At 46.8% G+C, this 246,763-nt stretch overlaps 17 protein-coding genes and 1 long non-coding RNA gene across 51 annotated transcripts in view; 7 read left to right on the forward strand and 11 right to left on the reverse strand.

Moving 5' to 3' along the window:
- adam19a (ADAM metallopeptidase domain 19a) overlaps positions 1–12,469 on the reverse strand; it is a 43,196-nt gene extending 30,727 nt beyond the window's left edge. Inside the window, exons 1-2 of the mRNA XM_086024033.1 lie at positions 12,123–12,469; positions 6,092–6,171 (exon numbers count right to left, since the gene is read on the reverse strand). Coding sequence (XP_085880159.1) covers positions 6,092–6,171; positions 12,123–12,240 — 198 coding nt within the window. The 5' untranslated portion in view covers positions 12,241–12,469. The remainder of the gene's footprint in view (positions 1–6,091; positions 6,172–12,122) is intronic.
- Positions 12,470–13,657: 1,188 nt separating this feature from the next.
- Positions 13,658–35,262, reverse strand: lrch4 (leucine-rich repeats and calponin homology (CH) domain containing 4). 3 transcript variants are annotated; one of them, XM_086024036.1, is made up of 18 exons: positions 34,345–35,261; positions 24,953–25,097; positions 24,153–24,282; positions 23,954–24,059; positions 23,629–23,875; positions 23,440–23,536; positions 23,234–23,339; positions 22,335–22,426; positions 22,207–22,262; positions 20,872–21,051; positions 20,116–20,187; positions 19,986–20,040; positions 19,833–19,902; positions 19,252–19,353; positions 19,100–19,182; positions 18,905–19,042; positions 17,453–17,530; positions 13,658–14,221 (listed from the first exon to the last, which is right to left on the reverse strand). In XM_086024036.1, the coding sequence occupies exons 1-18, from the start codon at positions 34,514–34,516 to the stop codon at positions 14,123–14,125; spliced, it is 2,028 nt and encodes a 675-aa protein (XP_085880162.1). In that variant the 5' UTR covers positions 34,517–35,261; the 3' UTR covers positions 13,658–14,122. The 3 variants fall into 3 exon arrangements, with proteins under 3 accessions (XP_085880162.1, XP_085880161.1, XP_085880160.1); XM_086024035.1 differs by lacking the exon at positions 13,658–14,221 and adding an exon at positions 16,450–17,076 and having other exon boundaries at positions 19,252–19,350; positions 34,345–35,262; XM_086024034.1 differs by lacking the exon at positions 13,658–14,221 and adding an exon at positions 16,452–17,076 and having other exon boundaries at positions 34,345–35,260.
- Positions 35,263–37,961: 2,699 nt separating this feature from the next.
- Positions 37,962–40,006, forward strand: LOC147150785 (histone H2A.Z). Its single transcript, XM_086024050.1, has 5 exons — positions 37,962–38,084; positions 38,370–38,447; positions 38,534–38,647; positions 39,412–39,541; positions 39,633–40,006. The coding sequence occupies exons 1-5, from the start codon at positions 38,082–38,084 to the stop codon at positions 39,692–39,694; spliced, it is 387 nt and encodes a 128-aa protein (XP_085880176.1). The 5' UTR covers positions 37,962–38,081; the 3' UTR covers positions 39,695–40,006.
- Positions 40,007–42,576: 2,570 nt separating this feature from the next.
- On the reverse strand, positions 42,577–67,446 carry mllt3 (MLLT3 super elongation complex subunit). Of its 3 annotated transcripts, XR_015085756.1 has the most exons (15): positions 67,264–67,446; positions 66,285–66,465; positions 58,310–58,392; positions 58,073–58,216; positions 57,696–57,734; positions 56,147–56,275; positions 54,482–55,048; positions 51,806–51,875; positions 51,204–51,257; positions 49,796–49,913; positions 49,592–49,688; positions 49,118–49,186; positions 48,984–49,055; positions 46,780–47,875; positions 42,578–42,843 (listed from the first exon to the last, which is right to left on the reverse strand). XR_015085756.1 is itself a non-coding variant. In XM_086024037.1 (14 exons), the coding sequence occupies exons 1-14, from the start codon at positions 67,273–67,275 to the stop codon at positions 47,744–47,746; spliced, it is 1,767 nt and encodes a 588-aa protein (XP_085880163.1). In that variant the 5' UTR covers positions 67,276–67,446; the 3' UTR covers positions 46,767–47,743. The 3 variants fall into 3 exon arrangements, 1 of the variants encoding a protein (XP_085880163.1); XR_015085757.1 differs by lacking the exon at positions 51,204–51,257 and having other exon boundaries at positions 42,577–42,843; XM_086024037.1 differs by lacking the exon at positions 42,578–42,843 and having other exon boundaries at positions 46,767–47,875.
- A 385-nt stretch (positions 67,447–67,831) lies between these two features.
- On the forward strand, positions 67,832–94,823 carry focad (focadhesin). 6 transcript variants are annotated; one of them, XR_015085755.1, is made up of 46 exons: positions 67,837–68,058; positions 69,217–69,265; positions 69,867–69,925; positions 70,956–71,030; positions 71,213–71,367; positions 71,434–71,532; positions 74,054–74,155; positions 74,241–74,460; positions 74,756–74,965; positions 75,054–75,141; positions 75,720–75,913; positions 76,364–76,627; positions 78,543–78,647; positions 78,773–78,874; positions 78,949–79,076; positions 80,266–80,395; positions 81,627–81,761; positions 82,258–82,308; positions 82,398–82,481; positions 82,867–82,990; positions 83,173–83,361; positions 83,502–83,623; positions 83,720–83,812; positions 84,634–84,722; positions 84,790–84,831; positions 84,918–85,026; positions 85,099–85,215; positions 85,875–86,119; positions 86,246–86,335; positions 86,433–86,580; positions 87,611–87,730; positions 88,034–88,156; positions 88,229–88,306; positions 88,391–88,462; positions 89,001–89,103; positions 89,198–89,278; positions 89,413–89,541; positions 89,634–89,749; positions 89,859–90,107; positions 90,178–90,267; positions 90,762–90,939; positions 91,025–91,122; positions 91,717–91,968; positions 92,040–92,115; positions 92,191–92,335; positions 92,440–92,813. XR_015085755.1 is itself a non-coding variant. In XM_086024029.1 (46 exons), coding segments are annotated over exons 2-46 (5,430 nt in total). In that variant the 5' UTR covers positions 67,837–68,058; positions 69,217–69,240; the 3' UTR covers positions 93,494–94,823. The 6 variants fall into 6 exon arrangements, 5 of the variants coding, with proteins under 5 accessions (XP_085880158.1, XP_085880155.1, XP_085880157.1 ...); XM_086024029.1 differs by lacking the exon at positions 92,440–92,813 and adding an exon at positions 93,493–94,823 and having other exon boundaries at positions 92,191–92,260; XM_086024031.1 differs by having other exon boundaries at positions 69,217–69,342; positions 92,191–92,813.
- LOC147150788 (uncharacterized) lies at positions 75,317–80,587 on the reverse strand. The gene is made up of 2 exons (XR_015085758.1): positions 80,273–80,587; positions 75,317–75,918 (listed from the first exon to the last, which is right to left on the reverse strand). It is a non-coding gene; the product is annotated as an uncharacterized LOC147150788 (long non-coding RNA).
- hacd4 (3-hydroxyacyl-CoA dehydratase 4) lies at positions 92,336–94,699 on the reverse strand. Of its 4 annotated transcripts, none has more exons than XM_086024045.1 (6): positions 94,568–94,699; positions 94,122–94,228; positions 93,866–93,993; positions 93,663–93,772; positions 93,478–93,584; positions 92,336–92,692 (listed from the first exon to the last, which is right to left on the reverse strand). In XM_086024045.1, coding segments are annotated over exons 1-6 (774 nt in total). In that variant the 5' UTR covers positions 94,570–94,699; the 3' UTR covers positions 92,336–92,372. The 4 variants fall into 4 exon arrangements, with proteins under 4 accessions (XP_085880171.1, XP_085880173.1, XP_085880170.1 ...); XM_086024047.1 differs by lacking the exon at positions 94,568–94,699 and having other exon boundaries at positions 92,336–92,486; positions 92,567–92,692; positions 94,122–94,555; XM_086024044.1 differs by lacking the exon at positions 94,568–94,699 and having other exon boundaries at positions 94,122–94,555.
- On the reverse strand, positions 94,738–102,223 carry LOC147150790 (uncharacterized). 2 transcript variants are annotated; one of them, XM_086024040.1, is made up of 10 exons: positions 102,050–102,223; positions 100,508–100,557; positions 100,270–100,424; positions 100,037–100,141; positions 99,382–99,510; positions 99,201–99,320; positions 98,072–98,200; positions 97,103–97,181; positions 96,957–96,983; positions 94,738–96,266 (listed from the first exon to the last, which is right to left on the reverse strand). In XM_086024040.1, the coding sequence occupies exons 2-10, from the start codon at positions 100,539–100,541 to the stop codon at positions 95,671–95,673; spliced, it is 1,374 nt and encodes a 457-aa protein (XP_085880166.1). In that variant the 5' UTR covers positions 100,542–100,557; positions 102,050–102,223; the 3' UTR covers positions 94,738–95,670. The 2 variants fall into 2 exon arrangements, with proteins under 2 accessions (XP_085880166.1, XP_085880165.1); XM_086024039.1 differs by lacking the exon at positions 102,050–102,223 and having other exon boundaries at positions 100,508–100,703.
- A 312-nt stretch (positions 102,224–102,535) lies between these two features.
- capgb (capping protein (actin filament), gelsolin-like b) lies at positions 102,536–108,439 on the reverse strand. Its single transcript, XM_086024041.1, has 9 exons — positions 108,302–108,439; positions 106,256–106,449; positions 106,026–106,180; positions 104,989–105,150; positions 104,075–104,224; positions 103,854–103,940; positions 103,645–103,777; positions 103,235–103,326; positions 102,536–102,769 (listed from the first exon to the last, which is right to left on the reverse strand). The coding sequence occupies exons 2-9, from the start codon at positions 106,446–106,448 to the stop codon at positions 102,704–102,706; spliced, it is 1,038 nt and encodes a 345-aa protein (XP_085880167.1). The 5' UTR covers position 106,449; positions 108,302–108,439; the 3' UTR covers positions 102,536–102,703.
- Positions 108,440–110,091: 1,652 nt separating this feature from the next.
- polr2a (RNA polymerase II subunit A) lies at positions 110,092–123,762 on the reverse strand. Its single transcript, XM_086024027.1, has 28 exons — positions 123,407–123,762; positions 122,702–122,834; positions 122,489–122,625; positions 122,234–122,407; positions 121,861–122,142; positions 120,177–120,338; positions 119,879–120,099; positions 119,671–119,803; positions 119,468–119,592; positions 118,580–118,790; positions 118,260–118,469; positions 117,984–118,152; positions 117,796–117,890; positions 117,523–117,726; positions 117,215–117,437; positions 116,306–116,489; positions 116,058–116,229; positions 115,872–115,977; positions 115,538–115,743; positions 115,146–115,409; positions 114,637–114,844; positions 114,446–114,546; positions 114,084–114,371; positions 113,751–113,954; positions 113,485–113,671; positions 113,298–113,411; positions 112,822–112,971; positions 110,092–112,740 (listed from the first exon to the last, which is right to left on the reverse strand). Exons 1-28 carry the CDS (start codon positions 123,491–123,493, stop codon positions 111,590–111,592), a joined length of 5,901 nt encoding a protein of 1,966 aa, XP_085880153.1. The 5' UTR covers positions 123,494–123,762; the 3' UTR covers positions 110,092–111,589.
- Positions 123,763–127,078: 3,316 nt separating this feature from the next.
- Positions 127,079–158,706, forward strand: zbtb4 (zinc finger and BTB domain containing 4). Of its 4 annotated transcripts, XM_086013981.1 has the most exons (3): positions 127,079–127,218; positions 130,389–130,446; positions 149,929–158,706. In XM_086013981.1, exon 3 carries the CDS (start codon positions 149,945–149,947, stop codon positions 154,994–154,996), a length of 5,052 nt encoding a protein of 1,683 aa, XP_085870107.1. In that variant the 5' UTR covers positions 127,079–127,218; positions 130,389–130,446; positions 149,929–149,944; the 3' UTR covers positions 154,997–158,706. The 4 variants fall into 4 exon arrangements, with proteins under 4 accessions (XP_085870107.1, XP_085870118.1, XP_085870137.1 ...); XM_086013992.1 differs by lacking the exons at positions 127,079–127,218; positions 130,389–130,446 and adding an exon at positions 139,101–139,223; XM_086014011.1 differs by lacking the exons at positions 127,079–127,218; positions 130,389–130,446 and adding an exon at positions 139,248–139,384.
- Positions 158,707–159,705: 999 nt separating this feature from the next.
- On the forward strand, positions 159,706–164,669 carry shbg (sex hormone-binding globulin). The gene is made up of 8 exons (XM_086014023.1): positions 159,706–159,939; positions 160,797–160,894; positions 161,449–161,638; positions 162,011–162,172; positions 162,767–162,923; positions 163,208–163,344; positions 163,410–163,614; positions 164,395–164,669. The coding sequence occupies exons 1-8, from the start codon at positions 159,871–159,873 to the stop codon at positions 164,520–164,522; spliced, it is 1,146 nt and encodes a 381-aa protein (XP_085870149.1). The 5' UTR covers positions 159,706–159,870; the 3' UTR covers positions 164,523–164,669.
- Positions 164,670–165,394: 725 nt separating this feature from the next.
- On the forward strand, positions 165,395–184,455 carry neurl4 (neuralized E3 ubiquitin protein ligase 4). Of its 3 annotated transcripts, XM_086017815.1 has the most exons (29): positions 165,395–165,616; positions 168,774–169,296; positions 170,564–170,629; positions 170,715–171,175; positions 171,909–172,020; positions 172,092–172,180; positions 172,937–173,009; positions 173,169–173,436; positions 173,543–173,724; positions 173,797–173,882; positions 174,883–175,045; positions 175,151–175,367; positions 175,431–175,507; positions 175,621–175,699; positions 175,790–175,959; positions 176,254–176,382; positions 176,470–176,615; positions 176,712–176,930; positions 176,992–177,090; positions 177,194–177,346; positions 178,404–178,583; positions 178,652–178,810; positions 178,892–179,071; positions 179,155–179,248; positions 179,452–179,559; positions 179,715–179,859; positions 181,165–181,277; positions 181,348–181,507; positions 182,505–184,455. In XM_086017815.1, exons 1-29 carry the CDS (start codon positions 165,395–165,397, stop codon positions 182,710–182,712), a joined length of 4,881 nt encoding a protein of 1,626 aa, XP_085873941.1. In that variant the 3' UTR covers positions 182,713–184,455. The 3 variants fall into 3 exon arrangements, with proteins under 3 accessions (XP_085873941.1, XP_085873939.1, XP_085873940.1); XM_086017813.1 differs by having other exon boundaries at positions 165,413–165,616; positions 176,470–176,930; XM_086017814.1 differs by having other exon boundaries at positions 165,413–165,616; positions 176,476–176,930.
- A 36-nt stretch (positions 184,456–184,491) lies between these two features.
- Positions 184,492–206,285, reverse strand: hdlbpb (high density lipoprotein binding protein b). Of its 2 annotated transcripts, none has more exons than XM_086017816.1 (28): positions 206,182–206,285; positions 201,781–201,863; positions 200,938–201,039; positions 200,494–200,645; positions 200,060–200,275; positions 199,793–199,999; positions 198,002–198,217; positions 197,389–197,595; positions 196,844–196,951; positions 196,498–196,602; positions 196,350–196,428; positions 196,143–196,282; positions 195,963–196,067; positions 195,791–195,904; positions 195,634–195,720; positions 195,429–195,560; positions 194,095–194,313; positions 193,657–193,878; positions 192,431–192,649; positions 192,124–192,265; positions 191,919–192,046; positions 191,735–191,839; positions 191,004–191,138; positions 190,782–190,925; positions 189,811–189,990; positions 188,490–188,606; positions 188,246–188,407; positions 184,492–187,411 (listed from the first exon to the last, which is right to left on the reverse strand). In XM_086017816.1, the coding sequence occupies exons 3-28, from the start codon at positions 201,011–201,013 to the stop codon at positions 187,268–187,270; spliced, it is 3,861 nt and encodes a 1,286-aa protein (XP_085873942.1). In that variant the 5' UTR covers positions 201,014–201,039; positions 201,781–201,863; positions 206,182–206,285; the 3' UTR covers positions 184,492–187,267. The 2 variants fall into 2 exon arrangements, with proteins under 2 accessions (XP_085873942.1, XP_085873943.1); XM_086017817.1 differs by having other exon boundaries at positions 184,493–187,360.
- On the forward strand, positions 186,460–220,981 carry arhgef15b (Rho guanine nucleotide exchange factor 15b). 13 transcript variants are annotated; one of them, XR_015083277.1, is made up of 25 exons: positions 186,460–186,705; positions 186,803–186,903; positions 186,970–187,030; positions 187,140–187,225; positions 188,260–188,432; positions 188,505–188,636; positions 197,351–197,602; positions 198,015–198,236; positions 200,446–200,607; positions 209,400–209,870; positions 211,330–212,151; positions 212,226–212,271; positions 214,952–215,004; positions 215,361–215,566; positions 215,655–215,815; positions 215,921–216,073; positions 216,176–216,305; positions 216,875–216,949; positions 217,025–217,117; positions 217,189–217,352; positions 217,465–217,629; positions 218,645–218,745; positions 218,787–218,920; positions 219,888–220,185; positions 220,335–220,981. XR_015083277.1 is itself a non-coding variant. In XM_086017820.1 (24 exons), exons 9-23 carry the CDS (start codon positions 209,504–209,506, stop codon positions 220,136–220,138), a joined length of 2,772 nt encoding a protein of 923 aa, XP_085873946.1. In that variant the 5' UTR covers positions 186,471–186,705; positions 186,803–187,030; positions 187,140–187,225; positions 188,260–188,432; positions 188,505–188,636; positions 197,351–197,602; positions 198,015–198,236; positions 200,446–200,607; positions 209,400–209,503; the 3' UTR covers positions 220,139–220,185; positions 220,335–220,981. The 13 variants fall into 13 exon arrangements, 5 of the variants coding, with proteins under 5 accessions (XP_085873944.1, XP_085873949.1, XP_085873948.1 ...); XR_015083278.1 differs by having other exon boundaries at positions 186,984–187,030; XR_015083274.1 differs by having other exon boundaries at positions 186,803–187,030; positions 187,140–187,413.
- Positions 219,490–222,296, reverse strand: LOC147150798 (uncharacterized). Its single transcript, XM_086017828.1, has 4 exons — positions 221,931–222,296; positions 221,656–221,862; positions 220,627–220,869; positions 219,490–220,552 (listed from the first exon to the last, which is right to left on the reverse strand). The coding sequence occupies exons 1-4, from the start codon at positions 221,943–221,945 to the stop codon at positions 220,385–220,387; spliced, it is 633 nt and encodes a 210-aa protein (XP_085873954.1). The 5' UTR covers positions 221,946–222,296; the 3' UTR covers positions 219,490–220,384.
- A 1,062-nt stretch (positions 222,297–223,358) lies between these two features.
- zpax4 (zona pellucida protein AX 4) lies at positions 223,359–228,868 on the reverse strand. 3 transcript variants are annotated; one of them, XM_086017824.1, is made up of 17 exons: positions 228,753–228,868; positions 228,621–228,664; positions 228,464–228,553; positions 228,129–228,256; positions 227,925–228,062; positions 227,789–227,863; positions 226,593–226,763; positions 226,155–226,251; positions 225,899–226,089; positions 225,432–225,776; positions 225,241–225,358; positions 224,922–225,127; positions 224,710–224,827; positions 224,274–224,446; positions 224,128–224,201; positions 223,513–223,820; positions 223,359–223,441 (listed from the first exon to the last, which is right to left on the reverse strand). In XM_086017824.1, exons 1-17 carry the CDS (start codon positions 228,773–228,775, stop codon positions 223,410–223,412), a joined length of 2,331 nt encoding a protein of 776 aa, XP_085873950.1. In that variant the 5' UTR covers positions 228,776–228,868; the 3' UTR covers positions 223,359–223,409. The 3 variants fall into 3 exon arrangements, with proteins under 3 accessions (XP_085873950.1, XP_085873951.1, XP_085873952.1); XM_086017825.1 differs by lacking the exon at positions 223,359–223,441 and having other exon boundaries at positions 223,508–223,820; XM_086017826.1 differs by lacking the exons at positions 223,359–223,441; positions 224,128–224,201 and having other exon boundaries at positions 223,614–223,820.
- A 2,945-nt stretch (positions 228,869–231,813) lies between these two features.
- Positions 231,814–234,062, forward strand: LOC147150800 (uncharacterized). Its single transcript, XM_086017829.1, has 2 exons — positions 231,814–232,085; positions 232,831–234,062. Exons 1-2 carry the CDS (start codon positions 231,957–231,959, stop codon positions 233,002–233,004), a joined length of 303 nt encoding a protein of 100 aa, XP_085873955.1. The 5' UTR covers positions 231,814–231,956; the 3' UTR covers positions 233,005–234,062.
- The last annotated feature ends 12,701 nt before the right edge of the window (positions 234,063–246,763 follow it).

Consider the following 246,763-nt stretch of genomic DNA (forward strand, 5'->3'; position numbering starts at 1 on the left):
AACAAAGGTGCAAATGTATACGTTGGAGTATGATTTGCTCGTGGAAACAAACATAGGATAGAAATGCATGTTAGTCATGTTTTTTTTTGCGGCGATGCCAATTTTCTAATGGTGGAGGGTAATAATCGTAATTGTCATTGAATTTCAGGGAATTGCCTCAGTGAAGAATGTTTTGATCATCATCGGCGATTAGCTTCGACAATAGCGGGGTTCGTAGTCCACAAAAGCAATGTTGAAGAGCTTCTTCAATCGGGCTGGGGTCCGGCGACAATGGTGGTAAAATCATTTGGAGAGGGGTTTCCCCCCCCCCCCCCCCCTTTCTACCCATAAATACAAAACACCTCATGAAGCTCCCGTACAATAACAGCGTTTGGGTCACCGGCAATTAGAGTAGAAAACACAATCATGAACTCACTGCGGCCAGACGTAGGTTTAAACTGTTGTTGGTCACTCGTACGTACGGCACGAGAAAAGTACATCGCCATAAATATTCGACGATACCGCGGCGGATGTTCGGCAGCTCGCAAGCAGTTCTCCTGAAAAAGGCGCTTAGACTACTCGCTTCAAGCTGCTCATTCGTCTGTCCCGTGAAAATATTTGAATGTGGAAAGAAATAAAAGCCAGACGATCGCTTGCGGGAGACTCGAGCCGACTTCATCCGGCCAGTCATGGTTGACTGCGGAACTGACACCTCAACCAAAAAAGAACTAAACACTGACACACGTAGGGCTGAGGGAAAAAGTCCATCACAAAAAAAAAAAAGGAGTCGCAAAATAGTTGCCCTGAGGCTGTTGTCTGCCATCCACACAGACATTTCCAGACCACCTAAACGTCTGCTCTCCTGCATCTAAACCACTCACCAACCTTTCAGTCTATCAGCGCCTTCTAGCATCCGATTACTCGATCACTCGTTGGACGAGTCGATTGGCCGACCCATCGGACGATAACCGTTCTATTGAAGTTCCAGCGTTCTCGGTTTACCCTTGGTAACTATTCCAGCCTAGCTGTCGTTTACATTGGCTGTAATCCCACCGTCAACCACTAGATGGAGGCACACTTATTTTGGATGGAACCGTGTCAATTTGAAAGAAGAAAAACCAAACGACGTATGGCTGGCCAAATGAAGACCGTCATTTCCTCAGACGCTTTGAGCGGAAACGCGGCGCTTCTTTCCAACTCATTCCGTCCCTTTCTCGCTTTCACCGACAATTTGCAGACAATCCAATGACAAAATCGCTGCAGAACAAACGGGCGTCCTCAAATGAAATCGCAATGAAAAGCTTTATGAAAAGCGGCAATCTGAAATCTGTTCACCGGCAAGCGGACAATGGCGCTTATCCGTCTCGCGCGGGGCACTCGTTTCCCTCTCGCTGTTTGCCATTTCGTACGAGTCAAGCCCAAGCGATCGCTTTCGACACAAAAGAGACATTTTGGGGAGCTCCGTTTCACGTTCAAGCGACGAGCTTTCAGATGATAGCTCGGCTGAAGAGGACAAAAGCTGCCAACTTGCCTCGGAGACGCGCTTCCATTTGGGAGCCGACTTGCAAATGGCCCAAATGAGCCCAAAAGGCCTCCTTCGAAAAGGCAACTGCAGAACTTCTTGTCTTTGGTGCTTTCTGTCTCGAGTCTGGCAAAAACGCTTTCATGTCCTGAATGATGATCTTGTCAAGAACGATATCAGAGAGTACCGTTTTCCTTATTGAAACACATGACAAACATGTTTTTGTTGCTTTGGGGGGGGGGGGCGGCGGAATGGACTGACGGCACTCCAAATCATTTCAAGGGGGAAAACCGATTAGAAATCAAAATCTACCAGCGTGGTAACGGAACCAATTCCCCAAACGTCCCGGATGAGGAAAAACAACTTCCCGAAAGTAAAACAAACTAAAGTAAAACTAGCGGCGGTAGGCATCGACAACAAATATCCGACTTGCTCTAGTCCGATGGAACCGATTTACACGGCTGCGACAATTTGGGGCAAGCTGCTCTCGTGACGGCATTATCAAGCCCTGGAAGACTCAATGTTTGTCAGGCATGACTCCGGGGATGTGAATTTTCGAAGGGGGGGGGGCGGGCCCACAGCAGCTGCGCGCCTGTGCGTGTGCGTGTGTGCGTGTGTCATCGGCTCGCTTCTTGGAAACGGCCTCTGAGTCGACTCCCTCCTGCTTGTCTTCGGCGCTTTGGCAACTGGGGAGCGCGCCCGTGCTGGGCCTCGGCATTCTACTTTCCCGCCCGTGTCTTTTGCTGTCGTCGTTTTTCACAAGTCGGCGCGCTATGTCGGCTCCGCTCACTTTCCAAACCCCCAGAATGTCCTTTGAAAGCGAGTCGTATCCCATTTGCGCTCCCCGAAATATCCCCGAAGCCCGACGGACCGACGCGTCGGCTGTCATTGTCACAAGACGTCTCGGCGTGGCTTCTAAAGGGGAGCCGATCAAAGGCAGGCAAGAACTCAACTCAACTCAAGTCAAGTCTCCCCGCGTGGCGCTCGCAAGCCCGGCCGGCCCGCTGCGATCAAAACAAGACTCCCCAAGGATCCCGTCTGCCGCGCTCTCTTTCGCTGCCGCCGTTGTCTTTCTCCCAAAGACAACGTCTCAATCCGTTTACCCTCCAAGACGATTGCAACTTGAACCGTGATCGAAACCGTTCCTAGATGTGAATTGCTTTCGGCACCTTCACAGGACGCAAGAAGAGTTACGCTCCGTGGCCCTTCCAGCTGCTTATTCTGTCATCTGCGCCAACTTCCGACTTTTCATTGCAAAACAACTCAGCCCAATAACCGCGCGCATCAAGTTCAAGTCGGGTGAAAATCGTTGAGTGCGTTTCAACGGAGACATTGCTTTCCAGTCCCCTAGCCAACGGAATCCAGCCCTTACGACAACCTAAGGTGGTCGCCATTGTGTTTTCCCCGCGTCCGCTTTGTAGGTTTGCCTCGTCACGTTTGCTTTCCTTGCAGCTTTATGCCCCGTTTTTTTTCTTACTTTCAACGTTGCTCTTGGACTTGGTGAATTGAGTATTTTGATTCTTTCGATTCTGCCAATTTTTTGGCGGACAAATTTCCCGCTTTGACTGCCCGCTTCCTTTCGCTCGAGTCCTGCGTGTTTGACCTCGCACTGTACATCATCTGCAGCAGTTCTCAATCAAAACGGATACATTTCCCGATACATGGCGGACGGTGCGATCCAAGGACATCACGATTTGAAAACGTAACCGCTCAAATTCGGTTCAATTCAGCGGGATGACGTTACGATTCTTGGTGGTGCGGCTGTAGCTTTCGCCGCGTTTATTCATGTGCAAAAAGAGCTCTCCGACTGTCCGGGTTTATTCAATTCAAAGAAGGGACAAATCGTCGGTTAAGTCGATTCATACCGACTGCACATCTCTCATCGACGATCCAATACGTATGTCGATGGATACATGGAGCGTGACACGATTCGATGTGCCCGCCTGCCGCCCGGCCGACTACGCGCACGCAAACAATTCAAAAGTCAATTATTCATAATATGTCCTCTTTAAAAATCGGCTCCAAAGCGAAGTCACACACTTGTGTCGCCCGTGTGTCCAGATGGAGCTTTACTAGCAGCGCTCCGCCAATGTATTATTGCTCAATAATGCCGATAAGGGAAGGAAACAGATGTCCGCTGTAAAAGCTTAACATCCCATTGTTAGCCGAGACAAGAGGACAGTGTTGTTTTTTTTCCGTGCCCGTTAGTCTGCACCATGCAGAGGGTTTGTGAAGGCTTCACGTTTAAAGCGGGCACGTTTTGGCTTTTTTTTTTTTTTTTCCTTTCTTCTGAAATTACTGGAAAAGTTCCACTTCTGTTCCGACGTAACTGCGCGTAGGATCCGCTGGGTAATTAATTACCAGGACTATAGGCAAGTAAATGTGTTTTAGCTGAACAAAGCACAAAGCCGCACAAACGTATTGTGAGCAAATTAAAATTCACAAAAGGCTTTTATTGCAGTGCCGGTGTTTTATCCTTGAATGTGCACGGCTGTATCATGGACCGGTGTGAAAAGCGGCACTCAACGACACTTTTGTGTCCCCCGGCAAGAGCTGCCGATTCCTGTCATCCACTCCTTTGACGCGCCGGGGACCTTTCCCGGAATCGCCAGCGTTTCCCCCCCCCCCCGCTCCCACGCTGTCCAAATAAGACTGACGGCTTTGGGTTTGCGTCAAGAGATGCCCTGGCGGCCTTTGTTGGTTAGAAGTCAAAAAGCTGCGCCAATAAATGGACTTTTTTTTTTTTTTTTAAGGGGAATGCGCGCCAGTCGGGAGTAGGACTGACTCACTGGATCCGGAGTTTTCATTTTACTTCAGTAAAGTGGAGCCACAAACAATTTCCCCAAAAATAGTCTACTTGCAATTTTTCTTGACCTCAATATTGCGATTTAATATGCCATTTTGTTTTCAAGGTCCTCTTCCCATGTAGATTTTCAACAAAGACAAGCAATAAATAAAGTTGTATTACAATGACAAATATCCGATATGTTACAGATACGTGTTTTTGGTTTTAAAGATGAATCTTCCACTCAAAGAAATGCAAACGAAGCGTGAATTCATTTGAAAGACAGATTCGTCTTGGACAGACTTCAGTTGGAGTCGGTAACTTGGCTAGACTTGGGTCTTTTAAGTGTGACAACGTCACCAAAAAGTTGATCTGGGAAAGCGAAAGGACCTCGGAAGTCGAGGCTCAGTAAAGCTTGAGAAGCGCCGCTTTCGGGAGTGGTCTCCAACCGGTGGGAATCACTCAAATTGTTGACGAAAACATCTCATGTCTTGCATTTCAAGAGTTCAAAGTTATTATTTCAAACAACAACATGAAAAATGACAAGGGATGGTTCCCGCTTCAGAACAAGACGTGACGTCAATGCGTCAACGTGCAGTTAATCGATTCCACCCAACACTTAATCGATGACATGCCCATCTGCGCTCCCGACAAAACTACATTCAAACCGTTTGAACGGACGTGTGCAAACTGCGGACCGAGCGGAAGAGAGAGCAAAGCAGCCCACGCGTCGCGCCGGCGGCTCCGCGTTTTGCGTCAGCCGAGATCCGCCGACAGGGCGACGAGCAGCGCTCACGCAAATGCGTCTCTTGGCTCTGACGACAACTTGCTATTTGCCTCGTTTTGTTTTGCCCCGAGAGAGAGAAAGAGAGAGAGAGAGACGAAGATGACAGACGGTAACAAGCAAGCGTGTTCCTGTTCCACAAAAAAAAATATATTAATATATATATCTTCATGAACGAGAGCAAAAATAACTTGGACGATGAAGGTGAACTAAAAATACGCAGCGCTTAAAAAGTCGATTTCAAAAAGGCCATCTCGAGTCTTTGAATGCATCACTTTCAACGACATGAGCCAAATGCCGATCCGGAAAAGCGGTTCTCCAGATGTAGTTGAGGGAGGCAGACTTGTGGGAGCCATCACCGTGTCATCCGGGACGCACGCCAAAAATGGTTTTCTCGACCTGCTTGGGCCCAACACTCTGCTGCATGCGAATTGCACGGTGGAATTCTATTAGCCGGAAAGAGGATGAATTATGGATGAATGAATTCCCCGGATTGCATCTTGTTGTCTCGGCTGTATATCAAGACGCCGGCACGCCCGAGTCGGAAAGAAGCGTTCAGTGAGCGGTTCTCGACAATACGCCGCGTGAGCCTTCTTTCCCCAAGGCTCAAACAATCCCACGATTTTTTGGGGGTGGCAAAAGCACAGGTGACTGCATGAGGGATGACTGCATGAGGGAAGCGCCAACGCGCCATTTCCAACGTGCCAGGAGCGCAACGCGACCAGGAACGCCAGGGCCGTTTGTGGCTGCTCGCAGCTCTAGTTAGGGCCCAAGCAGCGGCCGCTGCAAGGTCCCTCTTGTGTCGGTGGAAATTATTCTCATCATTTGTAATTACAATTCTGCAAATCAACCACATTTTTGGGGACCTAAACACACACGAAAACTCGCCAAACTTTGCGCACCCACTTTATCAGCAACTCACTAGCGGTGCGCAAAGCGCACTTTTGTGACTCGCTGGTCTAATCATTTGAAAACATTTGACAGCGCAACCAACGTCAAGCGAGATGACGAATTCACCAACCTGAGCTGAGATGTCTGCCTCCCTCTTGTTTCGGTCTTGAGAAAGCCATCTTGCCGTCACCGTCCGTCCTCTCTGTAACCCTTTGGAAAGCAAATAAAAAACACATGCCGGAGATTAACAGAGTGCAGTCTGTTGTATTATTTCCAAACGTAGCTCTGTGGGTTTTTTTTTTTGGTTTTTTTTTGTATCGCTGCCCATCTCCGCCAAACGATGACTGGCTTTGCTGACAAGAATCACGAGGCTCACCTCAAAAACAAATCTCCGGACATTAGTTGGAGTTATGCGGGTCGCACAAACACGAGGCCTGCAAGCTTTTATTGAGGCGGGAAAGCAACGAGCGCGACAAAAAGAATCCAAGGGCTCTCTCCATTTGCATCGCTAAACAACAAAGACTGGCAGACAAATGTGGGCCTTTTAACAAAAACAAGGGGGGGGGGGGGGCTGGGGGGGGGAAGGAAAATTGCTGACCGACTTCATTTCTTCAAGGTAAGAGAGCTCAAATGAAGCCCCCTCCCCCCTCCAGCAAAAGTCATGATTACTTGCGGATTCCAGGCAAAAGAATCCACAAAACGTCAGCTTGGGCCTGCCGCAACGGCTCCCGACGGGCCGGGGCAAACATGTCCGTGGCATCCGAGCCAAGAAAAAGACTAATTGAAAAGGAGAGGCCACTTCCCAGTACCGGACTCGTCCGAGCCTCGCATTTGCATAAAATTCAAATGCGGGGAACGAGAGGCTGATGCAATCTCAAAACAATAAGTAGTGCATCACTAGAAAGGGAGATTTTGCATTGCAAGTCACAATGCAGACGCATCAAAAATGATCAAAAAGTCATTTTTTTTGTGCGCTTGCAGTCAGAAGCTGGGTCACTTGATTCGAAAAAAAAGAAATCAAGTGCTGGGACTCGCTGCTGTTCATAGAAGCAGAATTGGACGCCCTCTAAAACACAAGCCAAAAACATTCCCATCATCATCTTGTCCTCCGTTCATAAACGTTCACATCGTGTGGGAAATTGACAAGTGTGTACACAAATCATTTTTGCTGAAAATTGGATTTTTCCATCAGCTAGGGGCAAAAAAAAAAAAAAAAGGTTTTTTTTTTTTTAAAAAATCAGAAAACTGATTTATGTCCCAAAAATAAATAAATCATAAAAATCAACGGGAGATTTTATTTGTAGGCCATAACGAAGGCCTGACTCAAAGTTCTTCAGAAGTGGAGCGTCTCTGTGAGCAAGTCAAAACGTTGACAAAACGCGCCACATCCTTGGCAAGTCATTAAAAGGGGAAAACATTTTAAAAATAGGCCACGGGTTGGAGGATGAAGGCTTCCAACTTGCAAACTTGAAGCAAACTTGCATGGAGGAGTGCGTAAAGCAGGCAGCAGCCGTCATTCGGGCGCTGATCGTTAGCTCTCCGGGTCGTGATTTAGCGAGTGGGTGGGGGGGGGGTAGCCACTAATGTGACTCCAATCGACAATCTGCGAGAGTGCGTGGAGAAAACGAAAGCATCAATCCGGAAGGGAGGCTGACGCCTGCGAATGGGATGCCATACGACTGATGGCACTGCCCTCGCGCCTCCTTGGCTTCCCGTCAGGGCTGAGCGATTTGGAAAAATCATCGGATCGCAATCGTTCTTCCCTTTCAACATTGCGATTGCCGCGCAGTCCGTGATTATTGTTGCGAGGATTCAATCAATTCAATTAAGCAATACATTATTGTGTATTTCAATGAACAATATGTTCTCTAGGCTAAATAAAGGCAAATGAACCATGAATGACGATGCAGCTTACTAAACATTTGGACTTGCGGCTTTTTAAACTTTCATGACCAACCAACCAAAATGAAGTAGAGGTTGTTGTTTTTTTTTTCTTCTCCCAAATTGCAAGCGAGCAGAATTTGAAAATCTATTCTACCATCAAGTCCATCCGTGTGCTAGCTGTGCGTCATCTGCATAGCTGCGAACGCCAACGCTGGCCTTCTGAAAGATTTGACCCAAAGGGAACATAAACTGACTGAACAGAAAGGGTCCAAGGATTGACCCTTGAGGGACCCCACATGTCATGACCATTGGATCAAATTCAAAACGTCCAACTCCTGGAAGTTCCACTCCTCCAACGGCCGCTGGAGCCACACAAGCACATCGAAGCATGTCCAGGGGCCCTGAAAATGGGACCCCTGGCATGTTGGCTCTGAGTGTGTCGGCAAGTCTGGTCCTCGAGGTCCGCTATCCCGGATCCAGACCTCTCCCGCACGTACCTCACGTGGGTGACTCACAGTGGAAAAAGGCTCTCCGCTTCGGAATGTCATGCATGAGGTGTGCGTGTGTCGAAAAACTTCCCCCACAAGCATTTTAGGAGCATCCTTGGGGTCCTTTGCCCGCAATTGGAGTGTCTGTGTGAGTGGAGTCAAAAGGGTGGGAGGCGACCCTGGCACTTTTTTTCCCTCCTCGATTGATATGCAAGCTGTTGATTTGGAGGAGTGGCCTTGAAAAGGGGCCCGCTGGGTCGACGCTACGTGACCGATTGACGACGACTCCCCGCTATTCCCTTTCGCATAAATGAACGGTTAGTTGGCCGTCAGCGCCGCCTTGGTGCTTTGGCTATTAGTCAAAGCAAATGACAGACACGCTGAGGAGGCCACCGAAATAATGACGCAGGAAACAAACAGGAAGGAAAACTTTTCCAACCAAAAATGATTCTTATTCATCGCGCTCATTCACGGATGCTTGTTACGTGGCCGATTGGACACAATGTTGCTCGTTTTTTTTCTTTGTCTGTTTGCTTAAAGCGAAAGCCAACCCAAACATTTTTTTTTTTTCAGGAATATGTTCCCAGCAGGCCCACTAGTTGAAACGCGGCATTCTGATTCATTTTTGCGTTTGTGGAATGCAGCAAAATGCACTCGTTTTTAGCTATTTGTGGGGGCGGCCATTTTGTCTTCTGTGGACTGAAAATGACATCACAACAATCACGGCTGACCTTTTTTTCTGAATCTGAGCCGCGATTGGCCGTTGTGAGCGGTTGTGATGTCATTTTCAGTCGACAGGAGACAAAATGGCCGACCCCAGAGATGACTAAAAACGAGCGGATTAACACTTATTCCACAAACGCGATATTTATCACAATGCCGTATTTCAACTATAGAACATATTCTTGAACAAAAAAAAATGTTTGCGTTGACTTCCGCTTTAAGAACGTTTTTGCACACGACCGAATACTTCTCCATCTTAGCGGTCGGCTGCAACGATAGTCTCGTGATTTACGCAGCGCAGGAAAGGAGCACTTCCGAGCGGATGGCGCTGAGCGTTGTCAAAGGCACGCTTCCGACCTCAAATGGTCCGCTGCCATTGAAATCAATGCAAACGCCACGCCAAAACAACACGTAAGAACATGAGAAAAAGCAACAACTCATCAGTGCGACGCTAATATGTGTTGCTCTTCGCAGAGGATGAAGGCCGTGTGTTGGGTAATGTTGTCTTTTGCAATGTTGTTGTTGCACCGTTTGCATTGGATCGCTTGGTGACAAGGTTATTACCGCGCGCTCGACGCAGCGCTGCATTTGTACAATTGACACACTTGAGTCTTGCCAAAATGAGCCGTCATCGAGAGAGCGGCTCGCCACCACTAAATAGCCCAGCCCACATGCCGCCGAGCGAATGGTGCTCTGTCTTTTGTTACCATGACGACCTAGGGCCTTCTGTAAAGACGATGAAAGCGCTTTCACTTGTGGAGCCATACGCAGCGCTGTAGGCAGAACCAACAATTTGTATTAGGGATAGACCGATTATCGGCCGGGCCAATTATTGGCGCAGAATATATGAATATCGGTCTCTGACTTTTTTTTTTTTTAAATCTGATGGCCGATAATACACCAATTTAAAACAGTGTTCACTTCAAGGAACTATTGATTGAAATTTTCTGTTACTTTCTAAGAGATTGGCCTGACCCCGGGAAGCCTCTGCACCTTTTGTTTTTCTTTTTTAAGTGAAATTTGAACATTTCTGTCATTTGGAAATTTTGGACAACTTTATGCACCGTACAGGACTATAGGACGCTGTTGTTTTCATTGAACTTTTGAAGACATGCTGATGACCCTGGGAGTTGCCTTTTCGTTTGAATTTCACAACAAAGATGTATATATTGACAAACATTTAAAATAATCAATGAACATTAGGCAAATCAGAACATATGCTTAAAGACGATTAAACAAAGTTCCATTTTATTTTTTATTTTGCCGCCAATATTTTTCCTTTTCCTGAAAATGAATATCGGCTCCAAATATCGGTTCTCGGCCTCCTCGACTATTAATAATCGGTATCGGAACTGAAAAAAAAAAAAAACATATGGGTCTATTGCAAATTTGTACACAAGGAAAGAAAAGTTCACCTGATAGGAAATGTAAACAGCCGTGGGAGTTTGGATTCTTTTTTGGATGGAGAGAGAGTGGAGAGCACTCCTCAACTCCTCCACCGGCATTTAACACACGGCAAGAAGCTCAGTTGTGACTAACGCGACGCAGCCCACGCGAGCCCACCGGAGGCGACCTCGGATGTCGGGATGAGGAAGGCGTGCCGATGGAGAAGCCGCGCCCCCGACGGCGCCGCGCGAGAAAGACGCGGCTGTGTTTCGCGTCGCCGCCCGCCGTTCATGAATCAGGTCGTCGTCAGCGTGGCAGATCCCGATTCGACCGCGACCTGAATCGTGCGCTTTACTGAATGGCAGCCATTGTTCTGCTCATCCGCCCGTTTCACATGACTGGAGATGAATCACACTCGGTGCCCCGTCAGCACATTCAAACTACAGGGAGTCGTCTGTTTACAACCGACTTCCGGACATATGTTGGCAGCGTAACCAGAAATTGGTCATGTGGTGTAAACAGCACTCATTAAGTCATACATCAGAAAAAAAAGGCACAATTACACTCCATATTGGTATCAAAAACACAATTGGAGGCCATAACTGACAAGAGCAACGCTAATGCAGCACCAAAGTCAGCACTAGGGCCAGACCGAGATGGAATTTTTGAGGCAGATGCTGACAATTCAATTGCAATAACCGATTCATCGGCTGATCGGAAAAAAACAAAACTACAATGAATTTTGAAAAAATCTGTTTGGGTGCTTTTACGCTTACAACAATAAATAGATGAACGGCAGGCAGGAGATTTGAATGTTTTACAACACTTTTTCCTTTTGCATTTGTTTAACTTTACAACAGGGAGAAAAATCGCAAAAAAATCTTGATTTGTGAGGGAGAGGAAAGATGAAATGGTGTTACCTTTGTTTTTCATGGTAATGTCTTGTTGTGTGGGGAAAGGAAGCCCCAAAACTGCTAAGATAAATTGTACGGCAATTGTAGTCCTAATCTCCATTCAAAATTTGCTCTTATTTGTCCCTGCAGTGCTACACTCAATCACAGGTCAGTCTATTGTTTTGAGTTTGAAACCGGGGTCATTTTTGCCCACTTTTTGAAGTCATTAAATGTCACAATTCCTTAATCCTCGACAAAATTGAAACAGTGTTTTGTTTCTTTATTCGCGCTCTCTTCGGTCACATTGATCTTGGCGATTAAAAAAAAAAAAAAAAAAAAGATTTGAAATTTGTTGCCCCGTACCTACAAAATGTCAGCACCCCTAAACTAGAATCGCCCCTGCTGCAAGCGCCGTTCGCAACCTGGAAAATCGTATGTCGGGGCCCCATTTTCAATTTGGTCAACTCGGTACCGGAGCCTCCAAAACTCTTCCTTTTAAGGACAAAAGAGGAGCAAAAAGGGCAAGGCGGCGGAGCAGCGGCAGCAGCCAAGTCGAAGATGCCAAATTTGCGACTCGTTCCGGGCAGCAGTCCCGATGGACGCACGCGGCCAAGGGCTCGTTGCGCCTCAAGACGGACAAAGTTGAAAGTTTCCCCGACGCTAAATGGGCCGTGTCATGCGTCCAAAAACGCTCTGCGACGAGTCTCTCTTTTTTTTTTTTTTTTTCATTTTTCTTTCGTTAACGTCAGCATCCACGCGCAACTGGTTGACTCCAAGTTTGACTTACCCGCTCCGCTGGCTCTTCCCCGGGCGCCGTTCAGCAAGAACAAAGCGACAAACAAGAGCAACGAGGCGCGCGCCGCCGGCGATATGTGGCCATTTTTCTGCCTGTGTTTACTGTACATCCCGGTGAGCCTCCGTGGTGCCGCCGCGGTCGCCCCGTCCTCCCTCGTCGTCGCCCGCCTTCTCTACTCTGCTTGCCTTTGCCTGGCTAGGCGCCTCGCTGCCTCCTCTCGGTTCTCCGAATCTCCGGTTCCTCTCTGTGTCGTCAAGTTAGCTCGACGAGGTGACGACAAAATCCGGCTTGGACCGTCAAAATAAAGCGAACTGTGCCTCTGGGTAATGAGGGTGGTTTAATGATGAAGTCCACACCATTTACTTGATAGAAGGTCAAATAATTTAGCCGCCTCCCTCCACGCGTAATGCTTTTTTTTCCCAATTGCATAAACCCAGCTATGAGAAGAAGAGAAGGCATGAATAATACACACAAGGGGCACTGTTGAACATTTAGATCGTTGGACACGGACGTTTGGAAAACATGCAGCATGAGAGATTAAATTACATTGTTATATTGAATTACTTAAATATCAAAAGAAAAATTCATTTTGGATCAGATAATAAAACAATACAAATATCGCGAAACACCAAGACTCATCCGCCAAGGTGATTCTCGCGAGTTGACCGTTTTAAGACATTTTATATGAGCTTTGTTTGAGTTCTTGGAGCAGGGGTCACCAACTCCGGTCCTCGAGGGCACCTGTCCTGCAGGTTTTCAATCTCTCCCTGCTGTAACACACTTGATTCAAATGATCATCTCATCAGCAAGCTGTTGACCTGATAACGATCCTGATCATTTTAACAGGTGTGTTACAACAGGGAGAGATGGAAATCCTGCAATACAGATGCCCTCGAGGACCGGAGTTGGTGACCCCTGTCTTAGAGCGATTGTTGTTCCATCAATCAATACCTGCATGGTGCTGAAGCCAATCAAGCGTTCATGGTACTCGGGACAACTTGACAACTGTTTTCTGCGCCTGTAAATACACTCGAAACTACTCATTTCTAATGGCTCATTGAGTTTCTGTCTTCAATTTTATACCTGCAAAAGGTAAGCTAATTCACGTTTGTAGGCATTCTTTATTATTCGGAAATAGCTGTTATTTACTTAATGGATTAAACCTGATTTACTCAATAGGCTAAGCACGTCTCATCGTTCCATTGATCCCGTTGCATATTGAACACATTTTCTCGACTCGTGCTTGTACTCATTTTTTTTTTTTAGTCTCACTCAAGGGCAAGGACAGCCTGACCAGAGGGATCATTAACCTGATTGAAAACCCTCCAAGCGCAAACCTTTTAAAACGACCACATAAAAAAAAAAACATTAACCTGCCCAACCGCACACAACAATCCATGCATGTTTTCTTGGTCCATCATTTGTCCTTTATAGCCTTTGGTGTGTAGCACGATTTGCTGAATATACACACTGGCGACCGAACTACTACTAACGTTATTTGGGCCAATCAACACAGACCAGTTCCGTGTGGTCATCAAATATTTTGTTTGCCAACGCTGTTAAGAATACTGCACAATAAATTGATGACATTCTTACCTTTGAATTCATTGATGACCTCATCTTACATCATATACACAACAAATGATGGGTAACTTGTTTCAAAAATCAGAATCAGAAACAGGCTTGCCATATATAAGGTTATTAAAATTGAAGACAATTTGCAATTTTGTCCTTTTAGCAACATGAAGTTGATGTAACGTGTTTGCAAACTACATAAAATGATGAGATCCGGCGCCCAGGCCTTGAGTTTTAACACCTGCGCTGGAGATGTGCATCTTTAATTACAAGACATCACAATCCAAGACGATTTATCCGTGGAGTTATTTATGGGGATTCCAGCGTCCTCCAACTCCGGAATGCCACAGTGACTCTTGTAAATTGGGAGTGGTCCACCATCGCTACTTTCATGTTGTCGTCAATTCAATGGACAGTTAACGACCGCCAGCCAGTCCCTCCAGAACCCGGACGGTCCGGGCCAACCGGCTCAGGCCGTCATCCTCGGTGATGAGCTGCGGTGAGCACAATTCATCCTGAGGCGGGAGGAGGAAAAAGAAGTTGTTGAAATATATGCAAATGTTGAATTTGAATGACATTGCTAGTTCAGTCATACTCACACTGGCAGGTCCAGCTCCCATAAAGGCAATAACGGGATGTTTTTGAAAGTATTTATTTGAATATACCACCCAAAAAAAAGCAACGTGTCAAAGTCCATTTTTAATCAATTCTTTACAGCAGGAGGGCAGAACAAATGTAACAAATATATCTATATAAACTTGAAAAAGGAGTCTCAAAAGTGTATAAATATAAAAAAGATAAGTGGGACTTTCTGTTACGTGGACATATTTGGGAGTTCATTTGGAAAGCGGCTTGACTTACAAAAGAGACATTTTGGATTCACACAGTGTACATGAATGCAAACAGTAGGCCAGGAACAGTCAAAACCAGCAGCAAGAGACAGCTGAGCTAACGGGACAAATGGAGAAAGCAAAACAAGGAGAAACTCACAGACAAACAGTTGTCATCCATTTTAAAATGTTTCCATGACAAACTAATTGACATTGACTGTACATGTGCAATAAGGCAGCTAAATCGGGTACACATATCGATAATCGGACTCGCTGACCATTTTTCCCACTTTCGGGATCCAAGTCAGCAAAAGCCCGATTGTCAGATTGGGAAATGGGTCAGAGCAGACAATCGTAGACATTAAGCACACATAACGAGAATTGGACGGACTGAATTTCATCTTTTTTTTCCCTCCCTTGTTTTATCCATTTTAACTTCGCAACGCAGAAATGTTTCATACATGTTGAAAAGGAGCAGTAAGGCAGAATGTGTCAGGTAGACATGGGAAAGCCTCAAGTGGGGGGTGAGGGAGCGGGGGATATGATTAATAACTCAGGGGGGAAAAAAAGTCAATTTTCAGTTACTTTAAGCCGGAATAATGGAATATTGATCATGTTCATTTTCTCTGTTGGAGCTTTCACGAGTTTCTTAGTGACCTTGCAACGAAACAACTGCAAAATAAATTAAAAATATATATAATTTACTAACCTGTTTACATTTATACAAAGTCAGCCAGTTGACAAACACCACTGACACGAACAAATAATGTTCTCTACATAAACGCATTTCATACATTATATACACATTTATACATTATATATGTATACATTATTTATACATTATATATGTATACATTATATATACATATATATATATATATATATATACATAAACATACACACATACATGTGTACACATATATACATGCATGTATATATGTTCATAAAAACATATACATGTACATGTACACATGTGTGTGTGTATATATAACATATTTAGTGGAACAAAACGATTCATGTCAGAAAATTGGTTTTGATTTAAAAGATGTGAGTGTATTGAATCAAAGCGAATTGTTCCAATTTTATATTTAGAGTTGTATCGCATTGCCTTTTCTTGGAGATACACATCTTTGATGGCCACATTTACAGTACTTACAAGTATTATTTAATTATATACACATATATACATATATATACACACATATATACATACATATACATGTATATATATACATATATATACATGTATATATATATATATATACATGTATATGTATGCATATATATATGTATATATATATATACACACATGTATATGTATGCGTATATATATATACATATATATATATATATATATATATATACACACATACATATACATGTATATATATACATATATATATACGCATACATATACATGTATATATATATACTTATATATACGCATATATATATATACATATATACGCATACATATACATGTATATATATATATATATATACACATACATACAAGTATATACATATATACATGTATACATATACATATATATACATATACATGTATACATATATATACATATACATGTATACATATATATACATATACATGTATACATATATATACATATACATGTATATATATATATATATATATATATATACATATACATGTATATATATATACATATATACGCATACATATACATGTATATATATATATATATATATACACATACATACAAGTATATACATATACATATATATACATGTATATATATATATATATATACATACATATACATACATATACATACATATATATATACACATACATATATATACACATACATAGATATACATATACATATATATACATATACATATATATATATACATGCATACATATACACATATATAGATGCATACATATACACGTATTACACACACATTTATAGGTGTGTGTGTGTGTGTGTGTGCGCGTGCGCGTCGTTTGTACCTTTCTAGTTTGACCTCAAGTCAAAGTTATGTCGGTTCGGAGGCACTCGGGTCTCATTTGCACAAGTTGGAAATAGTAAAAGTGATCATAAAGTAAACATTCACAGCTGGTCTTCAGCTCACACGGGCCCTTTAAGGATGCTCACTTCCTTTTTCTAAGACCCAAGCAGTGCAAAAAATACAAATAAAGGGGGGAAAAAAATGCTTAACACCATGTTGTCACCCTGTATGATAGACTATAAATGAGACGGGCATTCTCAGGAGAAAATGCAGGACCTGTAGTGGATTTTCGACGTGGTAAAAGGCGAAGAAGCAAAGGCATTTCAGTGCTGTGTGTGTTCTTAGGCTAGCAGGTAGTAGTAGAGGGCGTAGAGCAGCGCCATGGCTGCACAATAGAAGAGCAGGAAATCTGCGGCCAGCAATGGCGGCGGCGGCGGCGGCGGCTGGGGGGCTCCGTCCTCCAGGGCCAGCAAGGCCTCCACGCAGGGCAGCACGCGGGGCGGCTTAGACACAAGCACATCAGAGCACACACACATGTCCGTCTGGACGGGGCAAAATACAAATAAAAACACACGACAGGGAAGTGTTAGAAGGAGGGAGGACATAAGCCGCGTTTGGACCGGCGACTTGAGCCTTTTGGCGGCCGCTCGAGTCGTCGGTCCAACCGTGACAGCAACGAACAACAACACTCCGTAGTTAGAAAGCCGTCACGAGTTTCCTAAGCCTCCTACTGGGTCTGATACAACAGTAGCGCTTTTCCGCCACCTTGTGGTTTCTGTGCACAACTACATCGGCCCTTTTGAGCGCGGCTCTAGTTCTCTCATCATCGAAGCAGCACACGATATTTGAATTCCGACACGAGTTCTTGTCCCTTGAAAGGCGTTATGGGACTCCGAGTGATTGTCATTTTCACCCTACCTCGGGGACGCCCAGCTTGCGGCAAGCGGCGATGAAATTTTCCACATTGAGTCGACACTTGGCGGAGCCGAGTTTGGGCTGAAAGACAAGCACAAGGACATGGCCGCGTCAAAGGGATGGAATGTCTGGACTGTGAAAAGACAAGTCCACTCGTCAATGAGTTCAAGTGCGACGTGCGCGACTGGCAACATTTTCATCTTTGTCAATTCATTTCATACATGAGCTTTCTGGTTGACTTTCCGTTTATTTACTTATTACTGTACAGTTGTACAGAAGAGGGCGGAACAGTTGCTTGTGAATTGTAAACTACAATTACACAGTACAGAGTGATCTTTTATTGATCGTTTTTTATCTGGCACTTCACAAAAATGCCATATATGAAAAACTAAATCTCATAGTAAAAACGTCAATGAAAGTGAAGCATTTTCGAAAGGGGCAGATATGAGGATATTAGATCGTTCAGCGGTTTAACGTGTTCACGATCTCATAAAGCCGAAAGATCGTTTGATCGTCTACATGGCACATTCCAAACAGTTTAGCTCTAGGGCGACGCAAAGCCCGACCAACCAATCACAGCACGCACAGTGCACCGTATGTGACACTCCCCGCCTCCCTGTTTGTTTGGATAGCGGGAAGCTATAGCGGAAAGTCACCACGAAGCAGAGTTGGTCCCGAAAAGAAACTCCACATCCACAGTGTCGATTTGGCTTCACTTTTCCTCGGAGGAGAAAGCGCAAACCAGTTATTTGCAAAGTTTGCAGGGACTCGGTTCGGACGCCGGCGCCGCCGACAGCCAAAGCAAACGGAGATCAGACACATGGTAGCTAGAGGCAGCCGCTAGCTCCAAGCTAACGCAACCCACAGTAACGCAGTCATTTAACAAGGGCACTCCATATGAAAAAACAAGCAAGCGGTGTAAAGAAGTAACTGAGGCAGTGACTTATTACCTTGCTGAAGACATGATTCCCATTAAAACAGTGGAAAAACGAGGGCTTTAAAAAACTCTTCAAAATACTACACCTGCGTTACGAGCTGTGTTTTTACGTTTACGTTATTGTACCTTTTATGTTTACATTCACTGCACATTTCAATAAAAATTGTCACTATTCAAATTAAAACCTGTTCAGAAAGCTTAGCTGGCTTAAAATGTCTTTTTTTTTCTTTTAGAGTTTTATATACAATTGGAATATGTTTTCTATGTTTGACAGGAGGAAAATGGTCCGAAATGTGCAAATTAGTCTTACATCTTTTTTAAAAAAAGAATCATGATAAAATCGCGATCGTGATTTTATTTTTTAAAAATCTTGATGAGATTTTGGCATATCGCCCACCCCTAATCGAAACCCGCTCTCAAAAGGGACTTCAAGCCGACGAAAATCAAAAGAAATCAGTTCAGTGTTGCGGCAATTTCGCGGCGGGGCTCGCAGAGGAGTGAAATGAAAGCCGACTCACCACAGCCGGGGACGGGACGTGGATGATGGGCACGGAGCGCGCTCGAACGCTGTTGACCAGCTGGCAGAGGACGGTGCCGTCCGACAGCGCCTCGCACAGGTCCTCGCCGAGGCTCACCTTCAGACGGGCCTCCAGCGTCTGCCAAAGCACCGCGTCAGCGCGCGACCTCAGACGACGCCTCTCCGCGCCACCTACCTTGCGCAGCTGCGCGGCGTCCGCCCTCTCTTCCTTCGGCGAGCGCGCGGTGCTGCGGGACTCGCTCCGGCTCATCTCGCAACCTGCGGACGACGCAGACGCTGCCAAAGCGGGCCTCGCCGAGCTCGCTCGCTTTATTTGGCGCCGCTTACCGGCGGGTCGGACGTTGCCGCGGGACGACGTACGGAACAGGAAGCTGTTGGGTTTGGGGTTCGGCGCCGGGGGCGGAGACGTCTTCGGGGAGGACGGCCCTTCTGGAAGAGCTCATTCGTAAGTTTTGCTACATGCTGTGGCTTGGAAAAAAATCACCCAATTGCCATTTTGTTTCCTCAATTTCGCAATTTAACATGTTAAGATCCACTGGCAGAGCTAGGATTTTTTTTTCAATGGGTTGGGATATCTCAGCACAACAACAAAAAAATAAAATAAATGACAAGCCCCAAAAAGTATTCCGAAAATGCTGATACGAACTCAATATATGTTCCCTACAGGAGACGGGGAGGGGGAAATATGGGAAAACATTGTAAAGTACCCCAAAGCCAATTATTTGCTCTGGCACCAGGGGGGTCCAAGCATATTCTGGGTTGGGGGGGGGGGGGGGGCATTGCCCCTGTAGCCCCCTCTCTAGCTCCGCCAGTGCTTCCCCATGTATTCAAGAGACAAAAGCACTGTGCTACAACAGAGAATATCACATCCATGAATGTTTTGGCTTACGCTAAAATGACTCAAGTACCTGTTCTGCTCCTTGAGCGCTGAAGATGCAGCGTCGTCGAAGAAGACGGAGCGCCGGCGTGTTCGGTGCTCTGAAGCAAAGGCCAGACAAGAGTGAACGCGCTCGCGCGGAGTCTCCCGTGCACTTGGCCGAGCGAGGAGGAGCACAACTCACGGCGCGTTGCGGTCGGAGGCCACAGTGGGAGGGGCTGCTTTCTGGGGATGCGCCGCTAGAGGGAGGCGGAGGGACAGTAATGAGGATTGCAAGTCGCCACGGCGTCCAAGGTGTCCCAATCTCAACTCACTCGGAGCTACTGCTTCCTGTCGGCGCTGTCAAGGCCACGAGACTTCCTGTTTTGCTCAAGGACTTCAGCAAGCTGCAAAAAGAGATGAATAGTATCGTTACAGACGTTACATCTTTGCCACATGGTGGCGATTAGAAAACGCAAGCATTTCAGGCCGAGTGGCGCAAAACGTACAGTCCGTGTCATCACCAAGCGCCGCCAGAAAATGCCAGCGCATTTTCAGAGAACACACCCAAATGCTGGGGTGAAGACATTTGAGGAGATTGCAACTGCCATTTCATATGCAATTTGTTTTATTTTTTAAGGTCCTCTTCCCATGTATTTTTTGGGGGGGGTTTACCATAGCAAGCAACAAATCCATCTGTATTCCAAGAATGCACATCACGTGTGTCTTCAGCAAGTGAAACGCGCGCTCAATCGGATTCAGGTCAGGTGGGCTGGCTTGGCCGTTGCATAACATTGCACTCCTTTGCCTTCAAATACTGCTTGCTTTCGCAATATGCTTCTTCAGGTTAGTGTCCATCGGCACTGTCAAGCGCCGTCCGATTCACTTTTTCATTGTCTAAAAAAAATAGATTTAAAAAAGTCTCTGGGGTGCCTGAGCGTTGATCACAAGCCATAACGGAAACGCACATCAGGTTTATCTGGCGCTGACATGATCAGTGAGGCTTCGTTTCCAAGCGACACTGTCTTGCAGAAATACAAAATAGCAAAGGCAAAAAGATTTTGTCAAGGCTTTACCACGATCCCGCTTACCTGGCCTTCTCCCCTTGCTGCTGCTGCTGCAGTCTCTCTCGCTCCTGCCAGATGAGAAGCGTTCCTGGCCGGCGGCGCTCTTCCGTGGTGGGGCTGGAGGGGGACGGCGGCAGCGAGGCCAGCGGCGTCAGAGAGGCCAGCGGCGATGGCGAGGCGGCGACTTCCATGTGAAGGCTGGACCTGCACCGGAGACACAAGGAAAGGAAAAGACAGCCAAAGTTCACTAGCGGCTTTCAAACCTAGGGCGCATCCCCAAAGTATTTCAACCGAAAGCGACTTTTTGTCAGGTGATCAGCCCGACCGATTCTGATTTTTTTTTTTTTTAGATTGATGCCAATTCTGGTATTTGGCAGAATAAAATTCGGATAACCGATGACCAATTGTCCAATTCATTAATCAAATCTAATGAATAAAATAACATCAACTACTGTTAACAAATAAATTACATGCAGCTGTTTTTTTTTGTCATTATTTTTGTCTTATGTAGGATCAGTGTGTTTGAAAAAAAAAAACAACGTGTTAATATGTCAGAGAAGAATCTGCAAAAATCAGCAAAAAAAAGAAAAGTAACATTTTTAAAAAGCCCAATTAGCGGCCGAAGAAGGACGATGTCGAGTGTGCATTGCAAACCATTTGACATGTCAAATAGAAAATGTAAATTCTCAAAACTATCCAAATGAACGCTGTCGGATGTCTCACGATTATGTAGTGGCCACCGATTTTCCCATTAAGTCACTCATAATTGAATGCGGGGGGCCAAATGAGTCAAATTACATTTTGATGCAGCTACGAAGTCGACTTTGCCGACATTTATTTAGTGCAAATGCAACAAGGTTGTCGGATCGTTTATGTAAAGTGTCCATATTTGCTGGCCCACGTGTGATGCCACATCACTTTGCGCTATGCTAACTTCTCGTTTGGGCCGCTCATGCTATCGATGGGCCTCGTGTGAAGGTGGCTTGTTTGTGTCGATAATTGACTGAATGCGGTCATCTATGGAGCGTGCGTGCGCGCGTTCATTCCTGCGTACGTCCTGCGCGTGCTTGATGCTGAGCTGAAACTAACAAATGCGGTCATTATGGGACGATCCCATTTGGGAATGAGCCCGCTTCAAGCAAAAAAAAAAAAAAGCATTCTCCCAAGTGGAACCGAAACTTCACTGCCACATTGTGCTCAATGTGAAAGCTGTCGAGCCGAGCTGGGCCAATGTCTGACTGCCGAGAGGCGGGAGTGGGAACTGGCGTCTATTGACTTTCCCCAGCTCTTCAAATATTGCGTCAAGTGACCTCGTAGCGCATCGTCAGCCTGTCAAAGATGGCGGGCGACAGGACGTACCGGCGGCATTTGGCGGGCTCCTTCTTGTCGGACAAAGCGCTTCTCTCGTTGGGCTCCTGGAAAGAAAGCAGTGACATCATCAAGAACAGAAAGCGGATGTTGCGCAATGGGCATCTTTGGCCTCGTACCGGCGCTGCGAGAGGCCCCGTCTTCATCTCCTCCTCGTCTTCCTCCGTCAGGCTGCCGTCGATGGAGTCCACCCGCCCCGCTTGGCCGTTGACTACGAACGCAGCCCAATGGGAAGAGTTTTGCAAGCACACACGCTGACATTTTGAGCGCAACGTGACACCGGCCGATAGCCAATCGGGAAGCTCGTTGGCCTTGTTGCCACACGCAAATGGAGGAGCAACTGCTGGACTTGTGTTGAGTATTCGTGTCACCGAGATCACTCGCCACATGACGACACAATCTAATAGTTAGCCTAGATTCTTATATTTCTTCTACTTCTTTCTTCTTTTAACTTCCGTCAGCACGGATCAGGATTAGGGTTATTATTATTATTATTATTATATAATATAATATAATATAATATATATAGTGAGTGAAGGTTGCTTTTTAGAACAGGTTTGTTAGTTTTTACTTTTCAAAAATGTTTCATTCTAGTTTAGTTTTAGTGGTTCTTTTTATGTACGGCATATTTGACAAGTGTAAGATAAAAAAAAAAAAAAAAAAAAGGTCATACTCTAAAGTATTTACATTTTTTTACAGTGCAATTTTCAAACAACGGTTTGCCCTCCAGATGTACAGCAATCCTGAAACAAATTTAAAATAAAGCCTGAAAGCTCATTTATGATATTCACGGACAAAGATGACAACAACGGACATTTTCAGCGTAACTATAGTTAGCTTTCATTGGCTTTAGAAATGTAACATGTTGTCTCAGTTTTTGCTTTTTTTCCACAAGCATTTTGGTTTGTCTTTTATTTGGTTAATGAAAATGTTTTTTTGTTTTTTTTTCAAATTGTAGTTATTTTGCCCATTTTGGATAACTAGAATGAAAGTGAAGGCGGCCGTCCGTCAGCCTCACCTTTGGTGGCTTCTAGAGGAGAGTCCTCCTCCACCTCCTCCAGGTTTCTCTGGTCTCTGCTGACCTCGGAAATACGCAGGGAACGTTCGGAAAAGTCATCCGCTGACTACACACACACACACACACACACACACACACAGCAAATGAAGCGCTTGTTATGGCGGGCGGACATTGTGCAACGCGGCCGGCTTCAAGCGTGGACTGGCCTCATTCCCGGACCATCGTTTGCTGCCACTATCGACACTGTTGAAACCGGAGTCCAGGCCGCCAAACTGGCCGCTGAACAGCTCCTGGTCGGACAAACTGCGACACGACGGCGGGTTAGGGCGCAAAGAACACAAAAGACAAGGGCGGGCTCGCCAGCGGGCCGGGCCGGGCCGGGGCGGGCCACTGACCAGCTGTTGAAGCCGGTGGGCCTCAGGTGCCTCTCCAGCTCCTCCTGGCTCCTCTTGCACGCCTCCATGTTGAGATACTTAAAGATGTGGTATTTGCCCTTGGCGCAGATCTGCGCGGGGGGCATCTGCAGCGGGTTGTTGTCCAGCGAGATGCTCTGCAGGTGCCGCAGGTGGCGGTAGCACAGCGGCAAGCGCGTGAGGCGGTTGCAGGACGCGTCGAGGCGCACCAGAGGCAGCTCCGACATTTCTGGACAGGCGAGGGGGGAGGCAAATTTGCAGCAAAGTCGACGCAAACGGCGGCGACCTCCGCGGTTCCCCCGCGTACCTTCGGGCAAAGAGGTGAGCCGGTTCCGCCTCAGTTTCAAGTCGCGCAAACACTCGAGCCGGCCGAGCTCCGCCGGCAAACACTGCAGCTCGTTGCAGCTCACGTCCTGGCGAGCAAAAAAAAAAAAAAAAAAAGAAGAAGAAAAAAAGTCACGCCGCCGCACCTCAGGGGGCGGGGCTAGAGAGCGGGTTTGGGCTACCAGCTGTCGCAGATTCGCGAGGGCCAACACGGAGGCGGGCAGCGAAGACAACTTGTTGTTGCTGACGATGAGCACTCGCAGGAGCGGAAGCTCAAAGACGGACGCCGACAAAGTGGACAACAGATTGCGGCTGTGGACGCAAAGCGCAACATGTCGCATTCCTTCGGCGACCTTTGGCCTTTTGCCAAAACAAGCTCCTTGTCATTTGTTTTCCCTTCAATACTGCGAGTTAATTATCTGCTCAAGATCCTCAATACATTCATCTGTATTACAAGAAGCAAAAATACATCGGATTCATGTTTGGTTGCTCAAACGGAGGCCAAATAAAGCACAAATATGAAAGACAGTTTTATTCATCTGCTTCCGTTAAAGTTGTTAGCTTAGGAAACATCTTTGACTTGCAGTCTTTTAAGCGTCTACTACGACGGCTTCACAAAGTTGGACCAAAGTCACACATGTGGCTGCGACAGTGACGCAAAGATATCTGTGGCTTGATCATGTCGACAGTCACGTCCACATGTGCACTCTACGAAGTAAGCACTGAACTTATCGCTACATGACAAAAATGTAAAGATATTCACGAACTATAATGACCTTGCTACCACCCAACTGAAATGGAGCAGAGTTTTGACGTTTTATTTGCCAGATTGCAGCGGTTGCCATTTGAAAATGGCTTCCAAGCTGCTTTGCGGTGTCCATTTCAATCGGGCGAATGGTTCGGCCCTCGTACTTGAGGGTCTCTTGGCAACAGCGACATTGCCGTATCGTGGGAGGGTGGGTGTGTGTGTGTGTGTGCGTACCTGAGATTGAGGTAGGTGAGGGCCTGGAGGTTCCCCAGGCAGGGGGAGAGCGAACGCATCCCATTGTGGTAAAGACTGAGCGTCTCCAGCGAGATAAAGTGACCGAGCTCCTCGGGCAGCTCGCATAGACGATTTTTCGACAGATCTGGGGGAGAAGAGGAAAAAAAAAAAAAAAAAAGCATGAAATTATTTCATATACATTTTTTCAAGTGATTTTGCGTAGCCTCAAAGCCCAGTTTGAGAAGCGCCGCACTTGGTGAGCCTAAAAAGCCCCATTAGCACGTTGCTTTCACTGACACGGAAGTCAGTCAATGGCAGACTGCCCGGTGGCTGTTTATTGATTTGTTTTTGGAAGCCACTTCAGCGAACATGAAGGGGGCTGAGAAGGAATCCCGGCAGATACACAAAGTCATTCCTCGAAGCGCGCAGGATGGACTCAGATGGTGTACAGTAACGATGCCTCTTTGTCGGCCCGTAGCTGCGGGGGAGCCGTGTGAACAAAAGGTGGGGGCGGCCAGTGGAGTCTCCACTGGGGGATGGAACGCAGGCGGGGGCCGTCGGTAACCATTGTCCAAGAGACAGACAAAGATGTGGGAAAACCGCCCCCCCCACCACCACCAGCAGCCCCGGCCCAGCCCCCACCGCAGCCCATTTTGCACAGAAGGTGCTGAACGCCAAATCCTCAAGTTTGAGTGAACTTCCACCCAAAGTTGAAATCAACAGCTTGACGCAAGCACTTGGCTTCTTTTTTTTTTTTTTTTTTTCAAGAATTGCTCATCGTGTGCTGCTTCTTAAAGTGGGCCTCAAACACTTTTCTTTTCCTCATATACTAATGAGGCGAAGCCGTGTAGGCTACCGTGGCGCTAACGCTAGCCAAGATGGCGGCGCGCATGCTCGCGCTGGCTAACAGCTTTTGGGTACAGGTGTCAAACTCAAGGCCCGGGGGCCGGATCCGGCCCGCGGCTTCATTTTATGTGGCCCGCGAAGACAAATACCAATCCTTCCTTTAAATTACATTGAAAAGTAGTTGAACAAAAACGAATTACTGGCTTCTGATTTCAAAACTAGTGATCCATCAATTAGTCGTATATGAAGGCGATCATACATTTACACGGGTTAAGAGTCGTAACGGCCCTCCGAGTGGTATCAGAACTTGGATGTGGCCCACGTCAACATCCATCCACCCGGCCATTCGGCCTTTGTTTGGCTGGCGTTTGCTTTTATTTGCATGTGGGTCACTGGACAAGGGATGGAAATGCTGCGCAGTCCCGCAAGAAGTGGGACAACATTCCTTCTCAAGCGACACGATAGGGAGTCGGATACAAGAGGAAAGACATTTCCTCGGACTCAATCAAAGTCGTGTTTTCCTGCTACGTCCCGGCTGGCCGATTTTAAGGCAACAGCTACGACAGTCGCCCATTTCTTGACAGCCGGCGTGAGAACAGGTGCTAATGAATACTTTCTAAAGAGTGCTTGAATACGATCCAGAGTCTTTTTGATCAGTTTTAAGTATGTACAAGGGCTAAATCTTTTCTTTTCTTTTTTTTTTTTTAATTACAGGCTCTCTGTGTATGTTGGATTTTCAATTACAGAGAGTGGGTTTGGAACTGAAACGTAGTGATGGCAAAATGAAGCTTCAAATTTGCTTCATGAATCAGTTGTACTTTTTGGACTCCTCTACTGTTGGCCCAAATAAAGAAACGGCAAGTCAGTGTACAATGTTGAGTGCCATCTAATCCAGAGGAGTCCAAAAATACCGCTTAATATTTTCCTATCGCTACTAAAACGTATCCTCCGCCATGAACGGACGCAGTTGTAGTTCATACAGTTCTGTGAAATTCAAGAATGTTCTTGGGAATGACCTTGAACAAGGCTTTAATCGCACTTTGAAATGAATTTGGTAGACAGGGCAAAAGTGTGCTTTAGCAAGTGTACCTTGGATCGACTAAGACAACAGAGATAGATTTAATAGGGGTGGGACTCCAACATAACCTGAATGATGAGAATGACGTTTTCTTCATCCCTCTTCCCTTCAAGACAGTTTGCACACTACACGACACATTTGACAAATGACTGTATTAGCGCTAATTCCAATTTGGCCGAAAGCAAACAACACAAATGTTTGGATTGCAGCATGTAAGGCTGTATTGCAGACCTTTAAAGCCACATCATCATCGAGGCAAAGTGCACCGTGCGAAGGGAAAAGCAAGCTCTGCGTTTGGGGTGTGGCCAACGGTGAATCGCAAGCGTTTGAGGCGGCACAGCAGCGCATCCGCGACGACAGCGCGTAGCCGCGCCCGCATCACGAGGCCGACACTTGTCGAGCAACCGGTCCTCTCGTATGGCGTTCTGCATTCAAAGTGCGCTCCACCTTCACCGTTTGCAAACTCCATTCTTGGAAAAGTGCACCTACGGCATTTGCATATTTTGGTACGCTTCCTGTGACGCCCGAAGATGCCGCCCAAACGTTCCAATTACAAAGTGCCCGGCTCAGCACCGAGTCGTTTGCGAGATATTTGCAAAACAAGTCTGTGTATCACGGAGTCAAACACTGGATAAAATGGCTGGTCATCCCCTGCATATTTTTGTCTTTGCGCTCCTGATTGTGCTAGCGTTATTTAGGCTATCATGCTAGCTAATACTGATGAGCTACATGCGAAGGTGGTTGTCGTGAACTGAATGGTCCATTTTGTAGCGTGATTTGCTGATGCCGGAAGCATTCCACTACACTGCCACGTTCATTTGAATTCAATTCATTGTTCGGCTACTCTAGCTAACTATGAAGCACTTTGGAGGGGCCGAACTGATTGACAAGACTTCCACTCGGTGACATACACCCCCGTCCGTGTACCACGTCATGGCATTTTTGAGCAATGTAAGATGAGTTTGAAACATCTTTCGGAGTCTTGGCTGGCCTTGAAACTACTAACATAGGCAATGAGAAACATTTTAGCTGCGCACTGCTTTGCGAGCGCACCCTTCCTGAGGCAGTTTCACGGGGGCGGCACGTATCAAGTGTTTGGATACGCTGCGCTGCAAGCACTTAGCGCGGCCAGAGAGCGCTTGAGCGAAAGACAACCGCGCTGAGCGATGTTCAAGTCGACAGCAGATGATGGGGAGTGCAACGTCCTTGGCCAAGAAATCCCTTTTGACTTGACTTCCTCCCACACACTTGCATCTGTCACCTCCTCACTTTCCCTCCCACTGTGCCCGCCTGACTTGCAGCTCGGGGCAAACGCCGGACGACGACATTTGAGCATCACAAGCTCACGTCGCTTCAAGAAGCCGGCTTGCGCTTGGCCTCGCTGGTCCTGTGAATCGGTTCCACGTGCGTGCCCTCGTCATCATTCTAGTGGGCAGCAATGTCATGCCCGAGCGGAAGGCACTTGTGGCTAAACTAGACTGGGCCCAACCAATACAGACATTTTGAGCCCATTCCGATTATCTGGCAGAAAAAAATTCTGTTAACCGATTCATCGGACGATTTTGTTTCAAAATATGTCATGAATAAAAGAACCTCCTCTCTTAACGCTTACAACAACAAATATATTAATTTTGTCTTTTACAATAATTTCATGACTACTATTTATGAATCACACTCGAGCTCTAGGCAGGACACACCCCGATGCAGTATGATCGGCTGCAGCATCCAGGTAGGACACGCCCGACATACCTGTGGTGATTCGGTAAGAAAGACAATGCGCACCGCAGAAAGAGCAGCATGTACATTCAATTAAGGAATTAAATCATGATGCAAATAATGTTACATTCTTTACACTCTACACCCCGCCAATAAATAAATAAATGAATAAAGAAATCAAAGTATGGGGAAAAATTGAAAAGAAAATCTGGCAGTATAAGATGCTAAACGTTGGATTATTAACAGTGGCAGCACAGAACAAACGTCCCGAGTGCACGAGATTGTGTTTGCTGTAAGGTCTTATTTTGCAGAAGCGATCAAGGATGTCGTTGATTGATCGGCAAATGATGACATCACAACCAATCGCCAATTTTGCATTAAATGTCAAAATTCTGCCAATCCTAACCAGTCGATCAGATCTGTGTAAAGTCCGGCTGCAAACAACATTTTAATAAACGATTCAATATTTATTTTTGCAATGAATGGCTGAATTGGATTTTTTTAAACTGTTTTAGTTAAAACAAGACATTATTGATAGTGCAGAAAATGCACAATTATAAATGAATTAAGAATCAGTTACTGGTTCGGTCTTTAACATGTCAGAAAAATCAGCAAAAAAAGTTACCAATTGTTTTCCAAAGTAAAAAAAACCAATCGGGGGGACAATATAAAAATTCATGGCAGAGAAGCTCCAATTTTGAGCATATGTACAATTTGAAATGAAAAAACGATGGCGCTATTCATGGATTATGAAAAATAATTATCAATTTGATAATTCATTCATTGTCAATTCATCTAACAAAGTACAATGCCGTCTAGTGCTGCTTTGAATTGTTTTCTTTTCTTTCTAGAGTTTTTCTGTGTTTTTTGGGTGCTCGAGCGCACGAGCGCTGAAAAGTGAGAGACGTGTAAACAGATGGCAGTAGCGACACGTTCCGATCGCCGTGGCAACGGCGAGCGCAGGGCCGAGCTGTGAAAACACAGCGACGAAAAAAACAAAATAAATTTTAAAAAAAAACCTCAGCGACGATCCACCGCAGAGAAGGAAAGTGCGCGCATCGGCGGAGGTGTCATGTGACGCGGCGCGGCGACGCACAACGACAGCTTCATCTCTGGCCGTCCAAACGGAAGCCCGAGTGCAACGGCCCCACACAGCACATCATCAACTTCCTCCGTGTGGAGGCTCATGAATCAGCGTGGTTGCGTATCATTACTCACCAGCCAAGCCCTGACACCAACACACACACACACACAAACACGCACGCACGCAGCAGTCACTCATTAACACACCCTCATCGAGTTTCATTGTGCTGCGGCCAGGTAACAAAACTAAACAACAAAAAGTAGCGCCTTGAATCGGACGGGCCTTGCACCAGTCAAGTGACGACTTGTAGGCCGACTGCCTTTGCTCTGGTTACCTCCCTTGGGACTGGTGGGCGGGGGTCACCCCCCCCCCCCCACTCTTTCAACCAGCTGCCACTGAGCTTGAAAATACTTTCAAAGTGCAACTCACGGTCTGAATCATCGACCAAAAGCGGGCTTGTGTGTGACTGAACGCTGGCCGCCCGGCACAAACAACCAAAACCCGAATGTCAAAATGTTACCGGAGCAGACGCACGCATGCTAACGGCAGGGCGGTGTTTCCAAGAGCCAGACAAGACAAAGCAGAAGTGAAGGCCGCCGGTGAGGCCACATCCGCAGCGCGCAGGAAATCAAGCAAGCGGGGAGATGCACAGCGGCTTACTTAAAACGGAAGTCAAACCAAACAGATTTTTTTTCAACAATATGTTCTATGCAGGCCTACTAGTTGAAACAAGGCATTTTGATAAACATTCCATTTGTGGAAGAAGAGTGAATCCATTTGTTTTTAGCCATCTTTGCCATTTTATTACTTCTGTCGACTGAAAATGACATCACAAGGGCTCAGGTAACGGCCAATCACGGCTCAGCTTTAGAAAACGGGCGAGCTGTGATTGGTCGTTATCTGAGCCCTGAGTAGTTGTGATGTCATTTTCACTTGACAGAAATGACAAAATGGCCGCCCCCTGAAATGGCTAAAAAGGAGTGGCTGATTCCACAAACGCAATATTAATCAAAATGCCTTGTTTCAAATCGTGGGCCTGCTGGGAACATATTCTTGAAAAAAATATGTTTGGGTTGATTTCACTTTAAGCATACGCGGCTGACGGAAACAACTCCTTCCATGTCCTACACACACACACACACACACACACACACTCACAAGAGAACTGTTTGGAAGAAACGCTATTGGCCGGGGGCGGATTATAAAAACGTAAACAAGGCATTCAGCTAAATTTTTCGCTCACGATGAACTCCCACAAGAAGCAAACCTTGACACACTATGGTGAAATACTTAACATTGTCGTTCTTGGAAGATTAAGGCGGCAAAGGCGTCACTGTTTATCCGCATTTGTCACTTCCTCTTATTGCTGATTCGCTAGCTAACAGCCAATCAGAGAGGACAAATGTCACGACGCCGATTCAACATGCTGAAACGCCGGCCAGACGCTTCCTGCCGGTGTTGGCTACATCGATCGGACGGCGCAATCCGACGTCGGAGGTCGATAAGCGTCGGATTGCGCTGATGAGGTTAGCAACTAGCTGTTAGCTAGTTAACAGAAAGCTGTGCTGCTTGTACACCGGACCGTTTGCGGGGCATTAAAATACGTGCTAACTCGTGGTGGTAAGATTTATCCAATAGCTAGCTAGCGTAGGTACATTTTGCTGGTGATCGTGGACGTGCTGTTGTGGTACGTTAACTACTTCTGCCTTGGGGTACAATGTGGCAAATGTGAAAACACTCGTTTTGGGGGCTATTAGAAGCAAATTTCGCATTTTTTTTTTGTCAGTTCACAACGTTAGCAAAGCTGTTGTCTTGCATGGTTAGGATTTTTCATTCTCAGTCCAAACATCATGCAAGAATTGATAAACGAGTACTCATTTGGGCGCAGAAAAGAAAATCGATATCACATAAAATTGACTTGCACATATTCTCTGTACTTCGATTTTAATACAGAGTGCAAGTACTTCAGCCACTTGGAGTTTTTTTTTTTTTTTTTTCATTAACTCTGGCGGAAAAAAAGCAATTTCTTGTGCAGGAAAACAAACTTCCTCTGCTACGTTCTTTTTTTTTGAATAATAACTTTACACTGTACGAGCATTATGACAAAGATTATTATCGCTTGGCGACAAAACGCCACACCTCGTCTGCAGTGAATTCCAAACACGAGCATCGCTATCAAAGTCAGTCCGGGAGCAAAGATATTGGATACCATGGCGTCGACACTAACGCCTTGATGCTTGTTCCAGCCTGAGGATGGAAGCTCATCAAACGCGCAAAACAAAAACACACACTTGTGGGCGTGCGTGGGGCCTACAAGGCCCGAGCTTTGTGCGCATCTCGCCGGAAGCGAGTCGTCTTTGTGCGAGCGCGGACGAACCTTTGACCTTGGTGGAGCTGGGAACTTGCCGGAGAGGGGGGCTGGAGTGAGAGAGAGAGAGAGAGAGAGAGAGAGAGAGAGAGAGAGAGAGAGGAAGGCAGGATGGAGGGGGGGGCTTCTTTTGAATCGGGAACACTTCTGAGCTTTCTTGATAGCGTCTCAACACCACATAAGCGCAAAGGGCAAGTTTGCAGGCCAATTGTCCAAAGTAAGAAGACCTTCAAAAAGTAACTGTCCGCCTCTTGGTCCCCGAAGGATGGACTGGACGGACACCGGGCGTGTTCTGAGCAGATGGTCCTAATTAGCTGATGTCAGTGGCTGTTGCTTTAGGTCACGGCAGAGCTGACGATTGATTTCCGTCAACCTGGACGACGGGCGTAATCCTCTTTTTGCACACGGCCACCACAAGGTAGTCCGCCTTAATCCAACCGTGTGCCGGCGCTTTCGTCATCAACGCCGAAACTAAACCGGCGTATGCGCGCTCGCTTACAATCGGGCCGACCAAATGTGAGCATTTTCCTCAACTTGAGATCAAAGTCGGCAAAGGTCTCCGAAGGATTGTCCTGAGTGATTAGTCTGTGCTGTGGGGCGTGTTTGGACCAAGGTTAGTTATAGTAACAAAAACTAACAAAATAAACTATCACTGGGGAAAAAAAAAAGGAAACACACTTTCATTAATGGATTAAAATCAACATTTAAAATAATAATACAAACTTGCTCTGAAAACAAATGCAAAGTAACCAAATTTAAAAACCTAAAGTCACAACAAAATCAAAACTATAACTAAAAAATGCCAAACTATTACAACCCAAGTAAAGAGTGATTTTTGACCCGAGGTATGTGGACCAGCGGAGCCATGTAGATTTATGGTTTGTTATATGTATTATGTTAACATTTGACATGTGAATTTATCAAAGATGGTGTTTGGATACTGTACAAGCCGGGACAAAGGGGGCTTTTTTTTGCTGTCTGTTATACGTTGCAAAAGCTGTGATTTATTGGAAAATTTCCACCCGAGGTAAGTGCTTCTCAATAGTAAATCACGGATTGTTTTTACATGTATATTTTTGACACAAGTGACATTATCTGTAAAAACTACCTATATTCATATACTTTTGTTAGAAGATAGTAAGAAAAAAAAACCAGTTTCAATGCATTGTTTGGTATCAGGTTGCTTCTACAGTGGTGCGTTGGCTACAAGTGCCCCCAATTTAAGATTTTAAGTTACCAACTAAAGGTGCAACAATGAACAATTAATCAATTCTCAAGTTAATCTACAACTCTTCTGCCTAATCGATTAACCGTTGCGATATTGTTGAACATAAAACTGTCCAAGTCCTCTCAATTTTAGCCTCAAAAATAAAGATTCTCCGATTTCTGTCATAATGAACGAAAGCCATGAAAACTTGCTTCAATCAAAAGGAGATTTTTTGGAAAACAATGATCAACATTTTTGCCTAATTTCTGGTGTGGTGCAGAAAAATTGGAAAGCCATAATCTGTCATTTTCTGTACTGTCAATTAGAAATAATGTCATGTTTTGGAATAAATGGATGAAAATACGTATTTTGAATCCGATTAATTAAAACGAGTATTTGACAGATTCATCCAATGTTAAAATAATCCTTAGTTGTATTCCTATGATAAATCTTCAGTCATTTTTTTTTTGGGGGGGGGGGGGTTGTGTTGCAGACAAAATTAACCCTGCCACTTAATGGTGACCTTCAGCCACCATCAGTTCACCTCACAGTGACAGTACAGATATCAGTTGTGTTTTGTGCTTGCATTTTGCATATATGGTCAATTTTCTTTTTTTTTCCCTAACCCCCTGTCCGGTGAAAGTGGTGTGCAGCAGAAGTACTTTTCAGTGGGGTGGCCAGGATGACATAACCACTCACTAAGAGGCCACTTAGCTCCGCCCCTGCTTCGACGACATGTAAAATAATGACGCAGTAGGCGTGAATAACGCCTCGAACGCTAACCAAGGGCGTTAAAATATTAACTTGGTGTGGCCACAACGACAAAAAAAAAGTGTTTACTGTGTTATAACGATGATGTTAGACAGTACTATACTGTTTGTACTGTTGTTCTTGAAATAAACACGTTCCCATAACTGTTATGGTTTCCTTCATTCATTCATTTTATTGTGGGAAGTAGATTGGGATTGATTTGAGTGACTATATTTTGAACAGAAACAATAGTTGCGAAGCGTCTGCTCGATTCGCGATGGAACCCCGAACCGGGAAGGCGACCAAACAAAAGGCGAAAGGCTAACTTCAAACTCCAACTTGCCTGCGTGTGTAATGTCGGACAGGTCGTAGTTCTTGGCGCTGCGGGGGAACTCTTTGAGTTTTCGGTTGGCCAAGTTGAGAGCCCCGCTGGCGGCGGCGTCCTCCAGGGCTTTCTCCACACTCCGACTGGCCGCGACTGTGGCCGGCAGCTGGGCTCCATCGCCAGCCTCCATCAAACAACACTCGCGTCGGGAAGAGTCCTCTCCTTACTTTGTTTCCGGCGTCCGCGTCACGCAGCCGGCCCCACGCCGCCTCCTTTATATCTCCCCAAAGGCAAAAACCTACGAACGTGTGACCATGGTGGCGAAAAAGGCATGAAAAAGTGTTGGAGGCAGGTCGCGCAGAGCGGCGTTCGCTGGCGTCAGCTCACAGCCTGCCCGGAGAGTGGGCTCAAGCTGTCAATCTTACAGGAAGTGGCGTCGAGCGCGCCAGTGTCGCAACAATCACACCCGGGGGCCGGCCTTTTCTTACACAATAAAAGCTCACCATTCGTAAACTCAAAGAACAATGACACCCGGCGGTGCGCATTCCACCCCACGTCAGAGCTTTGGAAAAAAATACCTAACCGTCTTGTGTTTTGCCAATGAAATGTGCTGTACTTTAAAAGGTTGTCGTTGGCCTGTCTTTTACTTTGACAGTTGTAGCCCCAAACTCCTCAAAGCACGGAAAATTGACGGGGCGGGCCCCTCTACTTGCTATGGTGGCCGGGAAGTGCTAAACAACATGACCAACTGCTCATAGTCCCTCTTCAAACGAAGAGCTGAGTGAGTATATGAAAAAAAAAATTAAAAAAATAGATACACCTTTGTAGATCGCTTATTTCTGAAATGAAAAACCTTTTTCATCTTAGAAAATAGACGTCTTTGTCTAAAATGTGTAAGAAAACCTGCAGGGAAAATAGCTTGCAGGCGTTATAGACTGTTAACTGAAAATGTCCAAAAGAAATAGCTCCTTGAGGTTTTATGGAATAAATGAAGCTTTTAAATTTCAATATAATACACATTTAGACCTTTCGCCTAATACTATCATTATGTGAACTTCCAAAACAAAGAAAGTGCATCCTCAACACATCTACTGTATGCAACAGGTCACTAGTGAGAGGCGCCAGCAGATAATTTGCATGCATGCATGCATGATCTGTACCGCTTCTCCTCACAAGGGTCGCGGGCATGCCGGAGCCCATCCCAGCTGTCTTTGGGCAGTAGACAGGGGACACCCTGAATTGGTTGCCAGCCAATCGCAGGGCACACAGAGACAAACATCCGCACTCACAATCACACCTAGGGGCAATTTAGAGTGATCAATTAACCTGCCATGCATGTTTTTGGAATGTGGGAGGAAACCGGAGGACCCGGAGAAAACCCACGCAGGCGCGGGGAGAACATGCAAACTCCACACGGGGAGGCCGGAGCCGGGATCGAACCCACAACCTCTGACAGATAATTTAATTAAATTAAAAAAAAAAAAAAAAACTAATTTTTAATTGATTGCTTATCGGCCGTTGAATTTGAAAAATGGCCGATGGCAATATACGCCATAATGCCGAATATCGCCCGAAATTGTCCCAGATATATGAGGGTCGACTTTCTGAGCTGGAGCCTACCACAGCTGACTGGCCAAGAAGCAAATGATACCCTGGGCTGGCTGCCAGCTCATCAACGAGCGCATGAAACCAATGTGAATTGTTGTTTGTGCCCTGCAATTGTCTGGCGACCGGTCTAGGGTGTACTTGGCCAAAATGAGCTGGGATGGACTTCAGCTCACCTGCGACCCTAACGAGGAAAAGCACAAGAGAAAATGGATGGATAGTCCACACGTGCAAATCCATTGTCAGCAGGACTGCATTGTTGCCTCCGACTATCTTTTCTCTTTCAGTACCAGATGATACTCTAAAACACACACACACACACCACATCAATTTGCATTGTCCTCTTCATCCAGCACACCCTTTAGCTCTGGTTTCCTCCCTTCCTCCCCCCCCATGCATCCCCATCGGACCATCTGTCAAAGTGCTGCCGGACCCCCGGCTGCAAATGGGACTAATGTGCATGTCAGTTGGGAGGGGGTCTATTGCATATGTAAAATCCCTTCGGAGTCATGGATCATCTCATTCTGTGTACTACATCTCTCTCCGTGCAATCTGTGAAAATAATGGTGCTAAATGTGTGTTTGTTTTATTCATCTCATACTCTATACCACAATATGTGACTGAAACAGAACGCATACTTCACAAGTCATGTACATGCAGTATGTAAGGAAATAGTGGATGACTGAAGTACTGTATATTGTCACCGTACTTGTTGTCTTCTATCTGGTCGCCCTGGAGGCCCGTTGCAGAAAGGGTCAGACTTTCTCACGCTCTTTGTCCGTCCCTTCTTCCTCTGGGCTCTCAATGTCACTTCCTTTTGCATCCTCCAGAAGGGACTGTGTCAAAGTAGCATCTTTAACTATTACAAGTGCAGTGAAAGCTGTGGGGGTTTTTTTTTAACGGTGGCGTACACCCCCTGGACTGGTTGCCAGTCAATCGCAGGACACATAGCTAATGCTGGGTTATTTATAGCCAGCGCATTGGGTTGAGGACGGCACGTTTGGTCAAGATTCGGATCCAACAAAAGGTTGATTAAAAATTACTCATAGCAATGAGTTAAAAGTCACTAAGAAATTAGTTAAAAATAAAATGTGTTTTGACTACCAATGCTTCCAAAGAAGAAAAAACAATCGTCAACCCCATTTGCTGGTTCAAAAGAATTGAGCCCACCATTGGTCAAATTCACCGATTCTGCTCAATATCCACAGCTAGGGTTAGGACAACAAAACTGCAGTTTGTAGTGAGCCACAGAGGCAGCGGCTGGGTGGGGGCGATGTTGTCAGGGGTCAAGGGAGAAAGTGACTGCCGCAAGAATGACTGGCACGTGATTTATGCTGACCAACCCCAACAACTGCTGTGCATGCGGTGCAGCAAGCACACACACTGGCATTAAAAGTATCTGACTTTATACACGTTTGTATTTTCACATATATGTTAAGACAACATCATTTCTATTACTTTTGTAAAAGTGGATGCAAGCGCACGCTGGGGGGAATAGAATCAACGTGTGTTTGGTATCAGGAGAAATGAAAAAGCAAATCCCAGAAGATTGTTTTGAATAAGGTCGCTGTCAATTACTCATTGAGTGATTATTACTCTTAAAATTGCATGTTTAAAAAAAAAAGGCCACTGCACATTGAACACTGAGCTTTTACTACCCTCGTGTGGCTGTTTTATACATTTCATATGCTGCACCATTCGGTCAGGTAAAAACAACTTAGGTAAACGCCATGGAAAATTGAGAAAATAACAATGAATTCAATTTAAAAGTGACTTCACTTTTAAATTGTATTCATTATTAATCCGATATAAATACAATTTCATTGTACTTGTTTACACGCGGGACCAACAAACAAAAACCCAACGGTTGATAAACAACTACATTACCCATAAATACTCAAGATCGGAAACGAGTCTCTTTTCCCGCAAAACTAAATTTTCTCCCACTGATTGGCTGAACGTCCCGCATTGTACAACGTGATTGGCTTAGCCCTGTCTTCCCGGCGATCCCGGATGTAACTCGGCTATATAACCAGGAACAATTGTAGGCGGGGATTGTAGTTCAAACCGTCCGTCGGTGTACTGTGTCTTGCAGTCTTTTTAGTTAGCGGTTGTGCTACAACGGCCCGAAACTATCCGAAGAAATAAACATGGTAAGCTCGTCGTCGCTGAGTGAGCCACCGGGGTACTTTTTTTTTTTTTTTTTTAGATCATTTCATCAAAACGTTGTCGCGTTCTACCCCGCGCCGATGCATTTGTATTTAGCGAGAGGCATTCCACTTAGCTTAGCACGCTTAGCTTAGCTTCGATTCTGCCAATGAGCGATAAAAATATGGCGCTAAAACTTACCACTGATCACTTGATTGCACCGCGTGACTTTCGACTGGCTTCAACTCGTCAACGAGTTTTCAATTTTTGTTTGCTTTCCACACCTCCAGGCTGGTGGCAAGGCGGGCAAAGACTCCGGAAAGACCAAGACGAAGGCGATTTCGCGCTCTCAGCGAGCCGGTTTGCAGGTCTGCTTTCCATTCATTATTCCGCCAGACTTGCATCGAAATCCAAAGTCATCTCCCACACCACCTCCCTCTTTTGCCTCCCCCAGTTCCCGGTGGGACGTATCCACAGACACCTCAAGTCAAGGACCACCAGTCATGGCAGGGTTGGAGCCACTGCAGCCGTGTACAGCGCGGCTATCCTTGAATACCTCACCGCCGAGGTACAGTGGAGGTTTGGGTGCGCTTTTGAAATGGACTTATTGGAAGGAAAATGGTCGGCATGGAAGGAAAGATGGGTGGTGTTAAAGATGATGGCTTGGCATGGAAGGAGAGGTGCAAGGCTATGATGGAGCAAAGAACAAACAGACTTTTAGGAAGGGACAGAAAAGAGTTATTGTGAAAGGCACTAAGGTAGGTTGGAGGAATGTTTGGATGGAAGGAAGGTCATGTGTTGTATGGGTGGGATGAAATGAGTTTACGGTAAGGTAACAAGTATGGATGGGCACGAGGAGGAAGGAAATGTGGATTGGAAGGGAGGAAACAAGGATGTATAGTAGTCAGGAAGAAAAGGCTAAGGGGAATACCGTAAATGGGATGGAAATGAGTTGCAGCAAGGATGACATGGAGGGAAACAAGAAGGAATGATGATGATGGTAGGAAAGAGCAAGGTGGGAATGAAGGTAAAAAATGTTGCGAGATCGGTGGGAGGAGGATCCAAATGTGGACGTAAGAAGGAAATGAGGGTTGAATGGAAGGAAGGGGTTGTATGACAGGACGAATGTAGGCAGGGATTGTATGGAAGGAGGTGAACTTGTGACTTTCTAGGGTCTCCACTATTGCATCACACAAAGCCACACTTGGACTTGATACTGTAACATTGGCCTTGGAAGCCTAACCCCTTGCTGACTTTAAATGGGCTTCCCCCTCGAGCTCAGAAGTTTTCATTCCCGTTGGTGCCCTCGTTGAATGTCTTGCGGGCTTTCAGGTTCTGGAGCTGGCCGGTAACGCTTCCAAAGATCTGAAAGTGAAGCGCATCACGCCCCGCCACTTGCAGCTGGCCATCCGAGGAGACGAAGAGCTGGATTCCCTCATCAAGGCCACCATCGCCGGCGGGGGTGAGACCGCGCCGGCGCCGCCCATCCCTGCGGCCGCGTGTTTGGGCCACAGACTCAATTTTTTTTTTTCTCTTCTTCTTCTTCTCAACAGGCGTGATCCCGCACATCCACAAATCTCTGATTGGAAAGAAGGGCCAGCAGAAGACCGTATAACGGGCCGCGCGAGGGGAAGTCCTCTGGAAGTTGTGCCATCTCAGGACGATGTCTGCATCGTGCCGTTTTTTTCCATTGTCTTTAGTGTAGAACACCTGTAGGAGTGTGTTGGGTTCCATCTACTCACCTGGGGGTATTTTTTTTAAAAGTGGCTTCAAAGAAGCTCTTTTTTTTTTTTTTTTTTTAATTTTTTTTTTTTGTATTTTGTTCCTGGTGCTGCAGTCCCGATTAATTTGCTGTTTTTTTTTTTGGTTTGTTTTTTTGCGGCATTCCCTTGTTAAAGTGGTGTTTTAATAAAGCTCTTAAGGGGCATGTGCGTCTGTCTTGGTTTCCTAAAAATGTTACATGAGTCATTTGTGATAGGTTTGTTTTAGCCTAACTTTAACGTTTTAAAACTGTCCTCTTGAATTTAACCCCAAATGCATACCTTGGTGTCTGCCCCGGGGTGTACTGAATCTTGCCAAAGTTGTAATTTGCCCTTACATATCTATATAGCTTACACATGACTTTCAAATGGCTGCGGGCACGAACGGAAATCAGCGATGTACGACATGTTTCAAAAGGTGTTTCCACCTGTACAAATTACACAAAGTGTACAATTTGACAGGTTTGAAAATGGTCATCAAGAGAAAAATTAACTTGGGGCCAGGAGAATTTTACAACTTTGAGGAAATTTGACCAAGGTCTCACAATTATAATTGTTAACCTTCATAATTGGTGCTTTACAGCAAAAAAAAACCCCAAACGGCTGAAAAGTTTTATTTTTTTATGGCATTGCTTACCGCATCCCGTGCATATGACACTGAGGTATTCGTGTTAAGGATATTTTTTTTCTGCAAAACTGATATTAGTACCAATGTTTTGTCTTCCAAAACTATTAACTACTTAAAAAGTAAAAATGCCAGAAGTTTAAGAACTTAAAAGCTTAGGCTACTTGCAGTGTGGAGATTAACCCTCCACTAGGCGGCACTACTTCAACAGACTAACTACAGTAATGAGTTAGTGGCGCAAAACAGTTTGGAAGAGTGTCATATTACGAGAATTAAGTTGTATATTGTTGAGAAAAATGTACAATATTTGTGATTAAAACGACTCGCCTGCTGTCAAGATTAAAGTAGTAACATGAGTATGGGCGATTTTTTGTGTGTGTGGGGGGGGGGGAAGCACAATTGAGATCAAAATACTGTAATAATTTCAAGACAAAAAGTCACACAAATTTCCCGGTACGTTTAGTGCCTTTCTCCTGCTGTCCGTCTATCCGCCTTTTTGTCCGGCCGGAAAAAAATAGTAAGCGGGCTTCCATTTGCGTTTCAGTCTACAAACTTCGACCAACTTCTATTCGCTCGCACCCCCTCCGGCCATTGAAGCCGCAAGGCGAAAATAGACGATGACATTGATAGATAAAATAGGCTTCCGATTATGCTTGATCCATTTATTTTTTTGAAGCTTCCCGTCTAATGTTTATCGCCAACAAAATGGGCGTCCGTCACAGGAGGATAGACGGACTGGGCCGTTACATAGGCGTTTACAGATTAAAATCCTAATATTTTATTATACTATATACTATATTTTCGTTCATATAGATTAATACCTTGCTCAAATGACATTTTTTGACTTTTTTTGCTTTTTCTCCTCATGTGGCTGGCCATCTTTGTTAAAACCGCCCACATCCTCAGTAATGATGCATTGCGGCTCCTTGGAGAACCAATAATGAGCTGTCACTTGGCACAGTGCTAGTCAATTTTCGGTGTTAAAAAGTAAAATCCCAACATTTTATGCACTACCACGACAGCTGAATTTCACCTTCATCTGTCGCCTAGACAGGTCAGAGATATAATGAAAACTAGAATAGAAACCCTGCTCAGCCCAGTGAAAGGTTGTGATAGGTTGACTTCTACGGTTAAACTGCATTGGCGCCATACTTTGTAAACATTTTAATATGTACAGTTTTGTATTTGTATTTACTAGTTTGTATTGGTATTTGTTTTTTCTTTCTGTGTTTGTTTTCTTTCTTTTTTTTTGTCTTGCTTTACGGACCCATGTCTGCAGTATAGTTGAACAGATTATGCAAAATTATCAATATCATTATAAAGAATGCAATATAAAGTATTCAGTATTTGGTTCAGTTTCTAGTGTTTTCTGGGAAAAAAAAATGATATAAGCCATTATTTAAGAATGTTCCAATATTTTCTAGATTAAATATTATACTATACTACTATGCTTGGAGAACAGTTGTTATTTCAAGTGGGCTTGTATAGAACATATTCTTGAAAAAAAAAAGGTTTGCGTTGACTTCCGCTTTAAATATGCATCACGGGTACAGTGGCAGCCAACTTCACAACAAGCAGCAGTTTGGCAGAAGCAGCACCGAGTTTGCCGACACACGATGGAAACCGCCATTGAAAAGCTAACAAAAGTAGCATCGGCGTGCTGGTGATTTAAAATACGGTAAACAGACCATGCATCCACAGTCACGTCCATATTATTTATCCTGTGGAAAAACAACAACTATTGCTGCAGTTTTGATGCGATGGTCTTCTTTGGTGTCTGCGTAGTAGAATGTTTGTATGTATTATATTGCCCCCTTGTGGCCAAGGCACACACGCTATTATTCGATCTTTTAAAAGTGTATATTTTTCTTAAAAAAAAAAAACACGTCACAAAGATTTTTTGTTAGTGTTTTCGGTGTGCTGGCATTGATTAATATCATTTCTATTATTTCAGTGGGAAAAAATGATTTTTAGATACGAGCGTTTTCAGTTGTATTAATGAATAATACTTGTAAGTTAAGGCAGCACTTTGTGCACTTGGCGCATGAAACACAACACGAAAAAGCCCGGTTGTTCCGCCATTAAGGTCAATTAGGAGGAAATGTGGTATGTGTATGTTTGGTTGGGGGTCTTTTTCATTTGGTTCTAATTCAAGCAAAGGAAGTGAAGTGCTTACCTCCAGGCCGGACTTTGTTGATGCTCTCTGGAAGCCATTAAGCAGCATGTGGCCTCACCACTGGGGAGATGACGACACACATACAGGCCTCATGACAAATCCACGTTTGCACTCGATTCGATACGCCGTGATCTGGAAATGCAAATCTCAAATCCTCTTTTCCAATTGAAATGAGGAGAAATGCCATGAATCCGTTCCAGTCTCTGCCAAGAAGACAATAAAAATGTGTAGTTAAAGAATGGATTTGGATTGTTTCATCTGGATGGCCTAAAAGTGTCTTTCATACAGCAATTTAATGTAACTGGCACTTTCTGCTAGGTTAGCGTAGCCAAGTGATGGCTAAAGGCCCAGCAGAAGAATACATATTTGTCGCGCGAAATAAGAAAACACCGTCACTTACTGCCGTATTTACATTTTGGGGTTGGATTGTTGTACATTTCTGGACTGACCGTGTTATGACTTTGCTGCTCTTAAGGCTAAACTACTTTCCGGCATGAGAATACGTTTTGGGTTTTTGGCCAATACTTTATTGCATTGGTTTCAATTTACAGCCTGGAGGTGTTTTTTTTTTGTTTTTTTCCTTCCCATATGTTGTCATAGGTGCTGGTGCATTTTTGCTTGCGTTTGTGGAATAAGTGTTAATCCACTTGTTTTTAACCATCTCTGGGGGCGGCCATTTTGTCCTCTGTCAACTGAAAATGACATCACAACTGCTCACAACGACCAATGACGGCGCAGATTCAGAAAGCAGGTCAGCCGTGATTGGTCGTTGTGAGCAGTTGTGATAAATAATAAATAAACAAAATGGCCGCCCCCGGAGATGGCTAAAAACGAGTGCATTTTTCTGCTTAATTTATATTCCACAAACGCAGAATGCCGTGTTTCAACTAGCGGGCTTGCTGGGAACATATTCTTGAAAAAAAAAAAAAAAGTTTGGGTTGACTTCCGCTTTCAGTAGATATTAAGAAGTTTCCCGAGTTTTTTTCTGGGCTCTCCAGTGTCAAACGCCCCCCCCCCCTCCCCCCTTTCTTTTTCATTTCCCGCCGGGCCCATGCGGCGACAGGTGTTTGGGAGCAGCCGAATGGGGGCCTGCCGTCTAGACTCTCCTCGTGGCCCATCACACATGGCCGACTTATCAGAAGGAACACAATGAACGCGGCGCGCACGCTGGGCGCGTTTGTAATCTCTGTCAGGGGATGAGATTCCGAGATCGGCTTTCAGCGCCTCGCTCTGCCATTCTCTTCTCCTTTCCTGTGGTACTTTGGCATTGTCTGCATGTGTGTGCGCTCACACAGTCGGGGTGGGCCGGCAGGGTCACGGTTCGCCGGGCCGCCCGGATCCATCAAGAGGAACAAAGCAGGGGAGGGGCGCAAGGGGGGAGGCACGGTGCCAAAGCGCCTGAAATCAAAGAGCACGCTCAAGATTGGGATCCCCCCGCGAAAGCTGGACTCTATTTCAGGGTGGGGGTCAACGCAAGGATCACATCCAGCAATGCGTCGGAGCCTCATGAAGTCCGCTTGCTTTTGTTGGTAACATAACTTGATTTGATTTGGGCTAGGCTAATTTGAGCGCCACCCAGAATACCTCAAGGGGAGCCGACAGGGTACAATGCGAGCCCAAAGAGATATGATAATCGTCTTGATTTAAAAACTTTTTTTTTTTTTTGAACCTCTGTGTAAATTCTGGTTAAAAGGGGGTGCTCTGGTGGACTTTGTTTGGCGCTGCTTCGCCATGGTGACTGTGAATATAAACAATTGAAAAGCGCAGACCTCCCAGAAGTACACTTGTCAAATTTGGATTAATATGAAAAGACGGAAAAATGTTGTGATGTGTTTTGTCAAGGAGAAATATAGCACTCTATAGTATTGTACTTGAGAATGACATAATTGCATCAATTGAATGGTCACTCTGGTTTGCCCATTTGGCCACCAGGGGGCATTATCAAACAGAGTCAGCTTGTCTAAGCAGTTTTCACAGAGGACAAAGAAGAAGTGACTGTGACCATTGTCATGTCTGTCTACATGTGTTGCTACGCCTTTTGTGCAGCACATTTGGACATGTGACTCGACGGAGCAAAATGAGTCGAAACTTGCTGAGGTACAAATCTTCGATACGATGCCGTACTGGTCCAGTAGCTCAAACTTCTACCGCATTCACTGATTAGAAGTTTTAGTTTCACAAAAGAAACATCACAAAGTGTTTGAATTGCATTACTTACAAAGTAGAAGGTTCTCAACAAAGAAGTCATTCATCATTATTATATATACACGAATAAACGTGTATATATGTATGTATACATACTGTATATGGTGTTTCCTATTAGAGTTTTTTTTTTTTAAATACATCTAATTCTGCTGTTTTACTTGACAATGAGAGTGGCATTAAACTGCCTGAAGCCTTTTAAAAATATATATATATTAATATGTATAATTAGATATTATAGTTTATACCCACACAAACAATAACAGTTATTTTTTTGAATCAAATATAAGGCCACCCAAAATCATTTTGAAGGCGACTTGACTTGCACCTGCTTTCGTGTGAATAAGCGAGGTGGAAGGGCAGAGCGCTCGCTCCTCATCCTCAATTTTGCCTTAATGACTTCCTCGAGGTGCTTTTCGGACTCAGTGGGAAGGGGGGGGGGGGGTGCTTTCTCTTCATAGCCTTGGCCTTGTGCCAGAATGACAATCAAAGTCTCTTCTGTGGGAGATTAGTTCGAAGGTCTCCAACCCCCCACCCCTGTTTTTTTTTTTTTTTTTTTTTTTTTAAACGGAGAAAAACAGGCCATCTTGCTAGCCAGACGCAGCCCTGCCCTCCTCCAACACGACAACGCTCCTTTCGGTCACCTAAGTTAGCCGCCGCCTCGGTGGAAAGGAAATTCATCGATGAGCTTCGGCAGGCATCAGCCCCAATGATCTGAACCAGCCTGCAGAAGACAAGAGTACCCGACACAATTGTTATAGCACTGTCTGGAGAGGGGGGGGGGGAACTGGAATGAAGTGTGGTTTTTAGACCCAGGATCCCAATGTATGAGAATTTGGCAAGTGAATAATAGTTCGGAAGTACGGTTGATTGTCCAGAGAGTAGTCAACTTTGAACTGGCGGCTTGAAAGCACAGGTAACCCTCATTTGGAAGGGAAGCCCCTCCCCCGCCCCCCCTTTACAAGCCAATGCCTCGGTCTCATCAGACCAAACCACAAGTGTTTTTATTTCTTTGCGGGATAAGGCTTGCCGTCTTGCCACCCTACCCCATAGCCCAGATGTATGGATAAGAGGGGAGATTGCTGTCACATGCGCTAAACAGCCAGTACTTGCCAGAAATCCCTGCAAGCTCCTTCATTGTTGCTGTTGACATCTCGGTAGCCTGCCTGCCCATTCTATTAACTTTGGAGGGCTGTCCAGTTCTTGCTAATGTCATTCTTGTGCCACGCTTTCTCCACTCGTTGATGGCTGCATTTGCTTTGCAATCTCTTTGGCGACCTCCTCCTGAATGACACCTTGGTGTCTTTTGGGCGCTGGAGAACCTCTGTGCAGATTCTTCCTTGTTCTCCAAGATGTGCCCATAAAACCGTCAAAAAAAAAAAAAAAAAGCCCACTAGAACATCTGAAATTTGTTTGGGGTTGGGCACCTGAAATGGTGGGCAGCCGTGTGCTGACTTTCACATGAGCGTGAACAAGATTTGGTTAGCCAAGTCAGATTAGCCGTGGAATGGAAACCTTTTTAACACAATCTCTCATACTTGAGAAAAACACGGCTTTCCAACGGAGGCGTTTACACTTGGGCTCCTACACAGACATTTGCAACTTACAGTAGAAGTGTGGTGAGATGCCCCCCCAAAAAAGAAAAAAATAGGCTGGGCCACTTCCCAGTGGTTCTGCTAGGCCACAAATGCACTTGTAAAGAAACAGCTTCACTCTTATGTTCCACAAAGTTTTCACAGCTGGGACTTTGTGTCAGGTTTACGATTTCAAAGACAAGAACCCCCCCCCCCCCCCCGCCACCCTGCCCCCCCGCACACTGTCAGTAGGGAGACTCTGCTGTGATTGGATGGCCCTCCAAAGGCACAAAGGCAAACGTTTCCAGTTTGCCACACATTGACGCTAAAAGCAAAAATCAGTCCAAGTGTTGCTCATCTCACCTGTACACCATACAGAAGATTTATTGTCCGTGCTCAAAATACACAAGAAAGCAGTAGAAGGCCCGGTAAGCGTCGCCGCCGTCCGCTTACAAATGGAAAAACAGCAACATTTGTCCTTGTAGGCTGAGCGATGAGGCCACAGCTGCCAGTCACGCAAAGAATAAATAACATTGTAATCACGCGCAGCCGCAGCCAACACATTCACGTTGGCAGGTTCATGTTTGCCTCCAAGGGGGTGGGGGGTGGGTGGGGGGGCAACATGGAAAAGGGACTTTGTAGCCAAATCGCCGTTGACGTGCTTTTCCTCCGCCACTGAGCGGCACATCATTCGTGGATTTGGTCCCAAAATACATCGGCCACTCACAAAAAGTACAGCTCGGGTCCTCCCGATCGGGGTGAAATTCCAGCACGCGCGTGGAACCTCTTCGGTCATCGCAAACGCAGCTGGAGCTCGCGGCGTTTCGGAGGGGCCGCCCGCCCGCCCGAAACGCCGGCATATGTTTACTTCAACATACACTTTGACAAACGCTTCAGGATGGCTCGCCGGGCCACATGACCGGAAACGCGGGGGGGAGGGGGGACCTGAACTTTGTTGTCGGATCACACAAACAATTACGAAACGCCTGCTGCCGAGTGTTTCAACAACATCCCTTTCTTTGTTTTACCATCCGCAGCACGCGCACACGGGCAATTTCAATAAATAAGACGTGACAGCGCTGTAAGGCAATGTTGACCACGCGCTTCCAAACAGACATGCGTGGCAACTATCAGCGCGCACACATTCATTAAGAGCAAACCCCCCCCACGCCCCTCCGCCTGTGGGGAGGGAAGCCAGGGTTTCAAGGCTTTGCGGGTGATCTGATTGGTTGACGAGGCCAACGCCCCCCTTTTTGCATTCCTGATTGAAAAACAAAAAAAGCTCAATGATAGGTCTGGAAAAAGAAGCCGCCAGCCGCTCGGAACTTCAGGACAGTCCGGAAGTTTCCAGGTAACTCTGGAGTTTCCTTACTGTGCTTCTGTCCAAGGAGCACAGGTCAAAGTCAAAAGTGGTGTTTGTGATGTGGAAGTGGCCCGTCTCTTCGATGAGGTTCACAATCTGCAAAAACACAGGCAACCCACACTCAGCAAAGAGGCCACTGGGCGCTATCGACGCAAACGGATGCAGGGCTGCTCGATGAAGCGATTTGGAACCGCAGCCCAATTTTCTGGATGAAACGATGTTAAAAACGTTCAAATCGAAAAACGGTCTTTTTTTAAAAATTCTTTTTGGTGTATCTAAGCCACCGTAGTTTCCTCCCAAAAACTACAACAACATTCACGGCTACCGGCGATTCTGCTATTTGCTCAGGCAAGTGAGCGTTTGGTTAATAAATCGGGCAAAAAATAGATCTGTAGTGTAGTGTGTGCCCCGCATGTACAATACAACCCGCGAGCAAGTAACTCAACGTCTGAAAGGCGTCCCTTTTTTTCTCTTCTACAACGGACCTCTGGTCCAGCCGGACTATGCATCCGTACTTAAGCTTGACAGTGCATTTGTATTATTGAGTGACAGTTTTGCACTAATCATTGATTTATGTTTACGTAAGACCAGGGAGAAATGTAAAAGGCTGGCTGGTTGGCAAATTGACTGTTTAGGTTCCAGACTTGAGTGTCTACCTTCTCTCATGTTGATGATTTTGTTTCAGATGCTATATGCCCTTTCTTCTTTCATTATTGGTTTGATTAAGAACAGATCTGAAATCTATTGCGCAAGTAAAATGCTGTTAATCCCAATGGATTGTTATTTGTGTATTAAGTTCAATTGACTGGCATTTTGAGTTCAAAGAAAGAAAAATTAAGTTGAAATAAAAGACATTCAAAATACGTCATTTGTCACTATTTTTTTATTTTACAAAGAAATCGTAATCGTAAAATCGGGTTTGAGAGAAAATAATCGGGATTTTCTATCTAGGCAAAATCGAACAGCCCTAGACCCTTGACAATCGGGTGGGGGCCGTGCAGCGCAGTCCCGACTAAGGGAGAGAGCCTTTCCGCCAGCATTTCTTTTAATTGGACCCTCGGCGCACTTTTACTGCGACACGCGTGCATCTCTGTTTTCCCAAAATGGGACCCGCGCCGATCACGTCGGCGAGGGAAAAGGCAGCGCGGCGGCCCGGGACTCCCTTTTCAAGGCCAAATGCTCGTGTCCCGTGGCAACCGTTTACCTGTTGCAGGATGTGACCTTCCCTCAGGGTCATCAGTCGTTTGTGCAGTTCCACCAGCTCGTCCAGGTAAGCCTACAAAGTGGTTGGCGGAAATTACAAATCATCCACAATCACAACAACAAAAAAGGTTGTACCTTGTCACAATCTCGATTTGTGCTTTTGTCCTGCTTGCTCTGCTTGTTGCTACTCTTCACTTCCAGTATCTGACGGAGGCAGGAGCAAAGCAGCAAAATGACACAAAGGATTCAAACACACACAAGTGAAGAACGCAAGTCTTTCACGTCCGTAAGTCGGGCCAATGCCCGCCGATTCGCCATCGACTGGATCGGGAATTCTTCACTGAAAAACAAAGTGCACATTTTCTGCACACTTTCTGTAAAGGCCGAAAACTGCCAGCCAATTGCAAAAAAAGAGGATAAAGAACATCTGCCTGGGAGTATTTTTCCATGCCGTCACTTGATGCAACGTTGATGCTAGTTTTGTTGGCCGGTGTTTTGAATTGTGTGTTAACATTTAGCTCTTTAATTAGGTCTTTAATTTCAAAGCCAATTGAACCTGACCTGACTTGCGACTCGCAAACACACTCACGTGCGTATAGAAAAACTTACCTGATTATTTGTAGTCTTTAATAAGCCGGGGACATCGTTTTGCGAAGGCGGCGAGGGGGTGGAGCCGTCACTCTCGCTGCCGTCACTCAAGCTGACCCTTGGCGCAAAGTCACAGGACGCTGCGTTATGTCTTTCTGCTCACGCCGAGATTCATTTCCCACCGACCGGGAGGTTTGAGCTCAGCGGCCCAAAGGGCGAGCCAACCTGCGTTGGTGGTGCGAGACGTGCGCGTGCGCCGGCCGCTCGGCGTCGGAATCCAAGTCCAGGTCGTCGTCTTCCTCGGAATTATCCTCGCGCTCGTCGGACTGCAGTGGGCCAAGTACTAGGCGGGAACGCAAAAGGTAACACACACACAAAGGGAACATTTTAGATGAGCACGAAAGACACGCCAAGCAGCTGAGCTTCGTGCCTGGGTCGTGAGTCGCGCATGGAAAAGCTCCACAATGTCGTTGTGGCTTTCCAATAGCTTCTCAAAATATTTAAATGGAGTGGAAAAACAACCCAATCCCCACCAATGGATCATTTCATCCAATTTCTTCCAAAAAAAAAAAAAAAAGACATCAAATATTTTAAAATGCCTCAAAAAGGTGCCCGCTAAATTGGGCTGAACAATTTGGAAAAATTAAATTGCAATCCCCGCCTTCTATATTGTGAATACGATTTCATTATTTTTTTCAAGATTTTCTTCTAATGTACTTTTTAACAAACGGGCAATAAATCATTCTGTACAACATCTGATTTATTAAGTGTTTTGGTCTTGTCTTGCGCCCCAAAACAGGCAAATGAACCAAGAATGATTATGACAGACTGCTTACTTCTACTTTAATTGGAGTTGCTTACTTGCGAAAGTGCGGGGTCTTCAATCCTGTTCCTGGAGGGCTTATGATGTTTTCCATTTGTCCCTGCTGCAACACGCCCACGCCTTCAAATGATCAGATAATCAGCAAGGTCTGCAGACGTTTGAATCGGGTGTGTTGCAGCAGATGGAAAGCAGGCGGGACAGCGGCCCTCGAGGAACAGGATTGAAGACCTCTGTCCTAAGCACTGACTTGCAGTTTTGGGGTTTGAAGCGCTGACTACGACAACTTCACAGGTCCGTAGGACCAAAATCAGACGCAAACAAATGTGTTGCGTCATCACTTCAACTTTCCTGAAGCACTGCTCATGTAAACATTTGCGCTGAACTTCTGAAGCTGAGGCGCAGCCTGGACCGGTTGCCAGCCAATCGCAGGGCACATGCAGACAAACACGCATTCACACTCACAATTTAGAAGAAGAAGAAGAAGGAAAAAAAACCCATTTTGAAATCGTTTGTTTCGGTTGGTTAATCAGGCCCTATTAGAGTCATATTTTGGGAAGGTGAGAGTCATAAAACGGCTGACGCCTGACTTCAAACCACCAGTCTCAGAAGTGTGAGACGGATGAGCACTATTGCCTTCTGTCTTTTTCAGAAGAAAAAAAAAAAAAAAAAAAATGGAGATGAAAATGCCCCGACGTTTCCGGACAAGACACAGGCCACAATGAAGAGGTGAAAGGACTGCGAGAAAGACGTGAACAAATGCGGTTTCATGCTGCAAGTGGAGCTGAAGCGTGATGGCAGGTGGACTGTTACCTGTGTGGGTGGCGCCAGGAATAGCCACCCGTTTCCTGATGATCAAATCCACCACTGCATCCAGAGAAAAACGACAAACACCATTTGCACCAAAGAGCTCACTACACAGCGTTTACTTGTGCGTACGGCTGCGCGATTCATCGCAATTCAATGACTTCACGATTACAAATTGGCATCATTGTAAAAAATGAGGACGTATTTCTATCCAATGCACTGTTTTTTTACACAAGGAAATCATACGTTTGCACTTTTTTTTTCTTCTTCTAAGTTTAAAAAAAATAAATGTTTTTGGTCCAAAAGGAACTTGCGTCATTCGTGTTTCAAAGGAATTGATTTGTCTGTATATTTTTACATTTACATATCTTCTTGTTTTGTACCAAATAAAAAAATGATCCTTTGAATAATCGTGATTTGAAATGATGGTGATTAATTTCCCCCCCCCCCCCCCCTAATGGAGCAGCCCTACTTGTACATCTATGACAACTTTGCAGTCGTATGCAGTGACCCATAAAAATAAAAAAATGTAGTGCTGCTGTGACGATAATAATCGCGGACAGACGGTGGCAGCGACACTGCTCCAAAACACGAAACGCATTCATTACCTTGGCGTTTGTGGTGTGCGGGAGCAAATCCTGAACTGGAGCTGGAGCTGGCTGGACTGGGCTGTTCCGACTAGCAGAGAGGCAGGAAACAACAACACAAGATGAAACTTTTCATTGAACTGGCCTGTTTGCTTAGCAAGTGCTATTGAAACCAGTGTTCATTAAAAGCCAAGCAATGGGGCTGAAAACGCGTCCGAATGGGTCTCAGTATACAAAGTGCTCCGAGGAGGAGTACTACGCATGGCAAAAAAAAAAAAAAAAAAAAAAAAAAAAGAGCGGCGAGCACAAAAGGCGCGAGCGAGGAGGACTTGACGAGCTGTCACCTCCTGCCAACCAACGTAACGCAGCTGCTCCGGTGCTTTATGGACACGCGGCCACAAATCTTCCTCCGACTCCTTTTCAAGGCCTTTGTTGGGCCTTCCTCAGAGCCACAAACAAAAGAAGCCCCCTTCAAAGACAATCCATTGACTTTAAGGAGCACTTTTGAGGACGCGTTCAAAACGGGCCGCGCGCTACCTTTGGCTGGGTAAGGCTAGCGTGCGACTAGGGAAGCTTTCTGGCAATGTGCGACGAGTTGTCTTCTGCATTGCTTGGTCCTCCCTCAACTTGACTCACGAGTACCGCGGAACAGTTATGAAAAATGATCAAATTGCCACCCCGCTCCCGATGTTGTGATTGCGATTTAATATGCAAGTATTTTTTTCAAAGTCCATTTCCTATGCATTTTTTTTTTTGTTGAAAACAAACAAGCAACACACAAGCCTGACTTACAGTAAACAAAATGAGATTTATTACACTGACCGACAGTAAGTTTTCATCAGATGGCTTGTGTGTCCCCCAAATGTATTTCGGACACCGATTCCAAAATGCCTTGAGATATTTTCATTTACGAGTTTGACCTATAAAAGCTTGCGCAATACGAATGTTACCGTGCCTCGTCTTTTCGAGATATAACTGTTCAGGAAAAAGAACACTCCACCTGTTGCTGAACTTAACCCTTCATAAGTACTAACTAACTATATCACATATTGTATTATTGTTATTATCATTATTAAAAAAACCAAGAGCAGATTCGGCATAAAATTCATCTAGAAAGTGTACTTGCATCTCTGATTGAAAAAATGGGAGAAACAATTTGTTGACCAATGACAGACATCAATGTTGTGGTCTAATATGTTGGTAGGCCATATTTTTTATTTTCTATTATTTTTTTATTTTTTGCAATTTGCAATTGCATTCCACTCGACCGCCACGCCAATTTGAATTGGATGAATCGCTCGGGCCTACTCACGAGTGCTCCCGAATGGCGGCCGCACCTCCCTAATCCACATTTGCCGCCGTTTGTGAGCAGCGGCAAGACCAAGATCAAAGGCGTGCTCACATGACAAACGAGGGCCGGCCACCGGGCTTGCGAGTCTCAAAAGAATCAAACACCTGGCATTTGTCACCGCTCCACCACATGCCTTTCCATGCTTGACCCCCCCCCCCCCCCCCCCCCCCACACACACACACACCCCCGGGCCCCCGAGAAAGACACTTGCACACAACCGACACACACACAGAAAGGATTGCATCTTGCATTGAAAGCAAAGTGAGCACCGGCGGAAGAGCAAAGGAACCAGCGGTGAGGATGCTGCTGCTATTCTCGTGCTAATCGCCGCTGTTGATTGCCGGTATCCTCAGGTGTTGTAAAAGCATAAAATCAGTCTGCTATTTGACTTGAAGACACACACGCACGCACGCACGCACATGCACACACATGCTTTTGGGGGACGTCCTTCATCCAAACGTGTCTGGTAAGCAAACGTCAGCCCTTGGTTAGGAAGCAAATTTTCTCTTGAGACCCAAGATTTGTGAAAAGCCCCAATTGTGTGTCTACTTCCTGGTTGGCCATCCATACAAATGCCCCCTCCCCCCTTTGTTTTATTGGTGCCCACCCTTTGCACCGAGTCCTGCGCGCAGACCCCTGGAGCCGAGCAGACCACCATAAAAGCAGATTTTCTCCCCGTTTGCCATTCAGTTTTATTGCCCCGCAACGCCAACAAGTGACCACCAACAAATCCCCCCCCCCCCCCCACACACACACACGAGGGGAAGAGGAGTTTATCTTTGCACAGCCATTTTGCTTGAAAGCGAAATTCCTTCAAAGCGACTCTCCGGCGCCGTGAACGGAAACAAATTTGACTCTTCTGAAGTTTTAGTTTGGGATTTTTCATTCTTCATTTTGCCTTGAGTTCTTTTTTTGTTTTCATTTGTTTTTTGAGCAAGTTTGGCTGAAAATGCTTGGTTTTGCCTGAATTCGCATTAGTTTTGGTATTAGCTTTAGTTTTTTTGGTGTTTTTTTTTAGAAATATATGGAGTGTTTGTCAAGTGCAAGATAAATTTTTTTTTTTTTTTTTTAAAGTCCCCAAGTATGAAAGGACTGCAAAATAAATCCATTTCAAATGAAGCCCGAAAGCTTGCGTTTGATATGAATTGACAAAGACGAAAAGGAAGGACAGCTTTGCTCTATTTCTAGTTAGTTTTAGCTAGTTTTGTGACCATAAGATCGCTTCGGCTAGTTGTTGTTTTTTCCAAAGCATTTTTGTCTTGCTTTCATTTCATTGAGGAGAGAGTTTTCGTTTTTTTTTTTTTTTTCTCTCAATTCGAATAACCTTGTTCTCGTGTCCTACTCACGTCTGACTTGGCGGACTCCATGTCAGAATGGTTGGGGTCCAACCGTTCCTGGAAGGGCGGAAGCGCGGCCGCCTTCCGTCGCGCCGCTTCATCGGCTTCTGGATGCAATTTACTGCTTTGCGCCCGCGGCCTGTCCTTCAGGACTTTCTTCTCGGAATGTTGAGCGTCGGACGCGGACGTCTGCTTCCCAGACAAATCCCCAAAGCCCCTTTTGCGTTTTCTGCTGAGGCGATTGTCCCCGCGGAGTGGCTTGCTGGCCCCGTGGTTTGCCACCTGGCTCCGATGAGACAAAGACTTGGGCTCCTTGAATCCCATTTTAGGGTTGCTATTTCCAAGTGGCTGGTTCTCTTTGGGTTTTCTGGAAGGTTCTTTAGGGGCTTTGCTGGACTCCCAGCACGAGTCTCTGAAGGCACTTTTGGTCTCTTTCAAGTCTTTCGGCGGCTTGTCTTTGTAGTCCTTGGAGGGCTTGTGGAGTTTGGAGACGCTGCTGCCGCCGCCGCCGCCGCTGCTGCTGCTGATGGTGGTGGCCGTGGTGAGAAGGGTGGGACCGCTTCCTTTGGAGCCATCCTGTTGGAAACAAGAATTACGGCAGACTTGAGTTAGCTCATTTGAAGGGGGCGATCGCATCTCATTCGACTGTCAACCCGGCGCTATTTGCGGCCAGTGAGGCTTTAGTTACCATGACGATATAGAGATATATAAAATATATGAATAAATATATATGTATATATTTAATATACTGTATATATTAAAGTTCGTGTCACTGCCGTCGGGAACAAGACCTTTTCCCAGAGCCTAAAAATGTCACGTTTGCTCACCCATTTGCCTTGCATTGTGAGATCGTGAAACAGCCATTAAGCCATTTTCAACGGTTGAGCTTGGTCGGTAATGTGTAAAAATGACACCCACGCATGTGGACTGAGCGCTAAGTTTGGAAAAAAAAAAAAAATCTGAAATTGTGCAAAATGTGACTTCTGAGGTTTTGGCCCGACGCCAGCGATGTGGCCCAGCACAAAGGACGTTTTCCACCGTTTTTTCCCCCCCTTTAAATATCAGGCGCAGGTCCGCTTCTTGAAGCCAGGCCGTTTCAGGTAGATGGTTTCCCAGAGCTCCACACGGGCGCAGTTCTTAAAGCGGAGGGGATGGCGACTTTGAGGCAATGGATTGATTCTGACGACGGGGGTCTCACCTCAGGCCCTCTTGTCAATATTTCATCCATGCAATCAAGCCATTAAAACAGTCTAGACCAGGGGGTGTGTTACAACTCCCCGACACTTCCTTTTTTACTTGCTCTACATGGGCTTGTGACCCGGGGACCTTGAGGAAATAAAGCTGCCGGCTCATTCCAAACACGAGCGTGCTCCGTCCCAGCACTAAAGCCATTCCCCTCCCGTGGCCCAACGTAAAACAGTAAAACAAGTGTTTAGCGCCTTGCCAGAGACCCCAAGTCACCGCGCAGCTATGAACAGCCCCGCACGGAGGAGGGCATCTTGTCAAGGCCGCCGGCTCGACAACACAGGCTAGTTAAGTGGCCAATCAAAGCAGGACAACTACTGCCCGTCTCGACGAGATTACGCCTCGAGACGCAGACGGACGGCTTTGAAGGAAGGCGACTTCAAGGGTGAAGCCCCTCCCAGGTTGCCTCTGCATAGACGTGTCACTCACCTTGGGCCCATGGGAGATTTTGCTCTTACTCGGGTCAGAGAAGGCGGATGCCGAGGAGCTGTTGGGGAGCGGCGGGAGCTTCGTGTGCGGCGCAAACGAGGAAGTTGAGCCCTCCTGCATGACCATCACCTGCCAGAAGGAGAGCCACAACGCACGCTTAGCTAGGCCCCTCGTTCAATCGGCCAAGATTAGCTTCGACAATTTCTCTCATGCCAACTCACTGGTCAAGTCATTCTTAGAGGAAATAGTTGTGCTCTATTCTTACACACAGACCATAGTCTGTCACTAAACTACGCTAAAGCTGGATTAAAGTGACAACGACACAAAAATGTGAAAAACAGTGAGTACAGTGATAACTGGTACTGGTGACTATGAAGTGTTTGTCAAGTGCAAGATAAAAAAATTTAAAAAAAAGCTCACTAACTTTTGTGTAATCAAGTAAACCGCTTGAACGTGTGTACGGACGTACGGCAATACATTTGCCAACTCTAAATGCTTGAGTATATTAATTGACAAAGGCGAAAACAAAGGACATTTTCGCTATAAATATACTAGCAGGGCTGGGTTAAAAAAAATTAAAAGGGAATTGAATCGAATCAATTTCCGTTTCATAGACCAGTATGGATTCATAAAACCAGAAATGGATGATTGTCAATGCGTCTTTTCGTGTGACTTCTTGCGAGATCTCGTCACTACGATCAAAACAACATGGCGGAAGCACTGAAATCAGCGCCAACAAGCGCGATTGAAATGATTATTTACCGTTTTCATCAGGTCATGCTCAATACAACGTACATGATGAGTGTACCTGCATTGGGTTAATTTCTTCACGTGAGTATTCCTATTTTCACCGATGCACCAAGTTGGAGCAAGAAGTCTACTACGACCACTACTGCATTGCTTCTTCAGATAACGTCTTCCATATGAAAGTGAAATGGGCACTGCGTGAAATCCTTCACTGAATCGAAAAATCAATCAGTGTGGATCGAATCCAATCTGTAAATCTGAATCCAGGCCTAAACTACAGTTAGTATTATAAACCTAAGATGTAGTTTCAGATCGTTTTTTTTAAGCATTTGTTTTTTAATTTTGTTTTGGTTTTTTTCGATTTCGGTTTGAGGTATTTTGTGAATTTTTGTCAACTGTATTAACCTTCAATTCATAACTATGGCAAATACTCGTGCCCAAACCACTTCTAGGTCATTGTGTTAATATAAAACTGTCCAAGTGACAACATATTCTTTGGGCAGTAGGCGGGGGACACCCTGAATCGGTTGCCAGCCAATCGCAGGGCACACAGAGATTAAAAAACAACCGCACTCACAATCACACCGAGGGGCAATTTAGAGTGTCCAATCAACGTATCATGCATGTTTTTGGAACTTGGGAGGAAACCGGAGGACCCGGAGAAAAGCCACACAGGCAGGCACGGGGAGAACATGCAAACCCCACACAGGGAGGCCGGAGCCGGGATCGAACCCACGACCTCTGAAGTGTGAGGCGGACGTGCTAACCAGCTACTACTATTTCTATAGAATTGCAATCTTACTTTTGAGTCCTCTGAGGTGCGTTTGTGCGGATCCCGTTGCTGTTCAAAGAAAAGACAAGAGAAGTTGTTGTTAGCAGGTTCCGCATGGCAAACTCATTTGAAAATCCACACTCACTCGCTCGTGCGCGCGCGCGCGCGCGCGAGGCTTGAAATTGCTCGACAGCGAGCGGGAATGTTGCCTTTGAAGGCTAAGAAAGGCGCGCAGGCAAAGTAAACACAGAGCACTTAGCTCAGGTCGTAAAGGCCGCAGACGGCGGGGGTCTTCGGCGGGACGGCGCATAAAACGGAAGCAGTCATGAGTAAGCTGGCAGGATCGGCAGTCTGGTCCAGTACGGACCGAGTTGAGCGCAAAAACCAAAAAAAGGCCGCACACCTACCCCTCCGGCGCGCAGGAGCTTGCGGCGAAACTCTTCCGTGGGATTGTTGAAGGTGAGTTTCTCGCAGCGGAGATGATTGACAGGCGGGTGGCCCTCCAGGTGGAGAAAGAGGTCGTAGTCGAAGCGGACTTTCTTGGGCTCTTCCTGCGGCCAAGCGGTGGCCCGCGCAGAGATTACGTTTTAGCAGAGGAATCCATTTCAGCTGCAAAAATCAATCAACTCTTCAACTAAGTGTACCTTATTCCTGAAGTAAACTTCAATCGGCAAGATGAAGCCGGCGTATCCGGACTCCTCCACTTTGTACGGCGGGTCCTTGCAAACTTGCAAACAAAAGGGAAGAAAAGACTTTAACGCAACCACGCGCTCAACAAAGCTCTTTCCTCCTCAAGCGCCATTTCCATTTGTGTGCCAAACAACCGCAAAAAAGAAAAAGAAAAAGAAAAAAAGAGTCCACTCAAAAAGCTTGGAATCACCACCTTGTCAGCAATAACAGTGGTTGTAAAGGCCCCTCCTCCCCGTTAGCCCCCCCCGCCCCCCATGAACTTTTAGGACAAACAAAGTCCACTTGAGCTCAGGTGTTGTTGGCTCAGCGGCGCATGTTTGTCAGTGTGTCTTCCCGGAGGACTCGAACGCAGCATACGAATGGCGCCCTTCCAAAAAAAGAAACTCTTCACGTCTGGCAATTACTTCAATCCCTGTGCGCTTCCTTTTGGAGCCCCTCCCCTCCCCCTGAGACTGATGGCTCGGCAAACTCTACCGAGGTCGACCAAAGCCCAACATCGCTGAATAAATATTATGGGTTGGAGTTCGTTTTGTGTGAGGGGGGGGGGTCACGTTCAATCACATGCCGCTAAAGGAGCCCCATTTGGTGTGTTTAGGAGGCGATGTTGGCTCACTGACACACCGGATCACTTGGTGGAGGAATCGACACTGCTCTGAATACACCGACAAAATATATACGGATTTCGTGTTTACGGCAGGGGGTCACCAACTTGGGTCCTCAAGGGCCCTACCCCGCATCTTTTCAATGTCTCCTTCCTGACATGACCGACGCACCTGATTCAAACGATCAGGAGCCTTATCAGGCTTCTGCAGAGCTTGCTGATGGTTTCAATCAGGTGCGTTGGAGAAGGGAAACATCTAAAAGGTCTAAAGGGAGCCCTGGTCTACGGTCTTCTGTTCCAACTGCAGCCACGTAAACCCGAATTCGGACGCGAGTCGGAATGCGTCGTGGTCGATCGCTAACGCAAACGTGGCTACGTTGACATGGGCAAAATGGCTTTAATTCAGATTAAATGAATGATCGGATGCACTGTTTTCATGGACACTAAAAATATTGATCCGATCAGGACTTGCGTGTTCATGCGTCACTCTTTCGAGCGGAACAAATGATCTTGACACGCGCATATTGACCAAATATACCGGAAATAGTAGTCGAAGAGGCCGTAGTGACTTTCGCGTCAACAAAACATCGCTCCGTCCATTTTTTTTTACTTTAAACGTTAGCGTTACTGTGCATATTTTTCCTGTTTGTGCCGTTACGTCAAGTGAACGCTTCCTAATGGAGCTGCAAGTATTTCCATGCGTGCCGATCGGATTATCAATCGACATAAAGCACCCCTCTCGTTCGGAATAAAATCTGAATCGCAATGGGCTTGATCTGGTCGGACTAGTCCGAATGGGGGTGTCTGCATTTGGAAGAAAAATGGTCTTAGGCCGTCGATATCTTAGGCAAACGGCAAGTACAAGGTAGCGTCCCTTCTTGAGTCGCCTGGCGACGTATTCGTATGCCTTGCCCTAGGTTCATTGCAAAACTAGGCCAACTGCGTTGTCCAGTGCAAAAGTCAACATTTGTTTGAAAAATCCTTCTAGGCCATGTAAAAAAAACAAGAATGTTTCTCATGGCGTAGTGCAAACTAGTTTGCTGAGCAGCGTTTGTAAGCGCGAAAGCTCGCATACGGCATTCACGGGAGACCAAAGCAAGGAGCCTCCTCCACGTAATCACCGATTGTTGCCACTCCAACGCCGTTGCTGCTCATTGCGAGCGCAACGTTCCAAAGTTCACAGCGGCACACGGCTGTATTTGACTCACAGATTGTCAATGTACTGTATTATAGAAATACACCTGATCGTGTGGCGATAAAGCCACGTCAGGGCAGGCGAGTTGAGCAGTCACAAAGTAACCGCTGACCTGGAAGACAAAACGAGCGCTGGTAGCGTTTCTTTCTTTGCGCTCGAGTCTTGCTTTCAGATGAGGTGCCAATCATAGAACAATGCCAGTCACTCTGTATTTGGCCTTTCTCCGCAGACGGCCTTGTAATGAGGCCAGGTCGGACACCCAGCTTAAGGGGGGGGGGGGGGGGGGGGGGCAAACAAAAAAACGGGCAGCAAAAAGAAAAGAGAATGGAAAAAGGGAAAGAAAATCCCTCCATTCGCCGACACTTAAGGCGGCCTCGTCCCGACGACAACGGACACCCGACGCAGACGCTGAGAACTGGACCACGCATAAAAAGTCGGACTTTGCATTGTAGAACCATTACCCTAAATCAAGTGCTTCTTTCGCATCGAAATGGAATGACTTTTGCTAAGGTGACCCAAAATACATCCACATTTTGTACAGGTACTCCAAGGTTTTTGCACACCAAGGCTGTCAAATGTGACCTGCGCCTACTCAAGTGCCTTGAAGTGTGCGAGAAAGCAAATAAGGTGACCACTTTTGGGAGACGACGTACAAGCGCACTTTGCCATAAGATTACGTTTGGCAATTGCGGCAAAGACGTGTTCCATTTCAATGAAAAAACAAAACACTTTTCACGGTAACTAAAACGAACATTCGGCTGCAGGCGATTTTAATGGGCTTGATTTTGCTCTAACACACTTTGCGGGATTATAGCCTTGTAACAAGACATTTCAGTCATGTGCTGTCACAGTCTGAACACTCGAGGCACTCTTTCAAAGGACTACATGAACCGGCTTTACATGGAGACGTTTTTTTTGTCAATGGGATTGAAATCCTTCCAAGTTGTGATAGTTTTCACACTTTTGATTGAAAACAAGTTTGCAAGTACTTCAAAACAAGTTCTCCCCTCGTGGACCAGCGCAGGTAAAACGCTGGCATTTTTCAAGGGCGTACAGTCTATACGACGACGTCACTCCGCATTTATGTCAGGAAAGAGCATGCGCAGACCGGGCGCAGCTTGGCTATTCCGATTGAGGCCTTCATATGGAGCCTCGTTCGTATACATTCCAATCGGAATATATGGATCCACGCAACGCCGGCTATAGATGAGAGCCCAAGAAGAACGTAGACTCTGGTGGATATATACAAGTTGGAATGCACAGCATAAAGTGAGGACAAAGAAATACAAGTGGGTCTTGTGATTACCACTGGGTGTATAAAAAAAAAAAAAAAAAAAAAAAAAAAAAAAATCAAACTGACAGCCAGGACATGTTAAGTGATGATGAAATGTCTCTCAACACAGCTGTCTGGGCTCCTACTTCTGAAGGTATATGTCAGGCTGGTAAAGAGGTATTGGTATCGTAGTACAGTCGTACAGTATCGGCGCTGAGAACAATGCTGGCATCGGTATGTGAACCTTTAAAAAAAAAAAAAAAAGGTTCCTTTTGTGTGTTTTCCGGGAACCTTGATTCGTTTAAAACATTCTGAGGTTGAAACCAGCGAGCTCAATCGACACGAGGAACAATATTTGCACAAACTCTTTCAGGGGAAAAATAAAGAAATCACTGAAATCCTGTATGCAAATTAATTTGGAACAGTGTATAGGTGTTTTCTTGTTTTGTTTTTTTTTTTAATATAGCCTGTCCATGAGGGGAGGTGCCCTGACAATGACGGCTGGTGATTAGCGACGCAGTACGCTTGAGCAGGCTCAGTCTTTTAAAAACAACCTCGCACTTTGTTTTCTTAACGGGCCCGGCTGACCCAAATGACCTGGCGCTAATCAGCTAAGAGCGAGACTGGACAACGCAAACGGGGTGGAGATTAATCTGGCAAGATTAAAAGGCCGGCCAGCCAAGTTTTGTGTTGTCAGCCGAGTCACTCGGAAGACCCGCCGCAGGTGGCCCGTCTGGAGAAGTTAGTCGACGGCCAGCCGGGGTCAAGGCAAAAACGCTTTCAGCTCAAACGGACGGATTTTGAAGCGAAAGGGGCCGCGGCTGCCGTTGGGATCCACGGCTCAATCGGCACAACGATAAATTGGCATGAAGATCGAAGCGTCGCAAATCTTTTGCGCGCGTCGCAATGCAAACGCTTTGATAATCGTCTGACCTTTGACTCGCTAACGGTCAATATCCACCGTTTGAGTCTGCTGGACTTTGAACTTGAAGCTGTTAACTCGACAAAGGCAACAACTTGGCCCGAAGAGAACGGAAACAAATTGTCCCAAACGATAAGACATATTCCCCCTTTTTGGGGGCCACTTATTTGAAGCGGAGAAACAAAGCACGCAAACAAAAGGCCCCCCCAAGACATGCCAAGAGACAGCGGCCCACATCACGCGCGCTCCTCTCGTTGAGTGAAGCCAGAGAGAGGCAGGATTTACGGCTCAGTTCCTGTTCTTAGGTGGTGGCTGCCCCCAAATATCGGCACTCCCTCCCCACACAGTTCCACCCCCCACCTCTGCCGTCCTTTCATGCTGCCAGCGGCACTCGGTCTCTAACTTTCATTGCTTGGGTTCTCTTTGTATCGCGTGTCTTCCCCAGATTTTTTGGTCTGCTTTCTACTGTGTACAGACAGCAGCGGTGAGAAGTAACAAATACTCCATTTTTGGTACTCAAGTAGATTTGAGTAGCATTGACTTTTCTGACCACGCTTCATTTTACCGCCTACATTTGGACGAGCATAGCTACATTTTTTTTTTTTTTTTTTTACAACTTAATGTGCCAAAATAGGCCCGCTGCTTTTTTTTCAAGATCCATGCATGACACGATGTAAAAAAGCCGAAAACACAAAAAGGTAAAGTCAACCAAGGTAGAGCTCTGGGGGACTTATAAGTTAAAAAAACAATTAAAAAAAGAAGACAAACAACATAGATGAATGTGAAACAGAGAGCAAATATGATGCAACAAATTCAGATAATCAAGACAACACCCGTCCACAGACGCACCGCAAGGATGAATCGATTAATGGCCAACTAATCAATAATCAAAATCGCTACATATTTTGGAAAATAGATCATCATCATTTTAAGACCTTGTTTAATTGGAAATTGTCCAAATTTCAGATTCAACAGTAAATATTTGCTGACTTCTGTAAGTCCTTTATGAAAGCAGACTGATGATTGTGTTGAATCACAATAAGACATTTCCAAAAATCTGCTTTTACTTTGCAAAACAACAATCACCATTTTTTCCTCTTGCCTCACATGTTACAGAACAAACCGGTGATTGAATAATAATCCATTTATGTCAGCGCATTTTCTCCACTAGTTGAAACTATGTTCTGTTTTTGAATGAAGGGATGGAAATTTTAAAGAAGTCTCTTTGTATCAAGTCAGTCGTCAAAATAACCGACAGATGAACAGATTTGTAAAATAATCATTATTTCTAGCCCAACAAATCCATGGCCTTATTTAAGAACATTTTTTGACGTGGCCTCCAGAAGGATTTGTGGCTAATGCATTCTTGTCTTGTGCCCAGCCTGAAAATTATGAATCTAAACAAAAAACCCCCCAAAAAAAACACACAATTACGGTGTGTTTTATTCGTTTTTAATGATGGTCATGTTTTTTCGTCAGCTCACTACGTTAGCAAAATGATGGGAACAGAAAGTGATGACAAAAGGCAGGGGCGACGCTAGCTAGCTCAAAGCTTTTTTTGTCATTGGTAAAGTGAGTTTTGTACGTAACTGATATTCAAAATGCATTTTTAAATTTAGTACTTCAGAACATCTCAGAGTCTGCACTTTCTGACTTTCACTTAAGGAGTCAAGTCAGTTCTATTTGCAGAGACTCTCTTTTTCACCAAGTATCTGTACTTGAGCACAGGACTTTTGCAACCTTCAAAACACTGTGACCAAGGGGAACACTCTCAAATAGAACACACACACAAAAAAAAAAAAGTGAAGCCACAGCTCATTTGGACCTGGAGGATGTGCATCTTTGACGTGTGGTCGCACAAGCAAGCCACAAATGAATCCACCAGGGCAGGGATGGAGCGAAGCGAAAAGGCTTTGTGCCAGTGCTCGGCAGAGGCCAAAAGACAGCCAGGGGGCGAACATGTTGGACCAATCATGACGCCATCAGACGGTGTGTGTGCTGTCGGGAAGTTGGCCAACAGTAAGCTCTTTCTTCCAGGAACGGGGATACCTCGCCGATAGCGCTGGAGTCATTTTCAAGACTGCCACCGCAGCATTCAACGTAAGAGTCGTCGCGCCATCTTGCCTCTTTGAGCCGAGGCCATTAGGTCCCATCAGTGGCGCCGAGCAAGAACGAGGAGGGAAAAAGGGGGGGGGGGGGGGAAAAAAAAAAAAAAAAAAAAAAAAGAACACACTGGGTCTTCCTTGGCTCCATGTCGAGGAGGCATTGCCAATGGCTGTTCCCATGGCAACACCCGAGAACAGTTTGAGGTAATAATGAAGCAGCAGCATTTTTTTTTTTTGGGTCATTCTCAACACTCCACAGAAAAAAGTGACGGGGGAGCCGGCGGGGAGGAAGCGTCTGTTTAGACTCCGGCTTGGTGCTTGCCGGTCGTAAACGGTGACACGGATCCCAACAAAAGACTTTGAACCGGCGGGACTGCAAGTGAGATTCCGTCGCACCTCTAAATCGCTTCAGAGTGGGATTAGCGCTACAGTTCAATCCCGTACGATACAACATTGTAATAATTCTTCTTAAATGAGTATGAAAGATGATAATCGCGGATTCATTGCCATTAAATTTGGAAGAAATCTGCACTTGTATTTCATTTGTGAAATTGGCTTTCGACATGGTTTTTGGACAGTGCGTCGGGACGTTGACGACAAGCATTCATCAGCCAATCCCTGACCGTACACCTGGTACACACACACACCGATAATCGGTCCGATTTGGAGCCCGTTTCCCCACTTCGGATCAAAATTGGCAAAGGCCCGTTCATCAGATGTCTCCATTATCCTGTGCTGTGGGGCGTGTTCAGCCGGGTAACGACACGGATTGGACACCGGGAACCGAGTGGAACCGGGACTAGCACTTCGGTTCTCCCGGAATCGCTCGGGTTTTAAAATGTCGGTTTTAAAACACATTTCAATTCCTAATCCGTCTAGCGGAGGAAGCCGCCCAAAACAAACAAAGTACCAATAGTGTGTGGGCATGCTAGGACGGGAGAGACATACAGATAATTGGTCTGATTCTGAGCCTGGTTTCTCCCTTCCAATTAGTGTCAGCAAAATACAAATGATCGGATGTCTTTAAAAGATTACCATCCTGAGCAATTATTCTTTGATGTGGGGAGTCTTAAGATGGGTACAGACGTACTGATAATCGTGCTAATTTTGAGCATCGTTCCCCCCTTTTGATCAAAGTCAGAAAAAGATTGATTATCAGAGTTGTTGGAAAACTGAGCCTGAGTGATTCTCTTGTGGTGTGGGGGGCGCTCGAACGGGTATGGACGTATCAACAATCGGGCCAATGTTGAGCTTGATTCCATCCTTCTGGTTGAGGTCAGCAAAGACCTGATTATTGAATGTGTCTGACTGATTATCCTGAGAGATTTTTCAGTGGCGTGCACCTTATTAAAACAGATAGAGCCATACCGATAATCTGGCCCATTCTGAGCCCAATTATTATTTCTGATAAAAGTCAGCAAAAAACACGATTATAGGATTTGTTTAAATGACAACCCGAGCGATTATCCTGCAGTGCGGGGCAGGTAAAGCCACTACCTGGGTTAGGGTTACCGATAATTAGGCTGATTTTGAGCCCCATTCCACCGTTACGATCAAAATCAGCAAAAGCCAAGTTATTGATTGTCTTTAAGAGACTATCCTGAGCTTTAGGTCATTTGTTAGACACCCTCCTCCCACCTCCCCCAACCTCTAATGCATCAGCCCAACAGAGCTGAACACAATCCTTTTCATCACAATTTACCAACGTGGGCCAGCATCAACTGCGCAACTTCTTAGCGTCACTGGAGAGGAGTTTAAAGTTCAGAGAGATTGACAGTGAGCGGTAAACATCTACAAGGGCAATTCAAAAGTACCAAAAGCAGCACAGCTCACCTCTTTTTGGTTTCGGGAAACTCTCGTGCAAGTGAAAGACAACTTTCTCCACAAAGTGCTGAATATTGCTGTGCTCCGGTCCCCGGACGAACACCATCCAGTCGTGGGTGAAGCCTTCCGCTGTGGGTTTCTTTCGGAACTGGGCGCGGTGGCCGAGTTCGAGTTTCACCTGAACGGCACCCTGGGAAGGAAGATGTTGACTTATCATCCCTGTGTAAATCACAACTAATTCTTCGCATGGGTTTTAAATTTGCTTGAGGACCATAAAGCACCTTTTGGGGGTTTGAATGTGCACACCACTTTAGAAACATTCACCTTCACTGAACCCTGCATCATGTTGAGGCGTTACTAATAAGTTGCTCACCTCGTCAACATTAGGCAAAAGTCCATTTCTACATCAGTCATATCCGAGCAACTTTTTCTCCATTTTTAGATAACGCATATCGAATCTGGATTGAGCAGGTGTACCTAATGAAGTGGCTGGCACAGCAGACGAATATTTTTGACTTGAGAAAAAAAATAAAATAAAATAAAAAAAGAGTACTGTACATTGAAATCACAGAGAGGTCAGTGCAGTGGAAAAGAAAGCCACAATGAGGAATAACATTACCGGAAAATAAATGAGGGTAACGACGGACTATTAGACAGTTCATTAAACAATTTGAGAATTTTATAAACTTGAATATTGAACTGTGACTATGCAGGAATGGCTATGCAAATCACCAAATGAGCACTCCACCAGTAAAAAAGCCTTTATATTTCAGACTCGGAGCAAAACGTTTGAATATCCTTTAAGGCCGTTTAAAAAAAATAAGAAAAAGAAAAAAAAAGATAGCGGCACGTACAGGCTAAAGCTAGCCGGCTGGTCAAATCCGTTTTACGGAGTGAAGAGAACCGACTCCTCGCCTGTGACATATCCAACCATTGCCTTCATTAAGGCGGGCGAACCGGCACCCAGTCGTCTCGAATGGCTACTCACCGAGTTGGCCATTCCTGAGGCCCCACGTTACTGCGTTTTCATGGAGACGGAGTTGGGAAAGAGAGTGCAGGCAGGTAAGTCCAAATGGCGTGTGACGGCGGACATGGTCGCCAGTCACGCTCTGCGCTCCAAGTCACAGTCATTCAAGACTTTCCAAGATTCGCCGGCGGTCAAGATACCAGAGATAAAAAAGAAACCCCAGCAACGTCCGCTACAGACTTTCGAAATAAAGAAAAGGCCAGCTACGTCGCCCTGGCTTACCTGCATTGCGCATGATTAATTTGATAGTCAGGAAAATATAACTAAAACGCATGGAATGTTTTTGTTGGATAAAATACAACGTAGCTCCGTTCATCTTTCACAATGTTAAAAAAAACATAAAAATAATACACTTTTATTTTGAATGCAAAAGTACATTCGTCTAGCCACGATCTCTTATTCAATTCCGCCACCTTTTTGACTGAGCGACACAGCGCCTGCGTAGTCAATGTTCGAGAGAGCACGAGAGAGCAATAACCAATGGGAGCACGGAAGGCAAGCATTAGTCATGATGCCTTCATGCCTACTTGCGAAATCCGACACACACTTCATGTTTTTGTCGAAATTAAAAGTTAAGTCGCCATGTATATTTCAAACAAATCAATTTCAAATATATGACACTGTATACGGAACACTATGGAAATCAAGGTTGACCAGATCACTATTTGCTTTAATGACAGAAAGCTCTTAAACTATCGTCAAATTTGACCTTCGCTACTTGCCGTACTTCCATGCTCTGGAGAGTCTGTGAATGAGGTAAAGTTTATCACACGGTCCAAGTAAAAACTTTAATTCCGCTTTAATTGAGATGCTAACATAACTCAATGTGGAACTATAATGCCCAGTGTACAATAGTTATTATATTGCATGACTTGACAGGCCGATTAGGATCGCGTTGATAGAAGGCGGTGTAGCTATTAGCAGATTTGGTTAGCTTCACGGTGGCTTATTACAGTCGCAGCGGTTATCACAAAGCAAATTTAAGAATACGTTTAATATATATATATATATATATATATATATATATATATATATATATATATATATATATATATATGCGTTTTATGTATTATGCTCAACTACACCACTCCATCGATTGATAGTTTGCTTGACAGAACCACATTTAGAAATGAGTCCATTGTTACAAATTTTGCTTGTCAGCTTTCTTTTATTCTACGCGAACGGCAAATGGGAACGGTGCGCGTTTGAACATACAATACACTTTTATTGGGCACACTCGGCGAGTTTTTTATTTTGGATTGTTCTGCAAAATTCTTTCAGTGAGCCACTGTGCTAATAATAATAAGTTTTGTTTTGTAATAATAAAACAGAAGAAAAAAACGTCTTCAAGATACATGAAGCGTAGACTATGTTGTGTAGTTTGGCTTTGAAAAAACATAATTTGGGGTTATTATAACTAAGCTTGGGTAGTTTTCTGTCAATGGCTTTAATTGGTCTGTCATCAAAGATGGATTTTGCCCTCATTTAGCTCTAACAGTTCCAATAATATGGCTGTTGTGGACCACGATGAGAGGCCTCTCAGACTCCCATGTTGTGTGTTTGGAGTGTGCACAGCAAAGCCTAGTTGGTGTCCTTTCTAAAGCTCTGTTGGCTCCACTAGTGCTGCAGCATTGTCCTCTCATCTGTCGCTAATGCAGACCTTTGCAGTTGCTGGTCCATATTGTTCAGCTGTATGGAAAATATGCAGCCGAAACCGCTCGAACACGTCGATGCAAAAACGCTTGGAGGCTTTACCGAGTAAAGTTGGAAATGTAAAACACCAAGGATGCATGTTTTGATAGCAGAAAGACACTTGGGCACCTTGTCGAGCTTCACAGATGTTCATTTTGAAATGACAGTCCAAGAATGAGCATTTGAAACGTGTCCTGTTCTTTGTGGTATGTTTTTTTGCAGCAGGTGCAGCAGACTTACCTGCTCATGTCGCTTGTCAAGCAGCCTGGCGGTGAGAGCCCGAGGGCCGGCGTGCCGCTGTTGCACAGTAGAGCACACTGGCTTATCACATAGATAACAGTTTGGAGGGTGGGTTGGGTTGTTTAGGGTGGGTGCTGGGTTTAGACTTGTCGCCTGTGTTTCTAGTAATGTTAAACCGTTATATCGGCTTACGTGCGCTGTGGCTCCCGCTGCAACTTGTAAATGAAGCGTAGCGCTTTTTTCCTTTTTTTTTCTGCTGAAACAGCAGATGCAATCGTTGTCAGCTTCTGATTACTGAACATTTGAGTCAGCTCGTGTCAGGCCTAGTGAGACGAGAGCACGCGGGTCCGCCGTTCTGTTGCCATGTGAACAATGTGATAATGATTTATGCGGCGGCTTCAGGCCGATAATGTGACTACGCGGGCCAGGGATGGCCTTTCAAAGGCCTGGACCTTGTATACCTCAGAGCGTTCGCGGCCTCTGAATCTTTGCGCGAGGCGACAGGTGGCCGCATCCCTCGTCTTTCACAGGCTGACACCTGATACTTGTTTTTAATGGCAGGGTGGGGCCAATCCCCGCGTGACCATGCTGAAAAATATTGAGTTCCTTACCAAGTTCTACTGCTTTCACAGGCGTGATGGAGGCCTTAAAGGTGCGACTTGACTTCCAGAGCCCCATCATACAAGTCCAGGTGAGCTGCGAATGCGTGTGCAGTGCGGAACCAAGACGTCTATGGTTGTACAGTATATTGATTATTGTCAAAGGTCTCTCTGAATCAGTCAAGTTTCTTGGTTGCCACTTGGGAACTCGAAGCTTCGGTTCTCTATTGGGTCGAGGTCTGGAGGTTGACTGAGTTGCCCCATGGGCTGAATATGCTTTCTTCACGTTTCTTGTCCTGGCTGGCACCATATTGTGGCTCATTGTAATGCCGGGAGACCCATGACGATGGCGATCCGTCAGTGTTCTTGGACTTGGAAAAGCTCACACACCACAGTCTTTTCACCGAGGCCTTCTCGGAGTCATTAGATTTTGGCCCGAGTCCCGCGGTGAAACCAGCCGTGAGGAGGAATCGCTCGTGAATGTAGCCGGTGTCCCAAGCTGTAAAAAAAGAAACCCGTAGGACTTCGAGAGTAGTCTGCGTGGAGCTGTAGCTCAGCGACATGCCGAAACTCCTCCAGATCGTGCCGTGACGTTAAAATCAGACAAAGTCATACTCTCTTTTTCGTTCCCGCTCATCTTCTCCTTCTTGTAAATAAAGCCAGTGCTTTCTTTTGGAACAGGGACAAATCTATTGAAGTATATCGTTTGAGTCCGCACAAACCGGCAAGTGCAGTCTGTCTGTGTCTTCAGTCTTTTGTGGCTAGCTTTGTAAGCCATTGCAGCCTTGTTCTACAGTCTTGTCCCGGATGTCGTTCGACAGCCCGTTTGCCTTGCTCATGGTGGTCAAAACATTGGAAGGTAAGAAGAACTTGATTCCTACAACAGGTGTGCGTAATACAAATGAATAGCCAGTTGCCATCTGGCGTATGAGGCATTGGTGACTGACTGACTGATATTGTGTCCACTACCGTAATCAACAAACCAAAACAATTGTTCATATCTTTCCAAGTGAGCTGCTAACTTACAAATTGAGCAGACGATCCAAGAATCTTTCCCTCCACTGTATAACGATGAAGGTGCAACTCCCAGTCTCCACTATCGCTGCCTTTTTTGTTTTGCAGGCGGTGAGAAGGCTCGTTGCTGCTGTGCTTCAAGAGAAAGGCCAGACGGGGCAAATCAGCGTGTCCCCCGCACAGGTGAGTTCCTTCAAAGAACTGTTTTGGCTTCAGGTGCGCGCCAGCGGCGGCGGCGGCGGCGCGCTACGCCAGCCTGCCTTTCGGTGCGGGCAGCTTGGGCTCAGTGCGAGCGTGAATCCGTCCCTGCCATCGACCGGCGAACGTCGGCGCGAGCTCAAGCGGCGGCTGTCTCGTCACGCCAGGGCTCGGCACTGGAGACTCTGTGGCAGCGCTGCTGCGGCGACTGCGCTCTGGTGCGTTCGGCCTGCTGCGACGCCCTCGTGCTGCTGGTGGATCAAGGCCACGCCGACCTGCACCACGTCCTCAACGGCGTCCTCAACCTGCTGCCTTCTGCGCGGTACAGATTGTCCGGCGCCGTTTGCTTTCCTTCCTTTGTGCCGCTTTTGACCGCAGCCGTCCTCAGGAACGTCCAGGGCTTGCTTCAAGTCGTGGGCAAGCTGCTCCAGATGCAGGCGGACCGCCGAGACCGGGACGCACCCTTCGCTTGTCCTTACGAGATCAGGTCAGTGGTGGACAGCGGCGGCGTGGCCATTTTTGCCAATTGAAAGCCGTGAAAACCACCTTCTTTTAACTCTTCATTTACTGGAACCAATTATAGTTCAAATGTGGTTGAATTCTAGATGCAACACTTTCAAATTGGACTTTTTTCATGTTTTGAACTAGATGATGTCCTTCATCCGTTTTTGGACAAGGTAGCAATTTCATATCATATTAGTTCCGGGAAGAAGCGTTTAATGATTTAATGCAATGGTTCTCAAATGTTTTACACCTGAAAAAATAGTTAGCCCTTCTCAGTTCCACCGTAATGACCAATATTGGAATAAAGTAGTGTCGCAGACCCAAGTGTTCATCAAAAACAAGTCAGATTTTATTCCTAAAACTTACATGTATTATTATTAGCTGCTGTAACATGATCTACAGTTTGAACATTAACAACTGTGATTAAATGAAAGAAAATGATCAGAAATAATGAATTGAAGAGAATTCCACATTTTCTCAGAAATAAACATGAAGTATCCACCGTAACATTAACGTGGTAATCAACCCCCAAATTGTCTTGACCAGAACATGCTCTATGCAGGCCCGCTAGTCGAAACGCGCCGTTCAGATGAATATTGCCTTTGTGGAATAGGAGAAATGCACCCGTTTTTAGCTAGCTCAGGGGGCGGCCATTTTGTCACTTCTGTCGACTGAAGATGACATCGCAGATGCTCAGGTAACGACCACTCATGGCTCGGCTTCAGACGACGGGCGAGCCGTGATTGGTCGTTACCCGAGCCCTGAGCAACTTCGATGTGATTTTCAGTCGCCAAAAGTGACAAAATGGCCGCCCTCTCAGATGGCTGAAAACGGGTGCGTTTTGCTGCTTCACTCATATTCCACAAACACCATTTGAATCACTCAGAATGCCGTGTTTAGACTCGTGGAGCTGCAGAGAACATATTTTAAAGAAAGGTTTTAGGTTGACTTCCACTTCAAGCACAGTTTAAACATTGCTTTCAGTGACTCTTTTGAATACCATTAAAGGGAGCAATCAAGAAATCATTGTACCTGTCAGACAAAGTCACGTCGCCCACTAGCTCTCAAAAAGAATGGCATTGTCCCATGATGTAAAATTAGAAGCCACGTGATTCGTCAGTCTGGAAAAGGTTGTCAACAGATTGCGTGGAGGCCTGGGATTCCCCCCCCAAAATTGAGAAAGTGTGCAAATACTTTTTCAGGCCGCTCTTGCAGTATTCCGTGGATCCCCGCATCTCTGCCCCTGCCCAAGCAGTTCCTAAAAAAGCGTAGTTGCTTTGTCGTTCCCTTTTTCCTCTTTCCTCGACCACCGCGTCCTTCACCAGTCCCATTCTTTCCAGTTCCTTTGTCCTCTTTCGTCTCTGCCGCTCCCTCACCGCTCTCTGCGTCCGTCTGCCACCCCGGTGGGAAGATGAATGCCTTTGAGGGGGGCCGGCCGCCATCGGTGCCTTGGCCCCGGCACTGCCGCTTGGGTCACCGTCGGTGCCGCTGGATTCGTGGAGGACGCACACTGGCGGCCGTTGTGAAGCGTCTGCTCGCCGGCGTCCTGCGCAATCTGCAAACCGAAATCCGGAGACACTTGTGTCCCGTTGGCAGGAGTTGGTCTGGCCCAATTCGGCGCTCCCAAAATACTCCTAATCCATCTGGTCTACCCTGCCGATGGGACTCTGCAGTCCCATCTTCATGGGAATGTCAAAATATTTGACATGCAGCCTCTCAATGGAAGCAAAGTGGCCTCCAGTGCTGCATCATTTGCACACCACTACATCGCCAAATCCTGCGGTTTATGCTGATCATTTTCTGGGTTGTTAACTTATTACAGTACACAGTGGGACCGAGCTCTGCTGCGAACATCTGCAAAGAACTGACGTGGTTCGTAATTGTCTATAGATGCCACAAGATAGTGGTGAAACGGAGAGCGGAGTTCTACAGTATATGGGAGGGTTCCAACTATTTAGAAAAAATGTTTATTACCGGTGGATGGTGTCTATCGTGGATTTTGACCTTTAGCTGATGGGTCTGTAACGTATCCTCCGTGATGAACGCGTGTTTGTTGTAACGCCTCCCGAGACATGGGAACGTTCGGGAATGGTGCGAGAGGTTGATGCATGAGAGTTCAGGAGCGACGCGGCGAGGGATGAGAGACGTCGGGCCACCCGAGGAGTGTTTAACATGGCCACCAAGATTATCAGTTGGAGATTATTCAAAAAAAACACACAAAAAAGCGACAGAGTGCAAAGAAGAGAGCGCGGCCAGTCAGTCTCGGTCGCTGAACTTTGTTCCGTGTGGATTGATGGGACCAAAGATTTGTTGAAGTGGGCCTGTGGGGGAGCGTTCGGTGACCCGCAAGACTTCAACTCGGATTCGACTGCAAGTATTTAGTCTGGACTTGATGGGCTCGCAGATTCGCAGGCAAGACTTGAAAAGTAATGAATGATTACGCAACAATTTCCACTCACTTTAAAAGTAGCACTCTGTCCTGTTGTGTCCTTTTATTTCCATAGGAATAATCCCCACCCGTACATAACGGCTCTGGAGAACCGTCCGGACTGCCAGACCGCCATTCTCGCAGTGATGGCTGACTTTGTTCAGCAGGCTGTTGACAGGCAAGCACCTTGAACGTCACATCCCAAATCGACTATTGCGGGCAGTTAGTAATGGCTGCCTGCCGTGTTGTGTGCGATGAACCAGAAATGAGCCCGCCTACGTGGCCATGCTGGCCCCCTTTCTTCGCTACCTCTACTGCGACCCAGGGAGGCGGCCCGAGCACGCCTTCCTCCGACAGGGCCTCCTCCGGACGCTGCTCCCCGCAGAGCCGGTCGACGCGACCGCCCCTCAGCACGCGGAGCGGAATTCGCCGGTTTCCGACAGCCTGCTCCGGTGCCTCTGCCGGCTGGTGCCGCACGTGCCGGTAAGTGAGAGCAGAGTGTCGCTGACGTAGAAATGAGTGCTGCCTTAGCAGGGTTTTTCCTGGCTCAAATTGAGGCATTGTGAAAATGTTGCAGCGGTTGACAAAATACATCATTTCTAATTGGACGTTTGTAGGCGCGACTTCCAGCTGTGACCACGATCATGCGACAATGTCCATTTCAAGTTGCCAACGGAATAACAACAGTTTCCCTGATGTCAGAGGTTTTCGAGCCGGAGGCAGCGGCCTCCAAATTTGAGACGCAGAAAAAAACCCTTGGAATATTTGTCCTGGGCAGGTGGACTCCGCGGAGGCGGTGCTGGAGCTGCACTGGTTGATCGGCGCTCTGCTTCCCGGTGTGTCGGAGAAGCGCCAAGAACCGTGGCGGAGCGAGAGGGTGCGTCTCCTGCTCCGGCTGCTCTGCGCCTGTCAGCGCTGCCTCGGCTTCAGTGGAGACTGTCGACCTCTCGTCCGCTCGATGACGGAGCTCATCCCGACATGCCGGCAGGTCAGCCAGCGCCACCTGTGTGTTTAATCAGCATTTGTGATGTCGAGACTAAGATTACGGAGAAGAATGGTGATGCATTTGTTTATAGGAGCTGCCTTTTGATGAGCTCTTAATGGGTCTGGCCTTGCTCCTGTTTGAAGCCCCCGCAGCGCAGCAGAGTAGCCTGCTCAGTCTCGGTAAAAAAAACAATATATATATATATGTATGTATGTATAAACATAAACATATACATACCGTATATATACACTCACGAGACATAGAGGTACATACAGATACAGTACATATGTGTATGCATATACAGAGTGAGCCCCAAAAACAGGTCCCAATTTTTCTTACAGAGTCAAATGCAACTTGAGGGATAACTAGTTTATTGGGTTAAGAACATCGATTAAAACATTATACTCATTGGCCTTTTCTTCTTCAAAAATCCATTTCAAATTTCCTAATCCAAATCTTTTCGGGTCACACAAATACAGACATTTATATGCAGGTAGACATATACAGAGTACGTATACAGACGCGTACTGTATATACATGCATACTCACGTATATATCCTCCATAGATATAGCATAGACATTCACAAGCCAATAGTTCTTGATCTCCCGATTGAAATGGTGCAAAGATTTGTATATAGTTTCCAGATACAGTGTGTATGAATGCAAAATTGGTCACAACAAATTGAATTATTAAAATGATGTAAAACCAAAGCTTGGATTTTTGGCTCACTTCCACAACCTTCTGTCCACATTCAAGTGCTAACTTTAGTGCCCGAGGACACCGAGTTCTGCCAGTGGCTGAGTCCGGTCCTGGTTCTTCCCGTGCTGCAGCTCCTGTCTTGCTCGGATCTCAGCGAGCCGCTTGCAGAGCGCCGCACGCACGAGCTCAACCGGAAGCTGGCTCAGAGCGTGCTCCACAGCGTCACAAAGCAGACCGCCCAACCCCAACAGGTACCCTGAATTGCAAAATGTCGCTCACGTGTGTGACTCACATCACTCACATGTCAGATCACATTTTCCCATTAAAATGAATGCATTTGCCATGAATCTAGCCCCCCCCACAAAAAAGTACAGACCAAAATGTTTGTAACAAGTTTAAAAAAGAAAAATAGTACTCTTCGGTACTTTATATCAGCTATATATTACTGCATAGTACCGGTACTATATATCAAAATCCAAATATTCATTGTTGAAGGATTTATAACTAGCACAACATGGATGCTAGTTTTGTTAGCCCGTCTACGACAGTTTTCATTGTGTTTTAGCATTAAGCTAAATTTATGCGGTCACACATTTGGCTTCATTTTTAATGTAAACAAATGTAAAATCGCTTAATTAGCCGAAAACCTCTTTTTGTGCCGCCATGAGGCGAGATGAAGACAAACCTCTCCTTGTTGTCAGTCTCATCTGCCAGAGGCGCTTCTTCTGACTGCCTGGTTCAGCGAACTGAGAGCGGCCGTGTCCACGCTACGCCAGGCGGTCCATCACCCATCGGCAGCCGTCGACTGGCTCCTCTCGCTCGCCTCGGCTCTGTCGCCGTCAGACCGGCGCCTGCCGAGCTCCCTCGTCCTCATCGTCAGCCACCTCCTCCTCACGGGTCAGGAGGATGTCTGCCGGTTGGCTTTGGACGCCGTCCGGGCCATTGCGGCAGCCGACCCCCACCAGGTGAGCGTTGGCGAATCGGCTTAGAAACCTGCCATGCCGACCTCATGATTTAGCTTGCGTCGCTTTTCGGACTTGGGACTTGCTTAGTTAGCCAAAACTTATCAAAGACACAACTTGACCTTGACTTGAACTACGTGATTTGACAAGACTTGCCTGTTTACATTTGAAAATCTGCTACTAAATGAAGCTCCTCCCCTCACTTTAACAGCTCCTTGGCACCAAGATATCACAAGATGAGATCTTACTGGGAATTAATTCAAGCATAAATATGAACGTTTTGTTTTGTCATAGTCAAATATGGCCATGCAAAATATCATTAAAATAATTCAGAAATGAAACATTTTGGCAGAAGATAGACTTTTATCAAGTTTTAAATATTTGATTGAGCAATCAGTTCTTTGATCGAAGGGAAAAAAAAGTGAATTTTGAGTTAAATCTGAATTATCAACCCATTCAAAAATTAACCTATTGGTAATACCCACCGACCAATTCAAAATGTGAAATGAAAAGGAGCTGCCCCCCCGCTCCCCCCAAAAATCCAATTCAACACGCAAGCTACAAAACCCACAAAGACAGCTAAGTTGCGTTAGCTTCTCAATTTAACTGGCCGATTACTGCTCAAACTGCCACTAAGCTTTGTGTCGTTTATACTTTAAATTGAGTTGGCAATCATAAACTTAAACGTACCATGACAAAAAAAAGTGTGATTATTTGTCAATGTGTCAGTGTAGTTAGCTAACGCGAGAAACAGATACTGAGTGCAAAGTGGCTAATGTGTGAGTGCTGTAAAGTATTTCGACTGCCTTACAAGTTGCATACCATCATCAAGTGACGACTTAACTCGAAATTTAGTGGAGACTCGACTTGATTTTTGCCTCAGTAACTTTGGCCCTGCTTGAAAGTCGAAGGTAAAGCCTTGAGACTAATTGTTTAGACATATGTGACTTAATCCCACCTCTGTTTATCATGCAGCACCACTAGTTGGTTGAAGTGGCACTTGGTTGTTCAGGTCTTACTGCTTTTTGGCAGTCTCCGAGCTACTGAAAGAATGTGAATCCATGTCGGGCTCCGGTTCCAGTCTTGGTTGGCTCTCCATTGGCTACTTTAAGTGGCATTCCATGCGCATTTTCTTCGATAAATTTGAGCCCCAAAAAAGCAACTTGCTGCGCTGAGCTTGCGGGCCTTCTGCCACTGACAGACTTCCCTCTGAGCCTGTGGGACTGCAATGTGAGTCACTCCAGGTCCAGACAATGATGTGAAATAACAGGCGGTGCCAGGGCTGCTCGTTAAGAGGATTCCCCTGCTGCTCTAATTGCTCCCACAGTGCCACTTGCACCGGGCATTTATCTCGTGGAGGGAGCCTGTTGACAAATTGGATTGTTCTCCTCAGCCTAGCCCAGCACCTCACGTCTGCATGTACACAAAATTGTTGGCTCCCTTCTGTCACAGACAGACGCAAATGCACCAACCTCAACTAATGCTAAATCACGATTTTGTGATTATTAGCAAATGAAAATCGGCCATTGCTTCATTTTGGCGGTCCGGCAGAATTATTTTAAAGAAGAAAAGAAAAATGATAGGAGACTATCGAGGCAGCCTGGAAGGAAAAGTGCCGTCCGGTGAAATAAAAACGGATCTTTCTTATTTCTGGGGCTGCTTCGCTCCATCAGGAACTGGATGTCATGAGTCAGTGAAGACTACAATGGACTCTCGAGACTATCAATGCATTCTGAGGTAATGCGCCGTCCGGCCAAAGATAATTCGGGCCTCCAACCCAAAACACGCACGACTATCAGACTGTTCTCAAGAGCCCTGATCGAAACCCTAACGAACATCACTTGTCAGTGCTAAATGTAGCACCGAGTTCACCAACGGACGGGACTTGGTCATTTGAGCCATGGTTTCTGTATTGCAGGTCCCGTCCCTTCTTCCGCTGCTGCTTTTCAAGCTGGGGAAAGAAAAAGATCCAAGCCTGACTTACGCGGTGCTCGACTGCCTGCCAAGCCTCGGCACCCACAAGGTACTTGCTGCCAAGTAGATTTACATTTACATTTGGATTAAAAAAAAAAAAAAAAACTCGGGTTAAAACAGCAATGTCGGTGTCTACGGTAGATATCTGGGGACAAAATGTCTTTTGTGTTGCAGCTTTGCGTGCCCGCGCTCCTGCGGACTCTCGGCACGCTCGCGAGCAACCTCAAACTCAGGGCGGTGGCAGTGCGGCTCACCGCCGCCCTTTGGACGAAACAGGTGGGGCCACTCAACAAAATGGCGACAGCGTCGGCGTGCTCGGCCTGCGTGACCCGTCCCCGCCCTCCCGACAGGAGCGCGTTTACCCCGAGCTTCAGCGTCTGCTGGCTCAGCCGGACAACAGAGTGGTGATGGGGAAGGAAAGCCAGTGGGAGCAAGCGCTGGCCCGGGCGGCCACCCTTCGAGACATCTGCCGAGAGAGGTCTCATCGCTCGACGCGTGCCCGCCGTCGGGAGCGTCCTTGGGGATTAGCCCTCGCGCGCTCTCATGAAACGCTCTCGTAACAAAATCCTTTTGGCGCATTACTGAAATACGCTCGAATAAAAACACGAGGGTACGCATTTCAGCGGTGCGTGTATGTGTGACCGAAAACAAATTCAGACTTCGAGACTTTTGTGTGAGTGTTTCCATAGTGTGTGTGAGCATTTTACTGGGGACTCTGAAAGCATTTCAGTCATTTATATAAGCAAACCAAATTTCCGTAATGGTTGTGAGAGCGTTGCAGTCGTGTGCGAGCAGTTTAGTATTGTGTATGAGAGCGTTTCAGTGTTGTATGTAAGACCAAAAACTCAACTGTTGTGCGTGTGTGTGAGCGTTTTTCTTGCCTGTATGACGACATTTCAGTTGGATGTGTGAGAGTGTATCAGTTGTGTGTGAGTGAGTGTGATAGATCATGTGCGAGACCTTTTCAGTAGTGTTGGTGTTTAAGTGATGTGCATTTCGGAGCATTTAATTAGTGCATTTGAGTGAAAAGAAATTGCCATTGTGTGAGAGTGTTTTGTAGGGAATGTGATTGGAAAAAATGTAGTAGTGAGTGTGTTTTATTAGTGTGCATGTGTGTTTGACCTGTGTGTGAGAGACCGTCTCTGTTGCGTGTGAAAGCCTTCCTGTAGTTTATGTGAATGGAAAAAAAAACATTTGTCCGTGTGAGAGCAATTAACTAGTAAATGCGAGCTTTTCAGTAGCTGTGTGTGTGTTTCAGTAGTGTACAGTCTATGAGAGGTTATTAGTAGCGTATGCCTGAGAGCATTTCAGTAGTGTATATGAGTGGAAAAAAAATCTATAATGAGCCAAAAAAAAAGTTAATAGTCTGTTTCTGTTGTTTGTGTGAGAGCTTTTCAGTTGTGTGCTTCAGGACTGAATGAGAGTGTTTCAGTTGTGTGTGGGCGTTTCTTTGTGTGAGAGTTTTTCAGTAGTGAATTTGAGTTAAAAAAAATGGTAGTGCATGAGAGTGTTGCTGTAGTGTGAATGTGAGAGAGTTTGAGTAGTGTAGGTGATCCCAAAACATTCACTAGTTGGCGTGAGAGCGTTTCGGTGGCGTGTGAGAGGTAATCTTGAATCATGGCAGAGTTTTGCCGCACCTTGTCATGACTTTTGCGTTTGTGTGTCAGGCCTTACCAGCACGCAAGCGACATGTTGGCCGCCATCGCGGCGACTTTGAAGCAGTGCAGCCGAGACGAGCACCTGGTGACCCCCGCCGTGCTCGCCCTTCAAGGACTGCGGGAGCTGTGCCGCGCCGAGGTGGGTCACCAAACCCATTTCACTCTCCTTCATCTTTCCAAGCCCAATAGTTGTAACTTGACTTTGGACTTTGGACTTGTTTTCGTTTCATTACGTCAACTCAACTTTCCCCAAAACAAAGTCACAGAAATGCCGTTGATCCGTTCCACTCCCGCCAAAATGTTGTTTGTTTTTTGAATAGGAACAATAGAACTCGACAGTGTTGTACTTTATCGAAACAAACTCTCTAACCATAATCGAACGGAATGTAAAGAATTAAAATCGTTTGTTTTGCTTCAATTCGGTGGATGTGCTGCTCCTTCTGCTTGTGCCTTGGCCACCGGGGGGCAGTATAATCCATGCATCCACATCATACATGTGGATTAGATGCTGTAAAACTCTCGCAACTAAACTAGGGCTATTTTTGTTTTGTTTTTTAAAAATCATCCAATTAGTGTTATGAATTCTATTAATTGTTCAGTCCCAAACCAAGATGGTAATATTAATAATTTTTTCAGAGCATAAAAAATAGTGTATTTTATGTCTGTTAGTTGCTGCACTGTTTGTGTTCAAACACAAGCTGTTTAAAGGTTAAGAACTTCTTTGATATCAATGCTACTTTCCTGAGCACATCTGTGGCATTCCATGTTATGTACTCGTAGCAGACGTTCGTAAGGCAAAGTTATGCAGTTGAGGTAAATACACTTCTTATTCTTGTGGTTTTATGTTTCGTCTCACCGTAAACGTCGACTGGGAGTGGCGATGCCATCTTAAAGCAAGCACACATGCCATCTTTTTTGAAGACCTGCTTACTATTTGAAGGCATTTTGCATGCTCACCTGCACAACAAATGGAAAACGGCAGCCCCAAAGTACAAAACACAACAGCACTTGTACATTCACGTGAACTTTGCGATGGAGTTCACTGGCGCCATCTAGCGGTGGGGTGCCTGAAGCTCACTTGTATGTTTACATTTTTGCTCGTCAGAGGGCACTTATCATCGTGAAAACGATATCGCTCAATAATCACTTCCTTATATTGTCACTTGGACACAATTCGTGGATTCGATTATTAATACGCACGAATGTTGAACAATAATTCTGAAGTCCTGGAAAAGCATGGCAAGCAAATATTTTAGCATACGGTGCTGTGAAAAAAGCGCCCGTTCCAGAGAGCAACGAGCAATGAAGTCCATTTTTCTCAAAGTGAAGTACGGTAGTCACATGTTTTTGACTTTCACGACCTTTTGCAGGTTGTGGACATTGTTTCCACATGGCGAATTCTCGGACCGGAATTGAGGTGCGACTCTCGTCCACTGATGGTCAAGGCCGTGTCTCAGCTTCTGGCTCTGGTTCCACAACTCGCCGTCAAGTCCGAGGAGTACGAGGTGCCCGCTAAAGTCATGCATGCATGCATGCAAAAAAAAAAGATGAAAATAAAAGTCACACACAGATGAAAATCGAATGACTGACGTCATTATGAGGCCACGCCCTTAAAGCCACACATCAACACGAATGTACTACAGAGTTTATTTCTCTAATTCTCTTTTATGTTTCGTTATCATTTTTTAAAAATATGTATTTTACAATCCAGTCCTATTTTTCTTTGTCCAAAACAAAAATGGTGATTGACGCCCATTATAAATCGTGATCATGAATCTTTTTTTTTTCAACCCCAAAAATTCTTGAAAGAAAAAAAAACCCGAGATAAACCTCCACAATTTTCTCTGGGGGGAAAATCGTAAAAAAATATTTTAAAACATATTGGGGGGAAAAAACAATTTCTGCCTAATTGCGAGTAAACTGGAGTCCACTGAATAGCAGACAAATACTTTATGCTTAATATTTCCTTGATGCTATTTGCAGTTTTTGTTTTATTTATAGAAATTAAAGGATGAAGCAGTCGGATTTCTCTGGCATTACGCTGCCAACCAGGTCTGTGTAGAAAACACCGGCACGTTCTGATGTTGTGACAGGTGCCCCTTTTTTATCTTTTTTTTTTTTTTTTTTTTTTTGGGCAACAGGACCCAGAGGTGGCCAGCTGTGGTTTTCAGGCCTTGGCAGACTTCCCGGAAGAGGTTCACACAATAAATCATCTCCCCGAGGCAGTAAGTCAAGTCGAGTTCATTTCATTCTTATTGTGCTAATTGACCATCAAAATTATCTCAAGGCACTTGGAGCACTGGCGGAGCTAGAGGGGGGGGGGGGGGTGCGGGGGCACTGGCCCCCCATGAAATATGATTAGACCCCCAGGTGCTAGGCCAGATAATTGATTTCTGAGTATTTTCAGATTTTTCTAGGTATTTTTTTTCCTACATTTCCCCCAATCCTCTGGAGAGAACATACAATTAATGTCCATCAGGGTTTCCCGAAGAATTTTGGGGGGGTTTTAAAAAAAAATGGATTTTTTTTTTTTTTGCGTCTAGGTCCGCTCCTGACTTAGAGCAGGCCCGCTTGTTGACCTCCTCGTTTTCTGTCTGTTGACTGTCGCAGGCCAGGCCTGCTGTGAAGCCGCCTGAGGACGAGGACGAGGACGAGGAGGAAGAGAAAGACCTCTCAGTCGCCGGTTCATCATATGTAAAGTTGCTGACTCTCACCCCCTCACCCGCGCTAGCAGGTGATGACATCACAGCGTCTCGTCTTTGTGTCGAAAAATGCCTTCTCCGCGAACACGGTTGGGCAAATGCGCTACAGCTCCCCGCGGCCGTACCCGAAAGAAACATTTGTCCATTATTACGACGATCAAAGCGTTACCGTTGGAAATGACCGAACTGTCCCATATGTCGTCATACTGTGCAGCCTTGGAGCTTTTCCTGACATCGCTGGTCAAGCAGGAGATGAGCCAGATGCCGAGGGGCGTGTACTTTTCCGCCCTGCGGGGAGGCGGCCTGCGTTCGGAGCAGGGTAAAACGATGGCGGGGATCCCGGCCTTCATGCTCAAGTCCTACGAGAAGAACAAGCAGCCGGGGCTCAAGTCTGGGCTAGCAGGTGACCGTCGTTTGGCGAGGCCTGAGCGAAGTTGCCCTCCCTCCACTACACAGTAGCAAGATCGGAGCCGTGAAGCAGACTCCGGCAACGTCTGATTCTTAATTCCGCTGGGGTCGCTTCTCTGTCCTGCGTGTTTGCAGCCGGCCTGTTGCTTTGCTACGAGCTGCCGCAGCAGACGGATCGCGAGGGCCGACCCCTGCCGCGCCTCCTCGTCGGCCGCAGCCGCAGCTTTCAGCAAACCATGAGCGCCCTCATTCACGAAGTACTCGCAGCCGCCGCATGTTGGTCTCTGTTGTTTTTTTGACCGTGGGGGGGAAGAAAAAAGCCTCACCTTTTTTTTTTTTTTGTACGTCCGCAGGTGAACATTCAGCCGTCCGAATGGCACCGCGCGCTGCTCCTGCCTCAGGCGTGGCGCGGTTTCATGAATCGCACTTTCCACGCAGTGCTCGAGGTGGGTTCTTCGGATATCTCGCTCGACGGGTGCATTCTTAGCGGAGAACATGCAATTTGTGCCCACTTTGTCAGAAATTGTTTGATGGAGCTCAAGCAAGCCATGCTGCGCCTCCCTTGAAGGAGCTTCTAGTCTGGGCTTGGTTTAGGATTGGTTGAGCCGCGATCGGTCGTGATCTGACGTTATTTTCAGTCGACTGCAAGTGGCAAAATGGCCGCCCCCTGAGATGGACCAAATCGGGTGCATTTTACCGCTTAAAGCGGAAATCAACCCAAACATTTTTTTTTAAGAATATGTTCTATGCAAGCCCACTAGTTGAAACAGGGCATTGTGATAAATATTGCGTTTGTGTAAATAAGTGTGTTAATCCACTCGTTTTTAGCCATCTCTGGGGGCGGCCATTTTGTCTTCTGTCGACCGACCGACATCACGACTGCTCACAACGACCAATCACGGCTCGGATTCAGAAAAGGGGGTCAGCCGTGATTGGTCATTGTGAGCGGTCGTGATGTCATTTTTAGTCGACAGAAGACAAAATGGCCGCCCCCACAGATGGCTAAAAACGAGTGCATTTTGCTGCTTAACTTAAAATGAATCAGAATGCCGTGTTTGTGGGCCTGCTGGGAACATATCCTTGAAAAAAAGATGTTTGCTTTGACTTGCGCTTTAACTCCTATTCCACCAAGGGAATATTCATCCCGATGCCACGTGTCCACTAGTGGGCCCGCATAGCACATGTTCTTGTCGAGAGATTTTTTTTTTGGTGGGGGGGGGGTTGACTTCCGGTTTAAAGATCCAACGGACTTTTTTTTTGTGCTCAGGGTCGACGTGCCGATCTGGAAATGCAGCGCAAAAAAGACCAAGAGGACCAAGAGGAAGTGCGCTACAAGCAACATTGTGCCTGGCTGTGGTGAGCTTGACATGAATTCTCGCAGCATGTAAATCGCCATCACAAATGCATCTCTTGCCGTTCTCAGGGCCAGAGACCACTTAACAGACACCATCGGAGGTGCAACAAAGTGAGTGCAAGCGCAGTTGTTCAGGCGGCAGTGCTCCTTTCTGACGGCTAATTAATGTGGATCTGCGCTCTGCGGCCGGCATTCAGGGAGAGCCCCGTTGTCCAGGGAAACTCGCTGCTGGCTCTGAGCGCCCTGGCGGCCGTCCTGGCCAAATACGAGCGCAGCCTGCCCGCCGATGGCGACGCCGGCCTCCGAGTAAGACGCGTCTTGGTCGCATCTGTTTTGGAGGCGGGCTTGCGTGGCAAATGCTGGCTTTCTTGCTTTCAGGCCGGACCCGAGTTTGTGCCCACGAGCGACTGGTTGGCAATGGTGCTTGACACCCTGCTCAGCATCATCAGCAGTAGCTACAAGGCCAAAGCGCAAGTGTTCCCATGGTACCTGCATGTAAGTACGGTGCCGCCAAGTAGCCCCACCTGGAGGAGTTTTTCCGGACGCGAGCGGTCACTTGGTCAATTTTTCGCTTTTGTTGTTGCGGGCCCAAAAATTAGAATCAGAAGCCGGCTTGATTTCATGGCGCCAAAGTCTCCCGATGAAACCAGGGTTGAACTTTAGGACCAAAGTTGTTCAATGTTTGGCGTAAATGCAACCTGTTTTTCTGAAGCAAAAAATAAGGAATTCCTCAGAAAACCTTCAGGTTCGGGCTTCTGCTGTAAAGCCCCCCAAAATGTCAGGAAAAGCCTACTAGAACAGCAGAAGTGTGTTTGTGGTTAATTGGAGGCACTTTGTGGTGGCAGGTCTGCGATGACTCACATTCTCACAACTTGAGTTTTGAGTGTGACTGCTTGATTTTGAACACAAGCATGTCACAGTTAGAAGAGGGTGTGCACACTTGTGCAAGCGCATGATTACAGCTACATAGTTTGACTTGGCCTTTCTGAAAGATTGAAAAAGCAAAAAAAAAAAAAAAGTGAAAAAGTGAGTTGTACAGTTCGCTTCAATGATGGATACGTTCTTGCAAGGATTTCTCTTGTTGCTCCCACCTGGCATTCGAAGAGCCGCTGATGCATTTGTGGTGGTGCTCCTCCTCCTCCTGCCCCCCCCAGCGCTCCTATTCGGGCGAGAACACTGCCAGCGCCATTGCCCGCTCCTGCGCCAGCCTGGCGCTGTCCCTGCTGGTGCCGGTGCTGCTTGTGTGGCATCACCACAGTCTGGAGCGGGTCTTGTCGGCGCTGCGGGCCGGCCTGCCCGCGTCGCCCGCGTCGCCCGGCGCCGACTCTCCGGCCATTCGGTTCCACTCCGGCCTGGCCCTCGGCATGGTGCTGTCCGGCTTGAGTCGGCAGCGCCTCAGGTAGCGCGCGTCCGCCTGCGTCTTCCGAACGATTGTGTATTCGTACTGTTGCGTGGCAGGCCTCACGCGCTTTGCCGGGCCCATGCCTGCGGAATGACCTGAACTCTGCGTATCTCTGCTCTCTAGTGACGTCTCCCCTCAGAAGGACGCTGATCTCCTCGCCGACGCTCTGCGGGCTCTGGAAGCGTGCGCTTTCGACACGGATGCGGAATACAAGTTAGTGCGCCATTGGTTGATCTCCACAAAGGGACACGACTACGCTCATTTTTAAAATGTATTATTATTTATTTTTTTGAAATGGTGCCTCGGTCAGTGCGGGCTGCATGTTGGGTCTGGCTCTGGCGCTTTCAGCTCTCTGCCACAGTGGGCAGACGCAGCAACACGACCGCGTCACCCAAATACTGGACAAATTCCTGAGCACCCTGCAGGACAGCGACAGACACGGGCGCATGATGCAGGAGGTAGGAAAATAAGATTGAAAAATAAATAAATAAATAAAATAAAATACTGTATATCTGTGTGTGCGGGGCGTGAAAGGAGCACACAGCATTTATCAAGTTCAAAAAAATAAAAACTCAAATGTGTATGTCAAACATATTATTTAATAATATAAAACCTTTTTTTCCCTCGGGACAACTTTATTTATAGAGCACTTTAAAAACACCCGTATGTTTATCTAATAATTTTTAATTCATTGACCAATGACTTATTCAAATGGAAAAAAAAAGTGAAATGTATATGTCTAATTTTTCCATTTGAATGTTTTTAGTTGATTATTTACACCAAATAAATTGCCCAATTATTTAGTCACCTAAAACAGAAATGTGTGGCATATGTTAAATCTTTTATTTTCATGTTTTCCATTCTATTCTTTTTTTTTTTTTTTACATAAAAACAACTTGCCAGTTCAACCAAATAAAGAAAATGATATGCGCATTTTACATTGTAATACTTTTATTGCACTACCAGTATTTTAAACTAACTAAATTAACCAATTATTGGTAAAATACAATCCAATCCAAGACAATACATTTTTATTTATACAGCGCATTTCATAACAGCTAGAGCTGTAACAAAGCAATTATATATGTATTTATATGTAGGTAGGTATATATGTGCGTGTATATATGTAAATGTAAAATGTGTCCTTTTATATATTTTCAAAAACAAATAAGTTAACCACCAAAAAAAAGTAAAATATATATATTTTTCAAAACTACATGAGCAAAATGACCAATTATTTAACCATACGACAATATCAAATGTGTAAAATATTTCATTTGAGTATTTCTCAACATTTGACACCAAATTAGGCAATTAGTAAAAGTTAAGTGTCAACCCATTGCTTTGATTTCTATTTGCTTTCTCACTCAAAATAAATGAACTAATTACGACCTCATATTTTTGCTGCACTACATACGTTAAATGAAGCAAACGCGGGACTTGCGCCACTGAACAAATGCGGCCTCAAGTCGAAACGCTTGCGCGCAGGTTTTGGCGTACTCGGCGGCGTGCGTCAGCGTGTCGGCCTTCAGCGGGAGCCTCATCCAAGCCGACAAGGCGGACCAAGTGGCGGCTCTCCTGCGCACCTTGACCGAGGACAACCAGCAGGTCGCCATCCCGCGGCCTGCTTGTCTCCCGCCCTTCCTCGTTTTCCCTTTTTAATTCTTCATTCTTGCTTGCCTTCCTTTCCCTCGTACATACTTGTTTCCTTCCGTTCTTACCTTTCGTCCTTCTTTCCCTTTTTCATATCCTTGCTTGCCTTCCTTCATATTTGTGTCTTCCTTCCATCCTCCCGTTCTTCCTTTGTCCCGTGGTTTTTGCTTCCTTCCTGCCTTCTATACTTCCTCATTTGTTCCTCTCCTTGCTTTCCCTCCGCCCTTCCTACGCGCATCCTTCTTTTCCATTGCTCAGAGTCCCGGCTTGTCCCTGGCTCTGGGCCTGGCGGTGCACGGCCTGTCCCTGTGCGGTCACGGCAAGGCGGAGGACCTCCAAGCTCGTCTCCTAGCCGCCTGGGTCAAGATTTTGCTGGCGGAGGTGCGGCGTTTGGGCTTTTTCCTCCCGGCTCGGCGTCTTCGTGGTTGTGTCAAAGGTTGTCGTTGTTTTCAGGGCTGTCCCACCACGCAGCGGCTGGCCGCCGTCAACGGGCTGGTGGCTTTAGCCGGATCCGAGAGTTACCTCATACAGGTGAAGCGCCTTTCCCCGGGCGTCGGAGCCGTTTGCCTTTCTTCGCCTTCATCGCTTCCGCCGCCTTTTGTTTCCGCATCGCAGCTCAAGAGCCAACTGGAGCTTTCGTCCAGTCAGCGGAGTCGACTCAACGAGGTCATTCGGGCCGTCTCGCAGGTAATGATGGCGCACAAATCATTGGAGTAGACTTTGCAGCATTCTCCAGTGTGAGACAAAAGTAGACATTGAATTTGCACAGCGCTTAAGGGGGAAATCAACCCAAACATATTTTTTTTCAAGAATATGTTCTATGCAAGCCCACTCGTTGAAACAAAGCATTTTGATAAATATTGCCTTTGTGCAAGAAGTGTTAATGCGCATCCATCCGTGGGGGCGGCCATTTTGTCTTCTGTCGACTGAAAATGACATCACAACCGCTCACAGCCAATCACGGCTCCCATTCCGAAAACAGGTCAGCCGTGATTGGTCGTTGTGATGTCATTTTCAGTCGACAGAAGACAAAATGGCCGCCCCCAGAAATGGCTAAAAACAAGTGGATTAACACTTATTCCACAATATTTATCACAATGCCCTGTTTCAACTAGTGGGCTTGCATAGAACATATTCTTGGGGGGAAAAAAAATGTTTGCGTTGACTTCGACTTTAAGTGTCTTGAATGAAAAAGTGAAGAGCGGCTTCAAATTGTGTTTGTCAGATTGTAAGCTTCTCGGGAGCCATTGGCTTGCAGTCCAACTGCGCCTGCCTGCTGGGCCACTTGCACTTGTCGCACGTGTTCAGCAGTCACTCGCACGCAGCAGGTGAGGCGAGGCGCGCGTCAAACGGAGAGAGCAGTGCTCAGCGTCTCCCCAAATGCACACGCGGGCGACGCTTTTGATGTTGTCGTCCGTTCAGTGCCGCAGGATTTTGGCTACCTCGCGGAGAAAAGTGTCATCAGGGCCGTGGTGGACTTGCTCGCCGAGGCGGGGAAGAAAGGTTTGCCCCGTTCACTTGAGCCTTGTTCTATCCGTCAGAAATGAATTCGAGAATTATTTCAAGACTTTTTTTTTTTTTTTCCGATGGTGAATGGATTAAGCACAAACGTCAGTCAAAGAAATCTGGACTTGCAGGTCCGGAGTTTGCACATCCGAGCGTGGTGCGGACCGCGCTGACGCCCCTGGCCTCGGTCGGGACGGCGGTCCAGTACCCGCCCGTCAACTGGAGCGCCATCCTGTCGCCTCTGATGAGACTCGGCTTTGGTATCCGACTCGGCTTTGGTATCCGGCTTGAAGGCAGGCGCACTCGTTGGAAAGAGACCTCCTGACATGATTTTTGTTCCCTTGTTTGACAGGTGAGGAGGTCCAGCATCAATGCGTGGCGTTGGCTGCAGCTCAAGCTCAGTATTCCCAGAGTGCTTCGCTCTTTCTGGGCCACTGGCTGTCCTCGCCTCTTGTGTACAGTCTCAGCGTAAGTGCGGGCACTTGTTTTCGCTACGTGCTCCGAAAAAAAAAAACCGCCGCAGGTGCGTGTAACGCTGTGTGCAATTTTGCCCCGCGCCGTTGACTTTGTCATTTAGCGCCAGACGAGGGCCCTCTTGTACGAAAAGCTTTCCTGGTGGATGAAGCACGTCCCCGAGGACAAGCTCCGGTTCTTCGCGGAGACTCTGGGCCCGCAGACCTTCCGAGAGGACTCGGGGCCCCTGCGCGGCTCCCTGCTGCGGGGCCTGGCCCAGGCCATGGCCGCCCCCGACCCCCCCGCCGCCTGCTGGTCCGTCCTGTGTTCCGCCACGGAGAAGATATTCCGCCTCCTGCCCAACCAGATCAAGGTAGCGAGTCTCATCCGCGGCTCTCGAAAAGGAATTTGCCAAACGGTCAATGAGTGCTCGTCTTGTTTAGGACGATGAGGTGGATTTCTTTGTGGGAGTCGCCGCGTGTTTGTCTGAGATGTCTGATACGGAGCTTGACCGCACCGCCGCTGTCACGGAGGTACGACGCGATCCGCGAAAGTCGCCCCGAGAGGCCTTCTTAATATTTGCCCGCATTAGAGCACGGAAAGGAGCATTGGGTGTACCGCGTGTCCGGAACGTATTCTCGGGGCTTGAGCTTTTCCTGTTTTTTGAACATGGTTGCAAATTGCTGAAATCCATTTTTTCCCCCCTCAAACTTCCTCACACCCGATCCGATAAAATGGTCCATCGTAAAATGAACCTACCGCCGTTGCTTTCTGTCGGTGTAAAAAGCAGGATTCAAGTGGACCTCACCGAAATGCTCCCTTTCTTTTCCATTCTACTACTTTCTGAAATTTACAGTGTCGCCAGTGGAATGACACCCAAAATAAGCGTGAGACAGGACAAAGTAGCTGTAAATGTGTGTGGAATACGGAGTAAAATCACGTCTTGGACTGGAGTAAGGCTGGTGGAAAAACGGAGTGCTGCGCATAGTTTCGGCCACGCTGTAGCCGCACTGTGGTGACTTTTTAGAGCCAGATGGAGAAAAGCTGCTTCGTGTTGGCTTCCCTGGCATCCCGGGGCAGGATTCCCCTGCTGGCTCTCAACGACGTCATCGCCGGCGTGCTGCGCGGTTGGCCGGCCCAGCGGGTGGGCTGGATCCTCCTGCACACTTTGTACCAGTGTCGCCTGGCCGCCACTGACAATACAGGTCACTTAGATGTCTTTTGTGATTGCCGGCAAATGCCCGCAAATGCCGGCAAATGCAAGCTTCTCACTGGCATTTTGTGCCGCAGGCGTTTCCAAGCGAATGGAGTGGCTGCTGGAGTTGATGGGACTCATCCGGAACGTGGCCTACGGCACCGCCGCCGTGGCGTGTGAGAACGCCAAACTGGTGGGTCGGACGTCTCTGTGCTTGCCCATTTTTCAAGCCAGAACCCGACACTGGGTCCATTTTTTATTTTATTTATTTTTTGGGTTATTTGTTTTTTTGGTTTTTTGCTTTGTTTTGCGAGCCCAAATTTGACCTGCAAGTGAGCTTCAGGCTTTTTCCGCCACAAGATGGTGTCAGAGAACTTCAAAACTCATGCGAAAGGACGGGTGACATTTGAGGTCTTTTGGCAAATTCCTTCAGATGGCGCACACTCTTTTGACCCCAAAAGAGGCCAATCGTGCGAGCTTCTAGCTCCGATTGCCTCTCAGTTCAAGTCTGCTGCGAAACTCAATAGAAAATACAGACAATTACGTGTGTATTTAACTCGACCACAAAAGTCAAATAATTTCATCATTTACTAAAAATGTAAAAGTATCTATTTTTTCATGAATCTCACTGGGCGGGCAGTCTCGCAATTTGGCTCCGCCCCTGTTGCCACATGAGCACCAGTCGGTGAGTCGGAGTTTTTATGCATTTTTGACTGGTACTGTTTTTTTTTTTTTTTGTTTTTTTTTGTTGTTTTTTTCCCGAAATTCACAATCTTGTGTCGTGTAGTCCACAGACTTCCTATTGCAAGTGTTTGCCGGCGCTGTGGTTTCCTGGGGCGACCTCTCGACGCCCCTCCTGCTTGGCGTCAGGGCGCGCTGGTTCCCGCGGAGCGCGGCCTCCAAGCCCGCCGCCCTGCGGCACGCCCTGTACGGTGCCGAGGAGCTGACGGAGGGCGCCCTGCCGCGCTGCCTGCTGGCGCTGCCCCGCAGCTTGCCCCGGCTTCTCCGCAAAGAACCCTGGAGCTGCCACACGCACAAGGTCAGTACTGCCGGCAAATCCCGTCCCGTCCTGGAGACTTTGCAATCCGAGCAAAAACGTGTGCGATATAGTTCGTAGAGTGGCTTCTCGGTATCGTGGAGGGACCCGAGCAAAGTCTGTCGGCGACAACGGTGGACGCGGCTCGCGGTGAGACACGCGCACGCACAGAACGCGACTTGAGTTTGATTGTGATTCTGAGCTGCTCTTTGTCCTCCTTCTCAGCGGCTTTGTTGGCCCTGCGCTGTTCCCCTGAGTTCAAGAAGAAGTCGGTGTGGACACGAGCGTATGGCTGGTAACCCTCTCGCCAGCTGTCTGAGCGCGTCTGGCAGCTCAAAATGGAGATGGAATAAACGCTCAAATGGCCTTAGTTGAGATTCAGAATCACGCGCCGTTTTATTTTTTTTTTATTTTTTTTTATTGTTGTTACTGATTGGCTCATTTCCCTTTGATCTTCTTGGCCCACCTCTCCAGCTGATGGCGTCTCTCCTGCAGCGATTGCCACACTGTGAGCGAAGCTCCTGAGAAAACAAAAGCACTTTGTCTTTGATTTGCCCCCCCCCCCCGTCCTTGCGCAGCGACTCAAGGGACGACCGCTCACCCAGCACCAGGAGAGGCAGCGAGACCGCGAGGACAAGCGGCCGGCCGGCGGGCTCCGAAGCCGTCGAGTTGCCGGCGTGCCGCTCTTCCTGCTCCATGTAACGCATCACCTGGCATATGGTGACCCCTGTTACAAGTCACATCGCTTTTCATTTTGCATCCCGAACCTTTGACTCCTTCACGAGGCCTTCGGTCTCGTCGGTCCGCAAGCTCACAAAAGTGAAATTAAAGCTGCAATTCATAACGCCGTCCTGTAGTGTTTGACTTCAAATGGAGCGTCCGTCCTTCCGTCATTCGCCTTTTTTGCCGGCGGGGGAAAAAAAATAGTCCCCGCCTCTAGGCCGGTCTGCCTCTGATTTTAAACGGGCTTCCGTCGGCGATTCCGACGGCAAACTTTTTTTTTTTTTTTTCTTAATCCAAGTATGAGACCTGGAATTTGTCCAAAATGGTGACGTTCATGTGCAATTCTGGGCATGGGGATTTTGGAGGCTTTTTCATCCGTCCTGTTATGATAGACATGGCCCACCAAATTCCAAGTTAATATGAAAAACCAGTGAGGTGGGCCCAGTGTTGTTCTCTCGCCTTCTAACCAAGTATGAGGCCTGGAATTGGTCGCAATATTCCTGTTTCATTTTGTTTACGGATTTAGTCAACTGTTTTTCTCAATGAAAACCTTCCTGTTCATTTTCTGGCTTTTTCATACGTACCGTTATGAAAGACATGTCCACCAAATTTCGTCTCATTTAATGAAACTGACAATGGGGGGGAGGGGGAATTTGTTCTAGGCCATTTTTCCATACTTATCAGTCTGCTTCCAACTAAAATGGCCGCCTACGTGTTCCCATTCGTGCATGGGTCCTGGAGACGCACGTGAAATGTCATGTTTTTGGCTGCAAGTGTTGACGGGCTCACCTTCTGTGATGACAGACAGGACGTACACGGGGATCCACAGAGTGTAACGGACCCACAGCATGGCAGCCGAGGGGGCGTCCATCACGCACATCACCTCGTGGGGGTACCTGGGCCCGAAAACCGGATGGCTCCGTGTTCATTGTTTGAGGCCCGGCCGGGTGTTTTGAGAGTTTACCGGCGCGCACCTCAGCAAGTCCAAGATGTTCCAGAAGAAGAGCTGCACGCAAACTACCGGTTTGCTCTGAATCTCGTCTAAATGGATGAGCGTGACCAGGAGCAGGTTCTTCTCCAAAACCTGGACAAAATGTCAACTTTCAAGACGCCGGCCAGAGCACATCATCTCCCGGGTCTCGTCGGACCACGTCAGCATGAACGGGATGGCTTGTACTTGGACGAGGCGCGGGAGCAGTCTGGCTTTCTCGATCTTGTCGGCGATGTGGAAAACCTCCAAGACGGAGAGCAGCTGGCAGAGACTCATGACGAAACCGACCGAGTGAAACGTGTCTGCTAGGGCATCTGCAAAAAAGACCCAAAAAAAAAAAAAACAACCCAAAAGCAATGGTTTACGCGCCTCCGGCGTTTAACCACCCGCTGGGGGCGACCCGAGTTTGCCACTCGTGTAACCTTGGCGCCTTCAAGCTGACCTCGTCCAAAGGTGAGAAACCTGACAACCGTGTTGGTGAGTATCCACGTGTGTCCACAGAACTGGATCAGATTGTACGAGAAAATGTAGGCAAGCCTGACGCTGAGCCTGCATGAAAAAAAAAAAAAAGGAACAAAAAACATGACAAGGATAACACAAGCGACTCCTCGACTGAAGAGTGACCAGGACACGAACTGCATCGGCGACTATTGCCGCAGCTTCTATGACATGTAGGTCTGTGTTATACAGCAGAAGGAGCAGCACAATGTCCATCGCATTCAGCATAAAATCACGATGCAATTGAATTCCCCGCATTCTCTTTCATTCGCTTATGTTTTCATACAAGCGCCGCCAAATACTAGATCTGGAAACAAACGAGTTTGCCGTCCTGTCTCAATCAATCAAGCAGAGGTGAAAAAGCTCCTCAAATGAAAGTCGCTCACTTACATTTTCCTCTTCAAAGTCTACTTTGTTTTCTTTTCCTCCCAACGGCTTTTTTTTTTTTTTCTTTTTCTGCAGCAGAAGCGGCGGAAGCAGGAAAAGAGCTGCAACGCTTGCTCAGCCGCACTTCCTCAGTCTGATTATTGCTCTTTGAATACTTGACTCACTTAAGTGGTAATGTTCAGTGAGTTAAAAATAAATACGTCACAAATTGCACAAGCTTTTAAAAAAAAAAAAAAAAAAAAATTGGTCGAATTAACCCACAAAGTGCAAATAAGGCAATCATTTGAAAAAAAAAAATTGGTCGAATTAACCCACAAAGTGCAAATAAGACAATCATTTAAAAAAAAAAAAAAAAAAGGTTTCATTTTGGATTTTTAGAAAATGAAATCAAGCCACGAATGTGATGTTTTTTTGATCTTTTTTATTCAATGAAATGAAGTGAAGCCAGCAGCAAATCTCAAAAGTGACTCGAAATCATTCCAACACTGTATTTTATTTTCATTCAAACAATTCTTTCAACAACAAAGAGAAACATGACGATTGAGCACACACACACACACCGGGTAAACACATCCATAAATACAATGACAGATATTGCACTTTGTTGGCGGCATGGCTGAATGATTTCTTTCCAAAAATATCAAAGGTGAGACCAAAAAGAAGAACAGCATCATTGATTTTTGCAAAACATATGTACATTATAAAGTGCACGCATGCATGTTGAGGCTTGTAAGGTCAATCATTTCCAGATGAAAGATGATTTCATACACACTGTACATAAATACAGACGAGTATCCTGACAAGATTCGACTTTGACTTTTTATCCAATCAAAATGAGACTTTACTCGACTTTTTATCTTGACGAGTCGTTTGTTTGTGTAAATGTACAACTTTTTTTTTTTTTGTGTAAAAATGCAATATTATTCTTGTAACTTTTTATTTGGGCAAAATAAGTCTTTGTTATTGATGGTAACTTTTTTTTTTTTTTTTTTTTTTTAAATGACGACTTGATTCTCATTATTCTCGTAATTTTTTTTTTTTCGTAACATTACAACATTTCCTCTTCCAAATAGGCAACCTTTGACATTTAGGGTGATGTGCGGCGGTCATGCGTCATTGGCGTCAGGTTGACAACGGTCATCCTGTGGAAAAAAGGTCTGTTGGCGAAGCCCTGGTTCAGGCGGCGGCGGCGGCGGCGCGATCGTCATGAGAGTGCGGCCGTCGAGCGGCGCGAACAGCGGGTACACCTTCCCCTTGAAATCCGCCGTGAAGGTGTAGATGTGCGTCTTGCTTTCGGCGTTGTAGAAGGACACCTGACCCTCCTCGTAGTCCAAGTAGACGGCCATCCGCCGCGGCACCAGGCCGGCGGGCAGCGCGGTCTGGGGCTCGGTGCAGGCGTAGAACTGGTGCGTTCCGCGCCACAGGCACCAGAAGCCCGTCTCGGGGATCATGGGGAAGCGGCCGTGACGTTTGGAGTTGGCGGCGGCCAGCCCCAGGCGCCAGTAGCCGTTGTTGGCGAGCTCCACCTCCCAGTAGTGGCGGCCTCGGCCGTAGCCCTCCCAGGCCAGCACGCACGGCCGGCTGTCGAAGCGCTGCGGGCCGGGCGGCAGCTCGGCCTGCCGCAGGCCCTCCTGGACTTGCCGCCGGTCGTCAGACAGGTTCAGCCACGGGTGGTTGGTCGTCGGGTCCAGGATCACGTCAGCTGCGATGGAGGACAGACTCTCGGTCAAGGCGGGTACGTGGCGATAATCGGGCCCGTTCCCCCTTCCGGTCAAAGTCAGCCAAGGACGACAATCTCAAAATCAGGCCACGGTATCGCCGCGTGCGGTTTGCTGCGTCGGTTAGCGCAGTCAAATACACCACAAGAAGGAGTACGGTAAACGCTTGGCAATAATCGGGCGGATTCCCTGTCCCCATCAAAGTCAGCCGATGTCTCTTCAATCTCATCCTGAGCGATTGTCCTGTGTTGAGAAGGATTTTTTTTCCACCCTCATTTGCATCAAAGGCCCGATTATCGGATGCCTCCAACAGATCCTGAGCGATTATCCCGTGGCCAGGCGGTGTCAGGTCATTTCCCCCGCCCAACACAATAACAAAATGAATCCACGGAAAGATAAACTCAAAAGACAAAAACAAAGGAGATTTTGACTCTGATTAGTTACGGTTCGTTTTATCATCCTAAATTGTAGTTTCAGTTTTATTTTTTTATTTTGTTCAAAAGCAGTTTTTCTTTTATTAATGACGTTTGTTTTTCAATTTTTGTTTGAGTTATTTTCTTAGTTTTCATTGACTACCTTGGTGGGGTCTCGCTAACTTTTCTCAACTATTGGTGTGCGCGCGCGCGCGTGTGGCCGACTTGTGTGAGACGCGACGTGTGTGTCGTTGGCCTCACCTTCTGCGCTGCGGATCCAACTCCAAACTGCAAACAAGACACATCGCACATTGTTTCGCGTGAGTCCAAATTGCCACAACTGCGACCGTCCGCGAAGCAGGCAGGCCATGCAATTACTATGTCACGTGTTTGAAATGAAAAGCTACCCGAGTTGGGGATGTATCGCGACGTCCCCGCTTTCCACGTGCGCTGCTTTACCGACAACCATAACTGCGGGATCCTCCCCTATAAAAAAAAGAACGCAAGCACGTTGGTTAGCCTACTTCTCGAAAAAACTGTCAATCTTTGACCCAAGCCGACAAAAAACTTTACAAGACCAATAATGGCAAAGTTCAAAATAGGAGCATTAAAAGTGTGCCCAAAATGAAATGAGGGAAAACCGAACCAATTGTCCTTGGCCTTCTTTTATTGTGGACAAAACCTTCGTTCGGACTACCGAGCAATTAAACTCTCAACATTCCGAGAACTTTCCTTGCATGAATGTGGCCGTTTCCCTTTTCCTATCATTTGCATTCACATTTGATCTGATTTGGACTTCATTTATCTCATTTAAAAATTGGTTCATGGTAAAGGTTGTCGGATTTGGGTTGTTTTTTTTTTTTGGGGGGGGGGGGGGGGGTCTCAAGTATCAGCGGCTGGTGTGGGCAGCCTCCATGAGTACCCGATACTTTCAAATAAGATACAGATATGGGTCTAATCTAATTGACATCCGCATTTCAACTGTTTTCCAATATTTGTATATTTTGTAGCTCATCTGCTAATTGAGCCGTGGTTTGGTTTTCCAAATCAAATGACAAACGTTTGCCCACGGGTGTTTCCAAGCTGCCTCGTGAGTGATTGGCAATAAAGTGCAACTGTGTCGTAGGTTATCGCCGCAATCTGAGTTTATATAAACAGAGCGCCCTGAGTCATTTAGCGCGCTGTCGCACGCACATGCACTTTTGGCATTACATAAAGCTGGCCTTATCAGCTTGCTTGACGACTCTGAACCCGCTCCTGCCTTTTACTGCTTTATTGCGCCTCAACAAAATGACCTTCTTTCTTTTTTTTTTTTTCTTTCATTTCCCCATTGTGGATTTTGCCCGCATTTGCCCACTCCTCAATTTTCCGCTCACCATGCTGTCTTCCTTGAGGAGCGACCAGGTGATGAACTCGAGCAGGGGCAGCAGGCTGACCAGTCGCTTCTTCTTGAGGCCCAGCAGACGCAGCACTTTGCCCAGCTCGTCGCTCTGCACCCCGCAGCTCTGAAAAGACAATTCAACCTTGACAAAAAAAAAATACTTGTATTCCTTTTGTCCAAGTCACAAGCCCACTAGCTTAATGCTAACAGATAACGCCAAGCACCATAGACCGGTTAAGTGAAACTAGCATGGATGTTACATATTGATCAACTAAACTATATGAACCTTCTCAACTTGCTTCAACAGATGCCACAATAATTTTGTTGGATTCAAAAGCCCACTAGCTTAATGCTAACATATAACTCCAAACACCATAGACCGGCTAAGTGAAACTAGCATGGATGTTACATATTGATCAATTAAACTATATGAAGCTTCTCAACTTGCTTCAACAGATGCCACAATAATTTTGTTGGATTCAAAAGCCCACTAGCTTAATGCTAACATATAACCCCAAACACCATAGACCGGCTAAGTGAAACTAGCATGGATGTTACATATTGATCAACTAAACTATATGAAGCTTCTCAACTTGCTTCAACAGATGCCACAATAATTTTGTTGGATTCAAAAGCCCACTAGCTTAATGCTAACATATAACCCCAAACACCATAGACCGGCTAAGTGAAACTAGCATGGATGTTACATATTGATCAACTAAACTATATGAACCTTCTCAACTTGCTTCAACAGATGCCACAATAATTTTGTTGGATTCAAAAGCCCACTAGCTTAATGCTAACATATAACCCCAAACACCATAGACTGGCTAAGTGAAATTTGCATCCATGTTCCCTAACTACGTTCCATCCTAGATGTTCCATGACGACACCACACGAAGCTTCTCAATTGGGCTCAACGTAGTTGCTTTGCATTAAGTCGCCACAATGATTTTGTTGAAGTCCAAAGTCCACTACCTTAATGCTAAACTATAACAGCAAACACCATAGACAAAGTGAAACACAATTCCTTAGCATTAAGCCGCCGCAATGATTTCGTTGATTTGGTCACTCTCTTTTCAATTCATTTGGGTGTTTTTTTTGGAGGCTGTTTCCTCACTCACCTCCGAGACCTTTTGTACCTCTTTGGCCCACTCCATGACCCTCAGTTGTGCCTCCTTATTGGCATCGAAGAGCTTGTTGGGTTCTTGGCTCTCGGGTCCCCAGGGGTTCGCCTCCAGAACCTGAGGACGCGCAGCACAAGTCAGCCTGGCCTGCGATACTTGTTTTGTGAGACTGACTGACCTTGTCCACATGGCGTAGTTCGTCGGCCCACTCCAAGATCAGTTTACGGCTCTCCTCCAGACTGCGCTCGATACGCGAGTTGGACATGTCGGCCTTGCCTGACGCCGCCTCCGGATCGAATCCGGCGCGCTGGGAAACCAAAACAGTGAGCCTCAATTTCTAATTCATCTTGGAATGGATTGGGTCAGCTGGACGGCAACTTTTTGTTTGGTTCCCCTCAATTCCGTCGAGATGCAAAAGTTGGAGGGGGAAATTTGGGAAAAAAATCGTATTTATGTAAAGTCGTCATTTTTCAAAAACAAATACTTCTTTTTCTCCACGTAAGAAGTCGCAGTCTCGTAATGCTTGTATTCTTTTTTTCAGAAAAGAAAGTTCCAATCTTTACATGAGCAACGCCGTCGGGATAAAAAGTTGTAACGTTTCAAGGATGAATTCCGATTTGCCATTGAACGACTTCCCCAACATTTCAGAGCGCTCCAGCATATTTCTAAAACAACTGGACCATCTGTTTAGTTGATTCTCCTGTCGGTAGGCACCCATATGAAGGGACGGCCTTTTTAAAATGACTATTTCTCGCAAAGCATTGAGCGCGCGTGTGTGTTTGTGTGCGTTTGTGTGTGTGCGTGTGTGTGTGTGTGTGTGTGTGTATATACACCTTGCAAACCTGGTCCACTTGCTCCTTCCAGTGTTGGATGAAGCGCATGCACTCCTGCAGGCTGCGCAGGTCCTTCAGGCTGTTCTGGCGAGGCTGCTGCTGGTGCTGCGGCAAACATGAACACGCAACTTTGAGCCGGCCTCGGCCTCACCACACGCTCGAAACACGTTGAAGAGCACACTTTTGAAACACACTAAACAAAACGGTGGGGGGGGGGGGGGGGTGTTACTGACGTGCGAGTGTCCGGTGAGTTTGCCGCTGGTGACGGGCCTGCTGGGGGCCGAGTTGTGAACCTGGATGTCCTCCTCGGGCAGGTTCCAGCGCAGGGCCCCGATGGAGCTGCTCTGCGTGGTGCTGTAGTCCTGCGCCTTCAGCAGCAACAAGTTCTCTGAAGGGGTCAAGTTGGTTGGTCAGCACTGCGTCGCACACAGCATCTCCCTCCCGAGTCAACGCGGGCCTTTCAAAACTTACTTCTGTCCGATTTCAAAATGCTCTTCATTTCCATCGACGTCTCCGGGCTCCTACGGACAGCAAGATACGCAAGTTAGTTCATTCGTTTGGACTTGACGTGGACACAAATTGGACAAATCTGTCAGTTTTGATTAGCTAACAAGTTGGCTAGTTAGATGGCTAGCTTAGCTAATTACAAATGTAGCTTGTTAGATAGCTAATAGAAGAATAGCTAGATAGCTGTTCTGAAAGAATAAAACATTTTGACATTGTTGGTTGGGTTCTACGTTTAGCTGCCTAACTAGTTTGGTCAGTAGCTAGTTAGATATCAAGCTCATATGTAGCTAGTTAAATATCTAGCTAGTTTGATATCTACTAAGCTATTTAGTAAGCTAGTTGGATAGCCAGCTGGTATTTAGAAAGAATAAATGTTAACAATTTTACGCATGTAACTAGTTAGATATCTAGTTACTTAAATATCAAGTTGCTTGTAAGATAATTGGCTAGCTAGTTCAGCTGTACGACTTAAAAATAATGTACAGTAATTGCGATTTTCCTTTTCCCCCTCAAGATTGCTATTTAATATGCGATATTTATATATATATATACATATATATATATATATACATATATATATATATATATATATATATATATACATATATATATATATATATATATATATATATATATATATATATATATATATATACACACAGTATGATATGAATTAATGTGAAAGACAGTTAAATTTTCTACTTCAATTAGAGGGTTAGGCTTAATCCTGTTAAATTATGAAACACTTTCACTTGCAGTCTTTTAAGTGTTCACTTTGACGACTTCACAAAATCCTGCCAAAAAGTGTCACGTAGACTTAAATCAGTAAATCACAAGTCGGATCAAATCAGTGGCTTTATCACTATCAACTTGTCATGAAACAATGACATGTATAAAAATAAACTTAGCAGGACACTATATTAAAAAATAAAATATGCAAATATATATCTAAAAAAAAAATTCAAGTCTACTGACCAACTGAAATGAAGAAATGTTTTGTTTCTTTTATTCGTAAACGACATTGAAATGTCAATTTGCATTTAATTAATTGATCAGCCCGAGCAGCTCTAGCTAGTTAATACTTGAGAAAGATCAATGTCAAACGTTTTTCAATGTTGGTTGGTGATGGCAAACTTAGTTAGATAGCTAGCTCAACCACAGGACATGAGAACATATATATATATATATATATATATATATATATATATATATATATATATATATATATATATATATATATATATATATATATATATATATATATATATATATTTTTTTTTTTTTTTTTTTTTTTTACGCTGTTTTGCTAACAAAATGAAAATTTAAGGTTAGAAAATAAAAATGAATGGATAAGGTATACCAATGACAAGAACTAATGTTAGTTAAAAAAAATTTTTTAAATCTTTCAAATGAATGACTATATTTCTACTTAAATTGTAATTGTAAAATCAAGCAAGCCCTGAGGGCAAATAATAACCTTAATACAGTGATAATTATGAGGAGTACCTGTAGTCGGAGGAAGCGGACGTGCAGTTCGGCAGCTGGAGAGGACAACTGGCTGACCTCCGCTGCCTGTCTAGTCGTTTTGATGGAACGTCCCCTGAACTTTGGACTCTCTATTTATTGGAAGGCGACACTTGCCTGGCGACCTTTAAGCCGCCTGCCACCTTCTCTCACACACACACACACCGCCCCCCACCCCACACACTCACTGTGAGGAGTGATGTTTTACAGCAGGGATGATAAAGTTTTGCCTATCACTGAGTGTGACGCACAACATGAGTTTATAGTGGCTCGACTTGGCCGACATTACTGAGCCTTACAGTATCATAAGTCGGTTTATGTGGGGAAAAAACAACCGTCCAACTATGCTTTTTTTTTTAATAGCATTTGTCCTCATTTGGGTTGCATGTGAGCTGGAGCCATCTCACGACGACTTTGAGCACACGTATATGTATGTGTGGGTGTAAAAAATATGAAATAAAACCTCACTTTCTTTTTGTATTTTTTTTATTTATACATAGAAGAATCATGTTCCATTTATAAAAGTGATCACAAGCCTACAAATGGTCTGCACCTTACATATTGTATTTTGTACATTTCAGTCAATGCGTAAAAAAAAATGTTTGTTTTTCTAAAGATGTGATTTTTCCACTTTCATTAGTTCCAGCTCTTGAAAAACTGCTTGAACATGACGGTCTCCTTCCCCTGTGGCAGGATCTCCACCTGAAGCAAAACAACAGAGAGCTGAGTAGATTTTTTTTTTCTTTTCACGTATTATAAATTAGGCATCATTTTGCATTACCCTATATATAAATATATATCTTCAAAAAATGGTCCGACTAAGCATAGTCGGAAGCCCATTTTTTTCTGTCTATGTAATCGTCTATTTTCCCATTTTTTTCCCCTTCACTTTTGCTCTTAAGTACATTTTCGAGTCTGTGCTTTTTTTTTTTTTTTCCAAATTATGTAAGTGCCGGAGTTTAATCAGTACTTCTCCTTTCTCTCCAGGTCTTTTATCTGTATTTCTACTTAAATACAGAGTGTGAGTCCTTTTGCCACCTATGTGTGAAAGTGATCGTAAAAAAAAAAAAAAAAAGGGAACTGCAGGCATAGGTGATAAGGACGCCACACACAATGAAAACTTGAAAACAGTAGGAGCTGGAGGAAAATGATGGCGGTGTGCTGCACCTGTGTTTTCATCCTGGGGTAATTCATTTGCTCGATGAACTTGTCCGCCATCTGCAGGGCCACCTGCTTCTCCTTGGCGTTGGCCCCGACTCCTGCCAGATAGTGTATTTACTGTTCGTTTATTTTTTTACAGTACATGCTATATTGAATATAATGACCCCACAGTGACACAAATGCGAGGGGGGGCAGGCCTACCTTTGTTTTTCTGCAAACACATTTTTCTCAAATTATTTTCCAAATAGTCGCTGAGAAAATGTGAAATCCAAACAATTTTTTTTTTTTATGATTGGCCCATGAATGTTTTTGGTGTAACTTTGAACGGCCTTTCCAATCAAAGCCGTTTGCAAAAAAAAAAAACCCCAAATGTGGGCATTTTGAAGCGCGCCCCCGCTCAACTTCCAAGCACTCACCTTTCCACACAAAAATCTTCCCGTTGGCGCCGTTGTCCAGAATGAAACAGTCATCACGAAGCAGCAGCTCCTTGGCAAACGGGCTCTTACCCTCGACTTTGGTCAACGACATGGAGCCGGTGGCGTCGGACACCTGGAAAAAGAGGTACGGCGGTGACGGCGGTGTTTGGAAACTTGAGGCCAAAATAAAAGCGCGTCCTGCCGGCGACCTTGTAGAGGGAGGCTGCATTGGAGGCGTCTGCTTTCCTGTCCTCCTCCGGCGTGCTTTCGGCCAGCTCCGGCCTCGGTCCCAAAACCTGTTCGGAAAACGTGCCGTTTCCTGGACTGTCCCCCACCAAATTGTTTCCAGAGGGGATTGGCGATGCAAAGCCACTCCCGCCGCCACCTTCCCCAAAAGTTGTAGCCCAAGATTGGAAAGGCCTGGTTTTACCTTCACCATTTCGTCTGGCTCCTCCCCCTCGCCGGAGTCCAGGATGCGCGCTTTGCCGTGTCTGTCTGCGTCCCGAATCAGCGAGGCGATCTCCCGCACCTTCTGTTTCTCAAAGACATTGGCCTGCGATCCGATCCAGGACACAATGACCTGCGGGCCGGGATTGGGCGGGCGCTTAACTCTCGTATTGTTTCTTCTCAAACAACTTTTTACTGTTCCTTCCTACGTTTGAACACAGTACTTTGTAGCCCTAGGTTTTGTCAACATAGGCTTGTTTTTTGTTTTTTTTCCTTCAACTTCGGAGATGGCGACGCGACGTTAAAAGGCTTGAATGGAAAGAGGGAAAGTCAACCACACTTGAGATGTTTGACTGATTGCGATCTAAGGCGGAAGGTGAGGAAGGGGCGCAAGAACAATCACCAGCTTGGAGCGTTCCAAAGTCGAATTTGAAGAAACACATGCAGGTAAGGTGCATTTTTGGGTTTTTATATATTTTATTATTGTTGTTTTTCACTCCACAATGACGTTTCTTGTACCAATATGACTTTTCGTGGACGATGATGACCTTTGATCTTAGCATAGCAACTTTTGAGAATTTCTCGTTTCATGACAGCTTTGGTGTATTTTTTCAGTTCCGGCCAATGCTAGCTAGCTTGTTTGCATATTAGCATATTTCTTTTTCATTTTGCTAATTTATTAATAAGTATGTTTGCATAAGTGACAGTAAAAACTCATCTTTACCTTTGTACTTACCGGTAGGTATATGTCATAGTCTGTGCTTTTATGTTGTTGTTTTTTGTTTCACTTTTAATTAAATTAAAGGGTTGAATCGGGCGGGTTTTTTGTTGTTGTTTTTTGGGGGGCATTTTGTACCGTATCTGTTCGGTTTGCTATTTGTCACTTGTGCTCCTCACCTCTCCAAGGTCCAAGATGAAGCAGTCGCCCTTGTTGAAGCTCTTCCAGGACAGCTCCACCTCCTTAGCACGGATGTTGCGTTTGCCTTTAATCTGGTACAAGCGCTGCACCGCCGTCGCTGCGCCCTGAGGCCTCCTGAAGCCCGACTCCACCCCTCCGTCCTGTGAAGAGATGCTCCACTTGAAAAATAAAATGCTTTTGTGTATATGGGTCATTCCACAATTGGAGGAGAGTGACATTTCAAATAATCCATGCACAAAATTCAGAAACATGACCTTGTTTTGTATATTATAGTTGTAACCGTAGCTGTCGTACAGGTGACTCCTTGATATCTGTCGTTCAAAAGCTCTTGACCGCCCGCTGGATAACCAATGCGCATATCAAATATGGCCGATAAAACAAGTTCTAAATCAGCTCTTTGGTAGTAATGTGTTGCTACGTCTTCCTTGTAATTGTTCAAAGATCACGTTATGCTATTTAGTTATTGCCTTATCTCAAGCGAATTGCTCTGACCATGCGTAGAGCTAAGGTAAGTCCTCTCTTTTGTTTTTCATATTTTTCAACCATAATGGAGTGTCCCTCAAACCAATGCTACGCATATTATCAGAAAAATACAAAGATTTGATCTTTCGTTATAAAGCTAAGTTTGTTCTTGACCAGCTAGCATAGCAGCTAACACAAACAGCATGGACTCTTGACCAAAAACTCTTTAACTCTCTAACTTTCGCGTTGATTTGCAAGCCTGCAACTATACTGAGACCAAGACTAGAATTAAATAAGCCTTCAAATGAAACGAAGCATTCTATTTGTTCATTCGGCCAAAGGTTTTATTCAGCAACTGAAATGTAAGTTGTTATGGGCGGCTGACAATCTGTAAAAGGGTTGTGCCAGACAGCAAAAACATATGGCATGTCAATCCATGTCATCCAAGTTGATGGCGGCTTGGCTTTCTTGAAAAGATCAAACCTGGTCAAATGGACGGTCCATTTGCTCCAAATTGTGATGTAAGTGACTGGTGTGGTGCTGAAGGCCAGACCTTGTAGCTGACACCTCTGGGGAAGAGCGTCATGAACTCTGGGGACTCGTAGCCCTGGGCCTGCCTGTGCTGAACGGGGTCTCCGCCCAGGAAGTTGTCAAGTTGGATGGCCAGCATGGCACACGCCACCTGCTCGTCGTGCGACGACTTCTCGCCTGGGTTTTGATGCAGAACACATCCCGGATCGGAACCGAGCTCCTTCGTGGGCCCGCGCACGTGTCGGGTCTCACCTATCCACATGTGAAGGTCGGTTCCCAGTTCGCCGCGGTTCTCTAGCACCAAATACGAGTCGCCGTTGTAGAACACCCCCACCTCGGAGGCAGGCAGTGGGACCGCCTTCATCTTCTCCACCCTCCACACGCGCAGGCCCGCCACCCGGACCTCTGGACCGAACTGACCCGCTGCGGCCTGTAAGGGGAGCATGCTGCACCAAGGGATAAAGAGGCGGATGGTCACAATGGTCACAATCAGATCATGACTTCCCTTCTCGAGCTCTTTGGTTGACGTTTCAAAGGGTTGACATGATATCTTAATCTTTGCCTACAAATAGCCGGTTTGCTCCAGTCAACAAAAATACTCCCTTTTCAGTATGTATATCGAGTGCCTTCTGTGATATTTGCTGCTTGTGCTGTGGGATGTGAAATATGTGGCCTGGCTCCATAAAGGTTGGGAAAGCCTGCAGTCAACGATGACTCATAACTTTCTGCTTACGTGGCGCAGAAAGATCATCAAGACGCTGTCGCCGGGTGATATGGCTCCTTATCGGGTTGCCGCAGAAGCTTGAATAAATATGAGGACAACAAGGGTGGAGCATGCACGCAAACACCGGCGCCGTAAGGGAAGTCGGCAGCCTGCCGACTTCGGCGGAGGCGGCGGGCTGCTGCACCCTAAGAGATCGACGAGGGCTGGGAGTGCCAATTAGCCTTGTTGTAGTTGGTGGCAGGCCAAAGGGCACGCTTCCGCCGAGGCAATATCAACGCTCAAACACAAAAGGCCCCGAAAACACAAGACACGAGTTCGAACCCTTGCAGAAGAGCAAGATGCACTCAACTGGACGACGTGGCCCGGTGCCATGATGTCCGACTCGGGCTCCATCCTGAACGGAGAGTCGGACCGAGTGATCCCGGCCGGCGAGGAGTTTTGTGCTCACCTGTCCTAACTTGCTTTTTACAGTGTGAGTGGGAGGTAACTGAAGCCGGTGTGCTGAAAGCCTAGCTGGGGTGCAAGCGGGGGGAGGATGGAGTTGCGGTAGAGTCGGGTTCCTGGATAGCGGCACGGCGGCCTTATGTCTTCCGTGAGCCTCACTATTTAGTTCACTAGTGTTTCCCAAGCTTCAGCGCATTCAGGAAAGTATTCAGAACGCTTGGCTTTTTACACATTGTTTGTTTTGTTACGGCCTTATTTTGAAATGGCTCCATCATAACATAACATAACATAACTGTGCATCATGTGGTGTGTGTGTGTGTGAGTGTAAGTGTGAATGCTATCTGAAGGCAAAGGAATTGATGAACATTTAGCAATTACAATTCCATTATCGGTACCGCCTCTCGATCCAAATTCCTTACAGACTCTTTTTACAGTAGGTGAGGGAATGAAATACTGTCAACCCCAATCAATTGCGTGTATCAGGTTTGCCATTTTGTAGATTTTTTTTTTTTTTTTCAATAGTTAACTGTTTTGGTCTAAGGCTCGTTTGTATTGGGTCTAATTCCACCGTCGACTTCTAAATGCTGGCACATTTTGAGGCGGTGGAAATTTGAAAGAAGAACGAAACAGGAAGTATTTCAGCATCGTGTAATTTTTGTTGAAAATGATTGAATGTCATCTGTAACCTGTTTTTTTTTTTATGCCTACAGAAAGCGACAGCCGTAGGTTCATTGGGCATGATTATCGATGTACATTGTGAGATGATAAATTTATGAAAACAGCAGCGATCGACACTTAGCTGTTAATGTTTGTGCAATACTTTTATCCATTGCTCTTGCGCAATCACTATACATCACTGAGTAAAAGACACATTGTAGTAAACAATCATTTTCGTGTAAATGAAATGAAAAGAGTGAGTTGGAAAAAAAAATTGTTGGCAATCACTGCAGTTGTGAGCAGCTTCCCCCGCCCTCACTTTAAGGAAGTCGATCGAGCGATAAGTGCAGTCAAATGTCTTGACTATTGTCATCGTATTATCGGAACACTTAAGGACGAAAGTGTGTGGTGAGCAAACAAGGAAATGAAGTATCCAACACTGAGTAGTTGGAGGAGTAAGGTTGAAGACTTACCTTGGACAGGAAAGTAGCTGAACTTCGGGAACAAACAGGCAAGGAGTGGAAAAAAGAGTGGTTGTGTTCCAAACACACAAATTCTTTCTCTCTCACACACACTGACGCACACGTAATAGACCACATAGTTCCTGCCAGTGTCAGCCCAACCCAGACCCCCCCCCCCCTCCCCAAACACAAATAACGCGAATGTGATTGAATTGAGGCAAGCATGGGGGCTTGTGGTTTGTTTCGACTGTATTGAACAGAGATTGATTCAGATGCTATTTGAGGTGACTGTTAAAGTGACGTCATTTTTTTTTTTACTATTAACCGATTCAAAATATGGCATTTGACACATCAAACCCTGATGATGATAATGAGTTAGGTTACTGTGACTACTGTGTCAGAGCTGCAGTAACACCTCGCCAGATAAAGTGTAAATACCCGAATACTTGTGCAGGTTGAGATTAGCCTATATGTGACTCAGCCTTCAACGTGTTCAGTCACGCAAGATGGTGCTGGCATCATTGACGGGCGTAATGTTTCAGTTTAAATGAAAATCATTGCATTAACAAGCCCCCAACATACGCACATATACATACACATATATATCATCGGCCACATGCAGTGTAATTGCCCAAGTCATTTTTTGGAAGAAAAAACAAGCTGTTCAGTTCGGGTCTTTTTTTTTTAAACGGGGTCTATCGTTGCGCTTACTTGTTCACCCATCTGGTTGAAGTTTTTGTAACAGTATCAGCATAGAAAATACTTTTTTTTTTGTCTTCCAAAAATATGATTTGTGGCCGCGACGATATGTCATTTTCAAAGCTTTTCTACATTAATGTGACGGCATGTACAAAATTACACACCCTCAAACTGGGGATGTTAATTGTTTTATTTTTAATGTAATGACAGGTAATTGTAATATGTGATGATTGAACCGCTATAAACAGTTTTATTTTAGTAGTAGTAGGCGTGTACGCTGATGTATCGCATTGCATCCTGGGACAGCTAGCATACCATCCATCCATTATCTATACCGCTTCTCCTCACAAGGGTCGCGGGGCGTGCGGGAGCCTATCCCGGCTGTCTTCGGGCAGTAGGCGGGGGACACCCAGAATCGGTTGCCAGCCAATCGCAGGGCACACAGAGACAAACATCCGCACTCACAATCACACCTAGGGGCAATTTAGAGAGTCCAATCAACTTACCATGCATGTTTTTGGAATGTGGGAGGAAACCGGAGTGCCCGGAGAAAACCCACGCAGGCACGGGGAGAACATGCAAACTCCACACAGGGAGGCCGGGGCCGGGATCAAACCCATGACCTCTGAACTGTGAGGCGGACGTGCTAACCAGTCGACCACCGTGCCGCCCAGCTAGCATACCACACATGGTAATACAGTACACTTGTTTTGTGCTTTATTACGTGTAATGTAATACTTCGACCCATAATGAGCTTTGAGAAAAAGTTATTTCACTCACGAAACAATTTCTTTGTGCGCAAGGGAACAGCGTCCTCTTGTGTGATATGCAGGTGCAACACGCAGTTGTTTTCTTAGGAGCTAATCAGCTAATGCTGATGGGGTTTTTTCCAGTTATAAAAATACATATTTTAAAATATTCGGCGTTTACCAGTTTCCCTTATTTGCAAGAGCGAATTTGTGGATGTGACGTAGATATTGGTTAGAAATTATTTTAGCCAGTAGCCAAATGCAAAATTGTCCCAACAAGCTCATGTTGTAGTACTGTACAAATATTCTTGGATCAAACAGCTGAGACCAAAAGAAAAAAAAAAAACATACGCATTTGTTGTAAAACTTTTATTTTTTTTCCCCAAGTCAAAAACAGAACAGAGAACAACACAATGAGATTGTGAAATTATTTCTATGTAGCCGTACATTTACTTCCTTCTTTTGTCTGCATGAAACCCTGTCTTGCCCTCGGATGCTCATTCGTACAAGCTAATGTTTCTGAACAGACCGGACAAAGTGCCCCTGACAAGGCAAGTTAAGAGGACACACAAGTTTACCAAGTGCAAAACAAAAACAAAAAAACACCCTGCTTCATTACGAAAAACCAGGTGCCATCCTCAAAAATGTTTGCGAGAAGGAAGCAACAATAATCACCGCTTACATTTATTCTTTTCAGGATTCCCTGTCAGCGCAGACAGAATCCAGACACCGCTAAGAAAAATAACATTGAAGAGCGGAAAAGGTAAGGAAGTCAACCTTGTTAAATGAACGAGACAATATCTGGAAAAACAGTCATATTGAAGCCACTTATCTTGTGGCTGCTTAAAACGAACACGAGAAGAGGACCGATGCTCACCATGTAGGGCCCCGACTTTGGAGACTTAAGGTTTGGAGACTTAAGGTGTATATGTGTCTTTATCCATATGAACTTGAGTCAACAAAAGCAATTGAGCGAAAAAGGCAAAAAGACAAAAATTATATTCACACAGAATAGTAGTTAAACCTTCCGTCTTTAAATAAATGGAATAGTCAAAATGATTTGAACAAAAACAGGGCAAACATTAGCAAGACCCCGCAGGAATATGGAAATATTTCAACCTAACAGTTGGATTAACATATTAATTACCCCCCCCCCATGCAAATGATGCCCAAAACACCGCCCATTTCTTCTTCATGTCAAAATTAAAGACAAAAAAATAATTCCCAGCGTTAAGGGAATAACTGTCTTTTTTTTTTTTTTTTTTTGCCTTTGATGCAAAAGCCTCCAAGATGCCAGGATGGGAGGGTGCTGGTGGCCTTTGAAGACATCATTCAGTCTTTGGGGTGTGGAAGACAAAGCAGGGAGGATGCGTGATGCACGGTCAGGCGGTCTCGCTTCCGTGCCATACAAGCCGTAAACAAAAAAAAACAAAAAAAAAGGGGGTGTGGGGTGGACTGTGAACCGTTCCTCCATTCATCGCCGGAGCAATTTACAATCCTTGTTCTGAAAAAGGCTTTTGGAAAATCGTTCGCCTTTCCAGAACTGCTTAACGCCCAACATTTCAGGGGTTGGATGCAGTGAACTATAAAGTTAAAAGAAAAAAAAAAAAAAAAAACGAGCCGGCTCTTCTTTTCCTTGTCACCTTGCCGGTTTTGCCTGGTTGGGGGGACTATTATAAAACTGAAAACGGCAGCACACCCGTTCCCCCCCCCCAACAGGCAAAGCAGTTTCTTTCAAATAATAGTTTGAACTATTCGGGGAAGCGAATGCAGGACAAAGTGGTCATATGGTGAAAGAGGTGAGGGGCTTGCAGGCGTGGTGTGCCCTCAAGCGCTTCTTCTCCACAGCACCTCAGTTGTTCTCCTCGTCACTGTCGTCAGGGCTGATGGCCGGGCTGTAGGTGGGCGAGGTCGGGCTGTATCCGGGCGAGGTGGGGCTGTACGTGGAGCCTTTGGGGCTGGTGGGCGAGTACGTGGGCGACGTCGGCGAGTACTTGGGTGACGTCGGCGAGTACGTCGGGGAGGTGGGGGAGTATTTGGGGCTGGTGGGCGTGTAAGTCGGGGAGGTGGGGGAGTAGGTGGGCGAGGTGGGGCTGTATTTGGGTGTCGTCGGAGAGTAAGTGGGGGATGTTGGGGAGTACTTGGGCGAGGTGGGGGAGTACTTGGGTGACGTTGGGGAGTACTTGGGCGACGTGGGGGTGTACTCTGGCGAGCTGGGACTGTACGAGGGGGAGGTTGGGGTGTATTTAGGTGAGGTGGGCGAGTAAGAGGGGGAGCTGGGGCTGTATGAGGGCGAGCTGGGCGTGTAGGTGGGCGACTGTGGGGTGTAGCGCGGACTGGAGGGTGAGTAGGACGGTGAGGTCGGAGAGTATGAGGGGGAGGTGGGGGAATAGTTTGGGCTGGTCGGTGTGTAGTTGGGGGAGGTTGGGGAGTAGGAGGGGGACGTGGGAGAGTAGGAGGGGGATGTCGGGGAGTAGCTGGGTGAGGTGGGCGTGTAATTGGGCGACGTGGGGCTGTAGCTGGGGCTCGTTGGCGAGTAGGAGGGAGAGGTGGGGGAGTAAGACGGTGAGGTGGGGGAATATGATGGGGAGGTGGGCGAGTAAGAAGGGGAGGTGGGCGAGTAAGAAGGAGAGGTGGGCGAGTAGCTTGGCGACGTCGGGCTATAGCTGGGCGAAGTGGGACTGTAGCTGGGCGAAGTGGGACTGTAGCTGGGCGACGTCGGCGAGTAGGAGGGAGAGGTGGGCGAATAGGAGGGGGACGTCGGGGAGTACGAAGGCGACGTGGGGGAGTACGAGGGAGACGTGGGGGAGTAACTGGGCGATGTGGGGGAGTAGGAGGGAGATGTCGGGCTGTAATTGGGGCTGGTGGGCGAGTAAGACGGCGACGTCGGGGAATAGGAAGGCGACGTTGGCGAGTAGCCTGGGCTCTGGGGGGTGTAGCCGCCCGGGGAGCGGGGCTCGTAGGCGGGCGACGTGGGCGAGTAGTTGGGTGACATGGCGCCACCTGCAAAGGAAAGGGATGGTTACGCTTTGTCATTGGCATTTCCGCTGCTCATTCCAGCGCTAACTTTCCAGTTTGACTAACCCGGGGATGGGATGTAAGGGCTGGCGGGTCCGGGTGATCCGGGCGACCCAGGAGTGGGCGACCAAGCCGGGGAATAACCTGGAGAGAAGCCGCTGGCGTCCGACGCTGCACTCGGGGAGAAGCCGGCCGCCCCGGGAGTCATGCCGCTTCCTGGACGACAAACGCAAAGTCGCAAAATATAGCCGACCCGGATATGAATTTGTTGCTTGAAAAACACGTGTGAAGAGGACCTTGAACAAAATAAGCGTATGTGAAACTGCAATCTCAATCAAAAAAAACAACGCAATTGGATTATTTTTCAAAATCGGCCCTACTCCTTTGCTGCCAAGCTGTCGCAAGATTGCGGCCCCGCCTAATATAAAAGCAGCCCTGCCGCTTCCAGGGAAAGCGCAAAACGGCAAACGTTTCGGCCCCCAAAATTCAACCGGCGGGTGAATTTGCGAGTATGTGGACATGCGGCGGAGGCATCCACTCACCGACGCTGGGCGACCAGGCGCCGTGGGCCGGCGTCGCTCCAGTGTTCCAAGGGGTCATGGCGGGGGAGCGGCCACTCATGGGACTCGGCACGGAGCTGAAGAACATTCCGGTGGCTAAAAGTAGAACGGCGCCATCAGACAGGTGTGGCAAAACCAAAGAAAGGCTCCCCGAATCATCTCCACTTACGCCCGGCGACGCTGATGCCAGGTATGTTTGTCGGGATCTCCATGCCGTACTTGCACTTTTCCGCATCCAGGAGCAGGTCAAAGCAGCCTGTCCCGGCAGGGGCCAGCTGGCCCAGCATGATGTTCTCCGACACGCCCTTCATCGGATCGCTTTCTCCGTGGGACGACGCCTCCATCAGCACATCCACCTGAGGCGAGGGCGGGACGGGCGTTAGGCGGCCATTTGCGGGCGGACGGACGGACGGACGGACGGCGGCGCGCGCTCACCGTCTCCTCGAAGGAGCACTTCATGAGCGGCCCCGTGTCCTGCCGGTTGATGCCGTGCCGCGTGATGGCCATCAGGTGACCGCGGCACGTCATGGTGTCGCACAGCAGGGCCAAGTGGCGGTAGTTGACGTAGGAGCCGTCGAAGGAGATGACGTGGTACAGCTCCCTCTCCAGGGCCTTCCGCACAGCCTCGATTCCCAGCACCTTCATTGCAGCGGGACGCAAAATTGCAAACGGGGCGACACCACTTTTTCAAAACCACATAGCAGCCCAACAAAAGCAAATCAATGAATCGGCATTTGCCAATTGCATCGGACTCCACTGCTTGCGTACCGTGAAGATCTCCACGATGTCGTTGGACGTGGTCCTGACGGGGTCGACGTCCTTCTCGCTCAGGACCCTCATGAGGCTGACGCCGTCCGTCTCGAGGATCCACTCCTGCAGCGCCTTGAACTCGCCGTCCTCCGTGATGATGATCTTCTTCTTGTTGTCCGTCTGGGGCAGGTGCATGTACACCTTGCTGATCTGCTCGATGCCTTGCAGCGTCATGTCCGTCAGCATGTTGGACTCGATGCACCTCAGGAAGACGTCGTCGTCCATTTTGTCCACGACCTCTTCGTCCTAGCCCGGAAGAAAGTCACCCCGGGTGAATATTGCCACTAGAGGGCGCCGGCGGCCGGGAGACTCGCCCTCACCTCTTGGAACTTGTTCTCGTCGCTCTTCATGATTCGGATCCGCAAAACCAGCTTCTCTGCGTTGTCGTCATTGAAGATGCAGTTCAGGTCGTCTCCGAAACCTTGGAGGGGGTGGGGTGGGGTGGGGTGGGGTGGGCGTTAACGGCGGGCCGCCATTGTTCAAAACAGCTCGAGCAAAGGCGCAAGCGCACCTGCGTTGATCTTCTCGGCGATCTGCTCCATGGTCAACTTGCGATCGGTCATGTGCTTGCGGTCCAGTTCGATGCGCAGCAGCCACGGGGAAATGCGCGTCACGTCGAAATCCGGCATCTCGTAGTAGACGTTCACCCACTCCTGGTCCTCGGCCACCACCGTGTTCTGGGGGTTGGGGTCGTAGTAGATGGCGGTGTTGGCAGTCACCTGAAACAAAATGTTCATTTCAGGGGGGGGGGGGGGGTGTCACTTCCGCAGGCGCTGAAGTCGGAATAACTGAAAAAAAAAACACAAGCCGCCAATAGCGGGGGGAAAAAAACGAGGGCCCGAATGATATTTTGGAGGACTATTTGGCAGAATACAATTCCGATGACTGACCAATGGAGCGATTGCTTGAAAAAAAAAACCATGACTCAAATAACGTTTATGTTCCGAATTACAGGCAGAACATTTGACGGCTTTCCCCCGGTCACGGCCACGACTGCCGCGAGCGCTCCGATCTGTTCACCTTTCTCAGCGTGGTGTGCTCCAGGCGGCAGAGGATGTCCTTGGCCCTCTCGGCGTCCCTGGCGGCCTGGCCCAGCAGGAAGACGGTCAGCGAGGGCGTTTTGGGCTTCTTGGAAATGTTGATCAACTCCTTCAGACGGGGCACGCCGAGTGTCACGTTCTTGGCCGACACGCCGGCGTAGTGGAAAGTGTTCAAGGTCATCTGGGTGGCCGGTTCCCCGAGAGACTGAGCAGCCAGAGCGCCAACCATTTCGCCCGGGTGGGCCTGGCGGGGGAGAGGAAGATCAATGACTAGACACGACAAATCCGAGCAATGCCGAGGTTATTCGAGTCAAAAGGAAAAATAAAAACCGCGGCAAATCTTTGGGTCTCGGATCACAATGGCGAACTCACAATGGAATGGTTGAACTTGGTCTCGATCTCTCCCAGCAGCCAGTCGAAAGCCTCGGTGGTGAGCCGGAACTCTTCCGTCATGCGCTTGGAGCAGAGTGTGGAGCGCAGGTGGATGTTGAAGAGAAGCGTGGCGTTCTCTTGGGCCTGCCTGCTGAGCCGGTCTTCGCCGTTCACAATCACCAGCTTCTTGCTCAGCTCCTGAACACCTGAACACGTCTCCGATAAGTCTCCGGTCCGACCCTTCAACTTTCTACAACGTCCCGCCGGTCATTTCGTCTTGGCCCAAGTCCGGCCACGTCGCGAACGACAGAAAACAAACGACCTCACAACTAACCTTCGACAACCCGAATTGGATTGAGGTCGGTCGGAGTCCGAGTGTTGATGCGGAAGATCTTCTGAGCGTTCCAAATCATTCTCGCCAAGTTGCACGGCAGCACCACCTGGAGGGCGGGAGGGGAATCGCAGCCGGTGAGTGTCAGGAAAGGACGAGAGGGCGGAGCGGGACGACAAAGCGCCGCACCTTGCTGTCGCCGGTCGGGAAAATAGTTCGCAGGTTCTCCCGGTCCTCCTTCATCTTGTCAAACTCCCTCTCCAGTGTGCCTTGCACGTGGGCGTTGGTCATCACGTCTTTCACCACGTCCTCCTGCAGCGTCCGCCTCAGCGCTCGCTCGTTGGTGCAGTCAAACTTGAACCTGGACAGACGGGACAACATTCCGTTGACTCGTCCTCCGGGAAAATCAAGCGCGGGCGGAGACAAGCCGGCCGTACTTCTTTTCAAAGGCTTTGTTCGAGGGCTTGAGCGTGGCCATGTTTTGGAACTCGACGTTCTCTCCCGCCAGGCCGTCCTCGCCGTAACGCAGCTGCACCACCTGGTTGATGGAGTTTCGCACCGTGCCGTCGTACTTGACCATCACAGACTCCATGGACTTGATCAGACGCCGCTGGATGTAACCTGGAAGTGCACGGCGGGTAGGCAGCAGTGTGCAGTCAGGCTGAAGTTTGGACGATAATCAAATTGCAATTTATTTTTTTTTTTTTTAAAAAACAGAGTTCCGACAACTTTGTTCCCAATGTCCCATGTTGTCCAAAGTTGCTCAAGTCCCAAAATGTCGAGCATCTGACTAAAGCCACATCGCACATTGTTGCCACGAGAGTCAGTCGATAAATTATTTATTTGAGGAATGTTCATTTATTTTGAGATCACAATAATAAAATCCTGGTTATCATTTGTTTACATGAGATTTGAATGCCACCTAGAGTAGTGATTCATGATTCAATTCCTTGAAACAATTTGAAAGGTTCGGCAAAACCCTGTAAATAAAAAAATAGTACTTATTTTTTTCATGGTTGTCACGACACCCCAGTAAATATTCGATACCACGGGGATAATAAAAAAAAGACAAATACCGAAGAAAGGCATAAATATTTGTATACGGGCTGGTTTGAGCCTCCTGGCCATCCAGCAGTCAAATGTGCAAATGGGGTGGCACCGGGCCTCCCCTGACTGCCGGGCAGCAGGCTGCGCACCGTAGTATCGATACTATGACATTGGGATACGGCGTGAAAGTATCGCTACTTTTCACAGTAGGGACGCTTTCGCCACCGCTAATTTATCAAATAAAGTCGAGCGAAGTGAAGCAAGCTTGTTGTCTTTCCCCGCGCGCAGGTCCGGCTTACCGGTCTCAGCAGTCTTGACGGCCGTGTCGATCAGACCCTCTCGGCCTCCCATGGCGTGGAAGAAGAATTCTGTGGGCGTCAGGCCAGCCAGGTAGGAGTTCTCCACAAAGCCTCTGCTCTCGGGCCCGTAATCGTCCTTGATGAAGTGAGGCAGCGTGCGGTGTTTGAAGCCAAACGGGATTCGTTTGCCCTCCACGTTCTGCTGCCCCACCACGGCGATAACCTGCCAGAACGGCTCCTATTGAGTTTCCGGAACGGGGTCCAAGCCTTTGGCCCGTCAAGTGCCCGCGGCGGGGGGGCCTCCCTACCTGCGAGATGTTAATCTTGGAGCCCTTGGACCCGGCCACCACCATGGACTTGAAGTTATTGTACTCGGACAGAGACTTCTGAGCGGAGGAGCCCGTTTTGTCACGGGCGTCGTTGAGGATCCGATTGACCTGGTTCTCAAAGGTCTGCCTCAGCGTGTTGCCGGGGGTCGGCTCCAGCTCGTTGTTGTGGGCCTTCTCGATGACCTGGCGGGCGCGAGGTCAAAAGTGTCACAAAGTGTCACGGCCGGGTGTCACAAAATGCCGCCCGCTTACTTCTATCACATCCTGTTTGGCTTTCTTGATGGTGTTCTGGATGTCGAGGTAAGTCTTGGCATCAGCGATGGAGTCGCCGATACCGATGGAATGGCCTGAGGGGGAAAACAATCTTTGGCGTTGATGCCTAGCGTGTCTCGGAAGTTGCGGCAGTGTGTTTTTTAAAAAACATGTTTTGGGGGCCTTGCCTTCGATGAGCAGCCAGTTGTTGACCACTGTCTGGATGTTGGAGTAGAACAGTCTGGTGACGTCGTGTCCCATCTCCAGGTAGGAAATGTGGACGAGGGACCCAGCTGACGTTCCCAGAGACTTCTTACACAGGATGCCCATGATCAACTCGCCGTTTTCCACGATAACCTAAAAGGCAAACGCTCACACGTCAGCCTGCTTGCGCACGTTATTATGATTGTATTCCCCCCCCCGCCCCCCCTCCTCTTTGACTTGCAAACGGTGAGTCCAAAGACCTTGGTGTCGCCGGGCGAGATGTGCTTATAAGGGCCGCTGTCTTCGTCGTCCGGGTGGGTGCTGTGCGTGCGGATGACGTTGATGTGTCCCGGGATGATCAGGCTGAAGATCTGCTTGCCGGTCCACAGCGGACGCGGCTTGAGGATGGCCGGCTGGGGCACCTTCCCGTCCCAGGTGGAGAGGAACATGAGCAGGTTCATGACTTCGCCCTGCGGTGGAGGAGGAGGAGGAGGAGGAGGAGGAGGAGGAGCGTGAGCGATTGTGTGAAAGGCCCGAGCCAAGGCGAGTCTGCCGCGCCGACGCCGCGCCGACTCCGCACCCGCTCCAAGAAGACGTCCCTCTTGGTGAATTTGCGCACGGCCGTGAGCGTGTCCTGCACGATGCCCATGACGGGCCTGTTGGACTGGGGCGTGACGATCATGCGCGGCACCATGGCCAGCTCTTGGATCTCGGCTCTCGTCTCGAGGGACTGCGGCAGGTGGAGGTTCATCTCGTCGCCGTCAAAGTCGGCATTGTAAGGGGTGGTGACGCTGGAAGGAAAGGCGACTTTCACGTCAGAACACCAATTGTCAAAAGTAGAGTCAACCCTCAACAAAGGGCAAAAACAACAACAACAAAAAAATCACCGATACTAGATGACACTGGTCAACAGCAATGACCCGAGAGAGGCCCTTGTGTGTCCCCAAATGTATTTTGGCCGCCCATTTAAAAACACTCTCTTTTCGAGCACATCATATTTTGGAGACGTTTTCATTTATGGGCTTTAAAGTTTTACGTATCAAATCTTGTGCAATACAGATTTGACCATGTGCGGTCATTTGTAGCTTTGACGTTACAGAATAATATATGAGCTTGTTGTTGGACCCAACCCTTAAAACGGCATGAACTTTCAGGGAACTGTTTCTTGACCTTCTCAGTTCAACTTAACAAGAGATGCTGCTGACCCCGGCAACGCTCTGCACCTTTTGTTTTGGTTTGAATTTCAAGTGAAAGTTGGACATTTGTGTGGTTTTTGGGAGAACCGTTGACTGGAGAAAACGATACAGTCGGGAAGAGTTGGAGGTTTGTTTTGGGCTTTCGGACGCCGATAGTTTCCCTTTTGCTCAAAATGATGATCTACTTCAAATCTCCCCAATCGGCCTCCTTGATTATTGATAATGGCATCGGTAATCGGGCGGGCCCTGAAAGAAGCCGAAAAATGTGATACCTGAGGTTGAGTCGGAATGTGGACCAGGGCAGAATTCGAACCCTGTGGCCCATCATGGACATTTTATGCAGCGTGGGCTGCCGGTTGAAGATGATGATGTCACCGTCACACATGTGTCTCTCCACCTACGAGAAAGCGGCGCTCGCGGTCAGTCGGCGAGTCCCGGACGAAGCGTACGGTTCTGGACGCCACTCCAAGCTCACCTTGTAGCCAATCTGCAAATGAAGGTCACTTGGTTTGGGGTGAAATCGCAGGTCAATTCTGTCGCCGTTGTCACGGATGATGTATTTGGCTCCGGGGTACTGGCTGTTGCCTCGCCGCACGAGCTCTTGCAGTCTAACGACAAGTACACAAACAGCGTCAAATGACTTCGCTTCACAATTGTCCACCGGGGAAATGGTCTCTTCTTGCCTGTCGTTGTTGAAGGGCGTGACAATTTCCGGGAATGTCATGTTGGCGGCGATGGATCGCGGGACGCCCACTTGGTCGATTTGGAGATTCGGATCCGGGGTGATGACGGTTCGCGCCGAGAAGTCGACACGTTTGCCCATCAGGTTGCCTCGGACTCGGCCTTCTTTGCCCTTCAGACGCTGCTTGATGGATTTGAGAGGGCGGCCGGACTTTTGCATTGCCTGAGAGAGGTTGGCGGCGGACAAACATGTGAAAAGGCTTCCAATGTGCACCATTTTGGAAAGGTGCGCGGACGTACCCTGGGCAAGCCTGGCAGCTCGTTGTCCACCATGGTGGCCACGTGGAACTGGAGCAACTTGACGTCCTCTGCGATCACGTGAGCTGCCGCGCCACTCTGCTCGTTTCGCCTCAGCTGGTTGTTGATTTTGACAATGTCGGCCAACTTGTGCGTCAGGTCGTCCTGCGGGACACAAGACGTTGACATCGTACCACCGAGCTTATTTCACTGTCATTGGAACCATGGCGTGACCCACGATGGATTTTTTGGAGCCCCGTGTCGATTCCGGCTGAATAAAATTCAGATGGTTCTTTCATCTGCCGATTAAGTGCACTTCAGTTGGATTTAACCCATTAAGGACGGGAGCGCGTAACCGCGTTTCTACCACTAGAGCCGCTGTTGCGTCATTCTACCTTTAAAGCCTGAACAGCGGATACGTCAGTGTCCTTTTTTTAATCCAATTCTCCATCTCTTAGCCAATTGAATGCATCAGAATACACGTGGCGGTGTCGCGAGACCGCGGAGGATGCCGTGGAAATTTTTTCGAGCCTTAGGTAGGCTAATGGCGGACGCCGTCGATCGCCGGGAGCTCTGATAAGTAACGGCAATGCTAAATAGCCAACGCGCACAACCAGTCCAACGTGATATGATATGGTTTGTAGACAATGACGATATTGACGTCTTCGTAACAGAATAGAGGAGGGTAATCACCACTCGATTTTTTAAAATTAAAATAGTGCTTCTCTTGCACTGACACGTTATTTTTACATCTTCGATAATATATTCTGCCAGTGTGAAAGCCACATGGCTAAGCTCTTTTATTCTTTTGGAATGATGTTTCTGTCTGCTACAGGGGCTGAAATATTAATCATTTTGTAAGTGTTGACTTTCTGGGAGAACTTCGGGTTTTCAAGGGTAATTCCAAAGGCGACCGACGGTTTTGGGGAGCTGTTGAGAAAGGCGCTTGAGGCCTTCATGGGTTAATACATTTTAATTTAACGTTAATAGATCATGAAATGCTGTGCAGAATGCGACACCATCTTACACCATTTTTATATTTTTTCAGGAATGCAACCTCTGCTTTGAATATTTAGGAATGATACGGCCTAATATTGGTCATAATGACGGCACTTGGAGAGCTGAGGATATCGTTTAGGTGCTACTTGATGTAAACAGTTGGAGAACTGCTTGTCTGCTTTGTAAATGCGATAAAAAAACGTTGCTTTTATATTTCTAAATTAGGCCAAAACTTTGGTATATTAGGGCCCGGACAATATTAGATCTTTTAAAATCGTCCAATTTGTATTATTATTTTTAACACATTACAACATATGACAAAGATAATGACATTCAAACATTCCATCCTTCCCCCAAAAGAAGTCGTCCAATTTTTGTGGATTTTTCACAAGTTATTGTAAAAGAGTGACATTTTCTGTCCGTAGTTCATATCTTTATTAGTGCACGCTTAAAAGGACCGAAAAAGAAGTTTATTTTATTCATTTAATTTTTTTTTTAGCAAACCGGACGATAAATCAGTTATCAGAATTTTTTTCTGGCAAATATCTGCATCGGCCTTAAAACAAACCATAGTCGGGCCCAAAGTGCGCGTGTGTGTGTGTGTCTGTCATTTCGGATTGAAGCACTGAATACAGGCAATTTTTTCCTTTTTTCTCCTGGCGAGGGTTCGCCGTCCAAACAGTCTCACCTGGTTGCGAGCGGAGCCCTGCATGACGACAGCGGGCCTGACAGCCAGCGGCGGCACGGGCAGCACGGTGACGATCATCCATTCGGGTCGCGCAAACTTGGGATCCATGCCCAAGATGATGTCCTCCTCATCCGAGATGCGCTTGAAGATCTCGTGCACGCGCTCGGGGCTGAGCAGGATCTTCTTCTCCTGCGAGTCCTCGTTGACGTGCTTCCACTCGGCGTACAGCTCCAGGCCAGAGCGTCTGATGCGAGGCTGGTAGCGCCCGCAGCCGCCGTGTCCCTGCACAGAGCAACAAAGATTCCGTCATTTCACTTCGCCTGCAGGTGATTTAGCATTTTCTTTGATCAACCCATGTGCAGCGGACAAATACCTTCTCCTTCGTGATGTCCTCCTCTGTGTCCTGCTGCTCCATCCCGAATTTGTTGTCCATCTCCTCGCCTCCTTCACAGATATTTTTGCCTTTGCACAGCTCATACACGTGCGTCAAGCGCTTTCTGGGTTGCCCTTTGGATTTGGCAAGGATGTCTTTGATCTTTGGATTGTTCTGTCGAGAGAAATGTTTGTCCAAAATTGACAAACCATTCGCGCTCAAGTACTATTAAAACGCGACGCGAGGCATACTTACCGCATCCACGAGTAGCTTGGAGCAAAAGAAGCAGACGCAACGCATAACCTTCATGATCTTGGAAATAAAGCCGACGTGGAAGACGGGCTTAGCCAGTTCAATGTGGCCAAAGTGTCCCGGACACTCGGTCATGTTGCCTGAAAAAGAGCAAAGGCAATGTCGGGCAAGTGTCGTCCACTCCAAGTATGTTACGACGCCATTACAACATGGTACCTGCACACGTCTGGCATCTTCCACTTCGCTCGATGACCCCTTGTCTCGGGTCCATAAGGCCACCAAGTTTTGGACGACCACCTTCTGTCGTTTCGGGGTATTTGATGCCCCCTTCTGTTACCGACATTCGTTTCTAAAAGACAACGTGTGGAATCAGTGCCAGATCTTCACACGTCACCAATAAATTCTTAGAAGCACCACTTAGCCCTCTACCCATCTGTGCAACCTTAGTCACATGCAGTCATTTTTCATGAAATAGCTTGGTAGTTATTGCACAGCTATCAATTTGAGTATCAGAAAAAAAATGCATAAGTGACTTTATTCAATGTACTTTTATTTATGATGATTGGTATTACTCCATTCGTTACAATGCGACCACAAGCAAAACAAAAAGAGTCAAACATCTCGCGTACTGTGTTCATTCGTGGCAAAAGAAACTATTGCAAGAGATCACATGAATATTTCAGACTGAAAGTGTTGTGCTTCAAGTTTGTAAACTTCCTCGAACATGCTCGCTCGTTAGCCCGAGCCCAAGCCGGGAACCAGCGAGCTAGGCTAAGCTAACGGCTAGCATTGTTCAGTGTAACTCGCGCCTTTGCCACAAACGTCAAAGTACAACGTGAGTCGCGAGATCGGGGAAGGCGTGTGTATGATTTGTCAATGCAGAAATACAAATCTCCCCCGTCCCCCCGACAGAAGACCTACAAGCTCATCAGGGCTGATGATGCCGAACTGAACTCTCTTGATCGTGCGCAAGGGGCATGCGCTGTCGCCGGAGGGCGGTCCGTGCATCCTGTCTATTCAAAAGACGCGTCCTTCCTCGACACGTCGCTTTGTGAGCAGGAACAGCCGCTACGTATTCACCACGGTCCCGAGCAGGCCACCAACGGCGACCGGAAAGTCTCCGGTGGCGGTATCCCAGGGACCTCTGATGTCAGTCGCCTTTTCGAAACGAGCTCAACGTGCTTTTAAGCCGGGTTAGGAGACGACTAACATACCCCTTCCCCGTTTTCGATCTACACCGTGGTGCGCTCGAAGCGCTTCTGAGCTGCTGAACGCCCGACGAGCCGTTATATAGACTGAGCCCTTGCTACGGGGCTGCCCAGTCAACAAGGCAGGGTCTGACACTCCGGTGGGTGGGACTTTCGTCGGTGTAAGAGAATGTTCATTGGTCGCGCTTGTCAGTCCTTTGAATAAATTATTTTCTCTCACCTAGAGCCAATGGAGAGACACGATTCGTTTGCCAGCCAATCACAAAAAAAGGCGGGCGTTGGTTTGCTCAAAATCCATTATTATTGGCCAGCTCTCGACCGATTACGCAGGGCTACGTATGACAAACGTTGGAATGTGCGAATGGTAAATGCTCTTCACCCGATTGGTACGTTTTCTCGTTAATGTGAAGTGGGAAGAAATGTTTGTCCAATCGCGGTCGAGATTTCGGCCTTCTTATAATCATTTCAACAAAACCCGCCCCGTTTCCGATGTTTGCCGAGGATAGCCGATGTGGATTTCTTCCCTCAAAGCAAAAAAAAAAAAAAAGTCTGTTCTCCGCTTCGTCTCGCTGTGGGTGAGCCTGGCTGCTAAGAAAGGAGCCTCGCGCTTGAGGCCTGTTCAATAGTGTAATTAACAGAGGCTTATTGTCGAATCACAGTGTATTGTTACAACAAAACACCGTGTATTGGACTAATAGTTTTCGATTTTTTTTCCATCAACGTCGACGTTTGGGATTTCCATCATCGGCACTTTGGGATCCATGGGACTTTGTCAAAAGCCTCGGACTCGCCTGAATGTAAAGGCCCGACGCTGCATTGGACAGGCGGCATGCCGAGTAGGAAAATCCGGGGAAGCCTTCGTTGTTTTCCACTTGTTTTCACGCGGCTGTATTTTGACTGCCAATGTTAAAATCGTACTCACTGTGTTAATTAGACTCAAGGTCGCACGCGACCGTTTTTTTGATACATTTAAAAAAAAAAAAGAATACGAATGAATTGGTCGCAGGCCTACGTTTTGAAAACTGTTACCGACGGCGAAGAAACTGTCGGCCAGCAAAATGTCTCCTCTGTTTCACCTTCGACATTTAATCGCCTGACTGGAATTGTTGAATAAATGTAAGTATTGCATTAAGCGTAAGTATTTTAACTGGCTAGTTCAAACGCTATTGAGTGTTAGCCTCAAGGCGATTACTCCTTTTTGTGTTTTGTTTTAGCATGGGCCTCGAATGTTTCTCGGCTATTTTGGCTTTTGTCTTATAACTCCTTTTCTTGCGGGAACTGTTACGTTGTGGAATTAGCTTTCCTTCACCATTAGCTTCGCGCCGCTTAACGTTTTAATTGCCATTGGTGTTCCTTCGACTGGATTCGCATTGTGTTCTCAGCGCCTTTGATTAACTTAAGTCGTCATGGCACGTTAAAAAGACGACGTTTCTTGTTGTTATTTAACGGGGGTGCTCAGGTGACTTCGTCGAGAGCCGAGTTTTAGCTTAGCTTGTGTGTACAACATGGCGGAGTTAGCCGACAGACTGAGGGAAAATGGAGCCCACGGGATAACGTCGTCGTTAATGCCTCGGTTAGAAAGATGCGCACTTGAACGAGATTAATTCGCACGACCTGTTTCACTCATTTGCTAAGAATATGTCTAACAAAGTGTAGCGACAATTCTTTTGGGGCTGTTTTTAGATGAGTCCGGAATTGTTGTCGAATACAGAAGCCATTTTGCTAGACAACTATTGTTAATTACATATTTGCCTGCACTGGCAAGACGTGTCTATTACCAATTTACAGGCGTTACTAAATACACGCGGTTGGCCAAAAGTAGGCAATGTATGTTTACATTTAATCGCATTTTCAGTGAGGTAAAGTCGTCACTCATACATTCTAACACATTTGCCACCCCAAAAAAATCTAAATATAAAGGGGAAGGCAAGTAGGTAACTTTAGCCTGTTAAAATTCGAAGTCTAAACAAGCCCACGTATGTAACTCAAAAATATTGACTCAGTTGTGTGTTAGTTTATGCTCGTAAATACTTGAAATGTCCCGCTTCTACAACGTTCCTCAGACCTTTCCTGAGCAATGTGATGCTCAACACCACACAAATCCACGACGTTTTCACCTCAGATCAACTCATGATTTATCCCAGGATCATCTAAAATAGAATTAAGACCTCAAGACTGAGCTGTTTTCAAATTACGGTTTCAAGAAAGGGTTAGTATTCAATATAGGGTTACCAGGCAAGCTTCAGGGTTTCAAAGAATGCAGGGTGTCAGGAGTGGGTTTTCAAGCCTTGGTTTCAGTTTGTAGTCAGGGATTAAGGTTTGACAATCTTTCAAGCAAGGGTTAGTGTTGCAGAATGGGTCTTCAAGTTAATTGTTATGGTTTCAAGCCAGGGCTGGGGTTTGCAGTAATTAGTATCAGTTTGAAGTCATGGTTTCAAGCCACGTATTCCACTCTTCCTTAAAAAGTTCAATAGTGTATGCCTGATTTGGGGCCAGCATGTCATGTTTATCTAGTTTCTATGTGCTCAATCCCTGTTGTTGACATTTATGTCCAAACTAAGAATACATCTTGGTGTCCGCTATTGGAGAAAAGTTGGTTGTGAATGTCTGATGTTACAAGGACACTGTATAGTAAACTCATATGTGCATATTATGTTCAACTGCAACAAAAGCTGTCACAATTGTTCCTCATTTTCAGTTTGAATAAAGACACTTGAACTACCATCACTTGTTTGTTGTAATCTTTTGGGAACTGGAAATTTTGCTACAATATTTTGCTGACAAGTTCGGACTGGCTGCTTTGTGCTTTTCATTTTAGCAGGTGCGGCAGGGTGAAATCGTCGAGCACGGGCAGACCCAGCTGACACGTTATGCCATTAATTGCACTTGTGCATTATAATAACAAACAGTTTAATGTCAATTAAGACTAGGTTTCCAGCCTGAGTTCTGGTTTGGAGTTGGGCTCTCATGTCGGGTGGGGCCAATGTTTTAATGAAGGTTACTCCTTTAGCCTAGTCGGAATCATACCATCCTCCTTACCTCAACCTTTGAATAAATACATTTTCCTTCCAACCTTTCTACCTCCAGTTTACCTATACATCCATACTTACTTGATCCTCAACACCAACATCTTGCCCACCTCCTGCCTTTCCAAAAGTAAATAAGATGACCATAAAACAATGACTACTTTTGGCCAAGTCTGTTCTGGACGGAAACAACTGTAGAAGAGCAGCACCACAAAGCACAATTTATTGTCCCAACAGCGCCCCCGCGCGTATGCTTCTCCCCAAACTACAGCCATGTCCGGCTTGTTGCGCAATACGAATGACGAGGGCGGAAATGGGCGGTGCTTAAAGTGCAAGCTTGCGCCCTCTGCCGTTCCAATGCGGTCGCTACACGAAGGCGGACATTGGAAGTAAAATGCGCCTTTTGAATGTCGTCCCGTGACGGAAAGGTACGCTCAGATTCTTCCAGGTTACTGCTGACACGAGGCTAACGCTGGAAGCCCGTCCTCCTTGAACAAGGGTACGTCGCACGCACACGCACACGCACGCACGTCGCGTGGACACGACAACGTGCTGCTGGATTCGTGTGCATCGCCTTGTATAAACGTCGGCTAGAAGCGCCGTTAGTCGTCGTGACGTAATTGTGCAACCGTACGCGTGTTATGTTTGTTTTCCAATCCAAATAGCTACATCGTCGTAACTCCTACGAGAAGTACGCATGCGCGTAACGAGGGGGCGCTCTTGTCCCAGGATGTTATTAGGGCGCGTGTTGAAGGATGACCTTTGAAACATCCAATTGGGATAGAGAGGAATCAATACCGAAAGGTGGGGGTGGGGGGTGAAAATGAAAGCATCACAATTATTACAACTCAATCGACTATTGTACTTTCTTGGTTGTGCCCTGTGATTAATAATTACAAAAACGAATGTATCAAATGAATATCGACTTATTAGAGGCCTCTTGCCCAAAGTCAGGTAGACTGCAGCGCCCCTTTGCCCCAATAGCACAATTGGAATAGAGATGGATGACTTTCTTGATTGTTTTCTCTCATCTTACCCGTCAGGATGTTTCATTATGAAAGTGAGCGCCGCATCATTGGAGGCAAGCGCCCGACTCTCACTTTTCTGAGCCCTTATGGGGACAGTGTAAAACACTTGATGTTGCTTAATGTCTGAAAATGGTCATCAACCAGGGGCGGAGCCAGAACGTAGCTAATGGAAAAATCAGAGTGGGCCTGAATATTTCTCTCACTGAGGACAATCCTCCTGTCCCGACACATGGCATATTCAAATAAAACGACAAACTGAATTATATGAAGTTCGGATATTCCTGAGACAACCACAATTATGCCATTTTTAATATTTGATCAAATAAAAAACACAATGAAGCACTAATTCCAAAATAATTGGATAATAATTTACTAAGCATTTAAAAGTTTTTTTTTTTTTTTCATGAATCCCACTGGGTGGGCAGTCTGTCAATCTGGGTGGTCCTGTGCACACCCAGGCCCACCCATGGCACCACCCCTGTCATCAACTGTCATCAAAATTCGTGTTTTCGACATATGGCCTCTTAGACCGATTGCCCCAATATTTTGGATTGAATGGCCTTTTGCTCTTGCTCTCCATAGGCACTCCCGGTCGAGAAAAAGCTTCATATCACTTCATGTCGGAAAACTATGGCCAAGTTTCACCAAAGCTCATGCGCACATCTCTACTAATGCCCACTTCAACCTCAGAAAATATAAAAACGATCGGCCCTATATTTTGGATTTTATGGCGGCCGAGTATTCTCCTCCATGGAAAAAGGTTCAAGTCAGGAAACTGCAATATTTTGATTTTGCGGACATGAACGTGTTCCTCTCCATTGGCTTTATGGCAAAAGGCATGTCCATGAAATGCCAATTATTGAGGCAATCATTTGAGAGGTTGCAGTGGGCAGAAGTCGAGCTGTCCACATCCGTTTCGGTGACGACTACTAACTTTTTTTTTAACCTTCCGTGAAGTATTTTGGGCTGCCGCCATTTATAGCGCCTGTCCTAGTCTGCGAGTGTTTATCTTGGCTGACGTCAGCCCGTCGGCGCCCGTCGGCGCCCGTCGGCGCCCGTCGGCGCCCGTCGGCGCCCGTCTTCCATTTGATCACCTACGTGCCTCTTCACGCCGTCACCCGACGGTTCATCGATTCAAGGCATTCTTTGCCAACGGTCTGGTTTGGAAGGACGCTCTTTTCGGCCCAAGTCTGATACCGTGTCGCTCAAACTGCCAATTTAGGTCATCTTCGCTTTGGACGCATCGTCCGACATTCGTGTCAAAGGCTCGATGGCGCTGTCATTGGCCACTCCAATACAAATTTGTCTTGTTGCCGCTAACAACATGGCTGCGAACTGAGAGTGAGTGTTGGCGACTCAGCAAATTTGCTCGCTATTTTTAGCGACTTTTCCGGCCCGCCTACTGACGTTAAAAAAAAAAAAAAGTGTAAATTCTCGTATTCATTTTTATGTTGTCTGGCAGAAGGCTATTGCAGAGTCAGTCATGTTTATGTTGCAAAGCAGCAATTGATCCACATGTGGGGAAACGTTTGACCAGAGGTAGGTGCTTCCTACTGTGGGATCAATAAAGGCATTCTTATCTTATCTTATCTTCCAAGCTGCAAATATTTTGCCCCTGTGAATGTAAAGTTTTCAAAATATTCATTAATCACAGATAAAAGTAATTAATTAAGTAAGTAATTTATTTCTATTAATGCTGCTGAAACTCATACTTGTAAAAGAAAAAAAAAAGCTTTACAAGAAAGTCACCGTCGTCCGTCATTTTTCCCGGGGGGAATAGTAACCGTCTATAGGCCGGTCCGCCTCCACTTTTAAACGTCCGTCCGTCAGCGAGCCCGACTAAACTTTCACTCACAGTTGCTAACAGTACATATACTTTTCAGGAAGAAGACCTTTGCCTCATTTTTGAAGAACACTTGGGCTCACTACGTTACTGTATTTTGCGTGTTACGGCGGGACGTGAAATCTTTTTTTAGGTGCTGCTCGGTCTTTAGCGTTGAGAGTAAGAGCCGCTGTTTCAGCGAGTGACTTTTGTCGTCCCAGAGGGCCCCGACGTGTATGCAAAAACAACAGGCTGAAAAAGTACAGGCTGTCTGCAAACAGGAAGTGCACGCGGCCACTTCCTCCCGAAGCCAAACAAGCCGCGCGCCTCGCACGCCCCTCCCTTTGGCGGCCTGTCCTCGTGAACGGGCCCTCCCGTCCCCCCGCCCCCTCCCTCGGTAGCAGCGCCGCCATGTCCTGCGTCTTCGTCCGACAACCCCCCCCCCCCCCCCCAACTCGCCCCGCCTGCTCGCTCTCTTTGCCAGCATGCCCAAGTGGCTGCCTGGAGATGAAGGAGCTAATTAATTTGATTTAGGCAGTGGAAAAAGCAGCCGTCCGTCCCCTGTCCCTCCTCCACACTGCACGGAGCCCCCTCCCGCTTTATTTTCCACCAGTCTCCTTTGGCAACGTGCGCACGCTCAGTCCCCTCTGGGTCTCCTGCGTTGGATTCCCCCGCGCTTACACAACTGACTGCTTGCGTTTTGTGCCACGCCGCTCCAGGTTTAGTCCGAGTCGGCGGCAATTGCGGGCGGGCGGCCTCGTCGGAGGCCCGCGCGGGCTCTCGCCGTCTAATTGGAGGCTTCCTGTGTTGCTTTTGCAGGTCGCTCCCAACGTCTGCAGCATCCGGCACGCAAACTCCTCAAGTGATGCCGAAAAAGGTGAGCGCTTGCGTTTTGGACCGCGAGGTCCATCCGTTCATTTTGCCGACAGCACTTGTCCCAATTAGGCAATCGCAAACCAATCGTTTGTCGAAAAAGTCATCTATTCAAAGCCGAAGGCCTGTTTTGTTATAAAAGTGTGGCCTCGGTGACATCTTGTGTTATTTTGGTGCCAAGGAACTTAGTTGAAGCGAGTTGAGGAGCTTCATGTCGCTCTTCTTTGGCATCTGCGGGCACAGGGAGCACTCGATAAATAGTTTGAATTGTAAATACAACGCCAACGATCATCCACAAACACTTTAATACAATTTTAGATGCATCAAACAACATCAGCCATAAAGATGAAGTCACGCCAAACATTTTTTTTTTTTCCAAGGATATGTTCCCAGCAGGCCCACTAGTCGAAACTCGATATTCTGATAAAAATTGCCTTTGTGGAATAAGCACTTTTCAGCCATCTCCGGGGGCGGCCATTTTGTCACTTCTGTCGACTGAAAACATCACAACTGCTCACAACGACCAATCACGGTTCAGATTCAGAAAACAGGTCAGCCGCGATTGGTCGTCAGTCGACAGCATTTTGTCACTTTTCCTACCTCCACTAGCTCCTCCCCAAAACACAAAAGTTGAGATGATGATTTCAACATACAGTCCGGTAATTCCTTGGAACCAAGATGCTACAAGATGGCGCCAAAGCCCTATCGAATGCAAAAGTAGGACTACTTTTTTGTCTTCCATTCCTTGTTCTTCTGCGCGGTTTACCGGAGGTCGGCGAAGATGGCGCATTACTGCCGCCAACTGATCATGTCCCTGCATTGCAACAACACCACAACCGATTGATGGTGGCCCGATGCTGGGAGTTTTTCTGCCGCCATCTAGTGGCGAGGGTTTCAAGCGCACTCGATGCAAATGATGGGAAAAATGTCGTTTTCCAACCCGGACGTTGTTCACTGGACCTTGTCGGGTTAAAAATCCCTAAATGATTGGATAATTGGGAGTCGTGACTCCAGCCCAAGCAGTAAAAAAAAAAAAAAAAAAAGCAAGAAACTAGCTTACCAATGACACAGTGTGCCTGTCAAGGTCTTTTGCCATCGGTGTGCGCGTGTAAACATTCGTCCATTTTGGTGGCGCGGCGGCTGCAAAACAGCTGCTGCCTCCATGGCTTCCTCTTGAAGAAAGCGCCGACATTGGAGGCCTTTCAAAGCTTTTGTGAAGCGCGTCCAAGTCAGCTGGAGGCCAGGTGAGTCATCCGTCCCCTCTGGAGGTCACTGAGGATGTGCGCTGACACGCGGGTGTTGTGAGCCGCCTGCGCTCAGGATGGGAAACGTTGAGTCATTGCGTCATTTGGAATTGGGAGGCTTCTTGTTGTTGTTGTTGTTGTTGTTGTTGTTGTTGTTGTTGTTGTTGTTGTTGTTGTCGTCGTTGTTGTCGTCGTCGTCGGTGGTGGAGAAACCGGCTCAAACAGCCGCGAGCCTGTGCACGCGAGAAACGGATTGCTCTGGCGAAGCTTGACAGCCGCCGTAAAAAACGCGAGTCGCTCAGTCGACCAGCACGTCCGTATCGCATTTGAACACGCCCGGGTTTGAATCGTAACTCGGGGCCTCCTTTGTGGACGTCGGTCCGGTGGATTTTCTCCCCGCGCATTCCAAAAACATTCGTCTTCGCTTTACAATTGTCACGACGGGAAAGTTGATTAGGGCCAAACGCTATGAATTTCTTGAGGCCGATTCCGATATTTGGCAGAAAGAAATAACAGATAACCAACCGATAAATCGGCCGCTTACTATTCAGAAATATTTCATGAATAAATTAACATATTTTTGGGTCGCTTAACCTTTATAGCAACAAAGACATGAATTACAGGCAGGACATTTGATTGTTTTACAAAATACTTTGTCCTTCACAATTTCTTCGACGTAACAAAAGATTTCCAAGTCCGCAAACGGAGGAAATTTAGCAATCGATTCAGGCCATAAACGTATGGCGCACGCAAGCAACATCATGAGCGAAGCAAAACATGATTCATGCGTGATGCCCTTTTACTCCATCATTTATGAGTTGAAAAGAAAAACCCGAGACGCCTTTAGGGCACGTGAAAACCTTTGACTGAGGTGCCTTTGAAATGTATGAAAGAGAGTCCATTTTGACAAGACTGTAAATTTTATGGACGCGCATGCATGCATGTCGATGCCAGCCGGACATCTGTGAAAAGTGTCATGGGTCACCCAAGCACTTAATTGGAGTGTTCTAGCCAGGGGGCGGAGCCAGAACGTGGCTAATTGGAAAAATCAGGGTGGGCCTGAATAGTTCTCTCACTTCGCACAATCCTTCTGTCCCGACACATCGTATATTCAAATCAAATGACAAACTGAATATTATGCAGTTCAGATCTTCCTTAGACAACCGCAACTATGCCATTCTTAATATTCAATACAATAAAAAAACACAACTAAACGCAAATTAAAAAAATATATAAGAATCATTAAAAATATCGATTTTTTTTCATGAATCCCGCGCCCCTATCAATTTTAGGTTAGCTTAGCATTTAGCGTGGCTTCTTCATCTTTTGTCGTCATGGCTCGGCGAGTACGATACTTGTCAGAAACGTATGTTATTGTCCGCCACGCGGGTGCGGATTACTGACTTGGGAGTGACTCCGCAAGGTCTTTCGCCGCACTCGTAGCTAGCCCGAGCCGTTGCTAGCTGCTTCCTTGTAAGTCGCACACAGCTTCCCTCCGCCGACCTCCGACCTCCCTCGGTCGGTGACGAGGGTCCAGCCAAGCTTTTTGGGACTGTCTCGGCGCTTCTTCTTCTTCTTCTTGTACTTTATTGTGACGGTTGTCTTGGCGGCGGATTGTCAGTTTTGTTATTCAGTGCCGCTTATTTCGAGAGGACGGAGAAGGATGTGATTGGCGCAGAATAGCCTTCTGTCAAGCATGCATGTCCTTGACTTCCTGCCCGTACCTACTGAACAGCGTTGACTGCTTCATGAACAAGTAATCGTATATTGGCGTATAATCTGCAAAACTCCAGCCGATTATTATTGTTTTTGTTGTTTTTAAAGGCCTATACGATCGACTGATATAATCGGGCAATCTATTGATTGGCTTATGTGCCCGCCTCTTGTCCAACAAGCAACTATTTCAAAAGGATGGATGGAGCCCCAAAATCAAACACACTATGAGATTTTGTTTTTTTTAAATATATATATGTATATGTATATATATGTAGATGTATATATATATGTATATATATATGTCTATATATATGTATATATGTATATATATATATATATACATGTGTTTGTGTATATGTATATGTATACGTATATATACGTATATATGTATGTATATGTATATATATATATATATATGTATATGTATACGTATATATGTATATATGTATATATGTATGTATATATATGTATATATATATGTATATATATATGTATGTATATATATATGTATATATGTGTATATATACATATATATATGTATACGTATATATGTATGTATATATATATGTATACGTATATATGTATGTATATATATATATGTATATGTATATATATATGTATGTATATATATGTATACATTTGTGTATATATATATATATATATATGTGTGTATATATATAAAATAAGTTGGTGGTATGAGCAATGGATAACTGTTCAATTATTGGCTAAAAGCACATTTCTGTTCCTAATTGATTTGCTTGGGAAACGCAAAATGTTCTGAAGACCTCTTATTGGAAGCCATTGCCGTCAGACTGCTAAAATTGGGCAGGATGTGTTTACACGCTGTGCTATTTTTATATTATCTCTCTTCAGCCTTGATTTTTTTTTTTTTAATACTCTCTATTGCTCTCCACCGGCCTCCACGTGGGGAAAAAGCTTTGACCTCCACAGCGTCCTCGTCATTCTGAATGACGTCACGTGACTATTAATAGGCCGCGTCAAGTCGTGGGCACCGGAGACGCGGGCATGACGTTTCCCTCCAATTTCAAATCGACGCCACATGTCTGTGACATGCTTTTGCCAAGAATGGTAGGACAACCTCAACTAGGGCCGGACCGATATGGATTTTTACCGGGCCGATGCCGATATTTCCCACGTTTGGAATCACGCTAAACAATAAATTCATCAACTAGACTATGAATAAAATGACTTTTTTTTTTCGTCTTTTGACGCTTCCAACAAAAGGTAAGAATTACAGGCAGAACTTGAGACTGTGTTTTTTACATTTTCTGTTACAAAAGAGAAAAGCGTTTTTTTTGTTGTTGTTGTTGTTGTGAGGGTAATGAACATCATCATCATCATCTTGTTCTTATTTTTTTATTGCGAAGGAGGTCGCGGTTGTAGCAAGGACGCCTCTGCTCAGCCCGCCACATTCTTTGAGACCCGCGTTGCAAAAAAAGCAACGGCGAAGCACACGAGCGCGAGACAGCACAGATTGTCTTTTCCCTTGTGGCGGCAGCACTCTGTCAACAAAGCTGCCAAATCGCACTTGACGTCAACTCTTCGCTCCATGCAGCTCTGCTTACCTTTTGACTATGACATGATCGTTTTTTTCGGACGGCGCAGTTGCTTGAACGTGTCAGATCTTCACCCAGCCTGGCTTCCAAATCATGGGCAGCGAAATTCGCTCCATAGGCGGCATTATTATGATGACGATCATTACCCCGAACTGAGACTTGAACCTGTGAGGCAAGCGTGCTAACCACTTCAGCAATTTTCTGCCTTCTTACAATCCTTGGCTTGGCTTCAATGCCTTTTCGGACGCTTTTCCTCCCTTAACAAGCCATTTTTTAAATATTTACCCAAACAGATTTCCTCGTCAATTCCTACTAGATGGCCTTCATGTCAGTTTGATTCTCACAAAGTTTCTATTTATGGTGCGAGCTCCACGTTTTTGGAGAAGACGGCTTCCTGCTCGCCTGTGTTTTTCTTTTTTTTTTTTTTTTTTTTTTTTTCCTGGGGGGGGGGGGGGGTTGTTTTTCCTTTCGCCGCTCAGATGTCGCTTGGTAGCACAGTATGAAAAGCCGTGATCACGTTAGGGCCAAAGAGCCATGAATAGGGGCGGCCGGACGACGGGGGCGCTCTGAATGGCGCAGCTGATGGCGAACACGCGTGTGCATTCGGCACGCACGCACACTTTGTCTTTGCCACCAGGCGCGCCGCTTCTTACAAACTTGTTGCTTTCTTTCGCCCGCTCTTTCCACCCAGATATAATTCTTCGTCACGTGAAACCGTGCTGGAGTGAATGAGTTGGCGCTGGGTGGTGGTGGGGGGGGGCGGGGGTTATAAAAAAAAAAAAAAAAGTTTGTCCTCCAACTCCCGAGAGGCGCCAGAGAGGTCACAGGAACAACACCCAATCCCGGAGCGGTTCCCATGGCGACCAGTGTGGCGGCTCACAATGAGGGTGAGAGGGAGCGAGAGAGTGTTGAAAGGAGTGAGAGGGAAAGGGCAGGAGGCGAGCGAGCGAACGAACGAGCGAGCGAGCGAGCGGGCGGGCGGGCGGGCGAGCAGGCGGCTGGCGTCACTTGGTGGACCGGAGGGGGTGGGGCTGCTCAAATGAGCATGACGGCAACAGGACGACATCTTTGAACGGTCTGCCCTGGACGATTCTTTGGAAAAAAAAAAAAATCCCTCTTGCCGCAGGACAATCAGACAGCCGGCAAACGGCTCGGATGACAAAGTGGATTTCATGCTGCAATCCACTCGGGTGTGCTGCTCCTTCTGCTCTGTCCGCCTTGGCCACTAGGAGGCGGCGCTCTATGATGCACACACAAAGAAGAATAGACGTCTTCTACTACCCAGTCAGTTGCTGCAATATTAGTTTTTTCATTTTTTTAATGAGGATAAAAAAAAAAAAGAGAGAGAGTGGAACCTCCATTTAACCGACTCATTTGGGAAAGGTGGCGTCCGTTTTTGTCTCGTTTTTGTGCCTTAAAAATGCCCAGCACAGTACAAAACTATTGCAAATACGCGGATTGGGCTTTGAGTTCAGGTGGAAGTCAACCCCCCCAAAATTCTTTGCCAGAATATATTCTAAACACGGCATTCTGATAAATATTGTTTCCGTGGAATAAGAGCGAATCGAGCCGTTTTGAGCTATCTCGGTGGGTGGCCATTTTGTCACTAAACCAGGTGACATCAGAGTTGCTCCGGGCTCAGGAAACAACCAATCGCGGCTCGGCTGCTGTTTTCTGTAGCGGGGCCGCGATTGGCCGTTATCCCAGCATCTGTGATGTCATTTTCAGTGGACGGAAGTGAGAAAATGGCCGCCGCCGACATGGCTCAAAAGGGGTGCTGCTTTGCTCATTTTCCACATTCATCACACTGGCATGTTGAGACCACTGGAGGCGCATACAACATGTTCCGGTCAAGACAAGTTGTGGCTTGACTTCCCCTTTAAAGCGGAAGTCAACCCAAAGATCTTTTTTTCAAGAATATATTCCCAGCAGGCCTACTAGTTGAAACTGATTCGTTTTGCGTTCGTGGAATATAAGTTGTGCAGCAAAATGCACTCGTTTTTAGCCATCTCCGGGGGCGGCCATTTTGTTACTTCTGTCGACTGAAAATGACATCACAACTGCTCACAACGACCAATCACGGCTCAGATTCAGTAATCGGGTCGGCCGTGATTGGTCGTTGTGAGCGGTCATGATGTCATTTTCACTCGACAGAAGTGACAAAATGGCCGCCCCCAGACATGGCTAAAAACGAGTGGATTAACTCTCCACAAACGCAATATTTATCGGAATGCCCTGTTTCAACTAGTGGGCTTGCATAGAACATATTCCTGAAAAAAATATGTTTGCGTCAAATTTTGAAAAGTTGTCCAGTTCAGACTTACCTCGCTGGTGCTTTGGGGGTTGACAACGGTGTGCTTGTTCAACCTCTTACAATTGGACGCCATGAGAGAGGCGCTTGCCAACAAAAACAACAACAACAACAACAACAACAACAACAAAAAACCTGTATCTGTATCCCGCGGCAAAAATTGTCACGTTTGAGAGACGTGCGCACGCCCGTCCGTCCGTTTGAGTTGCGAAGCTAACGTCCTTGCTTTCCATCAGCGCTGATGGGACGTGCGTTGGCCAGTAGACGGTAGCCGGTGTATCGGACAGCGCTGGCGGAATTGCGCTCTACCTCCTTGTACGGCCTACCCTGACATTCTTGTTTTCCCGCCGTTCGCGTTGGAGTAGCAAGTTGCTTTCAATAGCAACGTGACAAGCGGCCGACATCTTTGGGGACTCGTCAATGCGCGGCCATTTCGACCCGCCGACGTCTCGGAATTTCGACCCGCTGGATATTTGGCGGTGAAACTTGTCAAGCAGTCGGAGAAAGCTGTTGCTTTCCTGGACGGCGAGATATGATCACAAACGATCGGGTTCTAGCGCTGGACTCCAATTTGAAGATGCTTTTGACCGCATTCTCTCCAAGCGAAATCACACAAAAAGATTAGCCAAGATTTGTGATAGCTCGTCGTCAGGTTGAAGTGCACACACACTTGACAGTGGACAGACCGGCTGTCCTTTTGGGGGGAATCTTGTCGCGTTGTTGCTTGAAATTCAAAACCGCCACTCAAGATGCTAACTGCTAGCATGTCATTCGGATTGAGCCTGAAGATAGCGGTGGCTCATGTTTGGTTGTTTCCATCCGGATTTCTCTTGGTTGTATGTTTAGTTGGATGGTAATTGCTTATTAAACTGCTGGAAAACTGCTTTTTGGCTGCATCGTTCACTCTGTGATGGCGGGCGCCAAATCGCGACTTGTCCGTACGCGGGCCTGCGATTGACCGGCGGCCTTCGAGTGCGGTCGGAGCTTCCGGCCTTGGTCACTTGACGGACGCACGTGCGCCGCTCAAGATCAAGCGGTCCGTTGAACGCCCGCGTTGACTTTGGAGCACACCGCTCGCCCCCCCCCCCCCAACCACCACCCCACCCTTTCTCCAACTTTGGCTCGGCTTCACAAGCGCATTCCCATCCGCCATTTGCCTGCCGCCACTCTCTCTCCCTCTCTGTTCTCTCTCTCTCTCTCTCTCTCTCTCTCTCTCTCTCTCTCTCTCTGTCTGTGTTTGGCGCCGTCCGTTCCTGCGTCCTCGCGCCCGGCCGGGGTCTTTGCGACTTGGCTCGGTTCCTGTTTGTTTTCAGCCATTTTGGGGACTCGCCGCTCTCGCTCGTGACAAACTGCTTAAATGGCGTCCTCGCGGCTCGCTCTGCCGCTCCCTCCCTCGCCCTATCGTCGGGCTTTGTGTGTATCAAGTAGTGTGTGTGTGTGTGTGTGTGGGGGGGGGTGTGTGCGTGGGGGTGTGTGTGTGCGTGTGTGTGTGTGTGTGTGTGTGTGTGTGCATGTGCATGGAGGGATAAAGGGAACAACACTTCCAAATAAAAAGAAGATTGGATTCAGTTGGGTGGGGTGTGAGGGGAGGAGGTTGGGGGGGGGGATTCACTTGCAAGGGGGGAATTGGGAAAAAACGCTCCAGTGGTGTGTGTGTGTGAGGTAAAACCTGGAGAGAGAGAGAGAGAGTGAGAGAGAGAGAGAGAGGGAGGGAGAGAGGGCAAGTTGGAGTGTGAGAATCGCTCCTGCCCTGTCTTCATACACCGCCTGTGTATACTCTCTCTCTCTCTCTCTCTCTCTCTCTCACTCTCTCACTCTCTCGCGTTCCCTCCCTTCCTCTCTCGCCCAGAGACGGAGGGGGAGAGCGAGAGAGAGAGAGGATCGCGGGGTTGAGAACACATCGCAGCAGAGATGCAGCAGGAGGCTTTCCGAGGTACGTTGTCTTGTTTGCTCGGCCGGAGAGGGAGAATAAGCGGAAGAGAAGCCGGGCCGGGCCGGGCCGGGCCGGGACGGCCCGGGACGACTTGTCTTGTCGGTTGCCTTTCCTTTCCTGCTTTTCCGCGCGTGAACAGGAGGCGGAGAGGGGCCGAGCTGGTGATTTGTGTTTATTTGTCGCCATGCGTGCGTCGGGGCGTGAGCGCTGGTGGGCGTGTGCGCGCGGACAGCTCGCGCGCGCGCGTGCGTGCGTGCCAGCCAGCCAGCCAGCCAGCCAGCCAGCCAGCGAACGAGCGAGCGAGGCCTTCGTCGAGCTCATCCTCGGCCTCTGTCGCACTTCTTTTTTTTTCCGAGGGCGGGCGCTGAAACTTTTGGACGGTTCCGAGCGGGTGGCGTCTCGACATAGGGGACTGACAGGTCAGAACGTGCGTGAAACGGCCTCGGTGGTGGGACACCCCCCCCCCTGCCCCCCATCCCCTCCCCTGGCCCCCACCCCTCCGCGACCACATGTCTTTCCGTTGAGTGTTCCTTTGGCTTGTTTTGGTTGTGGGTTGTGCGTGCGTCGTCCATTTTAGCTGAGTGTTGTTGCGCCGGAGGTTGTTGGAGGGCATATTGATGCCCTCGCGCACTGTTTTTTTTTTTTTTCTTTCTCCAAAACAGTCAGGCATCAGCTGCCATTCCACGGTTTCCAAGCGCCCCCCCCCCCCCCCCCCCCCATTAACGTATGGAAAGTACGATGCGCACTGCCATAGGGGGTCGAGGTCACAGGGAAGACGGGAGCTTTTGTTTTGCCGCTTTGGCCGACGAGTTGAGAAACTTTTGGGGTTACCGTAGCCCCGTCAACGTAAAGCCACTTCATCTTAAAATGATTTATGATTTCATTGCTGCTTTTTAACTAACGTCACTTCTCGCCGTTCATTTTTATTTTTCCACCCTTCGAATTCCATTTTGTTGGCACAATGTTGTGAAACAAACACGTTCTCTGTACTACCATTTTTTTTTTTTACATTGCCGCTAATCCAGCCTTTCTACAAGCCGTTAAACGGCGCTTTCATTCACTCAGAATATGACAGATCAAATTGCTCCCTTTTCCGAAAGCAGAAAACACCAAAAACTGCAATTTTCAAATGTTGCGTCTCCAATGAAACTGGTTTCACCCAAGCTATCTGATTTAATCCAGTAAATAACATGGAACTAAAAAATATATATATATATGCCATTCAATTGTCAAAAAGTGGCCACGATAGAGCCAAAAGTTTGATGAGAACAGCATATTAAGAATAGTTTTTAAGAGCTGAAGTTGGAAAAAAAAAACAGACAGACAAAATTCCCCCACCCATGGGAAGTTTCATTACATTTGCATTAACACAGTTCAAAAAAACAAAAATGGCCATCATAGAGCCTTAAGAGTTACTAAATTAACTACAACCCAACCGAACAATTAACGGGCCACTATCAGCTCTTCCAGAATCGGCAAAAGTCAGCATAAAAAAAAAAAACCTAATCTGCCAGACAGACAAAATACAAAGGTAACAACATTCAAACATTCACCGCTCCAAAAAGCGTCAACCCCCAAAAATAATCTGCAATTTTTTTGCCGATGTTTCTCCCTGTTGTAAAGATGAATGAATACTAAAGCACAAAGTATTGTCAACCAGGCAAATATTCTGCCTGTAATTTGGATCTTTATTGTTGTAAGCATTAAGGAACCCAAAAGAAATTGATTCTATTCACTATGTATTGATGAGTAATCAGCCAATTAATCGGTTGTCTGAATTTGCTTTTTTTCTGCCAAATATAGGGCTCGGCAAAAAAAGTGCCCAAAAATTGGCCCGGGCAGATGTTTGAATGTCATTATCTTTGTCTTATGTTGTAATGTATTCATGTGTAAAAAAAAAAAAAAATCCCAACACTTTAAAATCTCTAAAATCAGCCGATTAAATCGATTCCAATGGATCAGCCCCAGGAGGGAGGAGTCATTTGTTTGCTATGACTGTTTTATGGTAGCCATACTGTATGTAGGTATTGGCTTTTTAAAAATAGATTTATTCCTTTACTTTGAAATAATACGGCGATATTTGATTTGAAATTGCCGAATGGCTTTTGGAAGCCGTGACCTGTCATGCCTGCCGCCGCCGGCCTTTGAGCTTTGCCCCACTTTGTCGTCTCGTGGCCGCATTTGCTCATGCGGCCCAAAATATCCCGCAATAATGTTGGCCACCGCTTGTTTTGTACGTACCGGATTTTTTGCGCGTGTGTGGAACGCGCAAATCCTCGCTCTCTCGCGGCAGTCTGTCACGTCCTGGCATGTGGGAAAGGAGAGCCACGGTCGCCAATGTGCTTGTGAGCTCATTGAACTCCAGCTGAAAGGCACAAATGCAAAAAGCACATTCACACAGAAGCTGCTGTCGGCCACAGCTCACACCCGGACACTCGCACATACGCTTGCTGACGTCGCCCAGTCGGCCCCGCCTCTTAAAGCCACATGTGGGTCTGATGGGATTAGGACTTGTTCAATACTTTGTCCTTTATTATTTGTCAAACCTTACAACAGAGAGAAAAATCGGCAAATTTTATGATTTTTTTGGGGGGGGGGGGGGGCTGGCTGTTTCAATGTCTTGTTGTCATGAGTTACTGTGTCCCAAAAAAAAAAAAATGTTAAAAACAAAAATCTGCAAAAATGGACGATTTTTCACTCTTATAATATTTCATTGCAGTTTTTTTTTTTCCAATCACGGAAATTTTGCAGAAAATGAATACAGTTTGGAATATTAGCATCGTATGCGTATGTGATCTGTGGAAAAGGCGCAGCAGCGCAGCTCTATTGATCAAAGCTACCAAACGGCCGTTGCTTCCTGAGCCGCTCCCCAAATGCGATGGCCCATCGTAAGCGTTGAAACAAGAAAAAGGCCACAAACTTGAAAACATACACTTGAATACGCTTTTTTTTTTTTTTTTTTTTTTAAATGTCTGAGCTCCGTACTCCCAGGCAACCAACTTTGCTCAAATTGGAAGTTGGGCAGTTTAACAACATATGTCAAGTTTTGCTGTTGTGAAACTTGGCTTTGGCGCATTTCCATCCACGAAATAAGGCTCGACACAAGTCATTGTTGTCCCTTCTAGCGTCCCCCAACTTCAAGATGGAAATCAAAGCAAGTCAGCAAATTGTTTTGGAGCAAACAGATTGCTTGCAGAAGAATTGCAGAATTGTTGTCAGTCATTTCCATGTTCAAGTTCTTCCAACCTGAATTACTGCTCTAGCTTGATTGGAGCGGACTTGTGTCCAGTGGGGTGGAAATATGGCGAGCCAAAAGGAAAGGAAAGGTCCTGGGTGTCTCTAAGGCCCCTCCCCCCTTTCGGATGGCGACGACTCGGTGGAATGGTCTGGTTTGGTGCGGCGTCCAAGCATGCAGGCCGCCTCGTCCCGTCCGTCCGTCCGTCCGTCCGTCCGTCCCACTTGGTGTTTGTGGGACCGGGGGTGGCTGTAAAGTCGGCACCCTCCCCTTCACAGGCGAGCAAGCGCCGCTTCGATTCGGGCCCCTGCGGCCAGCCCGCTCGGGAGAGAAAAGCGCGAGCGACACCTTGGCCGTCCCGCGCGCCGGCGGCCGAGGCCCCCGCGTTTGTCCCCGCAGCCACGGGCTGGCCCCACGGCAACTCGCAACACGGCGGGGGCTTTTCGTCACGTCGGCGTTTCCAGTCAGCGCACATTTGGGAATGACGCTCCTTCCTCGAAGCTGCTTCGGTGGAAAAGCTCGCACATGTTACGCACATTACTGCTCACGCCAGCGGAGGGAAAAGTAGGACGCCATTCGCAGGAATTAAAAGCGGAAAGATTCCTTTTTTTTTTAATGCTGTAATTCGAGCCAAATGGATGAATACAATCATAACACTTGGGTCAGAAGTAGCAAATTATGGGTCAAACAGGCTTGGATTTTTTTAGGGGGGGGGGGGCAAAACAATGCATTTTGGGGCTTGTTTTGTGTGCGGGCAGGAAAATCAGCCCATTTCTTTCCTCTGTTGTCAAATCAACCAACATAGTCAAACGTACTGCCTGTAATTCATATCTTTATTCGAAGCATCAACCCATGAAGACCTAAAGCGCCTGGCGCAACATCTCCCCCGAGGCCGTCTATGGACCCACCCTCTTCAACCTGGGGTCCCCCCCCCCCCCCCCAAAAAAAAAGAATTGACATCTCAGCCCCTGGAGCGGAACATCATTACAAAAGAATTGGAGAGCTGAGACATGTGGCTTTCACGCAGGCCACAGTTTATTATCCATCTTGACTGTTTCAATCCAAGATGTCAAAACAAAATGTCAGTGCAAGAGAAGCGCCATTTTTTTATTCTTTTAAATCGAGCGGTCATTTCCATCCTCTATTCTGCGACAAAGACGTCGTCATTGTCTACAAAACACGCGTCTCAACCATGTATCACGTTCAAGTTTCAAGTCCGCAAGCTCGGCGTCTTTTTCACCGCCGTCCGTCACTTATTTCAGGGCACCCTCCGCGGGACCCAAAAGGAAGTTATTGTATTCGTCTTAGAATTTATTATTTTTATTTTTTTTTGTTAATCGTCAGATTAATCGGTTATCGGAATTGGATTCTGGCCTCAAAAATCTATTTGGGTCTGGATTTAATAGCCGCCGTACTTTATGACCAATCAGCCCAACAGGAAAGCTTTTCAAGTAAATTTGCGGCAAATCAGCCCGGCGCAGGGAGCCCTTTTTTTGCCGCCTGCCGAAGGGCGGCCGCCGTGCGGCCTGTGCCTTCGCACGCGTGCGTCACAGGGAGATGAAAAAATAGCCAAGGGGGGCGGTGCTTGCGAAGGGCAGGGGAGCGTCGCACGCACGCACGCACGCCGGCATTTTGCCGGCGCGGGCGTCAGATGAGAGGCTGTCATTTTTAGCCCGAGCGTCGTCTCTGGCCGATTCGGCCCACGCGGAGCCCGGCGCGGGGGAGGGGCGGGGTAATGGGGGGGGGGGGGGGGGGGCGCTCGCCCTCGGGGATTTCCCCAGTCGCCATTTCAGCGTTTATTCCAAATCCTTCAGGGCCATGTACGCTTTTTGTCCTCCAAAATTCAGTGCACTTGTACACCAATTGGCGTACCTCATTTTCCACACCTGGCTGGCGTTTGTGCATACGAGTACAACAACTTTGGCACATTACTAGCGCCGCAAAACGGCGCACTCGTTGCCGCATGTGCTCTCCTCCTGTCTTTGCTCCAAATCAAGCCTATGCCACAAATACTCAAGCATCTGGAAACTACTAGTGAAGAAGTAGTAGAATGTATGTCGCTTTTAGCATGTAGTTCCAAGTATGCCAACGTTGCCCCATTCGTGAGGACAAAGCGCGTACTTGGGCATGGACTTTACATTGAGCAATTTTCTTGTAGTACTAGCTTGCAGACATTTGAGAATTTCTTTCAATCTCTTTGATTTGCACTCAAGATATTTTAGCGTACTAGCAGAGCAACTTTACCTGCTAGTAAACTTGCTTCCATTATTGCCACTCACCAGGCCTAGTAGCGATGCTAGCAGCCATGTTTGCTACCCCTTTTTTTCAGGCCGATTCCAGTAAGAGTATTGGCTCTTAAGTATTTCCTGATACCGATTACCGATACCACTAGTACTTTTATAACTTTTTACTTTGACAGTTTGAATGAACTGTCTGATGATTCGCCAACGTGTCAAACCGGCGCAGTGCGGCGCCACCTGCTGGCGGGAAGGACTTACTCAATGTCATTTTTTTTTTGCCATAAGTATCGGGTGGCCGGTACCGGCAGCATTCACGAGGACACGATACATTGAAATAAGGTTGGCATCGATGCTGGCCCATCCCCTGTGTAGCACGGCAGTTGGTAGGTCAGGGTTGATTGTGTACTAGTTGTCCAAAAGTTGCACTAGAAGTGGGGGGAAAAAAACTTGATGGTAGGACTGGACCAATAATTCAATATCAACATGTATCGCGATTCAACACGCGATCGATAGCAATAGAAAATGCCTTCGATAAAAAGAAACAAGCTCGACCGCGATGATAGAAAGCGTGCATCCATCCGCCTCCAAACGCAATAAAATGATATTTTGTGTTAGGACTGGGACGATCCACTTTTGTCCCAATTCGATACGGATCCCGATACTTGGGTCACGATCCGATACCCATTGCGACACTTCAATATTATCAAAATTTATTAAATCAAACAACAACAAAAACCAGAGGGATGTGTTTCCAAAGTTGTAACTTAAGTGCCATTAGACATTTATTCAAGTGTCGCGATTGAAACGTGCATAAACTGTTCCAGTAACTGTTCCTGATACACAGCAGTGCAATGAATAAAACTCCATTCACAAGGCTCAACTTTAAGGACCTCAAGTATTCCAAAAGTACAGTATAGAACGTGCAAAACATAACATAAGGTATCAAAAGTATTGATACTTCATCAAAGTATCAAGGTATCAGGATACATGGCGATACGCTATTTCCTCCCAGCCCTACTATGTACGTATGATAACCCGACGAAACGCCGCCGGACGGAGACGTGGTCAAGGAGTTGCCGGTCTTTGACGTGCTAGCGCCAGTTAGCCGTGTCCGACCCTCGCTTCGAATGGAGCAAGTCAAATATGAAAGGAGCGTGGCAATAATCAGCCCGCTAAAAAGATCAAGTCGTCCTAAGACGGTCGGTCGACGCTAACGCCTGCGCTGCAAGGGACGATTAGTTAGCGTGAACATGGAATCAACGCTAATGTAGCAACAAAACTGCTTTGGGCTAGCAGCTAACGCAAAGAAGCACTGGGGGAGGAGAAACGGCACATTAGGCAACCGTAAGAACCGTGTCCACGAAAACAGTTGACTGTTGAAGACAAAATCAATCATTCTCAAGATTGCCTGCTATGAAATTGCGCCTCGTAAGAACACGCGTGACCAGTTCAGGTGGCGCCTGGGCGCAGGTGCGGCCTACTTGAGCGACGTCTGTTCTCGCGGCCTGCGGGGCAGGCGTGCACGTGCACGTGCGTGCGCGCGCGGTGCTCGGCCTGTCTGCGTGGCGCTCGTTGTGCGTGTTTGCCCGCGCCGCCGTCTGGCTCTTCCTGTTTCAGGTCCACCCTTCCTCCTCCTCCTCCTCCTCCTCCTCCTCCTCCTCTTCCTCTCTGTCTCACGCTGGCTGTGTTGGCAACCACGCCTCCGCCGCCCTAGATAGCTAGCCTTGGCCATTTTGTCCCGCCGTCGAATGTGTCACGACGCATAGTAGGGCCGAACCGTTGCGAATCGCAATTGCTCCCTCAATATTGCGATTGTGCTTCTTTTTTTTTTTTTTTTTTTCAAGGTCCTCTTCTCATGTATTTTGTAACAACCGCAAGGAACAAATCCGACAGATATCGCTGATTTGCGTTTCGCGCTCATGTAAATGAGCCCCTTTGAGAACTTTGCTGTTGTGTGGAGCCGCCACGCGCCGCGGTCATGTGAGCGCCCGCCCGGCTCAGTTGGATTGGTCGAGCGGAGCGAAACGTGGCCGCCCGCCGGTCACGCCGGTGTGGTTGAACGTGACATTCAGTCATGTGACAGAAATCCATCTGAAACAAGACAACAGGAGGAAAAACACAAATAGCGAGGGGAAGGTACAAACGAACGTTTGTTCTTGACAATACTCAAAAGTAGAGATAGACCGATATGTTTTTTTTCAGGAACGATACTCATTAGTAGTCAAGGCGGCTGATAACCGATATTTGGAGCCGATATTAATTTTTCGTAAAAAAGACAATATTGGCATCAAAATCTAAAAAAAAAAAAACGTCTTTAAGCTAAGTTTATTGAGCAATTTTTGAGATTTGCATAATTTAGGTTTTTTTTGTATTATTATTATTACTATAATTTTTTGACGATATACATCTTTATCAAACAAAAAGTTCAGGGAGCACCCAAGGTCACAGTCGACCAAAATTTCAAAATGACAGAAAATTTAACATTCACATATCTTTGTTTTGATGTCAACACAGTTTTAAATTGAATTATTATCGGCCATCGGATCTTTTAAAAAGGCAGATGCCGATATTAATCAAAACGCAGAATCTCGGCCCGGCCGATAATCGGTCCATCCCTAATCAAAAGGAAAAAAGATGTTGAATCAAAACTATTGACAAGTTTATCCAAATAGTCACTCAAGGTAATGTAACAGAGTAGCTAGCACATTAGGGCCCGACCGATTTAATCGGACGATATTAGCTCTCTTAAGATTGGTCAAAATCGGCAGAATTTGGGCCAAATGGTTTTTGTACACATGAACACATTACAACATAAGACAAAGATCACGACATTCAAACATCCGCCCCCCCCCCCCCCTCCCAAGAAGAAGAACTGACAAAAAATCGGACGATTTTTCTCTCTTTTCTAATTTGAAACAAATACTGAAGGACAAAATATTGAAAAAACCGTGCCATGTTCTGCTTGTAATCGATATTTTCCAGAGCTGGGGATTTGCCGACAAATCGAGCGTCCGTTATTCATCATCCTACCGCGGCGCGGGTACCATTCCGTGGTCCGTCATTCGCCTCTTTTTTCCGGGGGGAAAAACGTTCCCGTCTACTGGCCGGTCCGCCGCTCATTTTAAACGTCCGTCCGTCGGCGAGTCCGACTAAACTTCACTCGCACTCGCTTGTAAGTTTTTCCCCTTAATGCACCATTTCGTAGACGAATGTTATTTTGCCATCCCTGAATGCGCTTTAAGCTGCTGAATGACCTTTTTTGAATATTCTTTGAAAATTGCTATTCCTGCAGTATATTGCTTTCATTATTTCCTGATTTTCTGCTTGTTGAGTTTTGTGCGTTGAATGAATACAACGTTTTGGAACCAGTGAATAATCGTGTTTATTAATCGCGATTTCAATATCAATCAAAATAACGGTAATTATTTATTTATCTATTTATTTCCCCCCCCCCCATCATCGTCCGCACCAAATTGTAATTTTGGGCCGATGACGACGTCCATAACGGCGCACGCGCGCATATAGCGGGTGCCCTAAAAATGGCGATTGGGGAATGAGTGATCGCGTCCGCAGCCTTTCTGTCGCTGCCTTTTTGTGTCCGCCGCCGACTCTCTCTCGCCTTCCTCTTCCCTCTGCAATAACAGCGCTGACCTACTTTCTGCTTGTTCAGTGCTGCCTGTGGAATTTTACAGCGGCCTGCCTTCCTGGCTGCCTTGCCGCTTGAAAACGCAGGCAGCAAAGCATGACTGAGGATTTTTGTCTCCTCGCGTCATTTGCGCTCTGACGCAGGCTGCCCCCGCTCAACAAATCCCCCCCCCACCCCCACCCACCCACCTTCCCCTCGCCAATCAGCAGTTTCTCAAATTGCCTCTCTTGAATAAGTCATAGCGTCGCACTGGTTGCAAGTTGCTGGCCCAGTGGTCTTGCGTGTGGCACGCACGGTCACATGCCTGCGGTTAGAGGGAAAAATGCAAAATGGCTTGTTGTCTAGCTCGCAGGAGGCGGCAAGACAAACGGCGGCTGTGCAGTGGCGGGAAGTCACGCAGTACAAACACTTTGTGATTCTACTTCAGTCCATGTTCCAAGTATTTGTACTTGAGTGTTTATTTTTCTGACGACTCGACATTTAGCCCTAACCCATTTGCGCCGCATAAAAAAAAAGGGCTCCCCTGTTTTCTGAAGCCGAGACGTGATCGGTCGTTATCTGAGCAACCGCCATGTCATCTTCCGTCGACGCAAGTGACAAAATGGCCGCCCCCGGAGCTAGCAAAAAACGGCCAGACTGCCCGCTCGTTTCGACTGGTGGGCCTGCTGGGAACATATTCTGGAAACAAAGATGTTTGGCTTTACTTCCCCTATAAAGCCAGCACACTTGAATTCTTTTGTTAAGAACTTGCCCTTGTCTGCCACGCTGCACAGGCAAGCTCACTCGTAATAAGTTTTGCTCGTAAGGCGGAGGAATTTCACTTGGTCTCCTCCAAACAGTTTTTCTGCAAATGGCTGTATCTTTGTTAAGGAGGACGTCAGCCCAAACATATTCTTGGATGCCCACTAGTTGAAACAAGGCATTCTGATGAATATGAAATAACAGTTCAGCAACAAAATGCAGCTGTTTTTAGCCATCTGAGGGGGCGGCCATTTTGCCACTTTCTGTTGACTGGAAAAAACATCACAGAACGACCAATCACGGCGCAGCGGTTTTCTGAAGCCGAGCCACGATTGGTCGTTAGCCGAGCTCTGAGCAACTGTGATGTCATTTTCAGTCGACAGAAATTGGCAAAATGGCCGCCCCCTGAGAAGGAGCAAAATGGCTGCATTTTCCCGCTTAGCTCCTGTTCCGCAAAGCCAATACTCAAACTCATCAGAATGTCAAATTTCGACGAGTGGGCCTGCATAGAACGTATTCTGGAAAAAAAAGATGTTTGGGCGTGGAACAATTAAAGGCTCTTCCACCAGATGGCAGAAAGTACTCCAGCGGTTGCCATTCGTAGCGGCGTAAGGTGCTCAACTAAACAGGCCCAGATTTGACACTGAAACAAAACACATTGAGATGGGACACTCGGCCTTCAGTGACATTTTTGTTTGCTCGTGTGATTTTTTTTTTTTTTTTTCTGAAGTAAAAGCCGCGCCTCGGCTCAATAAAGGTTGTTGAGTTGAGTACGTTTTCAGAGGCGCGCTTTATGTGCGCCTGATGCTTAATGCGCATCTTTTGTCCCCCTTTTGCCTTCAGATTTCGGGTGCCGGTCATGGTGTCCGGGGTGAAGGTGCGGGACCCCCTCCACGCGGGCCTTATTCACTCTCGTCTGAGTGAGCGACGCCCCGACGCCCCCCCCGCCCTCCTACATCGGGACGCCACCTGCCGCCAGAGTCAGCGCCCGACCCCTCCCCCTTCGCCCCCACCGGCTCGAGCCACCGCAGAAGCCCTTCGGCCGCCCGTCGGCTCTAAGCGGGCCAAAGCGGACGCGCGGGGGGAAAGGCGTCGGCCGGAGATGAAGGGCAGAAGGCACGGCGGCCGAGGAGATGCCGCGATGGAGGACGGGCCGGAAAGCGCGGCCGACGGAGCTCAAAATGCAAAAATCACCCTCAGCTTCCCGGCGAGCGCCGGGCCCCTCCCGGCCTCGCTGACGTCGTCCGGCTATTGCCGTAACGCCGCGTCATCCTCTTCCCCGCACAGGCGCCGGCCTTCTTCCAAAAGCTCCGACCAGGCGTCGCTATGGAAACTGGACTCCACCATGGACGTCAAGCACAGGCCGTTTAAGCCCCCGAGGCAGGACACTTCTCCTTCCTCGTCACCCTCCTCCTCCTCCTCCTCCTCCTCCTCCTCCTCCTCCTCGTCCCCAATGACCGCTCTCACACTTATCAGGAAGGAGATCAAATCTCCGCCTCCGCTCAAGTGCTCCAAACTCTCTCCCGAGACGCACTTTCACAAGTCGGCGCCCGGACCTTCCGGCTCCTCTTTAGCGGGCTCTTACGGCGGGGACGGATGGGCCGAGCGGCACAAGTCGGGCGACGGCGCGGCTTCGCCTTCGCAAGTGGCCCAGGTCCTCTTCGGCCCGGGCTCCTCCGCCTACCCGAGAGGAGGCGGGGACGGCGAGAGGAAGGAGAAAGCAACGGGGCGAGCGGCCGCCAAGACGGGAAGCCCTCACGGAGCCAGCCCGCACCCGCCCGCGCTCCACCTCCCGCCCCCTCTGCCGCCACCGCCCCCTCCCCCGTCCGAGGGGCTGACGGCGCCCCCCCGCTCCTCCTCCTACTCCCCCGCCGACAGCGTCGTCAAGCCCGAGCTGATTTGCGGGGTGTGCCGCCGGCTCTTCAGTTCGCCCTCCTCGCTCGCCGTCCACATGCGGCTGCACCGCGGCAGCCGCGCCCTGGGCTGCCGCTCCTGCGGCAAAGTCTTCATCCACAGCAAGCGACTGCAATCCCACGAGGCCTCCTGCAAAGCGCCCGGCCCGTCCCTGGCCGTGCAGCCAAAGGAGGAGCCGCTGGAGGAGGGCGAGGTGCGAGCGGAGGAAGGGGACGGCGACGGCGGACGCCACGTGCTGGCGCGCGTCCGAGGCGACGAGGGCGCGCCGGCCGCGGAGCTCCTGGCGGCCCACGAGAGCCACTTTGCCAAGGTGGTGGATGGCAGCGTCATTTACTTCTGCTCTGTGTGCGAGCGCTCCTACATGACGCTGTCCAGCCTGAAGCGGCACTCCAACGTGCACTCGTGGCGACGCAGGTACCCGTGCCACTACTGCGACAAGGTCTTCGCCCTGGCCGAGTACCGCACGAAACACGAGGTGTGGCACACGGGCGAGCGGCGCTACCAGTGCATTTTCTGCTGGGACGCCTTCGCCACCTACTACAATCTCAAAACCCACCAGAAAACCATCCACGGCATCAATCCCAGTCTCATCTCCAGCGAGAAGACGGCCAATGGCGGCTACAAGCAGAAGGCCAACGCCCTCAAACTCTACCGCCTCCTCCCCATGCGCTCGCACAAAAGGCCGTACAAGACTTACAGCGACTCTTTGCCCGATGGCCTGCCAATGGCGCCGGCCGAAGCCCCGCCTCCCCTCTCCCTGCCCGGCCTGGGACGTGCTCCGGAAGCCGCCGGAGACCTGCAAAGTTTCCTGGGCGGCGCCCGTCCTCAGAGCGTCAAGCCCGACCCCGACGCCTTTCCCAATCGCGTCCTGGCCGCGGACCGCCGCCGCCCTCCGTCGCCGCCCCCGCCCCTGACGGACTTGCCCCGACCTGAAAAACACGACGACCCGAGCTCCCGCGAGCTAGAGCCGCTGCGAGGCGGCTCCAAATCGCCCAGTAGCGGCAAAACCAAAAGTCACAACGCTGCCGGGGCCGCCGACTCAACGAGCACGCCCTCTGTGATCACGTACGGACACGCGAAACCCTCGGTCATCGTTCACGGAGCCGCCGTGTCGTCCTCCGTCATCGTGCACGGCAACCGGGTCCCCCCTGGAAGTGAGCGAAAGGAGCTCCCCGAAATCGAGGCCGGTCAGACCTCCCGCAAGGGCAGCGCCAGGCCCTTCAAGAGACGGACGGACGGCGCCGACAGCCACAGAAAGAGGTCCCGAGACAGCTCTGACGCGGAGACGGACGGCTCCAGTTTGAAGTCCAGAAAGTCCCACGGCAAGAGTGAGCCATCCAAGTCAAAGCAGCCGTCGCCATCGGTGGGCTCACCGGTCAAAGAGACGGGCCCGCTGTGCCAGATCACCGTACGTATCGGGGAGGAGGCCATCGTGAAGCGCAGCATCTCAGAGACGGACCTTAGGAGAGACAAAAGCCGCTCTCCTCCCAAAAGCAGGAAAGGCGCGGCGTCCTGGGCCAAGGCCGCACATCGTCACAAACAGCACAACCGCCGGCGGGCTGAGCGGGGGCAGGAGGACGACGCGGGCGGAGAAAGCAAGGAGGAAGCAGGCGGGGACGCGGCCAACTCCTCCCACCACCTGAGGGAGTACAACTTTCGGCAAAAGGTGCGCGAGCAGGAGAGCGACCACGACATGGACGACAACCTGTGGCGACCTTACTACTCCTACAAGCCCAAGAAAAAGGCCCAGGCCCACCTGCACAAGTTCAAAAGCTGGCAGCGGAAGCTCAAGTTCAAGCGGGCTCTGCGGCTGAAGAGGAGAGCGGAAAAGCTGAAAAAGCGCGGGAACAAAGAGGCGGCCAATTCACCGGACCGGGAGGAGGGCGGCGAGCACTCGGCGGCTGACAAGGGCGAGTGTGAAAGAGAAGCCAAGCAGGCTGAGGAGGGCCGCGGTGAGCTGGCCGCCACTTTGCCGCCATCCCCCAAACTTCCTCGCGCCACCTCCGCCGCAGCCAAGAGGCGCCCGCGCGCCAGCGCAAACGCGGCCGAGTGCGCCACGTGCGGCTGCTGGTTCTCCAGCTCCGGCAAGCGGGATCAACACGAACTCGGTCACCTGCTGGAGTTCGTGTGCCTCTTCTGCCGAGCCACCTTCCCCTCAAGGGACAAGTTGGAAGACCACCAGAGGATCCAACACCCCAAGCCCGCCGAAACGGCGCTTCCAAAAACGGCGCCGGCCGATCGCGCCGACGCGTCCGAGCCGCAGTGCCGCGGCGACCAAAAGGAGGATCAAGTCGACTGGGGTAATTGCGGCCCGGCTCGCCTGAGCAGGAGAGCCTTGTCGCGCCACACCTGCCCGCAGTGTCACAAGGTGTGCAAGACGTCCTCGGCGCTCGCTCGCCACATCCGACGCCACCGCTTCGGCGCTTCTCCGGAGAGAGCAAAGGAAGAAGACCTTCGGCGGCCCGAAACGACAGCCCTAAGCAGAGACTGGCTCCCCGAGAAAGGCCAGGTTGTCTCGGTCATCAGCTATTCAACAGCAGACCCCCCGAAAAGCGCCGACCCGGCGTCGTCGGCGCACCATCGCGGCGAACCGGCGACCCGACACGGGCAAGCGCGAGCCGGTGACGAGCCTGACGCGGGCCAGCGCGCGCACTCGGAAGCCGAGAGGGAGCCCGGCCCCAAGGTGAGCCAGAGTCCCGCCGACCTTGCGGCCGCCAAAGGCCAGTTCGCCCCGGCCACGCCCGCCACTCTCCAGAGCGTGCTGGTCATGAACCGGCCCGAATGTTTGGACTACCGCACCCCGGGCAAACGGAGCCGAGACGCAACGGCGAGCCCCGCGCGCAGCGCGGCAGCGGCCCCCAACACCTCCGCTAATGTGCCCGTGACGCCGCAGACCAGAATAACCGCTGCTGCTCCCCCTGTTTCCATGGCGACCGCGAACAGCTCCGATCGGGGATTCGTGACACGAGATGGGGTCATTATGGACAGAGAGCGGCAGGCTCGGAGCGCTACGCTTGCGCACGCCAGCTACAAGGAACCCCCCCGAGACCGCGGGGTCCGGTCCCTGTCCCGCAGTCCGTCTCCCAATGAAGCACAAGACCTGACTATGTCCTCCATGCTAGCTCGAGAGAGGGAGATGGAGAGGCAGAGACTACGAAAGAAGGAGCTGGAGAAACAGCGAGAGAGGGGCAGGGACAAAGACCGAGGAAAAGACACGGAGAGGGTCCAGCGCACGAGTCGGCATGAACAGACCCCGGTGGAGCAAACGGCTCTGCTGGTCCCCAAAGAGGAGCCTTTGAGCCCTGTGCCGTCCCCCCAACACATCCCCGCTCAGGCCAACGGGCCCCCGTCGCACAGACGGACTGCACAGACGAAGTCGCCCTGCCGCCCCGGACTCTTAGCTGCGGCCAACCAGCGGGTGCAAGAACTGGACCGGCTCACGTTGCCCAGCGCGGGAGACCGCCCCTCCGCCCACGCTCTCCTTCTCCCGCGGCCGCCGAAAGCGCCCGAGCCCGAGCGCCAGGACACTCCCAGGGATTCCCGGCACGCGGAACCGGCTCCGGCGTGCTACCCTGTCCAGGATTATGCCCTTCCCCTGATCGTGCCGGACGCCTACCGGCCAGCTAAGAAGCAGGAGGACAACCTGCTGGTGTCCTCCTACCCTACCGGAGCCCTTCCCTTCGGCCCTCTGGGAAAGATGATGGTCCCTAATGGCGCCGACTTGGCCAAGCTGCCCTTCTATCCAGACCCGTACCAGCTCCTCTACGGCTCGCAGCTTCTGGCCTACCCGTACAACGTGGCGGCTCTTCCCGTGGCCCTCAACATGATGGCGCCCGGCGCCGACAAGGCGGAGCCTCTACCCTTCCTGCCGGCCATCTTCAACTACGCGGCCGGCACGGGGCCCTACGTGGGCACTGCGCCGCACCCGCTGGTGGCCAACCCCAGCTTCTACGGTGGCGGCAAGAAGCAACGAGACGGCGGCGGCAACAAACCGTAGGACGCCAAAAGGAGTCTTTTACAAAGAGAATAGGAGCGGGGAGGGAAGGGATGCGGCCAACGTTCCGGTGACGTATCATCGCCTACTATCTCCCATCTTTGTTCTCTGCCGTTTTGCCGTAGTGTGTCGTAGTTCTAGAACTTGATTCCGTTATCTTGAATATACGATGAAGAACTGCGTACAGCGCGTCTTTCCGTCGCCCCGTTTCAGCCGTCGCCCGTCGGCGCCCGAGAGCGAAGCGACTCGGAGGCGCTTATATGCGCTACTCACAAAAGGTTTGGGCAACATTTCAAATTGCTCGAACCTTCACATTGGAACTTTGGATGCGGAAATCTCAGCCCAGAGCCCAATTTTGTGAGGAGTGAATTTGAAGCGCACAGGCGGGAATCTCGGCAGATGCGCTTGTACGGGGGACCTTTGGTAGGTGGACGAACGGGGCCGCGTGCGCCGGCGGCTCGGGCGCGCCTGGAGAAGGGACACGAGCGCGCGCGCGTGCGACAACTCGTCTCGACACACCATGTGACTTTGTGGCCAGACGACACTGTAGGGCGTGTATAGCCTCGTTTCAGCAAAATAGTCTAGTCGGGGTCACTTCAAGGGGGGCACTTGTAGCTGCTTTGGATATGTAGCTGGTCACTGGGTTAAGAAATGCAGGCTGGTATATATTGCACTTCCCTTCTTCATCTCATTTCCTTCACACGAGAGAGGAAATATAATGACCCCCCCCCCCCCCCCCCCAAAAAAAAGAAAAGCCCCCCCACCCCTCTTGGAGTAGATGGAGAAAACAATTTCAATGGATTCAGGGTATTGAGTCATTTCGAGGTTAGGAAAAATGAGGTTGAGCTCAACAGCCAAAGTGATGCCTGAACCAGACCCCCCCCCCCTCAGACCCCCCCCCCCCCCCATGTGCTTCTGTTATCTCTTGTACGTTCCACTATGTTGCTGGTTAAGCCCCGCCCCCCCTTGCCGAGGTGACTTTGAGGGGCGGGGGGCCTGAACCTAATAATATGAATGTAAATTGGAGTCGCGCGGTCAATGAAGTACAGCTGCATTGTAGTCGCTTTTGAAAATCCCTTTGAGCATTTCTTCTCAAGTCTCGGCGTCCACTTGAAGGCGCGGCCACCGCCAGGCTCGGCTCTTTGTCCTCACTCGGAAGACAGTTCCGCGAACTAGTTCAACGACTGTGTCGAACATTTTTCCCGCTTCTGCCTGCCGCTGCTGTTACATTTCTCTACACTAGTGGGACAAGCAAAACTGTAAATACAAAGTACGAGTACAGCTGCACTTGAGACGCGAGTGACCCCATTTACATGTTTTTCCAGATGCTCGTCGTCTTCAATTGGCAAAAATCGGACAATTCTTTGTGCAGATTTGGGGCTTTTTACACACAATGACAGCATAAGACAAAGATAATGACGTTCAAACAAACAAACAAAAAAATTGTCCGTTTCTCATCTATTTTTTGCTTTGACTTTGCAAAATTTTGAGCGCTGGGGGCAGTGAACTCAACTCACTCATTTTGAATTGTTCAAAAAAGAGGGTTCAAAATGTTCAAAGCTACCCCCAGTTGAAATTTTCTAGGTGCGTGCAAAGCCAGATGATATGATCAAGGCGTATCTTCTTTATCCTCTGCGAAAATGGCCAAATATTAACTGCGGCTTCCTGTCTCAAGGCGCCGCCGTCCCAGTGGAGTGCCGGCAGAATTTTATAATATCACTAGTAGTACTAGTAGCACAGTTGTCAACTAGTGCACAATGTTGCCTCACTAGTACTGTCAAATTCTGTGAATAACACACACCTGTGTATCAATACACTCCTCACAAAGATCACCCTTCAAAAGCATGTGTCTTTTTGTGTACTCGTGTATAATACCCCCCCCCCCCCAACCCCCCCACCGCCCCACCCGCCTCCAGAGTGAATCATAAAAATCAAGTCAATGCTTCTGAATGCGGGTTCAAAACGATGCTCTTTTCCCATAGCTTTGATGAAGCTCTTTCAAAGTTGATTTTTGATTGATTTTCAATCGTTGATTTTTAAAATCATGTTTCCCCAAATCTTATTCCTGCACTCTATGCACTTTTAGTCATTTTACTAAGCTATTTTTTCATTTTTATTTCTTGACTTTGCTTTTTCATGTTTTGAACTCTGTTCAGAACAGCTTTTCAATGTTGTACTTTTAATTACAGCATGTGAGGCAAATTGAGTTCGCTTGTGTGTGAAATGCACTAGAATTCAAATTTTATTTTATTGTATTTTTTACAACCCCTAGGTACTGGTAAACGTCTAAACAATGTGAAAAATGTGGGCTTCTTATTAAGCCCCCTGTATAATACCCTCCGCTCAATTTTTTTTTTTTTTGTGTAAAAAAAAAAAAAGTGTGTTGTTCACGGCATTTTACAGTAACGCTCCACTAGTGAGGACAAAGAGCGTACCAGTAGATGAGTTTTAAGATGGATATTAAGGACATGGACGACACATGCTCAAACGGCTTTTGATAAGACACGGTTTCAGTTCTTTGTTGTTATTTTTTTGTTTGTTTCACCCAAATAACCTATTACAGAACAATATAACAGTCTGGTATGCATATATACAGTAGTGCTAGCAACACGTCAGTAAACTTGGGTTCCACAAAAGCATGAGCGCCACTTGCTTCCTAACCGTTTCTACGCTCGGCAAAATCTTGACACTGTGCGCACAGCTTTTTTGGGGGTTTGTTTGTTTGTTTGTTTTTCCGGCCCCCTTTCCGTTCACGTCTCAATCTTCCATAGCTGTCTGTTTCTATTCTCACCTGAGGGCCCAAGATGGCTGAACTCCATCGGGTGTTTTTTTTTGTTGTTGTTTTTTTTTTTTCTTCTTCTTCAGGGGTGAGCGGTTAAGCGCATGAGGAAAAACCAAAAGCCACAGTCAGCATATCCCTCGGCACTCACAAAACGGGCCACCTGTTGTTATTGTTTTTCTTTTTTTTTTCTTTTTTATTGTGTGTTACAAAGAAAAAAACTGAAAAAAAAAGAAAAAAAAAAAAGAAAGAAAACGCCTTGCTGTCTCCAACGGACGCAATATTCCTCCAATTCATTCCCGTAGCTGTGTTTTTGGACCACGGTTTCTTTCTTCTGTCCTACAGACCAAAAGCATGCAAATGGCCTCGTATCGATCGTAGTGACTGGACTGGAATCCGGTGGTGTTATACAACTGTCTACTGTACCTTTTCGTTGAAATGAATGTGCCTCTGCTTTGATATTTAAATCATTATCTCGAGTCAAGATGTGGATCTGCCAGATTTCCCATGTAAGGTGCCTTGTTACGGCATAAGAAATTAGATTTGTAAATGAAAGGGTTTTTTTGTTCCTTTAGAAATCATTTGGAGATAGATCTCATGGCTTTATCCACTATGAAGCTGTTCATAGATGTAGGGGTGTGGCTATATTTTTGTTTTTTTTCTCGTACCGTGTACCATGTTTAGGATATTACTGTGCCATAGAGAGCCCTCGAAATATGTCCGTTATTTTTTTGGAAAGAAAAAAAAGATGTTTTTATGTTGCCTGAGGACTTTGTCTTTAGATTTGATACAAAGGCTCGTAGCCTCAGCTCTCCCAAAGTCTGTAGTCTCCTTTTTCCGATGAGTCTTCTTGACGCCCTATCGCCTGCCCTCGCCCCCCCCCCCCCCCTTCTGTCTCTTTGCTGCAATCAAACAAAATAAAGTATTAACCTGATGACCCAATGAAACAAAGTCACCTTTTTTTTTTAATATGACCGCCAATGCAAATGTCTCACTGGATCCTGTAGTTATCTTAGTATTATCTCATTCAATATTTGGTAATTGAGTTGTTGTATGTAATTAAGAAAAGATATTTAAAATAAACAAGAATGAAGTTTACATTAAACATTTTTTATATTAGTGGTCAATTGATCAAATGTAAAACAAAATATGCTCATTAATAATTGCTAAATGTATTTAGTGTAGTATCAAAATAAATTATTGATAACATTAGCATTATTTAATCAAATAATGGTCTCATTAATTTCGTGCAAAACGAAGAATAACCGATTTTACATGTACATTTTAAATATATTATTAAATAGTTGATCAGTGGAAAATGTAATTTTATTAAATAATAATTTTACATTTATTTTAATTAAATAATCAGTTCATTTGGTGTAAAATAAAAAATGTTTTACCTACATGTTCAACGTTTGATTTGATTTAGTGCGCGTGTGTGTATATATATATATATATATATATATATATATATATATATATATATATATATATATATATATATAAAATATATTTTATTGAATTGTAATGTAAAAAATAAACAATTTTACATATGCATTCAACATATTTCATTAAATCAAATAGAAATGTTTTTCAGTGTAAAATCAAGAATATTATTCAACTAATTAGATGAACTGTACGTATGTTTAAAAAAATATTTTAGGAAATATTAGAGTGCTTAATTGGTTGAGTGTAAAACTATTTTATTCATTATACAATTGACTAATTGTTGAATCTATTTGGTGTGAAATGAGAAAAAAAGACATTGTATTATAGATTTACATAAATATTCAATAATAAGAACGTTTGAATTATGTTATTTACATGAACCGTTTTACACAAGACATTCATTGATGACTCCTCCTTTCCTTATGGCTTCCAACACACCCACACACGCAGAGGTGAAAACACTCAAAAGTTGCAGGTTTGCCACCACTGCCCTTTTGCATGATGAACTGTGTGTTGTCCCCATTTGTTTATCCTGTTAGTCACAGTGTCCAAATCGATACGGCGCCAGCTCGCTTGCCCTCTGGACCGACACACAGTCCAGGACTACACACTCCTTGGGAAGCTCTCGAAAAGCGGCGAGACTGGCACCATGACGGCGGCTGGACCACTGCTGCTAATGTTGAGCATCACGGCACTGGCGTGGGGAGTCCGGGCGAAGGTACGCTACATCCGCAGTCAACCTCAGTTTATCGAGATAGATTTAAAAAAGAAAACCAAAAAAACATCATGTCGAGGGACCATATATGTTTGGGGTTTTTTTGTAATGGTTAGACCCTTCCCACTAACTTTAAATGAATCTAAACTCATCAAAACACACAATAGTCAACCAAACCGTAGCTAATTGCTAATATATATACAATATTCACATACATACAGTTTATACTGTATACCTTTCTCCTGACTGATTCCGATGAACAATGACATCTCGTTGCTGCCTGTAATATGGGACTAAGAAAAATGTCAGGAAAAGCCCACTAGAATGTCAGAACATTATTTGGCATTAATCAAAGGCCCATCATATGGCGGCAGGTGTTTGAAAAATGTCCAAAAGGTCAACTGGAACATCTGGATTTTATTTGGTGTTTGCACATTTTGACAGGTGTTTCAAAAAGTGTCAGGAAGAGCCTACTAGAGCATCTGAACTTTATTTGGCATTAATCAGACACCAACCGTTTGAAAAAAAGTGTCGGGAAGAGCCTACGTGAACATCTGAACTTTATTTGGTGTCAATCAAAGGCCCGTAAAATGTGAGGATGAAATTGGCATCCGATCGGTGAATTGCGAGGACAGCCCCATCTCCAGTTAAGAGGGGTGTGCACGCTTTTGCAAGCACATGATCTCAGTTATGATTTTTTTTTTCCAATTGAGTAGTAAAGGTCAAAGGTCACATTAATGCTCTTTTTTTATGTCACACAAACAGGGGGTGTGTAGATTTTTTTATATGCACTGTATAATGTGAAACGTCATACGTGGGCTAAAAGAGTTGACTGTTTTTGTGGTGTATTTTTCTTTCAGAAACAAGTATCGGGGAGCGCCACCGTGTACTTGGGCCAACCCAGAGATGCGTGGAGGCCGCTGATGCACATCGCAGTCAACCTCACCAAGATAAGAGAGTGCGAGATACAATTTGTGAAATGTGCCATATCAATAAAGTTGTATTGTTTTGTATTTCGGAGATACAAGGTTTTGGCCCGACGCCAGCGATATTTGATTTAATAATTGCTAATTGTTTCCATTGTCAATAATGAAATAAAAAATGTTTGTTAGTTTTTCACATTTTCCATTTGGTTAATTTATTATTGTAAATAATGCAATTGAGAACATTTGAAAAAATCATTTGGCACAATTTGTTCAAACCACCATATACATTGATTTTTTTTTTTAATTTGATTAAAATAAGTGGTGAAATTGCTTTTGCCCAATAAAGTCAAATAATATTTAAAACAAGAAGTTTACATATACATTCACCATTTGTTAAGTGTATAATAAAATAATCAATTGAATAACACTTGTTGTTATTATTACCATTGCTTGATTTGTTCAGATAAAATAATAATTAAATAAAATAATTTTTCATGATACACGATACTTTGTCAATTGTAAGTCTGAGAACCCGATTACCATTTCAGGGGACTCCTCCGGTGACCTTTTGTGTGCTCTTGTTTAGCATCAAGTCGTCCTTCCAGCTCAGGACGTACGACCCGGAGGGGATCATCTTCTACGGGGACACCAAAAACGGCAGGGACTGGTTCATTTTGTCCCTGAAAGACGGCGTCCCGCTCATGCAGATCAGCCGCAGCGGCGTCCTCGTCAACGTAGCCGGCGGGCCCAAGCTCAACGACGGGCGGTGGCACACGGTGAGCTCCGCCGCACCAGCGTGTAAACGGACGCTGCGTCTGCAAAGTATTTGCAGCGCTTTGCTTCTTTCTACATTTTCTTATGTTCGGTCTTATTCCAAAACTAAAAGCGCTGTAGCATCCTACAGTTTTGCACTTTATAGAAACATACAGCAACAACATATTGAAAAATATGTAATATATAAACATATAAACAGTTTTGTCATCATGATTTCAGGCTTTAATTCAGTGAACATTGTGCCGCTCCTTCTGGCATACGCGCCATGGCCACCAGGGGGCAGAGCACAACAAAGTGTGGAACAAGTGAAGTGCTCTGAATACTTTCCGCATGCGCTTTTTTACTCACCTGAGTCTCTCTCTGTGACCGCCAAGCTGGAGCTGAGCAACCACGGCCATTTTGTGATCCTAGACGTGGACGGCTCGCGGGGGCTGGTCGTGGGCCTGCAGTCCGACGCCCTAGAGGAGGTCGTTTCGGGGTCCCTCCGACTGGCGCTTGGCGGGATCCTGATTTCGAAAGAGAGACTGTTTGTTCAGGTAGTGCAAGACCGCTTGACTCTCTCAAGTCACTTTGGTGATTTGTTTCTAATACTGTACATGAAATATGTTTGAAAATAAGCGCTGAAAACATGTGCAAAGACTGGGAACAATGTGTTAAACTTGTGTTTTGGGAAAGGCGAAAAACTAGTGCCGTCCCGGACTATATAAGCACTGAACGCCATCATTTCATCTGTGGCTATCTGTCACAATTGTGAGTTACTCAGTAAGAAAACCGTGGCCCATTTCTGGCACTACACTGTGCAGTTAGCCATCAAGCTAGGTCTCAAGTTTTATGCCCCGCACTGCACACAGAGCGAACCGAGCCAATGGCGAATTGACCGACCGGCTACTAGCGGCTATTAGCTAGCAGCCGCTAGCAGGCTCACGGGCCCGCGTTGGGTCCGTTCAGTACTCAACAGCCTCGCCTCCGTAAGCCACATGTCGATCCAGAAGCCAGTGCGCTCACGCAGTGATGAGCTCGCTAGACCGTAGGTCCAATAGTGTGTGTAATTTGTGTCGCTTTTGAGGCCGTGGGGTGCAAGGGTTCAGGCTTTCCAGGCCCGGTTCTTACAACGCCTTTTTGTCTTGCAGTTTGAGCCGCAGATGGACGCCTGCGTGCGGGAAGGCACCTGGCTAAACCTCAGCAGCCCCTGGGAGACGGACGCCGACGAGCTGCGGCCGTGCTATCAAGGCGTCCGACCCGGCAGCTTCTTCAGCGGCAACGGACTAGCCCTTGTCAACACTTCAGGTGGGACCACAAACAGGGCAGGAGGCTCTGTTGTGCTTTCACAAGTTATGCAATCAGAGGACAGGAAAAGGTTGCTGTCATCAGGGCCAGCGCTCTGGGCCTGTGAGGGTGAAATTGACGTCCGATTTCTTAAAGAAACGTATTGCTATTCATTCACATGGTCCACCGCTACTATTAAAATACCTCCCGTCCTCATACTCTACGAAATGAAGAGAATAGACTGTTGGGGCGAGATGAATATCATTTCATGGAGTCAGTAATGTTGTTTTCTGTCTCTTGAGCAGTTCTGCAGACGGACCTGGAACGCAGTGTGACGATGGAATTGTGGGGAGATTTCACTAAGATGGACGGGACCATTTTAAGCATCGGGACTCCCGGGCAGGCGCTCTTGTTGGCCTTGAGTGCCAATAATAACACAAAGGTATGCACAGACATTTGCAGCTATATGGCAGATAACAAAAGATTGATTTGCTTTGGCACTTGCAGAAAGTGACACTCTTGCTCGGTGGTCATGGAGTGAGTCTGAAAGAGAACTTCAAGAGGCTGGTGATGACCTTTGGCACCGATGCGCTAGAAGTGCGACACAGCGGACATGAATCAAAGGTCCCGTGGGATTTCCTCAGCCCGCTAAAGAATTTCGGGCTTGTGAACAAATTGAGAGAAAGCCACATCGCCATCGGCGGCCTGCTCGGTGAGATTCCGATTCAGGAATACAGTGGCAGCTCCGTTTAGGAATGAACCCAACGTGCGGGTCTTTGAGTTGTGAGCCATCGGAGCCAGAACCTTTTCAGTGGCGTGGCCAGGGTGACACAAGTCACCAAGGGGTGGCCGTTCCATGACACCAATAAATGATTGGTTCTCATACCAACCGCAGTCAGGGTTACCTGAAATTGAATGAAAAATAAAAATAAAACACATATAAAACAAAGGTTTGAGGTTGTGATAACACTGCTCACCACTAGATGGCAGACATCACAGAGGAGAAGAACAGAGATGCTGACTGATATTGTGGCATTTTAAAGGCCTTTACGTTAATGGAGACTCTTTTGACACGGAGAAGGAGGAGGAATTCAACGGAACTAACCCGGAATGTGACCGTTTCAAGTCACAGTCACGGTTTCATGCTCGTAACGGGCAACTTAAATTGAACGTCACAGTTGATTAAGACACACATTCAACAAACTATGGATAACTTTAAACACACTTAAACACCTAATGACTAACAACCTTATGAGGGACCGGTTATATGTTGTGCTATGTTGACTGTTCGTTTCAAGTGCATGAAGTTGTCCGTGGCTGGACTTCACGATGCCAAATGACATTGAAAGGCTCACAAAACACTGGGCAAATTCGATTTAAGACACGAGTGACTGTAGCCGAGCGTAAAACCAATTAAAATTCATAAGTTAAGGTGCAATTGTGGCTGCGGAACTATCGTTAACTCCGCCTCTCTCCTTCCTTCGCTCCTCAGGCGACGACGACGTCGGCTCCCGCTTTTTGACAGGCTGCCTGGAGAAGATCCAGATCCAAGGAAAGGATGTGGACTTGGATCGGGCTATCAAACACCGGTCTATCTCCTCTCACAGCTGCCCTGTGTGAAACACATGCGTCTGGTCTTGCGTATAGAATGACTATGACATAATCCAGACTTTTGATAGTGACATATTTGGGATAATTGTGCAAGCTAGACTCTAAAATTGTCAACCATGTACAATAGCGAATAAAAATGCTTTCTGCTTGGACTAAGCTGACAATGTGTGGCGTTTTTGCTCCCTCTAGTGGATTTATGAAATTATTTTTTAGGTGACGTCATGCGATCTTACACTGCAACGATACTTGGTGCCCTAAAAAAAACGTTAAAGTGTCCTTATGCACATTGCCTAATCCCCTCTTTTCACTATTCTAAATTGCATTTTAAAAAATCTTTTCTATTCTTTCTATTCCTAGAGGCATACTGGAAAAGTATGAATTCGATGTTGTTCACTGTTGATGTTGTCGTTTTCACTGTGCATGTGAACTATAGAGTTAATATAAAATAATACAAATATGTCATCTTGAATTTTGGAAAATTACAAGACCCTCGATAATGTAAATACCTGGTGAGCCACAATTAGAAAAAAAAGACCTGATTAAAAAATGCTATACTATTAGAGATACTTGTAATATTCTGTGATGAAAAATGATTTAATAATCGTTTTAACCCTCTGGGTTTGATGCTGGCTATTTGTGTCCACCTTACTTTTTTTTTTTTAAAGCTGTATTAATGTAAATGTAATAAACGTCAGCAAAAAATGGAATTTGAAGAGATGACAAATTAAATTAATAAATATTTTATTCAAAGGCACTAACTGATGTTAGTTAAAATCTTTCTCAAGTTCAAACCAAAAAAAGCAAAATAAAACAATTAAAATCACTGACCACGAAAGACAAGTAAACAACAGTCGAGCGGCTGCCACAAATGAGCCTCTTCAATGACGTCACTGTCGCAAACCAACGCAACTGTCGTGAAAACTGGCCGCCCCTTGAAGATGGCGGCGGAGCTGCATACCCGGAGCGGAAAGCTGGTCGGCCTGTCCAACTCCAACCGCACCGCCCGGCGCAACCAGCCTGTCCAGGAGTTCAACCACGGCCTGGTGCTCAGCAAGGAGCCGCTGAGGGACCGGGACGTTTTCACTGTCCGTATCGACAAGAAGGTAAAAACGAGCCACCGCCACGGGCGCCCGCCATTGCTGCTGCTGCTGCTGCTGCTGCTGCTGATGATTGCTCGGAGCGGGGCGGGCGGTGGTGATGGGACGGGGAATGCGAGGACAGCGCTCGCTGTCTCTGTTGCTGTCGCTGGGACGGGACGGGACGGAGGGTCCGCGTCCCCCCGCCCCCGCTGTCGAGGGGCTTCTCCTGCCTAACAACGCTGCTTGACAGCGACTCTCCTCTACGCCTCTTTTACAGGGATTTTGTTGTTTGCGATTGAAATATCGTCTTGCAGCAATTGTTTTCATTGGTCCCTTTACTAACGATACCGTATGTCAGGTAGCCATGCTAATGAGGTGCTAAAAGCGACTCTTGGCTACTGCAACTTAAGTGGAGGAATTCAATTGAGCTTGGTCATGCAGCCCGGCTTTGCTTTTTGTTAATGTCTTCGGCGTCTCTTGTTAGCTCATCGGCTAATGTCCTGCCCAATGGACCTTTTCAGCATGACGTCACAGCGTGCACTTCCGGGATGGCACCATTAGTAAACAAACCCTTCTGTGTTCGATCAAGACAGAGTGATTGGAAACAAGGTGAAATAGCTTGAATGATGGTTTAAACCTTTTTCCCCGCTGCTGTCATTGGAATCATGTGTCACGTGTCATTTGAAAATTAGATGTTGTAAATGGCTTTGGAGACAGTCGGGTGCATTTTACATTTTAGCACGTAAATTGGTTAAAAAATAGACGTGGTTTGAATTCTGGCTAGTTGATTGACTTTTCTGTTGCTTGGATTAATGGCACGGACATTCTTTTTTAATGGGAAAATAGATAGCTGGTTCTAGTGTATTGGCAGACTGGCTTTTATGTTTTGCTAAATTACTTAAAGACAACTCGATAAACATTTTACACATACCTGCGTGAATATTCCCTCCACAAACCAGATGATGGAGGTTTAATTCCTAATCTGTGTCCTTTAGATGAGTTTAATGAGGGCTGGAATGGATTAATGTTATGTCAATGGGGAAAACTGATGATATATGTAAATAAATTGATTTCTGAACATGGAACAAATTGAATTTGTAATCAAGATAGCACTGTTACAAAATTGCTGGTATATTAAAATTACCACACTATATTGTCGTCCTCATGTCACGATATTAATAGCAGCAAATCTTTTTAAAAGCCCAAGTTGTTCTCCATTTGTGCAGTTCCAGCACCCTATGTGGTTAGTTTATTAGTGCAGTTAAATTTGATGAAATCTTTCTCCACCTATAATGGATGGATAGATGTTTAAGACCCACGCTAATCGTCAGATAAATGGGAACAAATCCACAAATTGGCCCGATTCACAATGTGTGCGTGAATTAGCAAGTAAGTGCCTCAATATTAGGTGTTCGGTCAATGTAGGCAATCTATTTCTTTGTGAATACTGTTATGTCCCAAAAATATTGTGATGTTTTTTTTCTTTTTCTTTTTCTTTTTTTTTTTTTTTTTACAATATCGTGAGCTTTTAATATACTGTCGCAACCCTGCCCACAATATCATGATCATTATTGTACCGTGAGGTTCATATTGTGATATTATCGTATTGTGACATTTGGATATCGTGACATCCCTAGCACCCTTCTGTTAACCCATTAAAGCCTAAAGCGCCTGGATCAACAGCTCTCCAAAACCGGGGGTCGTCTTTGGAATTACCCTTGAAAACCTGAAGTTTTCCCAGAAATTCAACACCTACAAAATAGTTAATATCTCAGCGCCTGTAGCAGACAGAAACATCATTCCGAAAGAAGTTGAGACCTTTGACATGTGGCTTTCACACAGGCCCGAGTTTATTCATCTTTACAGTTTCAATCGAAAACTAAAGTGTCGGTGCAAGAGAAGCGCTATTTTTAATTTTAAAAAATCGAGTGGTAATTACCTCCGTTATTCACAGAAAGTCTATTGCCTGTTCCTATGCTTGAGTCAAAGCAAGAACCTTCGAGCTCTAGCTCTTTTCTGGCTCTCTCTTTTGTGCCGCCACCCTCCTCTCCCGCGAGCAACAGTCAATAGCGTCCGTGCGTAAGCTCGCGCTAATAAGTGGACCGAACCGAACATGCCATACCGAATGTGAAGGTGCTTTGTTTGTGTTTCCAAATGGAACTACTGAATACAGTCATTTATGTAACATTGCTTTGTGATCGCGTACATGTTAGATGCATGGCGTTGGTGCTTTCCATTGCTCTGTTTTAAGTTTGGTGTAGGTCAGGCATGTGAATTGTTTAAAAAAAAAGAAAAAAAAAAAGTTGTGTTGAGGGTTAGAATGAAGAATCACTCGTCTCACCCAACCCTCATTCCATTAAAACCTCAATGACCTGCTGGCCTCTCATTGTGATGCTCAAGGTCGCGCATGTGTGTGTGCGTGTATTCCTGCATTCCGTGGCAGGACGCTGGTCAGCTGCTTTAGTGCAAGCGAGCGAACATATTGGTGAGTGAAACGAAACCAAAACAAAATCGATATGAATCGTTATGGTGTTTTCTATTCACCCGGAATGAAATGAACGCTGAAGCGGCTTGTCATGTGATCTGCTTTGCTTTGACAGCATAATGTGACTGAGGCGAGCATCATGTATTATTTATAGAATTGGCGTTCACATATTTAGGAAATTGATGTATCTGTGTACAATGTTTATTTCCTGCCATCATCCAGCACATTCCACAATATACACAATTTGCAGTCAAATATTAGTGACAGTGACATTATTGGCGAGTGACAATTCAAAGGATTGTTTTCCTCAAATCTCGAGAGGAGAAATTCTGCATTTTCACAGTTTAAAAGAGTTCCCAGATGTCTTAACCTTGCAACGGCAATCTTCTACATGTGACGTGTGTCTGTGCGTGTGTGATGCGTGGCCTTTTGTTGACTTGCTAAAATGTTGCGTCTTTTTATACTGCTGCACTCCGCGCCAGGACACTTTTTTTTTTTTTTTCCCGAGGCAAGCTCGATTCCTTCCTCGCTAAAAATATCCCAGCGGATCATCAAACAAATTGTTTTTATCCACCTGCAATTTTGAGTCCAGCAGTGGAGCGGTCGAGCACCAGCGCGTTCGCGCAGAAGATGTTTCTCCTGTGCTGTGCCGCTTGCCCGCGTCTCTCATCTTTGCCTTTTCCCAACCGGTCGCAGGTGAATTCGTGGAGCGGCTCCATTGAGATCGGCGTGACCACGCTGGACCCCGCTCTGCTGGACTTCCCGAGCAGCGCCACGGGGCTGAAGGGCGGCTCCTGGATCGTGTCGGGCTGCTCGGTGCTCCGGGACGGCCGCTCGGTGCTGGAGGAGTACGGCCGCGACCTGGACCAGCTGGCCGAGGGCGACCGCGTCGGCATCCAGCGCAGCTCCCGCGGAGAGCTCCACCTATGGGTCAACGGCCAGGACTGCGGCGCGGCCGCCAGCGGCTTGCCCGCCAAGCTGTGGGCGGTGGTGGACCTGTACGGCAAGTGCACGCAGGTGACGGTGGTGAGCTGCGAGCCGCCGCTTCCCTCTGCCCAGCGAGAGACTGTCGTTCGGGAGGACGAGGAGGAGGACGAGGACGAGGAGGACGAGGAGGAAGAGGAGGACGATGTGGTGGTCTGCGGCGTGCGGGAGGATGCGGGCATCACGGCGCTGATGAATGTGGCAGCAATGAATGGTGTCATGATAGGAGGCCAGGGTAAGGGAACAAACGCCTAACACCACTCGGTGTGCCACATGATTGCGAATAGAGGCGCAGGCGGCACAGACGCAAAGCAGCAACGCAACAGAATTGACCAACCGACCTAGAGCTGTTCGATTATGGAAAAAAATATTAATTGTGATTATTTTGGTAATAAGTAAAATCACGATTATTCAAAGGATCATTTTTTGGGTTAAAAAAAAAATATATATATAAACACACATCAATGGGAGCAAGTTCCTTTTGGACCAAACAAAATTCAGAACATTTGTTATTTTCAAATTTTAAAAAACGGTGTAAATGCTTCAATTTAAGTATGATTTCCTTATGTAAACAATATAAATATAAATGAATATTGATCATCGTTTTTTTACGATTATGCCAATTTTGTAATCGTGCAGTGTAATAATTGTAATTGTAATTGCATTTCGATTAATTGCACAGCCCTAAGCCGACCCGCCACTAGTGCTTATAATGTTTGAAATTGGCTATATTCATTGTTTCAGTCAGTCAAACTTTTCACACCAAGTATCAAGGAAAAAAATACTGAGCTTTTCGAGTTCCCACGCCATGACCGACACGGAAATACAGCAGCACAGCAGGCACAAGTGTTCATCAAAAAGAAGGGATGTTATTTTCTCCACAGTTTTAAATCTTATTGTGAACCACTGTATGGTTCTGCACACTTTGAACATCAACACGTTGCTCAAATATTCGAAAATTAAAAAACGGTACTTACTGATTCAATAAAAATATGTGAAAAATTGTACTCCAGTAAAATGAGTACTGCGTAAATCAAATGAACTCTTTAGAATGGCCAAACAATGAAGCAAATGCAAATCAATTGCAATGTAGTTGAATTACATTTTCAAATATTTAGCTGGTGTCTAAATAAGTTGGGTGCTTAAGAAGTGCGGTTGCCACATTTACATATTGTTTTAGGAAAGACGAAAAGTTGATTCCTGCTTCGTTTGCCTTCATTTGAGCCCAAAGTGAGCCGAGAAAACCGAAACATTTATGCATCATAAATCTCATATTGTTCATGAAAAGACAGATTAGGGCTGGAGCGACAATTCAATATCGATGTTGATCGCGATTGACACGTGGTTGATATCAATGGAAAATGCCTTCGATCAAACCTTGATGGAAAATGGTAATTTGCGTAATTTTTCATCCCTACTATTTTTAGGGGGGGGGGGGGGGGGGGGAAATACAGCTTCAGTGGTATTTATTTATTTATTTTTGTCCTTGTCGTCGTCGTCAGTGCCTGAGCTTAGTTGCGGTCACAGCAGACCAGACAAGTTCCCCAGCAACCTGGAGCCAGACGCAGGTAGGAAACGCTCCATCCATCGCGACAACGCAACGATTTGTTCAACCGACTCTGTAGTCATTTTCTTCTGCTTGTCTCTTGTCAGTTCTAACAGAGCACCAGCTCTTTGATGTGTTCAACAATGCAATAGTGTCTTTTTACCGAGCCGAGGATGAGGGCGGAGGGGAAGAAGGCGGCGGCGGCGGCGGCGGCGGCGGCGGCGGCACCACGGGAGGGAGCGGATCCACAGGAAGTGACAACTCCTCGTCGAGACACGACGCCAGGAGCGGCGGCAGAGGCGGCGCGCTGAGCGCTGACGGCGGGGCGGGAGCCGGGGACGCCGGCAACACGAACGGCGGCCCCGCCGGCGGCGGCGGAGGAGGAGGCGGAGCTTGTGCCGCCGGCGACTTGACCACCAATGACGCCTTGCTCTTCCACGAGAAGTGCGGCACCTTGATCAAACTGAGCAATAACAACAAGACGGCGGAGAGGAGGCGACCGCTGGACGAGTTCAACAACGGCGTGGTCATGACCAACCGGCCGCTGCGACACAACGAGATGTTCGAGGTGAAAACCGTGTCGGCGTCAAATGATCACACGCGGCGAGGCCTCTCAAAACGCACGCTGCAAAAATGCTGCAGGTTTTTTATTGACTTGTTTTATTTTTTCTCCCATTTTTCGCTTGCTAAGCAATGACAAAGTAGTGTAAAGCAGTCAAATGTTCTGCCTTTAAGACACATCTTATTGTAAGCATTAAGGGACCCCAAAAAATGATCTTATTCATGATCTTTTGTGAATTGAACAGCCGATTGTAATCGTCTGTTTAAGAATTTTACTCTGCCAAATATTCTCATCGACATGGGGCGGCAAAACCATCCGTCGCGGTCGTCCCCTCGTATTTACTCTTTTTTTTTTTTTCCGCCAATCCTTTATTTTTTTATTGAGCATCATTTATATGACACAATGTCTTGTATCTTTGGAAACAAATACAAAGAGAGATTTACTCATTTTTAATTGTATTTCTCTCATGAAATAATTGTTTACTCAAGTCACATTTTAAAATGTATTGATCAAATAATTGGTTCATGAACCACAATTGATAATCATATGATTGAAACAATATTTATATCGATTATTATTAAGCATGGCCACCCTCAGCCCTCCGACTTGAACCCCCGATTGAGAACCGCAGCGCCATCCTCAAAGGGGATCTCACCTCCGGCCAGCATTTCCGTTGTTCGGCCGCTGCGGACCACCGCATTGTACGTGACTTCATCCTCACTTGAAAATGCATTTCCAGATCCGCATTGATAAACTGGTGGACAAGTGGTCGGGTTCGATCGAGATTGGCGTGACCACGCACATCCCAAACCATCTGGACTATCCTGCGACCATGACCAATCTGCGCTCAGGTAAGCGCGCGCACCCGACAAGTGTCAGCGAGCGAGCGAGCGAGCGACTGATATCGCCCCGCGACCGGCAGGCACAATCATGATGAGCGGCTGCGGCATCCTGACCAACGGCAAAGGCACCAGACGGGAATACTGCGAGTTCAGCCTGGATGAACTTCAGGTTTGGAAGCACGCGCACACCTGCTCTCAGTAGTTGAGCACTTTTTTTTTATTTGCCCTCAACTGGGCTGATCAAAATTGATGGATTCCTTTTTTTTTTTCCCCAAAATGCTTTCTTTATCTTACGCATTCTGTTATATTTTTGCTTTGGTCATTTCCCATTGTTATGAAGTCAGTAATTGATTCTAACTTCATGAATTATAAATGGCACAATTGAACAATAAGAATCGGGGGCGGTAAAAAGACACTCTTGCATTGTTGAACACATCAAAGAGCTGGTGCTCTGTTAGAAAAAAATATATACTTTTACATTTTTTGTCAATTATTAAATTATTTTTGAATTTGTGTTTTTTATATATTTTTTTATTTTATTGAAAATTAAGAATGGTATAATTGTGCTTGTCTAAGGAAGATCTGAACTTCATACTATTCAGATTGTCATTTTACTTGAATATACGATGTGTTGGGACGGTGAGAGAAATATTCAGGCCCACCCTGATTTTTCAAGGCCCACCCATTAGCCACATTCTGGCTCCGCCCCTGATAAGAATAAGAATCATTTGATCAGAATTGGGCTCTGCAAAACATCCCAATCCTCCAAAATCCCCAATTATGAGAATATCGCAACAAGTGGCCTGGGCAACTCCAGAGACGCCACCATTTGTATACAAGCCATTCAAAAGACAATTTTCCATCACGTGTCCCCTTGAAACACCAAGACTAAGGTGCGGTTTGCCTTTCTTGTCACGGTCCTCAGGAGGGCGATCACATTGGGCTGATGCGCAAAGCCAGCGGTGCGCTTCATTTCTACATCAATGGCATCGACCAAGGTGAGATGACTGAACAGCCAGCAAAAAAAATCAAACGCCCCCTCGGCCTTGTCTCGTTTAGTTGTTTTTTTTTTTGTGTGCGTTGCCGCCAAATGTCAAGCGAGGTCCGATTTGACCCCCAAATTCTGAAAGGGTTAAGACGGTCATATCCTTTTGAAGGTGTCGCAGCAGCGCAGACCCCCGGCGTGGTGTACGGCGTGGTGGACCTTTACGGAATGGCCGTCAAGGTCACCATTGTCCACAATCACAACCACAGCGAGCGCCTCCGCCGCAACAACGCCATCATGCGGGCCATGTCACCCGACGTGGGGCGGCCCCGGCCCGCCCTCACCCCGGACGCCGACGCGCCCGAGCGGCTGCTCTTCCACGCCAACTGCGGCCAGAAAGCCGCCATCATCAGCGACGGCCGGACGGCGCTGAGGCCGCAGTAAGCTCTCCGCCCACTTCTCACTTTTCTTCCAGTAGGGGGAAAAAAAAGACTCCAATAAAATAACCGTGCGCAACGTGCCACGTGTAATTTGCTCCCTTGCCAGCGCCACCGACGACTTCAATCACGGCGTGGTCCTCAGCAGCAGGCCGCTGCGCTCCAACGAAGTGTTCCAGGTTCGTATCGACAAGATGGTGGACAAGTGGGCGGGCTCCATCGAAATCGGTGTCACCACGCACAACCCCGCCTACCTGCAACTGCCTTCCACCATGACCAACCTGCGCTCAGGTAAACCTAAATTTACGTTATCGGGCTTCCAATTTTTTTACTCAACCATCGATGTGTTTTTTTTGTCTCCAGGGACATGGATGATGACGGGGAATGGTGTGATGCACAACGGAACAACAATTCTGGATGAATACGGACACAACCTAGACCGCCTCAAAGTGTGTAAAAAAAATAAAAAAATGCTACATTTTTTTATATTCAATATTAGGGCGTGGCCGATATTAGTTATTTTAAAATTGGCAAAAAATTTTTTTTATTTTTTTTTTAACACATTAAAGAGGTCAAGTCAGAAGAAGTCAGAAACGATCTTGACAATAATGTACAATACAACTTTATTTATATAATACTCTTCCTAACAGCTACAGCTATAACGAAGCACTTTAAAATTAGAATAACAGAATAGCAATAATATATAACTAGAGAAATCAATCGATTAAAAAACAAAATACGATCTACGACCCCCCCCCAAACCGAAATTGGACAATTTTGGCCAGGTTTGTGTCTGTTTTAAAGTGACATAACAACAAGTCAATGTCAAAAAGTCAAATTTTCTGTCTTGAATTCATATCTTTCTTCTGGAAAGGGTTAAAGTGGAAGTCAACCGCATATTGTTCTTTCCAACAATATGTTTGATGCGCCTTCACCAGTTGCTCAGGTAGCAACCAATCACGGTTCAGCTAATTTCTGAAGCTGGGTCATGATTGGTCGTTACCCGAGCAACTGTGATGTCATTTTCAGTCCGCAGCAAATGGCAAAATGGCCGCCCCCTGAGAAAGAGCAAAATGGCTGCGTTTTCCCGCTTAGATCCTATTCCACAAACGCGACATGAATCCGAATGCCGTGTTTCGACGAGTGGGGCCGCATGCATAGAACAGATTGTTGGAAAGAATTTGGGGGGCTTGACTTCCCCCGCTTTAAGGGAGCAAAAAAGAAACCATTTTATTCATTATAGAATATTTCCCCACGAATGAGCTATTGGAATTTTATTCTGTCAAATATTGGAATCGTCCTCGGCCTTTAAAAATCCCAATCGCTTCCGTACGTGACGTCTTTTGGGAGCACAGCGGGTGTGCCGGAAAATGCTCTTGCCGTTTTTTGCTTTTTTTTCTCGAATCATTTCGTCTGTTCTCGTAACGGCGATGCCGCTGGCCCACACAGGCGGGCGACACGGTGGGCGTCGTGCGCAAAGACGACGGCAGCCTCCACTTCTTTGTCAACGGCGTGGCGCAGGGCCCGGCGGCTTGGAACGTGCCCCCCAGCGTCTACGCCGTGGTGGACCTCTACGGCCAGGCCGCCCAGGCCACCATCATGGACGACATGGGTGAGAGCGGGAAGGGAGGGGTGGGGGGGTGAGGCCCGCAACCTCCAGATTGCCCAATCTTTGAAACTCAAGCCTCGGCCTTTGTGCCGCTCCTCCGCCGCTTAGTGGACCTTCCCCCTCTCCCGGAGGACGGCTCGGAGGGAGGCGCGGCCACGTCCCCCGGGAGCCCCTGCTCGGCGTCGGGCGGCGGCGGCGGCGGCGGCAGCGACCTGCGCTTCCACCAGCTGCACGGCACCAACGCCGTCATCACCAACGGGGGGCGCACCGCCCTGCGCCAGAACTGCCGCAGCGAGTTCAACGACGCCATTGTCATTTCCAACAGGTGAGGTCAAAACACGAGCGCCTGCCGGCCGATTGAGACGCCGCGTTTCTCGGCTCCTCGCAGGTGCCTTCGAGACGGCGAGCTCTTTGAAATCATCATTCAGAAGATGGTGGACCGCTGGTCGGGCTCAATAGAAGCAGGTCAGCGGTGTGCAGAAATGCGCAATTTGTAAGCTTGCCAAAAGAGATTCGCCGAGAGTTGATCTTTTTCTTTTCGTTGTTTTTCCGTCCACCCTTTGTGCTTTGGCGCAAAGGCGTGACTGCCATCAGGCCAGAAGAGCTGGAATTCCCCAACACCATGACAGACATCGACTACGACACGTGGATGCTCAGGTAGCTCAGGCAAAGCGTCCGCGCGCGTCCCCGAGCCGACGTTTGTTTGCCTTTTTTTATTTTGTATTTTTTTTTTTTCCTTTTGCTCAGCGGGACGGCCATCATGCAGGACGGCAACACCATGCGCAACAACTACGGCTGCGACCTGGACTCGCTGACGTCGGGCTCGCGCATCGGCATGATGCGCTCGGCCCTCGGCGACCTTCACTATTACATCAACGGCGCCGACCAAGGCGTCGCCTGCTCCGGTCTGCCGCCAGGTTGGACAATTTGCCTGCTCCCCAAAAAATGTGACCGCTTCGATGTTGTCTGGGGGGGGGGTACAAACGGGGCAATGGACTTGATGTCCTGATGGGAAGGCTGACTTTGAGGTAACATTTGACTCCGATTCTTCTGTGGGGTCAGACAGTTTTCACGTCCAGGACAAAGGGTGCTTTGCCGAGCGGGTTTGACTGCCGACTCCACTCCAGCGAGCTTTTCTGGGACCGTCACTTGGGGTGTTGGACTAACCGGTCTGTCTGTCTGTCTTTTGTGCTTTTTCTTTCTTTTTCCAGATGTGTTTGCTGTGATCGACCTGTACGGTCAGTGCGTCCAAGTGTCCATCACCAGCGCCTCCGGCCCGCTGGACAACAGCTTGTGCACCAGCAACATCACCGAGAAGAGCTTCCCCATCCACTCTCCAGGTGGGGCGGCGACGGGATCTCGCGACCCAATCGCGTGCTGACGGGCTTGCCCCGCGTGCGTGTTTGCGCGCGGCTGTTTTTGCATAGCGGCAGGCGTCGCCCACAGGTTCCACGGCAAGCACGGCAAGAACGTGGTGCTGCTCGGCGAGGGCCGCCAGGCCGTGCGAGCCGGCGGTTACGCCCACGGCATCCTTTTCAGCGGCAAGGAACTCAAAGTGGACGAGCTGTTTGAGGTTAGTTGGCCGCAGGAAGTCGCCGGGGCGCCCGTTTGTCAGCGCCGCCCAAGAGGCTTCTCCGCCGCCCCTTTTTTTTTTTTTTTTTTTTTGCAGGTGCGGATCGACGAGACGGACGAGCAGTGGTGCGGCTCGCTGCACGTAGGCCTGACCACGCTGCCGCCGCCCGAGCTGCCGTCGTGCCCGCTCTCCGGCTTCTCGCCCTCCCTCCCGCAGCTTCGGGCCAAGGTCACCTGGCTGCTCTGCGGCTCCGAGGTCCGGCGCAACGGCGTGCCGCAGCGCCACAACTACGGCTGCTCGCTGGACCGGCTGATGGTGAGCTGCCGCCCGGTCGGATGGACGGAGCTTTTCATGGACCTGCGCACATTTTTCTTAGGTTGGGAACCGCGTGGGCGTGAAGAGGTGCGCCGATGACACCATGCACGTCTTCGTTGACGGCGAGGACATGGGACCCGCAGCCGCTGCCGTAGCCAAGGTACGCGGCAAAACACGGCAGCGTTGCGCACGCGCTGCATGACGTGCACTCCAGTGGACGCGCCTCCTGTTTTTTTCAATGTATTTTTTTTTGTCGTTGCAAGAACGTGTACGCAGTCCTGGACCTGTACGGACGCATCACCGCCGTCTCCATCGTCAGCTCCACTCTGACGGAGGAGGCGGAGGGCGTCAAAGCGCCGTCACTCTCCTCAGGAAGCTGCAGCGAAGCAGAGGAAGACGGCACGCCGCTCGCAGAGGCACGTCACGTGATTTGGCCTTTCCAAGTACACTCAACCAATAGCAATCCACTCGTAGCTCCACCCACAAATGCTCCCCCCCCCATTCGGAGTGTTGAAAGAACCGGCCGTCATCTGCCAATTTTTTTGTTTATTCTGGCCACCTTCAGTTATGAAAGTGAAAGCATTTAACGACATAACTCAAACAACATTTTGAGTCATGGCATAAAATCAAAAACAAAATGTTAAAAAAAAAAAAAAAAAAAAATCGAAACACCTTACATTTGTAAAACTAAGAAAAGGTAGGTAGAGCACAAATGCCTTTGCTTTTCATCATGAGATTTCGAGGTTCGTGTTAAATGTTCTTGGTGTCTTGGTGTATGTCGGACGCAAGAAGGAAGGTCAAACACTTGTTTGAGAATTGTCCTTAATTACGCAGTACTTGGCGGGCTGTTCATTTAGCTCGCACTCAACAAGTACTTCATCTTTATAGAGAGAAAAACAAAATGACTAAAACCAGTACGAAAATGAAGCATTTTCAAATAAATACCCATCATAGTAAAAAATAATTGAAACTATCCATCTAGCCGAGATCCGAACTACTTATCCCAACTAAGTGAATTCAAGAAACAAACGTAAAATGAAATAAAAGCTAACTACAATGAAAAATTACTATCCGATTGGAGTTTTTCGAGATGCAAGCCAATAATTTGTTTTTGCTTTGAGCAGAAAGTAAAATGCGGGCGACAGATGGTGGCAGAGAACTCCACCGACATCACAACCGGCTAGCTGAATGCTAACACATGATGCAAAATGCCATAGACGGGCTAAATAAACTAGCATCAGTGGTGTTATAACTAGGGACTGACGTCACGCTTTGGATGTTTTTGAGTCAAAAGTCAAATGCTGATAACTGACTAATCAGCCGATTGATTAAAAACCAAAAACAAACACAGTGTAATGAATGAAATGCGTTTTCTTTGGGGGCTTCCTCCCGCGTTGCAACATGTTAAGCTCCACCTCGACCTCTCAGTCTCGAATGTAAGCGAGGCTGTATTTTTTTCCCGGTTGCTCGCAGGCTGCGGGCGAGCTGTGCGCCGCAGCGGCCGCCACAGCCGCCGCCGCCACGGCCTTCCTGGAAAACCACGGCAAGAACATCCAGCTGTCCAACCGCAGGCTGACGGCGGCCAGAGTGTCCAGCTACAACCAAGGCCTGCTGGTCACCGCTCGAGCGCTGAGCCAGCAGCAGCTCTTCCAGGTAGGCGGCGGCGGCGGGCGGCCGACGCGGCGCCCGGCCTCCCCTCAGCTCGCCGACGCCTTGTCCAGTTTCAGATCGACCGGCTCAATCCGTCGTGGACGTCGTCGCTGTCGCTCGGGGTGATCGGCCACTCGCCGGACCGGCTCAACTTCCCGTCGACGGCGTGCTGCCTGAAGCGCTCGGCGTGGCTGCTGCAGAGGGACTCGGTTTTCCACAACTCCCTCAAAGTAGACGCACAAAAGCGCTCCCGACTCGCCTTGGCGGGAAAGTCGAGCGCAAATTGACCGCACCCTGCCTTTCCTCCTCAGATCTGCGAGAACTACGGTCCTAACTTGGACACGTGTCCCGAGGGGACAGTGTTGGGTCTGCTGGTGGACGCCAACAGTTGTCTGCACCTTTACGTCAACGGCATGGACCAGGGCGTGGCGGCGCAGGACATTCCCTCCCCCTGCTACCCCTTCATCGACCTGTACGGCCAATGCGAACAGGTACGCGCCTTCCTACGCGCCGGATCCCAGGTGCGCGGCGAAGCGCCGTCCCTCAGTACCTCGGCCGTGTGTCACCCTCTCAGGTCACGATCGTAACGGATAACGTGGCGGCCGTGGGCGGAGAAGGAGGCGACGCCCGCTGCCGGGGCGACATGGAGAAGGCGGACATGGTCGACGGTAGAATGTCTACAATTGCCTTTGTCGTTTCAAGCCGGGCCCCTGGCCCCTGCGCCAGCGCGATGGCAAAGACTCAAATGTTGTCCCAGCGTTATTTGTCCTTGCGGCCGCGAGAAAGAGATTTTATTCCCAATGATGTATTTTGGGCACTTGAAATTGTATCGTGCCAAATACAAGCCGTTTGCTGTGTTTTTGGCACGCAGGCATCAAAGAGAGCGTGTGCTGGACACCCCCTCCCGAGGTCCACCCGAACAAGTCGTGCGAGTACCAGGCACTGTGCTCCCGCTTTAAGGATCTCCTCACCCTACCAGGTGACTTTGACTCGCTCACCTCACCTATTCAGAGGCGGCAAACGCACTCACATTCTGGGCAGGGGGGGGGGGGGGTGTGCGGCAACAAAAATAAAAACCTTGAAGTACTGATTGATCTCCTCACGTCTTGCTCGGCAACTTGCCGGTGGTGTCAGACGGCTACTTCAGTGAAGACGCAAAGTACAACCTGTGCTACTGCGAGTCCTGCCACAAGCTGCGGGGCGACGAGGCTTATTACAAGAGAGGCGAGCCGCCCCGGGACTACGCTCTGCCTTTCGGATGGTGCTGCTTCGCCCTCAGGTGAGAGCAAACGAGGCCGGGGGCGGGGGGCGGGGGGGCGGGGCCCCTCCCATGACGTGCTTGACTCAAGTCGGCGGTGCGGGGACTTGCTTGCGTGCTCAAACCGGGAGTAAGCCTCTGAGCCTGACTCTGACTTGAACCGCATGACAAGTTGCGGGGATACTTTTCAGACCCAGCCGCACTCGGCGGGGGGGGGGGGGAATCCACCAAATGGCGAGACCGCAGCCGCGAGATTTCACAAAATCTACCCTAGATGCAATGTAAAACACCTTAGGACAAGAAGAATCATTTTCTGAATAACGTGTGTAACCAGAGCTGGGGGCATTTGACCAAACATTCTCCGTCCCTTTAATCGCCGACGGCCGGTTTCCCCTTCCGCCGTCCGTCTACCGCCTCGAGGCCGGCCCGACTGTCATTTCAAACGGGCTTCCGTTAGCGTCTCCGACGACCGACTTGGACAAACTACCACTCTCCCCCGCTGGGCGATATTTAAAAGGACTTTTTTTTTTTTCTATGACTTTCTCACCGCGGCCGGACTCAATGCGTCTCCTTTCAGTACCTTCCAGGACCTTTTTTGTAGCTTTGTATACCTTTTGAAGGACCTCGCAACACTTGGCGCATTCAAACTAGACGATTACATAGGGCACGGAATGGGCTTCCGACTATTTTGGAAAGTTCCCCGTCTGTCGTTGACGGCCGACAAAGTGGGCGTCCGTCATAGGCGGAGCGGTCCGTCACGTGGGCGGCCATTCGTTTTCATATCATTTTCTTTCTAATTTCTTGAGACGACTCTCTCCTTGGCTTCCTCTGGTCGATGTTTCGTGCGGTCCGCACCACACAGCGACTTCTTGTCACCCTTTCAATAGGCCGAAGGTCGAAGGCAGCCGTGCTGCTAATTAGAGCACACGCCTTTTTTAGGGGTCCCATCATTTTTGTCCAGGCCTGTTTATAAAAATAAATATGTTGAACCACAATCCAAAAGCAGTGTCTGATTTTCATTGGTTCATTTTTCGTTTCGACATTATTTGTCCTTGTCTACTTCTTCAATCACATGATACTTTTTTTGGGGGGGGGGCTGGGGTGCCTGGAACGGATCAATGGCATTTCCATTTGGTTCAAAGCATTTGCATTTGAGAAACAAGAGACTTGAGCGAGTTCAACTCTGGCTTAAAACGACGCCGCCGTGACTCGCTCAACCCAACTTGACTCGACTCACTCGATCGGACGCGCCAACTTGACGCTCGCTTGAAATTGGGAGGTCCCTACTTGCAAGTGACCCCGTGGGGACTTTGCTTGCCTTTCCAGGACCAAGCCGCACTGCGAGGCTTCCACTGCACTGAAGAAGTGGCACATGGCGTACCACGGCACCAGCGTCGGGGCCCTGCGCCGCACGCTGGACCACAGCCAGCTGCTGCCCGGTAACCGCGTCGCGGCATCTGCCCGGCTTCTTTTCGGCACGTTCACCATTCCAATGCATTGTGGCCGCAGGGACGTCGTCCGTCTTCTCGGTGGCTCCGGTGAAGGCGGAGGGCCCGGATGGCTACGGCGAGCCAGAGGAGAACAGCGCCCCCGGTAGGGAGGTGCCCAGAGTCAGGCTGTCGCCCACCATGCGCTACTCCGGCTTGGAGACCTTTGCTCCGAAAGTGCAGTAAGTGTGCCGTGGCTCCTTTTTCCATTCCTCGCGCTTGAGACATTTCTCACACTCCGATGTGCCCGGCATACACGACAAAGACAGAGATCTTTAATGTTCAAGGTGATCAACTTCAGCGTTTTGTGCAAATCGTCACTCGTTTTCAATTTGTTGCCCGCAACAGCGATACTCAAATAAGCGAACCGAGGACACTTGTCCAAGCTTTGCCGGAGGAAATTCTTTGCCCTTCTTGCTTGATGTGCAGCTTGAGTTGCTCAACAGTCTTGAGGTCTCCGTTGTCGTATTTTGCTCTTCGTAGTGCGCCGCACTTTCAGTGGCAGACGCGTCTTTGACCATGAAGCCACGCTGTCGTGGCACGCAGGATGTGGCTTGTCATTGTCGCTCGTGAAAAAGACGCTGCTGGGATGGCTTCTCCGAAACCTAAATATACCGCTCAGCATTCATCGTGCCTTCACAAATGTACAAGTTACTAAGACACCGCGTACCATCACAGATGAGGACAATCTGGATGGTCCTTTTCCACTTTGATCCGGAGGGCAAAACGTTTTGTCCAGGATTTCCAAAAACAGTTGGAAATGAGGACTCGTCAGACCACACTATAGTATTTTCCCATTGCATTTGTGGGTGACAAACTGTGCTAGCCGTCAACGATGTTTTCAAGTGTTCCTAAGGCCACGTTGCAATAACCTTAACACAAGGATGCTGGTTTTTTTTTTTTTTTTTTTTTTTAAATACAGTGCCGCCTGTGGGTTTGAGGTTGACGGGCATTCAATGTTTGTTTTTGAGATTTCTCCCGATTGTCTGTATCTTTTGACCACGTTACGGACCGTCGATGATGAAATCCCCAAATTCCTTGCGACTGTATGTTGGGACATACAAGCGGAGGTCCCAAACGAATCTACAGGAATAGTCTCGGCTCTCACAGGGCAGAGAGAATACAGTAGCTATGAAAGGTCCAGAAAGTGACTCAGTTTGGCCATTTCTCTCCGTACAGATTTCAGGACCCGCGCTCTCATCGCTGCCACCAGGCCCAGGTGGGCTTCCAGGTGTGCGTGCGTCCAGGCTCCTACAAGGCGGGGCCGCAGCAGACGCTGGGCCACGGCGAGCCGCTGGACCCCCGCTTCAGCAACTCTGAGATCGAGTGGATTACGAAAGAGCAGGGCGGCACGCTCCTCTACGGCCTGCTCGTGCGGGTCGAGTGAGCGTCCGCCCTCTCGCCCGCCCGCCCGCCCGCGCCGTCCGGGGACGTTTGATCAACTGACTACCAAATCCAAGCCCTGCCTTTGAGCTACAGACTCCTCTGGGATCCACTTGTTCTGAATGAGATTGTTTTTCGATTTGGGCGGTTTCAAAGAAGAACGGACACTGCCTGCACTTTATGTTTCGGCATTTCTTTTTTTTTTTTTTTTTTTTGAACTGGACTCAACAGCAACATGACACATTTTTTTGTTGAACACCCTAACCCTGCCTTTATTTCGGGCCGTTCGTCGCCCCCGCCGAGTCCGACGTCACTGGAGCCGTCATTAAATTATGACTGAATCCTTTTTACGTGCAAAAAAACAACAACAACAAAAAAAGACTTGAATTTTAAGAGTGAGCTTTTACAACTGGATTGTTTACACGTTCTGTTACGGTCCTATTTATTATTACAAGCCTGACCGGGTTTCTGTTTCTTCCTCAGCAGCTCCTTTTCTTCACCGATACGATCCAGGCAAAAAAGGGTTTGTCGGGACCATTTTCTTGGACAAACATCAAATACGTAAATAGGGACTGAGTCCAAACTGTTAATATTTGACACGCCTCCTTAAAAGGTTTATAATTGCCTATATTAACAGTGGTACCTTGGCTTGTGAGCTTGTGTTCTGTGGCCATGCTCGCAACTCCAAAAATGAATCCGTGCCAAACACACTTAAAAACTTTTTTTTATAAAACTTTTTTTTTTTTTTCGGTTATTACCTCTCTTAAATCAATCGGACCATTTAATTGATTTTTATTCTGCCAAAAATTTGAATTGGAATCGGCATTGCCCTAATAATAATATCGTAAACTGGAATGTAAAGAATTGAATATGGGTTTTAGCAACAACAACAAAAAAGTTAATTCTATTTTCACTATTCCGTGCTTTAAGTCATTGGACATTAAAAAGAAAAGGAAATTGCAAGCAAAAAAAACAGCTGAACTTGTACTCACTCCAAGGTAATCATGCGAACTGACGGTGGCCGGATGCGAATTTGGCTGCCTTGGTCCCTGAAGCTCGCTCGTTGGCCAAGTTTTTGTTGGCAACACAAGGCAAAAAAAAACCCACAACGGCTTGATCAACTTGTAAGTTGGGGCACTTGTAAGGCAACGTACCACTGTAGTTCAAAGCGTAAATAGAAAAGTAGGATTACTTTTTAGACGGGGATTTGGGGCCAAACGGCAAATACTGTAGGTGAGATTTCAGTGAATAATGGGGGCAAGTTTTAAAAAAGTAAATTAGAAAAAGTCTTTTAGAGCCTCCCGAGACAAATGTCAAAATATCTCTCAAAGATGGCAACCTTGTTTGCCACTACTTTTCCCACTGCAGTTTTTTTTTTTTTTTAAATCGCAAAAAAAAAATTGCTAAACTTCAACAGAAAAATGAGGCGTCATCTGAATAAGAATTGTTTAAACGAAGGCTCTGAGTTTTTCTCTGTTTGCGTTCTTCATCCCGGTTGAAGATCAAAAACCTTCTACGAGCAGCTGGGATCCGAACACGATCCCAAGGTTTTGTCTGAAGAAAGGAAAAAAAAAACAACAAAAAACTTCCAATCAAAAATGTGAAAATATTTTATGGGTAATTTATGGCCCAGTGCTGCTTTGTAAATTGTTTTTTTTTTTCTGGATGTTGCGTTGTACATAAATATCTTCTTGATTTATATAAATATATATATATAAAAAAGAAAATAAACTGACAGTATGCACTATTGGATGATTTGTGTTTTTCACCCCTCCAAAAAAAGGCATTTTCATTTTCTGTCAAATTTTATTTAGAGTAGGAAAACTGACATTTTTATTGCAGTACACAATCACACCGTTGTCAAAATGCTGTTGATTTCTTAAGGCCAATAGTGTGTCTTTGTCTCAGCTTTTCACGGAAATTGTCGCCGGCCGTACCTTATAAGATCAGACAACAAACATGAAGAAACAAACTTTTAGTACTTAAGAAAAAAAAACGATGATGCTGTGTTTGTAGCAGTAGTAAGTGCAGAAACTGTTAGGATACAGTACATCCCTGGGTTGCATAGTCTGCCATCTGCTATTAAAACACCAAATCATGCAACAGATTTGAGTTTAAAACTGAATTTTTCCCCCGTAAAGTGCAGTTTGGCTCACTTGGGAGAGATCTCCTTTCTTCAAAATGGAGCTAATTAAACAGCCTCTGAGTTCACAAAATAAGGAGAAAGCAAAAGTAATATTTTTGGTATTTGTTTTTTCAAACGGGAAACACAACTAATTAATATTCAAATACAACTTAGTATTGTGGCTTCTTGTGTGTATTTTTACAAATTGAAAAACCCGTATTTTCAGTTGCCAATTGAAAATGAAAAAACGAATTTTTCCCGGTTCCCTTGCATTATGACAAACCATTTGAACACTTGCTCTGTCCTCACTAGTGGGCGCACTAATAGAATGACTTGCCATTTTTGGCCTACTAGTACACAATTGAACCTTCCTAGTAAACTACTGTGCTGCACTAGTATCACTGCTAAGCCCAACTTGTAGATGTCACACACTAGTGGCCTTTAGTCGTTTTACCAGTGCCCTGAATTGTGTGCCAACTAGTTTGGAGGAAATGGAATAAATGCACAAAAGGCTGAGTTGTTTGGGCTCTATTTTTGTCGATTGCGCATACGTAAATACTGCCGGTGTATCCCGATTTTTGCGCAAGGTGCCTGTTTGCCAATTTAGCTGAATGTCGCCCCCGTATGGACCATGTCTAAATAATGGCGCGGCTGGTCTGGCGCGATTTTTGTGATTTTGTACATCATATCATATTTCATGAAAATGACAACTGGGGCATCAAACCCTCTGATTCTTTGTAGAAGTCAGAATTAATTTGACACATTTATCATTTAACATCACACATTTGAAATGACCAACACCCGGTCTAACACGCATCTGCGCAGATATACGTCACCGGATTTTCACCATGCAGCCACGAAAATAGAGCCCTCTTGTACAGTCCCCAACAGGAATTGTTCAAACTATCCAAGACATTTTGCTGTATTGACACATCCTTTCGTTCTTCTTTCATAAAAACTAAATATATTGTGGCTGATATGTCATACATGGGCAAAAATAATTACTAAAACACGTGGAGAACCTTTAGAAGGATCAGTTGATGTTTTTTTGTTGTTTTTTTGGGGGGTGGATGGCAAGCAGCATGTGTTTTGACAAAAATATCAAGCATTGATGAGGAGCGCTGAGAAAAATATAGTTTAAGACCTGCATGTAAAAGTTTGGTTCAGCTTCATTCAAATATACACTTTGAAGCGCGCACACACACACACACACACACGCACACGCGTGCACACATACAGACTGCAACGTATGTCGTCACGATCGAAAAAAAAAATCGGTTTAAAAAAATAGCAAAAAAACTCTTTGTTGACGTACGTGTTCCCAAACCCCGATGAAGGTCCGTCATGAGCTACAGCGGCCGCCTTTCGAAAAACGTCACAGTTGTCCAAATCAAATGGCTCCTTCTCATATTTGAGAATAAATAAACCTTCACAAGGAATCAGTGCAGGATGTCGCTTCATCAGGGCATGTTTTTTTTTTTTTGTGTGTGTGTGTTTTTTTAAGAAAACTACAGCAGCCGATTTGCCTTGTAATAATGTACACACGCGATTCTGCAAACCTGTTTGAGCATTTATTAGATATCCAGCTTTAGGGACTTGTAGGGCAGCTACATTGTTGCGAGGCTGTACTAGACTTGACAACCATGTGCTGCTAGTACAACTAATAAACAAGAATTTAAGTAATTAAGTGTAAAGCATCTTATCAGATTTTTTCCCTAGGTGTTTCCTTGTGAACTTTTATTTTGAAAAAATCTTAATCCTGTTGATCTCCTCACTGGTTTTTGATGGTGCTTTGTTAGCTGTTAGCATAGCGCCCATAGCGGTCACTTGCTCAGAGTGGCCGGCACACACCTGAGATGCGCAGCTAATGAGGTACTGTAATTGATTTGTATCTTTTTATACTTTGTTCAAGTAACGTGTTTGTTTTGTGTACATTGTTTCAATATATTCTACTTTTGTGTTTTCACAGTGGTGAATCTGAGGGGAAAGTCAAAGGAAAGCAATTGTGTACGGGATTTTATCGCGGTCGTTCTACTAGCTAGTGTGCCACATTGTCTGAATACTATTCAGGTAAGGCCAAAGAGCAAAGTGTGGACCTTAATCTGGACATCAAGGATATCTAATAGATGCTCAAAGCTTTCCATTACCAGCCAACCACGGGGAAATAATCTGAAGACTTTTGACAGACAGCAGTGAGGTGAAGAGAGGCAGTCAGTGCAGCGGCCAAACGCCAAAGTGTTGTTGTCCCCCCACCCCCCCCAAAGGTTTCATTTAAGTCTGCCATTCTTGTTCTTCCCCTCTTGCAGTGGTGTAAAAGGAGGTGGAGAGAGGAATTCATCTCAGAATGCGCAGTGGCCAGTTTGGGGAGGATACCAAGAAGGAAAAAAGGAAGGTGAGCACTGAGCAGCAGTTGGGACTGGATTTCTGTCGTCTCTCAGAATTTCTTGGGGCCCCAGGCGGACGTCTGCTTGGGCGCCACGCTCGTCCCGAACGTGGGGAAGTCTTCCGGGCTGCTCATGTCCGGAGCCTGGAAACCGGCCGCCAACACAAAACATGATTCCAACACAGTACGGATCTTCTGTAAGGATGTACAGCAATACTTCAATAAAATCACTTAAAATGAACCCCGATAAAAACGAAGGACATTTTCGCAATAATTACATTTGGTTGGTTTTAATGTAAAGTGTAGTTTCAGTTCGTTTTCATTTTTAAAAAAAAGATATATATTTTTTAAAATTATTATAATTTTTGTTCAGTTTGAGTTATTTCGTTAGTTTCTGTTAACTATAATAACCGTGGTCTGTCCAGACATGGGCTGGTTAGTGATTTCCATCTGATTGCAAATGTACTGTATGGGCGGACCCCAAAAGGTGTGTGCCAGCAAGGCGGCCTACAAACTTGGCTGAGGCACACCAGAAGGAATGTGTCAAAATTTCTGCCAGCTATTGTGAGAAGCTTGTGCAAAGACATCCGAAACGTTTGCCCCAAGTCATACGGTTTAAAGGCAATGCTACCAAAACGTAAGTAAACCTCTCTCTGACTTAAGAGAAAGTCATGACATTTTGTCAAATAAACTCACTGTTCACCAACTCTTAGCAATGAGCGAAAAAATTCAATCTTCTAATTGTATCGAATTTATTTATTTACTGTTTTGCATATTTATCACACTTAAATGATTCCCCGATATCTATGTTGGAGTGATACATCTCATCCATTTATGATCTTAGTATGTCGGGGAGGAGCTAACTTAAGCCTGGGTTGTTCGTAGGAGTTCTAAAAAAATAAATGCAATGTATTGTACTTAAGTTTAATACATCTAAACGGTACTTAACAACCTGACTGTACTGGATGAATTCTTTGGCGTAGCACCGCAGGGCGCCCGCGTAGCACTTCCACACTTGTGCTGTCTCACCTTGTTACCCGCAGCGTTCCAGGGGGCGTCGCGCACCACGAAGCCTTTCGCCGGAGTCCCGCTGCCGTCGTCCGGCCCGCCTGAGCCGGCCCCGCCTCCCCCGTAGCGCGACGGAGGCTTCATGTACGCCGCCAACCTCTCGGTCTCCGTCACGCTGAGCATCTAAAAGAGTCGCAGAGGCCAAAAGGTGAAGCGCGCGAGCCGTTTTTGTCACGCCCCGTCCGCGCAGGCGTGCGTCTCTCACGTATTCTTCCTCCAGGTTGATCAGGTGTTCGATGGCATTGTCCACCACCTCGGGAAGGCCCGTGACTGTCACCTTGTCGGGTTCGTTGGAGGCGGGCGGAGGAAACCGGATGTCCACCTGAAAACACCCGCAAGCCTTTTGTAAAAGGTAGGAGAAATAATTATTTGATTGCCTGCTTCATTTCGAAGTTGGCTCTCTTGCCAAGGAAAACAACAGTTTTTGGTTGTTTGACTGCTTGTGATAATTGACACAATATCAGTCCAAAATGCATTTTCAAAGTGACAACACAGTATCAAAGTTGCAAAATGCAGAGTGTGCCGAGTAACCACTGAGTAAGTTTGACCCCCTACAACCCAGACTTACTATGCATGGTCAAAAAAAAACAAAAAAAAAAAAAACTGCATAACTGTGAATGTGTTTTACTGAATGAGTCTTACTGTACATGATTTTATTTTTTCAACCTTACTATGCATGCACTTTTTTAGTTTTCAAGCCTTATACGACTATTTTATAACCCTTACTGTATACATGGTATTAAAAAAAAAAAAAGAATTGCTATACATGGGCTTTTTTTTTTAAAGCATTACTAAACATGGTCTTATTTCTAAAAGCTTAGTGGTCTTTTTTAAGCATTACTGTACATGTTTTTTACAAGTCTTACTATATGCATCTTTCTAAAAAGCCTTACAATACAATTTATTTAACCTTTACTCTAAGTTGTTTTGTTTTTTACAGCATTACATGGTCTTTTTTCAATTACTAAACATGCATTTATTTTTTAAAAACTTAGTATGCATGGTCTTTTTTTTTTTTTTCAAAATCTTGACTCTACCTAGTTTTTTTTTAATATAAGACTTACAATACTTTTTTTAAGCCCTTAATATTCATGATTTTTTTTTCTTATGAATGACTAAACATGGCCTTATTTTTAAATGCTTAGTACTGTATACAACCTCTTTTCCTTTAAAATACTTACAATCAGGGCTGCACAATATGTATAAAAAAAAATATCGATATTGCGCTATTGGCCCATGCAATATGCATATCTCAAAGACATGCAATAATTGTCTTATGCAATTGTATGATTTTATTTGACCAGTCAGATGCAAAGTTAATTGTGCATCAATAGTTGGACATTATCTTGGAGAATTACAATGAATTAGCTGATTAGACGTTTTTCTACTTCTTTCATTAGATGATAAACAAACACTATATCCGTATCGCAGGTTTTTACAATATCTTGTAGTAGTGTCCATGACAAATTTCCCTTTGGGGACAATAAAGTAAACAAATGTCCAAGTCTAGGTCTAGCAGGCCAAACCTTGAAGTCCTCCATGAGCTTGCGGATGGCTTTGCCGCGGGCGCCGATGATGCGGGCGTGCGTCCTGGGGTCCAGGCGCACGTCCCGGCTCACCATCTCCTGCAACTCGGCCACCAGCTGCCGGATGGCCTCGCACGCCTCCTCCACGTTCCCCTCATAGCCCGAGACCACGATCAGGTCCTGAGAGACGGACGGGGGTGGCAAACACAAAACAAAATGACAGACAAATCACGAGACAGAATGCGAAATGGAAGGAAAAATAGTGTCGTGTCTTTCTGTGGATATTCACAGCGGTACCTCAACTTGTGAGTGATCCAACCTACACGTTTTTCAATTACAAGCTGTCGTCCGGCCAATCGGAGTTCATTTTGACGGCAAATTTTGATTTAGTTTTAGTCTAAATCTTCTGTCTAAAAGGTGATTTATCGGTTGGCCAGTTTGAGCTATTTATTAAACATACATTCAACCCTATTCAAAAAAAAAACAAACGGCCGATTTTCCTCTCTGTTGCAAAGTAAAAAATACTAAAAGACAAAGTAATGTAAAAGACTGAACGTTCATATCTTTAGAAAGATTGGGATTTGGGGAAGGCCGAGTTGAATACATTTCCAATAATCGGTTCATCTGCTCAGTAATTAAAAAAAAAATGAATAAACCAGCTTTTTGGGTCCCTTAACACGGACAACAAAAAACCTTTTTGTTTAACACCCACAACAAAAAACGTTTTTGTTGTCAGTGTTAAGGGACCCAAGAAGCTGGTTGATTCATATTCTTATCCCACTTAGGCTTTGTCGTGTTCTGTGGCATGTCAACCTCCTGTTCACTCGCTGTCTGCTAGAATGGCTACTTCTTCGTTTCAACTTTTACGTCTGACCCTAATTTGACAATGTCGAAGGTTACGGCGGCGGCCAGGCCGGACGGACAAATGTCCAGCAGCCACCACCGGTTTGGCCTGTCAGATTTTGCCGCACCTGCTGTTCGTCTCCTTTGTCGGGGAACTGGATGATGACGTCGTGGTCTTTTCGGATCTGAGAAATGACCGCCCCTTTCCGGCCGATGATCTTGGGATGGAACTTGGGCGCGACCGCTATGGTCACCTTGAAGCTGCGCAGCGCCTAGGAGGAGCAAAGCCGCATCAACGCGAGAAGGCGGGGACTTGGGCGAGGCCGCTTTGGGGCAACGTGTGCGCTGACCCGGTCCTCCTGCTCCGCGCGGAGTTCTTTGACCCGGCCCAGCAAGCCTTGCTTGGCTCGCCGCACGTTGGCCATCAGGCCCGTCACTTTGATCACGTCCTGCTGCATCTCCGGCTGCGGCACCCAAATGTTCACCTGCAAATGCAAACAACCTGCCGCTACTATATGGACCTTAACCTGCATATCAACAATGCTGACTCAATACTCCAATGACTTGATATCGTGGGATCAAGGAAAAACAGCCTGACAATAGTTTGAGATTGGTTCGTTTTGGACTTTTGTTTTTTCAATTCAGTTCCTTTTAATCTGATTTTAGAGCACTTTTTTTTTTTTTTTTAATTTTTGGGGGAAAATGCTCCATTTGAGTTTTCATTACTTTTATTATTCATTTTCTGCACATATTTGTCGAGTACAAGTTAAAAAAAAAAAAAAAGTGTAATCTATTGTGTAATAAAGTCCAATTGACTTTAGTTCTTCTGTAGCCACCAATGTATGGCAATAGCAAAATGAAATTCAAAATCAACAGCGAAAGCTCAATTCGTCAATTGACAAATATGAAAATGGTCATTTTCTCTAAGATTTCAGTTTTTTGAAAGCAGTTTCATTTTTCATTTGGCTAACATTTGTTTCAATTGGAGTTTTTCCGTTAGATTTGATGAACGATAATAACCTTGCAAGGCCAACAGTAGTTGAGCCAGACTATTTCTTTGCTGTCTTTTATGAATAGTTACCTCATATTCCTCCATCATTTTTCGGATACCGCTGCCTTTCTGCCCGATGATGTAGCGATGAAGCTCGTAGGGCACCTCCACGTCTTCAGTGACGGGCACCAAGGCCTGAAGGAGGAAAATAAGCCAGTCGAGGCACGGGAGCGGGGACGTGGCTTTTCCATCCAAATAACCGGCGAGAGCCTACCAGCAGGGCAGCTTTGGCCATCTCACACTTCTCCGCTCGCCCCGATATGGTGACCACGTCACACTTGCGGGGCACGAACTCGGCGTCTGGACACGCATGGCCGTTCTCCTGCGGCAACGCCTCTTGACCTTGATGGACGATGATTCGAAACCAGTCAGGCGTCAAAATGTTGCCGAGCGCGGGAGCGAGCCGCTGCGCCGGGAACCTGCGGTGGCGTCGTCTCTCTCGGGGAACTTGATCTGGACCTCGTGCTCGCGGCTGATGTGCTGAATGCGGCTGCCTTTGGGGCCCATGACGGCGCGGTGGTAGCGCTGCGGGATGGTCGCCTCCACGCTCACTTGGGACTCCTGCTCGAGGGAGCGACGCAAAAAGGCGAGCATCAACGACACCGCAACTCACCAGAGGCGTCGAGCTTGTTTTGATCACGGGCCGCGCGGTCGCTACGGTCGGCCACCGGGGGGCCGCGCCGGCTAGCCCAAACGGACTTTGCGATTTGTTCACCGCTCCCTTACGAGGTCCTCGATGATCTCCCGAATGCGTTTCTTGGCGGCCTCCACGCAGTCCTTGGCTCCTTTCAGCGAAACCCGCTGGCTGTTGGCCCCCGTGCGAGGAAAGCTCACGGCCACGCCGCCGTATTCCTCGGCCAGTTCCCGCAGCACCTGGCCTCTGCGGCACACAAAATGGCGGTGGTGGCGGACGTCCACGTCCATGCTGTCTTCCAACACGTCGTCCTGGAGAGGATATTTCGAGGGTGGTACTTTAGTCAACCCCAAACGATCTTTACAAGAGAATGTTCTATGCGGACCCACTAGTCTAAACATGGCATTCTGATTGATATTGTGTTTGTGGAATAGGAGTTGAGCAGTAAAACGCACCCGTTTTGGTCCGTCTCAGGGGGCGGCCATTTTGCCACTTTTTGCCGACTGGAAATGACATCACAGCTGCTCAGGTAACGGCCAATCGCGGCTCAGCTGTTTTCTGAAGCCGAGCCATGACTTCTGTGTAACCGTGATGTCATTTTCAGTCGGCGGAAAGTGGCAAAATGGCCGCCCCCTGAGACGGACCAAAACGGGTGCGTTTTACTGCTCAACTCCTATTCCACAAACACAATATCAATCAGAATGCCATGCTTGGACTGGTTAAGGCGCATAGGACATTTTCTTGTAAGAAGGACGAATCCAGTTCGACGTTGTCCATGCAAACCATGCGTTTTTCCCCATCCTATTTTTGTCAACGTCACGGACAAAAATAATCCATGAATTCTAGTGAGTCATCCTCAGAGTTGTTCTGACGCTGTTGGTGTTTACGTTGCCACATCACACTAACAAGTGACGCTGACCAGGTTGCCAGGTTGGCATGAATGAACGAAAAAAACAAAACTTTTTTTCTTTCTTTCTTTCTTTCCTTCCTACAAAGGCAAATACAAATTTTAAACCAGAAACAGGATGACTTGTGGAGTCACTTAGATCCCAAGTCAAGTCATTCCCGTGTTTTTGGCAAACAATGCGCAAGTCATATGACTCGAGTGCCCCATCTCTGCTCTTAAGTAGAAGTACTGTACTGATTTAAAATGACATAAGATGGAGAAATAATTATGTTCAAAATACTTGTGGAACTAGCACTGATGGGAAAAAAAAAAAAAACTTGGTGCAGTGATGAAGTATTTGCATTTTTTTTTTCCACCTACCCGTGATTCTAAAACGAGCGCTATTCTTGTGCGTGAGGTGAAGGCCATTACCAAGTTTTTCAGCAGGCTTTCCAGTTCCTTGTGCGCCTGCCGAACGGCTTCCTCTTTGCCCACGATGGCGATCAGCTCCCGCTCGGCGTCGTCGGCTGACGGGAAGATGACGCGGGCGCCCGTCCTGTCCCGCACGCGGCGAATGTTGGCCCCGCCGCGGCCGATCAGGAACTTGTGGTACTCGGGCTTGGCCCGCAGTTCGGCGGTGAAGTTGTTGACTTGCTGAATGGAGGAGACCAAACGGGGGTCATGAAACCAATACGAGGCGACGCCATGCCCAAGCAAAGCACTGAAAAAGTTTCCCCCGCGCCTACTTTGGGTGTCTTCGTGACCGCAAGAGAGAATAGAAACTCGGCAAACACGAACATTGCCGGACTTTCCACAGATTCCACTGAAGAGAAGTCCATTTCAAGAGGGAAGAACGAGCGAGTGGTCTACCTTCTCCTCGGCCAGCTGCAGCAGTTGCTTCCTGGCCTTGTCCACCTCGCCGGCGGGCCCTCTGATGGTGACCTTGTCCGAAGTGGAGCCCTCGGAGGGGAAGTGGATGTGGACGCCGCCGCAGTCCTCCATGATGGCGCGGACCAGGCAGCCCTTGGAGCCGATTAGGGCGTTGTGCAACTTGGCCGGGATGATGACCTCCGTCTCTTTAATGTTCGCCTGGAGGGAGCGAGACGACGGCAGTGAGAACTGCTCCGTTTGCTGGGGGTCTTTCTCGACCACCTGGCGGCCTCCTCCCAAAAAAACAGGATGACCCGATGTCCCAAAAATCTCTTTGCCACAAAGTTGCGCTTACTCTCTCTGATGGCTTAATGTCAGACGGTTTTCTCGTGGCCTCGGGCAACCGCTTCGGTTGAATGCTCCAAGGTTATTATAGTTAACGAAAACTAACGAAACAACTACAAATACAATTGAAATGAAATCCATTCGTTAACGAAATAAAAACATGAACGCTTTTACAAAAAATGAAAACTGAGGCATCTTGCGTTTATAGGACTAACTAAAACTACCTATCATTATAGCGAAAATGCCCTTTGCTTTTATCTTTGTCAATTAATTAGAGATAGACCGATATGTTTAGATTTTTTTTCAGGGCCTATACCGATTATTAGTCGTCAAAGGGGCCGATAACCGCTATTTGGAGCCGATATTCATTTTCAGTAAAAGGAAAATATTGGCGTCAAAGTCTAAAAAAAAACCAAATAGACCTCTTAACATTTTTTGTTATAAAATTCAAACAAAAAGTTCAGGGAGCACCCAGGGTCATCAGCATGTCTTGAAAATAGCTCCAGATACTTTTCTACAGGAAATGAAGTCCTCCAAAATTTCAAAACGACACAAGTGTTACAATTTCAAATATCTTTGTTTTGATTTCAACACCGTTTGAAACGGATTTATCGGCCATCCGATTTTGGAAAAAAAAGGCCGATGCAGATGGACGATAGATAGTCTATCCCCACCATTAACATCATGCATAAGCTTTTGGGGTTCGTTTGGAATATATTTATTTGGATATTGCTCTACGTGCGTACAGAAGAACAGTTTACTTTATGATGCCACACTTGGTGACCTTTTTTTTAATTTTGCACTCAACAAATAGTTGATGTATTTTAAAAAACAAACAAACTAATACTAAAACAAATGAAAACACAAAAATACAACCTAACATACCTGCACTAAAAAGTCATTCCAACTAGCTGAAGTGGGAAACCACAAGTCCCGGCAAGAAAATAAGAAGTAAGCGCAATGACAAATCCCAAAGCATTCCGACTGACCAGTTCTCTCTGGATGGCCAGGATTCGCTCTCTGGCCGCCTCACAGTGGGCCTTCTTGCCCGTGATGACGATCATCTCCGAGTCGCTGTTCTCAGTGGGCAGGTCGATCTTGGTGTTGGTCTCCTCGCGGATCTGCCGCAAACGTCATGCCGTTTCGAGGACGCGCCCGCCTTGGGCTGCCCTCCGAAAGATCTTTGCCGCTTACCTTTTTGATGTTGGCGCCACCTTTGCCGATGATGTTTTTGTGAAACTGCTTGAAGATGGGAACCGAGAGCGAGAAGCTATTCTCGATCTGCATACGGGCAAGGGCGAATGGGTGAAGTGCGCCAAGTCAGGTCAACGGCTTTTGATGGCGGTCGTACCAGGTCGGCAATCATCTTCTGGAGGAACTTGGCACACTTCTCCACCTCGCTTTTGGGGCCCCTGAGCTGAACCACGTTACTCTTCTGCGCCGGCTCGGGGAAGTTGATGATGACCTGGAGGTAGACCGGATGAGACTTCCGCAGGATGTCTTCCGCAGGACGGCGTCCTCACCTCGGGGAACTTGTCTCGCACTTCCTTTATCTTCTCTCCCTTCTGGCCGATGATCGTCCGATGGAACTTGTGCTCCACTAGCAGATCTTTGGTCCGCTCGTTCTCCTGGGGTGGAGTTTGAACCGTTTGTTTTGTTTGTTCGCGCCTTCTCGCCGTCGCTCCCGGTAAAGCTGGACTCACCATTCTTTGGACCATCTCGATGAGTTCCCTGCGAGCCAGCCGGACGCCCTTGGGGTCTCCCTCGATCCGGACAAGGCCGCTTCGCTCCGAGTCTTGCGGGATTCTCACCGACACCTTGTACTGCTCCTTGATTCGGTTGACTGGGGAATAACGCCAGGAGGTGACAAATGCAAGTATGTCTTTGTGTTCTGTTAACGCAATACTGACTATTGGCGCCGCTCTTCCCGATGAGATGTCTGTGGAAGCGCTGGTCTATGAGGACCTCGGTGTGGTCCATCCTCACGAGCTGGGGACATGTATAAAAAAAAAAGAGAGACTTTGAATATGGACGAAACGGCGGACTTTCCCCACCCACCAGGTCCTTGATGATCTCTTGTATCTGGGCCTGAGCCTGCTCCACCTCCTCCGTCGGCCCCTCCAGGCTGATGTGCTCCTCGCCGTCGGTGAACTCGATGTGAACCTACACACACACGCGCGAACGCCAACTGTCAGCGTGTGACCTCGACTTTGCCCTTCCTAAAATGCTCATCTTCTGGGAAAGCTTTGTTGATTTGGTTGTGTGCTTTGTGCCATTCATTGTCAGGCCGGAAGCCCAAGTTCCTCTTCCAGGTTTAGTTTGGTTTTATTTCAACCGTTCAGAATTCCCCTTCACCTTTTACGGGCTTTTGTTTTCTTCTTTCGCCATTTTCAGTCTCACTTACCCGAGGCAGCTGCTGTGTTATCCGCCCGATGTTTTGTCCCTTCTTGCCGATAATGAAGCGATGCAGCCAGGCCGGAGCCGTCACGTCCACCACCGACACGCTCTTGGCCTGCGCGGCAGTTTTTAGGGAGGAAGGGGGGAAAAAAAAAGATCGCGTCGCACTTCAACAAACTTCCTTTAGAAGTTGAGACCGATTTATTTTGATCCGATTCATCGATTGAGACACCTGGAAAACAGTTTGAAATGGTTCAAATTTCGTGACCTCTTCAAAAAGTGTTGTTTGTTTTTTCTAAACACACCCCAACACATTTGAACTCATTTGAATGAACCGGCTTTCGTCGCCTACAAAATGATGTCCATTTTTTTGGGCACACCATGTATTTACCGTTTTTTTCATCAGAGATGACCTTTTGTGTCCTTAAATGTATTTTTGATGGCGCTTTCAAAAATGTCTTTTTTTTTCTCACACATCAGGTTTTAGAGAAATTCTCTTTTTATGTTTTGCCAGTCTTAAATCAAGGACCGTCTGCAACTTGCTCTTCTCACCTTGGAGTAGACCTGCGTGAGTGCCGGTCCCAGCTTGTCGGGCTCCCCCCTGAGGATGATGGTCTCTGAGCAGGAATCCAGCGGGGGCATTTCCACGGAGACTCCCGTGCTCTCCAGGATCTCTTGCAGGGTGTTGCCCTTTGGGCCGACGATGTACTTGTGCTGAGACTTCTTCACCTCCACCGAGATAGTGGTAGTCTTCCTCTTCTGTTGGGTAAGAAAACAAAATCGTGATTGTGTTGACATTTTATTTGTATGCGTACCATTTTTTTTTTTTTTTTTCCCCCCCTTCTTACGACCGCATTTCTCCAACAATTCAGACCACACGTGAAAATATTCAGCTCATTCCGGACATCCTGGAAATATATAAACAGAATATTTGAACTTTCCCCAGCCCTACAAATGTACGCTGTAAATATTCATCCATCATCACGAGCTGGCGTGTACTGCTTCCACTATCGTGGCTGTGAACAGAGTGAACGTCATTTACCAAATCACAGTCTGTGTTGCCAACTTTGCAATTTGCTCTCTACGTGTAGCAATGTTTCGCCAACAAGTTCTTTGTTTTTGGAGTGAAATAAACAGTTTAGAATGCGCTCCAAAGTGTCCCCACCTTGTCTTCGTAGATGTCACGGATGCGGCTGAGTGCCAGGGCGACGGCCTCCTTCTCTCCGGTGATGACGATCTCGTCCTTGGGCAGGCTGGGCGGTGGCACGCTGATGCGAGCGCCCGTTTCCTGACTCAGCTCCTGCACCAGACGATTGTGTGGGCCGGCGATGAAGGGGTGGAAGGCCTTCTCTACGGGGAGACGCTCCACAGCACGCTTGTCCTGACGGTCCAAAAGGGAGGTAAATAAAGAGGACAATTCATCAAGACTACTGGGGATAAAATGGCCAATGTTGAAATGCAAGATTATCTGGAAAGCAATGACCTGATTCCAAGTTACTGACGTGCCTATAGAAAAGGACATCCTGCAAACACCAGCGGCTAAAAAGCAGAGCTGGGCATGGCCTATTTCCCGTCTGCATATTGAATGGAGCCGCGTGGTCCCAGTCGGTCCGAGTCAGCCAAACGAGGTGGACAAGGGACTTAACCGGTACCATGTCACACGCAGGTGCCGCACTCCTGACACGCGACAGTAAGGGCAAAAAAAAAAAAAAAAAAAAAAAAAAAAAAGAGTGTTGTGCACCTTGCGGTCGGTCCCACAGACGCAATGACATGTGCCTCATATTGTTTGGATTTCACCCATCGCCACGCTGTGCGCGCGCGTCTGTTGTTTCTGCTTGGTATTTTTTCTTTGTTTGGCGGCGCGTCTGCTCGTGCGGCGCCCGCTTGTGACGTTAAGATCACATTCTCCACGCCGATTGGCCGTCGCTGACAAGGGAAGGACCGGGACCACGTGGTCGATTGAATATGCGGGACGGAACGTGGTGGCGGTTAGGCCGTGCCCAGCTCTGCTAAAAAGCATGGCTGTTGACTGATTGCAGTGCGGGGTACCTCAGGGAAGCGTGTTGGTTCCACTTTTATTTTCTACTTTTCCAAATATTCAATGAATCCAGATTGGTTACGTACGTTGACGATTCTACATGGTACAATACACGTTAAATTACATATCGAACGCTGAGCTTGAGGTAATTGCAGACCGGGTTGTAGGGATGTAAATATATCCAAACGTCACCATACGATATCACGATATGAACCTTACGATACGCTAATTATCACGTATTGTGGTGAGGTTGGCGATATAAGAAAGCTCACGATACTGTATAAAAAGTCACTATTGTTTAAAAATAAATAAATCAATAAAAAGCAGCGCCGAAGAAATAGGCTTGGCCAGTCCTTTTATTGTCATGTGTTCCAAAGTATGACGGTCTCCATAGATCACAATGCTGTGTTTAGCTCAAGGTGGCGAAAAGTCATGACCCAACGAAACGGGCCCGAACTTCATTTCATCATTTCTTCAATTTTCCTTTACGGAATCAAATGCAACTTGAGGTGTAACTAGTTTATTGTGTTTAGAACATCACATTAAAACATTATACTCGTCGACCTTTTCTTAAAAAATCCATTTCAAAATTCCTGATTTTCAAATCCAAATCTTCTTTCAAGGCCCGTTTTTTTGGGGTCACCCTGTGTTAAAATGAATAAACCAACCAAAACTCCATGGTGCTCGCGTCAAGACATACTTTACATGTACAGTCCATTAGATGGTGATCCTCCACTGAGTTTGTCTCAAGCAGGAAAAACAGTTGAACAAGTAAAAGTAACAAAATGACGGGGAATTACTTTGGATCGTAAATGAGCTCAAGCCACTGACACACTACTGTTGGCAAACCTTCTGAATTGGTCCCTCACATCACAATCATGCATGGAGCACAGCCAGTCGCCCTCCCCCGTGTCCTACCTGCTCCGCAGAGATCAGCAGGATCTCATGGCGCGCCTTTTCGATACCCTCCTTGGTACCGGCGATGCGGATGTTAGCGCTGGGGTCGTCCGGGCGTGGGACAACCATCTTGGTAGCCGTCTTCAGCTCCAGTTCCTGCAACTTTTCGCCGTTCTTGCCGATGACAAAGCGATGGTGCTCCTTGGGGATGACGACCGTGGCCGAAGCCTGCGGACACGGCGACGGAGATCAACTGCCGCGTCGCCGAGCCAAGCGGGATTTTTCTACCTGAGTCTGCAGTCGGGCTACAATCTCCTTGCGGGCCTTCATGACAGAGTCCAGTTTGCCGGTGACCATGATGGACAAGCCCTGGTCTTTAGCCAGAGACAACTCAATGTGGGCTTCTGTCCGCTGCATGATGTCCAAGCACACTTTTGCTTCTTCGCCCTCCCCAAACTGGCTGTTGTCCTTGTAGCGGCGCTCCTCCAGGGGCACGTGGAACACCTGCGACGCAGCGGATCACGGTCTGGATTATTTTGAAGAGCTGACTGGTTTAACATACAAACATAAATGTCGGTTTTGTACTAGCGACCAGAACCCATGCACTAACAGAAGCAAAATCATACAAAAACAATCTTGAAAATGACAGACGATGTCATGTTTGTGTCGAACAGGACCTGTTGGCTACGTCGTGTGTCCGGTGTCCTGGTTTGCAAACCCACCTGGGTGATGACAGAAGCTTTGATGGGCCTGATCTTGCCCCCCCACGCAGGCGCTGCCTCCCCCGCCTTCTCCCCCGGCGCACCCTTCTCCGGCAGCGGAGGGAAGGCCTCCAGGTAGGTGGGGATGTCGGCCTCATCCTCCGGGACACAGCCTGCACCGTACAGGTGAGGGAAAAAACACCAACTACAGGGTACTGTAGTTCTTAGGGAGTACACATGGCAGGTATCGGGCCAATGCCGGGGTTACTTTAAGGTATCGGGCACTCGCGGAGGCTGCCGATACCAGCCACAGAGACATGCGGCAAAAAAATAAATACAAATCATCTGACATCGCCCCCAAAAAAATCGGCTAGGATGGGCCCATGTACCCTCGACCCTAATGAGGACAAGTGCAATAGAAACTGGGCGGACGGACGGGGTGAGCCCCGCCCTCCCCAGAATTACCTGTATTCTCCCGGTCCTTCAGGCCGCTGCGGTGCTCCGCAAAGCTCTCGGGGGTCAACACTGCCACTGAGCTCATGGTTCAAGACTTCTTCCGCTATTCCGCTGCAATAAATGAGCACATACCGCGGTCATGCGGGCAAATGACTCCCGACTTGCGTCTGCCGGAAAATGTCACTTCTGTAAGGGGTCCCTGCACCCGATAAGTTTGAGAGCCCCTGCTTGGCGGGATCGTTCCTGGTGACGCCGAATCATATGATTGCTAAATGCGCATGCGGTCCTGGCTGAGGCGCAACAGTGACTTTCTGTCCTTGAATTAATCTGTGAAATGTTTCAACGCGCTGCCCCAAGAAACTGCGTGACAACTCACGGCAATGGCCAACTCGAGCGATATTATATTGTGCGGTACACCAGTACTAGAAACAAACTGCAATGCCTCACCGTCCAAAATGACAACGATACTCTGTGTTTTCAGTGCTGGTATTTTAAGAGGTGGCCGTGCAGATCTGTGTGTCTGCTTTCTGACTCCTCTGTGTCAAAAGTAGGCGGCGCGTGTGCGAGACTGACAGAAAAAGAGACACTGAGTGAAATCTTCCGCAGCCAGCAGACGCGACAACGCCTGTGTGCAAAATATGCTCACAAGCTACTCAGACCAGAGGACGGAAAACCTCCAATACGCTAAATATCATTTTCAATAAGATCCGCCACATGTTTATTGTCCGTGAGTCCAATGCCCTACTGATACTTGTTTTTCCCCCCACATGATTTCAGTTGGCCTGTTGGTATCAAGGTGTAGCATCAAAGTCAGAATTTTGGAATTGTGCTAACACAGGTGCGGCGTTTTACCTGCAAAGGTCAATTGCCAGAGAGTCCGTCCAGGTAGCGGCGACCCGAGGCGCTTCAGTTCCAGTCTTTTTTTTTTTCAGCTCCTGAACGCAGAGTCGATGGTAGCATGAAACAGGTGGAGCACAAAAGCTTTCCATCGTGAAAGATACTGCAAATCCTGACACAGCCCTTTCACGCCATTTTGAAATCTTTCGATGAATAGAAGGAAAAGGTGGGTGTAAGGAGCTACCAGAGGTGGGAGTAAGTCACGTATGTGCAAGTCCCAAGTAAGTCTCGAGTCATGACCTTCAAGTCTCAATTGAGTCACCGTGGGGGGGGGGGGGGGGGGAAATGAATGTCTGCACTTAAATTATTTCGAAGAATGCATGTTATTTTTTTTTCATACTAACATTTATATGAGGGGCACACTATTAATGTGATAAATGCTGAAATATGCCGACTGAGGGCGTACACATGTATAATCATCAAATTTAGAAACAACATACTTTGTTTCAGGTGCCAATCTGTTACCCAAATCTAATTAGTGTGTGTAAATGGGTGAACAAAAGACATTACCTTTGTGCTCTTTGTAATAATCATCTTATTTGTATAGCACTTTAAAAAAAAAAACACTTCAAGGCACTTTACATGGCAATAGACAATAAAAAAACAGATCAACAAATAGGGCATAAAACGAAAGCAGAATGAAACAATCGGAGTATTAAAAACTATATGGGTGCGATCGTGTGCAGACGATTATGATAAACGGAGGATTGTGTGTCTATAGGTTCAAAGGAGATTTGAACAAGTGGGTTTTTAGTGCCATTTTAAAAGAGGGGAGAGTGTGAATGTGTCGAGTTCCCGAGGGAGGGGCCGGCGACAGCGAACGCTCTTGTCGCCCCAAGTCCGGCACCGAGTTCTGATGGGAGGGGTGAGGAGGTGAGCATGGGCAGATCTAAGATTGCAGACGCCGGTGTGATGGTGAAGGAGGTCAATCGGTGAGGTCGCAGGGGGGAGAGGTTGTGAAGGGCCTTGAAGGTGATGTGAAGGATTTTGAACTAGATTCGCTGTTGGACGGGGAGCCGATGAAGGTGTTGGAGGACCGCGGCGATGTGGTCGCTGGTGAGGAGTCGGGCAGCAGAGTTTTGGATGTATTGAACTTTGAGGAGGGCTTGGGTGGGCAAGCCATAAAGGGTGCTATTGCAGTCGTCGACCCGTGAGGTCGTAAAGGCATCGTGAATCTCATCGTGAATCTGTGTTTCGGCAGCTGAGGGGGAGAGAGGAGCGAATACGGGCGATATTTTTGAGGTGAAAGAAAGCCGTTTTGGTGACGTGGGTTTCAAATGAAAGAGATTGATCCAAGATGACACCAAGGCTACGGATACGGATGGAAGCGGGGGTGGTGGAGCCGTCAATGGAAAGGCAGAAGTCAGGGCAGGAGCTGCAAAGTGTGTTCGGGCCAATAATGAGGATTTGTGTCTTGTTCCTATTGAGTTTGAGGAAGTTGGATCCAGTCTGCATCCAGTTTTTTATGTCGAGCAGGCAGTTGATGAGAGTGGCGTGTGTGGCGGCAGTGATGGATTAGGTGGAGATGTAGAGCTGGGCGTCATCGACGTAGCAATGGAAATTGAGACCATGGTGGCGTATTATATGACTAAGGGGGGAAGCATGTAAAGGATAAAGAGGAAGGGGCCGAGCACCGAGCCTTGGGGGACACCTTGGGGGACTGGGGCAGTGTTGGACTGAGATTTATTCATGCAAAGGAACTGGTGGCAGTCGGTGAGGTATGATTTTAACCAGGAGAGGGCAGTGCCGGTGATGTTAGCGGAGGACTCAAGACGGGTGAGGAGGATGGGGTGATGTATGGTATCAAATGCAGCACTGAAATCAAGTCGGATCACAATGTTGAGGGAGTGGGCGTCGGAGAAGAGTATGAGGTCGTTCGTGACCTTGAGAAGGGCTGTGTCTGTGCTGTGATGGGATCTGAAGTCGGATTGAAATGGTTCGTAGAGGTAATCGGAGTCAAGGTGGGTTTTGAGTTGTGAGGCGACAATTCGTTTGAGTATTTTTGACAGGTGGGGGAGTTCAGAAATGGGACGATAGTTTGTGTGAGTTTTGGGCTGTTTTGAAGTTGAGTGAAGTTGACGTGCATTAGTTTGGGCGGGGGACGCTGCCGCGGCAAGTATGGCGGATACGCTCACGAGCAGAAAAGTACCCTGCATAGACTCTACAGTGCTCTGTCACACTCTATGTATCGATGTCTACGCTTCAATAACGACCGCTGTTTTAAACGGTATACTCACGCTGGAAAAATACACCGCAACAACAGACAGCGACGCTGACCATTAAAGTAGCTTCTGCGCACGCGTGAGATGTAATACCCTTCCATACCATCGGCGGCGGTAGTCACTCTTCCTCATGGTTAGAAAAATCCAACCGGAAACATAAAAACGTAAACAATGTATTCAGCTGTATTCTTCGCTCACGATGAACTCCCACGCAAAAGTAAACGCTCACGGTCTTGACACAATATCGTGAAATACTTCAATTGTCAACCCTCGCTCTTGTACTTGTAAGAAGATTAAGGCAGTAAAGGCGTGCTTCATCACTGTTGATCCGCCTTTGTCACGTCCCGCTGGTGCTCCAAGCGCTGATTTGCTAGCTAACAGCCAATCAGAGTGAGCAAATGTCACGACTGGCGACGCCGATTCAACATGCCGAAACGCCCACCAGACGCTTCCTGACGGGGTTCGACGCTACGACGGTGGTCACCACACCAATCAGACGCCGCAATCAGACGCCCCGACGCTTCCCGACCTCCAACGTCGGATTGGTGTATCGAGGCCTTTATATGCGCCATACAGATGAAACGAAACATATAGATGTCTCTCTCATCTTTCAAACCTTGCATGTTGCTTGCCTTTTTCCCGGTGTCATCAAAACAATCATCCTTGAATCCAAAGAGGTCCCCACATCTTTTTTCTCTCCACAATTGACTGGCTGTTAGCGACATGCCGGTGACATCGGCGTCTGTTTTGATGAATAGAAATTACTTTCAAAGTGCACAGCACTTCACCTCATTATTAACTCATTCACTGCCATTGACACATTTATTTGTCTTTTCACAGTCCAGCCATTTGGGCCCAGAAACGTATTTATATTTTTTTCAATTTTTTTTTCCACAGGTTAGGGTAAAAGCGGGTCTGAAAATGTTTGGCAGTTAAATACAGTTAAGTTACCAATCACATTTTTCACTGGTCCCAAACCAGTGTTCGTATCACCAGCTAAACTGTAAGGTTGGCTTACCTCTCTGTGGGTTTTGGAATACGAATGAAGTTAGATTTTGTCGTTGTTGTGTCTTCATTGCGTGAAGTGCAAACCATGCGTATTTCCATCCTATTTTTCAAAGTCACGGACAAAATAATCCATTAATTCAAATTAGCCATCCTCGGAGTTGCTCTGACACTGTTGGCCTTTGCGTTGCCACTTCACTCTAACAAGTGATGCTGACCGGGTTGCCAGGTTGGCGTGAATGAACAAAAACACTTTTCTTCCTTTCTTGCTTCCCTTCCTAAAAAGACAAACTATGTTAAAGTGCAGATTTAAAACTATAAACAGGATGACTTGTCAAGTCATGTAGATCAAATCTAAGTCAAGTCGAGTCACTTAGAAAAAAAAGAAAAGGGTTAGGTGACAAGAAAATGCTTGCAATATTTCAAAATATTGTTGATTCCTTACGACACTTTTGAGTTACACAAAAGGATGTGGCGGGCCGAGCCTGGCCCCCGGGCCTGGAGTTTGACGCCAAAGTTTTAAAGTGCATTCGTTCTGCAACAATATTTGTGTTTGCATACTGAATATTCATATTTCACATCCTTGTCTATTTGAACCGACGGGTGATGAAGATAACTGGCGGCTCAATGTAGCCATGTGCATCCGTGATGTCTGATCGAGAAAGAAAGACGGGGGTGGTGGGGGGGGGGTGGACAATTAAAAAAAATGTTTGTTTTTGTTTTGAGGAGGGGGGGCGTCATCCAATCTGCAGCCGGTCGACTGCGTTCCTAGCTCGGGCTTTGCCGTGCATGCTCCTGTCTTGCCGGTTGAAATCGAACATTTTCTTTGAATTTCTGCTCAATATGACCCCAATAACCCACGTCACTACAACTATGAATAGTCGCAAATGATTTCTTATAATCGGCTCAAAACAATAACATCAACATCAACATCAACACCAAAGCAAGGCAGCAGCCCAATCGCCCGCTCCGGGGGCGCTAACCTTGCTAACCCTGCTGCGTCTCTTTGTGGGGGCCAGCCGGCTTCCTATATGACGGCGTAGGACGTGGGGGCATCCATAGCGGTGTTGTCCTTTTTGATGGGAATGGAAATAATAGTAATACCGAAGAACATGCAAAGGTATCCTACCTTACTGAATGTAGCAGAGGGTGTGAGTTTGACAGGTGATGGTGTAAACACAGATGTGATTGGTCTGCGAGCATTTCCTCGGACGGGGCGGAGTGATACGACGAGATGCGCTGCGGCCCAAGACGCTCCAGCCAATTGCTGCAGTATGTTTACGCCAGCAGAGCATCCAAATAAAATAGATCCCGGTAATTTTGATGTCATGATAAGCGGTATCGATAATGGATGGATATTTATGGTAGTGCAACCAGTGGTCACAACCTGTCTTCAAAGTATTATTTTGTTTTTGGCTCGGAGTTATCACCGACCAAAAATCTAGTCATTACGGTGCATGCGAAGTAATCGTAAAATATTATTCTCTACCGTGTCGCGTATTTTCCATTTTAGACGCTAGGTGGGAGTCGCATTCCAAAGTAAACACAGGTAAGGCACGACTTCATTAGTCAGAATTAACTAATATTCTCATTTAAAAGGCTAATTCATAAAAATAATTAGTAAGTGTGAAAAAAAACAACACGCTTGTGAATTGTGAATAACTATATTCAGTTTCACGTTTTTGAGTACGAACAAGGTGCGCTTTCACTACCCGGATGGTGGTGGTGTAGCCTTCATAGTAAAAGGCACTTAACCGAAGTGTACCTGAGTACTCAAACAGACCGCGCAAATAGTTGTTTTATTTTGAAATTCATTACGGGTTTCTCGATTTTAATTAGCCGAGCTTGATGATCTTTACCTCGATGAAGGGAGGGGGTGTTGTCCTGCCTTCAGTCGGCTCTACTCATTCCTTGTGCCGGATCCAACAAAGAGAGAGAGAGAACCTCGAGCACTTGCGGGGGGGCCGGGGACGGTCAATCAGCCTGTAATTTACTTTGGGGGATTTGGGTTTTTTATTGTTCATTTCTGCTGGTACAGTACTTCATTATTACGTGAAATCGGGCGCGTGGACTTAAAAAAAAATAACAAACATCAGTGTTCACTTTTTGATCAAGATGTTGGAGCGCCGATACAACAGCCGAATGACTGACAAGTAGTGTTTACTTGAGTCCGAACCATCTTGGTGAGTTTTCTGTCCCTTAATTTCTTTTCTATTGTATTGGACGTTTACTAAGAATTGACATCTATGCCGTTGCGGTTCGTTGAAAATTCCGAGCCGAAAGCACCAATTCCCTCGAGGGCTTTTATGAGTTGGCACTGAAGTAAATTTGTCCGTTGTCAATTCATTTAAAGAGTAGCATTTCCTTCTGAGAACTGCTTGTCAAACCGGTGTTTTTGTCATTTCATTAAAAAAAAAAAGCCAGCTAAACTTATAACAAAACCTAGTAACAACTAAGTAATAACTCCTCACGAGACTGTAAGCCACGGAATACTAAGTAACATTTCATTAGCATATGAAAGCGGGTGGGGGGGGGGGGCGTTATTTTTCGCCCATCTCTTTTGTGCGTGTGCCCCCCACACGACCCCCCCCCTCTCCCCAAATATTTCTTGCACACTGGCCCAACAGATGGTACCCACACCCATCTAACATCTACACTGCATCATTGTGATAATGGAAGCTCTTTAAGGCACTTAAGGATTGTGCACGGGCTGGACTGATTTAAGGCATCAGGCCATTTTGGATACGTTTTCAATTTATGGTAGGAAAACATTAACAGGAATGAATGAGCGGGCTACTGACCCGCCCGACTGTGTGTTAAATATCCACTAGACTGGAGGAGGGAGGTATTGAACAAATCAGGTCAAAGGAAGACAAAAGAGGGGGTGTCAGATAGTGACATGGAAAATAATTAAGTGCACGCTAAAAAAAAAAAAAATGCTGTTAGCAATGTCACCCAATTTGGGATACTTTTGATTCAGCAGTTTAAAGAGTGTGGAGTTTTCAGGTATTAGTGAGTATTCATTTTCCTCTGCATTTATTCGTTTTTACGCCCTACATTGGAAAACAACCATTCTTCATCACAGTTCTTCTTTTCACCCTCGGTGACTGATGACGTAACAAAAGAGTGCACAATAGTGAGGAAAAAGGCCGTTTTCCTGTCACACTGGACAATGGCCAAACCTATAAGGCCCACCCTCTTTTTGTGCCATTAACCGTCATAAAATAGTAAATGAGACAATGAAATGTTCTCTTATCAATATCGGTTTTGTATCCCCCACCAAAAATCCCCCACAAACTTTCCAGATTGAAACTTGAAACCTCCCCGTTTCCTCCAAAACAAGTTCACTGACTCAGTGGCACACCGCGCGTCGCTCTCCAAACTGGTCCGACGAGCTGGTTTACGTTCTAACAAACTGGTGTCGCACTGGCACGGCCAGGGACTCTCTGGGTCGTTGGAACCTACAGGCACTCGCGCGCTGTATACAATTTTATTTCATGTGTAATCGACAACCACAGATTTATTTTACTGAGTAATTGGCGGTACGACAAATGTAAAACTCCCAAATGATTCCTTTGTAGTGTTTTCCTTTGTGTAGCATAAAGGACCTGTGCACGTGATCGAGTACTGGCCGGACTCGGCCTTGTTTATATTGCCTCACGCGTCGTCATTGCTTCGCCTTCAAGGGTTGGATTTGTTTTTTTTTGTGCGTGTTGATGCTTTGGTTGTCTATGACACAGACTCCTGCTTGTGCAAACTTCATTTTCCACTACAGGCCCTGTGGCGCTTCAGCTTGCGTACTCTGAATTATATTGTAAGAATGTGCCAGAGAGATGATCAAATGTGCCTTGTGAAATCATCCAGTCGAACGAGAGGGATCATTCTTTTACTCTACGGTACTGTAAACAGTAAGCTCCTGCTGGTATGAACCTTTGCTCTTTACAGGAACCGAGCCCTGAGCGAAAAAGTCTGCGAATAAAAGTGGCTTTAAAGTGGAAGTCTACCCAAACATATTTTTTTTCAAAAATATTTTCTATGCAGGCCTATTAGGGCATATACAGGGCATACTGATAAATATTGCATTTGTGGAAGACGAGTTAATCCACCCGATTTTGGCCATCTCTGGGGGCGGCCGTTCTGTCACAGCTGCTCAGGGTCCAGATAACGACCAATCAGGGCTGACCTGTTTTCTGAAGCTGGCTTGGTTTTGTCGCTTATTCATTCCACCCGGCTTTTTGTTTCCTCCCAATTTGGTTTCTTTTCGACCCAACGTTTTGTAGAGCGTACCCTCTGGACGCTTGAACCCCTCCTTCCCGTCAACCAAGAGTGATTCTTTCTCCTCAACAGGTGTGGATGACGTGTTCAGGTGGACAAATTCCCTCGGGGCCCGGCCTCTGATCGGAAGCACATTATCAGAGAAGCCCCCCCACCCCCCCTCCCGCCCAGCTACCATGTCTGCCCAGGAAGCAGCTCTGCCACCTGCCCAGCTAGTTGAAGTCAAACCCAAGCCGGACCTCCCCCCGAAACCGATGGAGCGAGCATCCTCCCTCCCTTTGGAGGAGGACGACGGGTCCGCGAGCCCCTCGGGCGTGAATGTCAAAAGGATCGTGAACAAGTTCAGCAAACACCGGGCCGTGCAGGCCAACGCGACACAAAGGCAGATAAAAAGGCAGCCGGTGATCAAACCCAAGCCCAGTACCGGCACAAGTAGTTCACCGCAGCCGCCTCCGCTGCCCAAGAAGAGGACTCGCCTCCCGCATGGGAAGAGCACGGAATCGGAGGAGGGCGACAGCGTCTCCGTCGAGGGAGGTCGCTCAGGTACGCTGCGTTAAGCTTGTGCCGTAATTAGAATGATTACCAACCCAAAAGAAATTCTGCTGCGGTGTCCCGCATTCTGGAGGCGTGGCAGATGTGTTCCAAGACCTGTAAACCGGTTCTGCTGGTCACGCTTGCGCGTTTGATGCGTGCGTGCGTGCGTGTATGATTGGATATCGGCGTAATGTCACGGCGTCAAATTTATCCCACGAGTTTCGTCAACCAAAAAGCAACATGACAGAACCGGTGACATTTGGCGCATAGTCGTTTGATCTCGGTGGAAGTCGGTCGTGGCTTATGAAACAATCTCACTTCCCTGTCTCAATTCCCCGTGATGTAGATGTAACCCGCGACGGCATATTCACCTCTCACAATAGCGGTCCGAGTTTGACTGGCACCCTGTGAGAAATGCCCCCTTTGGCATTTACAAATGTTTTGCGGATCGGTCATGACGTTACACAGTAGAATTGCAGTTCACGTACGATAGCATTTTTGTTTTTGGTTTGAGCCACGTTGCCGCACATGCCAGAATATCCCCCCTGATTATGCATTATGCTATGGTGTGCATCAGAGTTAGACTAGGTTAGATTTTTAAATTGAGTTCTCCTTTTATTAGGACTTTTTTTTTTTTTAATTCGGATTACCCTTTAGCGCAGGTTTGTTAGTTTTTATTCTTAATTTTTTCCCAAATGTTTTGTTGTAGTTTAGGTTTTATTCGTTTTCGTGTTTTTGAAAGATGTGGGGTATTTGTTGAGTGCAAGGTTTAAAAAAAAAAAAAAAAAAGAAGTTCACTCTATTGTGGAATAAAGCAAAGTAAACTACAATTCTTCACACTGGTGAAAAAAATATTTACCAATTTTTTTAGCTGTCAACCAAAAAAAAGCTTCCTCAGTGTACTAAAATAACATTAATGTAATATATTGCAATATAAAGGCATCTCTGATTCAGATTTGCTGCTGACCGCCGGTGTAATCGTATAACATCACTTTGAGATCATGAAAAGAAGACTCTCGCAATGGGCCAAATGAGATGGAAAGTGTGCTTGCCTCAAGCTGTTTAGTGGCCCCAGTTTTCTGTCAAACTGGCGCGCAACACAAAACACGTATGTCCAAACGCCAAACTATTCAATGAAACCCTATCAGTGAGTCTAAAGAAAGTCAACTAACTTAGTGTTAGCCTTTGTTGCAAATCGCCATAGACGGACTAACCAAAGATCGCATCGATACTCAAACACCTGCTGGTAAGCAAAAGGAATCTTAAACCTCGCTCCTCTTCCACAACCCTCCATCTCGCCGTTTTCCCATTCAATTGTCCGTATCGGGTTTCAGCGCCGATTCCAAATTCAAACTCGCGTCTGAAGACGGCGCGCCGCGTTTACTTGGCCGACGGTGGACCGATGAAAGCGGAGGGCGGGGGAGCCGGTGACTGACCCTAAGCAGAGGTTTGGTCTGGTCTCTTGCAGACCCCGATGGGAGAGAGGTGGATGCCCAGTCGGTTGCTGGGAAAGCAGAGGACGCGGCGGACGGGGCCGCCGGCTCCTGCCGCGACCCGAGCTGCTGCTGCGCCTGCCACCTCCAGCGGCCCGGCATGAAGCTGGTGTGGGTGCCGCTGCGAGGGGAGGACGGCAGCGAGGGCTGCGACAACGTCGAGGAGGAAGGCTCCGACTTGGCCTGGTCGGGCGACGAGCGCGCGGACGTCGAAGAGGAGGGAGACGAGGGGAGCGGCAAGGCCGCCGACGACGACGAGGAGGTCGCCCGTCACACTGCCCATGAGACTGAGGAGACGAAGCTGGAAAAGGCAAGGTTCCAAAACTCCTTGGCTATTATAATGGACGAGGCTCCCAGAAGACTCTCGGATCCGGGACCTCACCTTCCTGCGTCACGTCGTCAGGTCTCCCCCGTTCCCCCCAAACACAATACGCTTGCCCCGCTCGTGCTCAAACCCGGCAGGGAAGAAGAAGGCATCTATGAGTCCATAATCCCCACGGTGGATCCCAACCACACTAAGAAAGCCGCCCAGGAGGTGGACGTCGGCCAGGCCAAGGTGCCCACGCCCATTCGCAGGTCGAAGCCTCCCGAGATCCAGAGGGATGGCGGTTCGGGCTCGGGGGGCGATGACGCGCCGCCCGCCGTCCCGCCCCGCATGTCCGCGCCTCAGGACACTGAGGTGCGGACTTTGCAAGCCAGTCCTCGGCCGCCGGCCGGCACCCTTTTGCCTCCAAGACCCCCGCCGCTGCTGCTGCCAAAGGCGGATCTCGGCACTTGCGCGGCCGGACAGAGAAATGGTTTGTGAGCAGCAAGCGCTTGCTGGAATCCATTTGGTGAACGATTCCCATTTTGTTTCCGCTTCATCTTTCAGAAGGAGAGAACGGTGATGCCGGGAAGGACGAGTCGACGGAAGAACCGTGAGTTGGCGCGCCGTCCGCGCTTGCGCAAATATTGCGTACAAATGTACATGTACCGGACGTTGTCCTCTGTGTTTGGCGTTGTGTCACTTTTTCCAACCTTGGCGACAAAGTAGAGGTGGACGATTTGAACGTCTACTGTATGTTGGGAAGACGTCTATCGTGTCACTTTTCTGCTTTCGCGTCGATCGTCATTTGTCACCTACAGTGAGAAGCAGCGGAGGAAGCTTCGTTTGATGGGCAAACGCTTTCACTTACCATTTATTCTTACGCCATGCAACTGCCACCAGGTGACAGACAACCAAACAGCCAAGTCAATGCTAATACTTCTATGTCAACGGATCATGGTAGATAACAGCGCTACGGTGCAAAATCAAAGCGGAATGAATGAAAATCAATGTAAATAACCGATTATGCTTCTTTGGGAGAGAACGAAGCAACGACAGCAAAGCCCGTAATCATGAAATTTGATTTGTTCAAAGGTAAACAATCCATTTCCAGGGCTACGCTAGCCTTGCGCGAGCTCAAACGAAGAGCCCGCGCAGCTACGTAGCGCTTGGGTACCTGTGCCACTTCTCCCATCGACAAACGACACTATGGATTGCTTCCGACCTCGTTAGACGCAACCGGTGGGGAACAAGCCCGCTTGTCACCAAATCATTTACACTCGAGGTTTGGACTTGGCAGAGTTGGGAACCCGTCTGTCCTCTCTCAACTCCTTGACATGCCGTTTAGCGCGCGGGCTTCCGTCTATGTAGGCAGGCAGGCTTATTATGGAATATCTTTGGGCTTTCCTCTCCCTCCAAACAAGCTATGAAGGCAAACTCATAGCCGGGCGCAGCGCCGGCAACGTGTCGGTCTGGTGTCGATGCGTGTGCGCCTGTCACTAATGACATCGCCACTTCAGATAAATAGATAATAGCTCAATCAAATAGAATGATATTTGCAAATTGGGATTGTTTTGTAGCTTTGTGACCTCTCAATGGTTCACAAAATGAATCAAGACCATCTTTTTCCACCCGAAACGGATTTCGGGACGTGGCGCACAGGTGGATGCAAATACCGCTCTCTTTGTTTATATTTTTGTTTTTTTACCACGTTTACAATTTCTTGCAGCCAGTCGCCAACAAGATGTTTTGTTTCATGCGCTCATTGAAGAATTGAACAGGTATGCAGGTGAACAAATTGGATGTGGCTCGTGACGAAGCCGCAGACAGAAAACACCAAACGACTGGACCGACATCGCCCTAATCGGGAGCCGGTTAAACTGGAAGCTCATCTTCAAATCACCCGATTGGCTCCGATTTCCAATCACATGAGCGCATCGAGACATGCCTACTCCTTCCAAGTGTCGTTCTCGCAAAGGGATTATGAGGCGTAATGAACAGAGGTATCCGTCTTTGAGCAGCAAACTAAGAACGGCACCTTTTGAAACAAATGTAAGGGGGACAATGGCCATCTGGTCGGCCGGCCGGCACCTACCGCACAATATGGAGACGATGGTGGCCCGATTCTGTAGGACAAGGGCGGATGTTACCGTCTCTCTGCCTTTCTGGTCCACGCAAGTCATTTTTCTGACACGAGGCCAAGTGCGCTCGACTGCGCGGTTTATGCGTGGTCACGCGGACGTGCTACCTGACTCGTATTTTCACTTTTGGGGTGAGAATAAATGACGAGTACGTTGCAATCCCGGCATTGGCGTGGATGTGGATTTTTGCCTCGTCTTTTTCTCTTGACCAGAAAATAACGCAACATAATGCTACGCACACCACTAAACAGGAAATGTAACGGTGTCGGTCGGAAGGAGTGGCAGAGAAGGTTAAAAATACTGAGGATAAGTGGCTCGTGGATAGATCGATAGTATATTGAGTACGTATCCTATTACTAATGTGATTTCTAATGTGATAGAAGTCAGAGTTTTGAATCCTTGACTTTGGAGTTCTGCGCAATAAATGTTCTCAAAATGACATGGCAGTAGAGCGCATGTGTTTATTTATTCTTTTTTGTTTTATATTCAATGAATTTCTGTCAGAAATGTTATTTTGTATGCCTCTTATTTCGATTGATACCTACATTTGAGCCCATATCGCCCAGCCCTAACTAAAACTATAAAAAGAAAAAAAATGTCATTGAAAAGTGTGCAGGGAGTTTTCTTCCAGACCTACCCGTGACAAGTGAAAATCCATGATCGATACGCCGTATAAAAAAAAAAGAAGCACTTTTTAAAAATATAGTTTAGGCCTAAAACTTATTGAAACACCTAATTCAAACAACATTGTGAATGTATTTGAGAATGAAAAAGCAAGCATACAATTGTGATTAAAAAAACTGTATATAGCGGGTACAAAATTAAAACATTGAAATCCAAACACATCATTTGTATGTGTATATCTATATCCTGTACAGTATATATATGTATATTAGAGTCCGCATCCCCCCAGTAAATATGATATGTATCTCAATCCACGGGGCGCGACAAGATTCAAAGACGATTTGATTTTAAAGTGGAATGATTCAATTCTGCTTGATTCAGTGGGATTACGATTCCATATGGCACGATGCAGTGTGTGCGTGCAAGAGCATTTCATTATTCCGCCTGTCCGTCACTATGCATCGCTGCTATAGATGGCAGCTGTGTTTCACCCTCGCTAATGCTGTCTTCTCGTTCTTCCCGTTGCAGGTCTGTGACCAAGACAGAGCTGTCCAACAGCTGGAAGTCGCGGCTGCAAAATGGTCAGTCATCAAGTTGGAAAAAAACGTTTTAAAATCCTAATCACATAAAATGACAGACAATCTGTGAATGTGGCCAAAAATGAGCAGAAACGGAGTAAAACTGCATACTTGGAGTTGTGTCATCTCTCGGTCCGTTTGAAACCCTTTAACGGATTTCCTTGACATCAACGGCTTACTTCTTACGTTCGTATGTATCATGGCTTTGGCACCATCTTGTGTCACCTTAAAAAAAAAAAAAACGGGCTCGGGTTCCCTTGTAGTCCAATTCAAGGTCGGCCATACGGACGCTTTGATCAAGAAACAACTTGAGCACATTCCATACGGACATGGGAGTTTTTCATTTGTCACCCCGACAGAGCCGCTGTACCAGACCTACCGGGCCACTGTCATCACCAAAGAGATCCGCCGGCAGACGGTCTCCCGCAACATCAGCGCCACGACGGCCGACTACACCATGGAGTTGCCCGCCCGCAACGAGTGCACCCTGTGGCAGAACCTCCCCGCCGTGCGGGACAGCGGCGTCCTGGAGCGGCTCACCCCGGAGCAGTGCAAGTATCAGGAGGTGAGTGGGGCAAATGGCAACGAGCTGCCTTCTTCTTCTGGACCATCCGGGCAATAGGAGGAACCTTATCGGGCGCTGTTCCGCGCAGAGTATGTTTGAGGTTCTGACGTCAGAGGCCTCCTACCTTCGCTCGCTGCACGTTCTCACAGACCACTTCCTGGAGAATCGGGAGCTGGAAGGCACTCTGGTCATCAGGGACAAGAAGCCCCTCTTTTCCAACATCCTGAGGGTCCGCGAGGTCAGCGAGAGGTGAGGCGAGGCGAGGCGAGGCGAGGCGAAGCGAGGCGGCTGAAGGTGAGGAGCTGGGCCCGAAGGAAGGGAATAAGCGCGGCTCGCGTCCTCCTTTGCGCGCAGGTTCCAGAAGGACCTGGAGGAGCGCGTGTTTGAGAGCATCGTCTTCTCGGACATCTGCGACATCATCCACTACCACTCGCAGCACAACTTCCCGGCCTACATCGACTACGTGCGCAACCAGATCTACCAGGAGAAGACCTACACCTCGCTCATGTACGCAGTTGCTTTGCGTTCTCCCCCCCCCCCCCCCCAACCGCCCCCCCCCCCCCCCCCCGAGCGCGACGCGCTAACGAAACGCGCGTGGGGTGCCGACAGGAAGAACAACACGCAATTTGCCGCCGTCATCAATCGCCTCCAGGAGTCGCCTCAGTGCCAGCGGCTGCCCTTCATGTCCTTCCTGCTGCTGCCGTTCCAGCGGATAACGCGCATCAAAATGCTCATCGAGGTGAGCGAGCGGCCGCCTGGCCTGAAAAGAAAGCCCTTTGCCTCAAGTGAAAATTGGGCCCTCTAAATTTGACACGGCAGAGAGAAGGGGCGTTCACAACCCTGGCACGTTTGATGAGGAAAAAGTATAAGAGTACGGTTGTATACAATTTGTTTGACCCCGCTCGTCCGCCTTGCCTTCCTCAAGTCGTTGCTCGTGGCTGGGGGCGGGGCGCTCTCAAGAAATATGAAAAGGATTCCACATGTCGCTGAACACGCAGCTTTGCACTACATAAGTCACCCCCCAAAAAAGTAGCCCAAGGTTATCATAGATCACCAAAACCAACCGAATATCCGCTTCTCAATTTTCTCCTGGTTAGGAACCATTGGTAGACAAATCCCGTGACTAAGGCAAGGTTATTATAGTTCACGAAAAAAAAACGTGGGTAAAATCCTCTGATAACGCGCTTGTTATTTAGCAAAACAAATGATCCCAAATCTGGGGGGCGGGCGGGTGCATATTTATGCGGGGGGAACTCGAGAAGAAAGGAACAATGTTCAAATTGTTGACCAGTGCCTTTGTTGTTCCAGAACATCCTGAAGCGGACAAAAGAGGGGACCAAAGAGGAGCAGATGGCCTCCAAGGCTTTAGCTTCCGTGTCCAAGGTGAGGCCACTCCCCGACTCGTAGTTTGAGGCGCGAACGGCGGCTGACCGCATTTGACCTCTCGCTCGTACACAGATCATCGACGAGTGCAACACAGAGGTGGGCAAGATGAGACAGATGGAGGAGTTGATCCTCATCTCCACAACGCTGGAGTTTGACAAGCTCAAGGTAAGCTGACGGCGCCAAACGCCGGCGTCCGCCGGGCACGACTCACTGACGGGGCGTCGCCCGTTGCGCAGGCCATCCCCATCATTTCCCAGACGCGGTTCCTGGAGAAGAAGGGAGAACTCCAGGAAATGTCCAGAGCGGGAACTGTCTTCCAGATGAGAGTCAAGTTCAACCCCATCTACGTTTTTCTCTTTAACGACCTGCTCGTCATTACCACGAGCACCGTCAAGAAGGGGTGAGAGACATTTGGCCATGACGAGCGCGGCGCTCCCCAAAACTCACTTTAGCGCAAGTGCTGCTATTCCGCTGCCTCACCTCACCTCACCCGCCTGCCCTCCATCGAACAGTGCGGAGCGCTTCGTGGTGCTGGACTACGCCCACCGCTCCCTGGTGCAGGTTCAGCCCATGGAGGAGGACAGGAGAAGCGGGCCGTACGAGAACTGTTTCACCCTCATTCTGCTGGAGAACCACAACGGGCGCATGATGGAGCGCCTCATCAAAGCGCCTTCCCAGTGAGTAGCAGAAAAGCGTCGCCACACACGGGGGGGAGGGGACATTACATCCGTTTCACAGCAGAATATCGTGAAGCAAAAAGAATCGGAAGAATCCCCGTTATTTTGACTCGTATCGAAATCATGATGAATAAACAATTCTTCACGGAGTTCCAAGCTCAACTTTAAATGTAACTTGAAAGAACCAGAAAACATTTATTCAACAATTTTCACTCCAAATATGACGAACCAGTAAATAAAATAGTAACAAAGTAAAATGATAATACCGTAAATTACCAGCCGTTCCTGCTGTGTGCGCCTTTGCCTCTTGGGGCAGCGTGGTGCTGCCGGCCGTTACTTAACGTTCAGACATTAAGAGTAGAAGAAGAAAGTTGTGACTTGAGCGTTACCAGAACTTGTTTTTCAAAGATTTGGAAGAATATATACTCATTACAATGAATTAGCTAAGAATACATTGAGCTTGCTTATTTCGCCGCATAAAAAAAAAAACACAATTGTTTTCATTATATTCATTAAGATTCTCCTATTTGCCTTTAAATCATTGAATGGCCCGGCAGTCAGTCTTTTTTATCGTACTGTTTGTCAAGTGCTTTGTTACGTCTCTAGCTGTTATGAAACGCGCTATAGCAATAAAATTGTATTGTATATGATAAAAACATCATTTCTGTAGGTACACAGTAAATATTGCAGTAATGTCGCTATAGTCTGCAACCATTTCACATGTTTTTCCCAATATCGCGCAGCCCGTATAATGACATGCTTATTTTGCGACATATAAATGCAAAACATCGCCGAATTTTCAGTGTCATTGCCGTCCGCCAGCTTCCTTTCCTTGGCCAAGAAAACATGACAAACTCGTGCTTTTTTTTTTTTTAAAAGAGTCTGCTCTAGACTATGGAAGCCTCTTGAAAAATATATATCCTGACAAGTGCACTTGAATCAATTGACAAGATGGATTCACGGACCAGACAGCCCAAGATGTCAATGTCTTGACAGTCAACATCTTTTTGGACAGGCCAGACATGCACCGGTGGATTGCAGCCTTCCCCAACAAAGAGGAAGACGACGTGGTCTACGACGCCTGGGGTGAGCGCATCCAGGGCCCAAGTGTGACATGTGAGGTTCATATTATTACTTTGATTTTTGACTTGAAGTAGTCATGCTGTGTTGTGTCGGTATTTGTCAGACTGTCCTCAGGTGCAGTGTGTGGAGCAGTACGTGGCCCAACAGGCCGACGAGCTCAACCTGGAGCCCACTGAGATTGTCAACGTCATACGCAAAACAAACGAGGGTAAGAACAATAGACTGGGAGAATCCTTCTGTCCTTCCATTTTTAATCGGTAATCCAAAAACAAAACCGGGCGCAATGACGTTATTTGCTTTTATATCAAATATACCGATGAATCAGCCAACACAATTTAATGGACCAATATTACTTTAGGTAAAATTGGCAAAAATCGGCCTTTTGTTTTTTTTCCACATTACAACATAAGACAAAACATTCACCTCCTAAAAAAAGCCTGTTTTTCTCTCTGTTCTAGTTAAAAAAAAAAACAATTCTAACAACGCATTATAGAACTCATTCATAGTTCATGTTTCCTTTTGTAAGTGTTAAGGGACCAAAAAAAGAAGTTATTTTATTCATTATATCGTATGCTTTTGTAATTTAATCGGCCGATTAATCAGTTATCGGAATTGTATTCTGTCCAGTATTGAAATGGGGCTCAAAAAATTCCTATCACTCGGGCCCTAATATAACACCACAACTAATGGAAAAAAAAATGACTGTATTTTTTTATTATCTCAATTTTTGCCTTGGATCAAAAATGCGAGAATGAAAAATAGGACACACAACTCAAGTTGACTTGTATATTTAATGAACTTTAGACATTAAGAACTTTTAAAACTAAAAGTTCTTGAAGAGTGAAAGCAAACGTGTTGTACTTTAAAATGAATTAGAACTAAACTCTAAAGAATTGTACTTACTGGAGGTTTTGCAGTTTGAACCTTTATATAATTTAGTGATTGACGTACCACTAGAGGGAGCCCTTGTACCACTTTGAGAATCACTGTAACATTATGAAACATAATGTATCATGACTTTCTGATCTTTTGGGGGGCGGGGGAATTTTTATTGCCAATTGAAAATGGAAAGAAATTCGTGAGGTTTTGTAGCCGGCATCGTTAACACGGACCCTCCCTTCTGGCACGCTTGCTTCTTGATCCCAACTACCGCAATCGTCACCCCTGCACCTCAGCAGTTTATTGATTTTCCTTCCCTGCATGAACAAAACGGAAATCGCTTTTCCCCTTCCCGCCCCTTTTGTGTGCTTGCTGGCTCCCCACAGGTTGGTACGAGGGCATCCGCCTGTCCGACGGCCAGAAGGGCTGGTTCCCCGTCAGCAACATCATCGAAATCACCAACGAGCACGTGAGGAGACGCAATCTGAAGGAGCGTTATCGAGTCATTCAGGCCGCCAGCCAGGTCACAACCGTCAAGAAACTTTAAATCGGACCTTCTCATTGACGTTGTCGCCGTTAACGTTCATCACGCAGGTAACTAGTGATGAAATGGACAATTATTTATGCTACTTGTGCTTTAAAGCTGAAGTGGAATGTACACCTTAAACCAATCCAACGCTGCGCAGTGAATATTTTCATTGTAAAAGTCTCCACAAATAACAACTGCACATAAATCCAAACAGGACAGTTGTTTGGTGTTCTGGGACCCCTTTTTATGCTGCTGTCCTCAGCGTCAGGGCTGTTCATCGTGCGCGGGTGGCGGCGGAATTGGCAGCAGGTACTCCTCATAATGCTCGACGTCATCCAGTCGCCTGAATTCCATCCATCCCGCGCCACTTGGAGGCGCCGCCGTAGCTTGGGGCGTCCCCTCGTTTGTCAGACCGAAGCCTCCCCGGCCGACCTTCAATTTTGCCAATTGCTCATTCCGGCTGAAAGTTGACAACGTACAAAAGTCCCGAAATGTTGCCAGCCTACCTGAGAGTCTTTGGGGTCTTGGTAGTGCAGTTTGAGAAGACAAGTGATGGCCAGGTCCTCCTCGGCGCTCAGCTGGAGAACCATCCGGCCCGGGTGACTGTCGGAGCGCGGCATCCACGTGGGGCCGCCCAGGACTCTGAAAGCGCGCGGCCCACGCGGGAAGGGGTCGGCTCGATTGGGAGGAGCCGGGCTCGTGCACATGAGCGGCGGGGGAGTGTTGAGCTGGAAGCCACTCCATGCGGGCTACAGAGAAATTGGAGTGACGAGGGAATAACAACACAATAGGGCTGGCAACGTTTTGTGCATTCATTCATTCATCATTATTAAAACTGACAGATGTGCCAGGTAAAAAGGTCATTTGTAATTGATTTATTCTAAATATTTAAGCACTTATGTAAATATTTTTAAATGTGCTGTGCATGTTGAAAAAAAAAAATCAACTACAATGAATGAATTCAATACAATATAGTCTATGTAAAATCGTTTTATCCACACTAAATTGAATATTTTAAGATTCTTTACACTCAGTACCTTAACCAGTTGAATGCATTATTTTTTTTAAATGTATATAAAATTGTTTTATTTATTAATTTATTTCATAAAACGTTTAAACTTTTTTTTTTTTACGTGAGATGGATTGTTGAATAAAATATTTCCGGTAAATATAAACAGTAAGTTAAAACAAACAAACAAAAAATCAAATTTTATTGATATAGCACTTTTCATACATGAGAATGCAACAAAGTGCTGAGTAATTGGATTTATTCTATATTATATTCGTTACGCTAAATAAATTAGCCAATTAAAAAAACAATGTACATTTTGGAAGTTTTGCTAATACTTTTGATTGTACAGTATGCTGTACAATAAATATTCTAATTATATAAAAATAAAAAAAATGTATTGAATAATTTTTAGTATAGAAAAATCTTGCGAAATGCAAGTGAACAAGTGTAATGTTGTTGTAGCTAGCTACTAACCATTTCCTTGCTGTCTTGCAATGTTAACCAAGTGGATTTGGACACTTACCCCCAAATGTCTCGCAGTGTTGGGAATCATTTCCCCCCACGCCTCGGTGTAGCCTGGGCGAGGAACTGGAGAAGAGTCGTGTTCACGAGATGCTGTCCAGGTGGGGTACTCACTTTGCTGGGAGGGGGCGAGACCCGCGGCCATGTAAAAAGGCATTCGGGAAGGCTGCTGTAGGGTCCTGTGGGAGGACGGCGGCTGTACTGCACTCTGGGGGACGGTCGGGGACACCAATTGACGCTTTAGTTACATGTCGAAAATCAGCTTGGGACACTTACTTTTTTGTCGCTCATGGTCCGACGCTGACTTGGGGGATTTGGGAAAGTTCGGAGTCAGAAGCTCCTGGACAAGAACGGCGGAGCAGAACAGTTTCAATCGTGCCAACAGCGCCCTCGCATGGCTACAATTACACCGGCACGACCCAGGGAGAATGACATGTCAAAAGCATCAAGTGACGCAATTATTTTGTACAGTATTTGCTTGCTTCTTGGACGAATTTTGATTAAAAAAAAAAAAAAAAAAAAAAATCAAATTGCCATAAAATCTAACATTGTCATACACGACTGGAAGTTGTGGGGGGATAATTTCATGGGACAAATAAGGATTTAGGTTGTAATTTGTAGGTACGTGCTTTGTATTTTGCGAAATTATGATTCCAAAACACTTTTTATCACGTTACGGCGTCTTTAAGATTCGAGTGAGGAAAAAAAAAAGCACTGGAAGTGAATATGTCGCCACTTTGCATCCCTTAAAAATACTACTTTGCTATTAGCCATTTTATTGACTGTGATACATACAGTAAACAGACTTGTATAAACCGGTCCGTGGCAGAAAAAAGGTCGAGTACCCCCTGCTCTATTCGATTCATATTTTAACGGTCATAATTGAATGTCACTCGGACCATTAACCTTAATTGAGTGTTACTCAAAATCAACCCCATTTTTATTTTATTTTTTTTAAGGCATGTTCCTTAAACAGTTAGCATAGCAGTTGACAGCTAGCGTGTACTTTTTAAAAAAAAAAATGTAAACATCAAGTTTTTATCATCGAATACAAAATGTACATAGTTTCGTGTACAATACAGATTAAAGTTCCATGAGACAAAATAAGATTTAAAAAATAAATTAAAAATAAAAGTTGCTAGGGCTTTTCACATAATTGTCAATAATGCAGGCATTAAAAGCACTTTTGCTTTTCATAAGTCTCAGGGTCTTTGAAAACCAAACTCGTGAAAGTAGAAGAAATTTGGTTTCACCTTCAAAACTCAAAACTCAAAATTTGTGTAGAAAAAAATTCCCAAGGATAAGAATAGTGTTGACTAAATAGTCATTTTGAGTCTTTTTAAATACCAAAGGAAACGTCTTTTATAGAAAATCCTCTCAATTGAAAAACATTCGGTTGAGTCCAATCATGTATATCAGTTCATAATGTCTGACCATATACAATCAAAAACAAATGTATAGTCGTTTCCACTTAATCACAAAAAACAGTTATTTGAGCTAGCGTGTACTCTTGAGCATTAGCATCCCAGCTACTTTATCATGCAACTCAAAATTTAACAGATTTGGCATCTTTTTAAATGTCTAGGTGTCTAATATCGTTGCAACAAAAAGCAAACTATACATGACAACATTTCATTAAGTGTACAGTTAATGGTTGAACTTGTCAACGTCAGTTTTTCAAAAATAACCCATTCAGTACTGTACTTTAAGATGTAATAGTTTTATTTTAAATGTGTTAAAAAAGATGTAATCCATTCAATTCCCGCCAAACTGCCATCCTTTAGCACCTGTGAAGAAAATTAATAGTTCAGGGTCTTATTGCAGATCAGCAATTTGAACAATTTATGGACGCCTCAACCTTTTTTGACGTTAGGGTGAGGTTTGCCATGTTTAGACACCCGGACATAGCGCACAGCAGGATTGGAGCCCAAACGCTTGCGGACTGGAACGGGGCTGCTCGTTACAGCCACAGCTTTTGTCGGAGCTCTTGTTGGGACCGCTCTGGTTGTCGCGACAGGACCACGAAGAGTTGTGGTGCCGGCAATTCCTGCCGTGTGCCGCTCGGCGGAGAACATGCTGCCTACGCCCGGATCGTCTGACTCAAACCTGTATGTGGAGAAGAGCCTGTGCAGGCCTTCCAGAGGATACGCGCACTGCACCACCAACCTGAGGAGCAAAGGTTTTACACTCAACCCCCGCATATCACGATTCAGCATTCACATGAATTTTGGGGGTATTTTTTCCTCAGTTATGTTTTTGTGCTCAGGCCAAAAGCAGTAAAGGTACTGTGGCATATCTTAATGCCAACATATACAAGTCCCAATTCCAAGTTTTAAACGCAACTATAATCGTAAAGGTTCATCTTGTCAAATTCCTCTTACATTACGCTTAAATAATTTCCAGATTTGGTTTTGAAAATAACGTCCATCAGCTATCTAAAGCTAATTTTTCATATGTCACGAGAGATACAAACCTCTCATCCTCCGAGCCAACCACAGTCTTGCTGTTGAAAATCTCATTTCGATAGATCACGTTACCATGGCTGAGCTAAAGGAGTGGGGGAGGAAAAAACGTAACTATTCACACACACACACACACACGACAAATTAGTGTGAATACCTTGACTTTGGAGCCACAGCTATTGAGCGGGAAAGAGAAAAGTGCCCTGGCGTCATCAGCTTCTGCAGGGCCGCAGAGAATGTCCAATAGGTTGCTTGTAGACGGGGTGGCACCGCTGGGTGTTATCCGAGACAAGTCAGCCACCAAGGTCATCCTCCCGTCAGTGGAACACACTAAGACGACACCCATCACGGGGATTGTTCAGTACTTTGTCAAACTTAAAGCGGAAGTCAAGCCAAACATTTTTTTTTTCAAGAATATGTTCCCAGCTGGCCCATTTTTCTGAATCGTGCATTTCAACTAGTGGGCCTGCTGGGAACATATTGAAGAAAAATGTTTGGTTTGACTTCCGCTTTAAGGAACACCGAGCTGAACGCCTCACATGCACATTAGGTTTAAACATGAAGAAAAAAAAAAAAAAGTCTGCCCTGCTTACCAATGAGTTCTGAGGTCACAAAAGGACAAGTCTTCGTGATGGATTTCTGAACAGCCCCCGTTCGACGCTCTTTCACAAGGATCTCAAAAGTGCCCATGAACTTGTCTAGGGTGATTTCCTGAAACAAACAGCACCCCAAAAAAAAAAAAAAAACCATTTTCCTGGAGTTCCACAAGCTGGGACAGGGTCAAGTCCAAAGACCACCCCCTTACCTCGTAGTGGAAGCCCTGCGAGTAGACTGGCACATCCAGCTGCAGTTTGTGACTAGCATTGCTCAACTTGTAGCCCCGTTGCGCCGCCAGCTCTGGCGTCAGCGTCTCGGAGCCCACGCCGATGGACCACAGGACGTCGAAAGCCCAGTGGTCTGCGCTAAAGCTGATGCCGGACTCGGAGCAAACCGCACCCAGGACCGGAGGAGCTAAAGCGGATGCGGAATTCATCATCGATCTCCGACCGAAGCGCAAAATCGTCAGGACGACATCCACTCGAACGCCTTCGCTGCGGCACTCCTCATCCCAATATTTGACTCACAGGGGCCAGCCAGTGCCGCGACGCTCACAGAGTAGTAGTAGAGCTCGTTTTCGGGCAGAACGCTCAGCGTGTAGTTGATGTCCAAACTGTATTGCACAGTTCCGTAGATTTCGTAGTACTAGGGGAGAGAGCACTTATGAGCGGGACCTTTTGCCGCGACTTGGAATTCAAAACGATGAATCGGTTCCGACCTGCTGCGTGACGGCGGGGTCGTCAAAAGACACTTTCAGCAAGTAGCCGTGGCCGTGGGCGGGTTGCGTGATATTGGCGACCGAACACGAGTTGGTGTACAGAGCCTCGCGTCCGTTGAGCCGAAGCAAAACCAAGCGCACGTCCTTGGGCACGTCGCCCAGGTAGACCTGAAAGAGGCGCTCCTCGGCCACACTTCGGTTCTTGGTGAAAAAGGGGCGCGGCAGCAGGGGCGTGGTCAGCATCCGGTGAAGGCGCAGCCTGGTCTCCGCGTCTTCATCTTCAAACATTTGCTCCAGGTAGAGATGGAAGGTGTAGAACTCATAAAGATCACCACTCACAAAGCTCTACAAAAAGGGAGAAGGTGTCAACAAAACCGTTTGTGGAGTACTTTGCTACTTCTACCAGTCTTCAGCCTTTTTTATCAGAGTTCGGACTTTTACGTAAGTCGGCTCCTTTAGGTACAGACCTTCCTGAGTCCTCCCTTCGCATCCAAGGGGATTTTAATCTGCACCGTGTCATTCTCCGTCACCATGTCGCTGCCGTCCTCAAAAAGGCCGCCGTGGAATCCCACGCGGACCCGCGTGACATCAGGACCCGGATAGGGCGCCTGCGGAGTCTTGAAGACCACGTGGCCACTGTCCTCGTAAGCACCTTGGTCTGTTCCAAGAGATGAGTGACTGGGGTAGAGAGGACGCGTCTGGCAAGCGACAACGCATACATACGCATGGAGCAGGTCGCCACCAGGTCCACCATGATGACCAACCAGCGTTGCCTGGAGAACAGAGTGGCATGGACCACCTCGACGGGGATGCCGTTCACCTGAGAAGAAGTGACGGCGCTTGGAGTTAAACAAAGGAATGGAAAATGCGGAGGACATTTCAATGGGGTGTTAAGATGGGGAATTTTGGAAATATTCCCGATTGGAAATTTTGCTTTGAGTCGGTATAGTAATTTGCAAGATTTGTTACAGAACAAACTGAATTCGCAAGTACCACTGTACCCGGGTGAAATCAAGTTGCTTTAGTTAAGATTATGCTAAAACATATTTCCCAATTATATTTATGAAAGAAAAAAAAAAAAAAGCCAGCCATCAATTTGGTGAATTTATTTTTATTCCCCCAAATTCCCACGAACGTTTCGACCTTTAAACATTCTCTGACCATGGCCATGAACGAATCCGGCTGTCCGTAGGGCGTGCGGAACACGATCCTGTCGTCGGTAAGGTCGAACGTGTACCCTTGCTCGCGGGCATCTGAGAGGCTCATCGGCTCCATATGCTCCTCGTCCCTCTGGAACGTCACCTGCCAGTCCGAAGTAGAGGAGCCATGTGCCTGCAGAGATCACACCATGAGCCCAAAGACCGCTGACACATTTAAAGGGGAAGTCAAACCAAACTGATTTTTTTCTATAATGTTCTATGCAAGACCACTAGTTGAAACAGGGCATTCTGATCAATATTGCGTTTGCGGAATAAGAGTTAATCCACTCGTTTTTAGCCATCCGGGGGCGGCCATTTTGTCACTTCTGTCGACTGAAAATGACATCACAACTGCTCACAACGACCGATCACGGCTCAGATTCAGAAAACAGGTCAGCCGTGATCGGTCGTTGTGAGCAGTTGTGATGTCATTATCGAATCGACAGAAGCGACAAAATGGCCGCCCCCAGAGATAGCTAAAAACGAGTAACTCTTATTCCACGAACGCAATATTGATCAGAATGCCCTGTTTCAATTAGTGGGCTTGCATAGAACATTATTGCAAAAAAATCCGTTTGGGTTGACGTCCCTTTAAGTAGGGTTAACAGTTTGCTGAAGACAATCATGGATTATTGAAACCAGTCGTGTGGTCTGATGAGACCAAGATGAACTTGTTTGGTTCAAATGGTGTCAAGTATGTGTGGCAACAACCGGGTGACAACTACAAAGACAGCTCATTCAAAGACAAAAAGGCGGCGCGTCTTGCCGACAGTCGGGCATAGCGGCGACGAGTGTCACGATCTGCGGCGACCGCTACTGGGGCGCTGTACTTTTGAAGAGGGAACCAAGTTTGCCCGTCTGACACCTCCCCACAGGAAATGGGCCTGCGCAGTATTCCAAACATAACCCCAAAACACGCCTTTCAAGCACCAGCCCCGCCTTGCTCAAACATCCCAAGTGTCATAGTGAACTGGCCAAGCAGGTCCCCAGACCTAAACCCCGTTGAACCTCAAACGGAAGGCGGAGGGAGGAGCACAAGGTCCCAAACATCCACCGGCTCCATTTCATTGAGCGAAAGAGGATTCTAGCGTTGCAGCATCACCGAAAGCCACCTGGCGAGCGCCCAGCCTTACCTCAAAGCATCATTTTGCAACTCACGTGTCTGAGAACATTCCCGTTATCCTCCTTCCTCTTCTTCCCGGCACCACATGAGACTTCGCTCTTCACGGACACCTGCGGACAAACCGGCACACGTCCGGACCAGAACCACAGTGAACCAAAACGACCATCGTACCTCCATGTAGTTGAGCTCACAGGAGACCTCTCGTGGGGACCACTCCAGGGATGGGGAGCAAGTCTTGTTGAGCGCGTAGACCGCGCCGCCGTCGCGCCTCGACAACAGGTTGAAGCTGAACGCAAACACCCGATCGTCCTAGCGACCAGTCAAACCGGTCGGCATTTTCGTCTCGTCTCCTTTCGCTGAACGCCTGCCGGTTACCTGCTTGCTCGCGTGACAGCTGAAGTAGGACGCGCGCAGCTCCACGCGACCGCTTGCCGGGGACACCGTGACGCCGTAGCCGCACTTGGCCGCGTACGGCTCGGTGATGGCGTACGCGCCCGTCCCGTCTACGAGGTGAGAACAAACTTCAGATTTGGTGTCCGCTGGTGATCTACACCGTGGTTGCAATTAAACCACCACCCCACCGTGTCGTGTCCTTACAATACGAAAAACATTTATTCTGCAATACCTGAAACAAAAGTAGAGAGCGGAAAAAAAAAAAAAAAAAAAATCTACCCTAAATACAAGTGTGGCGGGTCCACGATCGGACGTACCGACAGCCTCAAAGCGAGCGTCGTCCCCAGCGAATGAGATGTCCACGGCTGTCACGAAGGAACGATCGCGACACTCCATGTCCAGGACGCCTGCGGTCAAAATGTAAAATCGTTGAAATGGCGCCTGGGATTTGGACAAAAAGGGCTCAGGCCGTACCATCCGGAATGGGATCGGCCAACGTGGACAGAAGCGACGCCGCCCTGCAAGACAAAAACACACAAACGCAAAAAAAAAAAAAAAAAATAAATAGGAGAATTTGGACCGTTATGTGGGATGTGACAGTCTTACCACAAATAAAAGACCCGCGCCATAGTTGGAGGCGACCAGAAGGAAATCGGCTTTTGAGGAAAGCGACCGGCCCATCCGAGGCCGCTCGTTGCCACACCCGAGGGTGCCGCTCATTAGCAATCAATCAGCAGCACTTGGGCTTTGTCGCTGTCCTTCCAGAACTGGAGGACATTTTCTGTCCCTCACATAACATTTCAAATCATCCACATGCACAAAATACAGAAATATGCGTCAAATATATTTGTCAAGATATAACTTGTTGCTATGCGAAAAGGGATTCCTAAATAGGACTTTAAAATACTCAATGGCTCTTGTGCACCCCCTAGAGCACGCGTGTCCAAAGTGCGGCCCGGGGGCCAAGTGCGGCCCACGTTCAAATTTCTACTGGCCCGCAGCCTCTGGCTTGAAATGAATAATGAGTGGCCCGCCAGTAGTGTTGACCACAGTGCAAAATACACATGTAGAAACAAAAAAAGAAAAGAAATTTGAACGGGTAGAAATTTGAACACGGGCCGCATTTGGCCCCCGGGCCGCACTTTGGTCTCGGCTGATCTAGAGGAAGAGAAAAAAAATGACCTACATGACTGATGGAGTGTGTCACTCAAACCAACACAACCCCGTTACTCACGTTATCTGAAAAAGATGAACTAATATCAATATCATATTTTTCATGATGTAGCTTGACCAGTTAGCATAGCAGCTCACACGGCTAGCATGTGTTCTTGATAGAAAACTGTAACTGTATAAACAATGATTTGCTACCTTGTTACTGTAGTGAGAGTAAAACTACAATTATATTAATGTCAAATAAAATGTAACTATCTATTTGTATCAAACTACAGCCAGCATTCACAAATATCACTAAACTATGCTAGCACAGTAACAAGGTCATAATTACAATAAGTATTTGCACGAAAACAACTTGTATGCCATAACATAAATACAATTAAATGGAAACAGTAACTATGTTGCTACATGAGCATCATGTGGCAACAATCTTACTCCAGTGCGGAAACAAATTCATTGCGTGCTGTTCGTAGCTAAAATGTAAATGTCATAATTAACGGTACAGTAAATATTTGTCTGAAACCAATTTGAGGCCATTAATAATGCTTGAACAGCAAAAACAATCAAATCAAACTGAGTCACGTTGCCACATGACCGCTTATTCTTATATTCTCATCATCCAACGTAAGCCGACGCTAGCGCAGTGATGAAGTCAAAATAACAGGAAGCATTTGTTTGAAAAACACTTGTAAAATGTAAATTAAAAAAAACAATAATATATTAAAAAAAAACTTGCTAAGGCGGAAATAGAATGCGCCTTCTTGTGCTACATAGAAAGGTGTTCTTACGCCCAACCGTATTCTTTCACTAACCTATGCTAGCGCAGTAGCAAAGTCATAATTACAACAATTACTCGTATGAAAAACACTTGTAGGCCCGACTTATGAATGCACTTAGATAGTAGCAAAGTCCGAATTAAAATCAATATTTTTATGAAGAACACTTGCAGGCCATAAATAAGATGGCCGCCCGGAAACGTCTATTTAGGCCCAGCCATAGTCTAGCTAGCGCTAAACTATGCTAAAGTAGGATGTCGAATGTCTATTTTCCAAAACCACTTTGGCTACTAACGAAACGCAAATCAGCAAGTGCGGCGGTGTTTGTCCGCCCGCGTAGGCGGGTCAAGTCGGGGAAGACGTTCAATGGACCCTGACAAGGTGCGGTCACATTGCCGACGCGGCGGGCCCCCGGCGCTAGCTGGCTCGTTTGCTCGCTCGCTCTGAAAAGTCAAGTCGTGGTCAGATTGATGTACCCGAAAGGGACGTTCACGCGGTTGCGCTCTTCGAGTGGCCTGCAGCTCGTCCCCCGTTGGACGAGTTTGTCCACAATGCCTTGACATTTGCATAATGGCCCCCCGCCGTGTCGTCCGCTGACTAAAGCTGGCGGCGGGGAGGTTGGTGGAGTGTTGTTGCTTAACATTTGAGTCACTGTGTGTCATTAACAAAGCGCCTGAGCGTGCGGGGGCCTCACCTCACGTTGTGCTTGGACGCCCGGTGGCTAATTGTGAGCGACGCAACCCGACGTGCATTTGATACTCATCCGTCCATTTGATATATTATCTGATTAGGCTCACGGGTAGAGCTGACTGATTTTTACATGTAATCTAATCTCCGTTTTTGTTTTGTTTTTTTCTTCTCAAAATTGCGATTGTACGGAAGCGTATTGCATTGCCTTGAAAACAAAACTGCCTCTTTTTCGGAGTAGTTTATTTGTGGGCTCAGTTTTTTGGATGATTTTTTTCTAGTTTCTGTTTTTCTATGTATTTCTTTTCTGTTTTTATGGCTTTGTTGTTGGGAAAAGTGCCGATGAAATGCGGCAACCCGGCGGAGAAGCGGCCTGGTTCAAATCTCACTTTACAGAATGGAAAATAAATCTGATGCTGTTCATTGTATAATTGATTATTTGTGAATGGTTGGTTCTTAAAGCGTAAATCAACCACAACCTATTTTTTTTCAAGGATATGTTCCCAGCAGGCCCACAAGTTGAAACAAGGCACTCTGATAAATATTGCCTTTGTGGAATAAGAGTCAATCCACCCGTTTCTAGCCGTCTCTGGGGGCGGCCATTTTGTCTTCTGTCGACTGAAAATGACATCGCAACTGCTCACAATGACCAATCACGGCCGACCTGTTTTATGAATCAGAGCCGTGATTGGTCGTTGTGAGCAGTTGTTATTTTTTAGGAAATAATTTACCTGACATGTTTTGGCGGAAACTTTCGCCTTCTTCAGAGAGTTTACTTTCTGTCGTTAAGTCTTTTACAGTCGCCTTCTTTCGCTCTCGGAAGAAGGCGAACATATCCGCCGAAACATGTCAGGTAAATCCTTACCTAAAAAATAACCTGTCTGAGATATAAGAACCAACCAAATTCACAAATCATCTATGATACAATGAACAGCGTCAGATTTATGTTCGATAGTGTCTAGTGAGATTTGAACCAGACCAACTCCTCCTTCCCCAACAACAAAGCAGATCGCCTCGCCTTGTCTACTCCAGTGACACTTGCATCATCTCCCAACAGGCCTCGTGGCGCCCCCGCAGCCACTCCCCCTCAGCCAATGGCGCGCCGGCGTCCGAGGAAGACGGAGGCTATTTATCAGGGCCGAGCGCGCCCGAGCGGCCGTCACACGATCTGGAGATGCTTGGGCCGCGGGTGCTGCTGGCGCTTCTGTTGTCCGCCGGGCTGTTGGTGCGGGTCGGCACCGGCGCCCCCGACGCGTCACGCCTGCTCGCGGAGGCCCTCGGAGCACACGCGGCACTGGACAAGGTTTGTCTCGCTCACTCCCGCATCTCATCGCCTTCACCTTCTACTTTTTTTCACGCAAGTACCTGTGCTCCTATTGAAGTACAGTGGAGTACTTTTTTTGACTTTAGTATAAGAGTTGAATCTGCATCATCTTTTTACACCAGTACCTGTACTGAAGTACAAAATGGGATTAGTGGAGTACGCTTATAAAAGTACATTTGTACATTGACCAGTCTTCTTTTGTTTCGTCACATTTGTACTTCTTCTTAGGTGCAGAGTGTGAGTACTTTGTACATCTCCTTTGAAACAGTTACGTGTACTTCTGTGTCAGTACAAAGTGTGAGTAGGTTTTGTATTTTCAACGTAAGCGCGGCACTTCTACATTGAGCAGTCGTTTCAACGCACATGTATGAAAAGAAAGAATAGAAATGTGTTCACTTCCTTCTGACGGATAGTCACCTCGCTCTGGTCGTCACCATGACAACACGAGTCACGCGCGTGTCCGTGTGGCAAAATCGCCATCAAACTATTTGAATTAGTATCCTGACGGTTAGTATTTTTCAAACAACTGTTTACGTTTATTACCTGCATTTGAAAACAGGAGTCTTTTTTTCCCTCGTTAGTGAGTACATACTTTTTTACTTTGACTACTCGAGGTCATTTGAAGTATCCACACAGCCAGCGTACCTTCATAAGGAATTAAAAAAAAAAAAAGACACAAAGCTGACCTTGGCTCATTCTGATGTTTTTGTTGTCGTATTTTTAGGCCTCAGCCGGCTCGCTCCTGCCGAGGCTCATCTACGAAATGGCGTCGAGCGACGAGGCGCCGCCCGGGCTGGCCGTCGGGCTGGCCTTGATGCGGCGACATCTGCCGGCCGCCCAAAGAGATCGCAAGGCGGGTTGCCGCAATTTCTTCTGGAAGACCTTCACCTCCTGTTGACGCCACCCCATTCCCATTCTTGCCAAGATGTTGTGTGCTAAAACTCGACAGTGTCAAACGTCGAGCTTTGTGTTACAATTTAGACCTCGCACCAAGTCAACGTAGACTTTTCAGTATTTCCGCCATTTGTGTTGTGAGATTTTTCTGTTTTCTTTTTCCATTTTTCTCAGCCTTCTTGGTGACGTCACGTGGTCCGCAATGCTTAGTCTCCGGTCGCCACCTTTAAGCGCTGCCCGCACGCCAAAGGCAATCAGGAAGATTATCCTTATCGAAAGCCATCGTCAGCCTTCCGGCTCATCGGTCTCCCGATGTGTGGTTTGGTGAAGGACACCCGTCCGTCCGTTGCGTTGGAACCAGTCGCTCAAAGTCGATATGCGGATTTCCGAAAAAGAGGCCAGTCCGCCCAGCCTCGAGATTAAATGTTAATCAAGGACGCCATACGTGATACCTCAAATAATTAGGGCTGCAGGATGTTGGAAAAACATGCAATTTGCGATACGGGTGTTGCATGTCGCAATATCAATATTGCGATATTTAACATGTTCCCGACGAAATCACATCTGTATTAATTAAGAAAATCCTTTTTTTCATGCGGAAAAATATGAATGTATCCTTATATAATGAAGCTATTCAGTGTTAGTAATCTGATCGGTCAAATTTCGATTCAAGCATACAATCCCATATGAATTTATTGCATCTTTTGCATTCTGCGTGTGACATTGGTCCGATGACAATCTGTTGTGCAGCCCTAATTTCAAGAATGCCTCCTGTGTTGGGTAGAAAATAAAACAAAACATAATAGTAGCTCTCTTTTGACGTTTCCTTCAGTTAAATATGATTGTGTTTTGGAGCTGGAGAAAAGGTACGATTTGCAATGAGAATAATAATGAAATAATAATGGAAATAATAAAATCATCCAAATAAGTCATCTCACAATCATTTAACAAAGGAAAAAAAGGTCACTTCAGTCTTGAGTTGTCTTCCTCATGTTTGTTTTTCCTTCTCCATCAAGTGTTCCGGGTCTCACAATTAAAGAACTCAGTCAACTTTGCACACGATCTCTCTCCTTGTACAGCTTTTTTTGCCTGTGTGTTTTTCTATGTCCACATATAAGCTTTGAGATCTCCGACCAACACCTTTATTCGACATTGCAACGTCAGGTGGACGTGCGCGCTTTGCACGCTCTTATCTTGTGTGAGTGTCGTCACTGTCCTCAGGGATGGCATAAGCTACAGACTTGAAATCGGAACACATGTCGACATCCCCATGCGCTCCTGTGATCAAATTTGGGGTGTGATGTCCCTTCCGGTTCCAGAGTTTTACCAGAAAAACTGTAAATCTCCAGAACGGAAGGTCGTAGAGAGAAGCGGATTGCACCAATGTTCAGCGTGGCCGGATTACCCCAGGCGGATCGTAGGACCTATGGTTTCGGAGAAATTAGCGTTTGAATTTCCACATTGAAAGAGAACGGGAAATATTTGGTAGGAATTTTCTTAAAACCCTACTTTGAAACCCTAACCCCAGTATGAAACCCTACTTTAAAACCCTAACCCTAGTTTCAAATTCTGAATGGAAGCCTTATCCATAGTTTCAAACGCTACTTTGAAACACTAACCCTAGTTTCAAATCATAGTTGGAAACCCTAACCATAATTGAAAACCCTACTTTGAAACCTTAACAGTAGTTTGAAAACCCAACTTTAAAACCCTAACCCTAGTTTCAAACTCTAAATGGAAGCCTAATTCATAGTTTCAAACCCTACTTTGAAACTTTAACAGTAGTTTGAAAACCCAACTTTAAAACCCTAAACCTAGTTTCAAACTCTAAATGGAAGCCTTATTCATAGTTTGAAACCCTAGTTTGAAACTCTAACCCTAGTTTTAAAACCTATTTTGAAACCCTAACCCTAGTTTGAAACCCTACTTTGAAACCCAACCCTAGTTTAAAACACTACTTTAAAAATGTAACCCTGGTTTGAAAACCTAGTTTGAAACCCTAACCCTAGTTTGAAACCCTAATCCTAGTTTAAAGCCCAAATTGGAAACCCTAACCCTAGTTTGAAACCCTAGTTGGAAACCCTAATCCTATTTGGAAACCCTAACCCTAGTTTGGAACCCTAGTTTGAAACCCTAACCCTAGTTCGAAACCCTACGTTGAAACCATAACCCTAGTTTGAAACCCTACTTTGAAACCATAACCCTAGTTTGAACCCCTAGTTGAAAACCCTAACCCTACTTTGAAGCCCTAGTTGGAAACCATAACCCTAGTTTGAAACCCTAGTTGGAAACCCTAACCCTACTTTGAAGCCCTAGTTGGAAACCCTAACCCTAGTTGAAAACCCTAACCTAGGAGAAACCCTACTTTGAAACACTAACCCTAATTTGAAACCCTAACCCTAGTTGGAAACCCTAGTTTGAAACCCTAACCCTAGTTTGAAGCCCTAGTTGGCAACCCTAACCCTAGTTTGAAACCCTACTTTGAAACCCTAACCCTAGTTTGAAACACTTCTTTGAAATCCTATCCCTAGTTTAAAACCCTACTTTGAAACCTAACCCTAGTTTGAACCCCCAAGCCTAGTTTGGAACCCTAACCCTAGTTGAAAACCCTAACCCTAGTTTGAAACCCTAGTTGGAAACCCTAACCCTAGTTTGAAGCCCTAGTTGGAAACCCTAACCCTAGTTTGAAACCCTAACCCTAGTTCGAAACCCTAACCCTAGTTTGAAGCCCTAGTTCGAAACCCTAACCCTAGTTTGAAACCCTACATTGAAACCCTAACCCTAGTTGGAAACCCTAACCCTAGTTTGAAACCCTAATACTAGTTTGAAACCCTAGTTGGAAACCCTAACCCTAGTTTGACACCATAACCCTAGTTGGAAACCCTAGTTTGAAACCCTAACCTTGGTTGGAAACCCTAACCCTAGTTTGAAACCCTAGTTGGAAACCCTAACCCTAGTTGGAAACCCTAACCCTAGTTGGAAACCCTAACCCTAGTTTGAAACCCTAACCCTAGTTGGAAACCCTAACCCTAGTTTGAAACCCTAGTTGGAAACCCTAACCCTAGTTTGAAACCCTAGTTTGAAACCCTAACCCTAGCTTGAAACCCTAGTTTGAAACCCTAACCCTAGTTGGAAACCCTAGTTTGAAACCCTAACCCTAATTGGAAACCCTAGTTTGAAACCCTAACCTTAGTTGGAAACCCTAACCCTAGTTTGAAACCCTAACCCTAGTTGGAAACCCTAACCCTAGTTTGAAAACCTAGTTGGAAACCCCAACCCTAGTTTGAAACCCTAACCCTAGTTGGAAACCCGAACCCTAGTTTGAAACCCTAGTTAGAAACCCTAACCCTAGTTTGAAACCCTAGTTGGAAACCCTAACCCTAGTTGGAAACCCTAACCCTAGTTTGAAACCCTAGTTAGAAACCCTAACCCTAGTTTGAAACCCTAGTTGGAAACCCTAACCCTAGTTTGAAACCCTAACCCTAGTTTGAAACCCTAGTTGGAAACCCTAACCCTAGTTTGAAACCCTAACCATAATTTGAAGCCCTAACCCTAGTTTGAAACCCTAGTTTGAAACCCTAACCCTAGTTTGAAACCCTACTTTAAAACCCTAACCCTAGTTTGAAAAACCCTAGTTAGAAACCCTAATCCTAGTTTGAAACCCTAACCCTAGTTTGAAACCCTAGTTGGAAACCCTAACCCTAGTTTGAAACCCTAACCCTAGTTGGAAAACCTAAACCTAGGTGAAACCCTACTTTGAAACACTAACCCTAATTTGAAACCCTAACCCTAGTTGGAAAACCTAGTTTGAAACCCTAACCCTAGTTTGAAACCCTAACCCTAGTTTGAAACCCTAGTTGGAAACCCTAACCCTAGTTTGAAACCCTAACCCTAATTTGAAGCCCTAACCCTAGTTTGAAAAACCCTAGTTAGAAACCCTAACCCTAGTTTGAAACCCTAACCCTAGTTGGAAAACCTAAACCTAGGTGAAACCCTACTTTGAAACACTAACCCTAATTTGAAACCCTAACCCTAGTTGGAAACCCTAGTTTGAAACCCTAACCCTAGTTGGAAACCGTAACCCTGGTTTGAAACCCTAGTTGGAAATTCTAACCCTAGTTTGAAACCCTAACCCTAATTTGAAGCCCTAGTTTGAAACCCTAACCCTAGTTGGAAACCCTAGTTTGAAACCTTAACCTTAGTTGGAAACCCTAACCCTAGTTTGAAACCATAACCCTAGTTGGAAACCCTAGTTGGAAACCCTAACCCTAGTTGGAAACCCTAACCCTAGTTTGAAACCCTAGTTTGAAACCCTAACACAAGTTGGAAATCCTAACCCTAGTTTGAAACCATACTTTAAAACCCTAACCCTAGTTTGAAACCCTAGTTTGAAACCCTAACCCTAGTTTGAAACCCTAACCCTAGTTTGAAACCCTAACCCTAGTTGGAAACCCTAACCCAAGTTTGAAACCCTAACCCTAGTTTGAAACCCTAGTTGGAAACCCTAACCCTAGTTTGAAACCCTAACCCTAATTTGAAGCCCTAGTTTGAAACCCTAACCCTAGTTGGAAACCTAGTTTGAAACACTAACCCTATTTTGAAGCCCTATTTTGAAACCCTAACCCTAGTTGGAAAACCTAGTTTGAAACCCTAACCCTAGTTGGAAACCCTAGTTTGAAACCCTAACCCTAGTTGGAAACACTAACCCTAGTTTGTAACCCTAACCCTGGTTTGAAACCCTAGTTGGAAACCCTAACCCTAGTTTGAAACCCTAGTTGGAAACCCTAACCCTAGTTTGAAACCCTAACCCTAGTTGGAAACCCTAACCCTAGTTTGAAACCCTAGTTGGAAACCCTAACCCTAGTTTGAAACCCTAACCCTAATTTAAAGCCCTAGTTTGAAACTCTAACCCTAGTTGGAAACCCTAGTTTGAAACCCTAACCCTAGTTGGAAACCCTAACCCTAGTTTGAAACCCTAGTTGGAAACCCTAACCCTAGTTTGAAACCCTAACCCTAATTTGAAGCCCTAGTTTGAAGCCCTAACCCTAGTTGGAAACCCTAACCCTAGTTTGAAACCCTAACCCTAGTTGGAAACCCTAACCCTAGTTTGAAACCCTACTTTAAAACCCTAACCCTAGTTTGAAACCCTAACCCTAGTTTGAAACCCTACTTTAAAACCCTAACCCTAGTTTGAAACCCTAACCCTAGTTTGAAACCCTAGTTGGAAACCCTAACCCTAGTTTGAAACCCTAGTTAGAAACCCTAACCCTAGTTTGAAACCCTAACCCTAGTTGGAAACCCTAACCCTAGTTTGAAACCCTAACCCTAGTTGGAAACCCTAACCCTAGTTTGAAACCCTAACCCTAGTTTGAAACCCTAGTTGGAAACCCTAACCCTAGTTTGAAACCCTAGTTGGAAACCCTAACCCTAGTTTGAAACCCTAGTTGGAAACCCTAACCCTAGTTTGAAACCCTAGTTGGAAACCCTAACCCTAGTTGGAAACCCTAACCCTAGTTTGAAACCCTAACCCTAGTTTGAAACCCTAGTTTGAAACCCTAACCCTAGTTGGAAACCCTAGTTTGAAACCCTAACCCTAGTTGGAAACCCTAACCCTAGTTTGAAACCCTAGTTTGAAACCCTAACCCTAGTTGGAAACCCTAGTTGGAAACCCTAACCCTAGTTTGAAACCCTAACCCTAGTTTGAAACCCTAGTTGGATACCCTAACCCTAGTTGGAAACCCTAACCCTAGTTGGAAACCCTAATTTGGAACCATAACCCTAGTTTGAAGCCCTAACCCTAGTTTGAAACCCTAACCCTAGTTGGAAACCCTAGTTGGAAACCCTAACCCTAGTTTGAAACCCTACTTGGAAACCCTGACCCTAATTTGAAGCCCTAGTTTGAAACTCTAACCCTAGTTGGAAACCCTAGTTTGAAACCCTAACCCTAATTTAAAGCCCTAGTTTGAAACTCTAACCCTAGTTGGAAACCCTAGTTTGAAACCCTAACCCTAGTTGGAAACCCTAACCCTAGTTTGAAAACCTAGTTGGAAACCCTAACCCTAGTTTGAAACCCTAGTTGGAAACCCTAACCCTAGTTTGAAACCCTAACCCTAATTTGAAGCCCTAGTTTGAAACCCTAACCCTAGTTGGAAACCCTAACCCTAGTTTGAAACCCTAACCCTAGTTTGAAACCCTAACCCTAGTTGGAAACCCTAACCCTAGTTTGAAACCCTACTTTAAAACCCTAACCCTAGTTTGAAACCCTAACCCTAGTTTGAAACCCTACTTTAAAACCCTAACCCTAGTTTGAAACCCTAACCCTAGTTTGAAACCCTAGTTGGAAACCCTAACCCTAGTTTGAAACCCTAGTTAGAAACCCTAACCCTAGTTTGAAACCCTAACCCTAGTTGGAAACCCTAACCCTAGTTTGAAACCCTAACCCTAGTTGGAAACCCTAACCCTAGTTTGAAACCCTAACCCTAGTTTGAAACCCTAGTTGGAAACCCTAACCCTAGTTTGAAACCCTAGTTGGAAACCCTAACCCTAGTTGGAAACCCTAACCCTAGTTTGAAACCCTAACCCTAGTTTGAAACCCTAGTTTGAAACCCTAACCCTAGTTGGAAACCCTAGTTTGAAACCCTAACCCTAGTTGGAAACCCTAACCCTAGTTTGAAACCCTAGTTTGAAACCCTAACCCTAGTTGGAAACCCTAGTTGGAAACCCTAACCCTAGTTTGAAACCCTAACCCTAGTTTGAAACCCTAGTTGGATACCCTAACCCTAGTTTGAAACCCTAACCCTAATTTGAAGCCCTAGTTTGAAACCCTAACCCTAGTTTGAAACCCTAGCATTAGTTTGAAACCCTAACCCTAGTTGGAAACCCTAGTTTGAAACCCTAACCCTAGTTGGAAACCCTAACCCTAGTTTGAAACCCTAGCTGGAAACCCTAACCCTAGTTTGAAACCCTAACCCTAGTTGGAAACCCTAACCCAAGTTTGAAACCCTAACCCTAGTTTGAAACCCTAGTTGGAAACCCTAACCCTAGTTTGAAACCCTAACCCTAATTTGAAGCCCTAGTTTGAAACCCTAACCCTAGTTGGAAACCTAGTTTGAAACCCTAACCCTATTTTGAAGCCCTATTTTGAAACCCTAACCCTAGTTGGAAACCCTAGTTTGAAACCCTAACCCTAGTTGGAAACCCTAGTTTGAAACCCTAACCCTAGTTGGAAACACTAACCCTAGTTTGTAACCCTAACCCTGGTTTGAAACCCTAGTTGGAAACCCTAACCCTAGTTTGAAACCCTAGTTGGAAACCCTAACCCTAGTTTGAAACCCTAACCCTAGTTGGAAACCCTAACCCTAGTTTGAAACCCTAACCCTAATTTAAAGCCCTAGTTTGAAACTCTAACCCTAGTTGGAAACCCTAGTTTGAAACCCTAACCCTAGTTGGAAACCCTAACCCTAGTTTGAAACCCTAGTTGGAAACCCTAACCCTAGTTTGAAACCCTAACCCTAATTTGAAGCCCTAGTTTGAAACGCTAACCCTAGTTGGAAACCCTAACCCTAATTTGAAGCCCTAGTTTGAAACGCTAACCCTAGTTGGAAACCCTAACCCTAGTTTGAAACCCTAACCCTAGTTTGAAACCCTACTTTAAAACCCTAACCCTAGTTTGAAACCCTAACCCTAGTTTGAAACCCTAGTTGGAAACCCTAACCCTAGTTTGAAACCCTAGTTAGAAACCCTAACCCTAGTTTGAAACCCTAACCCTAGTTGGAAACCCTAACAATAGTTTGAAACCCTAACCCTAGTTGGAAACCCTAACCCTAGTTTGAAACCCTAGTTGGAAACCCTAACCCTAGTTTGAAACCCTAACCCTAGTTTGAAACCCTAGTTGGAAACCCTAACCCTAGTTTGAAACCCTAGTTGGAAACCCTAACCCTAGTTTGAAACCCTAGTTGGAAACCCTAACCCTAGTTTGAAACCCTAGTTGGAAACCCTAACCCTAGTTGGAAACCCTAACCCTAGTTTGAAACCCTAACCCTAGTTTGAAACCCTAGTTTGAAACCCTAACCCTAGTTGGAAACCCTAGTTTGAAACCCTAACCCTAGTTGGAAACCCTAACCCTAGTTTGAAACCCTAGTTTGAAACCCTAACCCTAGTTGGAAACCCTAGTTGGAAACCCTAACCCTAGTTTGAAACCCTAACCCTAGTTTGAAACCCTAGTTGGATACCCTAACCCTAGTTGGAAACCCTAACCCTAGTTGGAAACCCTAATTTGGAACCCTAACCCTAGTTTGAAGCCCTAACCCTAGTTGGAAACCCTAACCCTAGTTGGAAACCCTAGTTTGAAACCCTAACCCTAGTTTGAAACCCTAACCCTAGTTGGAAACCCTAACCCTAGTTTGAAACCCTAGTTTGAAACCCTAACCCTAGTTGGAAACCCTAGTTGGAAACCCTAACCCTAGTTTGAAACCCTACTTGGAAACCCTGACCCTAATTTGAAGCCCTAGTTTGAAACTCTAACCCTAGTTGGAAACCCTAGTTTGAAACCCTAACCCTAATTTAAAGCCCTAGTTTGAAACTCTAACCCTAGTTGGAAACCCTAGTTTGAAACCCTAACCCTAGTTGGAAACCCTAACCCTAGTTTGAAAACCTAGTTGGAAACCCTAACCCTAGTTTGAAACCCTAGTTGGAAACCCTAACCCTAGTTTGAAACCCTAACCCTAATTTGAAGCCCTAGTTTGAAACCCTAACCCTAGTTGGAAACCCTAACCCTAGTTTGAAACCCTAACCCTAGTTGGAAACCCTAACCCTAGTTTGAAACCCTACTTTAAAACCCTAACCCTAGTTTGAAACCCTAACCCTAGTTTGAAACCCTACTTTAAAACCCTAACCCTAGTTTGAAACCCTAACCCTAGTTTGAAACCCTAGTTGGAAACCCTAACCCTAGTTTGAAACCCTAGTTAGAAACCCTAACCCTAGTTTGAAACCCTAACCCTAGTTGGAAACCCTAACCCTAGTTTGAAACCCTAACCCTAGTTGGAAACCCTAACCCTAGTTTTAAACCCTAGTTGGAAACCCTAACCCTAGTTTGAAACCCTAACCCTAGTTTGAAACCCTAGTTGGAAACCCTAACCCTAGTTTGAAACCCTAGTTGGAAACCCTAACCCTAGTTGGAAACCCTAACCCTAGTTTGAAACCCTAACCCTAGTTTGAAACCCTAGTTTGAAACCCTAACCCTAGTTGGAAACCCTAGTTTGAAACCCTAACCCTAGTTGGAAACCCTAACCCTAGTTTGAAACCCTAGTTTGAAACCCTAACCCTAGTTGGAAACCCTAGTTGGAAACCCTAACCCTAGTTTGAAACCCTAACCCTAGTTGGAAACCCTAGTTGGATACCCTAACCCTAGTTGGAAACCCTAACCCTAGTTGGAAACCCTAATTTGGAACCCTAACCCTAGTTTGAAACCCTAACCCTAGTTTGAAACCCTAGTTGGATACCCTAACCCTAGTTTGAAACCCTAACCCTAATTTGAAGCCCTAGTTTGAAACCCTAACCCTAGTTGGAAACCCTAACCCTAGTTTGAAACCCTAACCCTAGTTTGAAACCCTAACCCTAGTTTGAAACCCTAGCATTAGTTTGAAACCCTAACCCTAGTTGGAAACCCTAGTTTGAAACCCTAACCCTAGTTGGAAACCCTAACCCTAGTTTGAAACCCTAGCTGGAAACCCTAACCCTAGTTTGAAACCCTAACCCTAGTTGGAAACCCTAACCCAAGTTTGAAACCCTAACCCTAGTTTGAAACCCTAGTTTGAAACCCTAACCCTAGTTGGAAACCTAGTTTGAAACCCTAACCCTATTTTGAAGCCCTATTTTGAAACCCTAACCCTAGTTGGAAACCCTAGTTTGAAACCCTAACCCTAGTTGGAAACCCTAGTTTGAAACCCTAACCCTAGTTGGAAACACTAACCCTAGTTTGTAACCCTAACCCTGGTTTGAAACCCTAGTTGGAAACCCTAACCCTAGTTTGAAACCCTAGTTGGAAACCCTAACCCTAGTTTGAAACCCTAACCCTAGTTGGAAACCCTAACCCTAGTTTGAAACCCTAACCCTAATTTAAAGCCCTAGTTTGAAACTCTAACCCTAGTTGGAAACCCTAGTTTGAAACCCTAACCCTAGTTGGAAACCCTAACCCTAGTTTGAAACCCTAGTTGGAAACCCTAACCCTAGTTTGAAACCCTAACCCTAATTTGAAGCCCTAGTTTGAAACGCTAACCCTAGTTGGAAACCCTAACCCTAGTTTGAAACCCTAACCCTAGTTTGAAACCCTACTTTAAAACCCTAACCCTAGTTTGAAACCCTAACCCTAGTTTGAAACCCTAGTTGGAAACCCTAACCCTAGTTTGAAACCCTAGTTGGAAACCCTAACCCTAGTTTGAAACCCTAGTTGGAAACCCTAACCCTAGTTTGAAACCCTAGTTGGAAACCCTAACCCTAGTTGGAAACCCTAACCCTAGTTGGAAACCCTAACCCTAGTTTGAAACCCTAACCCTAGTTTGAAACCCTAGTTTGAAACCCTAACCCTAGTTGGAAACCCTAGTTTGAAACCCTAACCCTAGTTGGAAACCCTAACCCTAGTTTGAAACCCTAGTTTGAAACCCTAACCCTAGTTGGAAACCCTAGTTGGAAACCCTAACCCTAGTTTGAAACCCTAACCCTCGTTTGAAACCCTAGTTGGATACCCTAACCCTAGTTGGAAACCCTAACCCTAGTTGGAAACCCTAATTTGGAACCCTAACCCTAGTTTGAAGCCCTAACCCTAGTTGGAAACCCTAACCCTAGTTGGAAACCCTAGTTTGAAACCCTAACCCTAGTTTGAAACCCTAACCCTAGTTGGAAACCCTAACCCTAGTTTGAAACCCTAGTTTGAAACCCTAACCCTAGTTGGAAACCCTAGTTGGAAACCCTAACCCTAGTTTGAAACCCTACTTGGAAACCCTGACCCTAATTTGAAGCCCTAGTTTGAAACTCTAACCCTAGTTGGAAACCCTAGTTTGAAACCCTAACCCTAATTTAAAGCCCTAGTTTGAAACTCTAACCCTCGTTGGAAACCCTAGTTTGAAACCCTAACCCTAGTTGGAAACCCTAACCCTAGTTTGAAAACCTAGTTGGAAACCCTAACCCTAGTTTGAAACCCTAGTTGGAAACCCTAACCCTAGTTTGAAACCCTAACCCTAATTTGAAGCCCTAGTTTGAAACCCTAACCCTAGTTGGAAACCCTAACCCTAGTTTGAAACCCTAACCCTAGTTGGAAACCCTAACCCTAGTTTGAAACCCTACTTTAAAACCCTAACCCTAGTTTGAAACCCTAACCCTAGTTTGAAACCCTACTTTAAAACCCTAACCCTAGTTTGAAACCCTAACCCTAGCTTGAAACCCTAGTTGGAAACCCTAACCCTAGTTTGAAACCCTAGTTAGAAACCCTAACCCTAGTTCGAAACCCTAACCCTAGTTGGAAACCCTAACCCTAGTTTGAAACCCTAACCCTAGTTGGAAACCCTAACCCTAGTTTTAAACCCTAGTTGGAAACCCTAACCCTAGTTTGAAACCCTAACCCTAGTTTGAAACCCTAGTTGGAAACCCTAACCCTAGTTTGAAACCCTAGTTGGAAACCCTAACCCTAGTTGGAAACCCTAACCCTAGTTTGAAACCCTAACCCTAGTTTGAAACCCTAGTTTGAAACCCTAACCCTAGTTGGAAACCCTAGTTTGAAACCCTAACCCTAGTTGGAAACCCTAACCCTAGTTTGAAACCCTAGTTTGAAACCCTAACCCTAGTTGGAAACCCTAGTTGGAAACCCTAACCCTAGTTTGAAACCCTAACCCTAGTTGGAAACCCTAGTTGGATACCCTAACCCTAGTTGGAAACCCTAACCCTAGTTGGAAACCCTAATTTGGAACCCTAACCCTAGTTTGAAGCCCTAACCCTAGTTGGAAACCCTAACCCTAGTTGGAAACCCTAGTTGGAAACCCTAACCCTAGTTTGAAACCCTACTTGGAAACCCTGACCCTAATTTGAAGCCCTAGTTTGAAACCCTAGTTGGAAACCCAAACCCTAGTTGGAAACCCTAACCCTAGTTTGAAACCCTAGTTAGAAACCCTAACCCTAGTTTGAAACCCTAACCCTAGTTGGAAACCCTAACCCTAGTTTGAAACCCTAACCCTAGTTGGAAACCCTAACCCTAGTTTGAAACCCTAGTTGGAAACCCTAACCCTAGTTTGAAACCCTAACCCTAGTTTGAAACCCTAGTTGGAAACCCTAACCCTAGTTTGAAACCCTAGTTGGAAACCCTAACCCTAGTTTGAAACCCTAACCCTAGTTTGAAACCCTAGTTGGAAACCCTAACCCTAGTTGGAAACCCTAACCCTAGTTGGAAACCCTAACCCTAGTTTGAAACCCTAACCCTAGTTTGAAACCCTAGTTTGAAACCCTAACCCTAGTTGGAAACCCTAGTTTGAAACCCTAACCCTAGTTGGAAACCCTAACCCTAGTTTGAAACCCTAGTTTGAAACCCTAACCCTAGTTGGAAACCCTAGTTGGAAACCCTAACCCTAGTTTGAAACCCTAACCCTAGTTTGAAACCCTAGTTGGATACCCTAACCCTAGTTGGAAACCCTAACCCTAGTTGGAAACCCTAATTTGGAACCCTAACCCTAGTTTGAAGCCCTAACCCTAGTTTGAAACCCTAGTTTGAAACCCTAACCCTAGTTGGAAACCCTAGTTGGAAACCCTAACCCTAGTTTGAAACCCTAACCCTAGTTTGAAACCCTAGTTGGATACCCTAACCCTAGTTGGAAACCCTAACCCTAGTTGGAAACCCTAATTTGGAACCCTAACCCTAGTTTGAAGCCCTAACCCTAGTTGGAAACCCTAACCCTAGTTGGAAACCCTAGTTTGAAACCCTAACCCTAGTTTGAAACCCTAACCCTAGTTGGAAACCCTAACCCTAGTTTGAAACCCTAGTTTGAAACCCTAACCCTAGTTGGAAACCCTAGTTGGAAACCCTAACCCTAGTTTGAAACCCTACTTGGAAACCCTGACCCTAATTTGAAGCCCTAGTTTGAAACTCTAACCCTAGTTGGAAACCCTAGTTTGAAACCCTAACCCTAATTTAAAGCCCTAGTTTGAAACTCTAACCCTAGTTGGAAACCCTAGTTTGAAACCCAAACCCTAGTTGGAAACCCTAACCCTAGTTTGAAAACCTAGTTGGAAACCCTAACCCTAGTTTGAAACCCTAGTTGGAAACCCTAACCCTAGTTTGAAACCCTAACCCTAATTTGAAGCCCTAGTTTGAAACCCTAACCCTAGTTGGAAACCCTAACCCTAGTTTGAAACCCTAACCCTAGTTGGAAACCCTAACCCTAGTTTGAAACCCTACTTTAAAACCCTAACCCTAGTTTGAAACCCTAACCCTAGTTTGAAACCCTACTTTAAAACCCTAACCCTAGTTTGAAACCCTAACCCTAGTTTGAAACCCTAGTTGGAAACCCTAACCCTAGTTTGAAACCCTAGTTGGAAACCCTAACCCTAGTTTGAAACCCTAGTTAGAAACCCAAACCCTAGTTTGAAACCCTAACCCTAGTTGGAAACCCTAACCCTAGTTTGAAACCCTAACCCTAGTTGGAAACCCTAACCCTAGTTTGAAACCCTAGTTGGAAACCCTAACCCTAGTTTGAAACCCTAACCCTAATTTGAAACCCTAG

Source organism: Filicampus tigris, chromosome 2 (genome assembly GCF_054856515.1).
Source record: "Filicampus tigris isolate MCC_2025a chromosome 2, RoL_Ftig_1.0, whole genome shotgun sequence".
NCBI classification, from domain to species: Eukaryota; Metazoa; Chordata; class Actinopteri; order Syngnathiformes; family Syngnathidae; genus Filicampus; species Filicampus tigris.

Bases quoted from the DNA above. Each gene is read 5' to 3' on its own strand.
- capgb (XM_086024041.1), bottom strand. From the start codon at position 106,448: ATGCTCCCCTTACAGGCCGCAGCGGGTCAGTTCGGTCCAGAGGTCCGG. The intron at 103,941-104,074 runs GTAAAACCAGGC...TTTTCCGAACAG, and splicing joins AGCCAGACGAAATGGTGAAG to GTTTTGGGACCGAGGCCGGA. The intron at 103,327-103,644 runs GTGAGTGCTTGG...ACTATCTGGCAG, and splicing joins GAAGATTTTTGTGTGGAAAG to GAGTCGGGGCCAACGCCAAG.
- LOC147150790 (XM_086024040.1), bottom strand. From the start codon at position 100,541: ATGGAAATGAAGAGCATTTTGAAATCGGACAGAA. The intron at 99,511-100,036 runs GTGTATATACAC...TTGGTTTCCCAG, and splicing joins AAGTGGACCAGGTTTGCAAG to CGCGCCGGATTCGATCCGGA. The intron at 98,201-99,200 runs GTGAGTGAGGAA...TTGTCTTTTCAG, and splicing joins AGGTACAAAAGGTCTCGGAG to AGCTGCGGGGTGCAGAGCGA.
- lrch4 (XM_086024034.1), bottom strand. From the start codon at position 34,516: ATGGAGGCTGGCGATGGAGCCCAGCTGCCGGCCACAGTCGCGGCCAGT. The intron at 19,903-19,985 runs GTGAGTTGTGCT...CCTTTGCTTCAG, and splicing joins GCCTCCGACCGCAACGCGCC to AGCACCGAACACGCCGGCGC. The intron at 19,043-19,099 runs GTAGGTGGCGCG...GTGCTTTGGCAG, and splicing joins ACGCCGCGCAGCTGCGCAAG to ACGCTGGAGGCCCGTCTGAA.
- zpax4 (XM_086017824.1), bottom strand. From the start codon at position 228,775: ATGGCGCGGGTCTTTTATTTGTG. The intron at 228,257-228,463 runs GTACGTCCGATC...CTCACCTCGTAG, and splicing joins CGCTCGCTTTGAGGCTGTCG to ACGGGACGGGCGCGTACGCC. The intron at 223,821-224,127 runs GTTTGTATCTCT...TTTGCTCCTCAG, and splicing joins GTTGGCTCGGAGGATGAGAG to GTTGGTGGTGCAGTGCGCGT.
- polr2a (XM_086024027.1), bottom strand. From the start codon at position 123,493: ATGCACGGACCGCCCTCCGGCGACAGCGCATGCCCCTTGCGCACGATC. The intron at 118,791-119,467 runs GTATCACATTTT...CTTTCCTTCCAG, and splicing joins ACATTCCGACTCAACCTCAG to CGTCACCACCCCTTACAATG. The intron at 117,891-117,983 runs GCAAGGCCCCCA...TTTCCCCCTCAG, and splicing joins CAACTGGCTGCTCATCGAAG to GCCATTCCATCGGTATCGGC.
- LOC147150800 (XM_086017829.1), top strand. From the start codon at position 231,957: ATGCTTGGGCCGCGGGTGCTGCTGGCGCTTCTGTTGTCCGCCGGGCTG. The intron at 232,086-232,830 runs GTTTGTCTCGCT...TCGTATTTTTAG, and splicing joins CACACGCGGCACTGGACAAG to GCCTCAGCCGGCTCGCTCCT.
- shbg (XM_086014023.1), top strand. From the start codon at position 159,871: ATGACGGCGGCTGGACCACTGCTGCTAATGTTGAGCATCACGGCACTG. The intron at 161,639-162,010 runs GTGAGCTCCGCC...GTGACCGCCAAG, and splicing joins ACGACGGGCGGTGGCACACG to CTGGAGCTGAGCAACCACGG. The intron at 162,173-162,766 runs GTAGTGCAAGAC...TTTGTCTTGCAG, and splicing joins AAGAGAGACTGTTTGTTCAG to TTTGAGCCGCAGATGGACGC.
- hdlbpb (XM_086017816.1), bottom strand. From the start codon at position 201,013: ATGAGCTCAGTGGCAGTGTTGACCCCCGAGAGCTTTGCGGAGCACCGC. The intron at 196,283-196,349 runs GTCAGTATTGCG...GTTATTCCCCAG, and splicing joins CGGGAAGAGCGGCGCCAATA to TCAACCGAATCAAGGAGCAG. The intron at 193,879-194,094 runs GTAGACCACTCG...TCCTCCATTCAG, and splicing joins TGCAGCTGGCCGAGGAGAAG to CAAGTCAACAACTTCACCGC.
- hacd4 (XM_086024044.1), bottom strand. From the start codon at position 94,320: ATGCAGTTCGTGTCCTGGTCACTCTTCAGTCGAGGAGTCGCTTGTGTT. The intron at 93,773-93,865 runs GTACAAGCCATC...CATTTTGTCCAG, and splicing joins TGCTCCCGCGCCTCGTCCAA to GTTTTGGAGAAGAACCTGCT. The intron at 93,585-93,662 runs GTGCGCGCCGGT...TTTCGGGCCCAG, and splicing joins AACATCTTGGACTTGCTGAG to GTACCCCCACGAGGTGATGT.
- arhgef15b (XM_086017818.1), top strand. From the start codon at position 209,504: ATGTCTGCCCAGGAAGCAGCTCTGCCACCTGCCCAGCTAGTTGAAGTC. The intron at 217,630-218,644 runs GTGAGTAGCAGA...CTTTTTGGACAG, and splicing joins CTCATCAAAGCGCCTTCCCA to GCCAGACATGCACCGGTGGA. The intron at 218,921-219,887 runs GTAAGAACAATA...CCTGCACCTCAG, and splicing joins CATACGCAAAACAAACGAGG to CAGTTTATTGATTTTCCTTC.
- neurl4 (XM_086017813.1), top strand. From the start codon at position 165,452: ATGGCGGCGGAGCTGCATACCCGGAGCGGAAAGCTGGTCGGCCTGTCC. The intron at 175,046-175,150 runs GTGAGAGCGGGA...TCCGCCGCTTAG, and splicing joins CACCATCATGGACGACATGG to TGGACCTTCCCCCTCTCCCG. The intron at 175,368-175,430 runs GTGAGGTCAAAA...GGCTCCTCGCAG, and splicing joins GCCATTGTCATTTCCAACAG to GTGCCTTCGAGACGGCGAGC.
- zbtb4 (XM_086013981.1), top strand. From the start codon at position 149,945: ATGGTGTCCGGGGTGAAGGTGCGGGACCCCCTCCACGCGGGCCTTATT.
- LOC147150798 (XM_086017828.1), bottom strand. The intron at 220,870-221,655 runs GTAAGTGTCCAA...ATTTCTCTGTAG, and splicing joins ACACTGCGAGACATTTGGGG to CCCGCATGGAGTGGCTTCCA. The intron at 220,553-220,626 runs GTAGGCTGGCAA...GCAAAATTGAAG, and splicing joins AAGACCCCAAAGACTCTCAG to GTCGGCCGGGGAGGCTTCGG.
- mllt3 (XM_086024037.1), bottom strand. The intron at 57,735-58,072 runs GTAGGTGTGCGG...TTCTTTGAACAG, and splicing joins AGCTCCTGCGCGCCGGAGGG to CAACGGGATCCGCACAAACG. The intron at 49,187-49,591 runs GTAAGTTTTTCT...TGCCTCCGTCAG, and splicing joins TAAAGACTACAAATAATCAG to ATACTGGAAGTGAAGAGTAG.
- LOC147150785 (XM_086024050.1), top strand. The intron at 38,448-38,533 runs GTCTGCTTTCCA...TGCCTCCCCCAG, and splicing joins CTCAGCGAGCCGGTTTGCAG to TTCCCGGTGGGACGTATCCA. The intron at 39,542-39,632 runs GTGAGACCGCGC...TCTTCTCAACAG, and splicing joins GGCCACCATCGCCGGCGGGG to GCGTGATCCCGCACATCCAC.
- focad (XM_086024028.1), top strand. From the start codon at position 69,241: ATGTCGCTTGTCAAGCAGCCTGGCG. The intron at 69,926-70,955 runs GTGAGCTGCGAA...TTTGTTTTGCAG, and splicing joins GCCCCATCATACAAGTCCAG to GCGGTGAGAAGGCTCGTTGC. The intron at 87,731-88,033 runs GTCGCCATCCCG...TCCATTGCTCAG, and splicing joins TGACCGAGGACAACCAGCAG to AGTCCCGGCTTGTCCCTGGC.